Source organism: Anolis carolinensis, chromosome 3, assembly GCF_035594765.1.
Source record: "Anolis carolinensis isolate JA03-04 chromosome 3, rAnoCar3.1.pri, whole genome shotgun sequence".
NCBI classification, from domain to species: Eukaryota; Metazoa; Chordata; class Lepidosauria; order Squamata; family Dactyloidae; genus Anolis; species Anolis carolinensis.
This window is the reverse complement of record NC_085843.1, coordinates 280389685-280659861: the sequence shown is the minus strand read 5'-3', so window position 1 is coordinate 280659861 and position 270177 is coordinate 280389685. Positions and strand designations below refer to the sequence as shown.

Here is a 270177-nt window from a genome sequence, read left to right as displayed (position 1 = left end):
GCCTCTTCGCACGGCAAGCACAGCTCAACTCACTCACAGAGATAAGCAAAACATTCCTCAGTACAAAGGAAGTTCCCAACCTCCAAGGCCGGAAATCATGCCTGATAGGTCTACAGCAGGCTGTCAGTCTAACTAGCCTGCTGTTAACTGTTTCTTGCAAAAACAGCAGAAACACTTGATTTACATTTCATACACATACAACCATAATCCAACATTATAGTCTTTAGCTCCAGTGAAACATACAGCAAGCTCACCTTAACTTTCTCCTTTTTCCATAACCTTTCATGCATTTCCCTTGGAATTTTGCCTCATTGCACCCTGGACCTCGGTGTGATCTCATAATTGTCATAATCCCATATCACAATGCACCAGAGAGACTCAATGGGTTTGTACAAGAGCCTCTGGATCTTTTTCTGTTTCTCCTTGATATGATCTGATTTATTCCTGGGAACACTTGTTCATCCCTGTCACAAAGCCAGACCCCTACCTGGGGCTCCCATTGAAATGTCCAATGTCCTAAGCACCCCTTCGCTTTTCTAGACTGGTACTCATTACATTAAGCGAAGCTGAGATATCAAAACCCATTTCAGCTCATTGTCACTTGCCTTACTGCATTCTTTTCCAATTGCTCCCCCCTCATGGATGAAGCCAAAAAAGGACACAATCTTCAAAATAATCCAATGACAGTTTATTAAATTTTCCACCACAGCAGGGATCAAGCAACTATGAAGTTGGACATAGCCCTGGACCAACCAGGGAGCGAATCTTTCTGGACCATTCAGAAACTAACACGTTCATCCCGAATTGCTGTCAAAAAGCAATAAATATGCTTACCGTGTTTCCCTGAAAATAAGACAGTGTCTTATATCAATTTTTGCTCCCAAAGATGCTCTAGGTGTTATTTTCAGGGGATGTCTTATTTTTCCATGAAGAAGAATTCAAATTTATTGTTGAACAAAAAAAAGAACAGTTATTATATACTGTACAGTAGTTGTCATCATAAACCAGCATAACCAGACAAACTGAATCCTATCAAGAATTTCTTGTTACTACCAATATTTCCATGTACAACACTTTATGGTACTTATATTTACTGATCCTGCATGTTCTAGTGTTCTGTTCGGCGGGCATGCTTCCAAACAAAAACTTTGCTAGGTCTTACTTTTGGGAGAGGCCTTATATTTAGCAATTCAGCAAAACTTCTACTAGGTCTTATTTTCTGTGGATGTCTTATTTTAGGGGAAACTGAAAGTCCTGTCTCCACTGACATCCTCCCTGGCCAGTGAGAACAAAGCCTCCAATTTTGCCTTCAACCTATCTCTGTCTCATCTGGCCACCTGGAAGCTTGGCATGCCAGGCCCCAAATCTGCTATTTTAGTGGAGCTGAAATTACATAACACTTCCTTCATGTTTTTCACATTCACATCTCAAGAAGATTACATCTACACTCCAATATCAAAGAAGGGAATCGGTCTTGATAAACATCATACACCTTACTGATATTTCAGCATTTATTTGAAATACAGTAGGCCCTGACCATTTATGAGTGTGACTTTTATGAATTTGAATATTCATAAATTTGATTAAAATGTTATCCTAGGAATCTTTAGGTTGCCCAGTGCAACTTGATGGTTAACTTCATATTGATCACAAAGTAATATTGGGAACCTAGGGATTGCTTTGTGGTGTGAATCTTGACTCGGATGCTCTTTGCATTATTGACGTTCTTGATCCTGGACTGTGGCTTTGACTGCTGTATTTTAGTTCCTGGCTTGGATTTCTGACTCTGCTGTTTTTTTAACTGCTGGCTTTGTTGACTTTGGATAGGAATTATAGGCTTTAACATTTGGTTTTTTTTCAGTTAAAATGCCAGAACTTTTTTGACTCTCTTGCTTGGAAAACCATTGTTTATATAACCAGGACTTGGCAAAATATGACAGGTAAGAGCTATTTTGGCAGTTGAATATACTGCTGTCTGGGAGTGTGGTAGAGTCTCCTTCACCAGAGGTTTAAACAGAGACTAAGTGGTCATCTGTTGGGAGTGTTTTGATTGTGTATCCCTGCATGAAAAGGGGTGGGCTGAATGGCCCTTGTGGTCTATTCCAACTCTGATTCTATGATTTTAAAGGTGGACTAGCTGTGCCCGGCCACGCGTTGCTGTGGTGAAGTGTGGTGGTATGGGAAATCAGATAATCTGTATTTTATAGGTAGTGTGGAAGAGGCCTAAGTGAGGCCTAACTCTGCCTGTCCCCTGGGCTGAGTGGGTTGCTAGGAGACCAAGTGGGCGGAGCTTAGCCTTCTAACTGGCAGCAATTGGATGAAAGCAATTATTCCTCTCCCTCTAATTAGGACTTTATTTTTCTTTTCTTTTTGTTGTATGAACGTAGAGGCATGGATGAGGGGTTGTGCTGCCAAGTTTAGTGTTTCTGGGATGTGTAGTTTTGTTGTTTTGTCCTAGGCCGAAATTTCATTATCCTTTTATATATATAGATTGATTCATTTAAGAAAGATGATGGCCCCAGATTTACAAAACCTAAACAGGCAGGTCTTGAAGGCAAATAAAAACAACAAGCAATGTCTTATCCTTATGGGTTGGATCTGCTGACATGCTGACAAGACTATGATGCAGCAGAGAAGTTGTTTATTATTCAACTCACAACAACAAGCATTAAAAATGTCTAATCAAGAACTTTTAAGTACTTAATCTTCAGTGTGTTGCAATCAATGATAAATGCTTTTTTTAATATATATTTTTATTGAAGTTTTACCTTATAAGATAGAGTAAATTAACATTGAAAGAGTGAGAACATTTGATTGTATAGAAAGTAGGAAAACCGAGATTAAAAAAAAGATCAAAAAGGGAGAAAAGATCAAAAAGGGAGAAAAAAACAAAACCAAAAACAAAGCTAAAATGTCCGTATTTATATAAAAAAGAAAAATAATAAATCTGAACAAATGGCGATATAAAAATGCAAAAGTACTTGGCAAAGAAACACACCAAAAAGCAAAAGCAAAAAGCATTGGCACTGGCATTAAACACTTTGAATAAAATTGCTAGGTTAGAAGAAGCTGACATTGGAAATGCTCTAACAAAGAACTGCCAAAAACTGGTAGGGTTTTGAGGGGACTGACCTCAGATGTTGGGAGTTATAGTTCACTCATATCGACAGAGTAATGTGCACCCAATTGATGGATATGAACCAAACTTGGAACAAAGACCCAATATGATAAACTTTGAATACTGGTGGGATTTGGGGCGGGAGGACAGACTCGACATGATGGCAATTTTAGTTCTCCCTGCATCCAGAGAACCCTGGACGGGCGGAGAGATTTTCAGCCTTCTCTGCCAAAGGGGTTCCTAAGACCATCCGAAATATATGTTTTCGTTGGTCTTTGGTGACCTCTCTGACACTCCCTCGTGACCCCCTCAGGGGTCCTGACCCCCAGGTTGAGAAACACTGCTTTAATGCCTCCTTTTAGTTCTTACTCCAAATGGGCAAAATACCCATAAAAACAATTCTATGTTCTGTTCGGTTCATCTCTCAATTTGACTAAGAAGAGTTACCTATATTTTATATCACTCACTTATGAATGCGTAATTAAGTAACTTCTCCCTGCCCTACATATATACTTTTGTGTAAGTCTAGAAATTTTAAATTAAAAAAAAATCAATCCAAAAAGACCTGGGTCAATTTAATCAAGAGCTAAGTCATTTAGGATTGCAGCAATAGTGCTATGATCCTGACTATATATCAGACATGGGCAAACTTCGGCCTTCCAGGTGTTTTGGGCTTCAATTCCCATAATTCCTAACAGCTGGTAGGCTGCTAGGAATTGTGGGAGTTGAAGACCAAAACACCTGGAAGGCTGAAGTTTGCCCATGTCTGATATATATGGTTTGTGACTACTCCCGTGTTTCCCCAAAAATAAGACAGTGTCTTATGTTAATTTTTGCTCCCAAAGATGCTCTAGGTCTTATTTTCAGGGGATGTCTTATTTTTCCATGAAGAATTCACATTTATTGTTGAACAAAAAAAATGAACATTTATTATATACTGTATAGTAGTTGTCATCACAAACCAGCATAACAAGACATACTGTGAATCCTATCAATAATTTCTTATTACTACCATTATTTCCATGTATATGGTACATACATTTATTGATCCTGCATGCTCTGGTGTTCTGTTCAATGGGCATGCTTCCAAACAAAAACTTTGCTAGGTCTTACTTTCAGGGGAGGCTTTATATTTAGCAATTCAGCAAAACTTCTAATAGGTCTTATTTTCTGGGGATGTCTTATTTTAGGGGAAACAAAGTAAGCAATGGAAAGGATGCAACAAAGTGATGGATCCACAACTGCAATACAGAATGACAACCAATACTTTTTTAAAAAAACACAGCAAGGAATGATAGAAGGGAGGAGCCATGCGTGAGTTGGGGCCTTTTACCCTAGCACTCAAGACATGGCTCTTTACTAGAGCTTTTAATCTATTTTAATATTTTTTAATCAATATTTGTATGTATGTATTTTTATCCTTTACAATTTTATCTTGTAAATCGCCTAGAGCATCGTGGATGGAGGGCGATTAATAAGTAATTAAATGATGATGATGATGATGATGATGATGATGATGATGATGATGATGCTTGACACGATACCTGGCAATGCAAACTGTTTACGTCTCATGTGAAGAAAAAAAAGAATGACTCCCCTCTTTCCACTTTACCTGCTATGAATGAGGGTGAAATTCCAGGAGAATGTTCCGCTTAACTCTAGCAGACAGTGATGAACAGCTTATGATGCATTTGCTTGAAGTTTTGGCAAAGCCAGCAACATTCCTGGCCAGAATGAATGTAACAAGTCAAGGCAGAGAAAAGTTCAGTATTTAGCAAATGGTTTCCATCTCTTTTATGTTCAGGTGCTGCGGGGAACCGCACAAATTTTGTAAGGATGGGGATGTAAAGTGAACCCAAATATTGGTTCTGTATTTAATGCTTTCACGCCTTCTGGAAGTTGAAATTTAAATATCCTCAGCAGATGGGTAAAGAAAAGGAACATTTCCATTTTGGCCAACTGGTCCCCCAGACAAAGCCGAGCGCCTGAGAAGCAGGAAAGAAATATAGAAAGTAAGACTATATTCTTTGGTTCCAGGAGCATTCCATAGCATTGTCCCATGACAGTTAAGGTGGAATCTAACTGTATTAATTCTCTAGTGTAAATGCACCCAGAATCACTTTTCATGCATGCTAATTGTCCTAATTAATGTCAGGGATTCAGGTAGTGGAGTAAGGAAGATTAGAAATAGGAGAAGGCAAGAAAGTTTTGAACTATCTTGGGAAAATGGCCATACAGCCTGGAAAACTCACAGCAGCCCAGTGATTCTAGCCATAAAATAATAATAGTAATAGTAATCATCATCATCATCTTTATTTATAACCTGCTCTATCTCTCAGGGGGGGAGTCAGCCTTCGACAACATGTTGAACTATTTATTTGTGCTGTTGAAGGCTTTCATGGCTGGAATCACAGGGTAGTTGTGTGTTTTCCGGGCTATATGGCCACGTTCCAGAAGTATTCTCTCCTGACGTTTCACCCACATCTATGGCAGGCATCACAACCTCTGAGGATGCCTGCCATAGATGTGGGCGAAATGTCAGGAAAGAATACTTCTGGAAAATATTAGTGTGTTTCTGTTGTTAAAGTGAAATGTTATATCAAGTTAAGCTTTTGGGTGTTTGCAACTGTGTGTTTCCAGCAAAGCATTCCAGCAGCACAAGGGTTAAGCACAAGCCTGCTTGACTGATTGCCCACAGGACCAATAGGTCAGGACTTCCATTTGAACTGTCTGGCCGGAACTTTGTACTCAGGAATGCGGGAGGTGCCAGCCTTGTAGACATAACAGCCGAGCTGAGCAGAGAAGACGTGCCATGTGTCCGGAGAGTTATGGCTCTGAGTAATTGTATATATCTTGTATAATAAAGCAATTAGACCTGCTAGCAGTAAATAACAAATACGGTGTAGTTTTGTTGGAGGCACTTTTGCTGCTGCATCAGGTGGTCCTTCGGATGAGCAGACAGAGAGAGCTGACTCATCAAATCAGGCAGGGCGACGGATGGTCAATTCAACTCCCTATCCCAGCATCCACATCAACCTGAGAGAAAATGGCCATATAGCCTGGAAAACACACCACCCCTTTTCCTCTGCAACTTGGCTTAAATCTGATGCCATCTTTTCCAGACTACAATAAATCCAGCCCTAGACTTCACATCATTTGTTCTACTTTGACCCTCAAATTGATGCTCTCAAATAAACCCACAAGTAGATATGAATTGATTCTGAATTTACCTGCTCCAAATGGCAGAAATTCATCTCCAGCTATAAAATGTCCATCTTTGTCTAAAAAATGATGAGGGTTGAATTTTTCAGGTGTTTCCCAGTGCTCAGGATCAAGAAGAACAGATCGCAGATCTGAAATAATAAATGTCCCCTGAAAGAGAGAGAAAGAAAATTCTTCAAAATGATCCATCCTTTGGCTGCGTTCTGTGCCATTAGAGTCTTAATCTATGTATTAAGATGTGTGTATCACATATGCATGTACACATACACAAAACACAACTTGTATGTATCCATATAGAATCATAGAATCATAGAATCATAGAATAGTAGAGTTGGAAGAGACCTCATGGGCCATCCAGTCCAACCCCCTGCTAAGAAGCAGGAAATCGCATTCAAAGCCCCCCCGACAGATGGCCATCCAGCCTCTGCTTAAAAGCCTCCAAAGAAGGAGCCTCCACCACGGCCCGGGGGAGAGAGTTCCACTGTCGAACAGCTCTCACAGTGAGGAAGTTCTTCCTGATGTTCAGGTGGGATCTCCTTTCCTGTAGTTTGAAGCCATTGTTCCGTGTCCTAGTCTGCAGGGCAGCAGAAAACAAGCTCCCTCCCTCCTCCCTATGGCTTCCCTTCACGTATTTGTACATGGCTATCATGTCTCCTCTCAGCCTTCTCTTCTGCAGGCTAAACATGCCCAGCTCTTTAAGCCGCTCCTCATAGGGCTTGTTCTCCAGACCCTTAATCATTTTAGTCGCCCTCCTCTGGACGCTTTCCAGCTTGTCAACATCTCCCTTCAACTGCGGTGCCCAAAACTGGACACAGTATTCCAGGTGTGGTCTGACCAAGGCAGAATAGAATAAGGGGGAGCATGACTTCCCTGGATCTAGACGCTATTCCCCTATTGATGCAGGCCAGAATCCCATTGGCTTTTTTAGCAGACGCATCACATTGTTGGCTCATGTTTAACTTGTTGTCTATAAATAGAATAACAGAATAGAATAGAAAAACTTTATGGTCATTGTACATAAATAGACATATGCTTTGCATGCACAGGGATATCCCTGATATCAAGTAGAATTGGCACGATTTGGACAGATTAAGGAGATACCCAACTGAAAAGGGTTCCCCAAACTGGATCAACCTCAAAGTGTTATACTGTTAAGTATTAATTCTTATTTTTTTACACTAAAAAAACACTCCGGCTGATGTAATGGAGTGGTTGTGTATGAGCAAAAAGGAATGTAAAAGTTTTGTATGAGCAGTTAAGAAGACAAGGAAAACTACCTACTTGGTTCAAGTTTACATTGAATGGTCCTTGTAGAAACCACAAAAGGAAATATCTTAAGAAAGATGCTCTCATTCTTATGTTTTGGAACATATGAAGGTGAAACATACATTATTTATGTAATTATTTATATCAAGAAATGGTATTGCACTTATGAAATTGTAACTGGTTGATTCATTCTCGCATCGATATGATATTACCTATAGTTATCCATTCTAACTTGTCCAGTTTGAACAGTGGCCATCTAATCTCTCTTTTATGAGTGTATTGTACTCTAGAGTAGTGTTTCTCAACCAGGGATCCCTAGATGTTTTTGGCCTTCAGCTCCCAGAAATCCTAACAGCCGGTAAACTGGATAGGATATCTGGGAGTTGTAGGCCAAAAACATCTGGGGACCCCAGGCTAAGAACCACTGCTCTAGGGCTTGGATGGTCATCTCTTGGAAATGCTTTGGTTGTGTGTTCCTGCATGGCAAGAGTTTGGACTGGATGGTCCCTGTAGTCTCCTCCAGTTCTATGCTATTTATTTACCAGTAACTGTTCACCATCTTTGAATCAGTCATGAGTGGTGGTTAGCTATCCAAAGACTTAGTACACAGACATCCACTGGAAGTAAAACCTGTCTATAAAAGTTTTCAATAGATTTTGGGGTCTTCTGTACACCAGTCCTTCATCTTGAAGTGGACCAGAGATCTTAGTCTCAAAGGTGCTACAAAGCACCTTGGCTTGATAATTCGCCTTTTGTTTATTGCTGAAATCATGTCTCTGAGTTGTAAGTGCCTCCTACCTTTGGAATATGAAATCCACGTATCGTCACATCCTTCACACACTCTCTAGGAAGCCCAAAAAGTAAGATATATCTGGCACGTAGGATCTCATGAATCACAGCATTTGTATAGGGCAGTTTCTTATGATCTTGATAAGAGAATGACTCAGAAGAAGCCAAAACCTCTTCTATCTCCTTGTAGACCTTGTCTGAGAGAAATGGGGTGAGTGTAAGTTTAATTTTGGAAATAGTTTGCATGTTGAATCAATCTAGTAACATATCTAGTATTCTCATCTGACCCACATGCACTATTTTGTGTAATGCATGCATACTGTGTGTATGTAATCCCTTTATTATCTCTGGTCCAGGTTGCTTCCTACACCATTCACCTTTTGTTATAGGAGATGGTCATGCAAACATTTGAAGGACCATGTTCTCCCATATGGAGAGAACCAACATGATGCAGATGCTTGAGCAAAGGACTGTGATTCTTGCGAACAGGATTTGAAACCGAAACACACATCCCTCATTTCAGTAGGGTTTACTACAATTTGTACTCACAAGTATCCATGCAACATCTAGAAACACATTCTCTGCTAATACTGTATACAGGAATGTACTGTATTGGGCAGATTACAAACCACAACTGAATTAAACAAACACATCCACAACACTGTCACTCCCTTTACACTAGTGTTTCTCTCACCTTGGATATCTGGATAGCTCACCATTAAGAGAAGTGCCCATTGCAGACTGGTGGCACTGGTCTCTGTCCCCGCAATGAGTAAATCGTTAATAAATTGAGCCAAGTTATCATCACTATAGGTAGAGGTGGGGTCATTCTTGCTCTGTTGTGGGGAGTAAGGTGAAAAAAATATTTAATTTGAATTAAAAGAAAGAACTTTGTGAAGTCAGGTTTTCATTATACCATAGACATTGTTTCTCCAATAGGGAAGTATGCAATGGCTTCCTGACTCAGGGTTGTAGACCTCGGAAATAATCTGGCATTAAAGGGAGTATATAGAAAGGTTGGATTATTTTGATACCCTTTTGAAATTACACACATTAAGAAATTCTAAGTAAAAGATGTGGGGTTCTTTGAGCCAGTCTCTTGGAAAAACATAACAGTGTTGGCAGTTGGAACGGTCTCATGCTAGGCTTTGCAAGTGGTGCCGGGAGAGTTGCATGAATCCAGATCTTAATAGCAGAGCGTATGGATATGTCCCACTCACACGATGGTTCCCATCTGCCCATTGCACATTTTCAATACATTCCAGTTACACTTATTGCCAATAGACTTGCTCAATATGTTTTAGAGATGCTGGAAATAAGTTACTAAGTTAGCAACGTCATCTAGTTCCCTGTGATTTTTGGGCCAAAACCTGAAATGGGGAAGAGGGTGCCCTTGAATGTACATCAGTTTCTTAAGTTACTTAAGTATACTTATTAATTAAGTATCTTATGTAGTATATGTTAAATAGATAATGCATTGTTAGATAGGAATGCACTGGCTGTAATCCCACTGTGTAAAACTGGTATAAAAATACAGTTTTAATGGAAATGTGGTCACACACACTTGCTGAATGATTAAGTGGGTGGTGATGTGTAACTTAGGGGATAGGCTGGAAAAGGCTAAGTCATGATCATGTGACATTCATGACGAGGGTTTTATTTATTTATTTATTTATTTATTTATTTATTTACAGTATTTATATTCCGCCCTTCTCACCCCGAAGGGGACTCAGGGCAGATTACAATGAACACATATATGGCAAACATTCAATGCCAACAGACAAACAACATACAGTAGACAGACTCAGAGGCATTTTTAACATTTTTCCAGCTTCACGATTCCGGCCACAGGGGGAGCTGTTGCTTCACCATCCAGTAGTGGCTGTACTTCCTCATTCCTTTCCTCGTGTTTTGCTGGCAGTTTTATGGTGTTGTAAATTAGTTAAATTAGCCTCTCGCATAAAGCGTCCCTAAATTTCCCTAATTGACAGATACAACTGTCTTTCGGGGCTGCATAGGTCAACAGCAAGCCGGGGCTATTAATGGTCGGAGGCTTAACCTGACCCGGGCTTCGAACTCATGACCTCTCGGTCAGTAGTGATTTATTGCAGCTGGTTACTAGGCAGCTGCGCCACAGCCCAGGGTTTTATCCCTGGCTGATGACAAGGAAAAGTTCTTTTCCTTGAAATGCGAAATCTTTTGCTGTTACTGATATATATATGGCCTACCTCATGAGTATATTGCTGATTAGGTCATTGACTGATAGGGGATAAGGGGCTCCTGATCTCTGTGTGCATATATTTGCACATAGAGCAACGTGTCAAACCTCCTGAGTTTGGATAAAAAATGAATAAGAGATTTTTTTTAAAAAAAAACAGTGAGCAGCACAAGATCAGGGTGCAGTTAAACTCTGCTAACAACTGATAAGCACTCTGTTGTGTATGGCTTTATTTCAGCTTCACTCTGGGTAAAAATATAGTAAATAAATAAAATAAAATAATAAATAGGGGCATTTATATGTATACTAAAATATTATTTAAAATGAATTTCTTTATGATTTATTGCCTGCAAATGTTAGATTTCTACACCTATTTTATATACTTATACACCCAAGATCACATAAATCATGCATAAACAAGTCATGAACAGAAGACTTTTCAGAAACTCAGATATAGTGTACCTAAATACACTTAAGTAAGTAGCTGATGTAGTATACTTAACAAAGGACTTACCAATCTGCAGCAGCTATGAGCAGCAGGGATTTGTTCTCCTTTCAATCAAGACAAAGCAAACTGACACCTCCACACTCTCCTCCAGTGATCTCTGGTATGATAATCAGAACAAGATCCCTTGTGCCATTCCTCTTCATTCTGGAGATGTCAATCTGCTGCATCCCAACTGACAACAGAACAGACCTCCATCACTCACAGTAGCTGCTACCCAGTAAATCTGGACTGGGAAATTTTAATAATCCTTCAGTATCCCTGTATTATTGAATGTGTAGTGGCCATGAATATGAATAAGTTATGAATATGTGACTGTATAGGTTATGCGCTCATAACTACAATGGTAGGGATTTTTTTTACATATTGTTTCAATGCATGCATATTAGTTCACTGTAATGCCTCATAATATAGATTAAGTAGCATGGGAATGGGCTCAGAGTAGATTTTATCCAAAGCCCAGAAAATCCTCCTGATGGTCCCACAGATGTAATATAATGACATTTATGCAATATAATGATAATGGCATTCAAAGTTAATACTTACTTTCTCCATCTGAAGTAGATAAAAATCTATGATATCCTGTGGTTCATATTTGTCCTGATGTTCCCTGTGTTTCTCTATCTCCATCATTGCAAAGGAAATCTCCTTCTTTAAAATCTCAAGCAGTTTTTGATGAGAACCTGGAAGATGTTGCATCAGCCAAGGAAATGTTTCATAGAGCTACATAGAAGAGGAAAGTAAAATCAAGTTGATACAGTTGTGGTTCTCTGATCCCTGTGTCTTTGTTGAGAAACTGAAGATGTTTTCCCTTATATTTGTCGATCTATGTCTAGAAAAAGTTCTTTGTATATTATTTTGGTTACCTGAAATGTCAAAATTGTAAATAATACTATTGTCTAACAGGGAGTTCAACATTAATATTTCTTTCTGAACTATATTGTAACCTTTCAATTTCCCAAAATTCTGTTGCTCCAAATTGATATTGGATTTGGCTCAAAATCAAATCAGACAATATTAAAAATGACAAGAGTCAAAGAGGCAACTTAGGCCATGTCTACATGCCCAAAAAATGTGGGCTCAGGGCTCAGCTGCTTCAGGGATTCCACAAAATATATAACTGGATTTACAACACAGCCACTGCATCCAGGTATTAAACCATCTCTGTGGAACATGAAGTATACTTTAAAAATTCCTGGAAGCTCTAGAGCAGTGGTCTAGAGCAGTGGTCCTCCAAGTGTTTTGGACCATCTCCCAGAATTCCTGACAATGGGTCAAGCTGACTACGACTTCTGGGAGTTGAAGTCCCAAACACTTGGAGAGCCAAAGATTGGGAACCACTGTTATAGATCTCCTTATAGGCAGAGGCGGTCCAACCACCAGGTGAGGTAGGTTTTTGCCTGTGGTGCCATCGTCCTGGGGGGCGCCGTCAAGGCCCCAGGAGGATGGCACCACCCCCGCCTCCTCCTCCTCCTTTCCGGCCTTCTCGCGGGGGGCAAGGCCGCACGGGGTGCAGAGCCGTGGGGGACGGGGGTGGGGCTGCATGGGGTGGGGGCGAGTCTGCGCGGGGCTGGGGCACGTGGGGGGCGGGGCCAGGCCACATGGCGGGAAGGCCTAGCCAGGCTACTGGCAATGGAAGAAGCATTGGAGAGGAATTCAGGCAGAAAGGATACTGCCAGAATTGGGAAAGTGGTCCCACCTGGTCCCGCCCCCCGTGCCACGGGGTGTGTGTGCAAAAATTACCTTTGCCTACTATAGAAAACTAACTAAGGACAGCTCTGCTAATAGGTGTGGCAAACCAGTTCAGGAAGGATCTGGATCAATCCACTGTCCACATTGCCAATAAACCCACTACTGTGGCACTGTCAGCAAGCACTTCTGTCACAGAGGCTTGCTAGTAATGCTACTGTTCTGGTAATATTATTTCTGGTGCCAGACCATGTGACCAGAAATGTGACATCATTAGCAAGCCTCTAAGAAGGAACATTTTTCTCTGGTGATGCTGTGTGCATTCGGACTGGCCAGCCATGTTGACAACCAAAGCACTCTGGGGACTTTACACCTCCTCCTCCTCCGAGCTCTACCACCTGATTCCCTGCATCTGACAAATTTCAGTCTGGACTTTGTAAGAAAGCCCAGAGATTTTAAAAATCCATCCAGATGGAAATTTCAGCTCTGAGAAAGAAGACATGTTCAGGAATTTGAAAAATGGCTAATTTAGTTTTGAAAAAGAGCATGTCTTGGAAAAGGAAGATGCATGTTAACCCTATACTAAGGCCTTGTTATCTAGTGGCATTGCAAACTTGCAAATCTATCAGAGAACATCTATAGAAATATGGTATGACCATCCCGCCACATTTGAGGTTATGATTTTGAGGATTATTCACTGATTTCACCTTTCTCGAGTCATGTGGAGGACCTAACGGCTTTAGAGAAAACACTTCTCTAGAAATCTGTAGGTCCTCCAGTGTGATGCTATCTATATTCAACTTCTATAAATGCAAGAGATACCTTGAGGTAGCTTTGCCAATTTCTTCTTCTGAAATAGAGCCTATAACACCTAGTTTTTATTGCTGGTCTCTCAACCAAGTACTTCCAGGATAAGATAATATCCGGTGCTTTTAGGATATTTAGACCAAATCCAACATACTGATTGTTACAAACTTTTTCCTAGCATTCCTGTAGAGAACAGAATTTGGGAGATCTTTGCAATGCAATAAGAAAGAAAGAAAAAACAACTTACAACAGCAGATACACTAGTTGCATTCTTAGTTACGTAATCCACGGATTTTAACTTTTCCTTAAATACTTCATCCTCAGGAGAAAATCTATATCCATAAGCCAGGGCACATATCACATTGGAGACTGCATTCGTGATTGGTAGCATAGGATCACAAGGCTGCCCTGAAAGTGATAGTATTTATATCATCATCATCATCATCATCATCATCATCATCATCATGAGTTAGGTGTCATGATAGAAGGAGGAAGATAGCTAGAACAAAATCCAAAAGTAAAACAATTACATAGGGTAAATGGTTACCAATCACTGGCCTACCTTGTAGAGCTAACAACCAATAACAGGTCAAATTCTAGCAGGGCAAGTTTTCAGTCAACCAGAAGCTGGTGTGGGTGTGCTGAATAGGTTTCAAATGTGTATAAATATGTTTTGTATTTTGTATTAGGTAGGTCAGATATTTGAGAGCACAGACACTCCTCCTTTTGACCTCCTTTCTGGCTGGAAAAAAAATAAATTTCTGTTGTTTTTGCCATTAAACCCTGTTCTTTTTTCAATCTGAACTTTGGAATAGCAAAGTGTTTCAGGCTCCGAACCCACTGTCCTAGCGGATTGCTGAAACTACACACCAGAATTACTAAGATCGTATATGGCATTAATGTGAATTTTACCAAAATCTGTGCATAAGGATTTCAGCAGACGGGGACATAAACGCTTATCATTGCCTAAAATTACATACCTTTTGTACATGCAAAGCTCTCCACTAGATGCTTGGCCTCCATTTCTATTTGGCTCTCCATTAATTTTTTCCCCACTCCCATCTTCCGCAAGGTCACTAATCCAAATCGTCTGTGTTGCTTCCAGATGTCGCCACTTGAAAATAGAATACCTGGGACTAGCAGGAACCAATGGGAAATAGTTACATGCCAGATTAAATCTCCATTATCCAGAAGAGGCTGCTCTTAGTACAGTCTGTGCTTCTTCTGTATTTATAAATTGACACCATTCTTTCATAAATGAAGAACTTCTGAAATGATGCCACTTTTTTTCTATCTCCTCTAATAGCATTTCTCTGATATCCTGCACCGCAAATGCCTTCACAGGATGGGGCATGACACACTGAACTAAAGATAGCACCATGCCTTGAGGCTTGGCTGAGCAATTCCTTGGCAAAGGCCTTGAATGAAATCTCATTACAGTCATGATGATAAAGCTATTGAGAAACCTTAGCACAAGTTTTGAGACCCAGATCTCATGCAAAACCTTGTGAAGTCCCAGCTCTCACAAAACCCCAAATTTTCTGTGCCTTCCTATAAGATACCAGAATTTATGTGAAGTTTAGCAAGACCCCAAATCAATCTGCAGACATCCTTCCATTTCCACAGCAATGGGGGGGGGGGCAAGACCCCTGTGTAAGTAAAAAAAAACTACAAATATCTCAACCCCACCTCCTCAAAAAAGCTCTTAATATCATTGTCAATATTTAACATACATATTTATTTATTTATTTATTTATTTATTTATTTATTTATTTATTTATTTATTTTGTGACAAAAGCATTGCATAATAAATAAGTTTAAAAGCTTTAAACAACTCCTCCTCCGTGCATGAGGCAGGGCATTGTGGGTAAGCATACATATGCGGAGTTATTTGTTCAGCTCCACAGTCACACAAGATGGAAGATTCCTCCAGGTAGTACCATCTTGCAGGTTGTCTTTTGATCTGCCCACTCCGCTTCTGAGTCTGTTTAGGGACCTCCAAGTTTCCCATTCTTGGTTCCTGGAGGAAGGAAGACCCTCATGGGGGGCCATTCAGTTGGAATTGCCTGGTTAAGCTGCCCAGAAGGATACTCTTGCTGTTGCTGGGGGAACATCAAGAGGAGTGGTGGTTCTCATGAAGCCCTTCCTTGATTTGAGTCTGGTGGGAGGAGGCTGATAGTCATGCAGTGGGTGGCTTTCACAATGTTCGACCTTATTTCTCTCACCGTTAGCAGCAACGTCCCATCGCACATCAGGAGGGGCAATGCCAGATAACTTGTAGAGTTTATCAACAGGTGTAGGTTTAAGGCATCCTGTGATTATTCTACATGTTTCGTTCAATGCTATGTCCACCTGCCTCGCATGGGCAGACTTGTGCAAGACAGGACAGGCGTACTCAGCAGTTGAGTAAGACAAGGCTAGGGCTGATGTTCTTATTACTTGTGGGTCTGCACCCCATGCGCTGCCAGTAAATTTCTGCAGGCTGTTATTGCGTGCAGCTACTTTGTGCTTGGTGTTCATGCAGTGTTTCCTATATATTAGTGTTCGATCTAAAGTGACACCAAGATATTTAGGATGGAAACAGTGTTCGAGCTCTTGACCTTCCCAAGTAACTTTCAGTTTCCTGTTGGCTTCACGGTTACATAGGTGGAAAGCACACACTTGTGTCTTGGCAGAGTTGGGCTTCAGGTGGTTCTCTTTGTAGTAGCTGGAGAGATCTTTCAAGGCATTAGTGAGTTGGTTTTCAACTGTTTCAAATTCTTTTGCTTGTGTTGTTAGGCCAAGGTCATCAGCATATATAAAACTCTTTGTGAGTGGTGGTTGTGGTTACATACATACAAACATTACAGTAAATATATTTTATTTATTTATGACCTAATAAACATTTTAATTTTCTTTACATTTTCTAGTCTATACACATTTTCTGCAGTAGGCCACAAGACGATGTCTGCTGAATATATATTTATATATATATTTATTCACCTTCTTTCCTTTTCAAGAAGGTAGTCTGTTAATGGCACCATTGTAGAGAAACTTTGCTCTATGCACTTTGTGTCATTTGACAAAGAAAAGGAATGGCATTGATGTGGAGTGGCCCAAATGAGACATTACATCTGCATTTGTGCCTTTTCTCTGTGCATTGTATGGACTTTGATTGGTTAGGTTTTTCCTTTGAGGGTTGTTGTACATGGGATGAGCTCTCCTTATGAATTATTCCGTGTTGTGTAATGTTTTTGAGAAGTTTCATACGACTCTGGAATGGACCCTTTCCTTGAAATCAGGTAAGACAGGGATCATTTATTATCTGGATTATTTTATTTTATGGCTACAGCAGGGACAAGGCAGTGTTGTGCATTCGTGCAGGATTTTGTTGATTTAATTGAGGAGCTGGGATTGCCTCTTGCACATGGGAAAACTGAGGGCCCTGTTACATGTTTGGCATTGTAGTGACTCAGCTGGAGTCTCAGAGTGGCTCTGATGGGGATTGTGGGATTCAAGTTCCAGATGTTCAAGATGATGGGATTCAGATTCAAGATGACTCTGATGGGAATTATGAGATTCAGGTTCAGAGTGTCCCTGTTGTGAGAGATGAGGAGCAGGGAGGCATTCCCACGGCAGGGAATGGTGTTGATGATATTGGAGATGGTACTGAAGCTAACCAGGTGCAAAGGGAGGACAGCTCCCAGTTAGATAGCATGCAGACACAGGCTGCTGCTAACGAGCTGTCTGGCCTTGACAAAATGGCATCTCTGGATTGAGCTGGCCATTTGGAATTTTGGGTTCGCAGGAGTGTCAGAATAGCAAACAAGAGAGAGGTCAGAGGCCAAAGAAATGCGTTCATGCTATGCCAAGAATATTAAAAGGGTGTCTGAGAGAGAAAACTTTGTCAAAAGCAACGTCTTGTTTGGAGTCAAGAAGCAATCTCTTGCTTTCCTGAATCATCTTGCAGCTTTGTGTATTCAAGTTCATGGGACTTTGTCATGCATTAATGGAACCTTGTTTTATGCCTAATGTTTTCTTGGATTATTCTTTATAGCCTTGGTTTTGCAACTATCTTTTGGAACTTTACTTTTGCTTTTAAGAACTATTTATTTCCTATTTCCTAATAAACTACAAAAGACTTCAACCTGTGTACAGCCTGGTGTATTTAGCAAGGTGAAGCTAACCTGAGGGTATTAATATTGATATTAATACCCATTTATATTAATACCATAGCTTAGTACTGCAGGCTTCCTGAGGAGAGGTTTTGAGATCTTAGCCATGGGATTTCTGTTTTTCTAGAACTTTATAAGGTCACTCTTAAATAATTTCTGGAGTTTGTGGGGCATTTACATGTTGCTTGTAGCTCTAGGCAGGACCTTACCAAGGTTCCTTAATGAATCCTTTTCTGGGATTTGTAAACCTCATCACATGATCTGGTTTATTAAGGGTATCAGAGAAAACCTAAAGGTGTGGCATGATTTTCTTGCCTTTTTGATGCCATTTCTTTCTGAGGGGGTGAATGACATGTTTGTGATGATCCATTTGGTGTGGCTTCTACTTTCATCAGCACTGGTGTGTCCAGGTATGACTTGAAAAGCAGGTGTTTGGAAATTTGCTATCAGATCTTATGTTTTAGAGTTTATCCACTATTGATTTGGATGGATTGACTAACTCCTCTATGTATTAATTTCTGGTGTGATAACATGGTAACCATCCGAATTAATAATGGTATTTCTTCTAGATCCCTTAGAGTTAGTTACATGGTTAGGGCATTTGGCCTTCAGTACAATACATTGCTTACAGTTCTCCATGTGGCTGGAGTGGATAATGGGATCACTGGTGCTCTTCCCTGTCCACAGATGGAGTGCTTCAAAGACTTGATCTGGAGGCAGATGCCTTTCTGGTTAAAATACTCATAGACGTGCAGAATCTTCCCAGAGCATTGATCTCTCATTGGTGGCCTTCACAAGATCTTGTTACAGAAAGGTGGCTAGGGACTGAAACTTTCAATTTGCATAAGGACTTTTGCCTGTTTGACTCATCCTCTTGTATTGCTTTTCTTTGTATGATAAGAGAGGTTGGTTCCAAATCCACTGGGAACAGATTGCCAGTTCTGAGTTTTGCTGCTAAGGCCCAGAGGTATGAAGACACCAAGGTGATTTGTGGATTCTGAATGGGTGTGCCAGGGAAAGAAGCTACATGGTAAATCAGTATACAATGCTATCCCTAAAAGAGTTGAGTGATCTTTTGGGTCACGTGTTTTTAACTGATGATTCATGATGGATTTTCATATGTTGTTGATCCTCGCCTCAATTCATGGGAAGAGGTGAGTAAGAAATAAATATGATAATGATGGTTTGCAAATAATGTTATCTCTACAAGCAGAAGCCTCCACTTCAAAGAAATATCCAGAGCGTAACACCCTTCTTGCAAAACATATTCCACAAAGCACAGTTGTAGGGCAATGAACTCTTGATCAAGTGAATGGATTCAAAGCTACAAAGATATATAAAGTTTTCAGCATGTCCTTGTGTGTATGAACAACTGGCAGGTGGGGGTCCTTGAAAAACACAACCGGTAAAGAATGAACAGATAAGAGCAGGCCTTGAGAAACATCAAAAGAACAACTCTGTACTACTGGTAGCATCAAGATAAATTAGATCAGTCAGTTCCTGTCAATCCGGTTCTAATTAAACCCATAAAATCAGTAAGTAGTTAAAACTTTTTTGTGTGTATTTTACAGTTATTATCTTTGATTAAAATCTTAAAGTGCTTCACAGGTGGAAGATGAGGAGACAAAGCTAGCATAATAGGACCAAGACAAAACAAGAAAAAATATATTGATGCCAATAAGACAAGTGTCTTTAGCAAAACTAGTTTTGTTCTTTTGCTTACCAGGAACAAAAATGTTAAAAGAAAAAGAATAGATGGAACTGTCGTTTTAAAAATATAAAACAAATTTTATTTTAGAAAAAGCAATTATTTTCAAAGGGATTTTGCACATTTTTTGGTAAAGAGTGAGAATTCATGTGTTCGGTGGGGAAAATGCAATATCAGTTTGAAATGGGATATATTTGACCAGCTATTGGGACAATGTATGTCTGAGCCTTGATAGTGCAGATGGCTGCATTCACAATTAAATTTATGGACATGTTGCAAAAAAATGACTTAGGTGTATATATAGGGATGCATGCAAACAGGCATATTTAAAGCTGCTATTTCCTTGCTGAAGGAGAAAATGCCTATTCTTTTGCAGCATTCTCCCTCTATTTGAATGTCCTAAAGTGTCCTAAAGTGTCCTAAAGTGCTAGGCAGGAAGCATTCTGCAGAGAAAAAACATCTTTTTAATTTAAAACTGTTTTCTATTCAGAAAAAAAGGTTCCCTGCTTAGGAAACTTTGTCTTGGTGTCTTTAGTCTAGGAAACCTTTTTTTCTGCACAGAAAATAGTGTGTATGTATAAAAATGTATTTCTCCACAGAATAATTGCTTCATAACACTACATAACCTCAAATACCAGGAGCAAAGTGTGCAGTTTTCTTGCTGATCTGCTATGTTTCCTGATGAGGGCTCCAGCTCTTGGGCAACATGATTGTGCATTGGAAATGAAAATAATGAGACTATTATTTTTATCCATACATACATATACATTAGACTTGTTTGCGGATCTGTTTTTAGCCATTCACTTTGGCCAATCCAGCTACTTCGGTTTGATCTGGTATCCGTAATAGGAAGGGCCCAGCTGTCATGGATTCCTATCTGAAATGGGACCACCTGGCAGCCAATCAGGCTCCTCCTCTCATATTCGGCATCACAGTTGAATCTTTTTGATTTTCCTTGATTTTCCTGATTCTTTTTATTTAGTGGGACTGACTGGGAGTTGTGGACCTGAGGGACAGTGGGTGGGGCATGTGGCTCTGCATTTGAGGTCTTGGAGAGTCACCCTTTTACCTTCTTTTTCTCCTTCCCTTCCTCTCCTTCAAAAAATACTTCTAAAAGATAATTATTATTATTAATAATAGTAATCCCATAAAACAAAAAAGAAGCCTATCTTTCCTCTAGAGTAGAAAGTAGAAACATTTTTAAGGAAGGAAAAACTCAAGCAGAAAAGAGATTGCAGCCTTGCAGGCAAGTGAGGGGATTTTTAAGGTAGTCCAGGGAGAATAGCTCCACTGAGCTCTAGGTCATTGCTCTTGCTTCCCTGGATCTCCTTAAAATGCCTTGGAAAGCTACATGGCATGCTGCTGGTGCTGGGAGAGAAAGTGTGCATGCCTGCCCCTCCTCTAGAGCAGAAACAACTAGAGGAAGCATTAAACCCAGTCTCCTCCTCTACAAAGAGAAGGGAAAGGTACCAGAAAGAGTGGTATCTAAACTCTGATACTTTTTTAAAATCCAGGTCTTAATGAAGGATATGAAAGGGAAGCCTGTGGGAAGACCCCCCCCCCCATAATGGGCTGTATAGGGTGCTTTCTTAACCCCATTGCTGACACCCAGGCTCCCTTGAAGGGAAGAAAGGGGTGCCTTGTAAGTTTCCCATTGCCGTCAATGGGCCAAATAGAGCCACTTTTTCGGATGCGGAACAAAAACGCCCATTCAGCAGTGCACTCGTTTTCTGAAGGCCCGTGAAAACAGGTATGGGGTGGCTTCGGGAATCTGGCAAGCTGAAAAGGATAGCGATTCACCCAAAATACACAAGCCTAATATACAGACAGATGAAGATGATGATCCCACTTTTATCTCTTAATTGAAATGCAAAACAGCCCACAACATTAAAAACAATGCAATGCTAAACCCAAGAGTACATATATTAAAATAAAATTGAACGTGAAGTCAATTAAAATAACTTAAAACACTTTAAAAACTATTAAAGTAACCAAATAACCCACAGCATCGATGTTTTTTAAAAACCAGAAGAGCTTTGAAATATGCATGGTTTTTCTCACCATTCTATTTATGGTAAACTTCTTGCAACTACAAGAGTTACACTGAACAACATCCTCCATCCTTTTGTAGGTGCTGATGTTGACAAGTTTTCAAGATCACAATAAGAGGCAACTGAAGTTCATGTCATGTAGGGTTGACGATCAGGAATATCTATGAATATGTTTGTATTCTATCAAATACCAAATGAAAGCACGGCTTTCAGTTAACTTAGCCATGTATTTCTCTATGAAATTAACGTACTGTCCATTGTTTCATAAATCAAATGATAGACACATTTCTGTCTTTCTGAAGGACTCAAGCTATAGGATTTTTCGGCATCTTACTCAGTCTATATAGTAAGAGGTGGTTTCCAGGTCTTAAATGGGGACATCCCTTATAATAAGGGATATGAGCCAATCCTCTAAGGGACAAGCTTTCCAACCCTCAAAGAAAGAACATCTCTTATCATAAGAGGCATCTGGCAACCCTAGTAAGACCTGCATGGCAATAACAACAACAACAAATTAATACTTCTCAAAGTTTCCTGCTGGGGAAAATGCTAAATTACTTTCAGAGAGTTCAATTTAGTAACTTACCAACACTTTTTTCCAGGCCAATTTTAACAAAAGCAGAGACTGGTCGGCCAGTGAAGTCATCCGAATGGTCAACCAAGACTTCTTTCACTGCTTCAAATCCAGACACTACTACTATTGGTTGGTGTCCTAACCACAGTGTGTAAATTTTTCCATATTCCTCAGCCAACTGCCATCAAAAGAACAGAAGTTTACATTCAAACTTAGCATTTTTTTTGCTTTTCTATTGCTTTCCAATTACTTTTCAATCATACAACAACAACACTTTTTTATACCAGACAACCATCTATTGCCGCACTATTGCAATAGATCATAGATACAGGCCTACATACATCTGTGACTCCAACAGCATCACTTTTGCTTCCCATGGCACCTTAAAAATTTACATGATAAAAAAGCCAGCAAAGTTTGTAATTGGTGTAATATTTAATGGTTATTACATCTTGTGGTATTAGAGTTACAGTAACAATGTCCATGGAGGTAGAAATCTCAGTCCTCAACTTCTGCCCTCAGAAAATGATAAAGGAACAAGAGGGGTAAAGTTTATAAAATGTCTTAAAGTTTCACTTCTAAAATGAGCTTGTTATACTTTGGACATATCAAGAGACAGTATGTCTCAGTGGAAGAGAGGGTGGTGCTTGGTAAAGTTGAAGGCAGTAAGAAAAGAGAAAACTGCATTACAGTTGGATTAACTCAGTCAAGGAAACGGTGGAAGGCAGTTAATATCTAGAGTTCTTGGCTGTCTCTCATTCAAAAAGTTGCCATAAGTTAAACTTGACACGATAGCAAATTACAACAATGTGGCCATAAAAAACGTTTTCCCACCAGCATTATCGAGTGGAGGCTATCATCTGCCAATCGTCCAATCTGTTCCTGCAGAATGCTGGGAAATGTAGTTTAGGGAATCCAAAGACCTCCCTAGCTGAGAACTCCAAAGGCTCCGCCCTGAATTACAGGGCCAGGCTGTGGCGCAGCTGGCTAGTAACCAGCTGCAATAAATCACTACAGACCAAGAAGTCATGAGTTCGAAGCCCGAGTCGGGTTAAGCCCCCAACCATTAAATAGCCCGGCTTGCTGTTGACCTATGCAGCCCCGAAAGACAGTTGCATCTGTCAAGTAGGGAAATTTAGGTACACTTTATGCGGGAGGCTAATTTAACTAATTTACAACATCATAAAACTGCCAGCAAAACACGAGGAAAAGAATGAGGAAGTACAGCCACTAGTGGATAGTGAAGCAACAGCTCCCCTGTGGCCGGAATCGTGAAGCTGGGAAAAAAATGTTAAATGCCTCTGTGTCTGTCTATATATGTTGTTTGTCTGTTGGCATTGAATGTTTGCCATATATGTGTTCATTGTAATCCGCCCTGAGTCTCCTTCGGGGTGAGAAGGGTGGAATATAAATACTGTAAATAAATAAATTTCCTACAATTCTGCAGAAGTAACTTGGATGTTTTATATCACTGGCAGAAAAACATCCAAAGTCTGTTCCCATGAGATTTTTTCTCGTCCAGTGAGTCTAAGAAGTTCTTGTTTTGGCAAAGTACAGTGATCTTCCCAAAAGATCCCGTGCTCTCATGTCTCGAGATAATAGTGTTAGAATTCCGATGCATGAATGGGCTACTCAAGCCTTTTCACAGCACACTTCAGGGATTATGTGCCACATTGTCCAAATGTCCTATCATCATCTCCCAAAGTGGTTACTTTTCTCTTGAGAATGGAAAACGGAATGCTGATAGACAACAAAAGAGATTTAAAGCTTGGCTTAAAACTAACACTGAAGAGGCACAAATGGAGGGTGAAAGGGAGAAATGTGCCAAGAGGAAGAAGGCGCCCCAAGGAAACTCTTGTGATGACCGTATTCCATCTGGAAATCTATGTCCCCATTTTGAAAGGCCATGTGGATCCGGAAAAGGTCTTTGTGGTCATTTACTACGATCCATGAACAAGACTCTACATCTGGAAGACAATCACACTAGACTAGGCCATTGTTGAACAGCTCTAACAGTCAGGAAGTCCATCCTAATGTTCAAGTGGAATCTCATTTCCTGTAATTTGAACCCACTGTCCTGATTTCCTTCTTCCCGTCTCTTTCACTCATTTGCCACAGTCCTGTGCAAATCTCCTAATTGCCTTTGTGTTCTCCTTCTTCCCCTAGTCTCTTTCTCCAACCCACTTTCCCCTTTCTACCTATTGCCACGTCTTCTGGCTATGTTTGCCTTCTCCACCCTTCGCCATCTCAGTTTTTCTCTCTCTTGTTCTCCTTAGTAGGATTGCTGGTGAAGTGGGCCAACATGGCATAGTGGTTTGCAAGCTGGAACAGGACTCTGAAGACCAGGGCTCAAATCCCTGCTTGGTCACGGAAACCCATTGAGTGACCTAAGAGAATCACACACTCTTAGCCTTGGAGAAAGCTAAAGAGCAAATCTTGCCAAGAAAACCCAGAAAACACCTTATTATTGCCATCAATCAGAAAGGAACTTGAAGAGACACAATAATATCAAGCAATCCTTTCATCATCTCATCCTTATACTGTGTCCTGTTTTGTCTTTGAAGAACAGCCTTAAGACACTGTGGTAAGTAAATGAAAACTGCTTTACTTCAGCAGAACGTAAAGTACAGCACACTCAGTGGAATAATGACCAGCCTCATTATAATTCTATCCTGAATGTTATTAGGCTCCTTTCATCGGGGTATTTTAATCTAATGATTTTATCTTATATTGCTGCTATAGTCCCCCCACCCCACCTTTGAAGTTGACGGATTTGCATTGGTGGTTGTTTGATATTATTACTGTTATATAAACCTTTGTTTTAACTTCTGTTTTATCATTTTCTTGTGTTTTAAACTGTGTATATTGTTTAATGTATTTGTGCTGTTACTTTTGTAAAGTTGTGAGCCGCCCCGAGTCCCCACGGGGAGATGGTGGCGGGGTATAAATAAATTATTATTATTATTATTGACACAACGACGTTGTATGACACAGCAAACAAGATAGATATGCTGGATTTCGTTTCACAAAATCACAAGTCGAACACTTCCCAAGTGTCTAGGACTGTGTGATGTATTTTCGGATGATGCGTGCAGATCCCAGTAACGTGGCCTTTTGCAGTTGGCAGATCGTAATTTTGTCAATGTCTATTGTTTCCAAATGCCGGCTGAGATCTTTTGGCACGGCACCCAGTGTGCCCATCACCACTGGGACCACCTGCACTGGTTTCTGCCAGAGTCTTTGAAGTTCAATCTTGAGGTCCTGATAGCGGCTGAGTTTTTCCTGTTGTTTTTCTTCAATGCGACTGTCACCTGGGATGGCAACATCAATGATCCAAACTTTGTTCTTTTCCACAACTGTGATGTCTGGTGTGTTGTGTTCCAGAACTTTGTCAGTCTGGATTCGGAAGTCCCACAGTATCTTTGCGTGTTCATTTTCCACAACCTTTGCAGGTTTGTGATCCCACCAGTTCTTAACTGCAGGGAGGTGATACTTGAGGCATAGGTTCCAATGAATCATTTGGGCCACATAGTTGTGCCTCTGTTTGTAGTCTGTCTGTGCAATTTTCTTACAGCAGCTGAGGATATGATCAATGGTTTCATCGGTTTCCTTGCACAGTCTGCACTTTGGGTCATCAGCTGATTTTTCGATCTTGGCCTTGATTGCATTTGTTCTGATGGCTTGCTCCTGGGCTGCAAGGATCAGGCCTTCTGTCTCCTTCTTCAGGGTCCCATTCGTGAGCCAGAGCCAGGTCTTCTCCTTATCAGCTTTTCCTTCAATTTTGTCAAGGAACTTTCCATGCAGTGTTTTGTTGTGCCAGCTTTCAGCTCTAGTTTGTAGTGCAGTTTTCTTGTACTGGTTTTTTGTCTGCTGTGCTTTGAGGAGTTTCTGATTTTTGACTTCAATCAAAGCAGGTTCTTCACTTTGTTTTACATATTCTGCCAGGGCATGTTCTTCTTCTTTGACTGCTTGTTTTACTTGCAAGAGTCCTCTGCCCCCTGATCTTCTAGGCAGATACAGCCGGTCAACATCACTGCGAGGGTGCAGTGAATGATGAATGGTCAGAAGTTTTCTTGTTTTTCTGTCCAAATTGTCCAGTTCCATCTGTGTCCAGTTTATAATGCCAGCAGTATATCTTATGACAGGTATGGCCCAGGTGTTTATGGCCTTGATGGTGTTGCCTCCATTGAGCTTGCTTTTGAGAATTTTTCTGACCCTTTGTGTGTATTCTTTACTGACCACAGTTTTCACATGTTCATGCTTGATGTTGTCCAGCTGTAATATGCCCAGATATTTATAGGCCTCTGGCTGGTGACACCTTATTGTTTGGCCATTGGGCATATTGATGCCCTCACTTTCAATGATTTTTCCCTTCTTCAATGCCACTGTCGAACATTTGTCCAAACCAAACTCCATGTTGATATCAGTGCTAAAAATTCGGACAGTGTTAGTCAGAGACTGGATTTCAGTTTCCGTTTTCCCATATAGCTTCAGGTCATCCATGTACATCAAATGTGAAATTTTGTGAGAATTCTTAGATGTTTGGTAGCCGAGATTTGTTTTTTGTAAGATTGTTGACAGAGGGATCATGGCAATAATGAAAAGCAGAGGGGACAATGAGTCTCCCTGGAAAATTCCTCTCCTGATGTTGACAAGTCCATAGCTTTCATTTCCAACAAACAGTTCAGTTTTCCAGTGCTCCATCATGTTTTCAATGAAGGTGCCAACGTTTTTACTATTATTATTATTATTATTATTATTATTATTATTATTATTATTATGCAAAAAGAAGCAAGGAAGTCTTTAGGGCAAATGCAGTTCTTAGTCTCTGATACAGTTCCAAATCAAATAGCAGTCTTACTTCAGACAAAGAAACAGCAATAAATCCAGATGCAGACTCGGAGCAGGCACACGGGGAGTGAAGGGATTAGAGTCAGTTTGTTACCAGCAAGAGCTGGCTGCACCTGCTTCTGCTTTATAGCCCCAAGTTCCCTCCCAGCTGCTAGGGCAGTTCCTCATTACTCAGCTGCATTTCTGGCAGCTATTCTAGCTGAACAACATCTCTGCTCTGTTTCCTTTTGCCTCTCCTGAAAAGTGGGCACTTGCAAAGTCTCCTCCTCAGATTCCAACTCACCCTCAGATTCATGAACACTTTCCTGCTCCCCTTCCCTAACATGCTGTATCACTGAATCTCACCAGGTAGGCAGCCGATAGAATAAAAGAAAAACAATATGAACTGTAAACTGTCATTTCTTTGTCATAACATTATTATGTGCCTGAGCTAACTTTCACAGACCTCGCTGACTAATGTTGGGAATTATGCAGATGTTGAATTGCAACTCTTCTAGGGACCAATGCCAGGAAACATGAATTAGCAACATTCAAGGAGACATGAATTATCCTTGCATGATTAAAAAAACAGCTCTGAATATTACTTTTTAAACAAACAGAAAATGTCCTCTAGCACAAAACACAATGCAGATACCAATCTGAAATCTGTTTACCTTAATGTCCTCTTTGAAGTCTCCTGTGTTTCCAGCTATTATGCAGATTTGGGAGCTGCATTATATGGTCAGTGTGGACCCATTGAACTGCATTATCTGAGTCTAGGTAAAGGTAAAGGTTTTCCTCTGACGTTAAGTCCAGTCGTGTCCGACTCTGGGGGTTGATGCTCATCTCAATTTCTAAGCCGAACAGCCAGCGTTGTCCATAGACACCTCCAAGGTCATGTGGCCGGCAGGACTGCATGAAGCGCCGTTACCTTCCTGCTGGAGCGGTACCTATTCATCTACTCACATTTGCATATTTTCGAACTGCTAGGTTGGCAGAACCTAGCAGTGGAGCTAACAGTGGGCGCTCACTCCGCTCCCAGATTCGAACCTGCAACCTTTCGGTCTACAAGTTCAGCAGCTCAGCGCTTTAACACACTGTGCCACCTGGGGCTCCTTATATGAGTCTACGCTGAGCATATAATGCAATTCCAAACTGCAGTATATGGCAGTATAGATCCACCCTGAGTTTAAAAATTAAAAATCAGAACAGATCTGTATCACTGAACTGATCTCCAGACATAATCAAATTGGCCAGGCTCCAGATGAAACTGGACTGGTTCACAAATTTAATTGTCACATTTTTCCCCCCGGGAACCTTTGGCAAATGCTTTTAGAGTGCTATTGTTGCCATAGAGCAATGATTCTGAACCTGTGGGTCCCCATGTGTTTTGGCCTACAACTCCCAGAAATCCCATCCAGTTTACCAGCTGTTAGGATTTCTGGGAGGTGAAGGCCAAAACATCTGGAAACCCACAGGTTGAGAACCACTGCCGTAGAGAATCATTTACAGTTCCTTTCAGTAAGCTTCTTATTCATCAGCTGATTAATTTTAAATAAATAAATACCTTAATGAGAATATTGTGAGATAATCCAGTTCCAATCCTCAATATCCCTCCAATGAGGGGGAGCTGAAAAGGACCCGGAGGATAGTTTCGGCTGGTCCAGAGCTGTTTCAGATAATGCACAATCAAGAGACCCAAAAACACAGTGACCCAAAAATCCCAGGATTCCACCATTCTTTGCTTCCTCTTTGTATCTTCCTAGGATATCTGATCAGCTGAACAGGCTTCTCGGACAGGCTTTGCTTTCCTCTAACAAGTTGCCGCTATTGCTTCTGTTCTTGCTTTTCAACTAACAGATGTTTAAATGTTTCTTATTGAGGCGGTAAACAGCAAGCCTTCTTGCACCACACCAATTAGTGAAGGGAGGTGTTTTTTCCCACTTGCATCACATCACAATTTAAATACAGGTCCCTTCTGTGTTCTTAGAAACAGAGATGGATAAAGAGACAGGGATAACGCCGATGATCGAAAGGACTGTGTAAGACTGTCTCCTTTTCTAGCTACTCTAAGCTCCTGGGGAATACAAAGTCAGGTGCATTTCATCTAAGAGCATACCTTCAATCCCCCAATCCTGAACTGAGACCAACTACCGTATATACTCAAGTATAAGCCGACCCGAATATAAGCCGAGGCACCTAATTTTACCACAAAAAAACTGGGAAAACATTGACTCCAGTATAAGCCGAGAGTGGTAAATTTCAAAAATAAAAACAGATACCAATAAAATTACATTAATTGAGGCATCAGTAGGTTAAATGTTTTTGAATATTTACATAAAGCTCGAATTTAAGATAAGATTGTTCAACTCTGATTAAATCATTATTCTCATCTTCTTCAATGTAAATGTGCTTATGTATCCTTTTAATAATAATAGAGTAAAATAATGCATGTAATAATAATAATAATAATAATAATAATAGGAAAAATAATACAAGTAGAAATAAATAGAGTAAAATAATAAATACAGTAGAGTCTCACTTATCCAACACTTGCTTATCCAATGTTCTGGATTATCCAACGCGTTTTTGTAGTCAATGTTTTCAATACAACGTGATATTTTGGTGCTAAATTCGTAAATACAGTAATTACTACATAGCATTACTGTATATCGAACTACTTTTTCTGTCAAATTTGTTGTATAACATAATGTTTTGGTGCTTAATTTGTAAAATCATAACCTAATTTGATGTTTAATAGACTTTTCCTTAATCTCTTCTTATTATCCAACATATTCGCTTATCCAACATTCTGCCGGCCCATTTACATTGGATAAGCAAGACTCTACTGTATAATAATAATAATAATATCAGAGTGAAATAATAAATGTATTAATAATAATAATAATAAAATAGAGTAAAATAAATGTAATAGTAGCAACAATAATAGAGAAAAATAATAAATGTAATAATACCAATAATAATAGAGAAAAATAATAAATGTACCATATATTCTCGAGTATAAGCTGACCCAAATATAAGTCCACCAGGACCTTTACCCGAGTATAAGCCGAGGGGGGCTTTTTCAGTCTTAAAAAAAGGGCTGAAAAACTAGGCTTATACTCGAGTATATACAGTACTTCTCTAGGCTGCATTAATAGGAGTGTAGTTTCCAGATTAAAGGTCCTCAAATGTTTTAAGCAGAGGGATGGTTCACAGTCCCTCAGATTGTTTGGGGTCGGACAGTGGACAATAGTTTGGGAAAAAACACAAACTAATTCTTATGCACACTGCACATATCTTATTTGTAGTGCAAAAAAAAAATGAAATAACAATACAATATTTAAAATGAAGAAGAATTTTAACCAAAATAAACTTACCAGTATCTCAATGGGAAATGTGGGCCTGCTTTTGGCTTTGGAGATAATCAAATTAATTAGGATTGTTGCTGCTGTTTGATTTCAAATCGTTTCAGATTCAGGGCGACTCTAAGTCTAAAGATTAGGGCAAGGGCTGAATAAATGATCTTGGAGGGCCACATCTGGCTCACAGGCCTTAGTTTGAGGACCATGGTATACTTCTGGGTTGTCTCCCCAGAATGGATCTTGTGGGTACTGACTTGTAGAGGCTTCTCTCCTTCCTGGAGGATCAGATCCAGATGGTGATGCTGGGGATGCCTGCTTAGATCCCTGTCCATTGACAAGGTTCTGTTCTTTCTCCCATACTTTTTTAACATCTACATGAAACCACTGGGTGAGGTCATCCAGGGTTTTGGAGTTGGGTGTCACCTGTGGAAGTGTAGTGGAAGATTGGGAGACCTGAGCATGTTGTCTTTTGGCCTTCATGTGCCAACTTTTGGACTAACATTCTAGGTACTGTTAGGCCTATTCTCTCGAAAGAAAACCAACCTTGCTACTGCTGAAGGAGAATATTATAATATTTAGCAACCAAGCTGGCAAAAAGCCTTGGATTCTTCAGCCGATGTTGAGCTCATTGCACCACACCCAGAGATATATTAAAAGTGGAGCATTACTAAGTGCCTTCAGGCAATAGTGTTGCACCTTATCTCTTTGTAAATAATATAAAATCAAGTTGTACCTCTCTAGAGATATCTGGGCTGCTCAGCTTGCAAACAATAGTGCAGACACACCACAGTTGACAACATAGGTGAGTTCCTAGGCATTGTTGTCTAACACAGTGGTTCTCAACCTGGGGTCCCCAGATATTTTTTTACTACAACTCCCAGAAATCCCAGCCAGTCTACCAGCTGTTAGGATTTTTGGGAGTTGAAGGCCAAAAACATATGGGGGCCCCAGATTGAGAACCAGGTGGCGCGGGGGGTGGGGTGGAGCCGTGCGGTGCGGGGGAGCGGGGCCACATGGCATGGGGGGCTGGGCCGTGCAGCACAGGGGGGGGCGTGTGGCACAGGGGCACCATGCAGCATGGAGCGGGGCCAGACCACGTGGCGCAGTGAGGGAGGCGGGGTCACGCTGCATGGGCCGCGGCGGGAAGCCCAGCCAACCTGGCTGGGCCTTCCCGCCACAGCTTGGCAGGGCCTTCCCACCGCTCGGCCTGGCCCCGCCCCACGCACTGCACAGCCCCGCCCCCACACCGCACAGCCCTGCCCCCTGTGCCACGCAGCCACAAACCCCGCACAGCCACGCCCCCCACAGGAAGGCCCAGAAAGTAAGAGAAGGAGGCAGGAATTGGCACCATCCTCCCGGGGCTTTGACAGCGCCCCCAGGATGATGGCGCCACAGGAAAAGCCTACCTCGCCTGGCAGTTGGACCAACTCTGTCTACTGGTATTCCATTCTTACAGTAAGTTTAAGTTTAGGTGGAATCCAATTGCAAATACACCTACATCTCGTAACTCTAATTCTTTGTAACCCACAGTTTGCAAGTTTAGCTGAGAGACTATCATGAAAGGTCCTCCAGTGAATTCCTTATCAATAAATGTTTGATTTATATGCCTATGTATTTTACGAGGGTTTAATGAAAAGTAATGCCTCCACCTTCGTAACTCCTCAGCAGATGGCAATAATGGCATGCGGCAGGTACTGGCTTGTTCAGGAGACTCTCCTCTACAGTTCCATTTGGCAGAAAGCCTTAGCATTGAACGGTTGTGTTGTTAAAGTGCAAAGTAGGGAACCCTGTGCAGATGGTTGGTCAATGCGACTTAAGCAACGTGCAGTCATTGAATTCTTGACAGCAGAAGGTGTCATCCCAAAGGAGATTCATCAGAGAATGCAAGCTGTTAATGGCGATTGTGCTGATACGAGTACTGTGAGTCGTTGGGCAAGTAAGGTGCACGATGGGTCCTGTGAGATACTGGTTGCGGAAACAGAGTGTTGACTTCTTCCGTGACGGCTCCAGAAAACTTGTTCATCCTTGGCAGAAATGTATCCAATTGTCTGGTGATTATATGGAAAAGTGAATTGTGGTAGTTAAAGAACACATTCTAAGGATAATTTCTGTGTTCGATTTATTAAAATATTCCCATCCAAACCCAAGTAACGAAGGTGGAGACATTACTTTTCATTCAACCCTTGTATATACCTATGAATCCAGGGTTACAAAATATTTACCAGCCTAAAAGGGATCATAAGTGGAAAAGGTTTAAGAAGCCCTGCTCCAAATCATGGATGTCCTCACAGGTGTAAACATCCTTGACATACTATGCTGCTGCTGCTTCTCCTCCTCCTTTATTGGATCTATTTCTTGGAATAGCTTTTACCCTTTCATTACCACATTCCAATCACAAGGCTCCTCCCACCAGATTTCAATTATGCCTAATGAATCATATGTGCACTCCCATGTTAGAGTATATCTTGTTTACCTCCCATGCTCTGTGTCTTATTGTAGAGACATCTAAGACTATAGGTCATTCTCTCCAGATTATTCCTTGTCAGCACATGCATGAGTTTATGCAATGCTTGTGTAATTGGGTTACAAAACCTATCTAATGCCTGGATGCTCAGGTCCAATTCTCCTAACTTACATTTTCTGTCTCAAAGTTCACTAGTCTTGCTTGTAATATAAAATTGGATTAACTATGGGTCACCCTATTCTGTGGGATGATCAAGAACCTCAATAGATTTGCTTAACATGAAAGAGTATGTCAAAGAAAGAAGGCAGAAGGGAGTAATGAGTTTTAAATTAAAAAAACTTCAAACAAGCTTTATCAGAAATATTACTTATATGTGAAATAGGGAACAAACTATTTAATGTTATATGACTAAATGAATTTCTCTTACTGTGAGAAAGTGGTTGAGCTGGAATTCAAGAGAATAGATAAGGTTCTGGCTGATACAAGCTAAGTGCTGCAAATGTGTTCATGGACTTAAGAGAACTGAGCTGACAAAGTGCCTAGCAGCTAGTTCCTTACTAAATAAGAGCAGCCAAGTAAAGAAATTGTCAGTGGATATAACAGTTGGAAAGGAACGTCATCAAAAATGGTTTAAATGATGGAAAAATGGAAGAAAATCAGGAGGAAAATGATGAAGCCATTTGAGAATCCAGAAAATATATTAAAGAACTAAAAGAACAACATAAACGAGTTATGATGTTACATTAGGAGAAATATCAGAGAGATTAAGGAATCAATTGGACAATTAATGTAAATGGAGGAAATGATAAAGTCAATAAACATTTTTGAAGGCAAAAACAATGCATAAAGAGAAAAAGCCCTACGAGAAATGAGGGAGAAAATATATTACCTCTGTAAGTCAAATTGATTCTGGAAGACCAAGAGAATGAAACTGACGGAAACCTTGGTAAATTTTTTAAACAAAAGAAGGGAGAAAATAGATATTGAAATGGATAGAACATATTACATACATTTTAAGTTTGTAAAGGAAAGAAAGTTGCCAAGAGATGCAATTGTCTGTTTCCTCAAGAAGACTTTGGGTGGTTACACACAACCCTTTAATGCAATTGTGCCCATGTTGAAGTCCGCACATGCCCAGAAAGCGAGTGCTTCTTCTTTTGTGGGGGGGGAGGGGGTTGTCCACATCCCCACCCAGAACCTTCCGAGAGGACAGGGAGACACTCACACCCCCTCCTCAAAACTCCTTAAAATGGGGGGGAGTAAAATAACTTACCTGGCCACCATTAAACTATTGCCGGAACACTCCTGGTGCATAGAAATAATGCACCAGGAAGGGGGGACAGGACCAATTTTAAGGGGTTGTCTGGATGCACCCTATGAAGGATTTAACCCCAAAGAAACATTTTAAGATGGAACATCATCATCATCATTATATTTAAAAGATATAAAAAGTAATTTCATTTCTGATGATATACACTGATTTAGGAGCAGGACAATATCCATGGTTTCTTGTGGTTTAAGATTGAACATCATCATCATCATTATATTTAAAAGATATAAAAAGTAAGTTCATTTCTAATGACAGACACTGATTTAGGAGCAGGACAATATCTATGGCTTCTGGTGGAAATGAGTAGTGCAATTGGGTCTCATCTGTATATTGATGATATCACACCCAACACTTCAGGCAACCCCTTCCAGTGGTTTCATGCAAATCTTAAATATCAGGGGGAACAAAACAGAGGGATTTCACTAGCCAAAAATCCGGGAGTTAAACAGAAGTCCACCAGCACCATCTTCTGGGTTTAACCCTCTAAGAAAGAATTGTATCTTATTTCAGTAAGACTGCCCAAGAGGGTCCTATATACACTGCCTTATAATGCATTATACGCTAATTGTAGACACATATAATGCAGTTCAAGGCAGTTAAACTGTATTATATGAGTCTACACTCATCAGATAATGCAGTTTCAAACTTCATTATGTGGCATTGTAGATGGAGTTGGGGATATCTCTGCAAATATTGCTGCTTCCTGTACAGTAAATATTGTTTCATATGCAAATCAACATCATAGATTTGGAACAGAATAAATTCCCTGTGGAAAAAAATAGGCTTCAGCTTAGAAATATTATTTTCTGTACTATTTTCTGAGCAAAACTATAATGTGTGAGTTTTGTCAGGAAAATGTCCTGATCAGCCAAAGTTCTCTCATCAGAATTTCTCAACCATTGAAAATATGTCTTTGGACCATTTTGAAAAAAAATATTTTAAATAGTCTTCCCATCCTTATTAGAAGGCTGATAATGCAGGGAGCCAAGACTGCCGGTACAGTCCTCACTTGTCAGAAGATGAAGATGCTTGACAATGTGAAAGCTGCATGTTTATTGTGATGGCGCGAGTGGCACCATCTATATGTCGAGCTGTAAGTTGCAAAATTTGAATTGTTGTATCATGCCTGATTTTGCCTTTACCCTGTAAATGTAGTTGGATATTGGTTATTCATAGTGGTCAATCAATTTTGTTTGCACCAGTTATATTGCTCCCTCAGCTCAATTGTTTGACCACCCTTTCCTGGAGTGGGTCAGTGTTTCCTTTTTCATTCCACCATCAAGCTTTCTATCAGATGGACGTGAGAGAGAGACTTGGCTCCAAAAGCCTTTGATTAAGTTACCTCTCAGCATCAATTCTGAGGTTCTTACCCTTGAGACTTATGCTTCATGTTCAGGGCCGACCTGGATGACGTTGAGGAGTCTCAAGCGCTTTCAAATCAGTTCTTTGGCATCAGAGGAAGACTGTGTCTTCAAACATAGGCCATTTGGACTGAGGCTGAGGATTGCTCCGGCATTCACAGCCATTGAGAAAGAGGGACCTGGAAAAGCTTCTCAGCTGCAAAGCTCCTTGGACTTAAGACAACCAAAGACTGTATATTTTCCTTTACCCCTTTGAAACCTCCAGCTTATTGGGATAACCTTTTGTGAACAATAAAACCAGTTTTTGAGTTATCTACAGTGTTTTGGTCCTTGGGAGTTCGTTTCCCTAAAGGAGGGCAAGAAGCAATCCCCTAGGGAAAGATGTCACGTCCATGCCTCTTTCGCTAAGAGTTATAGCCCCAGGCACGACAGCACATTTATGCAAATGAATACGCAGAAGAGCAGAAGCCAACAGTGGCTGACAGGTCTCATGATGAATAATATCAATTTGTTTGCTTAATTTTAAACGTGATTGTTTGGAAGCTCACAGACAACCTAATAAAGACAGAATATGAATGAAGATTCAGGTTTTTATTTGCCCTAAAGGTTTCTTTTGAGAACCTATGAAACATCCTGAAGTTAATTACACTGTGGGAGGTGAATTTATAGAAGAGGACAGCCAAATCCCAGGATTATGGCATTTACCAGACAAACTATTAAAGTCCTAAGGATTATAACTCTTTCATGAAATGACTACCCTGAAGCATGGGAAAGGGAAATTAAAACCACCCGGTGTTTTGAGCACTTGAGAGTAGATGAAGTGTGAAAAAGTGAAAATCTATCACTTTTCCTGGCAAGTGGCTCAGAAGGCACCTCTGTCTTCCTCTGAGGCTGAGAGTGTCAGGATCACATACAGAGAAAGTGTGATTTCTCAAAGGTCAACTAATGAGTTTCCATGTCTGAGCAGAGATTCAAATCAGTCTCCAGTAGCATCGTCCAACATTCAAACCACTACAGGAATAAATGACTGAAAGATAGCTATCCAACTACCGTTTAAAGAACCCAAAAGAAAGGGAAGCCTTGTAAAGTAGAGTATTTCTCTACTGAATAGTTTTTGTCAGGATTTGTAAGTTACACAGCATTTCTTTAAGTGATAACAGGATCTGTTTCTCAGGCTTAACCACAGGTGGCATTGGGGTGTGGTGGCTAGTGCTGAGACTATAAAACAGCTGTTCTCAGGCTGTGTTTGATACTGTACTTTGGTATATTCATAAGCATTATGGATATTATGGAAGGTCCAGGAGATCTTTTCACCTTCCTCATTATCTCAATATCTTCCTCCTTATTTGTTTCCATGGTCAAGCATTTAGAGATGGGAGATGGCAGTAGAAATCTCTCACACATCATATATACATCTGAGGATCATTCATGCTACACAACTATGGGTCCATATTCCACTTTAAACTACCATGGTAGCATCCCATGGAATTCTGGTATTTGCAGTTCAGGGATGGGCTTTCAGCATTTTTAACCAAAGAGCTCCAGTGCCTCACCAAACTGCAGATTCCAGGATCCTATAGAATGTTGTCATTACAATTAAAGTAGATACAAAGTGCTATAATTTATATATTGTTAATAAGTCCAAAATCACATTCCCCAATGGGAAGACAAATTAAATTGAGAAAAAAATGGCACTTTAATATTATGTATTGAATGGGTATCCTGAGTTTCTCCTCTGAAAATAGAATTCAGCATTGCTAAGCAGAGGGCATTTCTCTTGAAAGGAAGTTGGTAATTCGTAACAAGATTCCTTTGCCACCTAGTGGCAAAATCCATAGAGACATAGGCCAACTATGTATGTAAAGAGAATGCAAATGCTCTTTAATGGATTTAATCATAATTTAATCTATTGATCATCAGATGAAGGTAAAACAAAGGCACAGTAAAGGCAATACTGCCTGAAAGCTAAATCTTAGAAGGATATTTTTATGATTAGAGATCTAAATATCATTTAGACCAGTGGTTCTCAACCCTTGGATCCCCAGATGTTTTGGCCTTCAGCTCCCAGAAATCCTAACAGCTGGTAAACTGGCTGGGATTTTTGGGAGTTGTAGGCTCAGGTTGAGAACCACTGATGTAGACTGAGACTAAGATAGTTAAAATGATAATTCTATCTGATTTGGCCCAATTGAGGGTGCATCTACGAGGGTTGAATGAAAAGTAATGCCTCCACCTTCGTAACTCCTCAGCAGATGGAAGTACTGGTATGCAGTAGGTACTAGCTTGTTCAGTAGGCTCTCCTCTACAGTTCCATTTGGCAGGAAGCCTTAGCATTGAATGGTTGTGTTGTTAAAGTGTGAAGTATGGAACCCTGCGCAGATGGTCGGTCAACGCGACTTAAGCAATGTGCAGTCATTGAATTCTTGACAGCAGAAGGTGTCACCCCAAGGAGATTCCTCAGAGAATGCAAGCTGTTTAGGGTGATTGTGTTGATGTGAGTCCTGTGTGTCTGACTTGCGTGACAAAGAAAGAGTTGGACGTCCTGTGACAGCAACCACCGAGTTTCACAAGCAAAATGTTGACAGATTGATTCAGGACGGGCGTCGTATCACTCAGAGAGAAATTTCAAGCATAATTGGCATTTCACAAGAACGTGTGGGTCACATTATTGCTTTGCTTGGCTATCAGAAGATCTGTGCACCATGGGTATTGTGAGACGCTGGTTGCGGAAACAGAGTGTCAACTTCTTCCATGACGGCTTCAGAAAACCTGTTCATCGTTGGCAGAAATGTATCCAATTGTCTGGTGATTATGTGGAAAAGTGAATAGTGGTAGTTAAAGAACACATTCTAAGGATTATTTCTGCATTTGATTTATTAAAATATTTCCATCCAAACTGAAGTAATGAAGGTGGAGGCATTACTTTTCATTCAACCCTCGTACATTACAGAATTAATGCAATTTGATACCATTTCAACTGTCATGGCTCAATGCTGTGTAAACAAGAAAGTTGTAATATAGGACGTTTCCCCACCAGCGTTACAGAACGGTCAAGAAGCCAGCTACACCCCTCGCTACTAAGTGTAGCAGCATTATATTTCAGAGAAACTTCATTGCCAATTCCCAGGTACATGAACCATCTTTGTATAGAGCCTTAATCTTGTTTAGGTATGTAAAAATATTTGCAAACATTATTGTCCCAATAACAAAATGCCTCTTTCCACAGTAAACATCCCATCAATGAAATGGCTAACTGCCTCAAGATTGTTGCAACTGTGGGATTTTTTGTGTACAAAATGTACTGGGTTTTTTGCATGAAATTTGGGTTTTGTGAAAGTTTATTAACCAATTCATTTTTCACAGATAGGCCCCAGCAGTGAAAAATAATTGAAAATCCACAAAGCCTTGCCAAATGGGGAGAAAATACCTGAAGACACATGTTATTTTTAAGATCTACATTGCCCATCTCATTGGGTGCCTATCAATCCTTGGAGTCCCTGGTGGTGCAGTGGGTTAAACCCTTGTGCCGGCAGGACTGCTGACTTGAAGATTGGATTGCTGACCTGAAGGTTGCCAGTTCGAATCCAACCCGGGGAGAGGCGGATGAGCCCCCTCTATTAGCTCCAGCTCCATGCAGGGATATAAAAGAAGCCTCCCACAAGAATGATAAAAACACCAAAACATCAGGGCGTCCCCTGGGCAACGTCTTTGCAGCCGGCCAATTTTCTCACACCAGAAGCGACTTGTGGTTTCTCAAGTCGTTCCTGACAAGAATAAAAGTAACTTCTTAACTAAACATGTCAATTTAAGAAAGTTTTTTTAATGCATTGAACTAGATTTGTGTTCTGAGATGATAATGTGATTCTGAGCTTGTGCAGAGAGGGATGGGTAGATTTTTCTAAAGTAACTGAAAAACGGGCATTGAGATCTGGGGATAAAACAAATCAAACTACCAGACATCACTTTAAATTTATAAGTTAGTTCTAGCTTTATTCTCTCATATCTGATATGGGTCATCCTCACACAGCCCTCTCCAAGACTGCCAAGTTTCAGGTCAATGTTGCGATTTTTTTCCTGTATATAATCCATGTACAATTGCCAGAAACAAGGTTTGTCTGTAATGGTAGAATGCAATTATTCTGAGCTAACTCAAGCCCCATCTACACTGTCATATAATGAAGTCCAGTGTTGTTTCAAACTGCATTATATGGGGGTGTAGCTGGAGCCCCAATTGCCCCACAATCAGTTAAAAAACATCCCCAAAGTTCAATACATGTGAAGGAGGGTGACAAAGTGCTTATGGCAGAGAGTCATTTAAATTTAGTCCTAGGTGCCAAGTGATTTAGCCACGATAGATTTGCCTGACATTCTGATGAACTAGATAATATCTAAGGACACAGATAATCTAAGGACAAGCAAGTTATGACAGACTGCCAGACAGACAAAAGTGGAACAAAAGGCACATGTACAGTAATAAATAATCTACTACAAACAAGTGTCATATAATTTGACATGAACTATTGCGGGGAATCGCACAGAGTTTATAAGGGTGGGGGTGCATTGATATTGCAACTACTGGCTCTTTGTTCAGTTCTTTCACTCCTTCGGGAAGCTGAAATTTGAAGGCCCTCAGCAAGTTGGTAAAGAAAAGGAAAAGCTCCATCCTCGCCATCTGCTCCCCAAGACACACTCGAGCTCCTGCAAGGAAAAATAAATGAAGAGAAAAGCATTAAGTGAGCTAGGGCCCACGCACCAGTTCTTCAGTGTCTCTGTTCTCGTTGACTACTAGTTTTGACCACAAGAACATAACTTGAATTGGTCAGACAAGGCTGTCATGCTTTGGTGGTATCACAAGAAGACAGGATTCACTAGAAAAGACAATATTGTTTGGTAAGTTTGACAGCAATGGGGAAAGAGGAGGACTTCATTCCAGGGGGAAGCCACATCCCCATATCTGTTGAAAATAGGGTGACATGGAAGTCTCTTCTTCATAAGGTTACCATAATCAAAGTCGACTTGATGGTAGTTAGCAAGGCAAGGCAGACTTTTCAAAGTCCTCAACTTGTGGCGCAGGCTGGCTAGTAGCCAGCTGCAATAAATCACTATGAGTTCAAGGCCAGCTCATGTCGGAGTGAGCACCCGACTATTAAAATAAAAAATAACCCTGCTCGTTGTTTATTTATTTATTTATTTATTTACATCACTTTTACCCCATCTTTCTCTCCGAGGAGACTCAAAGCGGCTTACAGTAAATAGGCAAAATCCAATGCCTAAAAACAATGTAAAAACAACAATTCATATAAAACAATCTACAAATCAACAGTTCATATAAAACAGATACCATTACAAAATAAAATCACATTATATAAAATTTTAAGAATGTCCAAGATTAAAATCCATTCATCCAGAATCCTCAGGTCTTTGTACAGGTCATGTAAAGTCCATGTTCTCATTCATTAAAAGCTTGTGTGCACAACCATGTCTTTAAGGCTTTCCTTAAAGACATTGTTGACCTAAGCAACCCAAAAGATAGTTGCATCTATCAAGTAGGAAAATTTAGGGACCGCTTATGCGAGGAGGCTAATTTAACTGAGGAAGTACTACATCAAAAAAGGGCTCGGCGTCACAGTGGATGATGAAGCAGCAGCTCCTCCTGAGCATAACCTCTCAAAGCCAGAAGCTGGAAAGTTAAATAGCCTCTGTGTCTGTCTGTCTGTGTGTTTGTCTAATGGCATTGAATGTTTGCCATATTTATGTACATTGCGATCTGCCCTGAGTCCCCTTTGGGGTGAGAAGGGCGGAATATACATACTGCAAATAAATAAATAAATAATAAACTTTCAAACTCCAAAATTACAACATTTTCCACAGCTCTCTTTTATCCCCTGGGTTGGAAACCTTCAGGGGCCTGGCTTTATTCCAAGAGCTGACTGACTATGAGTCCATACAGTCTCAAATGTTTAATTATAGAGTCAAACAGGACATGATTTTTTGTTTTCATTGTTTCATTTCGAGGGAAATAAATATCTTCAACTGATGAAAGAGCTTAGGATGGGAGACTGATCAAAGCTGCTTTCCATATCATTTAATCTGTAATACGCCAACAGCTAATCTATGTTAATACAAAGCACACTAGTAATAATTATATCGCATGCCCATATATTGATTCCACATTTACCTGCTCCATATGGCAAGAACTCTTCTCTAGAGACAAAATTTCCCTCCTTGTCCATAAAATGGTTTGGGTTGAATTCTTCAGGGGTCTCCCAATGCTTGGGATCTAGAAGAACAGAGTTCAGATCTGTCACAACAAGGGTTTTCTGGAAAGAAGAAAAGATTGTCTCAGAACATATCTATACCAGCCTGCTTCTGTTTCCTTGTCCCAGTAGCATCTCTCTTTACTGTCTAGTGCAATGGTTCTCAACCTGGGATCCCCAGATGTTTTTGTCTTCAACTCCCAGAAATCCCAACAGATGGTAAACTGACTGGGATTTCTGGGAGTTGTAACCAAAAACATCTGAGGACCCCAGGTTGAGAACTATTGATCTAGTGGTTCCCATGTTGGTGGCAATGTGATAAATCCATTGCAAGTTTTACTCTAATCTTCCAAGGATCATCCAAAGTATTCAACATTATCTCCCAAAACAGGTTCAACACCTTAGACTAGGGATGGAAAAAATATTCCCAGTTACTGTATATACTTGAGTATAAGCCTAGTTTTTCAGCCCTTTTTTTAAGACTGAAAAAGCCCCCCTCAGCTTATACTCGGGTGAGGTTCCTATTTGGCTTATATTTGGGTCATCATATACTCGAGAATATATGGTACATTTATTTTTTTTTCTCTATTATTATTGGTATTATTACATTTATTTTTTTTCTCTATTTTGTTGCTACTATTTCATTTATTTTACTCTATTTTTATTATTATTAATAATAAATTTATTATTTCACTCTGATCTTATTATTATTATTGCATTTATTATTTTACTCTATTATTGTATTATTTTCCTGTATTATTATTATTATTATTAATAATAATAATAATAATAATAATAATAATAATAATAATAATAATAATAAATTTATTATTTCACTCTGATCTTATTATTATTATTGCATTTATTATTTTACTCTATTTATTATTACATGTATTATTTTCCTGTAATAATAATAATAATAATAATAATAATAATAATTTTAATTATTATTATATGTATTATTTTACTCTATTATTATTAAAAGGATACATAAGCACATTTACATTGAAGAAGATGAGAATAATGATTTGATCAGAGTTGGACAGTCTTATTTTAAATTTGAGCTTTATGTAAATATTCAAAAACATTTAACCTACTGATGCCTCAATTAATGTAATTTTATTGGTATCTACAGTAGAGTCTCACTAATCCAAGCCTCGCTTATCCAAGCTTCTGGATTATCCAAACCATTTTTGTAGTCAATGTTTTCAATATATCATGATATTTTGGTGCTAAATCCGTAAATACAATAATTACAACATAACGTGACTGCGTATTGAACTACTTTTTCTGTCAAACCTGTTGTATAACATGATGTTTTGTAAAATCATAACCTAATTTGATATTTAATAGGATTTTCCTTAATCCCTCCTTATTATCCAAGATATTCGCTTATCCAAGCTTCTGCCAGCCTGTTTAGCTTGGATAAGTGAGACTCTACTGTATTTTTATTTCTGAAATTTACCACCCTCAGCTTATACTGGAGTCAATGTTTTCCCAGTTTTATGTGGTAAAATTAGGTTGCCTCGGCTTATATTCGGGTTGACTTATACTTGAGTATATATGGTATTTGTTCCCAGGACAAAAAAATTCATTGTTTTCCAGCTGTTGGAAAATCCTATTTAGTAGAAGGCCAAAACTGTATACAATTTTCTCCTGGCTTTCAACATCCCAAAAGGATGTGCAAGAATGATTCTGCAGAGAAAAATGAGTTTTTACACACACACTATTTTGCACAAAATAGCACACATTTTCTCTGAAGAATCATTCCTACAAAACACTTTGGAACCATTGTATAGGGGAGAAAAATTCATTTTCCCTCACAACGGGGAGAAAACTAACAGTTTGTTCCAGCATATGGGGTTGCTACACACCTTTGGAATGTGAAAGCCAAGCATCTTGAAGTCCTTTGAACATCGTCTGGGGATCCCAACTGGTAAGATATATTTGGCCCGCTGGGTCTCATGAAGCACAGCGTTGGTGTACGGCACTTTCTTCCGATCTTCGTAACAGATTGGGTGAGAGGAACCCAAAACATCTTCTATCTCTTTGTAGACTTTATCTGAGAGAAATGGGGAGGGGAGAAAGGAAGCTTTATTCCAGAAACCTTTTTATCTCTAAGCGTCGATCACTGGAGAACATTAACTCAACATGAAGGTTTAGGTTTCCCCTGACGTTAAGTCCAGTCATGTCTGACTCTGGAGGTTGGTGCTCATCTCCATTTCTAAGCCAAAGAGCCGGAGTTGTCCGTAGACACCCCCAAGGTCATGTGGCCGGCATGACTGCATGGAGCGCCGTTACCTTCCCGCCGGAGCGGTAGCTATTGATCTACTCACATTGGCATGTTTTCGAACTGCTAGGTTGGCAGGAGCTGGAGCTAACAGCGGGTGCTCAAGCCACTCCCGGGATTTGAACCTGGGACCTTTCGATCTGCAAGTTCAGCAGATCAGCGCTTTAATGCACTTCACCATGAAATGACTCTCCATAGTTAGTTACTTTAGAGCAACCTGATAACAAGTGAAACTATGCAGGAGGAGTCTGCCATCACATGTGCCAAAAGGAAACCCCGAATGAAGCAATTCCAGCTTTACATATCGACACAAGAGCTGATTATGATCTGGAATTTCTGTTTATATCAGAAACCAGATTTAAATAGCTCTTCTACTCTTCTTGTTACAATGGCATACAATTGGCATTGCCACAGCCATCGCACAGTGCCAGCCTCCTCCCTCTGCCCACCATTTTGCCCAAAAAATAGAAGCAAAGGTCTTCATACCAAGGCATAAGGCTTGCCCTAGCTCCGTGGCATTACAAAATGATGTGGCAAAGACTTGGAGAGGGAATTCCAGAAGAAGTAATTCTTCTACCGGGTCGGTCTCTCTTACCTTGGACATCTGGGTAAGCCACCATGAGAAGCAGTGCCCATTGCAAAGTACTGGAAGTGGTCTCTGTACCCGCAACAAAGAGGTCGACAAGAATTTGAGTGAGGTTCTCTTCACTAAAGGTAGAATTGGGATCATCCTTGCTCTGGTTTTGGTAACAGAAAAAGATGAAATGTGGTTAAAAACCAACCCACGTTTAGGCTGTACATCGCAGTTTACTCAGCTTGGGAAGAGTGGACTATATAACGAAAGGAGATTAAAAACTGGCATCAGAGTAGACAAAGATCTCTCGGATCCCTCCGTACCTAAAACTACACAGAAAAAGATGTCCTAAAAATATCCTTCTGATTAAGATTCCTCCTTGGTCATTATTCTGGGATAATGATGCAGAGATAGTTGCCACTGCAAATCCAAATGTAGTTTAATTAGGCCCACTGACCTGGGTGTTTATCCTTTCAGATCTTAGTTGTAAGAAGAAACAAAGATAGAAATTAACTAGTTAAAAGCAATTATATTATCCATTAAGTTGGGTTTTTTTTCTTAATAAATGGGGTGACTTCATTTATTATTATTATTTTATTGTATGACACAGCAAACAAGAGAGATATGCTGGATTTCGTATCACAAAATCACAAGTCGAACACTTCCCAAGTGTCTAGGACTGTGTGATGTATTTTCGGATGATGTGTGCAGATCCCAGTAGGGTGGCCTTTTGCAGTTGGCAGATCGTAATTTTGTCAATGTCTATTGTTTCCAAATGCCGGCTGAGATCTTTTGGCACGGCACCCAATGTGCCGATCACCACCGGGACCACCTGCACTGGTTTCTGCCAGAGTCTTTGAAGTTCAGTCTTGAGGTCCTGATAGCGGCTGAGTTTTTCCTGTTGTTTTTCGTCAATGAGACTGTCACCTGGGATGGCAACATCAATGATCCAAACCTTTTTCTTTTCCACAACCGTGATGTCTGGTGTGTTGTGTTCCAGAACTTTGTCAGTCTGGATTCGGAAGTCCCACAGTATCTTTGCGTGCTCATTTTCCAATACTTTTGCAGGTTTGTGATCCCACCAGTTCTTTGTTGCTGGGAGGTGGTACTTGAGGCATAAGTTCCAATGAGTCATTTGGGCCACACAGTTGTGCCTCTGTTTGTAGTCAGTCTGTGCGATTTTCTTACAGCAGCTGAGGATATGCTCAATGGTTTTGTCAGTTTCCTTGCACAGTCTGCATTTTGGGTCATCAGCTGATTTTTCGATCTTGGCCTGAATTGCCTTTGTCCTGATGTCTTGCTCCTGGGCTGCAAGGATCAGGCCTTCTGTCTCCTTCTTCAGGGTCCCATTCGTGAGCCAGAGCCAGCTCTTCTCCTTATCAGCTTTTCCTTCAATTTTGTCAAGGAACTTTCCATGCAATGTTTTGTTGTGCCAGCTGTCAGCTCTAGTTTGTAGTGCGGTTTTCTTGTACTGGTTTTTTGTCTGCTGTACTTTGAGGAGTTTCTGATTTTTCAATTCAATCAAAGCAGGTTCTTCACTTTGCTTTACTTATTATTATTATTATTATTATTATTATTATTATTATTATTATGTTTATGTTTATTTACACCCAACTTTTCTCTCCACAAGTAGCTCCACAATGACTTCCACAAGGAAACTCAACAACAACAACAACTACAAAACAACAAAACTTTATTTATATATTGCTTTGTCTCCCAAAAGGGACTCAGGGTAGATTACTCATGGTAAACATCCAATACCAGATAGAACATACAATAGTCCTGTCTCTCAGTCCAATAATACAACCACAACATAAACATAATAACAATTAAAAACAATGTACTCATTTGAAAGATAAAAACAATTTCAAATTACTCTATTGGATGATTCAAAGAGGCTTTAAACTTAAATGGCTGAAATTTGAAGGTTAGCTCAATTTTAGAATTATATTATCTGTTAAATTATTCAGCAAGTTATTAATTAAATGGAAGACAGCACTAAAGAGCCAAAACTGTTTTTCTTCACAATTCCTGTCTTTTTTTAAAAAAATCACTCAGGGATAGAGACCACAAGACTCAAACCATTTCTTTAGAGGGAGCAGGCTTGTTTTCTGCTGCCCTGGAAACTAGGACTTGGAGCAATGGGTTCAAATTACAGGAGAGAAGATTCCACTTGAACATTAAGAAGAACTTCCTGACCGTGCAAGCTGTTCAACAGTGGAACTCTCTGCCTTGGAGTGTGATGGAAGCTCCTTCTTTGGAGGCTTTTAAACAGAGGCTGGATAAACATCTATCGGAAGTACTTTAATAGTACTTTTCCTGGAAGGCAGCGGGGTTGGACTGGATGGCCCATGTGGTCCCTTCCTACTTGATTATTATATGATTCTATGATTCATAATTTGCATATAATAGTGTATTAATTCCAAGGTGAAAAGATTTAAAATCAATACGTATTAAAAACAGCTCAGAAGGAAAATGTCTCTTTTGCATCAGCTACTGGGACAAGGTACAATGGAGAGACAGTAGAGTCTCACTTATCCAACATAAACGGGCTGGCAGAACGTTGGATAAGCAAATATGTTGGATAATAAGGAGAGATTAAGGAGAAGCCTATTAAACATCAAATTAGGTTATGATTTTACAAATTAAGCACCAAAACATCATGTTATACAACAAATTTGACAGAAAAAGTAGTTCAGTATGCGGTAATGCTACATAGTAATTACTGTATTTACGAATTAAGCACCAAAATATCACGATATATTGAAAACATTGACTACAAAATTGCGTTGGATAATCCAGAACGTTGGATAAGCAAGTGTTGGATAAGTGAGACTCTACTGTATTCAAAATGTAGATTCTAGCCATGGTGCTGCTTATCGGGACTCTTGTTCAAGACGGAAGATGTTTTGAGATGGCTCTAGATACTTACTTTCTCCATTTGAAGTAGATAGAAATCAATGAAATCCTGGGGCTCATGTTCGTTCTGATTCTCTTTGTGTTTATCAATCTCCTCTTTTGCATACAAAATCCCCATTTCCATGCAGGACAAGGCCTTCTGGTGAGGCCCTGGGAGATGTTTCATGATCCCTGGGAAAAGGTTATACAGCTACAGGTAAGGCAAAAGAAAATAATGTCAGTATCATTGTAACATGGTCCATCTGGAAAATCATCTTGCACAGCACTCTGGTGACATGGCCTTCAAACCACAGCTATTGAGCCTTTCAAAGATGCTGTTTTATTCAATGTTGCTCCTGCATCCCATGTGGACAGGAATATATTTTAAATGGTCCCACTTGCAAACTGTAGCAAGCTGCTGCTCTCCTAGATGAGTTGGAGATTTGCACAGGGCCTTTCCACGTTTTCTGGAACTAAGTCAACTGAAACTGGAGTATTTGCATATTTATTTCCCACTTAGAGATGACTCATAAAAATTGGAGGCTCAGGACTATGCCCTGAAATCTGGCAACCCTAGCCATGGAGTAACATAATTTTCATACTGATTTTATTTACTAATAATAAAGTCATTTGTGACCCTCTAAGTCAGAAGGTGGGAATCATATGAGTTACATGTCCTCTGCATTTTCTTCCCACATTACAGTATGTAGGGAGGGAGAACTTGAACGAAGGCATTTCCAAAAATACTGGAGCCTTGTAAAGTCTAAACTCTATTGTTCCCAAAAAAGAAGAGGTCCAATCTACCGTATATACCCGAGTACAAGCTGACCCAAATATAAGCCGAGGCACCTAATTTTACCACAAAAAATTGGGAAAACATTGACTCAAGTATAAGCCGAGAGTGGTAAATTTCAGAAATAAAAATAGATATTAATAAAATTATATTAATTGAGGCATCAGCAGGTTAAATATTTTTGATAATTTAAGATAAAACTGTCCAACTCTGGTTAAATCATTAGTCTCATCTTCTTCAATGTAAATGTGCTTATGTATCCTTTTAATAACAATAGAGTAAAAGAATAAATGTAATAATACTAATAAATACAGTAAAATAATAAATGTAAAAATAAATAGATTAAAATAATAAATGTAACAATAATTGTATTGGAGTGAAATAATTAATGTATTAATAATAATAAAAATAGAGTAAAATAAATGTAATAGTAACAATATTAATAGAGTAAAATAATAAATATAATAATGACAATAAATAGAGTAAAATAATAAATGTAATAATACAGTAGAGTCTCACTTATCCAACACTCGCTTATCCAATGTTCTGGATTATCCAATACATTTTTATAGTCAATGTTTTCAGTATATCATGATATTTTGGTGCGAAATTTGTAAATACAGTAATTGCTACGTAGCATTACTGCGTATTGAACTACTTTTTCTGCCAGATTTGTTGTATAACATGATGTTTTGGTGCTTAATTTGTAAAATCATAACCTAATTTGATGTTTAATAGGCTTCTCCTTAATCTCTCCTTATTATCCAACATATTCGCTTATCCAACATTCTGCCGGATAAGCGAATATGTTGGATAAGTGAGACTCTACTGTAATAGTAACAATATTAATAGAGTAAAATAATAAATGTAATAATTATCATAAATAGAGTAAAATAACAAATGTAATAATACCAATAATAATAGAGAAACATAATAAATATATATTCTCGAGTATAAGCTGACTCAAATATAAGCCAACCGGGACCCTCACCCAAGTATAAGCCGAGGGGGGCTTTTTCAGTCCTAAAAAAGGGCTAAAAAACCCCGGCTTATACTCGAGTATATACGGTACTTGGCTCCATCAATTGAATGGATCCACACTAGTAATAATATTTAATCGCATGCCTCTATGTTGTACTATTTCTATTTTATTAAATGTTACTTAAATTCCAGGCTTCTAGTGAGTGTTTCGGTGCTTTCCTATATAAAGTTTTTGGTCTTGGTTCACAAGGTGTTCACTTGAAGATACAACTATTAATCAAAATTCCAAGTCTTCTTAGGTTGGATCAAACCATTGCACTACTACCATAGGTGCTGGTAATGGGTTGGGATCTTTGTCCTTTCCATTAGAAATGAAGGCAACTCACAGCATGATAAAAGCTGACTGAAAATCTTTCGAAATAGTCACTCGCTGCTATCATCCTCCGGAACTTTTCATCTTCAGGAGAAAATCGGTATCCAAAAGAGACAACATTTATCAAACTGGAGACAGAATTACTGATCAGTACTGAAGGGTCAAGCGGCTGCCCTGCAAATAAACAACATACATTCATCTCAATATAACTCTGCTTTACTGGTTAATGCTAGGATTTGGTTAAGGGAAAAGTGCAATGTGGGACTGAATGAGCAAAGGGTTGCCACTGGACTGACTACATGTGGTTCTCCGAGATCATTTTTGTGTTCACAATGGTGCCCCAGAGGTTTTTAAAAGAAATATTTTTTTCTTCCAAATGTCTTAGAACTAAAACTTTCCTGCAAAGACTTCTCCTCAATGTATGCTTGTCAGCTTTCCATCTTCATAAGGTTGAAAGAGAACTCAAAGGCCACCTAGTCCAACCACACATACTCCCAACAGATGACCATCTAAGTCTCTGTTTAAAGAAGGAAACTCCATCACATTACAAGACAATGTATGTCATGGCCAAAAAATTCTTCCTAATGTTTACATGGAATCTCTTTTCCTCTAGTTTGAATCCATTGCTCTGCAATTTTAGACTCTGGAGCAAGAAAACAAGTTTGCTCACACCTCAATATTGTTGGATTTTGGTTGTGTGTATATTAAATGTAAATCAAGTGTTTCTGCTGTTTTGCAAGTGTGTGTTTCAGCAATGAAACAGTTAACAGCAAGCCAGTTTGACTGACAGCCTGCTGTGACCTATGAGACATGATTTCCGGCCTTGGAGGTTGGAACTTCCTTCGGACTAAGGAATGTGTTTTCTTATCTCTGTTGTACTGTGAGAAACGAGCCGAGCCGAAGAATGTCGGCTTCTAGTGATGGAATTGTAAATATCTCTGTAAATATTAAATAAGTGTTTGAACTTCAGACTGCAGATGTCTTTGAGTCTGACTTTGGAGGAATTGGTGAGGGCAGAAGTTCACCAATTCGTCAGGGTGCTGATCCGGAACTGATGATCGATGGTGTTGAAGAAACCCACCAACACGCACCCTGACCCCCTGGCTCTGCATTCTGACAAATAAAACATCCTTTCCTATATTTTTTAAATATATATATATATATATATATATATATATATATATATATATATAAAAATGTATGCATGTCCATTACAACATTGATGGTGAACATACATTATAAATCCAGCAACAGACGTCTTGTTCCCACAGTACTATCTAACACACCTTTTGTCCGTGCAAAGGCCTCCACAAGGCGATGGGCCTCCTCTTCAATTTCGTACTCCATGCCTTTCTTCCCTAGTCCAAGGGTCCGCATAGTAACTATACCAAACCGTCTCTGTTGCTTCCAGCTCTGTCCGTTTCCAAATGCAATACCTGAGATAATAAAAAAGATCCACAGAAAATTATTAGTTATTAAGATTCTTGTTGGAAACCCAGCATGGTGTAATGACTTAAATACTATTGGACTATGACCCTGGAAAACAGGGTTGAAGTCCCCGATCAGCCATAGAAAACCGCTGAGTGACCTAGGGCAAGTCACACTCAATCTCAGAAGAAGGCAAAGACAATCCTGCTCTGAAGCAATCATTTCAAGAAATTGTCATAATAGGTTCATCTGCTGCTGCTGCTCAGTCACATAGTCATTTCCGACTCTTTGTGACCTCATGGACCAGTCCACGCCAGAGCTCCTAGTTGGACATCATCGTCCCCAGTTCCTTCAAGGTCAAGCCAGTCACTTCAAGGACACCGTCCATCCATCTTGCCCTTGGTCGGCCTCTCTTCCTTTTTCCTTCAATTTTCCCCAGGATCACGATCTTTTCCAGGCTTCCTGTCTTCTCATGATGTGGCCAAAGTACTTCATCTTTGCCTCTAATATCCTTCCCTCCAGTGAGCAGCCATTGGGCATTATTTCCTGGAGGATGGACTGGTTGGATCTTCTTGCCAAGGTCCAAGGCACTCTCAGGATGTTCCTCCAGCACCAGAGTTCAAAAGCGTCTATCTTCCTTCGTTCAGCCTTCCTTATGGTCCAGCCCTCGCAGCCATAGGTTACTATGGGGAACACCATTGCTTTCACTATGCGGACCTTCGTGGCCAGTGTGATGTCTCTGCTCTTCACTATTTTGTCAAGGTTGGCCATTGCTCTCCTCCCAAGAAGGAAACGTCTTCTGATTTCCTGGCTGCAGTCTGCATCTGCAGTGATCTTCGCACCTAGAAATATAAAGTTTGTCACTGCCTCCACGTTTTCTCCCTCTATTTGCCAGTTATCAATAGGTGTAGTTGCCATGATCTTGGTTTTCTTGACCAGTTTTTGCACTTTCTTCTTTCACCTTGGTGATAAGGCTCCTCAGCTCTTCCTCACTTTCAGCCATCAGAGTGGTATCATCTGCATACCTAAGGTTCATCTATGGGTCAGTATAAGGCAGAAATGACCTGAAGGCACTCAAAACCAATGATTTCCATCCAATGATTTCCATTAGGTTTCCAATGTAGAAAATGCCCAGTGCATAAAGTTCTTGGTTGGCATCTTGTTTGGGATGCACATGTGTGCAATTTCCCCTTGTGCATTTGTATATTCCTTTTTGGGTAATAAATAATAAATAATAATAAGAAGAAGAAGAAGAAGAAGAAGAAGAAGAAGTTTATTTGTATCCCGCCACCATCTCCCCCAGAGGGGACTTGGGGCGGCTCACAGAAATATCAAATACAAAACAATAACAATATACAATATATTAATAAACAATAACATGCACCAATTGTAATATTTGCACATTAACCAAAAAGAATAAAAACACACTTATTAAAAACATAGAATTTAAAAACAGTGAGGTTGTAATAATAGATTAGCAAAGTGCACTGTACTCAAAACATAGATAAAGTGCTACAGATTCATTTGAGTACTGCAGGAGTTGGCATACCCACACACAGACAACTTACTGAACAGCCTCTGAAGCCTTCTTCTAGCACTAAAACATGTAACAATTTTTGCAATAAATTCCCTCACTCTGCTCAAGCAGAATTTACCATTCTAGAGATTAATAGCCATTCATTTCCTGCATGTACAAACTGATTTCTGTGTTATTGAAGGCTTTCATGGCCAGAATCACTGGGTTGCTGTGAGTTTTCCAAGCTGTATGACCATGTTTCAGAAGCATTCTTCTGGAACATGGGCATACAGCCCGGAAAACTCACAGCAACCCAAATTGATTTCTTATAATGGAATGAATATTTAGAAAGAATTGCTCAAAAGTAAGCCTTTTTCACCATTAGTTTTCCAGGATTCAAAATGTTTTTGGAAATATTTCTACACAGAAATTTCTGCTCTTTTCAAAGTAAAAACCACTGTTCCTAAAGGTAGGTGTGTTTTCTGCAAAAATGTATCCTACAACATTCACATTGGAGAAAACATGTGTATTTCGGAAGTGGTGTGTCTACAGAAAATACTCTAGTTGGATATTTTTTTCTGCATACAACTCCCACATCATTGATATGCACAGAAAACAGCAATTTTTTGCACAGAAAACAAAAACTTCAGCTCAGGAACCAACATTTCTGTGCTGTAATATTATTTTTCACAAGGAAACACACTGTCTTCTGTACATGTAATATTTTTTCCTGTAAAAAAGCAGCCACACATGAATTTTGCACAAAATAAGTCACAAATTGTGGATAGCCTTTAAAAATCTGCAAGGTTTTCAAAAGCTTTCTCACCCTGAGAAAACCATTGCTCAATTTTTTGTTGATAACTTCAAGAAAAAAGTTAATGAATACTTACATCCCTAGGCGAGATGTCCTAGATAAATGAATTCCGACACTTTTATGATGCATACATACATCTCACTAGTGATGTTCAGCTGATATATCATTGCAATGAGAAACACTAGTGGATCATTGTTGTTTCCCACATGAATCATTCTATGTTGAACTGTTCTCAGAACAGAAAGTGGAAATTTCAGGTTTTTTTTTGGGGGGGGGGGGAGCAGAAGTCAGAAGGCCAAAACACAGATCCAGAGAAATGTAGTCTTTCAACTCTTTGCTCTCCATTGTATTGGAATACACTGCCTTCTTGCTAGTGCTTGGTACCCTATTTAAATAATTCCCTTTCCTCCTGCCTCAATATCTTGTTCCCAATAATATCAAATAGAGTGTAAAAGAAATATAGAATCTTATGCACCAACAGTAACACTATGGGGTTGTTGTATGTTTTCCGGGCTGTATGGCCCTGTTCCAGAAGTATTCTCTCCTGACGTTTCACCCACATCTATGGCAGGCATCCTCAGAGGTTGTGAGGTATGGAGAAACTAAGCAAGGAAGGTTGATATATACCTGTGGAAAGTCCAGGGTGAGAGAAGAACTCTTGTCAGTTGGAGGCCAGTGTGAATGTTGTAGTTAATCACCTTAATTAGCATTGAATAGCTTCACCTCCTGGGTTCTTCCAGCCTAGGGGGGCATCCTTTGTTCAGAGTCGTTAGCTGCCCCTGATTGATTCATGTCTGGAACTCCTCTGTTTTCAGAGTGTTGCTTCTTATTTACTTTTCTGATTTTGAAGTTTTTAAATACTAGTAGCCAGATTTTGTTCTTTTTCATTGTTTCCTCCTTTCTGTTGAAGTTGTCCACATGCTTTTGGATTTCAATGGCTTCTCTGTGTAGTCTGACATGATAGTTGTTGGAGTGGTCAAGCAATGAACAAAATCTCACTACCAGTATCAACCAGGGGCTGCTAAAGACTCTGAACAAAGGATTCCCCAGGCAGGAAGAAGCCAGGAGGTGAAGCTATTAAATGCTAATTAAGGTGATTAACTACAACATTCACACTGGCCTCCAACTGACAAGAGTTCTCTCACCCTGGACTTTCCACAGATATATATAAACCTTCCTTGCTTAGTTTCTCCATACCTCAAAACCTCTGAGGATGCCTGCCATAGATGTGGGTGAAACGTCAGGAGAGAATGCTTCTGGAACAGGGCCATACAGCCCGGAAAACATACAACCCTGTGATCCCGGCCATGAAAACCTTCGACAACACATAGTAACACCATGATTTCCTCCAAAGGAATAGGGTCACAGGCACTGCTGTCTTACCAGATTTCAGTTTTGCCATTCTTGGAATGTTAAGTTTGAAAATGAATTTGATTCCATGAATAATTGAAATAGTTTAATTGGTTAACTTATCCTTAGCATACTTGCTATTGAAGACGTTCCATCTGGGACATACTGTAGGATATTCAGAGAATAGCATGAACGTGGTCCTTTCATGGCATTCTCTAAATACATAATCTTAGGGAAACGTTTTGTTGAAGAGAGGGAGAAGAGACAATTGTTAGCATAAAAAGTTATTATGAATACACCTATTTCTTCACATCAATTACAATTACAAGAACAACCTAAAACTCCAAAGTAAAATAATTGCACTTTGTGTTCTCTTGGCTTTACCAAAGTTGCTTAATGGTTATACTGAAAATCAAACTGACCTTGGGAGACATCCTAATATTACAGAACATTAACAAAATTATTGGTGAGTAATTCAATTTCTAAATTCCTCCCACCTTTCCCGTATGCATGAATTTAACAAGTTTAATCCGATATATGATTATGATCCAAAATTATGCACAAGTGTACAGTCTAGGAAAGGCTGACCTGTATTGCATCTCATCTTAGAACTTGTTAAATAAAATTTATTATCTGCATAGAGTCTCACTTATCCAACATTCACTTATCCAACGTTCTGTATTATCCAATGCATCTGTTATGAGTGCTTCAATTATCCACCTTGATTAGTATTTAATGGCCTTGCAGCTTCAAAGCCTGTTTGCTCCTTGCCTGGGAGAATCCTTTGTTGGGAAGTGTTAGCTGGCCCTGATTGTTTCGTTTCTGGAATTCCCAATTTCTCTGCTTTCAGAATGTTGCTCTTTATTTACTGTCCTGGTTTTAGAGATTATATTGTTCTGTATTATTATACCACATTAATTACTTCATATTACAGTAGAGTCTCACATTTCCAACATTCACTTATCCAGTGTTCTGGATTATCTGACGCAGTCGGCCTTTTAGTTGTCAGTGTTTTTGTAGTCAATGTTTTCAATATATTGTGATATTTTGGTGCTAAATTCGTAAATACAGTAATTACTACATAACATTACTGTGTATTGAACTACTTTTTCTGTCAAATCTGTTGTATAACATGATGTTTGGGTGCTTAATTTGTAAAATCAAACCTAATTTGATGTTTAATAGGCTTTTCCTTAATCCCTCCTTATTATCCAACATATTCGCTTATCCAACGTTCTGCCGGCCCGTTTATGTTGGATAAGTGAGACTCTACTGTACTACTAATTACAGATCTGCTCTGGTGTTTGTATAAAAATGGCATACAGAAGTGTTCCCATACAGGATACCTTTGGAAAAAGCTAACAGTTTCAGATTGTTCTTTTATTTTGCTCCTCAGATGAAAAGTAAACTTTTGCTTTCAATCAGCTCACCTTTTTTCTTGAAGGCCTTAATCAGGAAATGGGTCAAAGGTCGGTCAAGCAGGTCTTCTGAATGGTTGATCAAGCCTTCTTTCACCGTTTGGAACCCAGACAGGACTACAATAGGATGATGGGCCACCCAGAGCGTGCAAATGTTCCCATATACCTTAGAAAGCTGCAATGGATCCAAACACAGAAAATAAAACCTTCACACTTATGTCAGGAGATTATTTCAAATGATTACACACACATACTGAGTATTTCTTTCCTATTTTCTGCCACGAGCTGCTCTCTGCTTGATATAGACGCCAAATACTCCCACATGAGGAAGGGATGCCATAATATTGATACAGCCTATGTGAAATTTCTCTCATCATCATCAGTGGTGCCTGTAACCTTGATGATGTATAACTTCAGCCTCTCCTTCTGACATTACAGGCCAGGCTGTGGCACAGGCTGGTGAGCAGCCAGCTGCAACAAATCACTCTGACCAAGAGGTCATGAGTTCGAGGCCAGCCCGTGCCTGCGTCTTGTCTCTGTCTCTGCTCTATGTGTATATGGGCATTGAATGTTTGCCTTATGTGTGTGCAATGTGATCTGCCCTGAGTCCCCTTCGGGGTGAGAAGGGCAGAATATAAATACTGTAAATAAATAAATAAATAACAGCTGAATTGGGATATAATCATACATTCCAATGCTTCAGCAACAGAATGAGCTAAGAAAATGGTCTCTTGGTGTATATATATATATACACAGTACAGCCCCAGTACTGATCTGCATGTAGATGAGCAAAACCATAGATAATATTGAATCCTATTAAAGTTAAGGACTTGTGACCCAAAAATACCATAGAGCAGGCATGAGCAAACTTCGATCCTCCAAGTGTTTTGGACTTTAACTCCCACAATTCCTAAGTCAGTAGGCTGTTAGGAATTGTGGGAGTTGAAGTCCAAAACACATGGAGGACCACATTCAGTTTTTTTGCCTAAGTGTAGTACTGTACATTTCTCCTTGTTGAAATCCATCTTGCTAAACTTCCTGAACTTCCTGAACCTGGAGCCGGGCTGTGGCGCAGGCTGGTGAGCAGCCTGCTGCAATAAATCACCCTGACCATAAGGTCATGAGTTCGAGGCCAGCTCGTGGTGGGGTGAGCACCCGTCAATTAAAAATAAAATATAGCCCCTGCTCGTTGCTGACCTAGCAGCCTGAAAGATAGTTGCATCTATCAAGTAAGAAATAAGGTACCACTTATAAAGTGGGGAGGCATATTTAACTAATTTACGAAGTTGGAATGAGGAAGAAACCGTCACAGTGGATGATGAAGCAGCTGCTCCCCCCTGTGGCCAGAATGGAACATCCCCTCAGGAGAAGGTTAAATTGCCTCTGCGTCTGTCTCTGTCTCGGTTCTATGTGTATATGGGCATTGAATGTTTGCCCTATATGTATATAATGTGATCCGCCCTGAGTCCCCTTCGGGGTGAGAAGGGCAAAATATAAATACTGTAAATAAATAAATAAATAAATGGTTTGCCCATGCTTGCCATAGAGTCATGCTGGAGGACCTAGAACGCATGTGTCAAACTCAAGGCCTGTGGGCTGAATCTGACACTCTGTGTCATGTTATGGGGCTCTCCAGATGCTGACTGCAACTCCTGCCTTACTCATTATTAGACACCGTGGTTTTACCTGATGGGAGTATTGATGCAGTAACTTCTCAAAGTCTGGAGTCTGTTTTGTTTAGTCGAGATAGTTGGGTTTGAATTGAGATAAAAGGTTTGTAGGGAAGATGGATAGGACTTTGAAATGTCTTTTAACCTTATCTCAACCTCAGAGACCTATAAGTGCTGTTGGGTTACAATTTCCATTGTCCCCTTGATGGATAATCAAAAGCAATGGGAGTTGTCATTCAACGACATCCGAGGATCCAAAGTGGGTAAAAACTAAATAGTACCAACCATTATGTTAAAAAAGATTCCAGTGTTTCTCCATCCGTAGATTCAATGACCCTTTGAAGGCAATCATAATAAGACCAGTGTCCCTCCATGAAAAGGAGTTTGACACCCCTGACCTAGAATATGCCTAGATACTTAATCTAGATTAACACGAATTATGTCCTCTCTGGACATTTTCTAGAGAGGACAGTGGTTATGCAGGAATTGGGGCCATATTGTACAGTATTTATATTTGGATTTTCATTGCAGTTTGTGTACAAAAGAATCCTCAGGCGACTTTCTTTGACAGTGTTTTCTTGGATATCGCCACATTGCTTAAGTTTTCTTGGATATCGCCACATTGCTTAAGTATCCAGAAATGTCACTTTAGAATTTATTTAGCACTAGCTTTGCCTGGCCACGTGTTGCTATGGCTTATGGGAACCATTTGTTGGCCATGTGGAATAGCAGTGAATAGCCTTACAGCCTCAAAGCCTGGCCGTTTTCTGGAGTAGCTGGAGTAGCACCCTCAATCAAAGAGCCGCTTTGAAGCCTGGCTACTTCCTTTGTAGGGGAATCCTTGTTTGGCCAGCTTGAACTGCACTGAATAGTCTTGCAGCTTAAAAGCCTGGCCACTTTCTACATAGGGCATCCTTGCTAGGCCTGGGTGTATGGGACAGAGTAGCCTCGTGGCTTCAGAGCTTGGGGGTTTTCTATCTAGGGGAAATCTTGGTTGGCCACGTTGAATAGCACTGAATAGACTTGCTGCTTGCAAGCCTGGCCGCTTTCTACCTTGCAGAATCCTTGGTTGGCCAGTTTGAATAGCAATTAATATAATCCAGTTCAAATCAGATAATCTGTATTTTATAGGCAGTGGGAAAGAGGCCTGATTGAAGAGGCCCTGGGCGCCATTAAATGGCTGAGTGGGTTGCTAGGTGACAAAGTGGGTGGAGCTTAGCCTTCTAACTGGCAGCAATGGGGGAAAAAACAGTTATTCCTCTCCCTCTAATTAGGACTTTATTTTTCTTGGGGGTTTTTTATGTCTAAACACAGTCCGGATGACCATGTCTTTTGTGGCCAAGTTTCGTGGGTTTTGGTTGTTTAGTTTTGTTGTTTACCCTAAAGCAGAAATTAACAGAACACACACACACACACACACACACACAAACACACATATATATAGATATAGATATAGATATATTGCTTTAAGTATTAACTACTTTAGTGCTGGGTTGCTGTGAAGTTTTTAGGCTATATGTCTATGTTCCAGAAGCATTATCTCCTAACATTTTGTCTGCATCTGTGGCTAATGGCACCTTGCACAGATGACCATACATTGAACTGAAGGACATAAAGATTCCCAGGAAAATGTTCTCCCATGTACAAAAATAGCATTTTATTCACATTTTTCACTGTCATGGGGGTCCTGTGCCTTTAACCCCAGTGAACGTGGAAGGCTGAGAGTAGTCTTAAAGGTGCTGTACAGGATTACTTCATTTTTCTTCTCATATTTTCCCTTTTATGCTGGAACAATCCAACACATTTATCTCTGACATTAGAATCAGACGGATTAGTATAAGCAGAGGTGATCATTCAAGCACCGTACAGCAACATTTAAATGGCAGTCACCAACACTTTGAATGGCATCCAAATGCAAACAAGCGACTGCTACTGATTTTGCAAATTAAGTTTAATATATGTTTCCATTGCCATAGACTTCCTAGAGTTTTCCCTGGATCATACTTAAGGACTTTCAAGCTAGCCACATGCACTGCATATCATTTCATCTGGATATAAATAAATTATGTGTTACTACAGCAAGATCTCAAGATTATGGGTAGGAGGTATACTTGCACTTCTTGCTGCCAGCACCTCATGGTTCTGCAGGTGCAAGTTGAAACCAAGAACCGCACCTAAAAGGAAGATCTGATTTTTCAAGGAGAGCACAACTTCACCCCAAAGAAGGCCGTTCCCAGTTCTTTCTCCCTTTTGATCAGGAGCAGCAGACCTGTCTTGTCTGAATTAATCTCCAGTCCTATAGCCTGCTGTACTCTTTCTTTGAACACATTGGCTAAAATATAGACATGTTTGAAGAATGCTATAATTTCTGGTTCCACTTTTGAAATATGGAACATTCTTTCCACCCAGAAATGTCTACATCTGCTTGATTGTTATTAAACTGTTTGATTAATTTGAGCAGAAGAAAAATACAAATTCTAATTATATCTGAAGAAGCAAATGTATTTCATTTTGTATAATCATACGTACAGTAGAGTCTCACTTATCCAACACAAACGGGCCAGCAGAACGTTGGATAAGCGAATATATTGGATAATAAGAAGAGATTAAGGAAAAGCCTATTAAACATCAAATTAGCTTATGATTTTACAAATTAAGCACCAAAGCATCATGTTATACAACAAATTTGACAGAAAAAGTAGTTCAATATGCAGTAATGTTATGTAGTAATTACTGTATTTACGAATTTAGCACCAAAATATCATGATGTATTGAAAACATTGACTACAAAAATGTGTTGTATAATCCAGAACGTTGGATAAATGAGTGTTGGATAAGTGAGACTCTACTGTACTTTGAAAATCAAATTATATGTATTTGTTTTCTTTCTCTCTCTTTATTATTGCTCATATCATAGAATCATAGAGTTGAAAGAGACCTCGTGGGCCATCCAGTCCACCCCCTTTGCCAAGAAGCAGGAAAATCACATCTAAGGTGGGAAGCCTTAGCATTGAACGGTTGTGTTGTTAAAGTGTGAAGTATGAAACCCTATGCAGACGGTCGGTCAATGCAACTTAAGCAACGTCATTGAATTCTTGACAGCAGAAGGTGTCACCCCAAAGGAGAAAGGCGTCACCTTCATTCTCTTAACACAAGAGGAGTTCCTGGCAAATTTCAAGTCTGTGTGCTTTCATTTCAGGAATCAGCATCCTGGGTACCCATTGTGCACAGATCTTCCGATAGCCAAGCAAAGCAATAATGTGACCCACACATTCTTGTGAAATGCCAATTATGCTTGAAATTTCTCTCTGAGTTATACAACGATTATCCTGAATCAATCTGTCAACCTTTTGCTTGTGAAATTCAGTGGTTGCTATCACAGCACATCCAACTCTTTGTTTGTCACGCAAGTCAGATGTTCCCACCTCAACTTATTCGCCCAATGACGCACAGGACTCACATCAACACAATCCCCATAAACAGCTCTGATGAATCTCCTTTGGGCTGACACCTTCGTCAATAATTCAATGACTTCACGTTGCTTAAGTCGCATCGACCGACCGTCTGCACAGGGTTCCATACTTCGCACTTTAACAACACAACCGTTCAATGCTAAGGCTTCCCGCCTAATGGAACTAACTGTAGAGGAGAGTTTACTGAACAAGCCAGGACCTGCCACATACCAGTACTGTCATCTGTTGAAGAGTTACGAAGGTGGAGGCATTACTTTTCATTGAACCCTCGTATTTGTACAAATCGTAATTCTCACACTCATACTGCAATGGAAGCAAATTTCCATTGTGAAATCATATTCCCTCTTTACCTTCACACTAGACACCCATGGTCTAGCCCCACCCACGGCTGTTTAGCTTTCTCAACATCAAGACAACGTTTGCCACACCTCATTTATCATGAGAGATTAATGCATTGATTTAGATTCATTTTAATGTCTATTATCTTCTTGGCAGTTTCCATTCCAACTGCCTTGAGTCAAGAGAACTTCAACCTACGGTTTTCAAGATTTTCAACAGGCCGATATGCTTGCCTGATTCTCACACACTTTCACTCTCAAACTTTCACCCTATTTTCCCATCCCTTCCTGCGATACTAGTTTGAAAGCCCAGAAGTTTAAAAGCCTAAAATGCATAGAAATTTTGCAAGAACATAAAGAGCAACCCCTCCTTCCATAGCAAGTACTATAAATCCCTCTCAACTCAGATTTCCCCCTTCCTCATCAGTATCACATGCCATTCAAAATTTAATAAATTAAAACCAAGAAGAGGTGTGGAGAGATGACATTAGAATATGATCAAGATGGCAAAAGTTACTGAAAGATAGGCTGCAGCAGATTGCTTTTGCCCGAGTCATTTTCAAAAGAAAAGATTCTGCTCCTCTTCTCCTCTGTTGAACTAACTGATTCATACCTACCAGAAACTTGGAGCTGAAAGGTGCAACAAGGGTCATGCAGAAATACACAACTAAAGCATTCCTGAGCAATGGCCACCCAGGCTCCAAAGAAGGAGAGTTCCTTATCCCCTGAAGCAGTATTTCCGATGTGAAATAGCTCTAACTATCAGGGAGGTCTTCTTAATATTTAAGTGAAATCTCTTTTCCTGTCATTTGAACCAACTGACTGATGTTCTACCTCTCCAGAGCATTAATCACACCATTATGGAAAGGTAGTGCCAGTGGGGGGGGGGGGGGGGGTCACAATTATTTATTTATTTATTTATTTACCTTATTTCTACCCCACCTTCCTCCACTCCGAAGTGGACTCAAGGCGGCTTACATACCATTAGATGCCTTGAAAACATACAAACCATGACTTTCAAATAATTACTTTTTAAAAAATTAATACATATTAAACAATTAAAGCATTTAAAAACAATTACATTCAATGTTAGAATCACATCATCTGAAAATCATAGGCCAAGGCCATTCCATCATTGAATTGTACTTAATTCCAGATTTACTATGGCACTCTACTAATTGCTGAAAGCTTAATCCCAGAGCCATGTTTTTACTTTCCTTCTAAAGGCTAACAGGGAGGGGGCAGATCTGATGTCACTGTTGTGACTCAGCAACAGCATAGCCTGCAGAGCCAGAATGAGGATGAAGAAGGGGATTCTGGGTTTCAGATACAAGAGCCAGATGATGGGATGCAGGAGATATTTCAGGATGATGGCATGGGGATGGGAATTATACAGGCTGTTTCAGAGGCTCGAGAAATGCAGCTTGAGGATGAACTCTTGAACCAGCCGGTCATAGATAATAGCCAGGATGACATTCCCATGGGAAATAATGAGCCGGAGATGTCTCAGGCCCCAGTTCAGGTGCGAGATAATGAGGTGGCCGGCCTTGAAGGCCTGGAAGGAGCGCCATCACTATCTAGAGCAGATCGCTTGCAATGGAAAGGAATGTCTCAGCCTCGTCATAGTTTAAGATTGGCTGGAAAGCGAGAGGCCTCTGAAGGAAAAAGAAATGCATTTTTGGGTTGCTTTTAAAACTGTGTGTTTTGAGACAGATCTTTGTCAAAGCAAATTCTCGCTTCATCTGAGTGGATGTCCATGCTTCCTTGCCTTAGAGATTCTCCTGTTCCTGGATCTTTGTGACCTTTGGGCCTTTGTTCTTTTGGATTTACTGACTATTGTTTTGCCTATGGATTATTGGATGTATTGACTCTTGTTTTTGCCTATGGATTATTGGATTTATTGACTCTTGTTTTGCTTATGAACTATTGGATTTTACTGACTCTTTTACAACAACTTTGGAAACTTTATATCTGCCTCCTTTGATTTATGTATTTGCTTTTGGCTCAATAAAATTACAAAAGACTACCTTCTGTGTATGACGTGGTGTCAATAGCAAGGTGAACTATTCTGAGGTGCGACAGCCACTGGGGAGGGAGTTCCACAGCTGAGGGGCCACCACTGAAAAGGCCCTGCCCCTTGTCCCCACCATCTGTGCTTGCACGGCAGGCAGGACTGAGAGCAGGGCCTCCCCAGATTATCTTAATCTTCGAGGTGGCTCATAGGGGAAGATTCGTTCGGACAAGTAAACTGGGCCTCAAACAAATTGCTTTACAAGGAGCAACAATGTTATTATGACTGGATAGGAGGGCACAGGGGGCTTCAACCACACCTGTTGGCACCATCAGAGTTCAACAAAGTCTCCCAGCTAATGCTAACAAATGAAAACCTTTGGTAGAAGTTTGCCCTGAGAGACACAAGCTCCCTTTGTTGACCAATCCCATTGGTTGACCACTAAGGATCTTGGAGGTCTCTCTTTATAAGGTCACCATGAGTCAAAGGCAACTTCATGGCAAATAACAATAGCAACAAATCTGGTGAAGGAAATTACCTCCAAACAACCAAGTTTCCAATTCAAAGATATTGCAAGGGGAAAATGTATTTTGAAATATTCATTTGCCTTACAATTGGAGAAATACTTAAATAACTTTTTAGTGTACTGTCAGATTGTTCAGTGAAGAAATGATGGAGGCAGCCACTGAATAGTTAAAGACCGCTTTCATTTCCACTTTGGAATATGAATTAAAACCCCTAGATTTCTTTCTATTTAAATCATTCACTTTTTGGAAGAGACCGTAAAGCAGCCAATCACTTCAAAAAAAATCTAACAGGACAATTCCTGGAAATATAAATGAGAAGGAGATAATTACATAGTGGATAGAATAGTTACAAAGCTGCAAATCTGATTGGACTGATACTTATGCAAACAATTAAGTAAATTTATGTTAAATGGTTTGCATTGTGAAATAGTATGGTATAATGATCTGAGTTCTGGACAAGAATTCTGGAAGATAGAACCTCAGCCATAGAAACCCATCAAGTGACCTTGCAAGTATCACTCTCTCAGCTTCAGGAAAAGGCAAGGATGCACCACCTTTGAATAGATCTTGCTGAGAAAAACCAGTAACAGTTTCATCTAATGGGGGCCAAAAGTTGGAATTGTTTTGAAGGGACACGATGCTGACAATGACAGCATCAACAGGCAGATTTATATCAACAGGAAAAATCCTATTCTGACCTTGCAACTACCAAAATACTCCCCCAAAATCCACCTTGGAAGTCACATAACTCCTCCCCCAACATGGCCGTTTCCATGTTGTTGGGTAGGAGGGAGCATCAGAAGATATTCAGCCAGCTGTTTTCCTGCAGGCAAAGGTTATGCAAGAATATCATCTACAGCAATCTCAAGAAAGTCCTTGTAGGTATCTGAGAGTCCTTGTGGGTATCTCTCACAACATGTCCAGACTCAATCCAGAGATATAGCTATGGAGATGTAGGTATATGATACATATACCACTCTCGATGCAAAGTCTTGGCCAAATCAATTTAGTCTGAACCACATATTTCTATACCATAAATGCATGGGTGAACATGCTGTAGTGGCTTGAGCATTGGACTTGAGACGAGAGTTCTAATTTCTACTCAGCCATGGAATCCCATTGAGTGACTGTGGACAGGTCACAGTCTCTCAGCCTCAGAAAGCAAGGGCAAACCTTCTGTGAATGTGTCATGCCCAAATAATTGTACGATAGTGTCATTGTAAGTCAGAACTGACTTGAAGTCACATAACGACAATAAATGCTGTTGCCACTGGATAAATCATTTTCTCTTTCATGGCTTTGTCATTTAGGTAAAGGTAAAGGTTTCCAGTCCAGTCGTGTCCGACTCTGGGGGTTGGTGCTCATCTCCATTTCTAAGCCAAAGAGCCAGCATTGTTTTTAGACACCGCCAAGGTCATGTGGCCGGCATGACTGCATGGAGCACCATTACCTTCCTGCTGGAGCGGTACCTATTGATCTACTCACATTTGCATGCTTTTGAACTGCTAGGTTGGCAGAAGCTGGGGCTAACAGCGGGTGCTCATTCCGCTCCCCAGATTCGAACCTGCAACCTTTTGGTCCACAAGTTCAGCAGCTCAGCACTTTAACATGCTGTGCCACCAGGGGCCCAGTGTCATTTAGGCATTCTTATTTTAACCCCCTTGACTCTTGTGAGCAGAGAAAAGAAACAAGCACGGATCAGTACTTTTGCTAGCCATATATCTCATTCAACACTTCTAGTAAGCAAATCCCCAAATAGTTTACATTTCAAATATGCATTTAAAAGATGGTTGTTAATATGAAATAAACCATGCCAAATTCTCTCCAAGAAGTTTCTGGTTATTGGGGTAGGGTGAGTATTTGCAGAATTACCTTCATTAAACTGTCTGGATGAAGTCCAAGCCCAATCCACCACAGGCTTCCGATGAGAGGAAGAGGAAATGGTCCAGGCGGGAAACTTCTGTGCGCCCAGAGAACTTTCAGGTAGGACAGAATCAAAAGGCATAAAGGAAAAGCAATAACAAATACCCAGACTCCTGCCATTCTTCTTTTTGCAAGGAGATCTTCCCAGTCCTCTCAGTCAGGCAAAATGCAGTTTGCTTTTTCTTTCAGAGGCGTTGCTCCTAAATGTCTCTCTCTCTCTCTCCCTTTTCTTAATTTTCCACTAACATCTTTTTGTATTTTCAACATTCAAGATGAACGTGGCAAGGCTTCTTGCATCATATCCAATTATGCCTGGGAATGTGTCACAGCTTGCATATGTTACAAGAGCATCTGGAGCTGCTTTTGGTGGTTAAACCTTACAGGTTTCACTTGAATTGTGGAAGAAACACAGTTAGGTACCGAATAAAAGCTGTCTCACCATATATACCAATGGGAGATGGAAGCCACAGCTGTGTCTTCTCAAGGTCCAGCCAACCTTACCAAATCTGGAATGGGAAATAGATAATAATAATAATAATAATAATAATAATAATAATAATAATAATAATAATAATAATATCCCTGCTGGGATCTGCGCGCATCATCTGAAAATACATCACACACTCCTAGACACTTGGGAAGTGTTCGACTTGTGATTTTGTGATACGAAATCCAGCATATCTATCTTGTTTGCTGTGTCATAATAAAATAATAATAATAATAATAATAATAATAATAATAATAATAATAATAATAATAACAACTTTATTTTTATACCCCGCCCCATCTCCCCGAAGGGACTCAGGGCGGCTTACATGGGGCCTTGCCCGATACAACAATCAAATATCAATAACAAAGCAATAGCACAATTAACCCAATAAAAACATCAACATCAGTAAAAAAAAAATGGAATGGAACAGAGAAAAAAATCATGCCCATGCTATCCAACATCTTTATCTATGACTTGGGTGATATAATAGAGGGCAAGCTTGTCATATTTTTCAAATGACACCAAATTGGGAGGTATAGTTAATACTCCAGAGAACCAGATCAGAATCCAAAATGACCTTAACAGGTTAGAGAGCTGATTATCCAAAAACTGACATAATGAATTTCAACAGGGAGAAATGTAAAGTACTACACTTGGACAGAAAAAATATGAAATATATAGTGTGGGTGACATCTGACTTGAAACAGCACATGTGAAAGTATGTTTTTAGTAGACCATAAGCTGTACATGAAACAATAGTGTGATGCAGCTGTTTAAAAAAGCCAATGTGATTCTAGGCTGCGTCAATAGGCGTCTACTGTTTAAATTCAAGGATGTAAGAGTAGGACTCTGTTCTACTTTGGTCTGATTCCACTTGGAAAGCTGTGTCAAGTTCCAGGCACCACAATTCAAGACAGATATTGAGTTGCAGCTTTAACAGTTGTGAGATAAACACTTTCAATCCACACATTTGCATATTGCACTGAGATATTGAGAAGGGTGAACAAACTAGTCAAAAATCTGGAAACCATGAGAAGCAGTTTAGGGAACTGGGTATCTTTAGCTTGGAGAAGGAAAGGTCAATCTATTTATTGAATTTATATCCAACCTGTTTACTGGAGTGGGTTACTATCAATTTCAAAGCCTTTTAATAATGTACTGAGTTAGCTCCTTTCTTCCCTGCCAGTCATGCTGCCAGGTCTACAACTGGTGAGATAAAGAGATGACAACCAGGGAGTAAGGCGTTGGGAGGAGGTGGGACCAAGGTCATATTGTCATGGGGAAGGAAGTGTTTAGACTACAAGGTATTGTTTTGTTTAGACAATCAAGTGCTGTAAAAGCTGGAAGAAATAACAAAAAGGGCCATTATAATTCCAAATCTTAGCAAAGGATCAATTTTGTACCACCAATGTTTTGAAAAGCAACCTAGTACATGTTTTATCTTTTCATCTACAGGATTTTCTGCCTTGCTTCCAAACATTTGGAGACACCCAAGGAATGGTAACAGTCCATTAGGTTGATGCAGTCTAGGTACAATTGGACAGTGTGAACATCAACATGGCACCACAGCTCATTCTATGACTCCTACTTTACTTGTGAAGATTTTGTTAAGACCTTTTTGAAAGTCCAAGTAAACAATGACTTATTGAGTAGTCCTTTTCATATATATGTTGACACCCGGAAATTGTTGGATTATGGTTGTAAGTGTATGAAATGTAAATCAAGTGTTTTCTGCTGTTGTGCAAGAGTGTATGTTTCAGCAATGAAACTGTTAACAGCAGGCTAGTTTTGACTGACAGCCTGTTGTGACTGCTGTTGACCTATCAGGCATGATTTCCGGCTTTGGAGGTCAGGAATTTCCTGCAGACTGAGGAATGTGTTTTCTTATCTCTGACTGTGTTGAGCTGGTGCTTGCCGTGCGAAGAGGCTATAGAAGAATGCCAGCTCAGAGTGATGGCTTTTGCTGTGCTTTGTAAATATGTATTATAGATATTGAAATAAATGTTTGGACTTCAGACTACAGATGTGTTTGAGTCTGACATTTGAACAGAGGAATTGGTGTAGCAGACGATTGCAACCAATTCATCAGGGTGCTGGAGAAGATGATTGATGGAGTTTGAAGAAACCCACACGGCTCGCACCCTGACCCCCATGCCATCAGAAAGAAGTCAAATGCCATCACTAGGGCAATGTCTGAATTTTAAAACATCTATACAAGCTTTGACACCCATTTTGGTGTCAGAACTTAGCAATGCAGCAAGCTTCTTTAAAATTCATATCAGGATCTGGAATGGATCCACTGATTCATGTATATGACCCACTTCTCCACCCTCACCTGCTCCCGGTTCATGGGTTGATTATACTATGTAACTTGATTTTTGTTCCTGGGTTATAAATGTTGTTTCCTAATTGGTTTTATCATAAAAACATGTAAGAAGTTTCTTAAACTGAAAAAAAAAAACCATTGTTTTTCACGACATCCTGCAACTTATTTTGCTATAGTTTTTCAATAAACATCTCATGGAGTCTCAACCAATTCAATATAGTTTGTGGCAGCCACAAAAACAAAGTTTCTGGAGTAAAACAACTACTTTCTTTAGTACCTCGATTTGGGAGAAATCCTGTCTGATCCTCTGATATCCATTCAGTTAAAAATTTAGTAAATCTATTCGCCAAAATGTAAGTAAAAATTTTATAATCGGTGTTCAAAAGTGATATCGGATGGTAATTTCTAACATAATTTGGATCTAATCCTTCTTTATGGATTAGAACAATTTCCGCTTTTTTCCATGAATCTGGGATTATTTCTTTGTTTAGGGCCTCATTCATTATTTTTTAAAAATATTTAGTAGTTTCTTCTTGATCTATTTTATAGAAGCAAGCCGTAAAGCCATCAGGCCCTGGGGATTTGTTTGCATCTAATGGTTTTATAGCTGTTTTTATTTCTTCCTCTGTTATTTCTTTATTTAATATTAGTCTTTGATCCTCTGTTATTTTTTGTAATTTTTGATTACTTAGATATTCCCCTATTTGCTCTGGATCAATTTGGTCTTTTTTGTAGAGGTCTCTATAGAATCTCTAGAATTCCTCTTTTATTCCTTCGTCTGTGTATACCTCTTTCCCTTTTGTCTCGATTTTTGTAATTTGTTGTTTATTTTTTTTCTTATTATTCTTGCGAGCCACTTTCCAGGCTTATTCGCATTTTCAAATGTATTTTGTCTAATCCATTTTAGTTGATTGGCTAGCTTCTCTAATTCTAATTTTTTTTCTGTTTGTGTAATATTTCTAAATTTTTCAAAATTTTCACATCTCCCGGTCTTTTTTTTAATTGGATTTCTGTAATATTAATTTCCTTTTGTAGATCAAATAATTTCTGATTTTTTGATTTATTTTCCAGAGCCTTTTGCTGTATTAGAAAACCTCTTCCTACTGCTTTGTAAGCGTCCCAGATTACTTTCAAAGTAAGTACCACACAATTAAAAAGGAAATAACATTTTCAAACCAGGATCATTTTTTAAAATGGTTGCATAGTTATAGCCTCTATCTGAACAAAGCCGTGATGTGAGCAGGGTGTGCATCATAATGCGCTAATGAAGGGCAGATCACCACACGGTGAAGGATTCATGGCTGGGTGTGATTCTCCTCTTCTGGAGAATCAGTTCGAAGGATCTTGTCCCATGGTCCCATAAACTTGCCCTTGCACATTGCTGACTTCTATCTGTGAAGTTCTGGGAAAATGTGTGGATTACTTCAAACAAAACAGAGCATCAGTGGAGGAGGAGAAGGGAAAGGAGATTGCAGATTATCGTAGAGGAAACCCAAGGTAGAAAAGCCTAGGGAGATAAGAAACTTTCATCATCCTTTTTATTCTCATTGCCCCAATAGATGCATCCTCTGTGTTATAACTTTTTCTGAGGCTAGTTTCTGGCATCATTTCTAAAGCGAAATAGCATACCTTTTGTCAGCTGTGTACAAATACAGTAGAGTCTCGCTTATACAACATTCTGGATTATCCAACACAGTCTGCCTCCCGCCCCAATCCACAGCTGTTTCTCTAGGCAGCAAGGATTGAACTTTTTATGGATTTAATTTCCAACAATGTTGCTACTGTAAGTCCATTTAATACAATTTATCTTTATTTGTAGTCAATTTGCTAGTAGCCAATGTTTTTTTAGTCAATGCTTTCAATATATTGCAATGCTTTGGTGCTAAATTCATAAATACAGTAATTACTACATATTGTTCCCATGTTTTGAACTGCTTTTTCTGTCGATTTGTTGTAAAACATGATGGTTTTTGTGCTTAATTTGTAAAATCATAACATTTCATAGGCTTTTCCTTAATCCCTCCTTATTATCCAACGTTTTCACTTATCCAACATTCTGCCGGCCCGTTTATGTTGGATAAGTGAGACTCTACTGTATGTATGTGTGTGTGTGTGTGTGTGTGTGTATATATATATACTCGAGTATAAGCCTAGTTTTTCATCCCTTTTTTTAAGACTGAAAAAGCCCCCCTCGGCTTATACTCAGGTGAGGGTCCTGGTTGGCTTATATTTGAGTCAGCTTATACTCGAGAATATATGGTACATTTATTATTTTTCTTTATTATTATTGGTATTATTACATTTATTATTTTTCTCTATTATTGTTGCTACTATTACATTTATTTTACTCTATTTTTATTATTATTAATACATTTATTATTTCACTCTGATCTTATTATTATTATTACATTTACATTACTACATTTTTTATTTTACTCTGATATTATTATTGCATTTATTATTTTATTGCATTTATTATTACTTGTATTTTCCTGTATTTATTATTATTATTATTATTATTACATGTATTATTTTACTCTATTATTATTAAAAGGATACATAAGCACATTTACATTGAAGAAGATGAGAATAATGATTTGATCAGAGTTAGACAATCTTATCTTAAATCTGAGCTTTATGTAAATATTCAAAAACATTTATCCTATTGATGCCTCAATTAATGTAATTTTATTGGTATCTATTTTTATTGCTGAAATTTAGTACCCTCGGCTTATACTATAGTCAAAGTTTTCCCAGTTTTTTTGTGGTAAAATTAGGTGCCTCGGCTTATATTTGGGTTGGCTTATACTCGAATATATATATATATATATATATATATATATATATATATGAAATACATGCATATATTTGTACACATTCAAGGCATAATCCTGCCCAAATACCTTGTTTTATTATTTCTGGTAGCTAGAGGAGGAAATTGTAAAGCTACAGATTAGCAGTAGAAGACTTGACTGAATATGAATGTGCCGATCTATCTCCCTCTTCCAACTTCTGCTCTATCCCTAAGATCAAACATGAAATCTGGAAATTATCCAAAGTATCATTTTTAAAGAAGGAATCAAAAAGAAACATGCCCAGAAAATCAGAGACTGACTAGCTTCATGTTTCTTCTCACTTCTGAGGCTTATAGAAGACATCTTACTGGGAGCAAAAATGTATGACAAAAAGAGCTACTCAACTAGTGATTGATTTCTTACTTACTTAGATAAAGTCTTCACAAATGGTCCTGAATAAAATCAGTCATACTTTAAGAAAACTAGCTTTCTTATGAAAACTCATGGGTTCAAATAGCAGTGGACTATTTTCACATGGAAGGAAAGCATTCCCACAATGACCGCTATGAGAATCAGTGCTTTCTAACCTCACAAATTATCTAAATTTATGGGTGACTAATATCTGCTGCCCAAGTTTCTTCAGAACACTGTTTTACATGTGGTTGCCTGAAAGAAAAGGAGAGAAAATAAGAATCTCTCTAAACTGGGAGAACAGGCATTGAAAGCCTAAGTAATCAAACATAAAGCAAGGATGGAAAAAACATTCAAAAATTAATACATCATAGGAGAAAACATTTAAAAACGTGTTTCTCAACTTTTGGGAAATCCTGACAAAGAGATTCTTGCAGGGATAAGAATCTTCACAGTTCAGGATTTCTCCTGCGTAAAATTCACACGTTTTTCAAAACAGAAAACAGCCTTTTCTTCACAGGAAAGAGCATGTTCTTCATGTAAAATAATATTTCCAAGTTTGTGGAAAGATGAAAGCAGTTCAAAAACAAAATCTAGAAATCTAGAAAAATCTACTGCAAAGGAATGAGAAGACAGAATGGAAGGATATGCAGGAGGGCCACGTCCTTCAGGAAGAATCACACTGAGCTCCCTTTGGGAAGACAAAAGACTTAATCACATTGAGGTCTACATGGCAGGTAATAGCAGTGGGATTTACCATGCAACGTGGTGAATCTGGCAGGCGGTGTGGAGAACCTGTCAACTCGCGTACCACATTGCCTTTATCATCCCTAACCTATCCCATGAGGTGGAAGCTTCACTACCTGGCTTCCCTCTGCACTCACCCCGTTCTTCTCAATGAGAATGTGGGAAGCCTCTCATTGCTGTCTCTTATGATGATTTCACCACAGCTGATGGAAGGAGCCTCGCCAGAAGTAGATGTACATCATTTGATGGGATCTGACAGGCTCCATCCCTCAATAATAATAATAATAATAATAATAATAATTATTATTATTATTATTATTATTATTATTATTATTATTATTATTATTGTTATTGAGGACCTGATCCTTGCAGCCCAGGAGCAAGCCATCAGAACAAATGCAATCAAGGCCAAGATCGAAAAATCAACTGATGACCCAAAATGCAGACTGTGCAAGGAAACCGACGAAACCATTGATCATATCCTCAGCTGCTGTAAGAAAATTGCACAGACAGACTACAAACAGAGGCACAACTACATGGCCCAAATGATTCATTGGAACTTATGCCTCAAGTACCACCTCCCAGCAGTAAAAAACTGGTGGGATCACAAACCTGCAAAAGTATTGGAAAATGAGCACACAAAGATACTGTGGGACTTCCGAATCCAGACTGACAAAGTTTTGAAACACAACACACCAGACATCACAGTTGTGGAAAAGAAAAAAGTTTGGATCATTGACGTTGCCATCCCAGGTGACAGTCGCATTGACGAAAAACAACAGGAAAAACTCAGCCGCTATCAGGACCTCAAGATTGAACTTGAAACCAGTGCAGGTGGGCCCGGTGGTGATGGGCACACTGGGTGCCGTGCCAAAAGATCTCAGCCGGCATTTGGAAACAATAGACATTGACAAAATTACGATCTGCCAACTGCAAAAGGCCACCCTACTGGGATCTGCGCGCATCATCCAAAAATAAATCACACAGTCCTAGACACTTGGGAAGTGTTTGACTTGTGATTTTGTGATACGAAATCCAGCATGTCTATCTTGTTTGCTGTGTAATAATAATAATAATAATAATAATAATAATAATAATAATAATAATAATAATAATAATTTTATTTGTATCCCGCCTCCATCTCCCCTGAAGGGGACTCGGGGCAGCTAACAGAAATATCAGATACAAAACAATAACAATGTACAATACATCAACAAACAATAGCATGCACCAGTAGTAGCATTTACATATTAACCAGAAAATTAAAAAACACTTATTAAAAACACAGAATTAAAAACAGTGAGGCTGTAATAGTAGATCAGCAAAGTACACACTATAAGTTGCAAATTAAAACTTAGATAAAGTGCTACAAGTTTGTTTGAGGACAATCTGGAATGAGAGAAGCCCTGAGCCAATGTCAAGTAACCAGGAGAAGTGCGACCAATATAAAAGGTCGAGGAATATAATTATAATTAAATGGGGATGGGCAATCTTAACCAAAGGCCTGGGTGAAAAGCCAAGTTTTCAGGCTCTCTCAACTGTGGTGAAAGTGTCATACAACAGGTAAATTTACCGATGTGATGAGGTTGTCAGTCCTGCCATGGAATGCACCAGTGTATGTTCTGCAATCTCCATAAAATGAGAGTGAACATGCCAGTGTGGCAGAAAGCTCCATAAAAAACCTTTTTAGTATTGTTGATCTAGTTGTATAGCAAAGCTATAGTGGCTTGAGCATTGAACTATAGTTCTGGAGACAAATTCCCCACCTACATTGCTAATCTGAATATAATGAGGTTTCAAACTGCATGGAGATGAGGCCCAGGGTTTAAATCTCCATTTAGTCATGGAAAGCAACTGGGTGACCTTGAGCAAATCATCTCTCTTAGCCTTAGTACAATGGTTCTCAACTTGTGGATACCCAAATGTTTTGGCTTTCAACTTCCAGAAATCTTAACAGCTGGTGAACTGGGATTTCTGGGAGTTGTAGGGCAAAACACCTGGGGACCCACAGTTTAAGAACCACTTCCTTAGAAGAAGAGCCAAATAAATCTTGCCAAGAAAACCCTTTAATAGGGTTGCCTGAAGTCAGAAATGACTCAGTGATAGATAACAGCAGCTGTTTCTATGTAATTTTGGATACAAGAAAAGTTATATCACACATACACTTCTTTACTAATTTTAATACTAATGCCATTGAGGTACACATTGCAACATGAAATAGTCAAAAATCTGTGGGTCTGACTCCTCTCCCCTACTACCAATGGAATAACCTAGTCAATAGCTGCCAATGTTCCCGTCACCTACCTTGTGTGATGGATCTGTTCAGCTTGTGCATCAGCTTGTTGGAAGTGAAGGTCAAGGAACATGAATCTCATCTTCACCTTGCCATTCCCAGGTTCTTTATTTTGAGGAATATTTGCTTTAAAAAATAATCATTGCTGGAACTGTGATATTACTTCTTAAAAATTAAAAGAACTACAGAATAGCAGAAGTGTAGGAAGGCAGGGTTATGATGATACGTAGAAGATCACCAATGTGTGAATTTGTGCAGTTGCACAAATGTAAAGGGATGTGCCAATGAAGGTGCCCACCCTGGTATTTATCCAGTGTCAGTGGATTGCAATGCAATAGTGGCTTTGTGCGATAAAGTCCAGAGTCAAGTTGAAGAATAAAACATTGCAGTGGCTGGCAGAACAAAAAGTCAATCAAAATATAATGACAATAATGCCACCTACTGGCACATTTGACCCATCTGGAGGAGCCATCAGTTTCTTTTTGGTCTTAATGCTTGAGTTGCGTTAACAATTCAGAGTATGCCATCATAGACTGAGTATGATTGTCTTCCAAGGAAAGAGAGTGAATATACTACATCAAAAATTCATGAGACAAAAAATGTCTCTCACTTTGGATTTTTCAGATTTTGGACTACCTGTATTTGTATTTGCATATGCATACATAATGAGATGGCATGCAGATGGTTGGTGGATGTCTAAACACAAAGAAGTCTAAATGCAAAAGATGAATGAATGTGCCTATATTATGTATGTACATAATGAGATAGCTTAGAGATGACAGCTTGAAGACTAAACACAAAATTAATTTATTTCATTTACATTTATACACATATGCCAAAGCTAAGTTGTAAACAAAAGTTTTAATAATTTTGTACATGAAACAAAGTGTGTGTATATTGACCAATCAGAAAGCCACCCATGTGGGCAATTTTAGAGGGTTTCGAAATTTGGAATTAAAGGGATGCGCAACCTAGGAGAAAGCTTTGTGTTTACTGCCACCTAGGGATACAACCAAGAAGTGTTTTATCTTTATGACCAAAAAGACATATAAAAGGTAAAGGTTTCCCCTGACGTTAAGTCCAGTCATGTCTGGCTCTGGGGTTGGTGCTCATCTCCATTTCTAAGCCGAAGAGCTGGTGTTGTCCGTAGACACCTCCAAGGTCATGTGGCCGGCATGACTGCATGGAGCGCCGTTACCTTCCTGCCGGAGCAGTACCTATTGATCTACTCACATTGGCATGTTTTCGAACTGCTGGGTTGGCAGAAGCTGGGGCTAACAGCGGACACTCATTCCGCTCCCTGGATTCAAACTGCCGACCTTTAAATCAACAAGTTCAGCAGCTCAGCGGTTTAACCTGCTACACCATCAGGGGCCTTAAATACATATAGTAATACCCTGTTTCCCCGAAAATAAGACAGTGTCTTATATTAATTTTTGCTCCCAAAGATGCACTAGGTCTTATTTTCAGGTGATGTATTATTTTTCAACAAAGAAGAATTCACATTTATGGTTGAATTTTTTAAAAATGAAAATTTATTATCTACTGTACAGTAGTTGTCATCACAAACTAGCATAACCAAACTGTGAATCCTTTCAAGAATGTCTATATTATATTTTATTGCTATACTGTTTTTAAATTACTGTTTTAAATTTCTGTTCGTATGTCAATTTATGTTATTGTTGGGCTTGTCCCTGTACAAGGTGCCCTGAGTCCCTTCTGAGAGATGGGATACAAGAATAAAGTTATTATTATATTATTATTATTTCTTGTTACTACCTTTATTTCCATGTACAACCATCTATGGTATGTACATTTACCGATCCTGCATGCTTCCAAACAAAAACTTTACTAGGTCTTACTTTCGGGGGAGGCCTTATATTTAGCAGTTCAGCAAAACCTCTACTAGGTCTTATTTTCTGGGGATGTCTTATTTTTGGGGAAACAGGGTACATATAGTGATACATATAGTAATAGGGTTCCTTTATGCTAACAAGGTGCCACCACTCATTTAGAGTAGCCTTCATTTTGATAGCAAGTGGCCTGAAAATCTTATGCTAGGGGTATGGGAGCAATTTTGCAAATTCCTCCACCCCAGCCATCCTAGAAACGTTCCCAAGTTTTCCACCACCCATGTTTATACAATGAGGGGAGTGCATTGATACCCTCTTTTATGCGAGAGTTACATAATACATCAGCTTGAATGTATGGCAAACTGGGAAACATCTAGAACATGCTGCATCCAAACAACAAGCGGGCCATGGCAGAACACTGGAGAACTGATAGAAGAACAGTGGAGAAATGTAGAGTAATAAATAAGCCACTGTGAACAAAGTTTCATTCATTTTATCATAAACTACTGCGGGGAATAGCACAGAGTTTATAAGGGTGGGGATGCATTGATAGCCCAACTACGGGATCTTGATTGAGTTCCTTCACTCCTTCTGGAAGTTGAAATCTAAATGTTCTCATCAAGTGAGTGAAGAAAAGGAAAAGTTCCATCCTCGCCATCTGTTCTCCCATGCAAACTCGAGCTCCTGCAAGCAGAAAGAAGGGAAAATGAAATAGAGCCATTCCATCAGCTCTCTGGGATCTCTCTGTTGCCAGTGGCATTGATGCAATTATTTTGTTTGGTTGGTCAAGGAGGCCCTTCCAAGGTCTCCCACCCCAAATTTCATAATTGCAATCACAGAACCCTATAATTTCTTCTGATCTTCAGCACTGCTTTCATTGTAGGAATTGTCTATTTAATGTGTGCAATATCAAGTATTTGGGTAAAGAACCTCTAGATCAGGGGTCCCCAAACTAAGGTCTGTGGGCCAGATGCGGCCCTCCAGGGTCATTTACCTGGCTCCTGTCCTAAACTTTAGACTTAGGCTTGATCTAAGTCTACCTGGTCTTTGGAGGTCCCTTTGCTTACTTATGAGATCGTCTAGATGGTCTTTGAAAGTCTCTTTGCTTAGCTACAGCCTTATGAGGCCATCTAGATGGCTTTTGGAGGTCACTTTCCTTACCTATGGTTTTATGAGATTGTCTAGATGGCCTTTGGGGTCCCCTTTCCTTACCTACAGTTTTATGAGATTGTCTATATGGCCTTTGGGGGCCCCTTTCCTTACCTATGGCCTTATGAAACCATCTAGATGGTCTTTGAGGTCTCTTTCCTTATCTATGGTCTTCTGGTGGCCTTATGAGATTATCTAGATGGTCTTTGAGGGTCTCTTTTCTTACTTATGGTCTTATGAGACCATCTAGATGGTCTTTGGAGGTCTCTTGGCTTACCTATGGTCTTATGAGATCGTCTAGATCAGAGGTCCCCAAACTAAGGCCCATGGGCTGGATGTGGCCCTCCAAGGTCATTGACCTGGCCTCTGTCCTAAACTTTAGACTTCGGGTTGACCTAAGTCTGAAATGACTTGAAGGCACACAACAACAATCCTAATTTTGGACTATTTCATCATAGTCCGGCCCCCCCAACAGTCTGAGGGACCGTGAACCGGCCCTCCACTTAAAAAGTTTGAGGACCCCTACTCTAGCTCATGGGCCTGTATTCTAAATCATTGATTTAGGACCCATCTACACTGGCCCCAAACCCCAATTTGGACTGGAAGTCAATCCTGAAAGTCCAAGAACTTCCAGTCTGCAATATGGGGTAATTAGGATTAACTCAGTTTTACCCTATGTTACCCTAGAATTAGGGAACACTCCAGAGAAGCCCCATGCTTCGGGGTGACTATGGATAGCAGGACCAACCCTAAACCAAAGCGGTATGGTGTCCACATGGGCCAGCATTGCCATCCCCTTTTCCCTGCTCAGCAATACAGGGAAAACAGGATAGATTGGGCCAGTATCACTCTCCCATCACTGTGGCAGACGGCCAAGGAGCTCCAGACAGCTCTTGGCCATCACTGGACACCTTTATTGAGACCTGCAAATGCACTCTCGCAATCAAGGAAAAGGAGCGGGATCTTTCCTGGAGCTCTGTGGCCATCTGGCACCAGTGATCCAGGCAATCATCTAAAGTGACGATCTAGCAGGGCCAAACCAGCTTCAGCTACACAGGATGGTGCAGCCTCTGCCCTGCCACTGATGTAGGATGAAGACAAAGTGTGTAGCCACTAGAGGTGTGCAAAATGGCAGAAATCCATGTTGAAATTTATTTTGAAATTTGGATAGCCCCCCTCCCCCCAATTTTATTTTGTAAATATTTCAAAAATTGGGAGTGGGCGGGAGGTTATTATGAATCCAAATTTTGCAAGTTTTCTTTTGTTTCATTGGTTTTGTTCCATTGGGGGAAATTTTGGGGGCTCATTTCTCCCTCATTTTATCAGGATGAAACTTGTTACACTTGTAGGACACTTTAAGGACCAAAATGTCTCCAAGTTTCAGAACGTTTTGCTCAATTACTGATTTTGGGGAAAATATTAATGTTTTTACCAAAAGATTTTTCAAACTACAACAGGGATTTATGGGACTTGAAGTCCAAAACAGTGGCACAAGAGGGGAGGAGAATGAAGAGGAAAAGTAACTCTGTGACTGGCTGAGGAAGAGGATGTGAGTTTTGCAGAAGAGCCTTTATGTCCCCTCTATTCCTCCGTTATCCTCCGTTTATCTGGACATTTTTTATTGGCTGGGTCCCCCTTGGCTAGAATAAAGCAGACTGCTCACTGCACAGCCCCATCGCCCCCCACCAAAGAGAGATTGCTTGTGTTTGCAAAACAAACTTTCAGACTACTAACGATACTTACAGAACTTTTCCAGAATTTCTGGGGTGCCTGTTTCGTTTTGTCTGGGTTCAGTAGGGCTGAAATTCGGGTTCGTAAATCAAGTCGTAATTTTTTCTAAAATTATTACGACTTACAAACCCCGTCTGAAACTTTGCATAGCTCTAATAGCCACCCTGGGGCCTTCCTGAGTATTGCTACTCTGGATCAGTCCTAGATTTTAGACTGTGTGTAGATGTGTTCCTTAATTACAAATCTGTGAATATTCAAGTCCCATTATATACAATGGCAGTGGTTCCCAAACTTATTTGGCCTACTGCCTCCTTTCCAGAAAAAATATTACTCAGCTCCCCCTGGAAATTATTATTTTTTAATTTTAATAGCAATTAAACAGAAAGATATATGTATTAATGCATAGGGCAAATGCACCTGTGGCCATCACCGCCCCCCTGGATCACTGCAGCACCCACCAGGGGGCGGTAGCACCCACTTTGGGAATCACTGTACAATGGCATAGTAAAATTATGTCATACATAAAATGACACATTCAAAAAACATTCTTTTCCAAATATCCTCAAGCCATAAATAGTTGAATCTGTAGATACATGGTAGGATGTAGAGCATGGGTCCCCAAACTAAGGCCCGGGGGCCGGATGCGGCCCTCCGAGGTCATTTACCTGGCCCCCGCCCTCAGTTTTATATTATAATATATTGTATATACATATAATATTGATAATAATATTATAATGTAATACAATATAACACTAATAATAATACCATATAATAATATTGATTATATATTCTACATTACATATAATATAACTAATAATATTACAGTATAGTGGTATAGTTCAATATAGTAATATATAATGCTAATATTGTGATATGCTAATAATATAATGTATTGTATGTACAGATAATTTGTAAGCCACTCTGAGTCCCCTTTGGGGTGAGAAGGGTGTGATACAAATGTAGTAAATAAATGCAGTAAATAAATAAATAAATAAATTTTAGACTTAGGCTCGCCCAAAGTCTGAAATGACTTGAAGGCACACTACAAAAACAACAACAACAACAACAACCACCACAACCCTAATTAACTTGACTATCTCATTGGCCAGAAGCAGGACCACACTTCCCATTGAAATCCTGATAAATGTATGTTGGTTAAAATTGTTTTTATTTTTAAATATTGTATTGTTCTTTCATTGTTCTTGTTGTTGTTGTTGTTGTTGTTATTGTTGTTTTTGCACTCCAAATAAGACATGTGCAGTGTGCATCGGAATTTGTTTGTATTTTTTTTTCAAATGATAATCCGGCCCCTCAACAGTCTGAAGGATTGTGGACCGGCCCTCGGCTTAAAAAGTTTGAGGACCCCTGATGTAGAGGAACTGTATTGCCCCTTGGTCTGACCTTCCAAACCCATCTGTAATGCTAAAAATGTAGATAGTGAGGGGGAAATTTCATGTAGCTAGAATTCTATTTGGAGATGTAGTGTCTTCATCCCCATGCCATAGTTGCAGCCCCATTTGGGATCTCATTGGTGTTTTATAACTACTGTATATACTCAAGTATAAGCCTAGTTTTTCAGCCCTTTTTTAAGACTGAAAAAGCCCCCCTTGGCTTATACTTGGGTGAGGGTCCTGGTTGGCTTATATTTGTGTCAGCTTATACTCGAGAATATATGGTACATTTATTATTTTTCTCTATTATTATTAAGATTATTACATTTATTATTTTTCTCTATTATTGTTGCTACTATTACATTTATTTTACTCTATTATTATTATTATCAACACAACGACGTTGTATGGCACAGCAAACAAGATAGATATGCTGGATTTCGTTTCACAAAACCACAAGTCGAACACTTCCCAAGTGTCTAGGACTGTGTGATGTATTTTCGGATGATGCGTGCAGATCCCAGTAGGGTGGCCTTTTGCAGTTGGCAGATGGTGATTTTGTCAATGTCTATTGTTTCCAAATGCCAGCTGAGATCTTTTGGCACGGCACCCAATGCGCCAATCACCACCGGGACCACCTGCACTGGTTTCTGCCAGAGTCTTTGAAGTTCAATCTTGAGGTCCTGATAGCGGCTGAGTTTTTCCTGTTGTTTTTCATCTATGCAACTGTCACCTGGGATGGCAACATCAATGATCCAAACCTGGTTCTTGTTCTTGTTTTTTTTATTATTATTATTATTATTATTATTATTATTATTATTATTATTATTACATTTATTATTTCACTCTGATCTTATTATTATTGCATTTATTATTTTATTGTATTTATTATTACATGTATTATTTTCCTGTATTATTCATTATTATTATTACATGTATTATTTTACTCTATTATTATTAAAAGGATACATAAGCACATTTACATTGAAGAAGATGAGAATAATGATTTGATCATTAAATTTGAGCTTTATGTAAATATTCAAAAACATTTAATCTACTGATGCGTCAATTAATGTAATTTTATTGGTATCTATTTTATTTCTGAAATTTACCACCCTCGGCTTATACTGGAGTCAATGTTTTCCCAGGGGTTTTTTTGTGGTAAAATTAGGTGCCTCGGCTTATATTCGGGTTGGCTTATACTCGAGTATATGCGGTATGTGAATTCCCTTTAAAATTTGGTTGTGCTTTTTTTGGATGTGATGAAGCAATCATATTCAGTTCACAGTGGTGTAAGCAAAGTATGAGTTGTGCATACTTGGGTGTTGATAGAATCATAGAGTTGAAAGAGAACACCTGGGCCATCCGGTTGAACCCCCTGCCATGCAGGAAAAGCACAATCAAAGTACCCCAGGACAGATGGCCACCCAGCCTCTATTTAAAAGATTCCAAAGAAAGAGCCTCCACCACTCTCTGAGGCAGTGAATTCCACTGTTGAATAGCAATTCTTACGATCAAGAAGTTCTTCCTAATGTTCAGATGGAATTCCCTTTCCTGTAATTTGAACCAATTGCTCCATGTCCTAGTCCAGTGATGGCCAACCTATGACACGCGTGTCAGCACTGACATGCCTAGCCATTTTTGCTGACACGCTGCTGCATGCAGATTGATTGGATGACTATGTCTTTTGTGGCCAAATTTGGTGTGATTTGGCCCAGTGGTTTTGTTGTTTACTCCATGGGAATTATGCACATTACATTATCATTATATCATTCTATTATTATTCTATTATTATTGTAGTATATTATCATATTATTACTATTATATTATTATTATATTATTCATTATTCATGACTACATTCATGACTAGCCATTTTTGCTGACACGCTGCCGCATGCAGATTGATTGGATGACTATGACTTTTGTGGCCAAATTCGGTGTGATTTGGTCCAGTGGTTTTGTTGTTTACTCCATGGGAATTAAGCACATTACATTATCATTATATCATTCTATTATTATTCTATTATTATTGTAGTATATTATCATATTATTACTATTATATTATTCATTATTCATGACTACATTGAAACTAGAATAGAGAGAAATCGGTGTGGAAATTGCAAGAGGTACCATAGATTGTTGTACATGGAAGTAACAGTAGTAAATAGTTTTTGATTTATTAAATACAGTTATATATTATACTTATATATTTTTGTTATTTAAACTATACATATTGAGAAATTATGGTTTTTTTCTCAAAGTGACACACCACCCAAGTCATGCTAGGTTTTTTGGCGAATTTTGACACACCAAATGCAAAAGCTTGCCCATCACTGTCCTAGTCTCTAGGGTTGCAGAAAACAATCCTGCTCCCTCCTCCTTATGACATACTTTCACATATTTAAACATAACAATCATGTCTCCTCTGAACCTTCTCTTCTGCAAGCTAAACATGCCCAGCTCTTAAGTCGTTTCTCATAGGGCATGGTCTCCAGACCTTTGATCATTTTAGTTGTGTAACTACTCCTCAGTGCACACTCCTCAGTGTTGTGTAACTACTCCTCAGTGCTCAGTACCAAATGAGTCATTAAGATTATGGAAGGGGGGGGGGGACACATTTGCATACATGCAATCCATTGCCCAACATCAACATTCAGCAGAAGGGTGGTGCAGCACAACTATCACTTAAGCTGTGTTCACTGTGAGTAACCTTAATGTAAGATCTCAGATGAGGTTAGTCCTTACTAACAGAGCCAGTTTTGTAATGCAAAGAAATGGTGAGTCATAAGTCTGTAGGCAACTATTATTACCGTATATACTTGAGTATAAGCCGACCCAAATATAAGCCGAGGTACCTAATTTCACCACAAAAAAACTGGGAAAACATTGACTCCAGTATTAGCCGAGGGTGGTAAATTTCAGAAATAAAAATAGATACCAATAAAATTACATTAATTGAGGCATCAGTAGGTTAAATGTTTTTGAATATTTACATAAAGCTCAAATTTAAGATGAGACTGTCCAACTCTGATCAAATCATTATTCTCATCTTCTTCAATGTAAATGAAGCAACTCTGGTTGTTCCTGACACGAAAAAAATGTAAATGTGCTTATGTATCCTTTTAATAATAATAAAGTAAAATAATACATGTAATAATAATAATAATAATAATAATAATAATAATAATAATAATAATAATAATAATAAATACAGGAAAATAATACAGTAGAGTCTCACTTATCCAAGCTAAACTGGCCGGCAGAAGTTTGGATAAGCGAATAAGGAGGGATTAAGGAAAAGCCTATTAAACATCAAATTAGGTTATGATTTTACAAATTAAGCACCAAAACAACATGTTATACAACAAATTTGACAGAAAAAGTAGTTCAATACGCAGTAATGTTATGTTGTAATTACTGTACTTACGAATTTAGCACCAAAATATCACGATATATTGAAAATATTGACTACAAAAATGGCTTGGATAATCCAGAGGCTCTACTGTACAAGTAATAATAAATAGACTAAAATAATAAATGCAATAATAAAATAATAAATGTATTATTATTATTATTATTATTATTAATAGAGTAAAATAAATGTAATAGTAGCAACAGTAATAGAGAAAAATAATAAATGTAATAATACCAATAATAATAGAGAAAAATAATAAATTTACCATTCATTCTCGAGTATAAGCTGACCCAAATATAAGCCACCCAGGACCCTCACCCGAGTATAAGCCGAGGGGGGCTTTTTCCGTCTTAAAAAAAGGCTGAAAAACTAGGCTTATACTCAAGTATATACAGTATATCTGCCTTTCTCTTTCCACTAGTTTTCATTCAATTGGCTCTGTTCTAATTGTTTGGCATTCAGTCTAATCTGGGATCCAAGGGAACATATAGTCTCAATGTTGACTAACCCTACTTTGTAGACTAGAAGAAATGTTTTGGGTGGAGAAAGGTCCAGCTTCTACTTCTAGAGCTTTCTCTTTCCATTTACTCTACAGAGATTTTGGTTGTCCTAGAATATATATCTCAGGATAAGAAATACTAGTTTTTTTAATAAAAAAAAAAATAGGCTCAGTGCCTCTACCACACTGCCAGTACATATTTTAAAGCTCCTTTAAACTTTCAAAAATAATAGGAGATTCCAACCTAGGTCAATGTTTAACGCCGGGGATGGTTCTCCATCTGAATTCCTCCAGATAAAATTTGGAAATTACTGTATATACTCGAGTATAAGCCTAGTTTTTCAGCCCTTTTTTTAAGACTGAAAAAGCCCCCCTTGGCTTATACTCTGGTGAGGGTTCCTGGGTGGCTTTTATTTGGGTCAGCTTATACTCAAGAATATATGGTACATTTATTATTTTTCTCTATTATTATTGATATTATTACATTTATTATTTTTCTCTACTATTGTTGCTACTATTACATTTATTTTACTCTATTTTTATTATTATTAATGCATTTATTATTTCACTCTGATCTTATTATTATTATTATTATTATTACATGTATTATTTTACTGTATTTATTATTATTACATGTATTATTTTACTCTATTATTATTAAAAGGATACATAAGCACATTTACATTGAAGAAGATGAGAATAATGATTTGATCAGAGTTGGACAGTCTTATCTTAAATTTGAGCTTTATGTAAATATTCAAAAACATTTAACCTACTGATGCCTTATTTAATTTAATTTTATTGGTATCTATTTTTATTTCTGAAATTTACCATCCTCGGCTTATACTGGAGTCAATGTTTTCCCAGGTTTTTTGTGGTAAAATTAGGTGCCTCGGCTTATATTTGGGTCAGCTTATACTCGAATATATATGGTAGTTTGTAAGAAAAAATGATCATAGCCACAGATAGAAACCCCTCATAACTAAATGGTGGTAGGATAATACTCTGGATCCAAGAACAACATCCTACCACGGTGAAGTGTGTCATTAGGCTTACTCTTTAAAATATATTTCCAAACTATTTGAATTTGAAGAAAACAAAACTGAATTTGAAATAATGTACAGTGTCTACTTAATGAGAAAAAATGTACAAATTTAAAATAAAACTAGAGGAAAAGCAAATGAAAGCTTGTATGATTCAATGGGTCAAAAATACCAGAATATTGAGCTGGAAAGATAGCAGAGAAGGTGGTCACAAGAACTAAAAGATATTCTAAACAAACAAACAAACAAACAAAAACTACGAATTTCAAGTGAGTACGTTACATGATTATAGCAGCAAGATTATGCACAAAAATGGAAAACGAAAGGATTGACCCTGAAAGAAAACTAGAGTTTTAGAATTGGCAGAAATGGACAAATTAATAAGGGAGAAATCAACTGATAACATTTCAAAAGAATGGAGCCATTTACAGCATTTCTAGAGAAAAAAGGAAATGTCAAAATGTGTCACGACCCAGGCTGCAGAGCACCAATAACCATACACAGAGGCCAGAATCTAACTAATATCTTTATTGAAGGAATATATAAAGTTAATAAAAGCAAGTGTATGAAATAGTCCAGAAATAGACCTTTCAGGAAAGGTCAAAATTAGTCCAAAGAAACAATGTCCAATATGAAATATTAAGGTCCAAAGTTGTAATCCAATAACCGAAACACTCACTTTGCCAGGCAAAGTGAGGGGAGATGACAAGGTCTTTTAGTCCATGAAACTTGAGCGAAGCTAGGAAGTAACTTGATTCTTGGAAAAACGAGGCTTGATTCAAGGCAACAAGGAAACAAGGAACAAGAGCAAGATCCGTGGTAATTTCTTGGTAAAATCCGGGAAACAAGACGAGGCTGAGTCTTAGAAAGCAAGGCAGGATTCGTGGAGTAAACAAAGCTGGGAACGAAGGCTTGGCGACAGGAACGGAGGCTTGGAAGCGGAGTAGCTGTCCACACACGCTACTCCGGTTGCTGACGAATTGACTCCGCAAGATCCCTTTGTGGGTAAAACACCTAAATAGGGTCCCGTTTTCCCGCCCAAGAGCAGTTCTCTGGAGAACCAGAAACGAAAGCTATTTTCTGAGTCCAGATGCATGACTCCCTAAACTTTCCCATGGGAAGCAGGCTTAATCAGCTGAATGCTTAGCAGCTATCCTAGCACTCCTGCGAGACGCCTGATCGACTCCTCTCTGTTGTTTACAAAAATCATGGCGAGAAAACGTTGGAGATTTAGGCTCAGGGCTTGTTTGACAGACTTCTGGAAGACAAATCTCTTGCAGGTGCAAGGTTTCCAAATTTGGCTGGGAAAGTTCCAATTCTGACTGAAACGGCGAAAAACCCAAGTTCTCCTCCTCATCTGGCACAACAGTGCCAGAAACGGGACTACATGGCCCATGACTCATCACACTATCCCCCTCCTCAAGCCCCCTCTCAAACTGGGACTCTCTCCCCGAGGCGCGAGGCCGCGGCTTGGCGGGATAGGTCTGATGGAAGCGGCGGGTTAAATCGGGGGCATGGACTGTGGAAGCGTCTTCCCAAGAGCGTTCCTCGGGGCCAAAACCCACCCAGTCAATGAGATATTGTAGGCGGCGGCGGTGAAAGCGAGAATCCAAAATGTCCTGAACCTCAAACTCCTCCTCCCCATCCACCAAAACAGGAGGGGGGGCCGGCCGGTCTGTATCAGGGCGCACACCATCCGCCGGAAGGAGCAGGGAGCGATGGAACACTGGATGAATGCGCATAGAGCGTGGAAGTTGGAGTTTAAAAGTCACGGGGTTAAGTTGCGCCACCACTGGATAGGGACCAATGAAACGGGCATCTAACTTCCGGCAAGGGCGATGGGAGGGCAAAAAGCGAGTGGACAGAAGAACCCGGTCTCCTACCTTGATTTCGGGGCCCGGCTGGCGATGTTTGTCCGCGTGACGTTTATAGTCCTCCTTGGCTTGGTCTAGTTGCTGGAGCAAGAGTTGTTGCACCGCTGTGAGTTCCTGCAGCCAGTCCTCTGCTGCGGGAACTTCTGAGGTTTCAATGACAGGGGGAAAGAAACGTGGATGGAAGCCGTAGTTTGCAAAGAACGGGGTTTCTTTAGTAGAAGCCTGGACCCCATTGTTGTAGGCAAACTCTGACAGCGATAACAGGGAAGCCCAATTGTCCTGCTGGTAGTTCACATAACAGTGAAGGTATTGTTCCAAAGTGGCATTGGTGCGCTCAGTTTGCCCATCTGTTTGGGGATGATGAGCCGAAGATAAACGAGAGTCTATGCCCAATAGTTTTTGTAGTGCTTTCCAGAAACGAGAGGTGAATTGGGACCCACGGTCTGTGACCAAACTCTTGGGCAATCCATGCAATCTGAAAACATGTTGGAGGAATAGATCTGCAGTCTCTTTGGCCGTGGGAAGGCCATCACAGGGAATGAAATGGGCTAACTTGGTGAAAAGGTCCACCACCACTAGGATCGTGGTGAATCCACAGGAAGGTGGTAGATCAGTGATAAAATCCGCAGAGATTATTTCCCATGGGTGGGATGGGGTAGGGAGGGGATGCAGAAGCCCTGAGGGCTTTTCCCTTCTTGTTTTGGAGCGCTGACATACTGGGCAGGTGTTGACATATTTTTCCACATCCTTGCGGATCTTGGGCCACCAGAAATCTCTTAGGATCAAATGCATGGTTTTAAATAGTCCGAAATGCCCTGCTGGCTTGCAGTCATGACACAGACGAAGTGCTTTTTCCCTGCCCGGTCCTGGGGGGATGTAAACATGATTTCTATAGCAAAGTAGCCCATCCTTAAGCGAAAAGGGAAAATGTAGTCCTTGGCGAAGTTGGTCCTGTGCCCAGGCATCTGCTTGCTGACTAGCCCTGATTTCCTGAGCACAAAGGGGCCCTGGAGTAGAGGGAGTTGATTCAATGGGAGTGGATTTGGTGTTTCCCACTGTGAGCGTGGCAAAGTTCTCGGGTTGTAGCAGCTGGGACTCCAAGGTCTCCTTGCGCCCTGCAGCGTATTCCGGTTTCCGCAACAGAGCATCTGCTTGCTTGGTCTGGGCTGGGGTTACATAATGAATTTGGAAGTTAAAACGTTCAAAGAATAAAGCCCAGCGTTGTTGCCTCTGATTTAGCTTGCGGGCAGTTCTTAGATGCTCTAGATTCCGATGATCAGTATGGACTTCAATGGGAAATTTGGCCCCTTCTAACCAATGTCTCCAAGTTTCAAAGGCTGCCTTTATGGCCAATAGTTCCTTTTCCCAAATGGTGTAATTTCTCTCTGGTGCGGTCAATTGACGGGAATAAAAGGCACAAGGATGAAGATGATCTCCCACTGGTTGTAGGAGTACAGCCCCAATTGCCACATCGGAGGCGTCCGCCTGCACGACAAAAGGGGTTTCAGGATCTGGATGCTGAAGGATTGGCTGGGACGTGAATAATTTCTTTAGTTGCTGGAACCCTTTCTCTGCTTGATCTGTCCAGCGGAAAGGCTGTTTCCCACGGATGCAGCTGGTGATTGGGTCAGACCAGCGGGCAAAGTCTGGAATGAACTTGCGGTAGTAGTTCGCGAACCCCAAGAATCGTTGCACCTCTTTCTTGTTGGTTGGCGCCCGCCATTCCAATACTGCTGAAACCTTTGCCGGGTCCATGGAGAGCCCTAGTGGCGAGACGCGGTACCCCAGGAAATCTACCTCTTGTAGATCAAAAGCGCATTTTTCCAGCTTGGCATAAAGTCCATGATCCCGCAATCGTTGTAACACCATTCTGACGTGGTTCTCATGTTCTGATTGTGATCTAGAAAACACCAAAAAATCGTCCAGGTAGATGATCAAGAACCGATCTAGATAATCCTGAAAGATGTCATTGACAAAATGCTGGAACGTTGCGGGAGCTCCACATAAACCATAATTCATAACTCGGGACTCGAATAATCCGAATTTAGTCTGGAAGGCGGTCTTCCACTCGTCCCCTTCTCTGATGCGAACTAGATTATAAGCCCCCCGAAGATCCAGCTTGGTGTAGACCTTGGCTCCTCGAAGTCGGTCTAGTAGGTCCGAGATCAAGGGCAGGGGATAGCTGTTCCGCTTAGTGATATTGTTCAATGCTCTATAGTCCACCACCAAGCGTAAGTCCCCTGACTTCTTTTTCACAAACATCACTGGGGAAGCGGCTGGGGATTGAGAGGGTCTGATGAATCCCTTGCGAAGGTTTGACTCTATGAACTCCCTGAGAGCTTCTTGCTCCGGTTCAGTCAGGGAGTAGAGATGTCCTCGCGGGATCGGGGCCCCCTCCACCAAGTCAATGGCACAGTCATAAGGTCTATGTGGGGGTAATCTCTCGGCTTCTTTTTCATTGAATACATCCCAATATTCTGAGTACTTCTTGGGCAAGGTGATAATGGGTTCAGTGTCTGTGGCATGGCAGACCTTGGCTACAAGGCAATGGTTTTGGCAATATTTAGAAGCAAACTGCAGTTCTCTGTTGGACCAGGAGATGCTTGGGTCGTGAAGTGTCAGCCATGGAATTCCCAAAATCACAGGGAAATGGGGAACCTCGGTAACAAAGAAGGAAATCTCTTCCATATGTTCCCTTATCCACATTCTGGTGGGTTCCGACCACTGGCTTACGGGACCCGTCTTGAGGGGGCGGCCATCGATGGCTTGCACCACACGGGCGTTCTTGAAGTCATGATATTGTAATCCCAGAGAGTCGGCATACTCTCTATCAATGAAATTGTTTGTGGCTCCTGAGTCTATCATGGCATGGACCATGACGGGCCCTTTTTTTGCTGACCACAAGGTGACCACTAGAAGAAATAGGACCCCGGTTGGCGGCTCTTGAGTGGGTTTTTTGACCGGGTTGGCGAGCCTCTCTACGCCCGGTCGCTGGCTTCCCCCGCCGGCTGTGCGCCAGCCGCCTCAGACGTCTTCGTCTCCGTGGAGGATGCCGCCGCCAGACGGGCGGCGGGCTTCCCTTTGGCTGGGCACTCTCTGGCGAAGTGGCCCCCGTTTCCGCAGTACCAACAGAGATTTAGGCGTTGGCGGCGGGCCTTCTCGGCGGCATCTAATCTGGGACGCACATTGCCCAACTGCATCGGCACCTCCTCGCTCCCTCTGGGGTATGGGGCTGGTGGCGGGGGTCTCCATACTGGACGCGGCTGGACGCCGGTGGGAGCGGGAGGTTTCACCCCAGCTCTACCGCTCTGGCCTCGGACCCATTGTTTCCTGTTGGCAAGCATGACTTCAGCTCGTAAACATTGATCAATGAGTGCTTCAAGAGAGTGGGGAGGATCCACCTTGGAGATTTCTTCCAGCATCTCAATGTTGAGACCCTCCCGAAATTGTCCTCTGAGGGCTACATCGTTCCAGCCGGTGTTGTGGGCCAGCACTCGGAACTCGGCTATGTACTGGGACAAGGGTCTGTCCCCTTGGGAGAGGCGCCGGAGTTTGTGGCCGGCTGCCTCCAAATTGTCCTCGATTCCCCAGGTCGCCTTAAGGTGGTCCAAGAAATGTTGCGCTGATCTTAGATGTGGGGAGACTTGGTCGAACAGTGCCGTCGCCCAGTTGGCCACTGGCCCGTCCAAGAGACTGTAAATCCACGCCACCTTGATGTCTTCTTGGGGAAACTCGGCAGCACGGGCCTCTAGATAAGCCTGGCATTGGCGACGGAAAACATGAACCTTAGAAGCTTCTCCAGAAAACTTGGTTGGCAACGCCATGGCCGGGAGACGGATTCCGCGCTCCTTCAAACCCCTTATTTCCCCATCCTGCGCATTGAGCTTGTCACGGATGCGGTCCACTTCGTCCTTGTCGATGGTGTAGCTAAGTGGCTGGCCACCCGGCACGGTTCCGGTAGACATTCTGGCCTAGGTTAATTGGTGCTTAGGGTGGCGGAGTCAAACTGTCACGACCCAGGCTGCAGAGCACCAATAACCATACACAGAGGCCAGAATCTAACTAATATCTTTATTGAAGGAATATATAAAGTTAATAAAAGCAAGTGTATGAAATAGTCCAGAAATAGACCTTTCAGGAAAGGTCAAAATTAGTCCAAAGAAACAATGTCCAATATGAAATATTAAGGTCCAAAGTTGTAATCCAATAACCGAAACACTCACTTTGCCAGGCAAAGTGAGGGGAGATGACAAGGTCTTTTAGTCCATGAAACTTGAGCGAGGCTAGGAAGTAACTTGATTCTTGGAAAAACGAGGCTTGATTCAAGGCAACAAGGAAACAAGGAACAAGAGCAAGATCCGTGGTAATTTCTTGGTAAAATCCGGGAAACAAGACGAGGCTGAGTCTTAGAAAGCAAGGCAGGATTCGTGGAGTAAACAAAGCTGGGAACGAAGGCTTGGCGACAGGAACAGAGGCTTGGAAGCGGAGTAGCTGTCCACACACGCTACTCCGGTTGCTGACGAATTGACTCCGCAAGATCCCTTTGTGGGTAAAACACCTAAATAGGGTCCCGTTTTCCCGCCCAAGAGCAGTTCTCTGGAGAACCAGAAACGAAAGCTATTTTCTGAGTCCAGATGCATGACTCCCTAAACTTTCCCATGGGAAGCAGGCTTAATCAGCTGAATGCTTAGCAGCTATCCTAGCACTCCTGCGAGACGCCTGATCGACTCCTCTCTGTTGTTTACAAAAATCATGGCGAGAAAACGTTGGAGATTTAGGCTCAGGGCTTGTTTGACAGACTTCTGGAAGACAAATCTCTTGCAGGTGCAAGGTTTCCAAATTTGGCTGGGAAAGTTCCAATTCTGACTGAAACGGCGAAAAACCCAAGTTCTCCTCCTCATCTGGCACAACAGTGCCAGAAACGGGACTACATGGCCCATGACTCATCACAAAATGCTGGAGAATTTTGAAGATTGAATCAAACATTAGGATAGTAAGGTGGAATTAAGAAACTATCTAAAATGATAGATTAGCAGAATAATAATATTTTCATATGGGGGAAATTATTGTCTTAAAAAATGTATAATAACATATTGCTGAAAGAATAAGAAATATACAGATTAAAATAATAAATTTACAAACGATGCAATTGCACTGAAGCTATCATCACTCTTCATCACTATCTATGGTTAGAGACGATGGGAGTTCTAGTCCAAAAACATCTGGGGAGCCATGTATTGCCCACCCTAATTTAATCAATTTTTTCCATCAGTATTTTTGAAGGAAGCCAAAAAAGTGACCGTATAGATTCAAATGACAAGAAAATAAACTCCATCTAATTATTTTAAAGAATGTATTTACTGTAAAAACAGTTTGGCAGCAGAATAGTTTACATTGCAAAGTTTAGGATTCTCTTTCTTTGAAGTCTGGATGAAGGTCTTTCAGTGGTGCTGTAATTGTATATTTCTGCATTGACAGAGACTACGTGCCCTTGTAACACTTCCTAACTCCAAGATTCTTTATCTTAATTCCAAACTTACCTGCTCCAAATGGCAAGAATTCTTCTCTAGTGATGAACTTCCCTTCCTTGTCCAAAAAATGGTTTGGGTTGAATTCATTTGGCGTCTCCCATTGCTTGGGATCACAAAGAACAGAATTCAGATCTGTCACAACAATGGTTTTCTGAAAGAAATAAAAAGTTGATTCAGAACACATCTATGCTAGCATGCTTCATGGTCTCTTAGGCTGAATCTGCACTGCCCTATATCCCAGGATCTGATCCAGATTATCTGCTTTGAATTGGATTATATGAGTCAATGTTATCTGGGATAAGCAGATAACCTGAGATCAGATCCTGGGATACAGTGGATCGTAGATCCCACCTTAAAACATGGCTATGTGCCCAGGCTTTCAAAGATTAAATGATAAAGACGACCCGGACTGATTTACGGCTACAGCACGAGGATTTTGGATGGATGGATTTTAATCATATGTTTAATATTTTTATATTGTTTTAATTGTTTTAATTGGATTTTCATTGCTGTTTTAATTATGTGTAGGCATCGAATTGTTGCCAATTTTGTACACCACCCTGAGTCCCTTTGGGTGAGAGGGGCGGGATATAAATGTTGGAAATAAATAAATACATACATACATACATAAATACATAAATTGGAGCTGGTAGCATCTAAGTCAGTGATAAATCTAAGCTTTACACACCCAACTCTAATTAGCTTCCAGGATCAGATAGGATCAGGTGCCTTTAGTAAATCCCTTGCTTTAATCCAGTGTTTAACAAAATTTTGGTCTTCTAATTCCCTGAATCTCTGATCCCTGAGGCTTCTGAGAGTTGAAGTCCAAAACAACAGAAGAACTAGAGTTTGGAAATCACTGCTTCCATCAGTCTCTGAGAAATTGAAATTGAACTCCAACAAATAGAACATTTGAGGAAGTCCCATTTGAGGGGAACTCTTGATTATTGGAAAGGCACGTGGCCTTAGTGGACCTATTTCAGCTGATCTAATTATCATGATTTCAGGTAAGCCCTATGGTTAGACAGTATGAAGCAACTGTTTTGGATATAAGATGCTGAGATGTACGTAAGAGTAGGAGAAAGAAAGAAAGAAAGAAAGAAAGAAAGAAAGAAAGAAAGAAAGAAAGAAAGAAAGAAAGAAAGAGAAAGAAAGAAAGAAAGAAAGAAAGAAAGAAAGAAAGAAAGAAGGAAAGAAAGAAAGAAAGAAAGAAAGAAAGAAAGAAAGAAAGAAAGAAAGAAAGAAAGAAAGAAAGAAAGAAAGAAAGAAAGGAGCATAAGATGTTGAAGGACAGAGCTCTCTGTGATACAGGCCTTCCCTGAACTTCCAAAGTAACCACTTTGTCTTTCATCCCAGGCTGAAGTATGCTTTGGGCCAATCTTTCATCTGAAGTATACAGGCAATCCTCAAGTTACTAACATCAACTCATACTTAACAACAAGGGTGAGACAACAGGAAGTAAGAGAAATCTTACTTGGAAGGGAAATGCATTCCTGAAAGAGTTATCACGGGGAAATAAATGGTGTCTCAATGGAAAGGTTATCAAGGATCCTTGTATCCACAACAAATCAAATTTTTCAAAATCCAGTTATCACAGGGACAGAAAGTGAGGAGAAATCCTATAAACAGGGGCATATACAAACACCACAGGGGTGTTAATCCTTCCCTATGTGACCCAATAGTGTTGTGCTTTTGAATGGAATTGCTGTCCATTTTGTGTAGTTTTATTTGTGTTGTCTCATTTTCGTATTTGGTTCCTGCTAACGAAAATGGGCCACCTATACAACAGGAATTTTCATCTGGTTAATGAAAAATACAAAACTTTTCATGCCATTGGCAGCAATGGGAGGGCTTCCAAGGCTCAGTTCTTGAGCTAAAGGGGTGAAAATTGTCACACACTGAGGGCATTTTGACCCCTTTTAGCCCACCAACTTTTAAAATGTTTGGGTCTTTCACAGAGTACTATTGTTATTAATAATATAATATTATTATTAACACCCATTGGCACACAACTGCTGTCATGGGGAGGCATCCCTCTCCCAGACTCAGCTTACGGTCCCAGAATAACTATCGTTATTTATATTAATATTATTATTAATACCCATTGGTAAACATCAGCTGTAATGGGAAAACAGCCCTCTGTCAGTACCTGCTTATTGTTAAGAGTCCAAAACAAAAGGAAAATAAAAGCAAGCACAATGACTGTGTGGCTTACATTTTCATCTCACCTCTCATTTCTACAAAAATGTGATCATTTGTTTTGTGTAGATGAATGGTTGAAACAAAACGATAGCACAAAGGAAACGAAGGAAAAATTTTCGCGTACATCTCTACTACCCAAAGCTAGCTAGCTCGCTCTCTCTCTCTCTCTCTCTCTCTCTCTCTCTCTCTCTCCACTAAAAGTACCTGTTCACACTTACATACAAATTTAATTTAAGAACAAACCTACAGAACCTATCTTGTTCATAACTTGGGAACTGTCTGCAAATGATAGCATCCACAACGTGGCAGTCCTATAGGATGAGTAGCAAATTTGGGTTCCAAAATGGAATGCTTCCGTGGATAGGAGTTCTCTTTCGAAACTTCTACCTTTCAGGTGAAGAAGGTAGGAAATATAGGAAGACACTGTGTCAATTTCCCTCCTCATGTTAACCAAATAAGGTTTTTGATTTCTAAAAAAGCAACTCAGTATTTAGCCGATTACTCTGAATGGGCCTCTAAAGTTGTCATACATGTCATACATGAATAACTGTCATTTATCATAAGGCCATTTACAATTGTTTGGATTGTAGATTTGCACCCAGACCATCTACTTGCCCTGTTGGGTTTCCCAACTTTCTGCAGATTGTTTTAATGGAGGAACTATTAAAATGTCTCTTTGCTTTTTGCTATGGAATTGCAACCATATCTGTCATCTGCACCTTTGGGATGTGATAACCAAGAATGTGCAACTCCTTTGCACACCGTCTGGGGATCCCAACAGGTAAGATATATTTGACCCGCTGAGCCTCATGAATCACAGCATTGGTGTACGGCATTTTCTTCCGATCTTGATAGCTGACGGAGTGAGAGGAACCCAACACATCTTCCATCTCTTTGTAGACTCTTTCTGAAGGAAACAGTGGGAAAGAAAGCTTTATTCTGCAATCTTTTTTAATGCAGGGAAATCAGATAATCACTGAAAAACATTTCTTCCACAATAAACAATTCCTCACTGTAGCTGCTGAGCCCCCGGTAGCGCAATGGGTCAGGATTTGAATCCGGGGAGAGGGGTGAGCTCCCATCTGTCAGCTCTAGCTCCCCATGCAGGAACATGAGAGAAGCCTCCCACAGGATGGTAAAACATCAAACATCCAGGTGTCCCCTGGGCAACATCCTTGCAGATGGCCAATTCTCTCACACCAGAAGTGACTTGCAGTTTCTCAAGTCACTCCTGACATGAAAAAACCTGTAACTGCCATGTGTATTTTCATTTCAATATGTTCCGTAAAATTAGGATTTTAGAAAGCTCTATGTGAACATAGTTTACTGGGTACATTTTGTCTACTACATGCTATTGGTCAAGGTAACAAGATCACAAGTATGAGAGTTTTCATCCATAGGCCATTCTTGGAGGCATAAAAATCTTCACAATTCAGGACTTATCCTGCATAAAATCCACGTGTGTTTTTCAAAAAAGAGAACAGTCTTTTCTGCACAGGAAATACCATGTTCTGTCAGAGCGCGCGGTTTGGATAAAAACACATGCAACGGAAGATCAACGAAGAATCACATATTTCCAACTATTATAGTTTGTGGAAAGAGGAGGGCAGTTCAAAAACAAAATCTGGGTGGTTTGCACCAAAATTAATTTGCAAGGAAAATCCTGTGAAGGATAATTTGTTTGCTACTGCAGCAGAGAGAAAATGCCTGCAATGATTCAGATTCACAACTTAAAGATGAAATAGTTAATAGTAAAGGTAAAGGTTTCCCCTGACGTTAAGTCCAGTCATGGCTGACTCTGGGGGTTGGTGCTCATCTCAATTTCTATGCCGAAGAGCCGGCATTGTCCATAGACACCTCCAAGGTCATGTGGCCACTGGCATGACTGCATGGAGCACCGTTACCTTCCCGCCGGAGCGGTACCTATTGATCTACTCACATTGGCATGTTTTCGAACTGCTAGGTTGGCAGAAGCTGGAGCTAATAGCAAGTGCTTACTCCACTCCCGGGATTTGAACCTAGGACCTTTCAGTCTGCAAGTCCAGCAGCTCAGTGCTTTAACACACCTCGCCACCGGGGCTCCTGAAATAGTCAATGTTGAGGTATAAAATCTATTGTTATTGTTGTGTGCCTTCAAGTCATTACTAACTTATGGGGACTCTAAAGTAACTAACTTATGGGTTTTTCAGGGACTGAGAGTTATCATTCTCAGGCCAGGATGAACAGCTTCAGAAGCTTCAAGGATAGGCAAACTTCAATTAAGTACCTGAAAGTGATAACTCCAGCCAGAGGTTGTTTGGGATAATTTCTGGATTTTAGTTGGTTTTTCAGATAACAAGTACCATACACTTAAAATAGTTGTTAACACGGAAGAATTACATAATATTACTTTAAAAACCATCCTTTCTGTAGGAAACAAAAGAAGCTCTTGAGTCCACTAGACAGGTCTTTCTTACCTTGGATATCGGGATGAGCGACCATCAGGAGAAGTGCCCATTGCAGAGAACTGGAGGTGGTCTCTGTCCCAGCAATGAAGAGTTCGATAATACATTGGGCCAGGTTGTCTTCACTGAAGGTAGAGTTGGGGTCTCCCTTACTCTGTTGTTGATAACAGAAAAATAAAATACTGTGGAATAGCAACCCTTGGAACCTGGAGGAAGTGGGCTATCTGAGGCCCCATCTACACTGCCATATAATCCAATCTATACAGTAGAGTCTCACTTATCCAACGTAAACGGGCCGGCAGAATGTTGGATAAGCAAATATGTTGGATAATAAGGAGGGATTAAGGAAAAGCCCATTAAACATCAAATTAGGTTATGATTTTAAAAATTAAGCACCAAAACATCATGTTATACAACAAATTTGACAGAAAAAGTAGTTCAATAAGCGGTAATGTTATGTTGTAATTACTGTATTTACGAATTTAGCACCAAAATATCACAATGTATTGAAAACATTGACTACAAAAATGCGTTGGATAATCCAGAACGTTGGATAAGCGAGTGTTGGATAAGTGAGATTCTACTGTATATATAAAAGGGTAATGAAATTTCGGCCTAGGACAAAACAACAAAACTACACATCCCAGAAACACTAAACTTGGCAACACAACCCCTCATCCATGCCTCTACGTTCATACAACAAACAGCTCCAGCTACTCCAGAAAACGGCCAGGCTTTGAGACTGCAAGGCTATTCACTGCTATTCCACCTGGCCAACAAAGGATTCCCATAAGCCACAGCAAAGCGTGGCCGGGCAAAGCTAGTAGCATATATAGAAATTACTGTCTTATAGTTTATATAATTGGATTACATTTCTAGTTATAGTGGCCTCTTGCCTGTTCCTCTTCTACACTGCCATATAATCCAGTTTATGTATCCAGATTCTCTGCTCTGGATTATACTCATATTCCCATTCAAACCAGATAATCTGGATTCAGAAACTGGATTATATGGCAGTGTAAATTCACGCCCATTCTACACTGCCATATAATTCATATTATCAAAGCAGACAATCCATATTATCTGCTTTGAACTGGATTATCTGTCTAGACTGCCAGTTCAAAGCAGGTAAAATAGCAGGCAGACCTCATGAGATTATTTATTCATAATAATAATAATAATAATAATACTTTATTTATATCCCACCACCATCTCCCCACGGGGACTCGGGGCGGCTTACATGGGGCAGTGGCCCAAACAACATAAGAACAAAATATAAGCAACACAATACAATCACAATATAAAAAGATAAAACAATAATACAGTATATCACTATAAACAACAATAGAGGATAAAAATTTCATTTAAAACACATAAATGGTAAGACCGTAATAAAAACAGGAAAATTTACCACATTTGTAGCCCGCCTTTCCCAACCCCGAAGAGGTTCTGGAAACTTACTTTCTCCATTTGAAGTAGATAGTAATCAATAAAATCCTGAGGATCATGCAGGTCCTGGTTTTCCTTGTGCTTTTGTATCTCTTCTTTTGCAAATGAAAGTGCCATTTTCATGTTGGCTAGTGTCCATTGGTGAAGCCCTGGGAGATACTTCATGATCGAAGGGAAAGTGGTATATAGCTAAGACAAAAGAAAACTCTGTTAGTGTCATAGTAACAGAGCATATCTACCCAATTATATGGTAATGGGGCATATCTGAATATATATATCATGATCTGAATTATCTCTGAGATTATGTCTAGAGAACTTTTGTGAGGATTCTTCAAAATAGCTCCTGGATACCAGGTGGCAGTAGTGGACAGAGGTACAGTTTACACGCTTCTAATATGTCTCATTTCCCTTCTTATTTTTGGATAAATATTAGGGATGTAGTTAATGATATCAGTCAACCACCAGGCACAGTTCTATCATCTCCATAGGTGGGGAAACTGAGGCAGCAATGCAAAAATAAAAAGATGAATTAAAGTGCATTAAAACTGCAGCAGATGGGCAGAGGAAGGGGAGTTTTTCATAAGGACATCGAAACTATGAAATCCCATGTAATTGCCCTTCCCTTAAAGATCTTCCAGACTTACTGCTTTGCAACCTTTTAATGACCTACATCATATTCCCTTTTGAAATTATGCAGAAAGTTAATTCAGTACTTTCCTTACAATATCTATCTATCTATATAAAAGAGTGATGGCATCAGGGCAGCGGAGAAAACAACAAAACTACAGGCCCCCCAACCTCGAAATTTGACAACATAACCCATCATTCATGGCTCTAGGTTGATACAACAAAAAGAAAAGAAAAATAAAGTCCTAATTACAGGGAGAGGAATAATAGTTTTTATCCAATTGCTGCCAGTTTGAAGGCTAAGCTCCACCCACTTGGTCTCCTAGCAAGCCACTCAGCCCAGGGGACAGACACAGTTAGGCCTCACTTAGGCCTCTTCCACAGATTATCAGATTTTAAGTGGATTATATGGCAGTGTAGACTCAAGGCTCTTCCACACAGCTATATAACCCATTTAGAATCTTATATTATCTGCTTTGAACTGGATTATCTTGACTCCACACTGCCATATAATCCACTTCAGTGTGCATACTCAACATAAAGACAACCATACAACAGATATTCAATACCACCACTACCTCAACCATTTCTCACCAACACCACCAGACAACGCCACAGCAACGCGTGGCCGGGCACAGCTAGTACCCTCTAGATTCTTAAACATCCCCTTAAACACTTTGCTGCCCACCAACCTAGCCATGTTGTGGCCAATGGAGAGTGAGTGATGGTCAAGAAACATCTGGCTATGTTACTGTAGATATAGGTCAATGAAGGCATTGTGAAGGACCTCCAAAATAGGCAAATGTGTCCATTTCAGGGGTCCTTCAGGATTCCTTCATTAATCCATGTGTCCCTTTTCCCTGAGGGATATCCAAATGCTAACACTGGGTGTCTACTTGGGCACACAAACGTTATGCCGATTCTGGAATAGTGATACTTTCCTTCTTGGCAAAAAAGAAGAGATGACTTACAGCATGAGAGAAGGAGACTCCAAATTGCGCTAAGGAATCAATGCTTCCCATCAGTTTCCGAAACATTTCATCTTCATGGGAAAATCTGTATCCAAAGCTCACAGTGCTTATCAAACTGGAGATGGCATTGCTGATCAGCAGTGAAGGGTCAAGTGGCTGCCCTGTAAATAAATTTGTATGCAGACCTCTTAAGATTATTCTATTTCGCTTGTTAATGCTAATGTCTGAATTTCATGTGGAGTCAGAGATACAACTGTGACTGCCTGGAATTTTTAAATATTAAAATACAAGTAGAACTGAAAATTCAGCAGGAGTGTTGTGCCAGCGTAAACATCTAATGTACCATTTGTTTGTGAAAAGGCCTCCACAAGCCGTCGGGCCTCCTCTTCAATTTGGAACTCCATTCCTTTCTTCCCCAGCCCCAGATTCCTCATAGTGATTATGCCAAATCGTCTCTGTTGTTTCCAGCTATGACCATTTGCAAATCCAATGCCTGCAGCAATCAAGAAACAATGAAAAAATTACTACTTGTCAATATCTTTGCCAAAATGTAGGCTTCAGGTACAGAAAATGTTTCATGGCATTCAACTACAGCCGGGCTGTGGCGCAGGCTGGTAAGCAGCTGCTGCAATAAATCACTCTGACCATGAGGTCATGAGTTTGAGGCCAGCCTGTGGCGGGGTGAGCACCCGTCAGTTAAAAATAAAAAATAGCCTCTGCTCGTTGCTGACCTAGCAACCCGAAAGATAGTTGCATCTATCAAGTAGGAAATAAGGTACCACTTATAAAAAGTGGGGAGGCAAGTTTAACTAATTTACAACGTTGGAATAAGGAAGTGAGGAAGTGCCATCAGAGTGGATGATGAAGCAGCTGCTCCCCCCTGTGGCCAGAATCGAACATCCCCACAGGAGAAGGTTAATTTGCCTCTGCGTCTGTCTGTCTGTCTGTCTGTCTGTCTCTGTCTCGGTTCGATGTGTTTATGGGCATTGAATGTTTGCCCTTATATGTATGTAATGTGATTCGCCCTATGATTCTATGAGTCCCCTTCGGGATGAGAAGGGCGGAATATAAGTACTGTAAATAAATAATAAATAATAACCAACTGAAAGTCATAGATTCTTCCAAAGCTTTACAAGTGCAAGGTTGATGGAGACTCTATCTAGAATAATACTAAAGATTTTATCATATGAGGCAGACAAACTGGCATTTCAGCTAGACCGTCACCATGATAGTCCTTATCACATAACGCCACATGCATCTTCCTATCAATTTGTTCCCACACACGCGTCCACCTCTCTCTTCTGGGGTTTGTTGTTTTATATATAATAAATATATAATAAACAATAAATAAATGATAAATCTGCATTTGCATGACTTGCTAAACAGGCTGATTTTCCTTTTTATTACATACAGCCAAAGCATCTTCTACAAAGTAAACACTGAACAACAGATTCATGTAAATGTCTTAAACAGCCACTAGGGGGCATTCAGAAAATGTTTACTGTTGCCAAATTTTTTGGATCCTCAATAAAGGGGACCCCATTTGGAGTTGGGACCCACAGTTTAAGAAGCAGTGATCTATGCTCGTCCAACTGTAGCAGAATAGCAGGTTGATATGATAAAGTCCTCTGTCTTTGACAATGGAGTATACTTTTAGAAAAGAAGCAGGCAGGCAGGCAGACAGACAGACAACCTTAGAGTCTTTTATTATTCACAGTCTCCACAGTCTTTTAATACTAAACCATTCAGAATTGGGCCATATAATACATTTCATTCTCCACTCAGAGGGTGTTAACCATCTCTATATTGGGGCTAACGGAAACCATAAATCAGATAATCACAGGAACTCCTGCGTTTGGCAGTGGCACCCAGACGTTCAGCTCTACAGGTAGCAATTGCTGTTAAGAATCTGCTATGACATTACATGAGCAATTCCGGTGACACAGATTTAATGTTTAGATGTGTCCACACCTATATTACTATATATCTTTAAACACCAGTGTGTTGTCTGTCTGCAATCCAATAGGGTTGGGTATCCAAGATAAGGCTACTCTGTTTTTTTTTTCATAATGTAAACACGTGCCTTAAAAGAAGTGTATACATCATGTGAGTGACATTCAGAAGTTGTGCATCATGCTGCATAGAACTATTCTTAATCATCAGGCAAGAAGGAAGGGAAAGCCGTGGCTCTCTTCATCCAGACGGCTGGGCCAAGGACAACTTCCATCTAGAAAACCAGTTCTTTTTCAATTCTTTCCACTGTGCTCTACAAGAGTGACCTAAGTCCATAGATGTGGTTAATGAAGGGCATTATCACAAAAGGCTCATAATATTATTTAGTGATAACATCGACTTTTAGCATGAGAAAAATTGTGCAGTTGATTTATATTATTTTTAAAAAAATATGGACAACTATTGCATTTAGGGTGGCCAGATACAAGAAGAGAGAAATATCCTGGCCTTTTAGGCCCCTTCTACACTGCCATATAGTCTATATTATCTGATTTTAACTAGATTATATGAATCAACATTTCCATATAATCCAGTTCAAAGCAGACAATCTGGATTTTATATGGCAGTGTAAGAGGGGCCTTAAAGGTTGCATAAAAGAAGGTATTTCCACAAGTGTTTTTGTTTTGTTTTGTTTTGCATAGCAACACAAGGGCCTAAACATTTTTATTTTTAAGGCACTTACCTTTTCTTTTAAAGGCATGTAAAACAAAATAAGTTACTGGTCGGTCAGCTAGCTCTTCTGAATGGTTGATCAGGCCTTCTTTCACTATTTGGAATCCAGACATAATTACGATGGGATAATGCCCGACCCATATTGTGGCAAAGTTTCCATATTTCTGAGTGACCTGTCATTGGTAGGAAACATAAAGATGAAACACCATAAGATTATTTCAAGTCAATGCACAAACATCAGTCCAGCTCCATCCTGCAGCTTCTAGACATGTAGTTTGGTTTGTAAGCATCTTGATGACACTGATTGTTTGGAGGAGCACAAGGAGTTTTTTTGCCAATAGCAAATCTAGAAAATCCTGCAAAACTAACTTTTTGTATCTTTTTCTTTTAAAAATCTGGTCACTACTTTAGCAGTTACTGGATGTCATTTTTCTGTATTTCAACAAAGCATCAGCAAAGAGACTTAATATGGAATACTATAGATTGAAACACCATTAGATGTTTCCATTAGATAGCTCCATAATTAATTGGAAAATCATCATCAAGGAACTGGTATCAGAGCAGTGCTTCAAACTGGAAGAAGGTCTCAAGTAGAAGGCTGCAGGGTTCTTTCTTGGACCTGACACTCTTGAGTATTTTCATCCATGATTTTGATGTTAGGATCGGTAAGAGCCTAACAAAGGCCTCATCTACACTGCAATATAAAAACCAAATCATCTGCTAGGAGCTTCCAGTGGCCTAGGGGATAAAAGCCTCAGGACTTGAAGGTTGGGTTGCTGACCTGAAAGATGCCAGGTTCAAATCCCACCTGGGGAGAGTGTGGATGAGCTCCCTCTATCAGCTCCAGCTCCATGCGGGGACATGAGAGAACCCTCCCACAAGGATGGTAAAACATCAAAACATCCGGGCGTCTCCTAGGCAACGTCCTTGCAGATGGCCAATTTTCTCACTCCAGAAGCAACTCCGGCTGCTCCTGACATGGAAAAAAAATCTGCTTTGAACTGGATTATATGGCAGTGTAGACTCAGGGCTTTTTTACACAGGTCCTAAAATGCGGAAGAAACCGGAATAAAAATGGGTAGCTACATGACGTTTGCCAAAAATGTGCGCTGGATTGCATTGGCTGAAAAACACGTGTTATAAAGTAGGGGTGCACGATACCATTTGGCAATACTGGATTAGGGGAAATGCATTGATTTGGCTGCCTGACCTCCAAAAATGGACTGGACAAGGGGCAGCCAAAGGCTCAGCTGGAAGCGGATCATGACAGTCAGATCTTTAGGCAAATGGGGGCAATGGGGCTGAGTGGCACACTAATTGAGGTGGGGGCTGCAGCTTTTGGGCAGGCTCAGAAATCAGGCAAGAGCAGGTGACTGGCATTGGCAGGTCCTCCTCTTCTTTCTTCCCCAGCAGCCTTCTCCATCCCTTCCTGAACCACCCGTTCCCTCGGTGAATTGCCTGCTTGAGACAAATAAGGCTGGAGATAGAAGGGCTTCCCTAGTCTTCTCCTCCAGAGAGGGCCTATGGGGAACTCGCTTTCCCAGCAGCACGTTGTGTGGCACAGACATTGGAGGAGCCTCTGCATTCCCTCCTGGGGCATGATGGGAGTTGAGGTTTTTCTCTCTGTGTTTCTCACATTTCTTTCTCAGCCAATCAGAGGCCTGGTTGACTGTGTCCATTGTCCTCCCCTCTTGAGGTGCGCTCTGGTTGGGACTTCAGTTCCCAAAACCCCCCTCTTGTGGGTTTTTTAAAATGTTATGGTAAAAACTTTAAACATTTCCAAAAGTTCATTGAATAAATAAAACATTCTAAAGCTCGGTGGGCTTGCAGTTGTAAATGTGGCCTACAAGAGAGACATGTTTCATCCTAAAAACAGCAGAAAAACGAACCTCTAAAATTTCCCTATGGGGGCCAATGGATTGAATCTTACTGGCATGAAAATGGCACCCCCCCCCCCCATTTTTGGGCATATCCCAGTAAACAGGATAGGGGTGGGCAGCCAAAAACAGGACTGAAAACAGTATGGCTTTTGCTGAGTCACACACTGCTATTAAAAGGTATACTTAAAATTCAATTTCAGTCAGAAGATGCACACATTCGCATCATTGTATATCTCTGCAATCAAGGAAAAATGTGATTTCATTTGGAATGCTCCAGCGCATGTGTGCATTTTAAAATCCCGAAACAGCTAATCTGGCTGCAAACAAATGGAGCTACAGACAAACAGATGGCTAAACGGAAGCACAAATGGAAAGTAAATCCTACAAGAACTCTCTGTAGCTTGAATTTACACAGTGGACACCAACATATAAGACAAGTGACCCCAAAGGGAAACAGGGTTCAAGAGGGAAAAGGTAAAGGCAGAAGGAGAGCGAGGGGACAATACATAAATGACAATAAATCTGCTTGTGTGCACATTAGTATACCCGCATCAGTACTTATGAGGTCTAGCACATCTCAGAGTCAATTTAAAAAGTTAAAGTAAACTTCTGGCAGATGTCCCATGTCTATCTTGTGGATATCTAAAATCCTGTACAACTAAACCTGTCAGGATGCCGAGGGAGCATTTACCGAGACTGACAGCTCCGTGTCTGGGCACTCCTTAAGGTATTGGTATTTTTTGCCTCACTTATTTGCCCCGCATCTGGAAAGGCCTCTTCTATACAGCCATATAATCCAGATTATCAAAACAGGTATTCCACATCATCTACTTTCAACTATGTTATATAAATCTACACCGTCATATAATCCAGTTCAAAGCAGATAATCTGGATTTTATATGGCAGTGTAGATCCAGCCTTAAAACCTGCATTGAATTATAAAGGCTCAAATTCTCTACAACTATAAGCAAAGCTGCAACAAGGCTTTCTGATAAGGATTCTAGTTCTGAATACCATCATCTCACTCACTGGCATCATTCTTTTGACCCATTTACCATATTGATAGATCTTCTTCACTTCACTTGATTGCTGGCCTTTAAGATGAACTGTGGGCAATTTAGGACAAGATGCATTACTTAGGCCAGTATATAATGCCCATTAACTGTATGGCCCGTCCAGGACAGAAATGCTCCACACTGACCCAAAGGTGACCACATGCACGCTGGAAAACCCACTATAGCACCAAGTTGGTGTCTACACAGTTCAAGAAAGCCTAGACCACATTGGTCCTGCCAGGCCACCTCCTCATTTTCCATGTTGCCACTGCTGCTCTCAGTTGGCCACAGAGCTCTATGTGAGCTCCTGCCCCACTTTCCCCCATGTTCTGACATCAGCCGATGGACCCATGCAACCAAGAAGAATGACCGTGTGTTCTTCCCTCCTTGTTCTTGGTCACGCAGGTGACTTTGTTGATATCAGAGCATAGTACTCATGATGACCAGAGCTGTGTGGCTTGCTGGGAATGCGAACAGTGACAACATGGAAACAGTCTCCTTTCCCTTGTGCTCATTACTTCAAGGAAAGGGTGATGGTGGTGGCCTCCCATATGGGACCTCGTCCAGCTGTCCACACTACTCTGAAACTAGGAGATACTCCAGAGTTTCAAGCAAACTTCAGAACATCCTACAACTTCCTCTAGGGCCCCTTCTACACTGCCATATACAATCCTTGTCTGCTTTGAACTGGATTATATGGGAGTGTAGATTCATGTAATCCAGTTCAAAGCAGACAATATGAATGGGGCCTGAAGGGAAAAAGCCACTTTATGCCAGGAAAATGGAAAGAAAAAGGAAGAGATACCGACCAAGGGCGAGATGGATGGACGGTATCCTTGAAGTGACTGGCTTGACCTTGAAGGAACTGGGGGCGGTGACGGCCGACAGGGAACTCTGGCGTGGACTGGTCCATGAGGTCACGAAGAGTCGGAGACGACTAAATGACTGAGCAGCAACTGGCAATATTCACCGTAATAAGCACAACAACACCATAAGGGGCTGGGCTGTGGCGCCGGCTGTTAAGCAACCAGTTGCAGCCAGCTGCAATGAATCACTCTGACCAGGAGGTCATGAGTTCAAGGCCAGCTCGGAGCCCCGTGTTTGTCTTGTCTTTGTTCTATGTTAAGACATTGAATGCTTGCCTTATATGTGTAATGTGATCTGTCCTGAGTCCCCTTCGAGGTGAGAAGGGCGGAATATAAATACTGTAAATAAATAAATAAATAAGGACAATCAGGAATCAATAATTATTAGTCTGAGTTTTTATGGCAATGTAGACTCAACAGTTATGCATATGTAACTGAATAGCTGGATAGAATATCAGTAATGACTATGATGATGATCACCATCATGCAGAGGTATTTGTCTTCTTTAAGGACAGTATAACCTAGAAAGCCAGAACTTCACGTTTTAGAAGTCTGAAGATGCACTGTGGTAGAGCTTGCCACGCAAACAGAAAATCAAGTGAATGGGGAATGCCAACTACTTATCACTCATTATGTTTATGAGTAGCTTCCCAAGATTGTACTAGGGAGGAGCACTTGTTGACAAACATGGTTGCACAAGGCTTGTGGAAATTGCAAATGGTTGGGGTTCCATCAATATGAGCAGGCCATCTCCATATATCGTGGAAAATGCTGTTTCCTTCTCAGTCTTGAAGGAGAGTTAATACCATTCCAGTTTTCTTTTGTACATGAGATGCAAACCATCACAGGGACCAAAATGTTTCACCTTAGATACTGACTTCACCCACACCTTTGTAGGTTTGTCAACATTGCATCTTGACAGCATCTCCTCTACACCTTCTTGGTCACAGTAAATTAATAGACTGGCTTGGATTCATTATGAATGGGTGTCATCTTCTTTATACTTTCGGCCTCCCTTTTCTAGGCAAAACACCAACCTATAATTTTTTCTCCAGATTTTAAACAGTTGTTTGTATTCCTTCTTCTCTTTCTTCTTATCTTTGCCGTTTCCTCACTCAGGAGCAATTCAAAATGTTTAAATTGTATCAGGATTTTCCAAGAAGCATGGGGGTTAGATTCATTTTAATTAGGGTTATCTTCTTTGTATGTGGGGACAGTCCTTAATACAAAGTGAAGTGACAAGATTGTTCCTCCTCAATAGGGATCTAAGTTGAGAGAGGGGTGCATCTACACTGTAGAATTAACATAGTGTGACACCACTTTAACTCCCAAGACTCAATACTATGGAATCATGGGAACTGTAGTTTTACAAGGTCTTTAGCCTTCTCTGCTAAAGAATGCTAGTGTCTCACCCAACTGCAACTCCCAGAATTCCATATCATTCAGCCCTGACAGTTAGTAGTGTCGAAATACACTTATTCTGCAGCTGAACTGTATAGAGAAAGACAAAGGCTCCAACGACACTGTAAACCAATGCAATCTGAAACTCATATAAATCAATTCAATTGAATCAAATTGCATTGTATTAGTCTACACTGGCCATATGATGCAGTTTAACAGCATTGAAGCACATTATATGGCTGTGTAGATAAACCCTTAGTCTATACTGACCTTGGCCCCATCTACACTTCCAGATGATCTGCTTTGAACTGGACTATATGGCAGGGTACACTCATATAACCCAGTTCAAAGCAGATAATATGGATTTAGAAACTGGATGATATGGCAGCATAGATGAGGTCAGAGAGAGGGAGAAAGAGATTTTAACATAGTGCACATTCTGGTTCACTAGACAATAATAAAAAACTCAGATCTTCACTTTTCAGAAAGTCCTACACTCCCTCCTTGCTCAGCACATTAACTAACCATTCTAACCACATGCAACCACTTTTCAGAAAGTCCTAGACACCCTCAGCACATTAACTAACCATTTTAACCATATGCAACCAGCCATAAAGGCCCACAATTAATTAATGCTAAATTCTGCACAATCCATGGAAATCGGTGCATAAAAGCCAGATCAATTTCATAGGGTTTTGTTAGACAAGGAATACTCAGAGATAATTTGCCATTGCTCTCTGCTGCAATATATCCCAAAGCATCTGATATACTTTTGTGGTCCTCTTTTGTATATGAGATGAAAAGGGATGCCAATGTCTACCACCACAGGTAGAAAGGACCTGACTCTCTTTAGCAACACTGCAATAACAAAATTTGGAGCCATAGATATAGAGATAATGTTAAAAGAGATTTTGATCTTTTGAAAAAGTTGCAGATGCAACTGAACTGGGCATTTCTCTTGCCACTTACCAGTACATCTTTCTCTCCTGCTAAAGTGCTTCCATAGAAATGAATACAGTGTTCCTTCACTTATTGCAGGGGTTAGGTTCCAGGACCACCCACAATAAGTGAAAATCCATGAAATAGGGACGCTATATTTATTTTAATATTTATACATTATTTTAGTAGTTATACACTATTTTAAGTCTTTATCAACCAATCATGTTTTGATAAATTGCCTCCTTCTCCTTCCGTTGCTGCTTGGGCTCCTTTTCTCTCCCTTCGGCTTCTCCTTCCTCCCTTCCTTAGGCTGTAAATTGTAATTTTTTTATGATTTATAATAGTCTTTTAGAGTTTATTGAAAAACCGCAAAACAGCAAATCTGCGAAAAGTGAACCACGAAGTAGTGAGGGAACACTGTATAGAAAATATCAGTGTAATATATTCAACTCAATAGAATACAATTAACGATACAATTAACGAAGATTAAACGATAATGACGACCCGGACTGATTTACGGCTACAGCACGAGGATTTTGGAGGAATGGATTTTAATCATATGTTTTTATTTTTTATATTGTTTTAATTGTTTTATTGGATTTTTATAGCTGTTTTAATTATGTATAGGCATCGAATTGTTGCCAATTTTGTACGCCGCCCTGAGTCCCTTCGGGTGAGAAGGGCGGGATATAAATGTTGGAAATAAATAAATAAATAAATAAATAGTAAGCAATGGCCTTTAAAGAATGTCCAGCACATGCTTAATTCTACCCCTGCAGATTGCTCATTAGGTTTTCTAAGTTAAGCAAGAGGGTTCAAGTGTCTTGCATTTGGTTTCCCTTAATCGTGCTTAGGTGCAAAAGCAGATGGAAGGCCTTCCATCCATATCAACTGTCACTGCCCTGGCCTTGTGGGGAGAGAAGAAGAGGCAGGCACAATTTATTTATCTAGTTAGTTAGTTAGTTATTGCAGTATTTCTACCCCTCCCTTCTCATCCAATAAGGGGACTCAGGGCGGCTTACAATATACAACGCGTTGTCGTCGTCGTCTCATTCGTTCAGTCGTTTTCGACTCTTCGTGACTTCATGGACCAGTCCATGAATATATACAACGCATATATAAATAATCACAGTAACATACAATAAGGCGTATTTTGAATCCGATTCCATCATGCCTAATGCCTATGCCCAGAAGCAGATGAAAGGGCCTCTCTCCAATCCAGATACCTCTGCCCTGACCTCAGAGGTTATGAAGAAGAGGCAGAACAGCTCCATCAAGGCTAGACCCAGGCCACATCTACACTGCCACAGAAAATCCACATTATCTGCTTTGAACTGGATTATATGAGTCTGCAATGCCATATAATCTTGTTCAAAGCAGATAATCTGGATTCAGAAACTAGATTATATGATAGTGTAGACTGAGCCTCAGAAGCAAATGAAAGGCCCTCCAACTGCCGTTGACCTGATCCTGGAAGAAGAGGAGGCAGTATTTTCTGTACCTAATCTCCTTCCATCCCCTTTTGACTGTGTGTCATCTAGAGTAGAAACCTGAGAACAGAAAACGGCTGATTAAAACATTTGTAAACCACTTTGAGAATCTTTGTTACTAAACAGCAAAGCATAAGTATTCTATATAAACACATTAAAAAGGTAAAGGTTTCCCCTGACATTAAGTCCAGTCATGACCGACTATGGGGGTTGATGCTCATCTTCTTTTCTAAGCCAAAGAGCCAGCGTTGTCCATAGACACCTCCAATGTCATGTGGCCGGCATGACTGCATGGAGCGCCGTTACCTTCCCGCTGGAGTGGTACCTATTGATCTACTCACATTTGCATGTTTTCGAACTGCTAGGTTGGCAGGAGCTGGAGCTAACAGCGGGCACTCATTCCGCTCCCGGGAGTTGAACCTGGAACCTTTCGGTCCGCAAGTTCAGCAGCTCAGCGCTTTAATACACTGTGCCACCAGGGGCATTATCAGGATGCAAAACACCAGGGCTTCCAACAATGGAAAATAAAACCCTGGGATGCATCTATGCTGTAGAATGAATCTGTTTTAATTGCCTTGGTTCAATGCTATGGAATCCTGGAGGCTGTTGGTCTTGAACCTTCTCTACCAAAGAATGTTGATGCCTCACAGAATTACAAATCCCAGGATCACATAGCATTGAGCCATGGCAATTAAATTAGAGGAGCTCTGGGTGCTCCTGAAGCAACTTACCCTTTCGCTTTGGCTCAGCAGCAAGATGACTGCTTCATGACCCTCATTTTGGCAAAGTAATTTAGCCAAAAAAGGTGAGTATTAGATTCGAGTAAATGGGGTAATACTTTTGTAGACAATTAAACATATTTACCATAGACCCACAAATCAAACCAGGGACCCTTCACATAATATATCGTAATTTTCCCATAATCTGGAAGCCTACTTTTTCTTACCAGAAATGAACAATGCCTTAAGCATCTGTTCGAAGGAACCATAGAATTGTTCTGTGGGATCTAGATGCCTAGAGAAGTCATCTCCAGCACAATTTTATGCTCAACGTCTAGTGGAATTTCTAGTGCAGAGTGACCATAGAATAAAGGCCTCGGGAAAGAACTTCAATATGCATTGCTAGGTCTGTCAGAACAATGTTATGGCTTTCCAAGCTGTTTGCATGTCATTGTCAATGATTCCACATTCAAAAAAATCATGTAAAAAGCAAGCCTAGTGTAGTTTTATACTATTTACCATTTCCTCTATCTGGTCATGCTTACATATTACATACTGACAGGTTCCTCTTTGCCACGGAACTCTGAAGACCAGGGTTTGAATCCTTGTGCCATTATTTAGAATAATATGTTGTTGTTATTCCAGTTGTATCTTTTCATGCTTGGTCAACAACAATTCCAATGTGCTCCCTTTGATTCACCATGTCATTTCAACCTGTTGCATTTCCTTGTGCCCTTTGAGTTCTCTTGCAAACACCCACATGTGCAGATATTCATCTTTGCAGGGCTCCCTGCTCTACCCACAGGAATAACCCAGCGCAAGAATGCAACTTCATCACAGAATGTGCTTGTGTCAGACACCCTGAAACTCTGAATCACATGCTTTTGTACTGTACTTTAATTGGTTTTGTAATCTGAGGTGTCATTTTATGTAATTTCGTTTCTGTTTCACCTTTACTAACAACGATACGCAGGTGGTGAACATTTGTTATTTCACTATGCAGAGTAGTGTCAATAGGATTAGTGTTGCCTGTTGCAGTAACTCATGATATCTTCCCTTTATAGGTATTGGTTATCACCTATAAAGCCCTAAATGGTTTGGGTCCAGCCTATCTTAGTGATCGCATCTTCAACTATGAACGTGCACGAACTTTAAGATCTGCCAGGGAGGCCCTTCTCTCGCTCCCACCGCCGTCACAAACATGGTTGGTGGGGACGAGGGAGAGGGCCTTCTCGGTGGTGGCTCCCCGACTTTGGAACTCCCTTCCAAGAGAAATTAGATTAGCCACCACCTTGGTCGCGTTCTGGAAAGACCTGAAAACTTGACTATTCCATTGTGCCTTTAACTGATGGGTTACATTTTGACTTGGCCCTTCTATCCCTACCTTAATACCTAACCTCTGCACTTTATTACCAGTCCCTTGTGTCCTGTTTTGTCTTTCAAGAACAGTATTAAAACACAGTGGTAAGTAAATGAAAACTGCTTTACTTCAGCAAAACATAAAGTACAGCACACTCAGTGGAATAATGCAAAATGAAGCAAGGAAGTCTTTAGGGCAAGCACAGTTCTTAGTCTCTGATAAATTCCCAAATCAAATAGTGGTCTTACTTCATACAAAGAAACAGCAATAAATCCTTAGTAGTAGTTTCCCAGAGGCAGGCTTGAAGCAGGCACAAGGGGAGCGAAGAGTCTGTTTGCTACCAGCAAGAGCTGGCTGCACCTGCTTCTGCTTTATAGTCCTGAGTCCCCCACAGCTACTAGGGCAGTTCCTAATTACTAATTCTGGCAGCTATTCTATCTGAACAACGTCTCTGCTATGTTTCCTTTCATCTCTTCTGAAAAGTGGGTACGTGCAAAATCTCCTCCTCAGATTCCAACTGCCCCTCTGATTCATGAACACTTTCCTGCTCCCCTTCCTCTCCTGAAGAAGAGGAATCCCTAACACCTTGTACCAATGGCCTTGCAGTATATTGCACACACTCTATTATGCACTGCCTTCAGCACTGAATACGCCCATTGTGCCCAGCTATTAGTTATAGACTGTTGAGTTATATTTTTATGATGTTTTATGTTTTTATGTGTTAAATACTGAAATTGCAATGTATTTTATGCTGAGATAGTTCACTGTTGTTACTGGGCTTGGTCCCCATGTAAGCCGCCCTGAGTCCCCTTGGGGAGATAGGGCAGGATATAAGAATAACATTATTGTTATTGACACAAAGACACAGTATGACACAGTAAACAAGATCTATATGCTGGATTTCGTATCACAAAATCACAAGTCAAACACTTCCCAAGAGTTTAGAACTGTCTGATGTATTTTTGGATGATGCACGCAGATCCCAGTAAGGTGGCCTTTTGCAGTTGACAGATCGTAACTTTGTCAATGTAATTTTGTACAAGAAGACTGCACTACAAACTAGAGCTGACAGCTGGCACAACAAAATGTTACTACTACTACTACTAATATGGGCCTCTTCCTATAACAGACAAGACCACAATGTTGTAGCTAAAATATCAGAATTGACAAGACTCTATTGCATGCTGAAATTGTACATGTGTGTGTGCATGTACACGCAAAGACAGAGTGCCTGGATCCTTTCTCCTGATGCTGTCCAAGAATTGCATTGTCCAAGAACAGCAGCGAAGCAAGACTGACCAGTTAGAAAACAGGGAAAGCTCTAGGAATTCAAAATGTATGGTTAGTCCACCCAACAGCAGGAAATGTGTATCTCAGCAATCAGAATGGCAAATTAAGCCCATATTTACTTTCATTGATCAAAGTACACCACACAAAGACAAGTGTATTGGCATAGAGTGGGGGAAAATACTCATTCTTTAAACAAAAGGGGACAGGTCAAAAAGCAGGAGATGAAACACTCTGTGTAAATGTGTGGGACAGAAGAGGAAGAACTTTGGGGGTGTGGGGTATCTGAGCACACACAAAGGAGCAGAGGACATAGTTGAATCACTGCAAAGAAATCCAGCCAAGCAAGCAATGACAGAGCTCTTCCTGCCAGCCTTCAGTGAGCCAAGGGAGCAAAGGCAGTAATTCAACATTACTTGACTGCTTTGCCTGCCTTCTTGCCCACCACTTTCCAACCCCAATGGTTGTTCTCACCCCCTTTATTGATGTCACTTGCTGCACCCAACACTCTGTACACCCAGGTAGTAATGCTGAAAATTTTATTGTTCTGCTAATTAAGGCCCCCGGTGGTGCAGCGGATTAAACTGCTGAGCTGCTGAACTTCTGACCGAAAGGTCAGCAGTTCAAATCCGGGGAGCAGAATGAGTGCCCACTGTTAGCCTCAGCTTCTGCAAACCTAGCAGTTCGAAAACATGCAAATGTGAGTAGATCAATAGGTACCGCTCTGGTGGGACGGTAACAACGCTCCATGCAGTCATGCTGGCCACATGATCGAGGAGGTGTCTATGGACAATGCTGGCTCTTCGGTTTATAAATGGAGATGCGCACCAACCCACAGAGTTGGCCACGACTGGACTTCATGTCAAGGGAAAACCTCTACCTTTACTAATTAGACGCATGTTATTTCAGTCTGAGTGGGTAACAAGAGTGAAGAATCAAGCAAATATCACTAGTAGTTTTGCTGTCATCTCATTAAATCAATTCTAACAGAATTGCTGTAGAAATGTGAAGTCTCTTTCACAATCCATAGTCGTAACACTTTGATACCTCTTTAAGTATCCAGGCTCTAAGTATCCTACAGGATCCTGAATTTAATGTAATTTAATTTAATGGGATATTAAACCACTCTGACAATCCCTAAACTACAAACTCCAGCTATGTAATTTGACAGAGTTGAATTTGTGGGCTAGTCCATGAGATCATGAAGAGTCGGAAGCAACTGAATGAATAAACAACAAAAATATTGCTGCACATAAGACTAATTGCCCAGAATACTTTTGTGCACAGCACCAATATAGATAGTGGCAAAAGGACAAGAAAGATTCCAAGGCCCTGAAAAAAAGCAATGCTTTGTCAAACTGGGCTACTTGGAGGTGACTGGTTTTCTATAGCTTTCCTCATTACTGTCAGTGTGATTGTGAAATAACAACAATGTGTAGCATGCCAAGTCAATGGCATACACACTCTTTCTCCTTCTAATTTGAAGTTTGATCTCAGATAATGGTCCGGCAAGGCTCATGCCATCTTGGCTGGACCAACCAGTTTCCAAACCACCACAACCATGGGTTTCATATGCTACATTTCTACTCCAGACTCACCCCATATTAACCAACTAATGTAGATGAGACCTCTTCGTCTTTGTGAAATGTCCAAAGTTCTCGGGACTCATGTTTTGCTGTGATATTAAGCTACCTCTAGCTGGAAACACTCATTATGTGGCTGGTGGAAAGTGTAGATTCATGTTCCATAGCCAGAAGCAGACCGATGACATCAATCAACAACGACCACATCAGAACTTGACAGAAGATGGCATTGGCTTACATCTGAGTACAGGACATAGCTGGACACTTCTCTTGTTCCCACACTTTCACCAACAACAAAATGGCCCTTTGTGGTAAAAAGGAGGTATCAAGGGAACTTGGACTATAGGATTGGATTTACAATCTGTGATTTACACAGACCCCCATGTGGAACATGAGGTCTGAATGTCATTGGACTCACAAACTTTGATTAGAAGAGTGATGCCTTCTATGCATATGTGTGTTTGTAACATGTTGATTATATTCTTTTGGATTCTGCTTTAGGAATCTCTTTCCTTTCCTATGTAAGGAAGATGTTGGTTTAGAATCATTAAGTATATTTTGAACCTTTCCAATCCTTGTCTGTACATTGAATGTTCCGTGACTTTAGCATATACAGTGTTCCCTCACTTGTCGCAGGGGTTACGTTCCAGGACCACCCACAATAAGTGAAAATCCACGAAGTAGGGACGCTATATTTATTTTAATATTTGTATATTATTTTAGTAGTTATACACTATTTTAAGTATCAACCAATCGTGTGTTGATAAATCGCCTCCTTCTCCTCCCATTGCCACTTAGGTTCCTTTTCTCTTCCTTTGGCTTCTCCTTCCTCCCTTCCTTAGGCTGTACATTATAATTTTTTATGATTTATAATAGTCTTTTTAGAGTTTAATGAAAAACCGCAAAACAGCGAATCCGCAAAAAGTGAACTGCAAAGTAGTGAGGGAACACTGTATATGAAAAACTGTCTTATGGTTTATATTATTAGATTATATTTATGTTTATAGTGGCCTCTTGCCCTTGCATTTCAGGGAATCCCTTCTCTGTATTGCTTATTGCAACTTAGAAAGGAGATATTGCCACAAAACTATGAGTTGTGGAGTAGTAAGCAAGGAGCCACCCTCTTGCTATTTTGCCAAGCTGTAGCTTCAATAGACATACTGGCAGGTCAATTCTTATATTCACATCACAAGGATTTTTTAGCACATAACAAATCATCTCACAAAACGTGCATTCCAACCCGTCATTTTACACCTCAGAGGCTTGAGAACCAGCCTGGCAGACCAGTATCACCACTCACAGTTGTCTGTGGGTTTATAGCCGGCGTCACAAACTGTGTTTGTATTTGACTGCCTTCTGCTCCCCAACTTCTATTCCTGACATGCATAATGGTCTAACTTTATCTCCATCAGTGTCTCTGGAGAAGTGAACGAAAAGCCATGAAAGTTGAAATAAATCAGTTACTCTCAGTAGTGCTTCTTTCCCTTTTTGTTATTTTACATATAATCTATCTATATATATAAAAGAGTGATGGAATCCTGGCGACCGACAAAACAACAAAACTAAACACCCCACAACCTCGAAAATTGACTGCACAACCCCTCATCCACTCCTCTAGGTTGATACAACAAAAAGAAAAGAAAAATAAAGTCCTAATTAGAGGGAGAGGAATAATTGTTTTTATCCAATTGCTGCCAGTTAGAAGGCTAAGCTCTGCCCACTTGGTCTCCTGGCAACCCACTCAGCCCAGGGGACAGGCAAAGTTAGGCCTCACTTAGGCCTCTTCCACACTGCCTATAAAATACAGACACCACCAGATAATGCCACAGTAATGCGTGGCCGGGCACAGCTTGTGTGTGTGTGTGTGTGTGTGTGTGTGTGTGTGTGTGTGTGTGTGTATGGGTAATGGAATCACGGCCCGGACAAAACAACTAAACTAAATGCCCCACAACCTCAAAAATTGACAGCACAACCTCTCATTCATGCTTCTACGTTCATACAACAAAAAGAAAAGAAAAATAAAGTCCTAGACACAGCAACGCGGGGCTGGGCACAGCTAGTACAATAGTAATAACTTTGTTCTTATACTCTGCCTCCATCTCCCCGAAGGGACTCGAGGCGGCTTACATGGAGACGTACCCAACAACAACATAAGTTTACATACAATCAGTAAACAATATAAATATAAACAACGTAACACAACAATGCCTTTAAAAACTTTTAAAGCCTGAACATCAATTGCTACATATACAGAGTGTGACTGGTGCAAAAACTCTGAATAAGTTCCATGAATAGAATCAGGATGAGCAGGGGAAGAACAAGGGAACGGTCTCCTTTTCCATTTCACAGGTGTCTTCCAGCAGGTATCACGGAAAGAACTATGATCTAAGAGCCCACCCACTAAACTTCAGATAGCTAAGAGAAGTACCTTTGTGAGAGTATCTGTAGAAAATCTGATCCCAGTGCACCACAGGGTTCCAATGAGAGGCAGAGGAAGGGGTCCAGGTGGAAACTTTCTGTGTTTTGTCAGCAGTTTCAGATAGGACCGAACCAGAAGACCCACCAGAAGAACAAGTAAAGATATCCAGAGGCCCACCATTCTCCTGCCCTTTCTTCCTTTTCTCTCTCTCTCTTGGAATCTTTCCAGTATCCTCAGATTGTTTAAGTGCAGAGTGCTTTTCCTCTCCTTAGAGGCATGGAGTTGTCTTTTATAATCCCTAGATTAAGAATGTAAGCAACAACCCTTGCGCCACTGCCAATTAAGCATTACAATATGTCACTCCTTCTTTTAGGGATGAGGCTGCAATTATGGAAGAGGATTAAATCCTGTATGTGTCACCTGGAAAAGTAAAGGAAGAGAGTTGACCCGAACATTTCACCGTTTCCATTGGCAGGAGATGCTTGCCATGGCTATCTGAATGCAATGCTAAACCCCTAGGTTGCGTAGGCACCTCAAAACCACACTGGAGCCCCAGAATATAAGCAAGCAAGTTATTTATTGAAGATTATGAGTAAGCACAAGCAAATAAAGTTGAGAGTCAGTAAAACAGGTTTAAATCCACAAGAGCAAGGTATTTGAAGTTCATGAATCAAGTGTCTATAGAAACCACTTCAAAGAGCATAGTCCCAAACTGGATATCAAAAGAAGTCCCAAAAAATGTCAAGAATAGTCCACACTAGATTATTTCCAAGGCATGAATCCAGGATAACCACAGGAAGACAAGACTCGAGTGCAGGAATAACTCCAAGAGAATCCAAGGTATAAGTCAATGATGAAACACAAGGCAAGGGTCTTGACTAGAATAAAAAAAAAACCAAACAGCAAAGTCACTGAAATCTGACTGGAAACACAAGCCAAGGCAATGGCTGGAACTTGAAGCAGGATACACAGGAACACAGAGCAAAGATCCTTCTTTCTTGAATAAGCAATGTTACCACCTCTGCTATGGCAGAGCAAAACAAGGCATTTTAAGGAAAATCCAAGATCTTCCTCTCATGAGAAAACTATTCATTAGAGCGCTTCAAAAGCAATTGTTTGCTTCTCCACAAACATTCTCGTTCCCTCCTTTGGTGAGTTATTGCTCCCCTCCTGTCAAACTCATTATCCTCCTCTAAACTAGAATGTCCATCTGGCACCTGGAGATCTGACCTTGACTGCTGGGAGGAATGTGGTTCACAATGCATGCTCGCAACCATTTGGTCTCTGGTCCTAGAATCCATTGGGACAAACTCTGGCTGCATTTCAGGCCCAAACCCAGAGTCTTCTGGCAAAACAGGTGCAGGACCAATCACTGGCTGAATGGGCCCAATCTCAGACTCAGGCTGGGCTACAACATTTAGGGTATATCTAGTCTACACTATATAACTAATGCAGGTTTACACCACTTGAAATGCCATGGCTTAATGTTATGGAGTCACATGAGTTGTATTTTGTTTGGTTTGCTGTAAGTCTTTCGGGCTGTATGACTATGGTATTTTGTTTGGTTGGATGGATGCTGCAAGTCGCTTCTGCTTGTGAGAGAATCAGCTGTCTACTAAGACTTTGCTCAGAGGACACACAGATATGTTACAATCCTCCAAGGAGGCTTCTCTCAGCTACTGGTCAAAGGATATTTAATATAACGCTATTTAACTTTGTGTTTTTAAATACAACTGTACCCTCAGTTCACTTCTGACACAATAAATAAATGAGTTGTAGTTTTACAAAGACTTTAGCCTTCTAGACTCCTTGGCAATGAGCTATGAGTTTTTATGGTTTAATGTATTGTTTTGTTTAAGGCAATTGTTTTGTATAACTGTTGATTTTACCATGTTTTTATTGCAATATGTTTCAATTGTTTTACTTGTCCTGTATTTTCAGGCTTTTGTCCCATGTTAACCGCCCCGAGTCCCTGCTGGGAGATGGTGGCGGGATAGAAAAATAAAGTTAGTTAGTTACTTACTTACTTACTATGGTAGTTGACATGGTGTCAAACTGCATTAATTGTATTGCCAATACAGTAGAGTCTCGCATATTCAACCTTTGCTTATCCAACATTTTGTATTATCCAACGCAGTCTGCCTTTTAGTAGTCAATGTTTTTGTAGTAAATGTTGCGATATTTTGGTCCAAAATTCATAAATATAGTAGAGTCTCACTTATCCAAGCTTCACTTATTCAATGTTCTGTATTATCCAATGCAGTCTGCCTTTTAGTAGTCAATGTTTTTGTAGTAAATGTTGCAATATTTTGGTGCTAAATTTGTAAACACAGTAATTACTTCATAACATTACTGTGTATTGAACTGCTTTTTCTTTCAATTTGTTGTAAAACATGATGTTTTGGTGCTTAATTTTTAAAATCATAATGTAATTTGATGTTTAATAGGCCTTTTTCTTAATCCCTCCTTATTATCCAACATTTTCGCTTATCCAATGTTCTGCCAGCCCGTTTATGTTGGATAAGTGAGACTCTACTGTACAGTAATTACTACATAACATTACTGTGTATTGAACTACTTTTTCTGTCAATTTGTTGTAAAACATGATGTTTTGGTGCTTAATTTGTAAAATTAGAATGTAATTTTATGTTTTAAAGGCTTTTCCTTAATCCCTCCTTATTATCCAACATTTTCGCTTATCCAAGGTTCTGCTGTCCCGTTTAAGTTGGATAAGCTGAATATATCCTTTGAAACTGACTGGGATTGACTTTCAATGCTGCACAGAGCTGTTTTTGATGTCTCTGTGTAATCTTTTAATTAATTATGTTTTTAATATTATTAAGTAATTGTTTTTAAATAGCTTTTTCATCGATACGTTTAGTGAAATTTCTGTGTAGTTTTTCTGGGAAGTGAAACTATACAGTGAAGTGAAGAATGCTAAATATTTTTGCATCTCTATAATGGGATACACACCCTGGTAAACATGGAGCACTGCCTCATACATGACACTCCAGTGCCTCCTACTCCAGGGAGCTACAAAAGCAACAACTTGCTTCCCAAGAGTTCCTGAGTGGCATCATCATCATCATCGTCATCACCTTCCCACATTTCTTTCTAGTCTGGGACTCCAGGCATCTCAGGCCCTTTCTACACTGCCATATAATCCAGTTCAAGACAGATAATCAGAATTTTATATAGCAGTATATATAGGACTTGTGTGTCCTTCTGTTTGTCAGAGTGAGTGTATATCTTTATGTAAGCAAGTCTTCTGGCCGTAAGGAGCAAAGCTAACTAATTGCCGATTGTTGTCTATGGAATCTAAAGCAAAACACTTGTAGGGAAGAGAATGTTTTATTATTTATTTATTTATTTATTTATTTATTTACAGTATTTATATTCCGCCTTTCTCACCCCGAAGGGGACTCAGGGCGGATCACATTATATGCATATAGGGCAAACATTCAATGCCCATATACACATAGAACAAAGACAGAGACAGGCGCAGAGGTAATTTAACCTTCTCCTGAAGGGATGTTCAATTCTGGCCACAGGGAGAGCAGCTGCTTCATCATCCACTCTGACCGCACTTCCTCATTCAAACGTCGTAAATTAGTTAAACTTGCCTCCCCACTTTATAAGTGGTACCTTATCTCCTACTTGATAGATGCAACTATCTTTTGGGTTGCTAGGTCAGCAACGAGCAGGGGCTATTTTTTATTTTTAATTGACGGGTGCTCACCCTGCCACGGGCTGGCCTCGAACTCATGACCTCATGGTCAGAGTGATTTATTACAGCAGGCTGCTTACCAGCCTGCACCACAGCCCGGCCCCCGACATATTATCACATGTCGATTGCTGTCGATGGAATCTAAAATGAACACTTGTGGGAAAGAAAACTTTTCATCATCACATTTTCAAAGACAAATCCCATGAGGGTAGACCTGACTGTGAGGAACCCAGCTCTAGACACATGGAGAATTAATTTGGATAGAGTTTCACAAGCATTTTACCTAAAGTTCAGACTTCGCTGAGGCTGCCTTGGTAGCCTCAAGGGACAAATTCTTCCTTTTAAGACTGGTTTTTAGTACTGCCAATGCAATCCAGCAGATCTTTTATTAGTATTTAATGTAGTATGTGTGTATATACCTTCAAAGCAAAATTACTTGGCAAGACACCATGTATGTATGATATATCTAGTGGTGTGCATTTGTATGGAATCACTGTTTCGTTTTGTTTAGTTTCATTCGTTCTGTATCAGTTTTGTATTTGTCCCAGTTTCCAAAAATGGGGCGCCCGTACGAATAGAATTTTCGTCTGGCTTACAAAAAAAATGAACATTTTCAGACCATTGGCTCCAATGGGAGTGCTTCCAAGGCTCACCCCCCCCTGCTCATTTTTTGGGCTAGAGGGGTGAAAATCGCCACACAGAGAGAGCATTTCGACCCGTTTTAGCCCATCAACTTTTAAAACGTTTGGGTCTTCCTCAGAGTACTATTGTTATTAATAATATTATTATTAACACCCATTGGCACACATCAGATGTCATGGGGAAACAACCCTCTCTCGGACTCAGTTTAGAGTCCCAGAATAACTATTGTTATTAATATTAATATTATTATTAACACCCATTAGTACACATCAGATGTTATGGGGAAGCAGCCCTCTCTCAGACTCAGCTTAGGGTCCCAGAATAACTATTGTTATTAATATTAATATGAACACCCATTGGTACACATCAGATGTCATAGGGAAGCAGCCCTCTCTCAGACTCAGCTTAGGGTCCCAGAATAACTATTGTTATTAATACTATTATTAACACCCATTGGTACACATCAGATGTCATAGGGAAGCAGCCCTTTGTCAGTACCTGCTTATTGTTACGCAGCCCGAAAGGAAAACAAAAGCAAGCACGACCATTCAGTTTTCTCTTTCACGTCGCCTTTTGTTTTGTCCGAAAATGGCATCTTTCGTTTAGTGCATCTGAATGGATGATACCAAATGAATAGACGAATGTAACAGATGAAACAAATACTATGCACATCACTAATATCTACACTAACAGGCCACTAACAGATCTCTAACTATCAAAATCCAATATTAATGTAGTATATTGTTTATTTTTTAAATTTTTTATTAATTTATCAATCAAAATGTATAGGTTTACATTCTGTCCTCCTTTTACAATATCTTAAAGGTATCATATTGTATACAATCCGACAGTAAAAAAAAAATCAAAAACATCTTTAAGCATATTTCTTATCAGTTTTTAACTTTTCCATTACAACTTTACTACATATCTCTCTACTACACACATTTTATCTACTTATATATGTTATTATTATTATTATTATTATTATTATTATTATTATCGATCAAAATGTATAGGGATACATTCTTTCCTCATTTTACAGTAGCTAGACATATCATATTGTATACAATCCGAAAGTAAAGAAAAATCAAAATCAAAAACATCGTTAAGCATATCTCTTATCCGTTTTAAAATTTTCCATTATAACTTTACTACATATCTCTCTACTACACCCTTATACATGTTGTTGTTGTTGTTGTTGTTGTTGTTGTTGTTGTTGTTATACCTTTTCCCCCTCTTCCCTTACCCTTACTTTGTGCCCCCTTCACCAGTATATTGTTTATAATCCTATGAAACACCACCAAATTGTTTATCCATTTTGCTTATGTTTTATTTACTAAGATCTTTTATTTGCTTTCTTTTAAAAAATAATACCATATACCTGATTTAAACTTTATGGGTTTTATTATTAAATTCTAATTAAGATACTGGCAACTACATTTTGGAATCAACTGAATACCCTCAACTATATTCCAGTATAGTTGTGACTAATAAAACATGGTTTACCAATCTATGGACCAGGGTAAAATCTATGTTTTGTATGTGTTAGTATAAGTGCATGAAATGTATGTATTCCTGTCTACCATTACTATCTGGCATCAAGGGGAAATTCTAAATAAATCTGGCTATGATAAGCCTACAATAGGCACTAGGGCTGTCATAATTTAGAAACAAATTGAGGACACACAAAAAATAAACGGAAGCAATTGTTTATTTAGAAAGATGCGGTGCCAGAGGCTGACATGTATACTCAGAGTCTAACAGGTAACTAAACTTATACAACACTCTTGCAAAAATGATGTTATCAACAGGAAACAACCAATAAGAAGGCTATCACAGTAACACCAGTAGGCTAATAATGATCAAGAACTATTTCCAAATTGCATTTGTCCTATTTGTTTCTTACCATTCGCACTGGTGTTTGAACTGGGATCCTTATCACTAAAACACATCAAAGTGTTTGATGATGATTGATGATCACTTGTTTGCACAGCGCCATCATTGTACATGGAGTTTTACAAGGAAAAGAACAACAAAACAAACTAATTAAACCATGACACAAAAGAAAAAGGGGAAGGTGGCATGAGTGGAGATCAAGGGTAGAGCTACTCTGCAAAAAGAGTGTAGTTTGGCACCACTTTAACTACCACAACTCAATGCTACGGAACCATGGGAGTTGTAGTTTTACCATATCTTTAGACTTCTCTGCCAAATAAGGCTAGACCGTCATCAAACTTCAAGTTCCAGGATTCCATAGCAATTCCTTCCAGTTTGAGTGCTGTCTGAATGATTTGGTACTCTTAACGTGTCATGCTTAATCCCGAGACAGACAAGGTTAGCAGTTTCATTATGAGCATGCTGATGCATAGATACGTATTTGTTCATATGCTGTGCAATATTCACAAGAAGGCGTTTTGAAAAAGAACTTGTTTGCTCTCTGACTCATGCTGGATCAACACTGCTTTATATCCCAGGATGTGATCCCAGATTTGTTGTCGAAGGCTTTCATGGCCGGGATCACAGGGTTGTTGTATGTCTTTCGGGCTGCGTGGCCATGTTCCAGAAGTATTTTCTCCTGACGTTTCGCCCACATCTATGGCAGGCATCCTCAGAGGTTGTGAGTGTTAGGGAGTGTGTGTAGCAGAACCAGCAGTGTCCAGTTAACACCATGTGCAAAAGACTCAGACCAGGAAGAGGCATTGAACGAACAAAAGGAAACTTTACTTGTTGAATTGAAGTCAAATGAACAGTTCAGCAATCGTACAATGTCCTTGTAGTTGCATAGGATCAATAACTAATCAATCAGCATTCAATATATCCAGCATAGCATAGTTAAACTGCTACTTGACCGTAGCTAGAGAGCCTGTCAATTTCTGTGCTCTCCCTACAAGCTCAAATTTCCAACAGTCAAATCCAGCCATCTGTCAGCAAACTGATACATTGTTTGAGGCGTGGCTTGCCCCTGCAAAACTCAGCTCCCTTTATTTTGCAGAGATCTTATACAAACAACTTTTGCAAGGATTTCTTTACACACACACACACATAGCAATTTGGCGCAATAGTGAGGCATGGATAAACTAGGCAAGGAAAGGAAAAAATATATATCTGTGGAGAGTCCAGGGTGTGACAAGAGTCTTTTGTCAGTTGGAAGCTAGCATTAATGTTTCAGTTAATCACCCTAATTAGCATTGGAAAGGTTTGTCTCTTGCCTGAGGGGCATCTTTTGTTCAGTCATTAGCCGTCCTTTGGGCTCCTCTGTCCTCAGAGTGTTGCTTCCCATCTACTGTTTTGATTTTAGAGTTTTTTAATACTGGTAGCCAGATTTTGTTCATTTTCATGGTTTCCTCCTTTCTGTTGAAGTTGTCCACATGCTTGTGGATTTCAATGGCTTCTCTGTGTAGTCTGACAAGATAATTGTTGGAGTGACAGAGGAGCTCCAAGGACGGCTAATGGTTCAAATATCTCCCACCTCCAAAATGAATCCTATTAAATTTGGAATCATTTTTAAAGCATCTCATAAATGAAAGATAAGTATGATACTAAGAAACTCTATAAAGCCAAGGAGCTTCCCAAAAACGAAGGGTGTCCATCTGGACTTCTTGAGAGATCTTATTATAAAAGTAATAAAGTCTCAGACAAGGAGCACTTATGAAAGACATCACAGAAGCAAGATGCAGATCACCCTTGTCCCATAAATAATTCCCATCAGTGACATTTCCTGTCCATAATGCATTGCCCCCAGTTAAACTGCTGAGCTGCCGAACAATGGCTTTAAACTACAGGAGAGGAGATTCCACCTGAACATTAGGAAGCACTTTCTCACTGATAGTTGTTCGGCAGTGGAACTCTCTGCTCCAGACTGCGGTGGAGGCTTTTAAGCAGAGGCTGGATTGCTATCTGTAGGGGTGCTTTGAATGTGTTTTCCTGCTTCTTTGCAAGGGGTTGGACTGGATGACCCATGTGGTCTCTTCCAACTCTAAGATTCTACAATTGTATAATTGTGGGTTTTGGGCACTTTTGATTTTGTTCTACATTGAGCTGAACTGCATTTTTTAATTTGCATGCGTCAATTATGTTGACAATCAGCAGAGATCCTTGGTGAACTCTGGCATCCTCTAGTGGTCACTTGTCAACATTCATGAGTATTTATTTATTCCATCTGCTAATCCAGAGCTTCTTCAACATTCCTACTCAAGAAGATGTTTGGCCCAAGAAATTTTACATGACCTCAGATATAAAGTTATATGAAATAGGTATAAAAATCAAATATGTACTGATAACAAATTAGCATTTACAAGGCTTGCTAAACAGGCTGATTTTCCTTTTTATGAAGTACAGCTGAAGTATGTTTTGCAGACCCCACTGTAAACACTGCACAACTGATTCGTTTGAATGTCTAGAAGCAGCCACTAGGTGACATTTAGAAAACTTTTAGTGTGCCAATTGTTTCAGGACCCCAACATTGAGTTAAAGGGACTTTATCTGGGGTCAGGACCCAGAATTTAAGAAGCAGTATGCTAAACTACAGTTACATGTTGAATCTCCCTTGTCCATAAGGATTGTAACCAGAAGAGATTTTTTAAAAATTCTGTTCTTTTTTTCATATTTTTGGAATCCCTGTATTTGCATATACATAGTGAATAGTGACTGGGGAAAGGTGGCTAGTCACACATCCAGTGCCACAGAGCTTTTTCTCAAGAGCTACATTCACATTTTCCGTCCTTTAAACAAAGTAGAAAGGAAGAGAGGGGGAAATCCTCCCCCCCCCCAATTCCACTCATGAGTCTTTTTCATTCTCTCTGGTTGGATACAAACTGTGTAGACCATTGGCCCAGTGGAAAGTGAGCATGGAAGCATATAAGTCATTTGTTTTGTATAGGGGCCTTGTGTAAGCAGAACCCTCTTATCTCTTTTACCACATCAGAGCTCTTTGAGGGGAAAAAACAAACAATGGGCACTGGATGTCTGGCTAGCCCCCTTTCCCTAAAGGCAGAAGTGGTCAGGATTTGGAATATTTTACATTTCTGGATAAGGGAAACTCAATCAGTATTTATTATTTACTGCCTTAAATTGGTATGAGGATAACCTCTGGACTCTCACATTTATAAAAATGAAAAAGGGGTGTATGTACAAAGAGTAGGAATGCATAGATTGGGAAGAGTTACATTTCTGCAGCCACAGTATGCTAAACACAGTATGCAGCACACTAGACTTGGTGTGCTGAGAAGAGGGGCTAGACAGACATACTCCAATCTTAAACAAGATGGTTTTGTGATGACAGAACCCATTTTAGGAGTCCCGTCTGATGACATCCTGATAATTATTGAATTAATGTGTTACCATTTTTGAGAGAGATGTAGTGGTGTATTTTTAACAGTGAGAGAAAAAAGGTCGAACATTGTGAAAGCCACCCACTGCATGGCTATCACCCTCCTCCCACCAGACTCAAATAAAGGAAGGGCTTCATGAGAACCACCACTCCTCTTGATGTTCCTCCAGCAACAGCAAGGGTGTCCCTCTGGGCAGCTAAACCTGGCAATTCTAACTGGATGGCCCCCCAAGAGGGTCTTCCTCCAGGGGCAAACCAGGAATGGACAACTTGGAAGTCCCTGAACAGACTCAGAAGTGGAGTGGGCAGATCAAAAGACAACTTAGCAAGGTGGCACTACCTGGAGGAATCCTCCACCTTGTGTGACTGTGGAGCTGAACAAACAACTCAGCATATGTATGCTTGCCCACAATGCCCTGCCTCATGCACGGAGGAGGAGTTGTTTAAAGCTACAGACAATGCGGTTGCTGTTGCCCGCTTTTGGTCCAAAACTATTTAGTTGCTTGTGATTTCTTTTTTTAATTTCCATTATTTGAAATGTATTTGTTGTACAATGCTTTTGACACGAAATAAATAAATAAATAAATAAATAAATAAATAAATAAATAAACAGTCTGTAGAGCTGCAAGAGGGTCACAGAAGCACAGAATGGTTTCATGGATATAACACAGTTGCCTATTCATGACTTATAACCTAAATATAAGTGTCCTGTAATCCTTTTGGGTGCTCCATGGTTACTTTTGGCTCATCTCCACAGGAAGTCAGTCATATGTACAACAACAAATAAATAGAGTTGCTGTATGTTTTCTGGGCTGTATGGCCATGTTCCAGAAGTATTCTCTCCTGACATTTCGCCCACATCTATGGCAGGCATCCTCAGAGGTTGTGAGGTATGGAGAAACTAAGCAAGGAAGGTTTATATATATCTGTGGAAAGTCCAGGGTGAGAGAAGAACTCTTGTCAGTTGGAGGCCAGTGTGAATGTTGTAGTTAATCACCTTAATTAGCATTGAATAGCTTCATCTCCTGGCTTCTTCCTGCCTGGGGGCATTCTTTGTTCAGAGTCAATTGTTGCCCCTGGTTGATTCATGTCTGGAACTCCTCTGTTTTCAGAGTGTTGCTTCTTATTTACTGTTCTGATTTTGGAGTTCTTTAATACTGGTAGCCAGATTTTGTTCATTTTCATGGTTTCCTCCTTTCTGTTGAAGTTGTCCACATGCTTGTGGATTTCAATGGCTTCTCTGTGTAGTCTGACATGATAGTTGTTGGAGTGATCAAGCATTTCTGTGTTCTCAAATAATATACTGTGCCGAGGTTGGTTCATCAGGTGCTCTGCTATGGCTGATTTCTCTGGTTGAGTGAGTCTGCAGTGCCTTTCATGTTCGTTGACTCATGTTTGGACAATGCTGCGTTTGGTGGTTCCTATGTAAACTCGTCCACAGCTGCATGGTATACGGTAGACTCCTGCAGAGTCTTAGTTTCTCCATACCTCACAACCTCTGAGCATGCCTGCCATAAATGTGGGCGAAACGTCAGGAGAGAATACTTCTGGAACATGGCCATACAGCCCGGAAAACATACAACAACCCTGTGATCCCGGCCATGAAAGCCTTCGACAACACAACAAATAAATGATTAAGGAACATAGTTCTACAAGCTGAGAACTGGCGAACCCATGAGTGACAATGCTGGTGGATTGAGAAGCACCTTCAACTTATGCTCCTTCTCCTTCAATGGGAGGCTAACCCTTCTACAAGAGGCTGTACAACCAGTTTCCAAGCACAAGAACACTTTGCACATTTCTTTGCTCTTATCAGATTTTTGGAGTTTAAACAAACATGGAAGCCCTTCACAAACATGTTAAACCAGAAGGTGGGTTTTTTTGTTAATTGGATGTGATTAAATTTTGAGAAGAGCCAACATAGTATAATATTTTGAATCCCAGCTCAACCATGGAAAGTCACTTGACCACTTCTTGGCAAGTCGCATTTTGTCAGCCTTAGAGAAAGAGTGAAAAAGTGGAATCTCAACCCTCTCAGCAGGTGGGTGAAGAAAGGGAGGAGCTCCATCCTCGTCATCTGTTCTCCTTTTTGCCAAGAACAAATCTTGCCAAGAAAACCCAATGATAGAATCATTGTAAGTCAGGAATTACTTGAAGACGCACAACAAGAAGACTTTGATGAAACATTTAGCTTAGCTCCAACAAGAGTAAACCAATTGCATCAGTTGTTCAATGGGAAATCAATGCATCGATGAATCCAAATGATTCAATGAGTTTACTCCAGTCATGATAAACATGAAGGGTGTGCAGAGTGATCTGGAGATCTGAAGCATGGAAAGGAGGAAAGGGTTTCAAGAACTAGGCCCCAGCAAAATCAATAGCAAAATAATCTGACAAATTGGGTTGTTGTGTGTCTTTCGGGCTGTGTGGCCATGTTCCAGAAGCATTCTCTCCTGACGTTTCGCCCACATCTATGGCAGGCATCCTCAGAGGTTGTGAGGTACCTCACAACCTCTGAGGATGCCTGCCATAGATGTGGGCGAAACGTCAGGAGAGAATGCTTCTGGAACATGGCCACACAGCCCGAAAGACACACAACAACCCTGTGATCCTGGCCATGAAAGCCTTCGACAACACAATCTGACAAATTCTCAGAATATGTTTATCAAATATTAAACTCCTGTGAACGTGCCATTGTTTCACTTTTCTATACCCACATTGGCATGGCCCATCCTCACGCTAACATCTCCAAGACTGCCAGCTTTCAATGCTATGTATTGAACTATTTCCTGCATAAAAATCCATGTATCTACTTCTCCCCACCAAATTTCAGTCTATAATGGTAGAATACAATCATTATGAACAATTCAACCATCTATAAGTTGAGAGTATGCTCAGGGGTCAAAATTATGGATTTTCATATGACCGGTGGAAAAGTCGGGGTCATTTAGCAGAGAGGAAAAAGCACTAATCCTGCTTCAGGTGTTGTGCCTCAGCCTTTGTGTGACTCTGATGAGGATTCTGGGATGCAGGTTCAAGATGATGGGATTCAGGTTCAGGATGAGTTTCAAGATGACTCTGATGGGAATTATGGGATTCAGGTGCAGAGTGTTCCTGCGGTGGGAGATGAGGAGCAGGGAGGCTTTTCCATGGGAAGAAATTATGTTGTTACTGATGATGGTTTTCAGGTGCAAGAAGCAGGAAGGGAGAGTAGCTCCCAGCCTGATAACACTAACAAGCCCTGTGGCTTTGAAAGCAATGATGAGGCTGCTTCTCTAGATCGGGCTAGTTGTCTGGAATTTCGGGGGTTGTGCAGAAGTCTCAGAATAGCAAATAAGTGGGAGGTCAAAGGGCAAAGAAATGCCTTCATGGTATGCTATTAAAACAGAGAGGAAAATCTTCGTCAAAGCAATTCCTCGCTTGAATCAAGAACTACATCTGCTTTCCTATATTATCTTATAGCCTGGATGGATCCTCGTTTCTGGGACTTTGGCTTCATTTTAAGGACCTTGCTTCATTCCTGGTGTTTCCATGGATTTGTTCTTACAACCTTGTTTTTGTAACTCTCTTTTGGAATTGAACTTTTACTTTCCTGTATTATCTTATAGCCTGGATGGATCCTCGTTTCTGGGACTTTGGCTTCGTTTTAAGGACCTTGCTTCATGCCTAATCTTTGCATGGATTTGTTCTTACAGCCTTGTTTTTGTAGCTATCTTTTGGAACTGAACTTTTACCTTTTATGAACGATCTTTTCCTTATTTCCTAATAAACTACAGAAGACTATGATCTGTGTGCAGCCTGGTGTCTTTAGCAAGGTGAAGCTAACCTGAGGTGCGACATCAGGGGTCCAGCTGACACCACCACATTCAAAAAGACCTTCTACTCAATGGTTCCTATATAAAAGTTGGGGTATAGTATATGAACCCTTATACAAAAGGGAACCATCTCTTTCTCTGAGCACTGAAATCAAAGGCAAGACTCTCAAACAAGCACTGATCCCCTCAACTCCTTTGGGAGAAAGCTACTGCAGACACCATTTTCTTGCCCAGGCATTCAAAAAGGGTTGAATTGGTGCCAAGGTGGAGAGACTGTAGGGAGTTGATATTCTTTTAGGTTCTCACAAGATGGTCTAAACCAGGCATGGGCAAACTTGGGCCTACCGGCTGTTAGGAATTGTGGGAGTTGAAGTCCAAAACACCTGGAGGGCCCAAGTTTACCCATGCCTGGTCTAAACTCTCACCTTTCACAGCTTTATTTAGAGAAGTGAATAGTTCCTTTTGGAGAAGAGTATTCATATTGACCTGTGGATAAGTCAACCCAGATTTATTGGGTCAAAATTTTCACTGAAATTTTGAGACATTAATATATACAGTAATCTAAGAAGGCTTCTACATAGAGGTCTATAAACAGTTTCAACCCATCCTCCTTAATTCACCAAAATACAAATGAGTGTGATAACTTGAAAGAAGGGGATCACTTAAGCTCAGTCTTAGATGACAATGACTTCATTACACAACATCTCCAACAGATTGGAGAAATTGTTAGTGCAACACTCAAGTTATGGTAGAGAACTAGAAGAGGAATGACAGAAAAATGAACAATAATAAATAGGATACCATAAAGCATTTTAAAATATGTTTTATTACAAAATATTGCGAGGAACAGCACAGAGTTTATAAGGCTGGGGATGCATCGATAGGCCAATGACAGGTGCTTGGCTGATTTCTTTTTCTCCTTCTGGCAGCTGAAATCTGAATGCTCTCAGCAGGTGGGTGAAGAAAAGGAAGAGTTCCATCCTCGCCATCTGTTCCCCAAGACATACTCGAGCCCCTGCAAGAGATAATAAAAGAGGAAACATTGAATTAGATATACTGTATATACTCAAGTATAAGCCTAGTTTTTCAGCCCTTTTTTTGACTGAAAAAGCCCCCCCTTGGCTTATACTCGGGTGAGGTTCCTGGTTGGCTTAAATTTGGGTCAGCTTATACTCGAGAATATATGGTACATTTATTATTTTTCTCTATTATGATTGGTATTATTACATTTATTATTTTTCTCTATTATTGTTGCTACTATTACATTTATTTTACTCCATTTTTTATTATTAATGCATTTATTATTTCACTCTCATATTATTATATTATTATTATTATTATTATTATTATTATTATTACATTTACTATTTTACTCTATTTGTTATTACATGCATTATTTTCCTGTATTTATTATTATTATTATTACATGCATTATTTTACTCTTTTATTATTAAAAGGATACATAAGCACATTTACATTGAAGAAGATGAGAATAATGATTTGATCAGAGTTGGACAGTCATCTTAAATTTGAGCTTTATGTAAAGATTCAAAAACATTTAACCTACTGATGCCTCAATTAATGTAATTTTATTGGTATCTATTTTTATTTCTGAAATTTACCACTCTCGGCTTATACAGTAGAGTCTCACTTATCCAACATAAACGGGCCGGCAGAACATTGGATAAGTGAATATGTTGGATAATAAGGAGGGATTAAGGAAAAGCCTATTAAACATCAAATTAGGTTATGATTTTACAAATTAAGCACCAAAACATCATGTTATACAACAAATTGGACAGAAAAAGTAGTTCAATAGGCAGTAATGCTATGTAGTAATTACTGTATTTACGAATTTAGCACCTAAATATCACGATGTATTGAAAACATTGACTACAAAAATGTGTTGGATAATCCAGAATGTTGGATAAGCGAGTGTTGGATAAGTGAGACTCTACTGTACTTGAGTCAATGTTTTCCCAGTTTTTTTGTGGTTTCGGAAGTCCAGAGCCCATAAGCAGTGATCAGTGAAAACCAAGAGCATGCAACAACCACCAGGAATCAAAGAAGACTATTCCAAAACTGTGCTCTTCTTCCCAATCCCTTGATTGTAGCCTCTCATTTCAATTATGGGGAATGGTCTTGGCCAGATACTTTAGGGTGCATCTATACTATAGAATTAATGCAGTTAATTAATGAATAAAAGGCTGCTTCTACACAGTGAATTAATCAAGGTCAAAAGCATAGATTTAATACATCCAGTTCACTTCAGAATGGAGAATCCCTGCTTGGCCATTGATACCTTGGGCCGGTCACTCTCTTTTAGTCTGAGGCCCCTTCTACACTTCCATATAAAATCCAGATTATCTGCTTTGAACTAGATTATATGGCAGTGTAGACTCATATAACACAGTTCAAAGCAGATAATGTGGATTATCTGCTTTAATAATCTGGATTATATATGGCAGTGTAGAAGGGGCAGTGAAGTACACAGAAATCTATAGATACCTGTAGAGATATAGTTGTCCTATTACTAGCTTATATACAGAACAGAACAATGGGACAATACTGAAATTCAAAGTGTTGAACTCAGTCACTGAATATACTTATCTGTTACTGAAAAAACATACAAGCATGAATATGTTTGATGTAATGTTGTAAACAGTTTTCATTTGTGCATTACTCACGCGCCTGTAATGATTACATTTTGTCTGTTACCATTGTTCTATTCTGTATATAAACTAGTAATAGGACAACTGTATCTCTGCAAGTGTAGAAGGGGCCTCAGGGAGAAGCCTCCTTTGAATAAATCATCCCAAGAAAACCCTGTGATAGGTTCTTCTTAAGGTCACCATAAGGGAGAAATGATTTGAAGGCACAAGCAGTTCCTCTTGGAAGGAAGACACAGAAAGTGACCATATAGCAATTGTGCATTTACCTGCTCCAAATGGCAAAAATTCTTCTTTAGCAATAAAATTCCCCTCCTTGTCCAAAAAGTGGTTTGGGTTGAATTCGCCAGGAGTCTCCCAATGCTTGGGGTCGGAAAGAACAGAATTCAGATCGGTAACAACAAGGGTTTTCTGAAAAGAAAAGAGTGGACTCAGAATCACATCTGAACCAGAATGCTTTCTTACTCCCATAGCAACCTTCTCTTCAGCAGACTAAACAAGACTCAACTCTTTAAGATGCTCCTCATACGGATTCATGGTCTCCAGACCTTTGATCATTTTAGTCACCCTCCTCTGGACACTCTTCCAGCTTAGTGTCAAAATTTATCTTATATTTTGGTGCCCAGGACTGGACATTGTCTTATTCCAGGTGAAGTCTGACAAAAGCAGAGGAGGGAGGACCATGACTTCCCTTGATCTAGTCACTAGACATGTCCAAAAAATCGTTTTGAATCGTATATCGGAATTATTTCGGATTGTTCTCGCTTTTTGATACGCATTCCGAGACATTGTCTCACAGTGCAACCAGCAATGTAATTCGAACCATTGTGGGCCCATTCTCTAATTGTCTCTTAATGTTTCGTTAATTTTCCCCCACCCCAAATATTTTAAATATATTTTAAAAAATATTTTAATTTTTTTTTTGTTTCTACAACCTACCTTGAATGGGAGCTTAGCACAGCCTAACATGGCTGCCGCTCCCCGGCCAATCAGAAGCTTCCACAATGGACGCAAAGGTGGGGGCTAACATCCTCTGCGTCCACATGGAAGATTGCCATACAAGCCCAGTGTGTAGCCCAGGCGAGCCATTCTGGGCTGGGTTTTGCGCGGAGAGGGTGGTGGTCTGGTCTCCATTGCTGCGAACGGAGAGCAAGCAAGCCTCGTATCTGGAGGGAGAGGGTGAAGGGGCCCGGTCTGGCTGTTCCCACAAAGGGGTTTAGAGAAAGGGTTAGAGTTTTGTTGCTGGTTCCTTCTCTTAGCAAGGGAATTTCTAGTTTTCAATATCTTTGCACTCCACTGTTGCCAGGGCATTGCTTGGCGTGGTGGTCACTGGTCCATTTCTAATTGAAGGCATTGGGTCGAGGCTTGTGGGATTACATAGCCAGAGACACCACTGATTTCCAGTGTCCTTCTTGCTTACAAATATAGCAAGGGAATTTCTAGTTTTCAAAGTATCTTTGCACAACTTGCAAGGGTATTGCAAATTTGATGAAAATAGCTCAAGAAATGAGGGTGGGAGAGCCCTGTAAAAGTCCCCCCCCGGGGGGGGGGGGCGATTGCGCATGCATTTTAGAAACATTTAGAAACATTTAGAATCATTACGAATTTTCGGAAATATCCGAAATTTTTGGGTGAAAAAATCGGAAATACTTTCTATATCGAAGCACCCACACCCCCTACTTTAGAAACAAGCATTGAAACATTTTTTTCATCGATCAGATATGCCTACTAGTCACTATATATATATGTGGTCCAGATGCTTCTTGCATAGATATATCTATTAAAATGCCATCCACTGATAACTCTATGATTTTTGGTTATAAGATTACAGCCATACCCTTGGAATGTGATAGCCAAGCATCTTCAAATCCTTCGAACACCGCCTGGGGACCCCAACTGGTAAGATATACTTGGCCCGTTGGACCTCATGTATCACAGCATTGGTGTAAGGCAGTTTCTTACGGTCTTGGTAGCAGATGGAGTGAGAGGAGCCGAAAACATATTCCATCTCTTTGTAGACTCTTTCTGAGGGAAACAGTGAGAAAAGAAGCTTTATTCTGGGAACAGTTCATAAACTCAGGGAAGTCAGTCACATGAAATGGCTCCACATAATTGGATTAAGGCAGTCTGAAAAACAATTAAACAGTGATGTGGGGTGAAGGCTACCTGTGATGTGGCTACTATGTGATGACATTAAGAATGATTGTTTTTTCTGGCATAGCAATGAATCCATCCAGGAAACAGCAAGGGTGGAAATGGTCCTTCCAACAATGTATCTGGAGGATACCATTATGCTTCTTCTCTAAGACAGAAGAATTGACTACCTTGGAAGATAGTAGACTCTCCAACCTAGAGGTTAGATGGCCACTTCTCAGAATCATAGAATCATAAAAAATATGGCATTGTAGTGTTGGAAGAAGGCTATCAAGCCCAACCCCTGCTATGCAGGAGTACAAAATCAAAGACCTCCTGACAGATGGCCATTCGATCTCTGTTTAAAAACCTCCAAAGAAGGAAAATCCACCATATGGAAAGGCAATGCATTCCAGTGTCAAACAACTCTCACTGTTGGAAACATTTTCCTGTACAGGTAGAATATTTTTTTCTTGTTATTTGAATTCATCATTAGTCTCTGGAGCAGAAGAAAACAAGTTGACTCGTCTTCAATATCATCATCATCATGTAATTACTTATTAATCGCCCTCCATCCAGGATGCTCTAGGCAATTTACAAGATAAAATAGTAAAGGATAAAAATACATACATACAAATATTGATAAAATATGACTTCCTTTCGAATATTCAAGCATAGCTATCATGTCAGCTCTTAAACTTCTCTTCTCCAAGCTAAGCATACCCAGCTCTTGTAGCTGCTTCTCAGAGGGATTCATGGCTTTCAGGTATTTTCTAAAAATTTCAAGGGGAGATACAGAAATGAGAAAAGCAAAGTCCCTTACCTTGGATATTTGGATAAGCCACCATGAAGAGCAGTGCCCACTGCAGAGTACTGGAAGTGGTCTCTGTTCCTGCAGCAAAGAGGTCAAGAATAGATTGGGCCAGGTTCTCTTCACTAAAAGTAGACTTGGGGTCACCCTTGCTCTGTTAGTGATAACACAAAAGATGTAACATGGTTGAAAACCAATCCAGGTTTAGGACACAAATCAAAATGGGTTATATTTGGGAGGCGTGGAAACACCCAGTTTCTTACTGTTGTCCTTAGTTTCTGCCAAGTTAGTTTTGGTTTATGATGACCCTATGAATGTGGGACCTCTATGGGTGCCTGTTGAAAACAACTCTGCTCAGGTCTTGAAAACTCAAGTATAGCTTCCTTGAGTGACTCAATCCACCTGGACTGTGGTTCAGTAAATGGCCTTCAAGCAGCACCATGAATTTAAGATACAGCACCGGTTCCCAACCCATGGGTCACAGCCCAGCAGTGGGCCGAGAGAACGGAAATCCAGTCCACAAACCTCCTTCCTCTTTATTTATTTATTTTATTTATTATTTTATTTTATTTATTTTATTTCTATTCCTTACCAAAGAACTGACCAGTTTTATTACACAGCCCAACAAACATTTTTTTTCTTGGTGTTTTGGGTGAGAAAAGCAGTATAGAAGTGAAGTGAATAAATTAATACATAAATAAATGTATCTATTTGTTCTAAATTTCTGGTTCCCAGCCTGTGGTCCATGGACCACCAGTGGTCCACAAGAACTAAAATATGGTCTGTAGCCTCAGCATTACTACTATGGAAAATAACACAGCCCAACCAAAAAAATGTTTTCTTGGTGTCTTCATTTTCAGGCCTGTTCCTGGGGTTATTTGGGGTGTTGATTCAGAAAATTGCATTGGCTAGACCACATCAGTTCTAGATTATTAAATATGGTTTTCTGTGGGCAAGCAGATGGCAATTACTGGATGGCATATGTTCTGTATCAGAAACTAGAGCTGATGTGGTCTATCCAATGCAATTTTTGGAATCAAATAATTAAACCAAATCTAAAATTGACCAGAAACTGATTTGTAACCCTTTGGTACTAATGTTGGAGACTGGTCCTTGGTGAAGTGGTCCTCGGTCAAAATGGGCCCTGGTCAAAAAAAGGGTTGGGAATCACTAGGATAGAGGAAGGAATTCAGAATGGAAATAATTTTTAAAAATATATTTTTAAAAAATTCACAGAATGGCCAGAAATGTGTTTCTCTAGTGTGAGGAACCCAGGTGATTTTAGGACTTATTCTGCACAAAATTTGCATATGGTTTTGTTGTGCAAAAACCAGTATTTCCTGCACTGAAAATAGCAAATAAAATGCCATATACACATTTTTTTTAAAAATATGTCCCCAACTATAAAATTTTCTGGGCAGAAAACTGTGTTTTTTAATTAATTTTGTGCAGAATAATCCCAACTAGTTATTCATCCACTTTCGCAGGTTTCTCACTCATGGTCTTGATTATTTGTGCTGCCATCGCTGCTTCCTAATGTTGGGGCTGCCAAAATGTGAACTTTCAAATGGTAGCCCCATCCTCCTGGGGTAAGCTGGAGGGAGACTATTCAAGAGATATCCTTAGGTCAAGTGGCATTGTGGTCACTGGAAGGCCAGCTCATCCTTTTCTTCAAGTTTGTCACATGATTCTGTTCTGCCCAGTATTTCCCTTCCTTTGCTCAGCTGAAGCAGACACTTATGGCACGCAAAAAGAAGACAAGGAGCTGGGATTCACATGACAGGTGAAGTGCGGCATAGAACCCACCACTCCTCTTCCTTTTCCTCTTCTTCCTGGGACCCCCCCCCCCCTTTCCCACCAAGGCCACAATGGTGGCACCCCATTCCACCCAGGGATATTCATGGTTTTCCACTTTCAAGGGAGAGCTGTGTCCAGAAGCGCAGCAAATGTGGGGGAACGGCTGTACAAACCTTCTAACAGCAGAAAGAAAGCTGCAAAAATTGCAAGTCCGTTCTTTTGAAATGAAAATGAAATTAGTAAAAAATGAAGTCCCTACCCTGTTTCCCCTAAAATAAGACATCCCCAGAAAATAAGACCTAGTAGAGGTTTTGCTGAATTGCTAAATATAAGGCCTCCCCTGAAAGTAAGACCTAGCAAAGTTTTTGTTTGGAAGCATGCCCAGCTCCTGCCAAACAGAACACCAGAGCATGCAGGATCGGTAAATGTACGTACCATAAAGTGTTATACATGGAAATATTGGTAGTAACAAGAAATTCTTGATAGGATTCACAGTTTGTCTGGTTATGCTGGTTTGTGATGACAACTACTGTACAGTATATAATAAATGTTCATTTTGTTGTTCTACAATAAATGTGAATTCTTCTTCATGGAAAAATAAGACATCCCCTGAAAATAAGACCTAGAGCATCTTTGGGAGCAAAAATTAATATAAGACACTGTCTTATTTTCGGGGAAACACGGTAGCAAAAATTTGTGTCTAAATTGTTTAAAATGGAGGCACGACTGTGCATAGGGCAGCATCTGGGCTCAGGTTCAGTCAGAAATCCTATTTGAGATTATTATTATTATTATTGACACAAAGACAGAGTATGACATCACAAACAACATGTATATGCTGGATTTCGTATCACAGAATCACAAGTCTTGCTCTTCCGACAAGCTTTCAGTGGGTGAAAAATTCGAGGCTATGTCTGTTTTTATTGTTGCTTTTATTGTTGTTTTATTGTTTTTATTGTTATTTTAAAGCCAAGTGTATTGTTTTAATCTATTTTTGTAAACCACTCCGAGCCAAACTGGGAGTAGCGGTATATAAGATTAATAAATAAATAAAATAAATAATAAAAAGTCGAACACTTCCCAAGCATTTAGGACTGTGTGATGTATATTATTATTATTATTATTATTATTATTAAATATTTTTTTATTTTAGGACATATGTACACATACGCAATATTTACAATTCCCACCACCAACACAAGGATTATTTTCTTTTACATATTAATCCTGTTTGAGACAATCATTCTAGATTTACATACTGTATAACATTTGTATCCTATTTCTTATGGCCTGATCGCTAGACTTATTCATGATATAATTCTTGACCCGGTTCCATTTTTCTTCAACTTCTTGCATTCTATTTTCATTACCTTTTGAATCGTTTAATTTTACATCCATAATTTCGAATTCCATTTGGTCCACCATATACTGATACCATTTATTTACAGTAAAATATTATTATTACAGTAGAGTCTCACTTATCCAACACTCGCTTATCCAACGTTCTGGATTATCCAACATATTTTTGTAGTCAATGTTTTCAATACATCGTGATATTTTGGTCTTAATTTTGTAAATACAGTAATTACTACATAGCATTACTGCGTATTGAACTACTTTTTCTGTCAAATTTCTTGTAAAACGTGATGTTTTGGTGCTTAATTGGTCAAAATCATAACCTAATTTGATGTTTAATAGGCTTTTCCTTAATCCCTCCTTATTATCCAAAATATTCACTTATCCAAGCTTCTGCCGGCCCGTTTAGCTTGGATAAGTGAGACTCTACTGTATTATTATCATCATCATCATCATCATCATCATCATCATCATTCTATTATGTCACAGCAAACAAGATAGATATGCTGGATTTCGTATTATTATTATTATTATTATTATTATTATTATTATTATTATTATTAGTATTATTATTATTATTATTATTATTATTATTATTATTTATACACTGCTTTATTTCTCCCGAAGGAGACTCAGAGCTGCTTAACAAAAAAACTGTTAACATACAATTTAAAATATACAAATATGCTAACATTAAAACAGAATTAAATATAAACAGTAATAAAATAACTGACAAGTAAAAACCATTGAAACATGTTCAGTTAAAAACCACAGCACCTCTTGAATTGATCTTAAACACCTTCTTCTTCTTCAAAAGCCTGTCTGAATAAAAAGGTGAATGATGACAATGAATACTTACTTTCTCCATTTGAATTAGATAGAAATCAATGAAGTCCTGTGGCTCCTGCGGCTCCTGGCATTCCTTGTGTTTCTTTATCTCCTCCTTTGCAAATGATAGTGCTATTTGCATATAGGACAAGGCATTCTTATGAGGCCCTGGGAGATACTTCATGAGCCATGGGAAAAAATTATACAGCTACAAGATAAGAAAAAAAAAATCTCTTGTCAGTATTAAGGCACAAACCCCATCTACACTGTCATATAATCCAGTTTGAAACTATATTTTATGGTCAATGTAGATGCATATAATAATACAGTTCAATGCAACTAAGCTGCATTATATGAATCTACTGTTTGTATTCATGTTCATGAAAAAGTCAGAACTGCAGTGCTTTACCATCTGTATTTATGTTCTTAGTTCACAGATTAAGCAAATTCCTGGATTTTGATTTTTGGATTATGTGATTTTAATGTTTAAATTAAGGGGCTGGGCTGTGGCGCAGCTGGTTAGTAGCCTGCTGCAATAAATCATTACTGACCGAGAGGTCATGAGTTCAAAGCCTGAGTCAGACTGAGTGCCCAACTGTTAAATAGTCCCAGCTCATTGTTTACCTGAGCAACCTGAAAAACAGTTGCACCTGTCAAGAAGGAAAATTTAGGGACCGCTTATATGGGGAGGCTAATTTAACTCATTTACAACATCCAGCAGCATGTGTACCAGATGAGGAAGTACTCCATCAAAAAGGACTCGGTGTCACAGTGGATGATGAAGCAGCAGTTCCTCCTGTGGCTGGAACTGAGCATACTCTCAAGAAATCAGAAGCTGGAATGTTAAATAGCTTCTGTGTCTGTCTATATATGTCATATGTCTAATGGCATTGAATGTTTGCTATGTATATCTACATTGTGATTCGCCCCGAGTCCCCTCTGGGGTGAAAAGGGCGGAATATAAATACTATAAGTAAATAAATATGTTTTAACTCTATGTTTTAATGTTAATGTTATTGAGTTTTTATGATTCAATTGATAGATGTATTATATTATTGTTGTGTAGGCACTGAATTTTGTCACAATATGTTTGGAAGCCGCTTTGAGTCCCCCATCCAGAATGAGAAAAGCAGTATATAAGTGAAGTGAATAAATTAATACATAAATAAATGTATCTATTTGTTCTAAATTTGTGGTTCCCAGCCTGTGGTCCATGGACCACCAGTGGTCCACAAGAACTAAAATATGGTCAGTAGCCTCAGCGTTACTGCTATGGATAATAACACAGCCCAACCAAAAAAAATGTTTTCTTGGTGTCTTCATTTTTAGGCCTGTTCCTGGAGTTATTTGGGGTGCTGATTGAGAAAATTGCATTGGCTAGACCACATCAGCTCTAGATTATTAAATATGGTTTTCTGTGGGAAAGCAGATGGTGACTACTGGATGGCATATATTCTGTATCAGAAACTAGAGCTGATGGATTTTTCTGAACCAGCACCCCAAATAATCAAATCGAATCTGAAGTTGACCAAAAATTGATTTGTAACCCTTTTGGTACTAATGTTGGAGAGTGGTCCCTGGTCAAAGTGGTCTCTGGTCAAGTGGTCCCTGGTCAAAAAAAAAAAAAGGTTTGGAGACACTATTCTAAATGGATAATCAAATGGTAAGACTGGGAATACATTTCAGGAAACTATTATTTATTTATTTATTTACAGTATTTATATTCCGCCCTTCTCACCCCGAAGGGGACTCAGGGCGGATTACAATGAACACAAACATTCAATGCCAATAGGCAAACAACATATATAGACAGACACAGAGGCATTTAACATTTTTTTCCAGCTTCACGATTCCGGCCACAGGGGGAGCTGTTGCTTCACTGTCCAGTAGTGGCTGTACTTCCTCATGCCATTCCTCGTGTTTTGCTGGCAGTTTTATGATGTTGTAAATTAGTTAAATTAGCCTCCCATATAAAGCGTACCTAAATTTCCCTAATTGACAGATGCAACTGTCTTTCGGGGCTGCATAGGTCAACAGCAAGCCGGGCTATTTAATGGTCGGGGGCTTAACCCGACCTGGGCTTCGAACTCATGACCTCTCAGTCAGTAGTGATTTATTGCAGCTAGTTACTAGCCAGCTGCGCCACAGCCCGACTATTACTTAGAAAAGCCTTGAAACCAGGCATTCTTTGATCCCAAAGTTCCAATGAACATTACCTTTCTATGAATGCTGATTCTGGGGTGGAAGGAACATTGTTCTTTCTAGCATAAAAGAGGGAGTAGGGAAGACTCACCACATGAAAGAAGGAGACTGAAAATTGTGCCATGGCATCAACGCCTTCCATCAATTTCTGGAACATGTCATCTTCATGAGAAAATCTGTATCCAAAACTCACAACGCTTATCAAGCTGGAGATGGCATTGCTGATCAGTAGTGAAGGTACAAATGGCTCCCCTGCAAATAAAGTAGGATGCAGACATCTTAATGTTATTATTCTACCAAGATTTAAGTTTCAGGTGGAGTTGAAAATAGAATAACAGTATAATTGAAAATGCATAATTTTTTCAATTTAAGCCATATGGGGATCATACATTAAAATTTCAGGAGAAGTGGGAACACTTAACATACCTTTTCTCTGTGAGAAGGCTTCTACAAGTCGGCGGGCCTCCTCCTCAATTTGGTACTCCATCCCTTTCTTCCCGAGTCCCAGATTCCGCATAGTAACTATACCAAATCGTCTCTGTTCTTTCCAGCTGTGACCATTTGCAAAGCCAATACCTAATACACATATATTTTAGAAATCAATGAAAAAGTAGTACTTGTCAAAACTATTGCAATGTGGAAAATACCAAATAGTTATTTGATACAGAACAACAACAGCAAGAATATTGTTCACTCGAACTTGGGAGCACACAGAAGCTTCAGCGAAGGAACACTAGACCGTTAAAGTTGCGGAGGAGGACTAAATTGCCAAATTAACAGTGGTTTGAATTGAAATTTTTTGGAAAGACTGGAAACCGTTTACAAATTTTTGTCAATAATCAATAGCCTATAATTAAGGTTATTACTAATTTGAGTAGAATTATTGAGTTGGATCTCTAATGGTTGGTGGTGTCAAAGCCTTACTGTTACTGTTTATTAATGCCTAGGACAAAAGTCATACATAGATAAATACGGCACTATATAAAAAGGCACTATATAAAACAGTATAAAAGCACAGCAATATAAAAGATTATAAAATTTCTACTTAAAACATTTGGCATAGAGATTTTGCTTATCATTACAATACAACGTAACATTAGGGATAAAATTATTTAGCTAAAAACATCCCCAGAACAGTTACCGTATATACTCGAGCATAAGCCGACCTGAATATAAGCCGAGGAAAACATTGACTCCAGTATAAGCCGAGGGTGGTAATTTTCAGAAATAAAAATAGATACCAATAAAATTACATTAATTGAGGCATTAGTAGGTTAAATGTTAAATATTTACATAAAGCTCAAATTTAATATTAAGACTGTCCAACTCTGATCAAATCATTATTCTCATCTTCTTCAATGTAAATGTGCTTATGTATCCTTTTAATAATAATAGAGTAAAATAATACATGTAATAATAATAATAATAATAAATACATGTAATAAAAACAAGCTAATACATGTAATAATAAATAGAGTAAAATAATAAATGCAATAATAATAATAATAATATCAGAGTGAAATAATAAATTTATTATTAATAATAATAATAATAATAATAATAATAGAGTAAAATAAATGTAATAGTAGCAACAACAATAATAGAGAAAAATAATAAATGTAATAATACCAATAATAATAGAGAAAAATAATAAATGTACCATATATTCTCGAGTATAAGCTGACCCAAATATAAGCCAACCAGGACCCTCACCCAAGTATAAGCCGAGGGGGGCTGAAAAACTAGGCTTATACTCGAGTATATACAGTAACTGCGATATCAGCAATAGGTTTAGCTCAAATTTTCTTTACTGCCAAGGCAAAAAGAGAAACCTTCCAAGTTACCATAGAATTGGTATCACATGGAGACAGGAAAAAATTCTGACACATTATTATGATATAAGTTAGATCGAATGGATCCCACAAATTTGGATCTTGGTTCTGAATAAAAAGAACGATTGGCAGGACCTGTGTTGCACCTGGAGACAGCCATGACATGGAGAACAGGAAGGAATAATAAGTACCATCCTATGTTCCTGGGTCTCCTGAGCCCAGGAAATATGAGATGGCCCTGTAAACAATTGTGGTTGGCTCTATTTTGGAACAAGCCTAGTTATTTATATGGACCCAAAGTCACAGGTTACTCCAAATCTGGGGAAGAATTCAGAACAACCTGTAACTTTGGTTCATTCAGGTCAAGATAGCATTAAGGAAGTCTTGTGTGTAGTTTGGCCACCATGGATCTTATTCAGGTACTCATCGTGGTCCATGTAGATGTGCCCCAAGAGACCTTGAGCAAGTCACATTCTCTCAGCCTCAAGGGAAAACAATGGTAAACTTCTTTAAGCAAGAAAAGCCCATGATAGGTTTGAGGGACACTATATGTTAGAAGTGGATTGAAAGCATACAACGACAACCGTTCTTATCTTCTAAGTGCATTCAAGAACCCTCATTACAAATGGCAAAAGAAAATGTATCTGGAGAAGACAATGCAATAGTGACTTCAAGAGTTTGTCTGGTGGAAAAATTCAGATACAGTAGAGTCTCGCTTATCCAACATAAACGGGCCGGCAGAAAGTTGGACAAGCGAATATGTTGGATAATAAGGAGAGACTAAGGAAAAGCCTATTAAACATCAAATTAGGTTATGATTTTACAAATTAAGCACCAAAACATCATGTTATACAACAAATTCGGCAGAAAAAGTAGTTCAATACACAGTAATGCTATGTGGTAATTACTGTATTTACGAATTTAGCATCAAAATATCATGATGTATTGAAAACATTGACTACAAAAATGTGTTGGATAATCCAGAACGTTGGATAAGTGAGTGTTGGGTAAGTGAGACTCTACTGCAATTGTCATATTCAGTTTTTCTTTCTGCTTTTTGCTTCACAGGAAAAAGCAGACATGTTTGTCTTCTAGGCCACTGCTTCTTCACCTGTGGGTCTTGACCCCAAATGGGATCCTCCTAGCTCAGTTTTGTTGTTGTTTATTCATTCAGTCACTTCCGACTCTTCATGACCTCATGGACCAGACCATGCCAGTGTTTCCTGTTGGACGTCACCACCCCAGTTCCTTCAATGTCAAGCCAGTCCTTTCAAGGATACCATCCATCCATCTTGCCCTTGGTCGGCCTGTCTTCCTTCTTACTTTGATTTTCCCCAGCATCATTGCCTTTTCCAGGCTTTCCTGTCTCTTCATGATGTGGCCAAAATACTTCATCTTTGCTTCTAATATCCTTCCCTCCAGTGAGAAGCCGGGCATTATTTCCTGGAGGATGGACTGGTTGGATCTTCTTGCCAAGGTCCAAGGCACTCTCAGGATTTTCCTCCAGCACCAAAGTTCAAAAGCATCTCTCTTCCTTCGCTCAGCCTTCTTTATGGTCCAGCTCTCACATCCATAGGTTACTATGAGGAATACCATTGCTTTAACTATGCGGACCTTTGTTGCCATTGTGATATCTCAACTCTTCACTATTTTATCAAGGTTGGTCATTGCTCTCCTCCCAAAAAATAAACATCTTCTGATTTCCTGGCTGCAGTTTGCATCAGTTATTGTCCCCAAAATGGCAACAGTGAAAGGTTTCTGAATACTATCTATTTACACAAACCTGATAGCAATACTTACTTACTTAGGCCAAGGACAATGGTCTCCCAGTTGTGGGGTCTTGGGGGTGGTCCATAGGTGGCTGAAGAGACCTATTCTTGATCTGCATGTTCTCCCGCAGTGAGGACATTGGTTTCCAGACGGAAGGCGGTCTCGGTCAGGGTTGGCTTGACGCTCCTTCCTCTTGGCACGTTTCTCCCTTTCATCCTCCATTCGTGCCTCTTCGAACTCCACAGCACTGCTGGTCACAGCTGACCTCCAATTAGAGTGCTCAAGGGCCAGGGCTTCCCAGTTCTCAGTGTCTATGCCACAGTTTTTAAGGTTGGTTTTGAGCCCATCTTTCAATCTCTTTTCCTGCCCAACAACATTACATTTCCCGTTCTTGAGTTGGGAGTAGAGTAGCTGCTTTGGGAGACGGTGATCTTTGGGCATTCGGACAACATGGCCAGTCCAGCGGAGTTGATGGCGTAGGAGCATCGCTTCAATGCTGGTGGTCTTTGCTTCTTCCAGCACGCTGACATTTTCCGCCTGTCTTCCCAAGAGATTTGCAGGTTTTTCTGAGGCAACGCTGATGGAAACGCTCCAGAAGTTGTGTGACGTCTGTAGACAATCCACGTTTCGCAGGTGTAGAGCAGGGTTGGGAGGACAATGGCTTTATAAACAAACCTGATAGCAATAATGGCTCCTTCTATACTGTCTTTATATCCCAGCATCTGATCCCAGAATATCTTCTTATCCTAGGTTATATGACAGTGGTGACACATATAAATCCAGTTCAAAGCAGATAATCTAGGATCAGATCCTGGGATATAAGGACAGTGTTTACAGTGGACTCTGCAGAAATGGCTTCAACTGTACTCCATAAAAAGAAAAATCACCCTGTTTTACAGGCCTTGCAAGTACCAATTTATTATCAGTAAATGTTTGGTTTTTATATCGATTTTATATACCTACTAGCTGTGCCCGGCCACGCGTTGCTGTGGTGAAGTATGGTGGTATGGGAAATAAAGTATTGAGGAATTGGTGGTAGTTAAGGTAAAGGGTAAAGGTGTGGAGTCCAGATAATCCAGTTAAAGCAGATAATATAAGATTATAAATGGGTTATATAGCTGTGTGGAAGGCCCTTGAGGCTGCACTGCCATTAATCCAGTTAAAATCTGATAATCTGTATTTTATAGGCAGTGTGGAAGAGGCCTAACTCTGCCTGTCCCCTGGGCTGAGTGGGTTGCTAGGAGACCAAGTGGGCAGAGCTTAGCCTTCTAACTGGCAGCAATTGGATAAAAACAATTATTCCTCTCCCTCTAATTAGGACTTTATTTTTCTTTTCTTTTTGTTGTATCAACCTAGAGGCGTGGATGATGGGTTGTGTTGTCATTTTTCGAGGTTGTGGGGTGTTTAGTTTTGTTGTTTTGGCGGTCGCCAGAATTCCATCACTCTTTTATATATATAGATATTGTTGGGGCCACGTAAAGTTTTCTCAGGCGGAAAGAGATCATGAGTGGAAAAGGTTTAAGAAACCCTGGTCTAAACAACGTACCTTTTCTATTGAAGGCCTTAATCACGAAGTGGGTTATTGGTCGGTCAAGCAGCTCTTCCGAGTGGTTGATCAGGCCTTCTTTCACTGTTTGGAACCCAGACAAGATTATGATGGGATAGTGTGCTATCCATATTGTGCACATGCTTCCATATTTCTTAGCAACCTGTCGGTGGATCAAAACCGAGAAAAGAAACTTTCACATTCACACCAGGAATCATTTCAAGTTCATATTGAATCTTCACCTTATCTTCAGCTCTGCAGCTTCTAGTCACGAGTTACTCTAATCCCTTCCCATTCCTCCTCAAAGTTTTCTTTTCCTTCTCATGTTCTTGAATTTTATTTAATTTGAAATAAAAAAAATAACCTGCCTTTCAGATAACTACACACAAGATGGCATAACATACTCGTATGATTTCAAAACTGAATAAAATGAAACATCCAAATACAAAGAACAGTAGGTCACTTGACTTGGAGGTCTTTCATTCATAGAATTGTCATAAGTTGAAGCCAACTGGATAGCAATTAACAACATTAACAGCAACCTCAAACAAACACATATTAAGTTTTTTAATGGTTTTTACAATCCCTGTGGGAGGCTTCTCTCATCTGCATAGAGCTGGAGCTGATAGAGGGAGCTCATCCACGCTCTCCCCGGGTTGGATTCAAACTGGCAACCTTCAAGTAATCAGTCTGACGGCACAAGGGTTTAACCCACTGGGCCACTGGGGGCTCTTACATATCAAGTGGCACAATAAGCAGGAAAATTGCATTCAAAGCACTCAGCTAGAATCACAGCAAAGATGCTGAACAATCAGAACTTGCCTAAGGAACATCTGTGCTGGGAGCTCAAGGCTATAAATTAGCAGCAAAGCCAGTAGTCAGTGCTGGCAGCAACCGACCCACTTGGTGTGTTTGTGTTCCAGCACTCCCAACATATGGTCATCCAGCCTCTGTTTAAAAGCCTCCAAGGAAAGAGCCTCCACCACACTCCGAGGCAGAGAGTTCCACTGCTGAACAGCTATCACAGTGAGGAAGTTCTTCCTAATGTTCAGGTGGTATCTCCTTTCCTGTCATTTGGAGCCATTGTTCCATGTCCTAGTCTCCAGGATAGCAGAAAACAAGCTTGCTCCCTCCTCCCTATGACTTCCTCTCACATATGAATACCAAATATATCACTGTTGTGTGATTTATTTGCTGACAGAGCAAATAAAACCTGACTTGCACCCCAACATGAGTTCCTCGATTTTCCAACTTCCACGTTGTTCTGTCTTTTGAAGGAGAGAAGAACAGCCAGACTCTTGCTCCATCATGTCTTCGCTTCAGCAACACATGAGCGACTCCCACCATATTCCAACTCATTGCTCTGGATTCAAAAGGGGTGAATAACAGCCAGATATGGAAAACTAGAATAGTCCATTTTCCAATGTAACACGTTCTTCGAGTAAGTCAAGACAATGTATCAATATCAACGTCGGAGTGGACCTACAGGGAATACATATGAGTGGCTAGAAACACTTGTACATGATAAAAAAATTACAAAGTATAGTAAAAGCATTAAAAGATAAGAGCATATATACTCACATAAACTCTCCTACATGGGTGCTCTGCTACTGGTTTGATTCCTTAGGCAAGCACAGGAGAAGCAAGTGGAATTCACTGTATGTAGAGAAAATTTTAAAGGGGCCTAGTATGGATATAGGTGTGGCTATGTCCCAGCCATCTGAAACAAGTTTCTCCTAAAAAGAACCTATTTGAACTTCACCAAAGGTATACACAGGCTCACAGAAAACATTGAAATGAAATAGAATCATTGAGACCCTTAGGATGAACAGTTTTAAGAGTAAATATCCAGAAGGCTTCCCATTGTTGTAGTTTGGTGCATAAATCTGTGTTAGAAGAAGAAGTAACTACCTCTAAGACTAGAACCCTGAAAGATTCAGGACTATGGTTCATGTCATTGAAATGTTTATACAGGCTTGAGTCAATGGCCCGATTCCTGATCTTATTCTTGTGTTCTGTTACACAGAGTTTAATTTGCCTACTGGTCTGGCCGACATACATCAAGGAACAGGGACAAGTCATAAGATCAATGACTCCTTTGGTGGTGCATGTAGCAAAATGTTGCAGTTGATGAACTATCTTAGTATGAAGATTCTGAAACATCTTAGTATGAGTAAATTGGGGACATATGGCACAGTGGTGGCAAGGAAAATTACCTACCAAATTAGGTCTAATTTTCATAATTTGAGAATCATGGTCAATATTAGAGTGTACCAACATGTCTTTCAAGTTCTGTGTTCTTTTATGTGCCATGATGGGGGGCTTTTTGTTAATGTGGGTTTTGTGTATTGGTAGTGTTTAAATGAAATTTGTGTCTTTCCTGTATTGCATACTGATTACGTCATCCAGAGTGTAACATAGTCTGGAAAGAGTTAATTACTGAGAAGCTGTGATATCCTTGATGTGTGGCTGGAACCAGGGAGTGTCCAGACACAAGTGTGTGTGCCTTACTGATTGCATCAGATCTGTTCTGTTCTGTTCAATTCTGTTCTGAGTCGAGTGCTGTCTGCTGAGAGTCAAGTCCTGTGTCCATTGTCTACAAGTCCGTTTGTCTTGATCATTACTGCTTTCAGTAAAACTTTGTATATAATTTTACCATCGTCTCTGATGTCTCTTGGTACTGCGCTCCACTGATTCCATCCAACTACTGCTGCGCTGCAAATTACTCCGACACTTTTCACATCCAGGTATATCACAAACAAGTTGCCAATATTTTTTCACTGTTTGTTCAAATAAGTTCTTTTTAGGAGAAACTTGTTTCAGATGGCTGGGACATATTAGCCACACCTATGTCCATACTGGGCCCCTTTAAAATTCTCTCTATATACAGTGAGTTCCACCTGCTTCTTCTGTGCTTGCCTAAGGAATCAAACCAGTAGCAGAGCACCCATGTAGGAGAGTTTATGTGAGTATACATACTCCTGTCTTTAATGCTTTTACTATACTTTGTAATTTTTATCATGTACAAGTGTTACTAGCCACTCATATGTATTCCCTGTAGGTCCACTCCGACGTTGATATTGATACATTGTCTTGACCTACTCAAATAACGTGTTACATTTCTGTATTGTGAATAACAGTCAGACACAGCCCCATTGTGTTTTGTCCCAGAGGCTGATGAGAAGTCCTTACTCACTCTATTGCACCTGTCATGGCTCTGGCCTCAAAGGAGAGAAGATCAGCCAGCAACTACTAGACTTAAACCTTTCCCCACTGCTATTCCCATTCCCTTGCATGCCTCATCTTATAAAGGTTGTAAGCCTGAGGACAAGGAACTGTCAATTCAGTGACTTGTAAATTGACATGGGAGTGTTCTTGGCTGAAGGGTGTGGTGTAAATATTCTCTATAAATAATAAATAAATATGAACCCATTGTCCTCGAGTGCAGGAGAATGAGAGCATGGATCTTGCCCCAAGTGTAAATTTCCATTCACTCAAATTTCTGGAATTGCAGTTAATTCAAAGTTTCAATGATACATTTAGAAAGAGAGATTACACGCCTACAGAAAATGGACAGACAAAATATAAGGGAATTCCAACATAGAAAATAGAAAGTGCAAGTTGTTTTAAGTCTCACCATCACCTCCAACCCCAGCAAGGCTAAAAATCTGGCCACTAAAAGAAAACTTCACGGGGCAGACGGAATATCACCTGAAGAACCAAAGCCCACATTTCCTGCCCCAAAACTGAAATCTTAAATTGCTGTTCCTTTATCCTGCGTCAAAAGAGAGCCACTCCCAGTCTGGTTACCTTTTTTACATTGAATAAGAGGGAGTGCCTTCTTGCCTTCCACCGTACCCTGTGAAATAGTCTGGAGCTAGTTCAACTCAGGGAATTAATTTACACACATCTTCTTAAGATTGCCAGCATTGCTGAAGCAACTACCACTCCTTCATCTCATAAAATGAAGAGATACATTGAGATTTGCTTTAATGAGTGCTATCTTTTTTGTACCACTACTGCAATTTTCTACATCTGAAACAGGTGGATAGTTTAGTTTATTTCTCTCCTACTCCTGCTCTCTCACACCCTCCTCCTGGGGTGAATTTTATATTTTATAAATTTGCATTTTATAAATCTAAAAAAATCACATGGGGAGGTGCATTACACATAGAAGGAAAGCTCTACACTTCTCCTCCCAACAAGAAGCATATTTTACACCAATTCCCTCCTTACTCACAGTAACAAGATCTTCTGAATTTTTCCATTCACAATGAAAAGCCTAATTACAATTCAGTAATTTTCATCCCATGGGTGAAAATCAGGACCCATGTCACCAAGTGCTAGCAAGATGGCAAAAGATAGCCCAGTAAGAATCCCGTATTCACATTACAGATATCACAGATATGGCCAAATGTTATTAGATTACTTCTGGTCCCAGTGCGTACCAGAGAGTTGTGTTGGAGAACCTGAAGATAACTTCCAGGAGAAACATGCCATGATATCCTTAGCTGGAGGGCCCTTCCATACAGACCTCAATTCTGGGAGGAACTGGGATATTTTTCCTAGTTCCTCCTGGGATTGAGATTCCACGCCTTCTTCAAATCCCAGGCTTTCTGTGTGTGTGTGTGGGGGGGGGGAGGCTACATGCTCTCTCAGATCAACCAGAGGCATCCAACAAGACCCCAGACCCCCATTTATCCCCTAAATTCACTTGAAGGGCCTGGCTGAATACTCAGGCCCCTCTGTCCAGAGCCCCTGGTGTGTCAAAATGAGAAACCTTTAGGGGTAAATGGGGGGCTGGGAGGGGAGGGTGGAGGAGCACAAAGAACTGAGATTGCAGTAGGAATTGACCCCCAGGATCAAGAAAGTGGTCCCAGGAGTCAATCCCCATAGTGCCCACACCCCTGTGGGGATTAAGGTCCAGATTTTTCCAGGTTTTTAATTAATCTGGAATAAACTGGGAAATTCCAGTTTACTCCGGATTAATTCGGGTTACCCTGAGGCATCATTTGGATGCCTCTAGTAAACCCAAGACAGGTCCTGCATTGTGAGCCTGTCCAGAAGGGCCCCGAGATTGTGACAGCTTTGCTTTCTGATGGTTCTGCATACAAAAACTTTGTTTCATGCACAAAATTACTAAAAGAAAATGTGTTTAAAATTCATTTATTATTTATTTATTTACTTTATTTCTACCCTGCTCTTCTCACCCTAAAGGGGACTCAGAGCAGTTTCCAATTACAGTACCTTCAGGTTATATGAATTAAGTGTATATGAACAATGAATGGATTTTGTTTGGATTTGGGCTCCACCTCCAACATTAGTTACATATATGTAAATCCAGGTGTTCCAAAATTGGGGGGGGGGGGATCTAAAATCCAAAAGAGATCTGTTTTCAAAGGACAACAAATCTGTAGTTAAAATGCATGCTTTAGATCAGTGATTCCCAAAGTGGGCCCTATCGCCCCCTGGTGGGCGCTGCAGTGATCCAGGGGAGTGGTGATGACACCTATTAGGACACAGGGTGGGGCCAAGGAAGGAGTGGGGCCTCTTCAAAAGTGTCGGAGACAGGGCTGAGCTCCTGAGGTGCCTGTTAGGACACAGGGGGCGGAACTAGAGGAGTGGGCATGGCTTCTTCCCAAGAGCCTGAGACAGGGCTGAGAATCTATACCTCTCCTGAGGCACTTGTTTAGACACAGAGGGCGGAGCTAGGGAAGGGGGCGGGGCCTCCTTCCAAGAGCCCGAGACAGGGCTGAGCCTCTATACCTTTCCTGAGGCGCTTGTTAGAACACGGGGGTGGGATATAGAGGTTCAGCCCCGTCAGGTACTTGGGAAGAGGCCCCGCCCCCTCCTCTAGCCCCGCCCCCTGTGTCCTGGCAGGCACTGCAAGACAGGGATAGAAGCTCAGCCCTGCCTCAGAGCTCGTAACTCCGCCCATCCCAGTCCTGGCCGCCCATTTGTGGCCCCGCCCACCTCCCCTCCCCCTCCCAGCCCTGCATCTTGGACTAGGGGAGAGGCTCAGCCTCGCCCCCTTGAACAGGAGCTACGCCCACCCCTCTAAGCCACGCCCCCCTGTCCAGGGGGCGCTGAGTCATATTTTTTCTGGAAAGGGAGTGGTAGGCCAAATGAGTTTGGGAACCACTGCTTTAGATTCAAACTACAGGAAAAGGGATTCCACCTAAACATTAGGAAGAACTTCCTGATGGTAAGAGCTGTTTGGCAATTGAATATGTTGCCTTGGAGTCCGTTGGAGTATCCTTCTCTGGAAGTTTTTAAGCAGATGGTTATCTGTCGGGAGTGCCTTGATTGTGTCGTCATGCTAAGCAGAATGGGGTTGGACTGGAAGATCATTGTTTTCTCTTCCAGCTCTATGAGTTCTATTCTAAGGTACTGTCTAAAGCTTCAGGTTATTTTTGAATGCCGATAAGCTGTCGGTCCCAATTCAAGGTGCAAGTGTTGACCTATAAAGCCCTGTGTTTCAGGCCCTGCCTATCTCCGTGATCACATCTCCCCCTATGAATTGGCATGGGCTCTAAGATCTTCTGTGTCAGCGGTGACGACGTTGGGGTGAGACCCTTGTTGCTGTGCAGAGTGGGTTCCAAAAACATTATCCCGGTCTCACCTCCTTCTCCAGGCTGCTTTCCCATGCGGAGAATCAGCACTGATCAACAAACACTCCAGCAGGCGAAGAGTCAGTTGTTTAACTATTGTTTAACTTTATTTACATAACTATTTACAGTGGCTGTGTCTCCTCGGCTTCAGAACAGAGCATAGCATTCATAGTCCATCTCCAGCGAATGCTCAAACTGAACACAACACTAACAGACGACACTCCCCTGCATTCCACAGACCAAGAAGGAAGTCCCGGTCAAACAAACTTGACCCCATTGGTCCTGTGATACGTCAATCAAAGCAGGTTCTTATTAACTCCATAGTTACTGAAATGCTGTCAAGGACAGAACGCCACAAGATTCAAAGTAACAGAGTTTATTAGATTACAGAACTCAAAAATGCCCGTAAAACACAAGGGCCAGGCAGTTTTTGCCTTTAGGAGCAAAAAGGGGCAAAAGTAAATGTTCAAAAGATAAACCGGATTAAACCGGAGTTTAATCCGGGTAAAAACAAACTGCTTGCTTCAGCCTGGGTATAAACGAAACGAAAGCCAAGGAACAAAAGATACAAAGAATGCAACTAATTGGCAGCAGATTCCTCTCTGCTGCCAACACTGTGCTTAGAGTAACTTGCGTCGCTCCCCCACACACACAGCAGACAGGATCTCCAACACGAGTAAATCAGCCAAGGATTGTAGCAGTTGAGTAGACCAGTTCCGTTCCGTAGATCAAAGCCAGAAGCAGACGTTTGTAGTTTTTCCAAGTCCAAGAAGGGGGGAAGACAAGCCGTGGTCAGTTCAGTCCGAGTTCTCAAAGCAGGAGATGGCGTCCGTCAAGAAGACGACGGAAGGTCAAGCTAATAAGAGTAAGCACAGGTTTGCACAAACAAATGCCCACACAATCCCTCCCGCCGTCTGACCCTGGATTCCAATCAACTTACGTCACAGCACAGGAAAGCACACAAGTCTTCAGGGAAGCGTCCCACACACACACGGATCCCAAGCGTTTGCCCAGATTACCTTGCCCAACGCAATTTGCAATTGCTCTCAAGCCCCATTTTATGCCAGTTACAAATCTTCATCACTGTCAGCTGTCCTCCTTAACCCGGGCGTTTCCTCATCACTTTCCTCGTCAGAGCTGGAACACCTCTGACTACGCCCAACAGCATCTCCAGCTGTGGATCCCGTCCCATCCCTCCAGCTAAACCATGGGTCTAATCCTGAAGGTCCCCATTCATCTTCTGTCCCATCATGGCCAGTGGCACCCACTTCCTCCCTTACCCGAGTCCAATCCATCTCATCCTCCTCTGAGCTAACCAGCCCCTCCTCCATTCTCTCCGTAAACCCTTCGAAAGACTCCTCGTCAGATGGTGCTGCAAATATGTCTCGCAGTCTTTTTCTCTCTCGCTCCTCGAGAGTATCTGACTCTCGAGGAGTCTTACGCCCACGTCTGTCAGTAACAGAGCCATGAGGCTCAATCATAACAAATGCCTTGCCGAAACTAACACAGAAGGCATTTCTAATAGCCTAGATTGATTTTAACATTTCACACAATTCACAATACCCTGACATTCTGGAGAAGCCTTCCTCTTGCTCCTGCCACCATCACAAGTGCAGTTGGTGGGGACAAGGGAGAGGGCCTTCTTGGTGGTGGTTCCCTGGCTCTGGAATGCTCTTCCCAGAGAGATTCAGCAAGCTCCTTCTCTATCTTCTTTCCACAAGGATCTGAAAACCTGGTAATTCCTGCAGTTCTTTGAGCAGGGCTAATCCTTGGCCCTCCTGGCTATGATCCTGCTCAGCACTTTATCCACTTCCTGGCCCCATGCCATACTGTTGCGCTTGACCCGCTTGGCACCTTATAGTTGGCTAACGTTGAACCCTTATCACTGTATCCTGGCCCATTGACGGAGTATTTTGTTATAAGCCTGTGGTGAATTGATTTGTATCTTTAGTGTACTTATGCTCATTATTGTATTATGTTTTCTTGTTGTGTGGTTTTAAGTTGTTGCATGGTTTCCTTGCTATGTTGGAAACCGCCCTGAATCCCTTGATGAGATAGGGCGGTATAATAATAGTTATTATTATTATTATTATTATTATTATTATTATTATTATTATTATTATATTGTGGAGAATTAGAGTCATTTATCTAATAGCCCAAGAGGCAAAGATAATTCCTGCAACCAAACCACTCGCTCCTGGCCACTGATCCTACCTGCATGTTTAATATTATCCTTCTTGTCCTGACCTGTTGCTAAAGCGTTTCCCCTCACACTTGTAAAGAATATATAGAAGAATGAAGCCACGCAATAAATCATTATCACAATAAAGAGTGTCCCACAAAAAAAAAAAAACTTGTAGCACCAGATAGGTAACCGCCAGAGAACGGCCATAAAATTTGCAGGCAGAAAAATGAAGTAAAAAGTGGACCATCAGGATAACAGAAGCACCTTGAAACCATTTATTGTATGTTTGCCTTCCCTGCTAACCATTAACTAAAAAGGTTTATACAAGAAGAGCTCGATGGAAGGTATATGAAGAAACATCTTTCTTGTTATCTTTTGAAAAACATTCAGAAGTTAAGCAAAAGGCTTTCATAACTCCTGTGGTATTGTCTGTTTGATAAGCAGAATTTGGGAAATCCCAAGTGTTCTGATTTAATAAGATTTATGTCTTCTTCCCATAGACATAAGTACAATCAAGTACCGTACTCAATTTCTTCCTAATTTTCAGTTCAGATTGCAACAAAAAAGAAAACATCTTGTAGAACCAACTGCACATTAGTACTTTATCTTTTCATATTGCTTTGCCAAAGTGCCTTAAGGCCTTAAGGTCTAAGATCTCCAAATCAGCTCCAATTTAATGAGGATACAAATCAGAAAGAACATGATATACTTCATTTAGCCTTTGATATTGAGGATAGTTTCACCACTTTGAGTCCCACCCGTGGGAGAAAATAATACAGTCCTAGACACTTGGGAAGTGTTTGACTTGTGATTTTGTGATACGAAATCCAGTATATCTATCTTGTTTGCTGTGTCATAATAATAATACAGTAGAGTCTCACTTATCCAACACTCACTTATCCAACGTTCTGGATTATCCAATGCATTTTTGTAGTCAATGTTTTCAATATATTGTGATATTTTGGTGCTAAATTAATAAATACAGTAATTACTACATAGCATTAATGTGTAATGAACTACTTTTTCTGTCAAATTTGTTGTATAACATGATATTGTGGTGCTTAATTTGTAAAATCAAAACCTATTTTGATGTTTAATAGGCTTTTTCTTAATCTCTCCTTATTATCCAACACATTCACTTATCCAACGTTCTGCCGGCCCGTTTATGTTGGATAAGTGAGACTCTACTGTAATAATAATAATAATAATAATAATAATAATAATAATAATAATAAGCCAAAATTGAAAAGTCGATGACAGATCCCAAATGTACACTCTGCAAGGAAGCAGATGAAACAATAGATCACATCCTCAGCTGCTGCAAGAAGATCGCACAGACAGACTACAAGCAGAAACATAACACTGTTGCTCAAATGATTCATTGGAACTTGTGCCACAAATACCATCTGCCTGCAACAAAGAACTGGTGGGATCACAAGCCAAAAAAAGGGACAGAGAATGAACATGTCAAGCTACTCTGGGACTGCCGAATTCAGACGGACAGGGTTTTGGAGCACAATACTCCTGACCTCACAATCGTGTTAAAATACAAAGTATGGATTGTCGATGTTGCAATTCCAGGTGACGGCAGGATTGAGGAGAAACAACTGGAAAAGCTGACACGATATGAGGACTTAAAGATCGAATTACAAAGACTCTGTCACAAGCCAGTCAAGGTGGCTCCAGTGGTGATGGGCACACTGGGTGCCGTGCCTCAAGGCCTTGGCCTGCACTTAAACACTATTGGCACTGACAAAATTACCACCTGCCAGCTGCAAAAGGCCACCATACTGGGATCTGCACGCATTATTCGCCGATACATCACACAGTCCTAGACATTTGGGAAGTGTCCGACGTGTGATCCAATACAACAGCCAGCAGAGTGTCTGCTGTGGACTCATCTTGTTGTGTTTCAAATAATAATCATAAACATAATCATAATCATAATTTTAAAGGAATTACCTTTGTAAGACTGTCCGGAGAAAGCCTGAGTCCCACCCACCACAGGCTTCCAATGAGAGGAAGTGGGAAAGGTCCAGGTGGGTACCTGCTACGAGTCCAAAGAAGTTTCAGATAGGACAAAATTAAAAAGCCAACCGGCACAGCGATAAGAATTTTCCAGATCCCAACCATTCTCTTGGCTTCTCTTTTTCTTCCGTTGTATCTTTCTGTATCCTCAGCTTGCTTCCATGCGGGAGGCTTTTTCGTTTCTCAGAGGCATGGCACTGCTTTTTATAGTCTCTAAATTTAAGAAATAAAGAGAGGTTGTCTTGCACCATATACCTTTAACCGGGACAATGTGCGTCTCTTGCCTAAGTCATGAGACTGCAATTATTAACATGCTTAACTCCTTTATGTGCCACCCAACTAGATGGAGGAGGAGATATTGAGGGGGGTGAGAGAGAGTTGTTTATCTTGCCAGGAGAATGATTAGCATTTGCAAATAAACGAGAACATCACAGAACCGCCACGCATAAGCTCTAGTAAAGAAGTAAAGCATGCTTAGTTCTCTTTGTAAAAATACAGTACGACATTCATATCAATGTGGCATACATTCCTGGACTTCACATGGATATGGGAAATTGGATAATTGCAAACCCTGTTATTTTCAATTTCACGCAGCTGTGCAAAACTATGTACACAGAAGCTAGATCCGGCTTGGAAATGTGGCTTTGGAATGTGGGATTCAGGATGAAGACTTGCCACAGCTGGCAGGAAAGGGGAGGATCGGGGGAAGAAAATACAATGGACTGTGTTTTCCTGGAAACTGCAGAGCAAGGAATGAGTTTTTAATCTATCACATCAAAGTGTTTATTTATTTATCATGTCAGAAGCAAATTGAGAATACAGCTATCTACATACCGTATATATTTGAGTATAAGCCGACCCAAATATAAGCCGAGGCACAAATTTTACCACAAAAAAAACCTGGGAAAACATTAACTCCAGTATAAGCCGAGGGTGGTAAATTTCCGAAATAAAAATAGATACAAATAAAATTACATTAATTGAAGCATCAGTAGGTTAAATGTTTTTATTTATTTATTTATTTATTTATTTACAGTATTTATATTCCGCCCTTCTCACCCCGAAGGGGACTCAGGGCGGATTACAATGAACACATATATGGCAAACATTCAATGCCAACAGACAAACAACATATATAGACAGACTCAGAGGCATTTTTAACATTTTTCCAGCTTCATGATTCCGGCCATAGGGGGAGCTGTTGCTTCACCGTCCAGTAGTGGCTGTACTTCCTCATTCCTTTCCTCGTGTTTTGCTGGCAGTTTTATGGTGTTGTAAATTAGTTAAATTAGCCTCCTGCATAAAGCGTCCCTAAATTTCCCTAATTGACAGATGCAACTGTCTTTCGGGGCTGCATAGGTCAACAGCAAGCCGGGGCTATTAATGGTCGGGGGCTTAACCCGACCTAGGCTTCGAACTCATGACCTCTCAGTCAGTAGTGATTTATTATAGCTGGTTACTAGCCAGCTGTGCCACAGCCCGGCCCCTGAATATTTACATAAAGCTCAAATTTAAGATAAGACTATCTAACTCTGATCAAATCATTATTCTCATCTTCTTCAATGTAAATGTGCTTATGTATCCTTTTAATAACAATAGAGTAAAATAATACATGTAATAATAATAATAATAATAATAATAATAATAATAAATAATACAGGAAAATAATACATGTAATAATAAATAGAGTAAAATAATAAATGCAATAATAATAATAAGGTCAGAGTGAAATAATAAATGTTATATTATTAATAATAATATAAATAGAGCAAAATAAATGTAATAGTAGCAACAATAATAGAGAAAAATAATAAATGTACCATATATTCTCGAGTATAAGCTGACCTAAATATAAGCCAACCAGGACCCTCACCTGAGTATAAGCCGTGGGAGGCTTTTTCAGTCTTAAAAAAGGGCTGAAAAACTAGGCTTATACTCGAGTATATACAGTATATAAAAATGTAATGTGCATTTTTCCCATGGAGTAAACTACAAAACCACTGAACCAAATCACACCAAATTTGGCCATAAAAGACATAACCATCCAATCTATGTCTTTCAATGAAAAAACCTAGAAAAATAAAATCCAAATAACAGAGGACGAGGAAGAACCATTCTCCCCCTGGCTACCAGTCAGGAGGGTAGGCCCCGCCCCCTTTAGGCCTCATTCAATTCATCCTCTAGCAACTGCCTCAGCCACAATAGCTGAGGGTTCACTTAGGTCTCTTCCACACTGCCTATAAAAAACAGATTATCTTATTTGAATTGGATTATATGGCAGTGTTGATTCAAGGCCCTTCCACACAGCTCTATAATCCAGAATTCCAAGGTACGTAATTCACAGTATCTGCTTTGAACTGGATTATCTTGAGTCCACACTGCCATTTAATCCAGTTCAGTGTGGATTTTATACAGTTGTGTAGAAGGGGGCTCATATAATCCAGTTCAAAGCAAAAAATATAAGATCATAAATATAATATATAAAAATTACTGTGGTATAATAAAACAGAACAATATGATCTCTAAAATCAGGACAGTAAATAAAGAACAACGCAACACTCTGAAAACAGGGGAATTCCAGACAGGAAACAATCAGGGCCAGCTAACACCTCCCAACAAAAGATTCCCCCAGGGAGAAAGCAGCCAGGCTTTGAAGGTGAAAGGCCATTACTTTCTAATCATTCTGCCTAATTGCAGCATTCACACTTGCCTCCAACAAACAAACAAAAAGGAACAACCAGAAATATTGTATATTCACAAGCTTTAGGTAATAACATATATTAACTACTACCACTAATTCCTCAATACTTTATTTCCCATACCACCACACTTTGCCACAGCAACGCGTGGCTGGGCACAGCTAGTAATGTATAAATAAACCAAAACAAAACTTGGTATTATGTTAAATTTCCTTTGACCAGAAGCTGGCTGCTTGGAATGCCTCTGGTGTGGCTGTGAGAAGGTCCTCCCTTGTGCATGTGGCAGGGCTCAGGCTGCATTGTAGTCAGTGGTCTGTGGTTTGCTCTTCACACTCACATGTCATGGACTCCACTTTATAGCCCCATTTCTGAAGATTGACTCTGCATCTCATGGTGCCAGAGCACAGTCTTTTCAGTGCCAAGTGTTCTGTGTGCCCAGGAGTGAGTTTCTCATCCAGTCTCAGCCACTGATTGAGGTTCTGGGTTTTAGCCTGCCACTTTTGGACTCTTGCTTGCTGAGGTGTTCCTGCAAGTATCTCTGTAGATCTTAGTGATTTAAGTCATTGGCATGCTGGCTGATATCCAAACAGATGATGGTCCAGAGATGTCAATGCCTTGATCCTTTCATTGCTGGCTGCTACTTCCTGACAGATATCTGGTGGTGCAATGCTGGCTAAACAGTTTAATTTCTCCAGCGGAGTTGGGCGTAGACATCCTGTGATGATGCAGCATGTCCCATTGAGAGCCACATCCACTATTTTAACATTAAAGTGATTTCATAGCAAAAAAAGCTCATACTTCATGTGTCCAAGGCAGTTATGAGGTAAGTATGATATTTTGTATTCTGTGTAGATAAGCCCAGTGAGAGCCTTTCTCTTTTTTAGAAAATCAAACCAAATACGAAATGGTTTTCTCAACCCAGGCATACCTGTCTCCTAAATTACTTGTCTCCTAAATCAGCCCCAACCAACCCAGCAGATTGTAGCGCAGTTCCCATCCATCCAAACCTATTTCTCTCCAACACATTGTCTCCTTAATCAGACAGGTAACAACACACACACACATTCATTTTTCCATCCTATCTCTCTCATGCAACAGTTCTGATTCTTTGGGGGTTTTCTTAATTTTTTGGTCCCACATGAGCCTGTCTAAACTTAAGATCTTTTGGAAGGGGCTCATCTCTAAGTCCCACCACTTTCCCAGCCTTGTTTGGTAAGAACAAAGAAGAAGGCCTTCTGGATTGCTGACCCAGATTTTGCAATGCCCTCCCTAGAGTGTTTCACAAAGTTGGTAAACTGGCATCGAAGCAGGACCATCATCTTTGGGTACAGTCCCTATTGCGCAAAAGCATGATCTTCTTGCCATCTACCTTCTCCTCCTGATTAACCGGCTATCGACATGCAAAAACTTCTGATATTTTACAATTCCATAATGTTCCTATCCTGTACACTGTGTCCCACTTCTGGGTTGACATGTAAGCAGTAAAGTGATGTCAGTTTTGCATTCATTTAAAATATTACCATTTTTATTGTTGTCATGAATGACTGAAACTGCAAAATGGCTCAAAAATATTATGGATCAGCAGAAGTGCAGAAAGGTGGAGTGATGAGAATATACAGAACTCTGATCGCAGGATCATGAACTGGCAAATCAACACAACCGCATGAATAAAGTGAGGTGCGATCAAGTGTTCATCCCACTACCCTGTTTCCCCGAAAATAAGACAGTGTCTTATATTAATTTTTGCTCCCAAAGAGGCGCTAGGTCTTATTTTCAGGGGATGTCTTATTTTTCCACAAAGAAGAATTCACATTCATGGTGGAATTTTTTAAAAATGAAAATGTATTATCTGCTGTACAGTAGTTGTCATCACAACCAGCATAACCAAACTGTGAATCCTTTCAAGAATTTCTATATTATATTTTATTGCTATACTGTTTTTAAATTTCTGTTCGTATCTAAATTGACGTTGTTGTTGGGCTTGTCCCTGTGTAAGCTGCCCTGAGTCCCTTCTGGGAGATGGAGGTGGGATACAAGAATAAAGTTATTATATTATATTATTATAATTTTGATCTTGGCCTTAATTGCCTTTGTTCTGATGGCTTGCTCCTGGGCTGCAAGGATCAGGTCTTCTGTCTCCTTCTTCAGGGTCCTATTCGTGACCCAGAGCCAGGTCTTCTCCATATCAGCTTTTCCTTCAATTCTGTCAAGGAACTTTCCATGCAATGTTTTGTTGTGCCAGCTGTCAGCTCTAGTTTGTAGTGTGGTTTTCTTGTACTGATTTTTATTATTATTAATATTATTATTATTATTTCTTGTTACTACCTTTATTTCCATGTACAACAATCTATGGCATGTACATTTACCGATCCTGCATGCTCCCAAACAAAAACTTTGCTAGGTCTTACTTTCGGGGGAGGCCTTATATTTAGCAATTCAGCAAAACCTCTACTAGGTCTTATTTTCTAGGGATGTCTTATTTTCAGGGAAACGGGGTATCTACGAGGGTTGAATGAAAAGTAATGCCTCTGCCTTTGATACTTGGGTTTGGATGGGGTAATTTTAATAAATTAAACACAGAAATAATCGTTAGAATGTGCTCTTTAACTACCACTATTCACTTTTCCACATAATTGTTGGGAATTGATGAGCCGTTAAGCTCTAATCACCCCCTTTATGAGGTAAATTCCCATTAAAATAGCAGAGTAAATTGCAGCAGTGAGACTTACGCGTTGTGAGTCTTGAAAGCCTTTGTGTATTCAGGACGGCAAAGGACCGCAAAGTTAACTTTAAAGTTGAGGTAAAAGGAAATCCATTGATGGATAGAAAAGGTTTGGAGCTAACTATCTAATCTAATCCTGTTCTAATACACATAGACGGATCAAAATAACAAAGGTATAGATGCCTACATCTTGGCTAGTAGAGGGACAAAGTGCGTCCTCTCTCTGGAACAAAGCAGGAAGATGGATTGGCGACCAAGCCTCGTGGGTCGCTTCTTCTCTAGGGACATAAACATTCCAAAGGCCCAATTGGGGAAGTTATGTCAAAGCCCTAGGAAAGATCACATTTCTAAAGCATCAAAGGGTGGGGTTGACCTAAACAGGACATGAAGGAGGAAACAATAGTAAAGCCTAATCAAAGCATGCATGGAACTGGGGAAGGTGGCTATCTTTTGATAGCCAAGCAAAGCAATAATGTGACCCCCACATTCTTGTGAAATGCCGATTATGCTTGAAATTTCTCTCTGAGTGATACGACAATCATCCTGAACCAATCTGTCAACCTTTTGCTTGTGAAACTCGGTTGTTGCTTTCACAGGACATCCAACTCTTTGTTTGTCATGCAAGTCAGATGTTCCCACCTCAACATCTTTAAACTTACTCACCCAACGACACACAGTACTCACATCAACACAATCCCCATAAACAACCTGCATTCTCTGATTAATCTTCTTTGTGTGTGTATATATTGGAATGTATCTTCAGTGGAATTTGGGGAGGGGGGGTCATGCTGAAATTCCTATCACATCCTCCTCTGATTATATGGTTTTCGTACACAAAAATCCACATATATCCACAAACTTCCCCAACAGAAAGAACTACAGTTTGATGTACCCAAGTAGCTCTCACAATGATGAATTTATTGGGCTTTGAGCCAGACTCCTCAAACAGGTTCCCCATGCTGGAAAAAAAAGCGGTGAACCACCTAATTGCATAATCTTCATTATATTTATTATCTGTGCTTCATAAGGGTATTATGATGCAAACCTAGCCACATTACTGCTCCTTCAAAGATGAAAGTGAGGAGCAGGGAAAATGTTTCATTTGTTTATATTGTGGCATTTCCCAATTCTAAGGACACAGGGTGAATATGGAATATAAAAAGGGATACAGATTCAAATAGACATGAAAACACAAAATTAATCCAAGCCCACTGCTTTGAATAATCCTAAAAGCCTGTTGGCAGAGGGTAGTTTTCATTTGCTGATGAAAGGAAAGCAAGGAGGGAGCAGTCCTAGGATATTATTGCATGAAGCTGCTATTACATGGAAGTTGTGCTATGATACGAGGGTTGAATGAAAAGTAATGCCTCCACCTTCGCAACTCCTCAGCAGGTGGCAGTCCTGGTCTGCGACAGGTCCTGGCTTGTTCAGTAGACTCTCCTCTACAGTTCCATTAGGTGGGAAGCCTTAGCATTGAAAGGTTGTGTTGTTAAAGTGCGAAGTATGGAACCCTGCACAGATGGTTGGTCAATGCGACTTAAGCAACATGTAGTCATTGAATTCTTGATAGCAGAAGGTGTCACCCCAAAGGAGATTCATCAGAGAATGCAAGCTGTTTATGGAGATTATGTTGATGTGAGTACTGTGCGTCGTTGGGCGAGTAAGTTTAAAGATGTTGAGGTGGGAACATCTGACTTGCATGACAAACAAAGAGTTGGACGTCCTGTGACAGCAACCACTGAGTTCCACAAGCAAAAGGTTGACAGATTGATTCAGGACGATCGTCGTATCACTCAGAGAGAAATTTCAAGTATAATTGGCATTTCACAAGAACGTGTGGGTCACATGATTGCTTTGCTTGGCTATCGAAAGATCTGTGCACGATGGGTCCTGTGAGACGCTGGTTGCAGAAACAGAGTGTTGACTTCTTCCATGACGGCTTCAGAAAAGTTGTTCTTCGTTGGCAGAAATTTATCCAATTGTCTGGTGATTGTGTGGAAAAGTGAATAGTGGTCATTGAAGATCACATTCTAAGGATTATTTCTGTTCTTGATTTATTAAAATATTTCCATCCAAACCCAAGTAGCGAAGGTGGAGGCATTATTTTTCATTCAATCTACATAGATTCCGCAGGGATGAAAGACTACATTGGGTTTTTGGACGTTTTACCTTGATTCATCCCCCTTGGATTTGGATCCTGGTTTCAGAAGCTGAAACTGTCTCAATAATCCCAATAAATCACTCCTACACTTATATATTTAAAAATGTATTACATTATCAATGGCATAATGGCATGATGTAACAATTTTTACAAGAACTAACATGAAATTTACCGGCTATTGCATATAATTTCCCCAGGGTTTATATGAAATCTTTGGTTTGCAGATTCACAGCATGAGAAAATAACAACCAATGTATCATTGCATATTATTTCTCCAGAGTTTCCATGAAATATCTGGTTTGTAGTTTAACAGCATGAGAAATGTATCATTCAGCTGAAACCTCTCTCCACATTTTTGAGGGTGGTGTTTGGCCTTAATTCAGAAGTAATGCAGCAGACCTTTATCAGCATTTTTATGAATCTTTGTGCAACCTCAAAGCAGAATCTTTCATGAGGATACCTTAAAGGTAAAGGTAAAGATTTCCCCTGACATTAAGTCCAGTCGTGTCCGACTGTGGGGGTTGGTGCTCATCTCCATTTCTAAGCCGAAGAGCCGGCGTTGTCCATAGACACCTCCAGGGTCATGTGGCCGGCATGACGGCATGGAGCGCCATTAAACTTCCCACCGGAACGGTACCTATTGATCTACTCACATTTGCATGTTTTCGAACTGCTAGGTTGGCAGGAGCTGGGGCTAACAACGGATGCTCATTCCGCTCCCAGGATTTGAACCTGGCACCTTTTGGTCCGCAAGTTCAGCAGCTCAGCACTTTAACACACTGTGCCACCAGGGGCCCCTGAGGATACCTTACTTCTATTCATATTAGTTGCAGCGAGAAACAATAGAGGATGAAAGAGAAAATTATCAGTAGGCTATTGCATATTCCAAATAGTCAGGCTTTAACAAAGGAACAGGAAATAGATGAAAATAACATTGATTTTTAAAATATGATAGGTGCATGAAGTTGAGGAGCTGGTGTTTATTTATTGTTGGAAAGAATTACTGAAGATACGATCAATACATATTGTTACCAGGTAAGCTCTCGGAGCGCATGAATGTTATTACATGTTTTGCATAAACCTAACGATAAGGCAGAGCTTGTCAACTATGGGAGGCTATAGGGCAGCATTAGCCTCCTAGGAGAACTTGAGGGTCAGCCCCACCATGTTTCCAGCATGGATGCATTTTTGTTTTTAAATTTTCAAATTTGTAGCATTTTTTAATCATGTCAGAAGTGACCTGAGAATGTACTACAAGTCGCTTCTGGTGCGAGAAAATTCACTGTCTACAGAGATGTTGCCCTGGGGAAACCCGGATGTGTTATCATCCTCCTTGGAGGCTTCTCTCATGTCCCCACAAGCTAGAGCTGACAGACGGGAACTCACCCTATCTCACGGATTCGAACCAGCAACCTTCAGGTCAGCAACCCAACTTTCAGGTCAGCAGTCCAGTTGGCACAAGGGTTTGACTTATTGTGCCACCGCGGCTCCTTATTTGTAGCATTGCAGTAACTTAAAACCTCAGTGAAAATTAAAGGACATCATCCCATGAGAAGGAGAACGTGGTGGGAATCATCTCCTAAGTGTGGCATTCAGTGGTCTCAAGGCAATTGTTGCCTAGCTTCCCAAGGCTCAGTTTCTCTTCTTTTAAAAGACGAAATCTGCTGGAAGTGATGCTGCATTATTTCCTGGATTCTTTGGGACTCTGTCTTTAAAGTAAAAATGAAATTATAAGAAGATGATTCTTCCCGCTTTCCCTGCCTCATGGGATGAGGTCCTAAGAGGGACATGGGAAATTCCCTCTCCAGGATGGCCCTGCAGTTCCAACCCTTTTTATCAGATGCAGAAGTCGCAGATACATACAGATGTTGTAGTCATTCTAAAGCTGTCCATGATGGAACAAATCTAAGGTCGGTTTTTTTTTTTAATTTAGAACATCAAATTCCCGTAACACCAGCATGCAATTTTTTTAAAAGGTTCTATGACCCCAATATTTGCAAGTTTGCAATCATCAGAACTTTGATGCAGACAAGGCAAAACTACTATAAGCAGTTTAGCTCATCTTCCCAAGGGAATGATATTCATCTTGTTTGGGGTGAGATTACAGGTTCAGCAGCAACTTGATCTATCTTTATTACTGCTGTAATTACCAACCAGAAAAGGAATTTAGCCCAGAAGCAGAATGATCAAAGAAAGCTCCCAAACTTCTTTATCTCTACCCATAAAACCTAAGAAACCCTCCCCAGTTCACAGCCACAACTGCTTGAAAAAGAAATGAATACTGAACACGAGGATATATTGCCTCAGAATTCTGAAGTTACATCATTAGATGAACAGGTCTATGAAACAAATAGAATCATCACAGGTGATTTATTTATTTGTTTATTTATTTATTTCGTGTCAAAAGCATTACACGACAAATACTAACGATTATATCACAGGTGATCACTCATGACCAAGTATGAGTGCCTTCCAAGGGTAAGTCCTGGTGGTGGGTTAGAATGACTGAATCCATATCCACTGCCCATGTGCTGGTCTGTAGCAAAGAGCCTCCAGATTTCACAGTACTGCTCACGTCATTACTCGCTGATCACCATGGGATTTTGTTGGTTTTGTTGCTTGGGAGACACCTGTTCACAAATTTGTTTTATGTGTGGCAGCCAACACACAATCTTCACAGAAAGAGTTTCTAATCCAATGGCATGGATACCATGACAATTGGTGGTCTCCTATCTGTTCCATCCTTCGTCCGCCTTCACAGCCGTTCACTCAGTAGCCACCAGAATACCAGTTGGTGATAGTGGGAGGGGCTCTCAGCGGCTGCTGCAGAGGACACAATGGAGCTATGTCTTTGTTGTGACTCAGCCTTTGTGTGACTCTGATGAGGATTCTGGGATGCAGTTTCAGGATGATTTTTTTTTTCGTGTCAGGAGCAACCGGAGTTGCTTCTGAAGTGAGAAAATTGGCCATCTGCAAAGACGTTGCCCAGGGGACGCCCAGATGTTTTGATGTTTTACCATCCTTGTGGGAGGCTTCTCTCATGTCCCTGCATGGAGCTGGAGCTGATAGAGGGAGCTCATCCACGCTCTTCCCGGGTGGGATTCGAACCTGGCAGCTTTCAGGTCAGCAACCCAACCTTCAAGTCACAAGGCTTTTATCCCCTTGGCCACCGGGAGCTCCATTTCAGGATGATGGAATTCAGGTTCAGGAAGAGTTTCAAGATGACTCTGATGGGAATTATGGGATCAGGTGCAGAGTGTTCCTGCTGTGGGAGATGAGGAGCAGGGAGGCTTTCCAATGGGAAGAAATGATGTTGTTAATGATGATGGTTTTCAGGTGCAAGAAGTAGAAAGGGAGAGCAGTTCCCAGCCTCAGTTTGATAACACTAACAAGCCCTGTGGCCTTGAAAGCCGTCTGGAATTTCGGGGGTTGCACAGAAGTCTCAGAATAGCAAATAAGAGGGAGGTCAAAGGGCAAAGAAATGCCTTCATGTTATGCTATTAAAACAGTCTGCTGAGAGGGAAATCTTCATCAATGCAATTTTTCCTCGCTTGAATCAAGAACCAAGTCTGCTTTCCTGTGTTATCTTGTAGCCTGGATGTATCCTCGTTTCTGGGACTTTGGCTTCGTTTTAAGGATCTTGTTTCATGCCTAATGTTTCCATGGATTTGTTCTTACAGCCTTGTTTTTGGAACTATTTTTTGGAACTGAACTTTTGACTTTTATGAACTTTCTTTCCCCTATTTCCTAATAAACTACAAAAGACTACTTTTGGTGTACAGTCTGGTGTCTTTAGCAAGGTGAAGCTAACCTGAGGTGCGACAGTTTTGTTACAAAGGAAGCATCTCCACTTTGTTCACAATATTCTTCCTTTGTTGAGGGCAATGCAATGTCTCTGTTGAGAAAGCATTCTTCTCTCATTGAATGTTATGGGCAATGCAGCTGCTCAGATCTGGAGCTTCTTAGTTCACAATGCATATTGCAAGGGCATTTAATGAAAAGGCAGTTTGATATTAAATATTAAACTCATATTTCAAAACCTAACATAAACAATAAATCAGTCCATGAAATAACTCTTATTTATTTATTTATTTATTTGCAGTATTTATATTCCACCCTTCTCACCCCAAAGGGGACTCAGGGCGGATCACATTGTATATACATATAAGGCAAACATTCAATGCCATATACACATAGAACAAAGACAGAGACAGACGCAGAGGCAATTTGACCCCCTCCTGAGGGGATGTTCGATTCTGGCCACAGGGGCAGCAGCTGCTTCATCATCCACTGTGACGACACTTCCTCATTCCAATGGCGGTTGTATGATTTTTTTTTATGGAGTTGTAAATTAGTTAAATTAGCCTCCCTACTTTATAAGTGGTACCTTAATTTCCTACTTGATAGATGCAACTATCTTTCGGGTTGCTAGGTCAGCAACGAGCAGGGGCTATTTTTTATTTTTTATTGTCGGGTGCTCACCCTGCCACCGGCTGGCCTCGAACTCATGACCTCTTGGTCAGAGTGATTTATTGCAGTAGGCTGCTCACCAGCCTGTGCCACAGCTTAGGGAAGGTCTAAAATGACAATGTAGGTCAGAACAATGGAGTTTGCCCATGCCTGTGGTAACTGCATCATATTCTTTTGGTCACCAAGTATCACCATTTGCTTGCCTCTCTTTCAGCAGATGAAAAAAGGAAAAGGGATATATATATATATATATATATATATATATACTACAGTAGAGTCTCACTTATCCAACATAAACGGGCCGGCAGAACATTGGATAAGCGAATATGTTGAATAATGAGGAGAGATTAAGAAAAAGCCTATTAAACATCAAAATAGGTTATGATTTTACAAATTAAGCACCAAAACATCACGTTTTACAACAAATTTGACAGAAAAAGTAGTTCAATATGCAGTAAAGCTATGTAGTAATTACTGTATTTACGAATTTAGCACCAAAATATTACGATTTATTGAAAACATTGACTACAAAAAGGCGTTGGATAATCCAGAATGTTGGATAAGTGAGACCCTACTGTATATATATTTAAAGAATTTTAACTATCTATTTTAAAAAATGTACTCACCTCAAATCCAAAACTAGTAGTCTACATGTATCCTGAGATTTTTTTTCCCCTCCTTGTCAGCTTTGCTTTGAGCAAAATTAGGTGATCCTACAGATTTTGCAAGAAACTCCAGAATATCTGTAGGCTTTGCAGCCTGATTGTTGTGCAGATGGACACAGCCACCATCGCCTTTTCTCTGCAGTGTGTGTATGGCTGCCCACACAGACCATAATGCTATGGACTTCCCTTAGTCTAACAGCTGACGTAGACAACCAGAAAATGTTTTCAAAAATAGACCGCAGTGAATTTTTGCAACCACCAGATGTCGTTACAGGTTTCGGCCTCTTTAAATGTAAAGCATTGGTATCTAAATTGGTATCTAAATGGATATCCATTTAGATACCAATGATGATATCTTATTTACATACTTAACTACAGCCGCCAGAATTAGTTTTGCTAAAAGGTGGAAGCAAAAGGAAATACCGGATATGGAAGAATGGTTACAGAAAGTGAGAGAGACAAAGGACATGGATAAATTAACTTTTTTTCTAAAGAAAAATACAGGTAACCCGATAAAATACACAGACTGGTCTAAAGTAGAAGAATTTGAAAGGAAAAGAAGTTGAAGGATATCAATTAAAGAACAGAAGGACGATTTCTTTTGTGTCTCTTTTCTTATTATTTTATGAAAAACTAAAGAATCATTGACTCAGCCAAGATAAAGGACAACATTCTTTTTGGGTTTGTCCTTACTGTTTCCAAAAAAGAGGTTGATTTATTTTTTCTTTCTTTTTCATCCTCTTTTGTTACTATAGAATTGGAAACGCAAAGGCGAAGATGGAAGTCAATTTTTACATATATTTATGGGGGTTTTTTTAAAAAAAAATCCCTTTTCTTTTCCTTTTTTTACCCTCTTCTTTATGTCTCTTTCCCATTCCTACACTTCTTCTTTTTCTTTTTTCTCTTCAAAGTAGATTTTTTAAATTTTCTTTTTTTTCTTCACTTTCTATAAACAAACATTGTTCTCACTCTTTTGTTGTATTTAATTCTCACATATACCAATAAAAATTAATTTAAATAATGTAAAGCAAATACAGTATACTATACAAGTATACATACACTTCTAGTAGTGATGATGAATCCTTTTTGACTACCAGGTGTTGCTTTCAGCCTCAGTCTCTTTAAATGTAGAACAAACATGCACTGGTTATAATCATGATTTTTTGACCACCAGATGTTACTGTCAGCCTCCATCTCAGAGTAGAGTCTCTTTACAGCATTCCTTCATGTGTGCAGATGGTTTCAGCCAACTGTAAACTTCTCAAATGTTTAATATCACTTAAATATAAATCCCTATGATCTTTGCAGTTTAAAATTTTGCAGTTTGAAAAATCCAGAACCCTTCCCTTGCAGAGAGGTTTTCCAAGCTCATTTGCCATGGGAAGGTGGCAGACTGGCAATGGGTTGTGCATGTATTGTGTAACAGGAGTTAGTTTACCACCTTCATGTGACGAAGACCTTAATTATTGTTCTTGGAAACCTTCAAGATCCTTCAAAGAGCAATTAAATTGCAATGAGAGAGAAATAGACAATTGGATAAAATCAATTAATAAAATTAAACATTTAAACATTAAGGAAATGCAATGGAAAATACTTCCAAAATGGTATAGAACTCCTATGCAGTTTGGCTTATATAATGAGAACCTGTCCAAAACAATGCTGGCATAATTTTGGGAAAACCGGAACTGTTGCACCCCAAGGCAACGTGAGCACTGGAAACCAAACAGAGACCAATAATCATATAATATCTTTATTAAAACAATAATAAATTCAGGAAATAATAAGTGGGAAGGATGAGTGAGCAATAGTCCTTTAAGAAATGGTATGAATTTGTCCCAAGAGTTGAAGAGATATGTCCAATATTATTGTCCAAAGTCCAGAAACCGAAACACGCTCAACACTGTTGGGAAGTTCTTGAGTGGGGAAACAACAAGAAAGCAGGAGCGTATAACAAGGTCCAAAGTCACTAGGAAGTCTTGGATATCAAGGCAGGCAGAGGACAAAGCTAAAAGCAATCTGGAATCAGGAACAAGGCAAGGACGTGAATTTACTCCGGATTAAAATGGGAGTCGCGGCTCGGCTTGGCCGCCAGGAACAGGAGACTTGGCTTGGTGGAATCAGGGAACTGGAAACGGTGAAGTGTTCTCAGAAGTTGCTACGTTGACACCACAAATTGTTCACAGTTCAAGACACTTTTATGGAACTTAGATCTAATCACAGCGAAGGGAAACCAACTCCCCAAAGGTTCCCAAGGCAATCTCCTATCCAGTATCCCCTCTAGATGCCAAACGTTCACTCCTTCGAAGCTTCTGTTTCTGTGATCTCTGGCGATGCAAAAACTCCCTTCTGTTAAAGGATACATTCCCTGGGGAACTCTGGACATCTGGTTCTACCACGGGAGTAATGTTTTCAGTATCTCTCCCAATAAAGGAAGCATCGGAGCTATCCACAGCTGGGGTCTGTAACTGGAAGGAGCTCGGAGAACTGGGTAAAAAGTCAGAATAAGCTTCATCCTGGTCAAAGTTCATTTCTGAACCAGGTTCAGAACCCAAAGGTGGTTGGGATATAACAGGAACATACACTCACATGTGGTGGGAATGTGAAAAAATTCAAAGATTTCATAATATAATTAAGAAGGAACTGGAAGAGCTATTAGGGACAAAAATAGATTGGAACAAAACACATTTTTTTGTTCAAAAAAATGGTAGTCAATGGGGAACTTAAAGAATGGGAGGAAATAATAATGCACATGTTAGATTCAATTAAAGCCTCAGTTGCCCTAAGCTGGAAGAACCAAAAGAAGTGGGATACAAAAACCTGGTATAAATATTTAGCCAACTACCTACTCCAAGACTATATTAGTGAAAGGAAAAGCTATTATAGGACGGGCCAAACCAAAAAGAACTGGGAGGCAAAATGGAAGGGTCTCATTTCCAGAATAAAGAGAAAAAATAAATACAAGGAATTAAATAAGATTATCCTCATGACTGAACAACTATAATAAGTATAGTAAGATTACTAAACTGTTCCCAGGGGGAGGAGGGAGGGAGGGAGGGAGGAAACAACATTAAAAAATTACCGTATATACTCGAGTATATACGAGGCACCTAATTTTATCACAAAAAACTGGGATAACTTATTGACTCGAGTATAAACCGAGGGTGGGAAATGCAGCAGTTATGGGTAAATTTCAAAATAAAAATAGATACCAATAAAATTTTATCAATCGAGGCATCATTAGGTTAAATGTTTTTGAATATTTACCGTATTTCAAAGAAAAGCAATAAACTAGCTCTCTACGTGGAAAAGCAGGGACACCAAAAACAATATGGTATCAACAATAACCTAATAATAATAATAATAATAATAATAATAATAATAATAATAATAAAAACTTCATTTGGATCCCCACCTTATCTCCCCATGGGGACCCAGGCTGGCTTCCAACACAAACTTCCCTTGATTAAGAACGTGGGAGGCTTTGCAAAAGTAAACACGTTTATAAGGGGAGAAGAGAGAAATAGATCACATATTGCAAGCAATAACCTGCAGGCTTCGTTGCCGACCTTGATCTTGACCCGATTATAAGACGAGGGAGGCTTTTTCAGCTCATAAATAAGGGCTGAAAAACTCGGCTTATCTTTGAGTATATACGATAAATAAAAAAAGAAACAAAAGTTGCTTCCATCTTATGAAAACCCTAGAAAGTAACTGGTGAAAACAATTCCCCCCACCCAATGTATGAAATTCATTATGTCACAGATGACTTGATGGCAAATGTGGAAGATGAACCCATCTCAGGATTTTTTCAGCAAGATTTGTTTAGAATAGTGATTCTCAATCTGTGGGTCCCCAGGTGTTTTGACCTACAACTCTCAGAAATCCCAGCCAGTTTACCAGCTGTTAGGATTTCTGAGAGTTGAAGGCCAAAACATCTGGGGACCCACAGGTTGAGAACCACTGTTTAGAGGAAGCTTGCTATTGGATTCATCTGAAGCTAAGAGAATGTGACTGTCCCAAGGTCACCCCGTGGGTTTCCGTGGCCAAGTGGGAATTTAAAGCCAGGACCAGATACTGTAACTACTATACTATCATAACTCTAGTCTCAGTTAGAATAAACCAAGTGAAGCAATGGGTTTCGCTTGTGCTCATCTTTGAATTTAAAAAGGTAAAGGTTTTCCCCTGACGTTAAGCCCAGTCATGTCTGACTCTGGGGGTTGGTGCTCTTCTCCATTTCTAAGCCGAAGAGCCGGCGTTGTCCGTAGACACCTCCAAGGTCATGTGGCCGGCATGACTGCATGGAGCGCCGTTACCTTCCCGCCAGAGCGGTACCTATTGATCTACTCACATTTGCATGTTTTCGAACTGCTAGGTTGGCAGAAGCTGGAGCTAACAGCGGGCGCTCACTCCGGGATTTGAACCTGTGACCTTTCGGTCTGCAAGTTCAGCAGCTCAGTGCTTTAACACACTTCGCCACTGGGAATCCATCAAAGTATCCATCTTTGAATACTAGATCTGAATTCTTGGTTCCTTCTTTGCAACTGTGTGAATGCTTGTGACTATAAATTAAACTGAAAAGGGAAGGAGACAGGTGACACCTCTTGTCTGGTCCCTCCACAAAGTTAGAATGGGAAAGGAAAGAACTATGAATAATGGATCAGAAACGGAAACACAAATGAAAGGAAAATGCAAGAGGTATGCGAAGGCAAGAAATGCTGATGCAAGATCTTAATTGCCAGTCAGTGATAATGAGCTGTATTGAGAAAGTACATTAGATTTTAAATTCATCGATTTAATTAATCACTGTTGTAACACACGGTGATCATGTGGTGGCCACAACGTGTATGATGCCCTTAGGACACAAGTGGAAGCAGAGTGGCTGTTGACACTGCGGAGTTTGCCCAACATCATGAAAAAATTAAGTCTCATGTTTTTTCAGAGAGGAATGGATTACAAGAGCAGGCATGGGGCCTTCACCCAGCACTGAGGTTGTACTGGTAGGAGAAAAACAACCTATTAAGACTAGAAAGGAATAACCATATATACCCATGTATAAGTTGACCTCATGTATAAGTCAAGAAAAAGCTTTGGGCCCAAAATTATGAATTTTGATATGACCTGTTGAGAGTCATTCTGTGGAGCAAGGTGTCACCCCAAAGGAGATTCCTCAGAGAAAGCAAGCTGTTTATGGTGATTGTGTTGATGTGAGTTCTGTGCGTCATTGGGCGAGTAAGTTTAAAGATGTTGAGGTAGGAACATCTGACTTGCATGACAAACATAGAGTTGGACGTCCTGTGACAGCAACCACCAAGTTTCACAAGGAAAAGGTTGACGGATTGATTCAGGATGATCATTGTATCTCTCAGAGAGAAATTTCAAGCACCATCAGCATTTCACAAGAACGTGTGGGTCATATGATTGCTTTGCTTGGCTGTCGGAAGATCTGTGCACGATGGGTACTCAGGATGCTGACGCCTGAAATGAAAGCGCACAGACATGAAATTTGGCAGGAACTCCTCTCGCGTTACAAGAATTAAGGTGACGCCTTTCTCCTTTGGGGTGACACCTTCTGCTGTCAAGAATTCAATGACTGCACGTTGCTTAAGTCACATTGACCAACCGTCTGCGCAGGGTTCCATACTTCACACTTTAACAACACAACCGTTCAATGCTAAGGCTTCCCGCCAAATGGACCTGTAGAGGAGAGTCTACTGAACAAGCCAGGACCTGCCGCAGACCAGGACTGCCATCTGTTGAGTAGTTACGAAGGTGGAGGCATTACTTTTCATTCAACCCTCGTACTGCTGACATTTCCTCACCCTGACATTTTAAAAGAAATAGAAAGTGCAATGCAGACCACTACCAGCATTTCCTGGTAAAAATCCAAAAGCAGCACCATGGTGGAGAGAATAGAGGGGGGTCAGTGCCTCTTTTAGGTACTCAATGGACAGACTAATCTGTTTCCTACTCAGGGTTCTTCTACAGAAACATTAAAATCCTATTTAAAGCCTGCTTAAAGTTGGGGTGTTTACAAAACATACACCCCCAATGCAAGCTTCAAAATGCATCTAACTAGAAACAGCATATTAAAACACCCACCGGACATTCTGTATCAAGCCCTAAAATTCATTGAAGCCAATCAGCTCCAACTCCCAGAAGCCCTAGAACGCTTATCCAGTGGTCAAGAATTCTGGGAGCTAAAGTCCAAAACACCTAGAGAGCCATGGGGTATGTAGGCCTAGTATATGCAGAGCAGGAATCCAAAACCAAACTACGGGGCAATTGTGAGGGCAGGGCTACTGCTGAAGCATTTGGAGAAGGAAACCGGACACACAACTCTGCTAAAAGGTAAACAACCATCTCTTCCCAGAGAGAAGACCACGCCATTCCAGTGGGAATGCTCGCTTTCACTTTCTTGCTTTGCCTTGCTACATTCCAGTGCTGATTCTCCTTGGTCAGGCTGATTGCCATCAGCACATCTTGCCAGATGAGGTGGAGGGAAAATATTCCTAGGATTGGATCCATCTGCCGTCAGTGCATCTTTGTGGAATTGGAATTGGTTCCTGGGTTGCCTGTGTAGGCAGCCCGCAGTGAACTGGTTCTCTTTCATTCATGTCCTGACTCAGAATACATGGCTATGTAGAAGTAGACTCACTGTAATGCCTATAAAATATATATTAAAAATTAAATAAAGGAGGGAATGTGGCACAGAAGAAAGTCAAATGAAGGCAGTGAATGTGTGAAGCCAGCCATCACCATGACAATAAATTACCCGAGTCCCTGTGGGGAGATGGAGGTGGGATATAAAAATAAAGTTATTATTATTATTTTTATTATTACCACTATCCCATGGCAAGCGTGGGATAATGTCTTTCCCATCAAAGGTAGCACTGGCTGTTAGTCCTTTCCAGCATCCATATAAGTATTAATGAACATAGCACTGTTGCCCCTATAATTTATAGTCTCCCAAGGACACAAAAAAGCAATTATAAAGTTCATTTTTTATTAATAAAAATATGTGCTGATACATATCAGCACATATCAGCAGCCTCCCAGCTCCAGGGCTTTCTAGATGACATCAACTACCTAGATCAGCCACAGTCTGGTTTCAGGCCTGGTCACGGCACTGAGACAGCCTTGGTCGCCTTGGTGGATGACCTCCGTAGAGAGCTGGACAGGGGGAGTGTGACCCTGTTGGTTCTCTTGGACATCTCAGCGGCTTTCGATACCATCGATCATGGTATCCTTCTGGGACGACTCTCTGGGATGGGTCTCGGGGGCACGGTTTTGTCGTGGCTCCGATCCTTCCTGGAGGGTCAATCCCAGATGGTGAAGCTGGGAGACGCCTGCTCGGACCCCTGGCCTTTGAGCTGTGGGGTCCCGCAAGGCTCTATTCTGTCTCCCATGCTCTTTAACATCTACATGAAACTGCTGGGAGAGGTCATCCGGAGTTTTGGAGTTGGGTGTCACCTCTATGCAGATGACGCACAACTCTACTACTCCTTTCCACCCAATTCCAAGGAGGCCTCTCGGGTGCTGGACGAGTGCCTGGCTGCTGTGTCTATCTGGATGAGGAGGAACAAGCTGAAGATCAATCCCAACAAGACAGAGGTCCTCCTGGTCGATCGTAATCCTGATCGGGGTATAGGGTGGCAACCTGTGCTGGACGGGGTTACACTCCCCCTGAAGCCACAGGTCCGCAGACTGGGAGTCCTCTTGGATTCATCGCTTATGCTCGAGGCTCAGGCATCGGCGGTGTCTGGGAGGGCCTTCGCACAATTGAGACTCGTGCGCCAACTGCGACCATACCTCGCGAAGGCTGATCTGGCCGGGGTGGTCCATGCCTTGGTCACCTCCAGACTGGACTACTGTAATGCGCTCTACGTGGGGCTGCCCTTGAAAACGGCTCGGAAGTTCCAACTAGTCCAACGAGCGGCAGCCAGGATGTTAACTGGGGCCCCTTACAGAGAGAGGTCAACCCTCCTGTTCAAGGAGCTCCACTGGCTGCCATTTACTTTCCGAGCCCAATTCAAGGTGCAGGTGCTTACCTACAAGGCCCTGAATGGTTTGGGACCATCCTACCTCCATGACCGCATCTCCGTCTACGAACCCACGCGTTCACTTCGGTCATCTGGAGAGGCCCTGCTCGTGATCCCGCCTGCGTCGCAAGCGCGGTTGGTGGGGACACGAGACAGGGCCTTCTCTGTGGTGGCCCCCCGACTCTGGAACACCCTCCCCAAGGATCTCAGACAGGCCCCTACATTGGCAGTCTTCAGAAAGAACTTGAAGACCTGGCTGTTCCAATGTGCCTTCCCAGATTAATAGGAAATCTCCAATACCAAGTCCTATAAGCACTTTATTAGAACTTAGATTGCATATCGCACCCTGCACTTGCCCTAGAAGCCTTATATATCACCTGTCACATCAGCACTTTTAATCTTGTACCCATTACTCTGGCCCGGCCCAGTTTTATTGTGCTTTAGCGTATTGTTTACTGCTTGTTGTTTATACTGTTTAATTGTTTTAATTTGCCTTTTGTTTTGTATTGTTATATTGTGTGTTGAGGCCTTGGCCTTTGTAAGCCGCATCGAGTCCTTCGGGAGATGCTAGCGGGGTACAAATAAAGTTTAATAATAATAATAATACATATCAGCAAAGGTGCAGAGCAGACTGGAAGCAGTGACTACCCCACAAAGACTATATTGTTTCCAGTCCTTCAATAAAATGTATCTTTCTTTATAACTTGCTGCCTAATTGTATCCCTTAAACTTTATCCTGTTCCTATGTATCAAATATATATGATTTATGCCAAGGCGAGCTGCAGGGGTCTTCATCTTTCAACAACCCCACAGAGGAATTTTCCGGATAGATGGGGCTGGGCAAATCCCTCTGGCTACCCCTGACAAAGGTGACAATCAAACCTCATTGTGTGTGCATGTCAATCAACAAACAGTTTCCATTCCCGAGCTGATAAAGCCAACCAATATTTGTACAGCCAAGTATCCCAGCTGAGCTGAGAAATGGCTGACCATGGAAACAGAGGTTTAAGACATGTATATTTACTGACTCCTTTATTGAAACCCAAGGTTTGATTGAAAAATATCATCTTTTATTCCCAGGATCTCTCACCCTTTGTTAGGTATTCCTCTTCTTCAGAAGAGGAAGGGGAGCAGGAAAGTGTTCATGAATCAGAGGGGCATTTGGAAGGAGACTTTGCAAGTACCCACTTTTCAGGAGAGGTGAAAGGAAACAGAGCAGAGACATCATTCAGCTAGAATAGCTGCCAGAAATGTAGCTGAGTAATTAGGAACTGCCCTAGCAGCTGTGAGGGGATCCAGGGCTATAAAGCAGAAGCAGGTGCAGCCAGCTTTTGCTGGTAACAAACTGACTCTAATGCCTTCGCTCCCCGTGTGCCTGCTCCGAGTCTGCATCTGGATTTATTGCTGTTTCTTTGTCTAAAGTAAAACTGCTATTTGATTTGGGAATTTAACAGAGACTAAGAACTGTGTTTACCCTAAGACTTCCTTGCTTCCTTTTGCATTATTCCACTGAGTGTGATGTACTTTATGTTTGCTGAAGTAAAGCAGTTTTCATTTACTTACCAGTGTCTTAAGGCTGTTCTTGAAAGACAAAACAGGACACCCTTGTCTTTCCCAGGACACTTCCTCATAATCAAAGACTGAAACAATTAAACTAATCAAGGACTCATTAACATTTTTCAATATGGACAATGGACTTTCTGGGGCTTGCCTCCTCCCAGGACAGCCACCTAGAGACAGCTGATTGGCCCTCTCCGGGCCAATCCACCGTCATCTCCTCCCCTCTGAAGGGAATCCCCGCATGGAGATTACATCATCTGAGCCCTGGCCAATCAAGGTCAGGATCCAGACCAGCCTCTCTTTCAGCCAATCAGAGTAAAAAGCAAGAGAGGCGGGAATTTTGAATAGCTGTCATGTGTATTAAACCTTGTGTCTCTATATTCATGATTATGCTTGTACATTTTGGCAACAGCTGTACTTGCATGCTTTCTGGCCAGATTTAAATAAATCTCTGTTGCTTGTCTTCATTTGGTGAGTGTGTTCTCTGATCTGGAACTTCCAGCTTTTAGCGTGATGCTTGCCAGGCACAGACCTTCCTTAACTGCGATCCTAGCCTTAAATTTGACCTCATAACTCCTGAGAGGCTAACTCTATGGGAAAGTGCCTAGAGACAACATGGTGCAATTCTTGTTGTAATGACCTTTTTCTGTTTTCCTATGTGCATTCCTACTTGAATATTGCTGTAGAATTTACATTGCTTGACATAATGAATACTTTGAATTTATTCATGAAGATGTCTGATCCTGTGTCTGATGTACCATATGTAGCAAATATAAATATAGATATCAATATTGAGCATGTATTTTGTAATTGATGTTTGGTGTGCAATTATATACATGGATATTGCAAACGGTTGTGATGACTCATGGGCCATGTAGTCCCGTTCCTAGTACTATTGTGGCAGATGAAGAGGACAACTTGGGTTTCCCACCGTTTCAGCCAGAATTGGAGCCCTTGCACCTGCAAGATGTTTGCCCACAAGAAGTCAGCCAAACAAGCCTTGAGCAGAAATCTCCCCCGTTTTCTCGCCGGGATAATTATAATCGAGATAGAGGCGCTAGGGAGGCGAATCGCAGAAGCGCCAGAATTGCTGCCAGACAATTAGCTGATTAAGCCTGTTTCCCTTGGGAAATCTTAAGGAGTCATGCATCTGGACACAGTATGGGTTTCATTTCTTGTTCCCCAGGGAAAGTGTTCCTTGGCGGGAAAACAAGATCTTATATAGGTGTTTAACCGCAAGGGAATCCTTGCGGAGTCAATTCGTCAGCTTCGGGAGTGAGATCGTGTGTGGACTACGCTACTCCTGTTCCTTGTTTCCAGGACCTTGTTCTTGTTCCAACCCTGCCTTGTTCCACGGACCTTGCCACGGACCTCGCCATGGACCCTGTTCTCGTCTCTTGCTTCTTGTTGCCTCGAATCAAGCCTTGTTTGCCAAGAATCTATTTTGCTCTCCAGCCTTGTTGTCAAGCTCCATTGGACTAAAGGACCCTGTCATTTCCCCACACTTTGCTCGGCAAAGTGTGTGTTTCGGTTATTGGATTATAACTTTGGACTCTAATATCTCATATTGGACATTAATTTCCTGGACTATATTTGACCTTTCTTGAAAGGTCTACTTCTGAACTTTATTCTTCACCTGTTTTTATTGACTTTATATATTCCTTTAATAAAGATATTAGATAGATTCTGGTCTCTGCGCATGGTTATTGGTGCTCTGCAGCCTGGGTCTTGACAGTGGTAAGGGTGTTTCTGTGCATCAGAGCTTGGAATGAACTGTGTTTTGAACTCATTAATATTGATTTTCCTAGAGATTTCACCCAACTTTCAAGGTTTTCCAGTTAATATCAAAGTTTTTTCAAAACCTTTATACATTAGATTGTTAGAATTCACGCCAATCCATTAGGATTAACGTTCCTCCCTCTGTCACATTCAGAAATATAAGAAGAACTGCTCCCTTGGGAGAAAAAAGCGTTTGGATTGGAGGAAATGTATTAACATGTTTTGTTAGGCAGCCTAATCTACCTCCTTTCTTTGAGACAGTGTTTCTCAACCTGGGGGTCAGGACCTCTGTGGGGAGCATGAGGGGAGTGTCAGAGGGGTCGCCAAAGACCATCAGAAAGCACATATTTCTGATGGTCATAAGAACTTTTTTGGCTCAGTTCCATTGTTGGTGAAGTTCAGAATGCTCTTTGATTGTAGGTGAACAATAAATCCCAGCAAATACAACTCCCAAATGACAAAATCCTTCCCTTCACCCCACCAGTATTCAAATTTAGGCATATCGGGTATTTGTGCCAAATTTGGTCTAGTGAATGAAAATACATCCTGCATATCTGTTTACCTGTCCAAACCTATCTCCTCCTATCAACCAACTCAGAGTTTAATATCGTCTGGGGAAGCCCTGCTCTCGGTCCCGCTTACTTCGAGAGACAGGGCCTTCTCAGTGGTGGCCCCACAGCTATGGAACTTCCTCCCCAAGGAGATTAGATCAGCCCCCTCCCTCCTGATCTTCCACAAGAAAGTGAAGTCATGGCTCTTCGACCAAGCATTTGAAAACCTGGTGCAGCAATAGACATGAAAGACTCGGAATCTGACCAATGGAACGGCCCGGACTTTGCTCTTGGATCACATGATGTTAATGTTTTATTTGTGTTTTTATTGTAATTTAATGTGAATTTGAAATGACTTTTTGTAATTTTTTGTAATTGTTTTAAACGGCATTGAATTACAGTAGAGTCTCGCTTATCCAATGTAAACGGGCCAGCAGAACGTTGGATAAGCGAATACGTTGGATAATAAAGAGAGATTAAGGAAAAGCCTATTAAACTTCAAATTAGGTTATGATTTTACAAATTAAGCACCAAAACATCATGTTATACAACAAATTTGACAGAAAAAGTAGTTCAATACACAGTAATGCTATGTAGTAATTACTGTATTTACGAATTTAGCACCAAAATATCACGATGTATTGAAAACATTGACTACAAAAATGCGTTGGATAATCTAGAATGTTGGATAAGCGAGTGTTGGATAAGTGAGACTCTACTGTATTGCCATGATGTTAAGCCGCCCTGAGTCCCCTCTGGGGTGAGAAGGGCGAAGTAAAGGTATAGTAAATAAATAAATAATATCAGATATTTGCATTATGATTCCTAGTGGTAGCAAAATTACAGTTATGAAGTAGCAATGAAAATAATTGTATGGTTGGGGGTCACCACAACATGAGGAGCTGTATTAAGGGGTCGTGGCATTAGGAAGGTTGAGAACCACTGGTCTAAGAGGATAGGAGAAAGAGAGCTTTCTGGAGCAGTGGCCAAATACCTGGATTTGCAGAACAGAAAAAGAGTTATGTTTGAGAAAAAATGATTTGAAAGAAGGAAGCAATGAGTCCTGTCTACAGTGACCACTAGAAACACACTTTCACAGCATCCAACAATTGCAATTTCACAGCAGCCAATGCTGCAGTGTAGATGGAGGATGAGGTCCTCATGCAGCCAGAACCATTACAAAATGCCACTCCATTAGATGGGCCTATGTGGAAGGAAAGTGTTTTAATTTTTTCTGATGGATGGGAAATGTCTTCAGTACCTCCTCCTCCTCCTCTATTGTTTATGCTCTGCCATGGGGAAAAATACCACTTTATTGCTCTTTAGTCAGACTTCACCTGGAATAGTGTGACCAGTTCTGGGGATCATAATTCAAGGAGGATATTGACATCCAAAAACAAGTGGAGAAGGGCGACCAAAATGGGAGCCTGGGAGCTAAACTCTGTGAGGTGCAACCAAGGGATCTGGGAATGTTTAGCTTAGAGAAAAGAGGGCTGAGAGAAGGGGATGTGAGAGCCATGTTTAAATATTTGAAAGGATGTCACATTGAGGAGGGGCAAGCTTGTTTTCCACTCCCCCAGAGGACACAGAGCAATGGATTCATACTATAGAAATAGAAATTCCATCCAAACCTTAGGAAGAACTTCCTGATGGTAGACAAATTCTGCAGCACATTGAAAGAATAACACTTTGTGAACGAACGCTACTAGGAATGTCAGAAACCATTGCTGTGTGCCTTCAAGTCATTTCCAACTTATTGAAGACCATGTTTGAATCCCTATTCAGCTGGGATAATGGGTAACCATTAGCAAGTCATACTCTCTCAGCCTCAGGGGAAGGCAAAGGCAGACCTTTGAACCACTGAACAAACATTGCCAAGAAAATCCCATGATAGCTTCACCTTGGCATCACCACAAGTTATAATTTATTTGAAGGGACACAGCAATTTCTGATATCTCTGGTGGTCATAGTTTATAAAGGCTCATTTTTTCAATGTGCTGCAGGATTTGTCTGGAAAGATATCTCAGCAAACTCTTCTAATGTTCTGAGTTGTTTATATTTATCCTATAATGGTTCCCCATTTGGAGAGTCCCAATTAATCCTCTGTCATCCCACTTATTCAGAGGCTTGTAAAATGACCTGGTTTCTCTCACCTTCCCTTTCTACTCTTGGCTTACTTCAATTGCTCCAAATGGAGTTCAAAGCAGGAAAAATGGTTTAAATTCAATTAAATGTGTTCAGGAGAGAGGAGGAGAAGGAAATAAATCTTGCTTTTCTCAGTAAGCTCAGGCAGAAGAAACCTTTGCATTCTGTCCCAGCCATTCTTCCACATTCATGTTGCTTGGCCCCAGAAACCCAAGTTTCATCTATAAAATGCTGGGGGTATGGAGTGACACACTGAATCAGTTTTATAGGGAACATGCATGTCTATACATGCATATTTTGCTGGTACATTGTGCAAATAATGAGTAGGAACTCTCTTTCATATGTATGGAAAATATGGAAGCTTGAGAAATGTCTGCAGCAACATAATTAGGGTTGCTTAAGAGTTCATGAATAAGGGATTATGCACAAAACACATCCCCATACTAGTGAAACCTTACGTTAAGCCTTTCTCAAACATATCATAAAACCAAATATATAAAAGGCTGCTTATACACAAGCATATGTGACAGTAAGAACGTCACAAAGAAGACAAAAGCTATCTGAGCCAGAAAGATACCGGGGCAAGAGAAGAAACGGCAGAAGAACAATGGAGATCTGGAGTTTTTTGACTTTTCTACTTGTAGGCATTTTGATACTGAAGTATCTGAAACAGCTCTGGTCAAGCAGAAACTACCCTCCTGGACCTTTTCAGCTTCCCTTCATTGGGGGTCTGTGGCGAATAGGGAGGACATTTAATCAAGATACATTCACGAAGGTAGGATGGATGGGAAGATTAATGGCATTAGAAGTAATAGTCGTAGTTGTTGTATTTTATATGTTGCGGATAAAACTAGCGTTTTCGTAAACCCTTCTATCCCAAATCTGATAGTGGCATCATTGGGTTTGGTGTTACCCATTGTGGCAATTCCCAGACCCATAGACCTCCTCTCATAATTGTAGACAAATTATAACATTTGACATAATCAGATGCGATAAAAAAAGCCCAGCAACGACAACAGCAATACATGCTTATAGCACCTGCAGACAAAACTAACTTTGGAGAATTTACCTTGGAGAGGTTCATGGAAATACCTTGGATTAATTCTGTCTTTTTGGATTTCTTGGTTTTGGGATTTACACAGGCATTTTTGGATTACGGTGTTCCCTCGCTACTTATTTATTTTATTTATTTATTTCCAATATTTATATCCCGCCCTTCTCACCCGAAGAGACTCAGGACAGCTTACAATATTGGCACAATTAGATGCCTATACAAAATCAATCAACAATACATAAAATCAGTTAAAAACTATTAAATACAGTATAAAATTACAGCAGTGGTAGGAAAGGCTTCACTGGCTCCCCAGGATGGGCAAGTTAATGCCAGAGCCCAAGGCTCTGCAATCTTGGGAGATGTGGGCAAATAGCCTTCCTGGGGCATGCAAGGGGGAGAAAGGCCACCTAACTATTAAAATAATGTACAGTATATATATTAAAATAAATATAGTGTTCCTATTTTGCGGATTTTCACTTTTCGAGGGTGGTCCTGGAACCATAAGTTGACATCAGCCTGACTGTCCATAACAACAACAAAGCTTATGCTTCAAAGAAACCCATACTCATATTGACTGGAATCTTATTAATATATTCCACATGTCCTGCCATATTCAGTGGTATTCACGTCGATGTTGTGGAATTGGAGTAACCCATCTGGTATCACAACTCAAGCTTTGTGCATTTTGCATATTGTGCGCTTTTGGTGTAACTGCATAAATGTGTATATGAATAAGCATTTACACTGTAGGTAAATTATGGAACACCACTAATGAGGAAATGTTGAGAAAGAACATATTAGCTCTGTGGGTGTAACTTTTACACTCAGATTCTGCAACATTTTTGCATAATCTACACTACATGGTTACGTCTGGTTGCCCTACATCACTGATGGCCAACCTATGACACGCGTGTCAGCATTGACATGCCTAGCCATTTTTGCTGACACGCTGCTGCATGCAGATTGATTGGATGACTATGTCTTTTGTGGCCAAATTTGGTGTGATTTGGTCCAGTGGTTTTGTTGTTTACTCCATGGGAATTATGCACATTACACACACACACACACACACACACACACACACACACATATATATATATATATAATTCTTTTATTATTGTAGTATATTACCATATTATTACTATTATATTATTATTATATTATTCATTGCTCATGACTACATTGAAACTAAAATAGAGAGAAATCAGCATGGAAACTGCAAGAGATACCATAGATTGTTGTACATGGAAATAATCGTAGTAAATAGTTTTTTATTTATTGAATACAGTTATATATTACAATTATACATTTTTGTTATTTAAACTATACATATTGCGAAATTATGGTTTTTTTTCTCAAAGTGACACACCACCCAAGTCATGCTAGGTTTTTTGGTGAATTTTGACACACCAAGCGCAAAAGGTTGCCCATCATTGGCCTACATCATTCTTCTACTGGATACCAGTGCTGTGCTACCAAATGTTGTTGTTTCTAGAAACTCAGTAAATTAAACAAAGCACTGATGAAATAGTTATATGCCATCCAAGAGTGTGCAAATGTGTGTTTGTGGAATTCTATATACACAAGTGTGAACTGAATAGAGACATTATTTGTTCTGGTGGTGGTTTACCATCAAGTTCACGTCAACCTATGGTGACCCTATCAATGAGAGACCACCAAGACCTCTGGTTTTTAACTGCCCTGCTCAGGTCTTGCAGATTCAGGGCCATAGTGTCCTTGCTTGAATCAATCCAGTGGTGTGGTCTCCTATGGTCTCCGCTGTAGAATTAATGCCTTTTGTCACCACTTTTATTGTCATGGCTCAATGCTATGGAATCATTGGAGTCGTACCTTGTTGAAGTATCAGCAATATTTGGCAAAAAGGCTGAAGGTCTTGTCAAACTCCCACTCCCATGATTCCATAGCATTGAGCCATGACAGTTAAAGTGGTGTCAAACAACATTAATTCTATGGTGTGATGCACTCCTACATTTCCCATTCTTTCCACTTTACCAAGCATTATGCAAGCATTATCCTGAGTACAACCACATGCATAAATGAACTTAGCTGGGCATAAAACACCAACTGGGTGCAGCTTCCATGTTCCTTTCATATATTCCAGCCTACTGAAAAGTTTGACATGTCTTAGGGAACAAAAAGCATATGGAAGTAACCATGCTGTAAGTGTTATTTCCTGTTTAATTGTGCGGTTCTTACTTTGAAATTAGCTATCATACTCCAAAAACTTTGTTTTTGTGACTGTCACAAACTATGTTAGTTGAGTATTTGCAGCGCAGCAGTAGTTGGATGGAGTCAGTGGAACGCAGAACGAAGAGACACCCAGAGACGTTGGTAAAACTATATACAAAGTTTTACTGTAAGCAGTAATCAAGACAAACAGACTTGCAGACGGACACAGGATTTGACTCTCAGCAGACTCAGAACAGAACTGAACTGAACTGATGCAATCAGTAATGCATACACACACTTGTGTCTGGACACTCCCCAGTTCCAGCCACACATCAAGGTCAACACAGCTTCTTAGTAATTAACTCTTTCCAGACGATAGTACACTCTGGATGATGCAATCAGTATGCAATACTGGCAAGACACAAATTTCATTTAAACACTACCAATACACAAATCCCACATTAACAGAGACTTGATGAGATGTTCAGTGAAAAACTATAGTAAAACATGCTGCAGAACGTCCTGTATAAACAAAATTTTTGCACTTTAAAAAACTTTTTCCGTGTTTTTATGCTAGACTCAATTAGGAAATTATAACCCAGGAACACAAATCATATTACACAGTGTAATCCTAACATGTGAAACTACAAAACCTTTGTCGGAATAACCAAGCTGTTTCTAATTAGGCAGTGCACTATCTGTTTCTGCTATGCAGGCATGGTTATTCCCATGTCAATTTTTTCAGATGTCAGCAACTATTGGTAGTCATGATTACACTTGCATCTATTTTGCAACTATTTATATTCATCTAATGTAAATTGAAAATGTGCATTTGAAAACATTGATCATAATTGCATGTGCTTGTGTGGCATCATAATGCAAGTGGAGAAAGTGAGGACTATATATTGCATATAACCTTTGATGTTTAAGGCTATTTTTTCAAAGTTGATAGCACTGGTCGTTATTTTTTTACCCTGTTTGGATGAATGTACCTTCTTGTACCTCTTGCTGTTCTTTGGTTTGTTTCATTAGTATCAAGGGAAAAAAGGAGCTACCATGGAAGCTGAAGAAGTTTGCATATGCAAACAAATCTTATCAAAGTCTTGTTCTTCCATTCTAATATGTTTATGATCTTATACTAAGGACTTTATTGCAGGAACCCCCCTCTTCTACTACATTTATATGATCACTGATGATAGCATTGAGCACCCTCAATTTTGCACCTCTCTCCATTTGTGCAATTCTTCCTGTTGAAAGTTCTTCAATTGTCCTTCCACCATCATAATCCAACCTTCTTGCACTCATGTAATAAGGTCCTTACTCAATGTTCTGTTCACATTTTGTCTGCAGTATAAGGGAGATAAAATGAAGCCCTCCCATGCAGTTTGAAGCTACTTTAACTATTATGGCTCAATGCTGTGGAATGATGTAAGGTCTGGTTTGATGAGGCACCAACACTCTTTGGCAAAGAATTCTATGAACATTGTAAAACTACATCTCACAAATTCCTTAGCATTTAATTTTTTTTTCGTGTCAGGAGCAACCGGAGTTGCTTCTGGAGTGAGAGAATTGGCCGTCTGCAAGGATGTTGCCCAGGGGATGCCTAGATGTTTTGATGTTTTACCATCCTTGTGGGAGGCTTCTCTCATGTCCCCGCATGGAGCTGGAGCTGATAGAGGGAGCTCATCCACGGTCTCCCCGGGTGGGATTCGAACCTGGCAGCCTTCAGGTCAGCAACCCAACCTTCAAATCACAAGGCTTTTATCCCCTAGGCCACCGGAGGCTCCAGCATTAAATCATGGCCATAGTATCAAACTGCACTCATTCTACAGTGCAGATAAATCCTGGAAGAGATAAAAGGGAAGAAAGAGAGATACAAAACCGAGGGAGACTCCTGTTTCACTTAAAGAGGATGCGTGGTGGTAAACCGGACTGAAGCATCCAAGTCCCAGTCATAAGAACAGAGCTCCGTCTGTTCTTGTGCGTAGCCTAGGGAAGTATTTGCTTTGACAAATTAGGGATTATCTCTCCTTTCTAAAACTTGAGATGAATATGACATAGAATGTTTTGCAACTTCTCCAAGTAATACCTAAATATCTATTTGGAGAGCTCTTTTAATCCTAGAGGTTTATTTAGGTACCCTCTGGGTCTAAAGCCAATGAAAGGATCCAGGTTTGTAGCTTCTCTATGCCATGCCATAATTTCATAAATGAAAACCAGTTTTCATGCAGAAGATTCCATATTCTTGATTATTTATAAGTGGTTGTCAGGTTGGTTATTAGATTTGTGCACAGATCCATTTTAGCCATTTTACTTTGGCCAAACCAGCTTCTTCGGTTCTATCCGGTGCCTGTAACGGCAAGGGCCCAGCTGTCATGTTTTCTCGTCCATAATGGGACCACATGGCAGCCAATCATGGCTCCTCCTACCCTATTCGGCATCACAGTTGTGTCCTGGCTTCAGTGTATTTAGTTACCTCTCCTGTAGAGTAGAAAGTAGAACCAGCTTTAAGGAGGCATTAAACCTGAAGCAGAAAGGTGCGAGAGGGGAAAAGGCAGGCAGGGCCTGCAGTGCAAATCAAGAGAAAAGAGAGAGCTTTTTTAAGGAAGGCCAAAGGATAGCTCCAGGTAATCGCTCTTCCTTCTGAGAAGTGGGAAGCCTCCTTAAAATGCCTTAATGGAAAGCTGCATGCAGGGAGAGAGCGCACTCACTGCCGCCTGTCTCCTCTAGAGTAGAAACAGCTTCAACGAAGCATTAAACCCAGGTCTCATCTACAGACCAAAGGGAAAGGATCACAGAAAGAGTGGTATCTTAATTCTGATGCTTTTTAATCCAGGTTTTAATGAAGAATATAAGGACAAATGATGTAATTGCCTAAAATAACGGGAAAGGGAGCCTGGGGAACCCCACTGCCGCCAATGGCCAGATCTAGCCGCATTTTTCAGCTGCAGTAAGAAAACTCCATCCGTCTGCACACCTGTTTTAGGGAGGCACGTGGAAATTGATATGGGGGTCTACGAGTATCCGGCCAGCAGAAGCGGATCAAAGTTCTGCCAAAATGCACAAGCTTATTGGTTATCACTATGTTTTGGAAAGATTAAAGGGTTTCTGTGTGACAACCAGGTATAATAATGTTGGGAATCATCCTGGACTACTCAAGTCTAAATGTAGTTAAATAGATGATAGAGTTAGATTGAGGGAATCCTTTCCCTGTTTCCAAAGCATGCCTAGACAGGCTTCACTGTGTTTCACTCTATCCTGTTTACGTCACATCCCTTACTTTGAAGTTAGTAGAAATGTGAATCTTAGGGACACTAACTTCTTATTGGTCAGAATGTCTTTTATGGCCCCAATAAACTGGACCATGAGGTTGGAACCATTTTGGCTCTCTCTTCTCCCTTTGTTTTTCTAGCTAACAAGCAGCATCCTGCCATCTCTCCTGGCAAGATGTAACTGTTTAGATGTTTGTTATTTTTCCTTTCTTATTTTTCCTTAGAAACCAGTCTAGAGTAGACTAGCCAGCTCCCAAGCCTTTCTATCTACAATGGAGTTCTTTTTACCTGAATAAATACTTTTTGAACTTTTATTGAGACTCTGCAGTCCACTGCAATCCTAAATAGACAAAGGCTTCTCTTGGTTGCCCCGTGTAAGTAACTGTTGCATTTGACAGCTTTGCTTTTGCTACTCTGCTGATTTTGGTGGAATCTCCCCCAGAGAGGGTTAAATTGAGTCTAACCGCTCAGAGATTACCACAACAAATAAGACATGGCAACTGGCTCTGAAGGAAAAATTAACTAATGAACTTCATATAGCCAAAAGGAACAAAGAAAAAAAAACCCACAGCCAGTTTTATTATGAGTTACAACTGCTTTGTGGAGAGAAGGGAAGAAAGAGAGAGAATGTTGGTTTTTCAAAGGCATTCAAGTGTTTTAGTTGCCATATCTTATTATATCTTATCAGATAAAGTAAAAGTTTAGCCTTCTTTTATATTGATATCTTGGCTGTGTAACCTAACACAAAAGTCAGTTTTCATACCACTGTTGTATAGATCAGGGAGGATGTTACAATATAAAACCAATAAAAATAGTTTTTCCTTTTTGGTCTTCTCCAGTTTTCCACACTTCCACACTACATTTTCAAGTTGGGAGCAATTGGCTCATTTGGGAATGTAACATCATTTATTTCTGCTTCGATCCCAATGACAGCTTGCAAAGCAATACGGAAACATTTTCACAATCTGGGTGGGCTCATATCCTGTAGTTGTCCTGTCCGGTTACCAAGCGGTGAAAGAAGGACTAATCAATCATGCAGAAGAGTTTGGTGAGCGACCCGTGACTCCTACAACTAAAGCCATGTGTAAAAAAAGGGGTAAGTTCTTGGGTTTCAGATCTAGGGATTTTATCATGCAGGGGTGGCAGACCAACACAGTAGCTGGTGTCAGTCCCTGTCGCACGATGTCCCCACAATGAATATAGAAAGAATATAGGCAAGATCAGTAGAAGAAAAACCCACGTTATTCCTGAGTTAATTCCAAGATCTGTGAAATTAAGCAATACAAAATGTGCACAGATGGAGAACAGGCATACAACAATATGTCCACTAAGAAGACTTCATTAAAATATACCCTATATGCTCTTGTATTTAACTAGAAGTTATATATATATATATATATATATATATATATATATATATATATATATAAATCCATAACCCTGTGTTGACTTATCCACAGGTCAATATGAAACTGTATTTCAATTTGTAAAATCATAACCTAATTTGATATTTAATAGGCTTTTCCTTAATCCCTCCTTATTATCCAATATATTTGCTTATCCAAAGTTCTGCTGGCCTGTTTAGCTTGGATAAGTGAGATGCTACTGTATTTTGTATGATGTATATGTATTGAATACTTTATTGTGTGTAAACTGCTCTGAGTCCCCAAGGGAGAGAGAGTGGTATATAAATAAAGGTTGTTGTTGTTGTTGTTGTTGTTGTTGTTGTTGTTGTTATGGACAAATACATATAAACTGCACAAGCAGCCTTCTGAAAATGAATTTTGGGAAGTGTTTATTGCTTAGTGTGTTTTCTTGGTCCCTGTGGTCCTCAGGTATTATGACAACAAACGGTCACACTTGGAGGCAGCAAAGATGGTTTGGGCAAGCTACCTTGCGGAAGTTGGGCCTGGGGAAGAAATACGCAGAGCACGTGATAGAAGAGGAGGCCCTTGGCATTGTGGAGGTGTTTGCGCGCACAAAAGGTATGTCATTCTTGGAGAAGATGTTTCCCTGGATAAACTGTAGTTGATCCTAACTAATCCCTCCAGCTGTTATGAAATCCCATTCTCTTTGTTTATTTTCAGAATAATACATTCCCATAATCCAAAGATTAGAGCTAAAGCTGTGTCATGTTACATCAAGTTCCCCAGAGACAGGAAATTATAGCTAAGTTTGACACCTTAAGATGGTGCTGGAAAAAGTACAAGTCAAAACTCTGGCGGTTCTTTGCTAGTTTTAGCCATTTTGGGAGGTCTGGCACTGCTGGGGTTTTGGATACATTTCTGCTCTGGACTTTGCCATGGATTTGCCAGCCATTCTAACTTTCCTTTCCCTTTAGCCTTTTATTTTTATTGTTGGCCATGAAAGCCTTTGACAACACAACATAAACTTGCTGGCATTTCAATAGTCAGTGTGGGTCTGCTTTTGGCTGATGAGATAGTCAAGTTAATTAGGATTGTTGTTGTTGTTGTTGTGTGCCTTTGAGTCATTTCAGACTTAGAGCAACCCTAAGTCTAAAGTTTAGGTTGGGGGCTGAGTAAATGACCTTGGAGGGCCACACCTGCCCCACGGGCCAAAGTTTGAGTACCCCTGGTTTAAACCGTATAATCTGAGGGTTTATATGGATGACCTATTGCTAATTGTTCCAAATACACTGAACTCAACGAAGGTGCATTTGTGTTGTTGGAGCATGTGCTGGATTTGAAGTGAATCTTGATAAAAACAATGCAGAAAATGACAAATATTTCTGTGTGATATTTTCCCAGTATGCACAGCTTGTTAGTTGTAGCTGATTTTAGAAATCTGCAAAATGGACATGGAACATCCGCCAGAAGTTTATTTTTACTTTTTTAAAATTGACTCTCAGAGAACCGCTGTGTCACACCTCAGGCTAGTTTCACCTTGCTATATACACCAGGCTGCACACAGGTTGAAGTCTTTTGTAGTTTATTAGGAAATAGAAAATAAATAGTTATTTAAAAGCAAAAGTAAGGTTCCAAAAGATTGTTACAAAACAAGTCTTTAAAGAATAATCCAAGAAATCATAAGGAATAAACAAGGTCCCATTAGAGCATGACAAAGTCCCATGAACATGAACACACAAAGGCTGCAAGATAATCCAGGAAAATGAGAGCTTGCTTCTTGCCTTGAGCAAAAAGTTGCTTTGACAAAGGTTTGTCTCCCAACACACTGTTTTAATACCCTCTGCAAAGCATGAAAGCATTTCTTTGGCCTCTGACCTCCTTCTTGTTTGCTGTTCTCACACTCCTTCGAACCTTGAATTCCAAACTGTCAGCTCAATCTAGAGATTCCGTTTCATCAAGGCCAGCCAGCTCGTTAGCGTCAAAAATCAGACTGAGAACTGTCCTCCTTTTCTGAGTCAATTTGCACCTGGCTAGTTTCAGTATCATCAACACCATTCCCTGCTGTGGGAAAAACTCTCTGTTCCTCATCTTCTACAGCAGGGACACTCTGAATCTGAATCCCATAATCCCCATCAGAGTCACTCTGAGGTTCCAGCTGAGTCACAACACGTTGCACCTCATAAGCACTGGTGTGGATATACAAATGTACACACAAGCAGATTTCTTGTCATTATCTTTCCTCACCCTCCTGCTGCCTTTAGGTTTGCCCTCTTGAACCCCACTTCCCTTTGGGATCACTTGACTGCTATGCCGCTGCCCACTATGTAAATTCAAGGTCTGTTTAATTTCATAAATATGAGAATAAAGGAATGCTTGCAGAGCGTTCTCGTGGGAATTGCTTTCCAGTTGTGCTTCCATTTAGCCACTGTGCGTCCATGGCTCAATTTCTTTACAGCCCTCAGCAGCTGTTTCAGGATTTTAAAATGTGGACATACATTGAAGCAGTCTACACTAGCATATCGCAATTAAGTCACTTGGGGTTTCTTTAGTGCAAGGATATAAAATTATACGAATATGAGCATTTTCGGTCAAAATCAGATTTTAAGCATACCTTTTTAACATGTGTTTTTCAGTTAATAATGCAATAAAGCACATTTTTGGCAAACATAATATAGCCACTTTCCCTTTTATCCTGATTCCTTCCACATTTTAGGGCTTATGTAGAAGGGCCCCTAGAGATTCCAAGAGAGAGGCTTTTAGCCAGATCCATGAAAAATCAAAGTACTAGGACTTGAATTGTGAAAGTGTTTGCAATATTCAATTATAGTGGATCCCATATAGCCCATAAAGAGGAATGTATGTGTGAGAAAGAAAAAGAGAGAGGTCATAACTCAGGAATAATGCATCCCTTTAGTCAATTTGAATAACTTTATTTGTAGGCCATCCAATTGACCCGGTAGTACCGATGACAAGTGCAATCTTCAAAGTGATCTGCGGTGTCATTTGGGGGAACCAATTTTATCCTAGCGAGGAAGAAAACCAGAAAATAATAGAACACCTTGCAACTTTTGTCAAATTTGGAGATAGCATATTTTATGTTGTGAGTACTCTTTTTTTTATTATTGAAACAATTATTTCCTACAAAAAAGAAATATTGGGCGATTCTAGACAAGACTTTAATGCACACCACATTGGTTTTTAAAAACCCGATTGGGCCCGCATTACAGTCCACACATGCCTCAGAAAGCTCATGCTCCAGGAGCCCAAAAATACCAAGACAGCTATGTGGATTAGGATTGGAAGTCAGGTGATGGGTTATCAGATAACTGGGTTATCTGAGTCCACACTGCCATATATTCCAGTTCAAAGCAGAAAATGTGGGATTCTTCGGATCAGTACTAGGGTTTTTTAAATTTTTATTTTGCAATACAATATTTACCTATAAGTACATCATAAGCTATCTTGGAGATGGGACCCAACCTGATGCTTTTATATGCACCTGAAGGCAGTTTTTACACAAAGTTTGTGCACATTGAACCATCAGAAAGCAAAGCTACCAATGTGGGCAATTTGGGATTTTTGAATATTTAGAATGTCAGAATTCCAGACAAGGTATACTCAATTTGTATTACATTTTTCTTTTCTTTTTTTCCTCAAGAGTCATTTATTTACTGGTGCTTGTTCATTTTAGGATGTATTTATCCTCTGTCTGGGGCGTGTGTGGACTGTAATGCAGGCCCAATTGGGTTTTTATTCTTATGTCTTTCTCACCCCGAGTTTTAACTTAATGTTCATGTGGTCTGCCCTTGTTTTCATTGTTTCCTTGATTTGTATGGTAATGGATATTATTATTTATTGTATTGTTCACTGTGTTGTGATGTGTTGTTCTTTTATATGCTGTTTATATTGTATTGTTCTGGGCATGGCCCCATGTAAGCCGCCCCGAGTCCCTGTTGGGGAGATGGTGGCGGGGTATAAATAAAGTTTTATTATTATTATTATTATTATTATTATTATTATTATTATTATTATTATTTAAAACCCAATTGGGTGTGCATCTCACTTTCAGCTAGGCAATCCTATGCAAACTTTACGTCAGTTTTTTGTGAGCAAGTTTTAGTACAGTTAAATATACTTACTGCATTTCTGAGTCTACATTGTCAGTCATTCACACGGCAGTTGTAGGCCAAAATACCTGAGGACCCACAGGTTGAGAACCACTGGTTTAAGGGAATAAGGGAAAACCTGAGAACTAAAAGGATTAGAAATATGAGCACAACCGCAGGGGGGGTGGAAACTTGGTTTATGGATTTGGACAACATTTTCACTCTAACATCTGGCAGTATATAGCTTATTTATTTATTTACAGTATTTATATTCCACCCTTCTCACCCCGAAAGGGACTCAGGGCAGATCACATTGCACATATAAGGCAAATATTCAATGCCATAACATAGAACAGAGACAGAGACAGGCACGGCCTGGCATCGAACTCATGACCTCTTGGTCAGAGTGATTTGTTGCAGCTGGCTGCTAACCAGCCTGCACCACAGCCCGGCCCGGCTTAGGCTCAAGCCTGGTCTACCTTGGTCCTGCACAGATAGATAACCAACTTGCAAGCCAAGCCAGCCCAGGCCTACTTTGACAAGTCTACACTATGTGTAAAAAAGCTGTATATCCATAGCCTCAAAGAATCATCCAAACCATTTCATCAAGTACTAATCCAAAGGATCTGGGTGATATTATGGCTTATGAAAGTGACAGAATTTTAATTTTTGTTTTCCCTGCAGCTCTATGAAATGTTTCCAAGGCTCATGGAACATTTCTCAACACCTTTATCAAGTGCCATTGCAAAAATCGACAAGGCAATTTCACTTTTAAAGCAAGAGATTGCAAAACACAAGGAACATGAGATGCAACATGACCCCCAAGATTTCAGTGACTTCTATCTGTATCAGATAGAGAAAGTAAGTACAGGAAGCTCCCACATATCTGACTGTTGGGAAGTGGAATGGGTTAAAAAGTTTATTTTAGCTTGCAAATGCATTTGGATTGTTGAACGACATAAATAATGCATTATTTATCAGTTTTGAATGTATGATACAGCTAAAAAAGCTTTATCCGCTTTTTATGCAAAACATTTTATGCAGAAGTTGCTTGTGTAAGGAACAATTTCCTTATACAATATTCACTTCTCCAAGCTAAATATAACCCGCTCCTAAACCACTCTCCTTGGGGTCAGTTCCAGACCTTTGATTAGTTTGGCCTGTCTTCTTTGGACATGTTCTAGATTGCCAATATCTTTCTTGAATTGTGCTGTCAGAACTGGACACAGCATTCCGGATGAGATCTAACCTAAGCAGAAGAGAGTGGGACTATTAACTCCCTTGATCTAGACATTGGACTTCTATTGAGGCAACTTAAAATCACATTGAGTTTTTTTAGCTGGCACATCACACTACCAACTTATGTTCAGCATGTGGTCTACTGACTCTTAAATCCCTTTCACATGACCTGTTTTCAAGTCAGGTGTTACCCATCCTATTTTTTGCATTCCATTTTTATTGCCTAAATGTAATGCAGTGTATCCCCCCCCCCCTTGAAATTCATTTTGGTAGTTTTGGCCCAGACCCCTAATGTTGCAGGCTAGCTGGGTTCAGAAAAGGCAGAGGAACAAGAGACCAAATTGCCAATATCCGCTGGATAATGGAGGAAGCCAGGGGGTTTCAGAAAAACATCTATTTCTGACTATGCCAAAGCCTTCGACTGCATGGAACATAATAAACTATGGCATGTTCTTGGTGGTATGGGAATACCAAGTCTCCTTGTCTGTCTCCTGAGAAATCGGTATAAAGACCAATCAGCCACAGTAAGAACAGGTCATGGAACAACAGACTGGTTCAAGATTGGGAAAGGAGTGCGGCAGGGCTGCATACTTTCACCCTCCCTATTCAACTTGTACTCAGAACACATCATGCGACATGCGGGGCTTGACGATTCCAAGGCCAGAGTTAAAATTGCTGGAAGAAACATTAACAACCTTAGGTATGCAGATGATACCACTCTGATGGCCGAAAGCGAGGAGGAGCTGAGGAGCCTTATCACCAAAGTGAAAGAAGAAAGTGCAAAAGTCGGGCTGCAGTTAAATATCAAGAAAACCCAGATTATGGCAACCACAACTATTGACAACTGGCAAATAGAAGGAGAAAGCGTGGAGGCAGTGACAGACTTTATATTTCTAGGTGCGAAGATCACTGCAGATGCAGACTGCAGCCAGGAAATCAGAAGACGTTTACTTCTTGGGAGGAGAGCAGTGGCCAACCTTGACAAAATAGTGAAAAGCAGAGACATCACACTGGCCACGAAGGTCCGCATAGTCAAAGCAATGGTATTCCCCATAGTAACCTATGGATGCGAGAGCTGGACCATAAGGAAGGCTGAGCGAAGGAAGAGAGATGCTTTTGAACTCTGGAGAAACATCCTGAGAGTGCCTTGGACCTTGGCAAGAAGATCCAACCAGTCCATCCTCCAGGAAATAATGCCCAATGGCTGCTCACTGGAGGGAAGGATATTAGAGGCAAAGTTAAAATATTTTGGCCACATCATGAGAAGACAGGAAAGTTGGAAAAGATCATGATGCTGGGGAAAATGGAAGGAAAAAGGAAGAGAGGCCGACCAAGGGCAAGATGGATGGACGGTATCCTTGAAGTAACTGGCTAGACCTTGAAGGAACTGGAGGCGGTGACGGCCAACAGGGAGCTCTGGCATGGGCTGGTCCAGGAGGTCACAAAGAGTCGGAAATGACTGACCGAATAAAGAAGAAGAAGAAGAAGAAGAAGAAGAAGCCTACTTGATCCTTTTCTCACACAAACACCGCACAGATGAACAAGAATAATATGTTTATAAAGAAAAGGGTATCTAATATAAAAACAGTTTCAAAATGCATCCATGAGCTAGATTTCCAGAAGCTTAACAAACAGCAAGGACCCAGTCTGAACAGACCAAAAATCACTTGAGGCAAAGGCAAGAAACTGTAATCCCAGGGTTGTTGCACTTAAACCAGAATTATATCCAAAAGCTTGAAAGCATGAACATGACCATATGTGAACTTGACTATAATCCCAAAGGCTTGAGACTTGAAACAAGATTTATAATCTAAACAGGAGACCTGGAATTTAAATAGGAAAACAAAATACAGATCCAATAACTCAGAGCTCCCAAGACAGGCAACAATCTCCCTACCGAGCATTGACTCCAATTCCCTAAAAATACTCCCTCTTGCCCATGACATCATCCTTTCTCACACCTGGGTTCCCTTTGTTTATCTTTCAGTCTCTGGGAACACTGGATTTGTCTCTGTTTTGCACTATCCCATCGGATCTGTAAACGCTGGGTTATCTGTAACCCTCCTGTCTCCTCCACATCCCTTTCAGAGTCAACCCCTGGCTGATTCTCATGAAAATCATGGCCTGTTTCCCCAGGAACAGATCTACCCAAAACATTCTCATAATCTCGCAAAACACTTTTGCTTTCCCCCACAGAAACACCAGGCTCAAACAGAAAATCCCCGTCCTCATCTTCTGAGGCTTCACAGGCCTCAATACCTAACCTGTTAAGGTCATTTTGAATTTCGATCCTGTCCTCTGTGGTATTCTCAATCCTTCCCTATTGGTGTCTTCTGTAAATTTGAGTAGCAGTAGATTCCACCATTGAACACCTCTTACCATCAAGAAGTTCTTTCTTATTTTTAAATGGAACATTTTTTCTGCAATTTAAATCCATTCCTCCATTGGGTCCTAGTCTTCCTCTGGAGACACATGCCAGATTCATTAAATATTGCAAAATTGCATATAGAAGGCTTAGAATGACTCTTCATAAAGGAGAGGAGTTAGTTTTGAATTTGGCATGCAATGCATTTGAGGGAAGAAATAATCATTTCTTTACCCAACAACAGACCAAGAGTGATCCTGACTCTACTTTTAATGAAGACAATCTGGCTCAGTGTATTCTTGAGTTCCTTGCCGCAGGAACAGAAACTACTGCCAGTGCTCTGCAATGGGCACTGCTCCGCATGGCAACTCATCCAGATATCCAAGGTGAGGGAGCCTTGTGTAAATGGAGCATGGAGCCTTCTTGACTTGTTGATGCTTTGGTGATTTGTTATAATGCTTGCAAGATTTCTGGAAGAAATATTTTCAGCTATCTCCAAAGTTGCCAAATTGAGAAAACCAAAGGTAAAGAAATTATTGCTACATTCTCCATCTCTAATCACCAATCTTTTGCACTGAACAAATTACATGTTCTTCAAAGTAAGTGAGTTTCTGTTTATTGCTACACTGAAGACTATGGAATCATGGGAGTTGTAGGTTTATAAGGTCTTTGCACAACAAAGATTCAATCATCCTAGTATACATGGGGCAAATTAGCTAAATAGAATTGTTTAATGTGGAAAATATGTCTCTCAATGGCTTAATTTTGGAGGAAGAAATCAAATAACATTTCACTCTTCTCCTCAGATAGAGTCTATGAGGAGATGGAGGAAGTTTTGGGTACCTCTCAATCAATCTGCTATCAAGATCGGAAGAAACTGCCCTACACCAATGCTGTGATTCACGAGGTTTTACGTGCAAACTATGTCTTACCTCTTGGGATTGTTAGGCGAAATACTAAAGATGTGAACATATATGGTTACACCATTCCCAAGGTAAAGTTCTACAGTTGCTTCCCTGTATCCCAAGAACTATCAAAACTCATGTGTAGCTTTTATGGGACATATTATCGATACCAGAGCTTCCCACATAATACAAAATCTTGTATTATGACAAAAGGTACTTCTCGTACACCTCAAAGATATCTGAAGGTCAAGAAATCAGTGCAGGAAAAGACGGTGGATCATGCCCATGCCATCGCTGCTCCTAGCCAGCCATGGAGCTCCATCCAAACTCCTGACTATCACTGGGACCTCTGCTGATGTTAAAACGAAGCACCCATGCAACCAGTGAGAATGTGGGGTGATTCAGACACTCAGAGAAAATTCCTTGGTTGGTCAGCTAGGAATGATAATGGTGGCAGTGACATGAAGGAGAAGGTCCAGCAGAACAGATGTAGTCCTAGGCTGTCTGGGCAACAGCTCTGGATTTGACATGAACGTTCTGGATCTGGGGCTATTCTGGGGCAGATCTGAACCAGGCTAAATTGTCCAGTGTATATGAGTCACTAGCCTGCAAAACTTTGTTTTATACTGACTAGTAATAAGAATGTGAACCACTGAAGAACAAGAAATGAAATGGCGTGACAGCAGTACATGTGAAAAATTTCCAGTGGTCTTAGTAAACTACAACATGAATACAAGTCAACAGTGTTGCATCAGTTTAAAAAGCCAAGGCAATTCTAGGCTACATCAATAGGAGGATAGTGTTCAAACAAAGAAAGTGGTACTGCCATTTATTCTTTGGTCAGACCTAACCTGGAATACTGTGTCCAGGTCTGGGTGCTATGATACAAAGAAAAATATTGACAAGGTGGAAAGTATCCAGAGAAGGGTGACCACAATGGTCAAAGGTCTAGAAGCCAGGCCTATGAGGAGCAGCTTTGGAAGCTGGGTATGTTTGTTTATTTATTTATTTACAGTATTTATATTCCACCCTTCTCACCCCAAAGGGGACTCAGGGCAGATCATATTATACACATATAAGGCAAACATTCAATGCCATATAACATAGAACATAGACAGAGACAGATGCAGAGGCAATTTAAACCTTCTCCCGCTTCCAGCTTCCTGAGGGTATGCTTGATTTTGGGCACAGGGGGAGCAGCTGCTTCATCATCCACTGCAACGGCAACTTCCTCATTCCAACGGCAGCTGGGTGATTTTTATGGTGTGGTAAATTAGCCTCCCCACATATAAGTGGTACCCAAATTTCCTACTTGATAGATGCAACTATCTTTTGGGTTGCTTAGGTCCTCAACGAGCAGGGGCTATATTTTATTTTTAATTATCGGGTGCTCACCCGACACGGTCTGGCCTTGAACTCATGACCTCTTAGTCAGAGAGATTTATTGGAGCTGGCTGCTAACCAGCCTGCGCCACAGCCTGGCCCCTGTTTACCCTGGAGAAAAGAAGATTGAAAGGGAGCAATGATAGCCATCTTTAAATATTTGAAAGCATGCTATATTGAAAGAGGAGGCAGCTTGTTTTCTGCTGTTGTAGTAACTAGAACATGGAGCAAGGTATTCAAATTCCAAGTAAAGAGATTCCAACTAAACATTAGGAAGAACTTCCAGGTGGGAAGGACTTTCCACAATGGAATATGATGCAGGGGAGTCCAGTGGAGTCTCCTTCTCTGGAGATTTTGATTGTGTAATCCAAATGACATGAGGTTGGACAGGGTGGTCCTCTTCCAACTCTAAGATACTATGGCTCTACTCTAGTCAGGACTTAACAAAAAGACTTAGGCTGGTGTGTAATTCTTTTATTTCTGGATAAATTCAATAGCATTCACAGAAATAGAGAAACTGTTCTCGTTTTGCCATTTCACCAGTTGTCTTCTAATATCAGATCAAGGTTTGCTTTCTTCATTTTTATATATTGTACAAGTTACTACATATAAAGCAAGTGTATAAATGTGCTTCCTTCTAACATTTAGAAGGAGTGAAGGAGGGAGTGAAAAAGACAGAATTATTGTTGTGGACCTTCAAGTCGTTTCCGACTTCTGGTGGCCCTATGGCAAATCTATGACAGGATTTTCTTGGCCAGATTTGTTCAGAGGAGATTTGCCTTCCTCTAAGACAGAAGGAGTGAGTCTTATCCAAGATCATCCATGAGGTTTCTATGGCCAGGGATGCAGATCCTGGTCTCCAGAGTCATAGTCCTATGTCCAAACCACTACACATTGGCTCTACAGTACAAAGAAGATCTTATTGTGGGGAAGAAAATAATATTTTATTTACAGTATTTATATTCCGCCCTTCTTTCTCACCCCAAAGGGGACTCAGGGCGGATTACAATGAACACATATATGGCAAACATTCAATGCCAACAGACAAACAACATATATAGACAGACACAGAGGCATTTTAACATTTTTTCCAGCTTCACGATTCCGGCCACAGGGGGAGCTGTTGCTTCACTGTCCACTAGTGGCTGTACTTCCTCATTCCTTTCCTCGTGTTTTGCTGGCAGTTTTATGATGTTGTAAATTAGTTAAATTAGGAAAGAATAGCTGATTAGCTCATTCTCTGCTCTGAGGAGTAGCAAACTGCAACTGCTCATGTGATCTGTAGAGGTGATCTACTGTTGCCAAACTTCTGAAGAAGTTGTAAAGGTAATGGCACTCATATTATTTGTAGGAAGATTGTAGTCGAATCAAAAGCTAATTCCCTGCACCAACAGATCCATTACCAGTATCTTACGCAATAGTGAGTTGTGTTGAGCTGCATGCATCCTGAGATTCCTGTTTGTTTCTTTGTTTTTTCAGAGGACCTTTATCGTGCCAGACCTGGGCTCAGTATTTCTTGATCCCAAGCAGTGGGAGACGCCTGGAGAATTCAATCCCAATCACTTTTTAGATAAGGATGGACATTTCGTCGCTAGAGAAGAATTTCTGCCATTTGGAGCAGGTAAATGCAATTGAGGTTTGCACATGTGGCAATTGCCTCTGCAATGTGAATGGAGTGATGGAAAGGACTGGGTGGACTATGCTGAATCCATGTGAATGAAGTCCCTTTACATAAGCACTTTATATAAGGCACTTGAGCATCTAAGTTATTTTGTTATCAATAAAGATTTGTTGAACCAATCCTTCATAGATAGGGAGAGCCAACTGTACTGAGCACATTTTTGTTGGTTAAAAGATAGTTGTCGTTTGCTCAGTGTTTGCTATTACAGTAGAGTCTCACTTATCCAACATAAACGGGCCGGCAGAACGTTGGATAAGTGAATATGTTGGATAATAAGGAGAGATTAAGGAAAAGCCTATTAAAGATCAAATTAGGTTATGATTTTACAAATTAAGCACCAAAACATCATGTTATACAACAAATTTGACAGAAAAAATAGTTCAATATGCAGTAATGCTATGTAGAAATTACTGTATTTATGAATTTAGCACCAAAATATAACGATGTATTGAAAACATTGATTACAAAAATGTGCTGGATAATCCAGAACGTTGGATAAGTGAGTGTTGGATAAGTGAGACTCTACTGTATATAGCGCTGTAAATGCATCCAGTTTCAACCTGAGGATTCAACATGGCATTACAACATCCAAAAAAGGGGGGTTGTAGTATTTCGTTAGAAGTTATGAGACTTAACATGGTCTCAATGAAATGAATAGTTGGCTAACCACGTAACCATATTTGTGAGTCTGACGTTTGCAGATCTTATATTTGCTGATTTGATTAACATATTCTATGGAATTACCTTCAGTCTATGTGTATAAGATGTACATGAAATATCAGTGAATTTCATGTTTAGACTTGGGTCCAATCTTCAGGATATCTGATTATGTAAGGTAAAGATAAAGGTTTCCCCTGACGTTAAATCCAGTCGTGACTGACTCTGGGGGTTGGTGCTCATCTCCATTTCTAAGCCGAAGAGCCGGTGTTGTCCGTGGACACCTCCAAGGTCATGTGGTTGGCATGACTGTATGGAGCGCCGTTACCTTCCTGCCGGAGCGGTAGAATCATAGAATCATAGAATAGTAGAGTTGGAAGAGACCACATGGGCCATCCAGTCCAACCCCCTGCTAAGAAGCAGGAAATCGCATTCAAAGCACCCCCGACAGATGGCCATCCAGCCTCTGCTTAAAAGACTCCAAAGAAGGAGCCTCCACCACAGTCCGGGGCAGAGAGTTCCACTGCCGAACAGCCCTTCTCACAGTGAGGAAGTTCTTCCTGATGTTCAGGTGGAATCTCCTTTCCTGTAGTTTGAAGCCATTGTTCCCTTGCGTCCTAGTCTGCAGGGCAGCAGAAAACAAGCTTGCTCCCTCCTCCCTATGACTTCCCCTCACATATTTGTACATGGCTATCATGTCTCCTCTCAGCCTTCTCTTCCGCAGGCTAAACATGCCCAGCTCTTTAAGCCGCTCCTCATAGGGCTTGTTCTCCAGACCCTTAATCATTTTAGTCGCCCTCCTCTGGACGCTTTGCAGCTTGTCAACATCTCCCTTCAACTGCGGTGCCCAGAATTGGACACAGTATGATTCCAGGTGTGGTCTGACCAAGGCAGAATAGAGGGGGAGCATAACTTCCCTTGATCTAGACGCTATTCCCCTCTTGATGCAGGCCAGAATCCCATTGGCTTTTTTAGCTGCCGCATCACATTGTTGGCTCATGTTTAACTTGTTGCCCACAAGGACTCCAAGATCTTTTTCACACATACTGTTGTCGAGCCAGGTGTCCCCCATTCTGTATCTTTGCATTCCATTTTTTCTGCCAAAGTGAAGTATCTTGAATTTGTCCCTGTTGAACTTCATTTTGTTAGTTTCAGCCCATCTCTCTAGTCTGTCAAGTTTTGAATTCTGCTCCTGTCTTCTGGAGTGTTAGCTATCCCTCCCAGTTTGGTGTCATCTGCAAACTTGATGATCGTGCCTTCTAACCCTTCGTCTAAGTCGTTAATAAAGATGTTGAACAGAACCGGGCCCAGGACGGAGCCCTGCGGCACTCCACTCGTGACTTCTTTCCAAGATGAAGACGACGCATTGGTGAGCACCCTTTGGGTTCGTTCACTTAGCCAATTACAGATCCACCTAACCATAGTTTTGTCTAGCCCACATTTTACTAGTTTGTTTGCCAGAAGGTCGTGGGGGACTTTGTCGAAGGCTTCATTGAAATCTAGGTAGGCTACATCCACGGCATTCCCTGTATCGACCCAACTCGTAACTCTATCGAAAAAAGAGATCAGATTAGTCTGGCATGACTTGTTTTTGGTAAATCCGTGTTGACTATTAGCAATGACTGCATCTGTTTCTAAGTGTTGCAGACCACTTCCTTAATGATCTTTTCCAGAATCTTGCCTGGTATCGATGTGAGGCTGACCAGACGGTAATTGTTTGGGTCGTTCTTTTTTCCCTTCTTGAAGATAGGGACCACATTTGCCCTCCTCCAATCTTCTGGGACTTCTCCTGTTCTCCAAGAACTCTCGAAGATAATTGTCAGTGGCTCTGAAATAACCTCAGCTAGTTCCTTCAATACTCTTGGATGTAGCTGATCTGGCCCTGGGGACTTGAATTCGTTTAGAGCGGCCAGGTGTTCCTGGACAACTTGTCTCCCTATTTTTTTGTCCATTTCAAAGATGGCTTTCTTTTTGTGAGAAGACCGAGGTAAAGAAGACATTAAGCAGTTCTGCCTTTTCCCTGTCCCCTGTCGCCATCACCCCATCTTCTCCTTGCAGAGGCCCTATCGCCTCCTTGTTCTTCCTTTTTCTACCAACGTAAGCAAAAAAGCCTTTTTTGTTGTTTTTTATGTCCCTGGCAAGCCTGAGCTCATTTTGCGCTTTAGCCTTGCGAACATTTTCCCTACAGGAGTTGGCTATATGTTTGAATTCTTCTTTGGTGATTTCTCCCCTTTTCCACTTCTTGTGCATGTCTCTTTTGAGTCTTAGCCCGGTTAGAAGTTCTTTGGACATCCATTCTGGCTTCTTTGCACTTGTCATATTTTTTTTTTGTTGGCACTGTTTGCATTTGCGCCTTGGGTATTTCACTTTTAAAAAAACTCCCATCCATCCTTAACTCCCTTGTCTTTTAATATTGGCATCCATTGAATGCTGCTCAGTATTTCCTTCATTTTTTGGAAGTCAGCTCTCTTAAAGTCTAGAATGCGTGTTTGACTTGTCTTAGTTTCAGCCTTCCTTTGTATGGCAAACTGCAGGAGCACATGATCACTTGCCCCTAAGGATCCGACGACTTCTACTGTATTGATCAGGTCTTCCACATTTGTTAAGATTAGATCAAGAGTTGCTGATCCCCTTGTTGCCTCTTCTACCTTCTGGACCATAAAATTGTCTGCAAGGCAAGTGAGGAATTTGTTGGACTTTGTGCTCTTGGCCGAGTTTGTTTTCCAGCAGATATCAGGATAGTTGAAGTCGCCCATGACTACTATATCTCTCCTTTGTGCCTGTTTGGTCAGCTGTTGACAGACGGCTTCATCAAGTCCTTCATCCTGACTCGGAGGTCTGTAGTAGACACCCACGGCGAGATCTTTTTGAGTCCCGGTTCCCTTGATTCTTATCCAGATGCTTTCAAGCTGGTTTCCCGGATTACAGTCTTGCATTTCTTCTGCAACGTAACTGTTTTTGACATATAAAGCTACTCCCCCTCCTCTCCCCTTTGTTCTATTTCTGTGAAAGAGGTCATAGCCCTCAATGGCTACATTCCAGTGATGGGAGTCATCCCACCAGGTTTCAGTGATGCCTATGACGTCGTACGTGTGGTGCTGTGCTAAAAGTTGGAGTTCGTCTTGCTTATTTCCCATGCTCTGTGCATTAGTGTAAAGACATGTAAGCCCCTGTGACCTTCCCCCGAGTTGTTTATTTGGGATTATTGTGCCTATTGATCTACTCACATTTGCATGTTTTCGAACTGCTAGGTTGGCAGGAGCTGGGGCTAACAGTGGGCGCGCATTCCACTCCCGGGATTTGAACCTGGGACCTTTCAGTCCGCAAGTTCAGCACCTCAGCACTTTAACACACTGTGCCACCACCAGGGGCCCTTTTACACACACACACACACACACACACACACAATAATTTATAAATATATAATATATTGTATATACTTATAATATTGATAACAATATTATAATGTAATACAATATTATACTAATTATAATATAATATAATAATATTAATTATATATTATATATTAAATGTAATATTGCTAATAATATTACCATATAATGATATAGTACAATATAGTAATTTAATGCTTATATTGTGCTATGCTAATAATATATTGGATGTACTGTACATTTGATATGTAAGCCGCTCTAAGTCCCCTCCGGGGTGAGAAGAGCAAGATATAAATCTAGTAAGTAAATAAATAAATAAATTTATACATAATAAATATCAGGCAAGAAAAAAGAATAGAAGAAGAATGTCTTCAACCTAAGGGATGGGAAATCATTAAACTGGACGGGGTGTGAGGAGGGAAGAATATAAACAAATACAAATATTGTATAGCTGTTAGAAAGCATTGTATTGGTTCATGCATAGATACATGTATATAGATTTGTTTCATTGTTTTTATGAATATGCGAATTGAAAATTAAAAACATATTAATCCCGAAAAAGAGATCCAATAGCTAAATCAGCTGTCAGAAGGCACAACTGAAGGACCGTATCTTCCGACAGACCGGCCCAATCAACTTTAACTATGCACTTTACATTGTTCTGTGTAATTTAATATGTGTATTTTACAGAAATATGTTTTAATGTATGTATTTTGCTTAATGTTTTTATGATGATGTATTTTAATTATGTTGTACCCTGCCTCAAGCTACAAGGAGAGGCAGGTAAGAAACCTATTTTCATCATAACCATCATCATCATAATCATCATCATCATCATGGATACAGGATATTCCATCTGTATTTGCTTTGTCTGCATGCACTTGATAACTTTGCCTGACCTTTTTCACTGGATGCCTAAACTCTCAAATTCTCAATGTTGAAGTGACGTTTTAAGTTACTGTAATGCTGTTGACCCAAAAGTAGGCTCTTCAAAAGAGGTTTTTCTTCACTTGCTGTTTTCTCTCTTTGTCTTCCCTTATCTGCAGGCACTCGAGTGTGCCCAGGGGAGCAGTTGGCACGGATGGAGCTCTTCCTTTTCTTTACTCACCTGATGAGAGCATTCAGGTTCCAGTTTCCAGAAGAAACAGTCGAAATGACCAAGATGCCTGTATTGGGTTTCACATTCCACCCACAGCCTTATAGGATTTGTGCGATTCCCCGCTCTGATTCATGATAAAAAATAATAATAAAATGGCTTACTACAGTAGAGTCTCACTTATCCAAGCCTCGCTTATCCAAGCCTCTGGATAATCCAAGACATTTTTGTAGTCAATGTTTTCAATATATCGTGATATTTTGGTGCTAAATTCGTAAATACAGTAATTACAACATAACATTACTGCGTATTGAACTACTTTTTCTGTCAAATTTGTTGTATAACATGATGTTTTGGTGCTTAATTTGTAAAATCATAACCTAATTTGATGTTTAATAGGCTTTTCCTTAATCCCTCCTTATTATCCAAGATATTCGCTTATCCAAGCTTCTGCCGGCCCGTTTAGCTTGGATAAGTGAGACTCTACTGTATTTACTAAACATTCATCTGTTGTTCTTCTTTATTATTATTTTAACATTGCACAAGGATGTTTAAATGGTTTGTCACTTGCATTGCGTGCCTTCCATAATACAGTAGAGTCTCACTTATCCAAGCTAAACGGGCCGGCAGAACCTTGGATAAGCAAGTCTTGGATAAGTGAGACTCTACTGTATATGGTGATGCCAAGAAAAACCTACAATGAGTTTTTCCTTTGTTCAGAGCAGGTTATGATGATTACACAAACTACAGGCCCGGGCTGTGGCGCAGACGGGAGAGCAAGCCAGCTGCAATTAACTGCAATGAATCACTCTGACCAGGAGGTCATGAGTTCGAGCCCCGCTCAGAGCCTATGTTTGTTTGTCTTTGTTCTATGTTAAAAGGCATTGAATGTTTGCCTATATGTGTAATGTGAGTCCCCTTCGGAGTGAGAAGGGCGGAATATAAATGCTGTAAATAAATAAATAATAAATAAATACAGAGCACAAATGCACTTTAAGGGCTTTCATTCGCACACTTTTTTGGTTCTCTAGCCACTGCAGTTTGAAGCTAGCTTTGAACTGCATTAAATGGTCAGTGTAGATGAGACCTGGGACTTGCCAAAGCTCACCCAGTGGGTTTCTATGCCTAGTGGGGATTTTATTTATTTATTTATTTATTTAGAACATTTTTACCCCGCCTTTCTCACCCGAGGGGACTCAAGGCGGCTCACAACAACTGGCAAAATTCAATGCTCCAACAAAATCAATAAAAATCAGCAATACTTTTAAACAATTAACAATAATTAATAAATAATTAATAAAAACACATTATACAGGCTTAACAACATATAGTTACTTAATTCCATTCTTCCAAAGACCTTGCATGTAGACCTTAGATCGGATTTGAACCCCAGACTCCTGGACCAACACTCAAACTACTGCACCGCACTGCCTCTGCTTTCATATTGATTCCATATTTTACCTTCGCTCCCTGGTTCCCAACATGGGGCACATGCCACACTGGGGGGTTAATTTGATTTTTAAGGAGGGGCAATTTGAGAATGAGTTATTATCAGTAATTTTTTTTTTTTTGCATTTCTTTTGGTTCTAGGGGTCTCCTATACAGCATGTAAAAGTATATCATGACAATGCAGTACTAAGAACTTCCAGAAATGCAAAATTATGAGTCAACTAAAGCCTTATTCAATATAAAAGGAGTGATGTCATGCCTTTGTGATGAGACAGAAACTAAATACCCAAATTCAACCAACTTTGCAAGAAAACTGTGGTTTCCGTACACATCATATTTAGCTGAATGTGGATTTAGTGCTGTAAATGATTTGCTAATGAAGAAAAGAAATGGACTGGATATCACTAAACGATGAGACTTGAGACATTCCCCCCTGTTGAAATTCATTTGATTAGCTTTAGCTCAGCTCTGTAATCTATTAAGGTCATTTCAAATTCTGTTTCTGACTTCTGGAATATTATCTATCCCTCCCAATTTGGAGTCATTTGCAAACTTCTAAGCATGCCTTCTAAACCTTAATCCAAGTCATTAATAAAAATGCTGAACTGCAGTGTGTGGCTGCCCTCGCAGACCATGATGCTCTGGATTGTGCCTAGATTAAAGGCCAACATAGACATAAAAGCAACCAGAAAATGTTTTTAAAAAATAGGTGCCTGACTGCAATGAATTCTTGCAGGCACCAAACTATTTGTTTCAGTCATTTTAAATGTAAAACAAATATACACTGGTTGCAGCGATGAATTATTTTGACCACCAGATGTTGCTGTCAGCTTCAGTCTCAGCAGAGTCTCTTTACAACTTTCCTTCAGATGGTTTCAGCCAACTGTATGCTTATTAATATTACTCTTAATCCCCTTGATCTTTGCAGTTTAAATTTTTACTTTTTTAAGGAAGCCAAAATCTTTGCCTCCCAGGAAAGTTTTTCAAACCCATTTGTTCACCTTCTCTTGTTCGCACAGAGGAGTAATTTCACAGAATGCCTTAGCCATGTGGGAGAGCCATTCTAAAATTATGCTTATATCTTTTGGATTAAGAAGGGGAATCCATGGACGTTGATGCATTTAGTGATGGCATCTCAATAATGCGGCACAGTAGTCTCTTCGGTCCTCATCTCTTTCATCTGAAATCTTTTTCCTACAATCTCTATTGGATCCCAGTAGACAATCTCCTGGCCATCTATCTCCATACATGGTTTCTCCAGAAATCAGGTATGACTTAAAACCATACCACAAGTTAATAAGAACCTGTCCATTTTGGTCACTGCTTCTAGGCTATGGAATCTTATCCCATGGAAGGGTCATCTGCACTGTAGAATTAATGTAGTTTGATAATGCTTTACCTGTCAAGGGTTACTCTTGCCAGTTCCAGTGGACCCAGACTGGCAATCATTATGCACCATATCTCCCTGCTGTTAAGCATTAGCAGAAGACAACTGAGTGATCCACCATTTTCTGCAGAAGTTTATATTTTATAAAGACTAAGAACACATGCATAAACTTGTTGTGAGTGTGAGCCGTTATGTCATTTACAATGTATGACAACTTTACTGCATAGGCCACATGCTGCTGTCAATGTAGTCTCTGTACAACATAAGCATGGTGGCATGTGGGGCCTTCCCTTATTTTAAGTGACCAAATGATATAGGACTTTCTTGTATGGAGGTGACAGATCAGCATAGTAAAGCCCTATCACATGACATCACGTGACATCCATTACTGGTCTTCACAATGAAGCTGTCAATAGCCTCTTGTCCTTGGTACTTCTCTGATGACCTGCTTCCTATGTTGTAATAAGTATTCCGTAATTGTGAATGATAATTGATAAAATTATTATTATTATTATTATTATTATTATTATTATTATTAATAATAATAATACAAACAGAGGCACAACTATGTGGCCCAAATGATTCATTGGAACTTATGCCTCAAGTACCACCTCCCAGCAGTAAAGAACTGGTGGGATCACAAACCTGCAAAAGTATTGGAAAATGAGCACGCAAAGATACTGTGGGACTTCCGAATCCAGACTGACAAAGTTCTGGAACACAACACACCAGACATCACAGTTGTGGAAAAGAAAAAGGTTTGGATCATTGATGTTGCCATCCCAGGTGACAGTCACATTGACGAAAAACAACAGGAAAAACTCATCCGCTATCAGGACCTCAAGATTGAACTTCCAAGACTCTGGCAGAAACCAGTGCAGGTGGTCCCGGTGGTGATGGGCACACTGGGTGCCGTGCCAAAAGATCTCAGCCGGCATTTGGAAACAATAGACATTGACAAAATCACGATCTGCCAACTGCAAAAGGCCACCCTGCTGGGATCTGCACGCATCATCCGAAAATACATCACACAGTCCTAGACACTTGGGAAGTGTTCGACTTGTGATTTTGTGAAACGAAATCCAGCATATCTATCATTTGCTGTGTCATACAATATAATAATAATAATAATAATAATAATAATAATAATAATAATAATAATAAAATTTTCATTTATATTTCGCCCTTCTTCCCAGAGGGACTCAGAGTGGATTACAGTATCACAGAGCAGACAAAGGCAAACATTAAATGCCTTATTTACAAACATACAACGAGACATACAACACAAACAAAGGCAAAGAAATCCTCCTTTCATTTCCTTCTTTCTTGGAGACGGTGTTCATTTCTGGATCTAGGGAGTGCTCTTTCTCCATTTTCAAGCCAAGGAGCCTATGATGTTACCTCCTTGATCATGTGGCCAGCAAGGTTGCTTAGAGTGTCTCTTTTTCTTTTCTTGCTGAAGCAATATCTATTTATCTACTCACATTTGCATGTTTTCGAATTGCTAGGTTGGCAATAAGCTAGGGCTGACAGACAGGAGCTCACCTCATCTCGCAGATTTGGACACCCAACCTTCAGGTCTGCAGATTCAGTGGCACAAGGGTTTAACCCATTGCATCAACAGCACAGTGAGAGGGTGAACACATGGAAACAGTGAATATGTGAAGCCAGCTATTACCATGATGGTAAATTATTGCTACCACACTATATGGAAATAATGTGGGATAGAGGCAAGTGTGTGCTAATGTCCTTTCCATCAGAGGCAACAATATAACTCACACGAGGCTAACCCCGTGGGAACAGTGCTTGGAGAGACCATGATGCCATTGTTTCTTGCAATGCAACAATTAACTTTTCTGTTTTCCTGTGTGCATTTTTACTTGAATATTGCTGTATAATTGATTGACATAATGAGCGCAGTCAATTTATTTGTGTCTGATTTTGTGTCTGATGTATTTACATGTAGATTGACAGATAGGCTTGAGCAAATTTTTCGTTATTTCGTTAAATTCGTTAAAAATTCGTTTCGTAAGCAGTTTTGAATTGATATTGAACCATCTGCTCACTGCCCTTACAAATATTACGAATTTGAATAATAAAAGTACCTTTTTTCATTTGTTTCTGATGTCTTCGGATGAAGCTGTAGCCCCTCTGAGAGGAGAAGCCATGTTGGCATGCCTAAGGGAGAGGCATGGCCATTGATCTGCTAGCATTTTTAAAAAAATGTTGCTTCAAAAATCCCCAAAAATCAGTGGATGGGTCAAACATTATGAAACTTGATAGGCAAAGAGTACTTAATTTTTGCTTCCATTCTGGCAAATTTCATCATAATAGCTTTCATAATGCAGGAGAACGAAGCCTCTGAATATTGACCATTAATGAAGCAATTTGCCATAACGAGAGAAAAAACTCCATTTCCCAGAAGCCTTAGCAAGCCAATCAAAGTGGAAGGAAGAAGGACAGGGAGGCGTGGCTATCGATCTGCTAACATTTTAAAAAAATGTTGCTTCAGAAATCCCCAAAAATCAGTGGATGGGTCAAACATTATGAAACTTGATAGGCTAAGAGTACTTAATTTTTGCTTCCATTCTGGCAAATTTCATCATAATAGCTTTCAAAATGCAGGAGAAGGAATCCTCTGAATATTGACCATTTATAAAAGCATTGGGCTGAAGCAAACGTTTCTCCAATAGTACTATGCCCACTTGCAAACTACAATTCCCAGGTGTTCCAGGCCCTCTCTCCTCTTAACATTCCCCACTCCCTTTTGTCCTCACTTAGAATCATAGCGTCATTGAACAGTAGAGTTGGAAGAGACCTCGTGGGCCATCCAGCCCAACCCCTTCTGCCAGGCAGGAAGACACCATACAATCCCTCCCAACAGATGGCCATCCAGCCTCTGCTTAAAAGCCTCCAAAGAAGAAACCTCCACTACAGCCCGGGGAGAGAGTTCCACAGCTGAACAGCTCACAGTGAGGAAGTTCTTCCTAATGTTCAGGTGAAATCTCCTTTCCTGTAGTTTAAAGCCATTGTTCAGTGTCCTAGTCTGCAGGGCAGCAGAAAACAAGCTTGCTCCCTCCTCTCTATGACTTCCCCTCACATATTATACATCATGTCTCCTCTCAGCCTTCTTTTCTGCAGGCTAAACATGCCCAGTTCTTCAAGCCACTCCTCATAGGGCTTGTTCTCCAGACCCTAGATCATTTTAGTTGCCCTCCTCTGACCATCTTGACCAAACTTTCATACAGTATGTGAATTCTTGGAAGGTATGAGAAGTTTAGAGAGAAGGAGGGAGGAAGAGGTTTGAATTTTGGACTCCAATTGTGGCATGATTCTCCACTCTGCCACCCACTTGGGCAAGTCACACACTCTCAGCCCAGAAAAGCCAATGAAACAGGAAATAGCACTTTCAAACCAGGAACTAATTTCCTTATTCAGAGGCTGATGGCCATCTGTCAGGAAGGATTTGATGGTGTACTATGATTTCTGTTCCTGGGTGATAAATGTCATTTCCTAATTGGTTCTGTCATAGAAACATGGCAAAATCTATGACACTGCCTGAACTTTGTGCAAGCGACATGGATGGAACATATTATGGTTTGGTCCACCAATTTAACAAAGTTTCAGCCACAAAAACAAAGTTTCTGAAGTAGAACAATAACTTTCACAGTAAAGACAACCCAATGAAACAGGAACTAAGACTTTCAAACCAGGAACAGATTTCTGCAATTATTAAAAAATGGTTTATTATAAAAGTTATGAAAATTCGCCAAAAATCAGAGGATAAGGGAAACGTTCCAAATTTTGGTGAGCTATCAGTGTTAAATGTGTTCTACCACTGTACCAAGTTTGAAGAAGATCACTCAAAAAATGAGGGCGGGAGAGTCCTGTAAAATCTCCCCTCGTGCTGTTTTTTTTGGCCGCTGCGCATGCGCGTCCGCCATTAACGAATTAATTTAGAAAATAACGAATTTTCGTTAATTTTGAATTTTTTGGGGGGCAAAATTCGGAAATGACATCAGAAACGAAACGCTGGCGCCCCCTACTTTTGAAACGAGTTTAGAATCAATTTTTTCATGGATCGCTCAAGCCTATTGACAGATATTGAGCCTGTATATTGCAATTAATATTTGGTGTGCATATTATGTAAACATAGACATTGCAGACAGCCATGTGTGCCTGTGTGTCAGAACTTGGAAGTACCTTAACGTTGAACTCATCAATATTGATTTTCCTACAGATTTCACCCAACTTTCAAGCTTCTCCAGTTCTCCAATTAACATCAAAGTTTTTTTAAAAAAACTGCATAAATTAGATCATTATAATTCACTCAAGTTCATTGGAGGACATGTATAACATGTTTTGTTAGGCAACCTAATCTTTCTTTCTTAATAAGGGGATAACATCGCGGCCATCTTCCCTGCCTTCTCAAACGCCTTCAGGCCTGGTCACGGCACTGAAATGGCTTTGGTCGCCTTGGTGGATGACCTCCGCAGAGAACTTGACAGGGGGAGTGTGACCCTGTTGGTTCTCTTGGACATCTCAGCGGCTTTGATACCATCAACCATGGTATCCTTCTAGGGCGGCTCTCTGGAATGGGGGTTGGGGGCACTGCATTGCAGTGGCTCCACTCCTTCCTGGAGAGCCGATCCCAGTTGGTGAAGCTGGGGGACACCTGCTCAGACTCCTGGCTTTTGACCTGTGGGGTCCCACAAAGTTCTATTCTTTCCCCCATGCTCTTTAACATCTACATGAAACTGCTGGGAGAGGTCATCCGGTGTTTTGGAGTTCGGTGCCATCTCTCTGCAGATTACACTCAACTCTACTACTCCGTTCCACCTACTTCCAAGGAAGCCCCTCGGATCCTGGATCAGTGTCTGGCCACTGTGATGGATTGGATGAGGGCCAACGAGCTGAAGCTTAATCCTGACAAGACCGAGGTCCTCTAGGTCAGTCGTTCGACCAATCAGGGTATAGGGTGGCAACCTGTGCTCGACGGGGTCACACTACCCCTGAAGGCACATCCGGCTTCTTGAAATGATTGTAAAATGACCTGATTTCTCTCACCTCCCCCTTCTACTCTTGGCTTATTTCAGTTGCTTGAAACTGAGTTCAAAGAAGAAAAATGGTTTAAACACAATTACAAGGGTTGAATGAAAAGTAATGCCTCCACCTTCGTAACTCCTCGACAGGTGGCAGTCCTGGTCTGCGGCATGTCCTGGCTTGTTCAGTAGACTCTCCTCTGCAGTTCCATTTGGTGGGAAGCCTTAGCATTGAACGGTTGTGCTGTTAAAGTGCAAAGTATGGAATCCCACACAGACAGTCAGTCAATGAGACTTAAGCAACGTGCAGCCATTGAATTCTTGACAGCAGAAAGTGTCACCCCAAAGGAGATTCACCAGAGAATGCAAGCTCTTTATGGTGATTGTGTTGATGTGAGTCCTGTGCATCATTGGGTGAATAAGTTTAAAGATGTTAAGGTGGGAACATCTGACTTGTGTGACAAACAAAGAGTTGGACGTTCTGTGACAGCAAACACCGAGTTTCACAAGCAAAAGGTTGACAGATTCAGAACGATCATCGTATCACTCAGAGAGAAATTTCAAGCATCATCGGCATTTCACAAGAACGTGTGGGTCACATTATTGCTTTGCTTGATTATCGGAAGATCTGTGCACAATGGGAACTGCGAGACGCCGGTTGCGGAAACAGAGTGTCGACTTCTTCTGTGACAGCTTCAGAAAACTTGTTCATCGTTGGCAGAAATGTATCCAATTGTCTGGTGATTATGTGGAAAAGTGAATAGTGGTAGTTAAACAGCACATTCTAAGGATTATTTCTGCGTCTGATTTATTAAAATATTCCCATCCAAACCCAAGTAGCGAAGGTGGAGGCATTACTTTTCATTCAACCCTCGTAAATGTGCAGAGAAGAAGAGAGAAGAAGGGAAGGAACTATGCTCTTCCCAGTAGGCTCAAGTTGAAGAAACCTCTGCATCCGCTTCCAGCTGTTCTTCCACATTAGTTTTTTTCCTTTTTATACAAATTTTAAGTGCTTACATTAAAAAAAAACATGGGTGGGTATAAGTGGGGAAGACAAAAGAGAAAAGGATAGGTGAAAGAAGGAGGGAGAAAAAGAAACAAGAAGGGAGTTCAAAGAGAAGGTTAATTGGGGGAGGGTATTGAGGGTAAAGTTTGTTTTGGTCTTCCGTTTTCTACTTTTCGTGGTTATATTTAAGTGCTTAATTGTCTTTTCTTGTTTGTTGGTCACCATCGTAATTTGAATTCACCGAATTCTCCTTTTTGTTTCTTTCAATCTGTTGATACTTTTCTATATGCTTCATATTTTTCCACTCAGTCATCTTTATTGGTTTGCCTCTGTTTTCTTTCATTAAATATGTAAGTCTATCCATGTTGTAAATTTCATCAAGCTTTTCTAAGCAGAGGCCTTTTATTGGTATTTTATCCCATTTCCATTGTCGAGCAAAGGTTATCCTTGCGGCAGTTGATATATAAATAAAAATAACATCATCACTCTCGGTAAAGGTTGTTATACTTTCTGTTAGACCTAACAGATAAAATTCTGGCTTCATCGGAAATTCTTTTTGTAAAAAAAATTGTGTGTCTTCGTGGACTTCTTTCCAAAATTTAGTTGTTTCTAAGCATGTCCGCCAGGAATGGAAGTAAGTTCCCTTCTGCGAATTACATTTCCAACATTTATTTTTAATATTTTTGTACATACAGAAGAGTCTCACTTAGCCAGAAGCTTGGATAAGCGAATTTCTTGGATAATAAGGAGGGATTAAGGAAAAGCCTATTAGACATCAAATTAGGTTATGATTTTACAAATTAAGCACCAAAACATCATGTTATACAACAAATTTGACAGAAAAAGTAGTTCAATACACAGTAATGCTATGTAGTAATTACTGTATTTACGAATTTAGCACCAAAATATCACGATGTATTGAAAACATTGACTACAAAAATGTGTTGGATAATCCAGAATGTTGGATAAGCGAGTGTTGGATAAGTGAGACTCTACTGTATTTTATCCAATTTCCATTGTCGAGCAAAGGTTATCCTTGCGGCAGTTGATATATAAGTAAAAATAACTTCATCATTCTCGGTAAAGGTTGTTATACTTTCTGTTAGACCTAACAGATAAAATTCTGGCTTCATCGGAAATTCTTTTTGTAAAAAAATTTGTATGTCTTCGTGGACTTCTTTCCAAAATTTAGTTGTTTCTAAGCATGTCCACCAGGAATGGAAGTAAGTTCCCTCCTGCAAATTACATTTCCAACATTTATTTTTAATATTTTTGTACATAGGGTTGTTGTATGTTTTCCGGGCTGTATGGCCATGTACTGTATGGCTGGAAAACATACAACAACCCTGTGATCCCGACCATGAAAGCCTTCAACAACACATTTTTGTACATAATTCCAAGGTTTTTTTGGTGTGATATACCATCGGTGGAACATCTTATACCAATTCTTCCACATTAGTGACCACATTTTCATGTTGCTTGGCTTCTGAATCCCAAATTATATCTGTAAAATGTATGTCGTGAGACACTGAATCAGTTTTATAGGGAACATGCATGTCCATGTGTGCATATTTTGCTGGTACATTGTGCAAATAATGGGTAGGCAGTCTCTCTTTGAGAATATGGAAGCAAGGGAAATGACTGCATAATTAGAGTTGCTTAAGAGTTAATGAATATGGGATTATGCACAAAACACAGCCCCCATACTAATGAAACCCAACAGTAAGCCTTTCTCCAACAAGGCATAACACTGAATATATAAAAGGCTGCTTAGAGACAAGTTGGAACAATAGTGCCAACATCAGACGCAAATAGAGAAACTGCCAGAGAAATTCCACTGAATTCATCCAGCGGTTTGAGATAGAAAGATACAAGGGCAGAGGAAGAAACAGAAGGAGAGCAATGATCATCTGGGGTATTTTGACTTCTCTGCTTGTGGGCATTTTGATCTTGCAGTATCTGAATCAGCTCTGGTCAAGCAGAAATTATCCTCCTGGGCCCGTTCAGCTTCCAATCATTGGAGGACTGTGGCGAGTAGGTAGGACGATTACTCAAGATAAGTTAATGAAGGTAAGATGAATGAGAGGCTTCATGGCATTTTGTATGTTGTGGATAAAAATACCATTTGAGTAAAGTCTTCTAGTCCAAATCTGGGATGATAATCGGTGGCACCCTAGTGTTGGTGTCACCTAGTGTGTCAATCCCATGGACCTCTTCCCATATACAGTAGAGTCTCACTTATCCAAGACTCGCTTATCCAAGGTTCTGGATTATCCAAGCCATTTTGTAGCCAATGTTTTCAATATATCATGATATTTTGGTACTAAATTCGTAAATACAGTAATTACAGCATAACATTACTACGTATTTGAACTACTTTTTCTGTCAAATTTGTTGTAAAGCATGATGTTTTGGTGCTTAATCTGTAAATCATAACCTAATTTGATGTTTCATAGGCTTTTCCTTAATCTCTCCTTATTATCCAAGATATTTATTTATTTATTATTTATTAGTGACATTTATATCCCGCCCTTCTCACCCCGAAGGGGACTCAGGGCGGTTTACAAGTATATATACATACAATATATTATATTATATTCGCTTATCCAAGGTTCTGCCGGCCCGTTTAGCTTGGATAAGTGAGACTCTATTGTATATTCTGACATTCCTCTACAACAGGAATATCCAAATCTCCAGGAGTTTTTGATTTCAATGCCCAGAAGATTCAGTTGCCTTGGCTTTGTTTCATGTCAAGAGCGACTTAAGAAACTGCAAGTTGTTTCTGGTGTGAGAGAATTGACTGTCTGCAAGGACGTTGCCCAGAGGACACTCGGATATTTGATGTTTTACAATCCTTGTGGGAGGCTTCTCTCATGTCCCTGCATGGGGAACTGGAGCTGACAGAGGGAGCTCATCTGCACTCTCTGCAGATTCGAACTGGCAACTTTCAGGCCAGCAACCCAACCTTCAAGTCAGCAGTCCTGTCGGCACAAGGGTTTAACCCATTGTGCCACCGGGGGCTCCTTGGCTAATGTTCAGGGATTGTGGGCACGAAAGTCAAAAACCTCAGGACTGGAATTTGGGAAATATTGCTCCACCAAACTATCATCACAATAAGATTTATGAGATATAGTTATAGTGAGTGTATTGATATCCATGCCTCAGCCTTTTAAAATGCTGATATTGTATATAATCTCTTTTTTTGGCAGGAGATTTCGTTGTTTCATTAGAAACAAACCAAAAACGATTCCCTCCCAAAATATTGTGGGCTCCTCTATGTCTTCCAGTGTGAGTCTATGATATGCGTCCAGCCCAATTTAGTCAAAATACAGAGATTCCAAATAATTTTGGGGATCTACTAAAGATTTTGGAACATATCCCACATGGATATGAGGGTTGTACTCTATAAAGCTTTCTTGTACTGTTTTTGAATTTGTCTACTTCTTCAGATTTTGTCTGTAGCTGTGATAGGTCCTGCTTCATTTGTAGTGTGATATGGAAAGGCTCCAAATAAAAAAGCAGTGTCTGGGTTGTGTTTGAAGCTCATTTCTGGAAAATAAGGATTTCAGGGAAGTCACCTGTGCCATTGTGCAGGAATGTTAACATTGATCCACTCTCAAGAAAAGAGAATTCAAAAGATTCATCCATAAGGATGCATTTGCAAGAGAAAGGCAGAGTATAAATCCAATAAATAAATAGAGGGCTTCAGAAATATTTATAGATATGAACAGATATAATTGCATTCAACCAAAGACTGCCATTTGATATCTGACCCCAATTCAGTATCTTGGTTTTGGCTCTTTCATGGCAGGAAATTTTGCTTAAGAATCAATTTAGCATAAATTATTGCTTTAACAAAGGGGAATAGTACATAATCTCACATGCTTTAAACTGAATATACCATATATACTCGAGTATAAGCCGACCCGAATATAAGCCGAGGCACCTAATTTTACCACAAAAAAACTGGGAAAACATTGACTCCAGTATAAGCCAAGGGTGGTAAATTTCAGAAATAAAAATAGATACCAATAAAATTACGTTAATTGAGGCATCAGTACGTTCAATGTTTTTGAATATTTACATAAAACTCTAATTTAAGATAAGACTGTCCAACTCTGATCAAATCATTATTCTCATTTTCTTCAATGTAAATGTGCATATGTGTCCTTTTAATTATAATAGAGTAAAATAATACATGTAATAATAATAATAATAATAATAATAATAATAATAATAATAATAATAATAAATACAGGAAAATAATACAAGTAATAATAAATAGAGTAAAATAATAAATGCAATAATAATAATAATATCATAGCAAAATAATAAATATATTATTAATAATAATAAAAATAGATTAAAATAAATGTAATACAGTAGAGTCTCACTTATCCAAGCCTCGCTTATCGAAGCCTCTAGATTATCCAAGCCATTTTTGTAGTCAATGTTTTCAATATATCATGATATTTTGGTGCTAAATTCATATTAATTGCAACATAACATTACTGCATATTTAGCTACTTTTTCTGTCAGTTTTGTTATATAACATGATGTTTTGGTGCTTAATTTGTAAAATCATAACCTAGTTTGATGTTTACTAGGCTTTTCCTTAATCCCTCCTTATTATCCAAGATATTCGCTTATCCAAGATTCTACCAGCCCGTTTAGCTTGGATAACTGAGACTCTACTGTAGTAGCAACAATAATAAAGAATAATAATAAATGTAATAATACCAATAATAATAGAGAAAAATAATAAATGTATCATATATTCTCGAGTATAAGCTGACCCAAATATAAGCCAACCAGGACCCTCACCTGAGTATAAGCCGAGGGGGGCTTTTTCAGTCTTAAAAAAGGGCTGAAAAACTAGGTTTATACTCGAGTATATGCAGTAAATAGATTTTATGTATATTGGTTCATTCTCCAGTCATTGGGACCATAATCACAGACATCAGAAAAGACTTAGAAGGGCAGCTATAACATATCTAGATAAACTTCTCAAATGTAAACATATGCTGATGAACACAGATTTCAAGATCTTCCATAGTGTAGTATTTCCAATTTCTAATTAGGGGTGTAAAATTGTGGCAGTGAAGAATGATAATAGAGGTAGTGGGATTCAAAATGAAGGAGTACATACTGTGGACTAGCATAAATATGGGTCCTAGAGTAACACAAGCCTCAACACTAGCTAGAGATTAGAATGAACAAACTGAGGCTGTTGTATTTTGGTCATATTGTAGAAAAACATGCCTCAATAAAAAAATAATAACAATGGGGACACTTAAAGATAACATGTTTCCCCGAAAATAAGACAGTGTCTTATATTAATTTTTGCTCCCAAAGATGCGCTAGGTCTTATTTTTAGGGGATGTCTTATTTTTCCATGAAGAAGAATTCACATTTATTGTTGAACAAAAAATGAACATTTATTATATATTGTACAGTAGTTGTTATCACAAACCAGCATAACCAGACAAACTGTTAATCTTATCAAGAATTTCTTGTTACTACCATTATTTCTATGTACAACAATCTATGGTATGTATATTTACCAATCCTGCATGCTCTGGTGTTTTGTTCGGCGGGCATGCTTCCAAACAAAAACTTTGCTAGGTCTTACTTTTGGGCGAGGCCTTATATTTATCAATTCAGCAAAACCTCTGCTAGGTCTTATTTTCTGGGGATGTCTTATTTTAGGGGAAACAGGGTAGTGAGGAAATAGCAAAATCCTGTACTTGTCTACAAACACTTCCATGCAGCAATATAACCCAGAATATTAAGGCAGATAATCCACAATATCTGCTTTGAAATGGATTATCTGAGTCCACACTGCCATATAATCCAGTTCAATGTGAAATTTATACAGCTGTGTGGAAGGAGCTTTCAATAGTAAAAAAGAAAGAAAGAAAGAAAGAAAGAAAGAAAGAAAGAAAGAAAGAAAGAAAGAAAGAAAGAAAGAAAGAAAGAAAGAAATCCACTCTCATGCTAAATCCAGGACTGGGAGTTCTTATGACACATGATAACTTTCAGTAGTATTTGGAATTTTTTTCCTTAACCTGACTTTGCAACACACTAAGCAAAGTCAGGGGAAACTCCAAAGTTCTCAGGAAATCCCAGAATATCCACAGGCTTTGCAGCCATCTGGACAGCTGGGAATGGATCTGTTTTATGCCAAACATTGTCACATGAAAACCACCACCATCATCTTTTCCGTGATCAGTACAAGGAAAGGGATGAGTTATCCAGGTATCATCACTGTGGCTCATTGGTGGCCATGGAGCTCCCACAAGCATCTGTAACACCCATGTTTACAAGCTGATTTATTCAAAAGCAGTAACTACAGGCAGTCCCCAAGTTAAACCCTTGTGCTGCTGAAGTGCTGACCTGAAGGTTGGCAATTCGAATCCACAAGATGGGGTGAACTCCCGTCTATCAGCCCTAGCTCCTGCCAACCTAGCAGTTCGAAAACATGCAAATGTGAGTAGATAAATAGGTACCGCTTTGGCAGGAAAAGGCTAAGAGACACTCCGAGGTGACAACGTAGACTATTTGGCTTGAAAATGGAGAAAGCACCTTCCCAGGGGTTGTGGAATTGGAATTATACATATGGTATGACCACCCAAGCTTTGCGTGAGTATTTACATTTTGCACATTGTGCACCTTTGGTGTCGCTGCACAAGATTTGTACATAAATAAGCATTTATATTAGTATGAATTATGAAATACCACAACTGCAAGAATGAACCATTGTTGAGCGATAGCCAACTAATTAATTAAGCGATAGCCAATTAATTCGGGTTTACCTGAGGCATTGTTTTGAATGTAACATTGATTGTTTCTGCTTTGATCCCAATGACAGATGGCAAAGCAATACGGAAACATGTACACATTATGGGCAGGCTCATATCCTATAGTTATCCTGTCTGGATACCAAGCTGTGAAAGAGGGGCTGATCAATCATGCAGAAGAGTTCAGTGGGCGACCCGTGACTCCTGCATCTCAAGCCATCTGTAGAAACGGGGGTAAGTTTTTGGGAATAGTAATTATTGCTAGATTTTATCACACAAAAGTGGCAAACCAGCACTGTAGCCGGTGACAGTCCCTATCACACAGTGTCCACACATTGAATATAGAAATGTAGGTGAGATCAGTAGAAAAATTATCCATGTTCATCTGAGAAAATTTCTGAGTTAATTCCAAAGTCTGTGAAATTAAGCAATAAAAAAACCATGATCTATATATATATAAAAGGGTAATGAAATTTCGGCCTAGGACAAAACAACAAAACTACACATCCCAGAAACACAAAACTTGGCAGCACAATCCTTCATCCATGCCTCTACGTTCATAAAACAAAAAGAAAAATAAAGTCAGAATTAAAGGGAGAGGAATAATTGTTTTTATCCAATTGCTACCAGTTAGAAGGCTAAGCTCCGCCCACTTGGTCTCCTACCAACCTACTCAGCCCAGGGGACAGGCAGAGTTAGGCCTCACTTAGGCCTCTTCCACACTGCCTATAAAATACAAATTATCTGATTTTAACTGGATTATATGGCAGTGTAGACTCAAGGCCCTTTCCACACAGCTATATAACCCATTTATAATCTTATATTATCTGCTTTGAACTGGATTATCTTGACTCCACACTGCCATATAATCCACTTCAGTGTGCATTTTATACAGCTGTGTAGAAAGGGCCTCATATAATCCAGTTCTAAGCAGATAATATAAGATACTTTATTTCACATACCACCATATTTCGCCACAGCAACGCGTGGCCGGGCACAGCTAGTTGACATTATAATATGACTTCAAGAATTTTATTAACACAAAATTGGAATGGATATGATTGCTGGAGAATGGATATGATTGTAGTAGACCTGTTCATCCATGACTTACTACACTTAGAAAAAATCTGCAAGACGAAGCAGTGTTAACTTCAAACACTGCTTCATCTTGCAGATTTGTTCTAAGTGTAGTAAGTCATTGATGAACTGCACAAGCAGGCTTCTGAAGATGAGTCTTGGGGAGAGTTTATTGCCTAACTTGTCCTTGATTCCTATGATCCTCAGGTTTTTTGACATCAAACGGTCACACTTGGAGGCAGCACAGACGGTTTGGGCAAGTTACCCTACAAAAGTTGGGTTTGGGGAAGAAACATACAGAGGACGTGATAGAAGAGGAGGCCCTTGGACTTGTGGAGGTGTTTGCACGTACAAAGGGTATGTCGTTCTTGCAGAAGATGTTTCACAGTGCAAACTGTAGTTGATCCTAATTTATCCAGGTGTTACAAAATCCCACTCCTGCACAGATCTTCCAGTAGCCAAGCAAAGCAATACTGTGACCCACACATTCTTGTGAAATACCGATTATGCTTGAAATTTCTCTCTGAGTGATACCACGATCGTCCTGAATCAATCTTGTCAACCTTTTGCTTGTGAAACTCGGTGGTTGCTGTCACAGGACATTCAACTCTTTGTTTGTCACACAACTCAGATGTTGCCACCTCAACATCTTTAAATTTACTTGCCCAAAGATGCACAGGACTCACATCAACATAATTGCCATAAACAGCTTGCATTCTCTGATTAATCTTCCTTTGGGGTGACACTTTCTGCTGTCAAGAATTCAATGACTGCAAGTTGCTTAAGTCGCATTGAACGACCATCTGTGCAGAGTTCCATACTTCACACTTTAACAACACAACTGTTCAATGCTAAGGCTTCCCGCCAAATGAAACTGTAGAGGAGAATCTGCTGAACAAGCCAGGACATGCCGCAGACCAGGACTGCCATCTTCTGAGGAGTTACGAAAGTGGAGGCTTTACTTTTCATTCAACTCTCATAATAGCCACCAAGCTCCATAGAACTAAGACATTACTATCTAAGCTTGGGAGCATTATGGTTCTGGGCTAGTGTTAGCCATTTGGAGAGGCCCGGCCATGAATTTACCTGTTGCTACAACTTTCCCAATACAATGATGTCTCAACACCTTTGCTCTTTTATTTTGGCCTTGTATGCTTTGTTGAGAGACATTAGGCAAGATGATCAAATCTGTGGAGTAAATGTTTCAAAAGTAAACAGTATAATCCGAAGGTTTATGCAGATGGAGTAATGATAATGATTCAAAGTACACTAGGCTCCATGAAGGATTATTTAAGGGAATATAAATTGTTTGGAGCATGTGTATCGTTTGACGTGATTGTGATAAAAATAACGCATATTTGTGTCAAACATTTCCAGAACAACAACCTGTAAAGTATTCCAGGGAATTATTCTGCATAAAATAATTTCTTGGAATGTATGTTTTTTCCATGATATTAGATACAGATCCAGAAAGTGTTGAATCCAATGCAGTTAGAAAGCAGGAGAAGGCTCTCTGAGGCAGGAAAGAAATGAGAAAACAAGGTGATCAATGATTGCTGCTATTCCTGAGATTGGTTCTTAAACAAAACAGATTCCCGGAGATCCTGCTATTCCAATTCCTTCACTGAAAGGAAATGTTGTAGTAAGAAAATAAAAACCTGTGTATCACTTTTGGGATAGTAATTATAAAGGCTAGCTGGGCAGGCAATGTTTGAGATTGTAAATGAAAAATGTGAATGCTGTGTGCACATATTCTTTAGCTTTGGGTGCATCTACACTGCCGAATTAACACAGTTTGGCCCCTACTTTAACTGATATGACACAGGAATAACATGCCCCTTTGATTGTTTTAAATAACTTCATTTTTAGGGCATCCCATTGACCCGATGCTGCCTGTGACAAGTGGGATCTTCAAAGTGGCCTGCGCTGTGGTTTGGGGAAACCAGTATCATTATAGCGAGAAGGAAACTCAGACAATCATAGAACACCTTGCCATGTTTGCCGAATTTGGAGACAGCATCTATTATATTGTGGGTATTCTTTTTTTTTCTAATGAAACAACGAAATCTCCTGCCAAAGAAAGAGATTATATACGATACCAGCATTTTAAAAGGTACAGTAGAGTCTCACTTAACCAAGATAAACGGGCCAGCAGAACATTGGATAAGCGAAAATCTTGGATAATAAGGAAGGATTAAACAAAAAGCCTATTAAACACAAAATTACATTATGATTTTACAAATCAAGCCCCAAAACATCACGTTTTACAAGAAATTGACAGAAAAAGCAGTTCAATACACAGTAATGTTATGTAGTAATTACTGTATTTACGAATGTAGCACCAAAACATTGCAACATTTACTACAAAAACAATGACTACTAAAAGGCAGACTGCCTTGGATAATACAGAACCTTAGATAAGTGAAACTTGGATAAGTGAAATTCTACTGTAAAAGCATGGATATCAATACACTCACTATAACTATGTCCCTAAAATCTTATTGTGATGATAGTCTGGTGGAGCAGTATTTCCCGAATTCCAGTCCTTAGGTTTTTGACTTTTGCACCCACAATCCCTGAACATTAACCAAGGAGCCCACAGTGGTGCAATGGGTTAAACCCTTGTGCCGACAGGACTGCTGACTTGAAGGTTGGGTTGCTGGCCTGAAAGTTGCCAGTTCGAATCTGCGGAGAGCACAGATGAGCTCCCTCTGTCAGCTCCAGTTCCCCATGCAGGGACATGAGAGAAGCCTCCCACAAGGATTGTAAAACATCAAATATCCGAGTTGCCTCTGGGCAACATCCTTGCAGACAGTCAATTCTCTCACACCAGAAACAACTTGCAGTTTCTTAAGTCGCTCTTGACATGAAACAAAGCCAAGGCAACTAGTCTTCTGGGTATTGAAATCAAAAACTCCTGGAAGTTTGGGTATTCCTGTTGTAGAGGAATGTCAGAATATACAATAGAGTCTCACTTATCCAAGCTAAACTGGACGGCAGTACCTTGGATAAGTGAATATAATATATACACACACACACACACACACACACACACACACACACACTTGTAAACCGCCCTGAGTCCCCTTCGGGGTGAGAAGGGCGGGGTATAAATGTCACTAATAAATAAATAAATAATAAATAAATAAATAAATATCTTGGATAATAAGGAGAGATTAAGGAAAAGCCTATTAAACATCAAATTAGGTTATGATTTTACAAATTAAGCACCAAAACATCATGTTATACAACAAATTTGACAGAAAAAGTAGTTCAATACGCAGTAATGTTATGTTGTAATTACTGTATTCACAAATTTTGCACCAAAATATCATGATATATTGAAAATATTGACTACAAAAATGCATTGGATAATCCAGAACCTTGGATAAGTGAGTGTTGGATAAGTGAGACTCTACTGTACTTGGTTTACCACATTCGGAGCACACATTTCTTCTAACTCTCAGTAGATCTTCTAAGGTCCATCGCTATGGGGAAACACAATGAAGCTGGAGGGACATTTCTAGGGAGGGTGTTCTATGATTTGTTTCCTCCATGAAAAAATTTCTTCTGCTAAACTTCTGTATTTGTAATAATGAACAGAGGAGAAAAGTCTTGCCCTTCCCCATAAGCTCAAACAAAAGTAAACTTCTTCCAGCCTGTCTGGTTTCCTCATGAATAGCTTGCAATTTTTCATTATGTTCTGACTGCATTGCAGTTATTTTATTGGGATGCTACAAATACATGTATGACTGCAGACAGGTTGGCTGCAAGGTTCCATTTTATCCCCCATGCTCTTTAACATCTACATGAAACCGCTGGGCGAGGTCATCCGGAGTTTTGGAGTTGGGTGCCATCTCTACGCAGATGACACTCAACTCTACTACTCATTTCCACCTAATTCCAAGGAAGCTCCTCAGATACTGAACCAGTGCCTGGTCGCTGTAATGGCCTGGATGAGGGCGAACAAGCTGAAGCTCAATCCTGACAAGACAGAGGTCCTCGAGGTCAGTCGCAAGTCTGATCGGGGTATTGGGTGGCAACCTGTGCTCGATGGGGTCGCACTCCCCCTGAAGGCGCAGGTCCGCAGCTTGGGGGTCCTCCTGGACTCATCACTGACACTTGAGGCTCAGGTGTCGGCGGTGGCCGGGAGGGCCTTTGCACAATTAAAGCTTGTGCGCCAGCTGCGACCATACCTCGTGAAGTCTGACTTGGCCACGGTGGTCCACGCCTTAGTCACCTCTAGACTGGATTATTGCAATGCACTCTACGTGGGGTTGCCCCTGAAGACGGCCCGGAAACTTCAGTTAGCCCAACGTGCGGCTGCCAGGTTGTTAACTGGAGCAAACTACAGGGAGAGATCTACTCCCCTGTTCAAGGAGCTCCACTGGCTACCGATTATTTTCCGGTCCCAATTCAAGGTGCAGGTTCTTACCTATAAAACCCTAAACGGTTTGGGACCCGCCTACCTTTGTGACCGCATCTCCCGCTATGAACCCACTTGTCCTCTTTGTTCATCCGGTAGGGCACTTCTTTCGCTCCCGCCACCATCCCAGGCTCGGTTGGCGGGGACGAGGGAGCAGGCCTTTTCTATTGTTGCTCCCCGGATCTGGAATTCCCTTCCGGAGGAGATCCGGCAAGCACCCACCCTGGCTTCCTTTAAAAAGCTGCTTAAAACCTGGCTCTTCCGCTGCGCCTTTGGATAACCGAGTCCATAGCTATAGTAGTTGCACAGGCCATCTCTCTGACTTGAAACACTGCACTTTATTCCTCTGCCCCAAAGCATCTTAGAATATCACATTGCATTTTAGTTCTAGTGGTCCCTCCAGGCCATCCTCTCCTCCATCCCAGTGGTCTTTTTTTTTCCCTCTTTCTTTGCGGATTCATGTTATTTGAGTGATTATATTCCTTCTGCTTATGTGATTGTTTTAGTCAATTGTTATGTTTTGTTTTCGTTCTTATAGCGTTTTATAGTGTTTTCAGTGTTTTAATTCTTATAGCGTTTTATAGTGTTTTCAGTGTTTTATTGTACAATGTTTTATGCTGATTTTATATTGGAAACCGCCCTGAGTCCCTTTTGGGAGAGAGGGCGGTATACAAATAAACTTTTATTTACTTACTACTTACTTACTTGGCTGCAACTGGTGGACCAATAAAAGTTCTCCATGCTCTGCTTGCCACAAGATCCACCTGGATTTCCAATGTCAGAAATGTATCTAAGTGTACTTCCAAATTACATGTCTACTTCTTCAGGGAACTTGCAACTCAGGGAGATCATTTTTGAAAATCCAGACTTGGGAACTACTGATTGACATAGCCTCTGTCTTAATTGGGATTCAGATTATTCATGGACTTCCATATAGCCCTTTACAATATTCAGCCTCTAGCCCATCACATGCAGCCTCAGCCAACTCCAGGGAAAAGAAGAAAGAAGGCTAAGTCTCATTCACATATTGACAGGACCCAATTTCAAAACTCCCAATAACCTCACTCTTTGTATAAAATCACCCTGGGGCAATCCACAGCTTAATATGGATAAGCCTGAGCTCTCCAATGTCACACCCTGAAACTGAATATAGAAAAGTGTGGACTTGTCTCAACATAGTGACTCCTACTATCATGCAATGGAACTGGTCCTATAAGATCCCAACCACAACCTATCAAATATTGCTGAGAGATCCAAGAAAGTCAACATAGAAGTTTTTCCTCCATTTTTCAGACAACAAAGGCTGTCTCTCCATCCTGTACCCTCAAATTGAAATGGATCTAGAGTTGCTTAGAAATATTTCCTGTACAGCAAATGCTGTTTTCTATGTAATAATGTTGGTCCTCAAATGTAAAGAGACTTTGAAAACTGTATAGGTTTCTTTCACACAGTGAAAGGAAATTGCTTAAAAATATTCATTGTATTCCTGTATCTTTAACAGCAGGTGTAAGTTGTTGTACAAACATCTTACTTCATGTTAGAGAATTAAGAACATCCATCAACTGCATAGCCAACCCCCAGACCATTGCATCAAAGTACTAATCCAAGAGAGTTGGGTGATAATACCAAGTCTGTTCATGACAGTGGTAGAGATTTATTTTATTTTATTTTATTGTTTTTCTTGCAGCTTTATGAAATGATGCCACGGCTCATGGAACATTTCTCAACACCTTTCACAAGGGCAGTTGCCATAAGAGACTCGGCAATTGCACTTTTAAAGGAGGAGATTGCAAAACACAAAAAGCATGAGATGCAACATTATCCCCAGGATTTCACTGATTTTTATCTGCATCAGATAGAGAAAGTGAGTACAAGAAGCCCCCTCTTATCTGATGATTTAGGGACCAAAGCACTGTCAGAAAGTGGAATCGGTTGAAAAGTGGAACCTAGGTTCTCTTAGCTTACAAATTCATTTTGGAATCCAGAAAGTGTTTTGTTGTGAAAATTACTATCCAAGAGCATTGTGTTGTTGCATGGCCATACTGGTGACACTTGGAGATTCATGTTGAAATGTTAAATAATAATAATAATAATAATAATAATAATAATAATAATAATAATAATAATAAAACTTTATTTTTCTTTTCTACCACCATCTCCCAGAAGGGACTCGGAGCAACTAACATGGGGCCAAGCCCAAAACAGAAACAAAACAGAACAAGTTAAAACAAGTATCAATAACTAAAAACAGTGTCAACACAACAATCAATAAAATAAACAATTAAATAATTCAATTACAATTAAAACACAGAATACAGTATACAACCATTGTTACTATATAAAAATGAGGTAATAAAACAAGCATCACCTTTTCTATAGTCCTAATCTTGCCCATTGGACTATCACCTGTTTGGACCCCTGAAAGAAGCCCTATGAGGACAAATATTCATGTCTGATAAAGAATGGAAGATGGTGGTGAATCCATGGGTCACAGCTCAGCCTAAAATATTTTTAGATAAGCTAAAATGAAAGCTTGCTGACAGGTGGACAAAGTGTCTTGAAAAGTGGAGAGATGATGTCAAAAATTGTGTTTTTGTCTTTTCTTAAAGCTGATTAAAATAAATTCTACAACCATAGTGCAGATAATTTTTTACTCATCCTCATACTTTGAAAATATCAGGAGACAATGTGATTAACAGGAAAAAAATTAAAAGGCTTTGTTAAAGTGAAAAGCAGCAGGGAAATAGGAAGACTGCATTGCAAGTGGATTGATTAAACTAAGAAAGTCAATGTCTTGAATTTATAAAGCTCAAGTTGATGAGATTGGGGACTTTATCACACGAAGCTGAAGGGAAAACATACATGTCAGTGTGCAATGTGCCCATGAAGTGCAAAATTTGGTGAGAAATCTGACTGTGTGAAGCCATCCACTAAAAAAAAAAGTCTGTCTCTTTCCTCTGCAGATAGAAGCAACTAAAGCCCAGTTGCATTTCCGTCTGCTGAAAACCGAGTCAATAAAACACTACAATGCTAACAAGCCACTCAGCTCACATAAAAAGCTACAGGCTTAACCAAACTCTCCCCAAAAACTCTCTGAGGCTAGGAAGTTTAACCCAACAGGTACAAGCTCACTTTATGCGGTCTCTTTCACCATATCTATGGAAAACTCATCTATTGTTCTCTCCTGTTAGCCAAACTTACATGCTCCATGCTCCAGGGACTTGAGATTGAGGGCTTTATCACACGAGGCTAGTAAATAGCAATTACTTTAGGCTGATAATGTCTCTGTTTGGGAATGATAATATGACATTGTTTCTTTTCTTTTGCTCTCTTGTCAGAGATCGTTTGGAAAGGTCTTCTTTTTATTAACACAATTCCCTTTCTTTCCAACTAATGTTCTCCTGCACTTTCCTGTGTGATAGTTCAGTTCTGCTTTAATGCCCGTTTTGGATGATTAGGGCATCGTCAATGTTCATGAGTGTGTTTTGAGTGTGACTTAGGTGATTGGGTGAGAAGGAGCAGCACTGCACAATTCACAAAAGTTATCTCTCATGTCTGAACAATTCAATAGTGCAAAATAACCCATCAAAAGAATAATTAGAATGATTATTTGCAAAGGAAGGGAGATAATTTTAAATTTTGGTATGCAGTTCATTTGTGGAGGGTAAATCATCATTTCTTTTCTCAACAACAGACCAAGAGGGATCCTGACTCTACTTTTAATGAAGATAATCTGGCTCAATGTATTCTTGAGCTCCTTGCCGCAGGAACAGAAACTACTGGCAGTACTCTGCAATGGGCACTCTTCCTCATGGCAACTCATCCAGATATCCAAGGTATTGAAAACATTGACTACAAAAGTGCGTTGGATAATCCAGAATGTTGGATAAGCGAATGTTGGATAAGTGAGACTCTACTGTACATATATAGCAAACATTCAGTGTCGTTATACAGTTGACAGAGACAGACAGTACATAAACAGAGGCAAGGCTTCCCATTTTTCATCTCCAGCATCTGGCTGTGCTTGACTCGGCCATGGGGAGGGGCTCTTTTTTTCATTTTCCATGCCGTGGAGCCTGTCGTCCATAGATTCCATTCCTGGTTGGATTTTTGCCAGCATGTTTTTCGGGGTGCCTTTTACCTCTGCATCAAAGAGGCACCTATTTATCTACTTACATTGTTGTTTTCAAACTGCTAGGTGAGCAGAAGCTGGGCTGACGGTCGGAACTCTCCCTGACCCGGGCTTGAACTGCTAACCGTCCGGTTGGCAGGATTTTCTATAACAGGCAGTTTAAACTGCTGTGCTAGTCTGGCCCAATGGTTTAATGGTAACGCTCACAAGATTTTTGGGATAAATATTTGCAGTTATCTAAGTAGCAAAACTGAGAAAATATTATCCAGCGCTAATCAGCAATTTTGCACTGGATAAGTTTTTTTTCTTGAAAGTAAGTGGAATCATGGGCGCTGTAGTTTTACAAGGACTTAGCCCTTCTCTGCTAAAGAGTTATGGTACTTCTCCAAACAACAAGTCCCACAATTCCATAACATTGAGCCATGACAGAAAAACCCACATAAAAATAACACTAGGTAACACAATTTTTGTTCCTGGGTTATAAATGTCATTTCCTAATTGGTTCTATTATAAAACGTGGGATAAATTTATTAAATTGCAAAACTTTTGTTTTTGTGGGACATCCTGCAGCACATTTTGCTCTACTTTTCCAATGAATATCTCATTGAGTCTCAACCAATTCAACATAGTTTGTGGCAGCCAAAAAAAACGAAGTTTCTGAATTATAACAACTACTTTCAAAGTAAGTACCACACAATTAAACAGGAAATAACACTTCCAAACTAGGAACAGAAATTCTTTCAAATTTTGTTATATAGTGTAATTGGTCATGTTCCTGCTCATCCCTCCACTTTCCCGTAACAGAAAAATGACCATTTTGGTGAGCTGGACTGCTTAAGAGGCCACTTTTGGAAAACTTTTGGCTATTGAATGGTCAAAAGAAACTTCAGATGTACACAATGACTCTAGAAGTTAATAGCAATAGCAGAAGTTATCCATGTTTTATTTCATTTTTGCTATTTTATTATACTTTCCTTCCATTTTCTGGACACAATTAGTTCTTCATACACTCATTTAAACATGAGGCATCCTCATATCCCACCATACATTGGATTCCAAAAATACTATAACATTTCACACAACATACCTTCTATCATCCTAGTACAGAAGGGCAATTTAGCTGAACAGAATTGTCTTAATGTGGAAAAATGCCCCTCAATATTAAATAGATATAGAAATCAAATTCTAAATAAAGCTTCTTGTTTCACTGTTCTCCTCAGATAAAGTCCATAAGGAGATGGAGGAAGTTTTGGGTACCTCTCAGTCAATCTGCTATCAAGATCGGAAGCAACTACCCTACACCAATGCTGTGATTCATGAAGTTGTACGTGCAAAATATGTCTTTCCTCTTGGGGTTGCTAGACGAACTACCAAAGATGTGACTATGTATGGTTATTCCATTCCCAAGGTAATGTTCTACAGCTGCTCCACTGTATCCCAAGAGCAATTAGAACTCAAGTGTAGCATTTAAGAGAGGCATCCATATTAAATTTTCTCATGTAATACAATTTTTTAAGGACAAAAAGGTACTTCTCATGCACTTCAAATATATCTGAAGGTCAAGAAATCCTAGGGCTTGTCCAAAACCCCATGCTTATTATGAATTGTCTGCTCACTATTTCCATGATTCACAGCATCTTCTAACTGATATCCTGGAGATTTTCCCTTTGTCCCACTTTTGGAATATTTGACAAATATTCCAAAATTTGTTGGAAACTCCATAGTATTCCAGGTTTGATAGACACAGCAATTGGTCCAGTTTGGCCTGACCAACTGTTCAGTAGGATACAGCCAACATCATCCTTTATCTGGTTAATGCAGGAAAAGAGAGTGGATCATGTCCATGCCACTGCTGCTCCTAGGCAACCATGGAGCTCCACCTAATGTCTGCCTGTCATGGGCACATCCGCTGGTGCTAGATTGGGGCACCTGTGTCAAGTTGGGACAACCTGATTGTCAGGACCCAGGCAGCAGAGCACCAATAACCATGCGCAGAGACCAGAATCTATCTAATATCTTTATTAAGGAAATATATAAAGTCAATAAAAACAAGTGAAGAATATAGTTCAGAAGTAGACCTTTCAGGAAAGGTCAAATATAGTCCAGGAAAACAATGTCCAATATGTGATATAGAGTCCAAAGTTATAATCCAATAACCGAAACACACACTTTGCCAGGCAAAGTGTGGGGAGATGACAAGGTCTTTTAGTCCATGGAGGCTTGACACAAGGCTGGAAAACAACTTGATTCTTGGCTAGACAAGACTTGAAACGAGGCAACAAGGAACAAGAAACAAGGTCCGTGGCAAGGTCCGCGAAACAAAGCGGCTTGAAACTTGGTCCGAGAACAAGGAGCTGGGATTACGAAGTCCACACACGATCTCACTCCTCAAGCTGACGAATTGACTCCGCAAGATTTCCTTCGCGGCAAGACACCTAAATAGGGTCTCGTTTCCCGCCAGAAGAACACTTTCCCTGGAGAACTAGAAGTGAAACTCATCTCTGTCCAGATGTATGACTCCTTAGAATTTCCCAAGGGAAGCAGACTTAATCAGCTAATTGTTTGGCTGCGATTCTGGCGCTTCGGCGATTCGCCTCCCTAGCGCCTCTATCTTTATTATAATTGTCCTTACGAGAAAACGGGGGAGAATTCTGCCCAAGGCTTGTTTGGCTAACTTCTTGAGGGCAAACATCCTGCAGGTGCAGGGGCTCCGTTTCTGGCTGAAACGGAGTAAATCCCATGTTTTCCTCTTCGTCTGCCACAATAGTACTAGGAACGGAACTACAAGGCCCATGAGACATCACACTGATGGATGTGAGGCGGATATATTGGGACACTTACAGCCTTACGTCTCAATTCTCCCCTCCGTTCGGCAACTCAGCATCTGCCTAGTAGCACGAACAAATAAGACTGCATAGCTGTCTGCTGATCCTGATAAATTAGTCTTTATTTACAGGTATGTACACAAATAGCAGCCGGAGCTGCTTGGACACATGTTGCTCTAACAGCAAGATTAATGGCAACAACAAGAACTCTTATCAGTAAAGAATAGCACCTTCCAAATTCCATTCTCTGTGACTTATTTCCTTCTACGCAGGCAAAAGCGGAAGTCACATTGCTTTTCCCTCTAGGCAGTAAATCATTGCTCTATGCAATTAACCACTTCTGTACTGGATCGCTTACCGAAGCAAACACACACTTACATTGAAACAATGAGTTAAAAATTTCACTGTATTAACCATTACTCTGACAACCTGCAGAGCCAGCAATAATAAATGGGGAATGCAGGAGTTCAGTGGTTGTGATGGTAGTGATGTGAAGGGAGTGAAGGTCCAGCAGAGCAAATGTGGTCCCAGGCAGTTTGGACAAATCCCTGATCTGGCAGAAATGTGCTTTATCTGGGGCTATTCAGTAGCAATTTCCACCAGGTAGAACTGCCCAGTGTAGATAAGCCTCTAGTCTAGAAATCTCAGGTTTGAAGTGACAAGGAAAAAGTCTGCCCTATACACTGTTCGCTCACTTATCATGGGGGTTAGGTTCTGTTAGGGATTCTTCTTCTTCAGAAGAGGAAGGGGAGCAGGAAAGTGTTCATGAATCTGAGGGTGAGTTGGAATCTGAGGAGGAGATTTTGCAAGTACCCACATTTCAGAAAAGGCAAAAGGAAACAGAGCAGGGAGGTCGTTCAGCTAGATTAGCTGCCAGAAATGCAGCTGAGTAATTGGGAACTGCCCTAGCAGCTGTGAGGGGACTCAGGGCTATAAAGCAGAAGCAGGTGCAGCCAGCTCTTGCTGGTAACAAACTGACTCTAATGCCTTCACTCCCCTGGTGCCTGCTTTGAGTCTGCATCTGGATTTATTGCTGTTTCTTTGTCTGAAGTAAGACTGCTATTTGATTTGAGAGTTTATCAGAGACTAAGAACTGTGCTTGCCCTAAGACTTCCTTGCTTCCTTTTGCATTATTCCACTGAGTGTGCTGCACTTTATGTTTTGCTGAAGTAAAGCAGTTTTCATTTACTTACCACAGTGTTTTAAGGCTGTTCTTGAAAGACAAAACAGGACAGCTTCCAGGACCACCTGCAATAAGTGAAAATCCACGAAGTAGGGACGCTATGTATTTATACACTATTTTAAGTCTTTATCAACCAATCGTGTGTTGATAAATCTCCTCCTCCTCCTCCCATTGCCGCTTGGGCTCCTTTTCTCTCCCTTCAGCTTCTCCTTCCTCCCTTCCTTAGGTTGTAAATTGTAATTTTTTATGATTTATAATATTCTTTTAGAGTTTATTGAAAACCCGCAAAACAGAGAATCCGCAATAAGCAAACTGCGAAGTAGTGAGGGAACACTGTATATATCCTAGGATCTTATCCCAGATTATCTGGCAGTGTAGACTCATATAATCCAGTTCAAAACAGATAATCTAGAATATGTCTGGGTCAAAATGACTCCCCTGGTAAAAACGAATTAATTCAGAATAATCTTCGTTATTCCAAATTAATTAAGTACCCCAATAGACCCGGGCCTTCCTGAAAGACCCAGGTCTAATGAGGTATTGGTCCTGTAGGGATTCATTTCTAAGTATTCACAGGACTACTCAGGGGTGAGTCCCCATTTGCCATTCTAAACCTTTTGACTTGGGCTCAGGAAACCCCGGGTTTTGGGGGGCCTTGTGGGGCAGAAATACACACCAAAGCAGGTTTTAAAAACCCACTTTGGCACGCATTGCTGACCTGTCTGGAAGCACCCTCTGTAGACTGCAGGATGAACATGACTCAATAGTATTATACAGCAGATTAAAAAGCTAATGTGATTCTAGGCTGAAGGAGTTGTGAAATTACAAAGGTGATGGCATCCATACTATTTGTTTTTTTTAATAAATCATTTTTATTAAAGAATATTTTAAAAAAGATTGACATCTTCTAGATTTGCTAAGGGAAGGTATGGGGGAGGGAAGGGTTTAGGTTAGTCGGGGAGGGTTAATAGGGGGTGAATGAGTGATTCTGAGAATACTGAGGGATTGGGTACATATTTTTGGGTTGGTCAGATTTATCTAAATAGATTGACAGATAGATTTGTAAGAGGGTGGGTTTTGGGGAAGTCAGAGGGGAAGTTCGGGGAGGAGTCTGAATACAGACATCCGGAAAGGTAGCCTAATGGGGGGAGGGGGGAGGGGGTAGACTTCCAATCTTCTTTCTTCCATACTATGTCTTGTCTTATCCTTTCAGTTCTTCCGCTACGTATTCTTCAAATTCGGACCAGTCTGTTTCTTTCATCGCCTTACCGGTGCTTCTTTTTAGTAAATAAGTTAGTTTATCCATATTTTTTATGTCCATTAATTTCTCTAACCACATTGCTTTTGTAGGGCAATTAGGATTTTTCCAATTTTTGGCTATCACTATTCTAGCTGCTGTTACAGCATATACATAAATTTTAGATTTATTTTCTTTTTCCCCTGGAGAGTATATTCCGTCTTTGTTTTCCATATCATAAAGTCCTAATAGGTAATATTCCGGTTTGCAATCAAAGTCATTTTTTAGAATTTTTTTACATCCATACTATTTGTGAGAGAAACAGTCAAATTAAGGTTTGCCATCTCTGCGACAACAGATATACTACCAGCAATAGTGAAGTGTGATGGGCAGTGAAATGTGATTCTGAAATCGCTATTTTTTTTCCTTTCTTTCATTCAGAGGACCATTGTCTTGGCAGACCTGGCCTCAGTTCTTCTTGATCGTAAGCAGTGGGAGACACCAGAAGAATTCAATCCCAATCACTTTTTAGATAAGGATGGACATTTTGTAGCTAGAGAAGAATTTCTGCCATTTGGAGCAGGTAAATGAAACTGAATCTTACACACATGGCAGTTTCCTCTGGGATGTGCCTGGGGTGATGGAAAGGACTGGGTGGACTATGCTGAATCCATGTAATGAAGTTCCTTTACATAAGCTCTTTATATAAGGATCTTGAGCATCCAAGATTTCTGGTATTGAAAGGGGGTCCTGGAACCAAACCTTCACAGATACGGAGGGCCAACTGTATTGAGCACACATCTTTGCAGATTATCAGGTGCTTGTGGACCACTTAGCATGGGTTGATATATAGCTGTAACTTTATACATCCAATTTCAAACTGATCTCATTCCTTTTGGATATTATAACTGAGACTTCGGAGCCCCCAATAGCACAGTGGGTTAAACCGCTGAGCTGCTGAACTTGCTGACCGAAAGATCGGCAGTTCTAATCTAGGGAGTGGGGTGAGCGCCAGCTGTTAGCCCCAGTTTCTGCCAACCCAGCAATTCGAAAATATGCAAATGTTAGTAGATCAATAGGTACCACTCTGGTGGGAAGGTAATGGTGTTCCATGCAGTCATGCCAGCCATAAGACCTTGGAGGTGTCTACGGACAACGCCGGCTCTTCAGCTTAGAAATGGAGATGGGCACCAACCCCCAGAGTCAGACACAACTAGACTTAATGTCCAGAGAAAATCTTTACCTTTACCCACTACTTGAGACTTCAGCATGACTTTTCAATATTCCCGAAAATGGGTTATTATAATTCCCCCAAAGTTATGAGATTTACATGGTTTCAATGAAATGTTCAGTTGGACATCCATATTTGTTGATTTGACTTTGGTTAAAATATTCTATGAAATTACCTTCAGACTATGTGTACAGTATGTATATGAGATCTCAATAAAGTTCAGGTTTAGACTTGGGTCCCATCTCCAGGATATCTGATTATGTACAGACATGCAAAAACAGGTATTCCAATATTAGGGGGGAGGGAAATCCAAAAAAGAAAATATTTCTGGCCCCAAGTTTTTCAGATACAGGATACTCAATTTGTATTTGCAGTGTTTGCATGCTCTTGGTAAAATTACCTGCCCTTTTTCACTAGATGCTTAAACTCTCAATTTCTAAATGTTGAAGTGACGTTTTAAGTTAATGCAATGCTGCCGAGCCAAATATAGGCACTGGAGAAGGTATTTTTCTTCACTTGCTGTTTTCTCTCTTCGTCTTCCCTTATCTGCAGGTACTCGAGTGTGTCCAGGAGAGCAGTTGGCACGGATGGAGCTCTTCCTTTTCTTTACTCATCTGATGAGAGCATTCAGGTTCCAGTTCCCAGAAGAAACAGGCGAAATGACCAAGGTGCCTGTGTTAGGGTTCACATTCCACCCACAGCCATATAAAATTTGTGCTATTCCCCGCTCTGATTCATCACAAGAAAAATTGAAATAAGCTCCTTACTTATTACTATATATTCATCTGTCATACTTTTTTATTATTTTAACATTGCACAAGGGTGTTTTAATGGGTTGTCACATGCATTGTGTGCCTTCTATAATATATGGTGACGCCAAGAAAAACCTACGATGAGGTTTTCCTTGCAAGATTTGTTCAGAGGAGGTTATGATTACACAAACTAACTACAGAACACTGATGCACATTAAGAGCTTTCTTTTGTGCACTTTCTTGGAACCTTGTTGTCTAGTCACTGTAGTTTGAAGCTAGATTTGAACTGCATTAAATGGTATGTACATGGGACTTGGGACTTGCCCAAGATCACTCAGTGCATTTCCATGGCTAAAGTGGGGATCTGAACCCCAGATTCCTGGACCAACACTCAGACTCCTGCAACATGCTGCCTCTGCCTTCAGGTTGATTCCATCTATTACCTCCCAGCTAGACACAAATAGATTACATTGTCTGCAGAGATCCACTGGAATCCTCCATAGCTCACAGCATCATTTTGCATCTGGCTACAGTGACATATCGGAGCCTCCCGTGATGCAGTGGGTTAAATCACTGAGTGTCTGAATTTGCTGACCGAAAGGTTGGCGGTTCAAATCCAGGGAGCGGGGTGAGCTCTCGCTGTTAACCCCAGCTTCTGCCAACCTAGCAGTTCAAAAACATGCAAATGTGAGTCGATCAATAGGTACCCAGTTTTATGCCAGAAACAGCCTTAGGCACAAGTGAAAGCAAATAAAAAGGCTTTACTTCAGCCAAAATAAAGATAATGCAATTAGTGAAACAGAAAGTACAATCTCGATGATAATGCACGGTCTTCAAGCAAACATAAAACCGAAGTCTTCACATCAGAGAGAAATTAAAGTCTTTTATGAACGCACAGTCTTCAAACAAACATACGAGGGTTATCCAGAAAGTAGATTACGTTTTGGAATTAAAAATGAACTAAGTATAGGAGAAAACATTTACCATATGCAGTTGAAAGCCACACCCAAATACCACTTCTCAACATAGTCTCTATTCAAATCTAGGCACTTTATCATAGTGAAGAATGAGCTTGGCAACTCCTTCCCCACAAAACTCAGCCGCTTGTGTCAATGGGGAGGTGGCTGGCAATGCAGCATTTTGGTGACGATGCGCAGCTGCGGGAAGGGGTGAGCGGCTGGTTGAGGATGCAAGTGGCAGAGTTTTATGGGGAAGGAGTTTCCAAGCTCATTCATCGTTATGATAAGTGCCTAGATTTGAATGGCGACTATGTTGAGAAGTGGTATTTGGGTGTGGCTTTCAACTGCATATGGTAAATGTTTTCTCCTATACTTAGTTCATTTTTAATTCCAAAACGTAATCTACTTTCTGGATAACCCTTGTAAAACAGAAGTCTTCACATCAGACAGTAATTAAAATCTTGGATAAACAGGCTTACAAATTGCAAACGACAAGAGCCTTCAGAGATCTGACGCTGGAATGAAGACACGGTGCTGGTAACAAGAACTCCCCTGAAAATATGTCAGTTGCAGCCAGCACTGGGCCCCTGACTTTGCTGCTAATTTATAGCCCTGCATTTCCCAGCACAGCTGTCCCTAGGGTGCAGTCTGATTGCTCAGCGTTTTCTCTGCTAGCCTAGCTGATCTCCTGACTTCTGTCTCCCTTTGATGTTCCAAAAACATAGGGATTTCTGATATATCTGCCACCTCTTCTTCTCCTCCTTCTTCTTCCTCACCACTTAACCCCAAATCCCCACGTGCTGGTTCTTCAACCACCTGTCCTCCTTCTCCCTCAGAATCAGAAAAGCAGTCCATGTCACACCTCAGGTTAGCTTCACCTTGCTAAAGACACGAGGCTGCACACAGATTGTAGTCTTTTGTAGTTTATTAGAAAATAGGGGTAAGATAGCTCATAAAAGGTAAACGTTCAGTTCCAAACGATAGTTACAAAAACAAGGCTGTAAGAACAAATCCATGGAAACATTAGGCATAAAAGAAGGTCCTTAAAATGAAGTTAAAGTCCCAGAAATGAGAATACATCCAGGCTACAAGATAATACAGGGAAGCAGACTTGGTTCTTAATTCAAGCGAGGAAATTGCTTTGACGAAGATTTCCCTTTCAGCAGACTGTTTTAATATCATAACATGAAGGCATTTCTTTGCCCTTTGACCTCCCTCTTATTTGCTATTCTGAGACTTCTGTGCAACCTCCGAAATTCCAAACAACTAGCCCGATCTAGAGAAGTGGCCTCATCGCTTTCGCTTTCAAGGCCACAGGGCTCATTAGTGTTATCAGGCTGAGGCTAGGAGCTATTCTCCCTTTCTGCTTCTTGCACCTGAAAACCATCATCAGTAACAACATCATTTCTTCCCGTGGGAAAGTCTCCCTGCTCCTCATCTCCCACAGAAGGAACACTCTGCACCTGAATCCGATAATTCCCATCAGAGTCATCTTGAAACTCATCCTGAACCTGAATCCCATCATCTCGAAACTGCATCCCAGAATCCTCATCAGAGTCACACAAAGGCTGAGTCACAACAGTCCACAACAATAGGTACCACTCTGGCAGGAAGGTAACGGCGCTCCATGTAGTCATGCCGGCACATAACCTTGGAAGTATCGACAGACAATGCCGGTTCTTTGGCTTAGAAAAGGAAATGAGCTCCAACCCCTAGATGCAGGGGAAAACCTTTACCCATACAGTGACATAGCCAGATATTTCTCTCGATCCCACTCTCCAACCCTCCTCAAGCCACAGAGATATTGGAAAGTAAGGAGGGCACTGCAGTGGGGAAATAATGAGTTTGATCATTGCAGTGGTGAAAGAGAATATCAAATTTCTCAACAATAACAACAACAGGTTTAAAGAAACCCTTAACCCTAGCAAATGTAGAGGGCTAGCTGTATAGTTTCAATTGGGTGGTCCCTTACTTAAGTAAGAGAGCAGTTTGGAGTTTTCTCCTAGACAGGGCATTCAATTCACCATTGTTCTGAAAGTGGTTTGTACTATAACATCGGCAAAGCTATGTTAGACCAGGCCAAGAATTCTTTACAAATGATCACAATTTTGCCAATGTGAAGAAGTTAGAAAATACAGTGATGCTGTTCCAAAACATACCTGTTATTAACAACGAAATTTTTTTCAAAGTTTGACAAATAGACATCTCAAAATGTACCTGGGCTGAGTAAAAAATGAAGATACTTAATGATGATAAAACTAGAGGTGGCTTATCCCTCCCAAATTTACAACTTTATTTCCACACGTGTTGTCTAGAACTGGCTTAAAGAATGGGTGTTAGATCCCAGCCATCCATGGCACCAAGGCCTGCAGTGTTTCAGGACTTGCACGTTGACACAGATAATGCTGAGGATTATACTGACATTTCACCCTCCACGGAGGGGCCTTTGCAGCTGCAGGTGCCCGAAGAAATTGGCTCTGGAGACTCACTAATTGGGGAAGATGCTTCAATTCCTCCCTCAGAGATAGAGCCAGATGTTGCTGGGACGCCTGGAAACGGGGTTTTTAATCGTAGAGATTTTGTAACCAGGGACAGAAGTGCAAAACAAGGGGTTCACCAGAGCCAGAAACTGGCAAATAGATGGGATAATGGTTAGTGTTCTCATGGGAAAGTTTTGGGAGTTTTTACTCCCTAAATTCTGAACAGTCCGGAATCTGTTAAAAGTGTTTTGCTCAGTAGATTTTCTTGTTGTGTCAACGTTGCTTTCTTGGAGAGAGGTTTCTCTGGAGGTTTGTCTCCAGCTCCGGTTTCCAAGCCAAGTATTCCAGTCCCAGTTGGGCCATGCCGTGCTGCGACTCTCGAGTAGACCTTGACTTTCCTTCACTTGTTATTCCTTGTTCCTGTTTCAAGTTTGCCTCAGCTTTGACAACCTTGCTGCCTTGATTGCTACGGAGTATTTCCAGTGGATTGAACTCTGTTTTCTGCCAGCCTTGTTTCCCAGTTTCAACTCATGGACACTTTGATTACTTCTCATTCGAGTTCTCATTGTGGATTATAATATTGGACCTTTTCCTTTACCCACTTGGAACTACCATTGACTTTCTAAAAAGAACTATTCCTTACTCAGACTCTATACCTAATTTCCTTTGGATATATAATTGCTTTAATAAAGATATAGTGTGTCATATTGGCTCTAGTCTGGTTTTCGAGTGCTCATGCTGCCTTGGGGTGCAACAATGGGTGACCGTGGAAGACAATGATCTGTTAGAGCTAGAGAGTATAAATCTTCCATTTGGATGGCATGCATAGTTGGATATACAAAAGGAGAAACCAACAGGCATGTTCAACGACCACTTTATACGGAAGCCAATCTTAAACACTTGGAATAGATACAAAAAAAGAATTTACATAACGACATTACATAAAAAATGTCTGATGAAGCTGAATGCCCTCACCAGATCCTGCCCTCTTGAAACGTCCTCCAGGGCTACCATCTCTAATGTCTTTGGAGCCCACCTCAGGTGGCATCAACAGATTCCTGGTTTTGGCCCTGAAATCTCAAGTGTCTCTTCATCCTTCTGGCCAGACTTACACAAGCACATGGAACCATAACACAGAAGGGCTAGCGAGGAATAGCACAGATCTCAAAATAGTGAGGCTGCAAAGTTCCCCCCCAAATAGGTGTCGTGTTCACATTTTTGGTTCTTTCTGCCAAGTGGAAGGTGAACGCCTGCAGAAGGTTGGAGAAGAACAGGAACATCTCTGTCTTTGCTAGATTTTCTCCCAAGCACACTCGATGCCCTGCAGAAAGAATGAGACAAACAATAAAAATCAAATTGTCTGGAAAAGTTTAAGCTAATTTTTTTAATAATTTTCCTCATTTACCTGACTCTTCTATTTTCCCCCTGTTTGTCCTCAGCAAAATGGAATGATAGGAGTTGTAGTTTTACAAGTTCCTCCTCCTTCTCTGCCAAGGATTGTTGGTGCCTCACCAAGCTACAGCTCCCAGAATTTCATAGCATTGAACCATGGCAATTAAAGTGATGTCAAACTGCATTAATTCTACAGTGTAGAGCCATAACTCCCTGGGTTCTGCCAAGTTGTGTTAGTTGTTGTTCCTTTGACATCCACTCATTCAGTTCTTGGGAAGGAGGTCTTTGCCATGATTTCTTGGATCTACATTGGACTCTTCTTAGGATATGTGTGTCTATTACTTGGAATACCAATTTTCTCCAGTCTCTTATTAAATATGCTAAAAAAAATTAGTACTACATTTTACAGATAGACTACAAATATTGCAGGGTAGGAAGGAAGCAAGTGGGACAAAACATGGAAGGTTCATCACCGCCAATGTTTGTCAAAAGGCACCCGTTAAAGATGGAAATAAAATATTGGAGCCCGTTCCAGGAATTGCCATAAAGTAGCTCAGATTGCAAAAATGTCATTTGGATATTTTAAAAAGAATTATATCCCCAATATATTTTCTCCATTTGGAGATGTGCAATGACTACAAAACTGAGAAATGATCAATTTTGTCAAACTTTAAATGATTGATCAGCTATCTAGTGCATCAGGCTGAAAGACAATAAATAAATGAATCAAGGTAAACACATTCTTTGAGAATGTGATAGGTGGTCAGAAGAGTAGCACACAAGACCATTTGGGGGAGGATATCCTTAACATTTGGAGGAAAAATATCCTTAAAAGATAACAAATAAAAATGTTAACAATTTTTGGAAATTCAAAGACTAAAAGAGAATGTAATAACTTTCTCAGGTACCTAAAGAAAATGGTATGAAGGCATCTCGGCAGATAAAATTCCCGTCCTTGTCAAGGAAATGGCCTGGGTTGAATTGAAGAGGTGTCTCCCATTCTTTTGGATCATGCAAGGCAGAAGCTATGTTTGGGAAAATGACTGTACCCTGCAAAGAGATACAACAATAAATAAGGTCTGCCAGCAGAGCTTCACATATTCCCAGACCCAATTGGATTGATCTGTATCTCAGTGGCAAGGAGCACCTAATAATTCAACAATATACACTATGGGAAACTCAAAACTAGACTACTGCAATACAACTATATCCAGAATCCAGTTGGTGACTTATGTATGCATCAGTTACCCTTCAGAAGGGATTGAATTTCTTTGTCCAATGCGGAATGTCTGTATTCAGCTCAATGTCATCAAAGCAGAGCCTTGTGTACTGCGTGTTAAATATTGCAGACTTAGCTACATTTGGTCTTACATTCAGTTATTATTGTTGCTGCCAAGTTGACTTCAACCTATGGTGGCCCTATGAAGGAGAAACCTCCAAGTCACGAAATCATCTACTGCCCTGCTCTAGTTTTATAGATGCAGGGCATTTGTGTCTTCTTTGGTTGACTCTTCCACCTGGAATGTGGTCCTCCTCTTTTCCTGATGCCTTCTGTTTTACTAATTGTCTTTTCTAGTCATATCTTCTCATGATATGGTCGAAGTACCAAAGTCTCAGTTTAGTCATCACAGCTTCAGATATTTGTTTTTTTTTTTTAAAAAAAAAAAAGGTTCCCTTGAACAACAATTGCTTAATTTTGTGTCAAATCTTGATAGACGGTCCCACCCTATATGTAGGACCACCCTTGGATTTGTTTTGGAGTTTGCAACTGGTGCAGAATATGACAACTTGGCTTAATTAGATCATGAACATATGAGATCTGCACTTAAGGAGTTACACAGGTCACCAATTAAATGCTAACCCATTTCAAGGATTTACTTGTGGCTTATGAGGCTCTCTTGAGTTCAGGTTCAAGTCTTGGTTGTTAGCTGCCTTGGGTTCCCTCAGGGAGAAAGGCAGGCTATAAGTAAAGTAAATAATAAAATAATAATAATTTGAGAGATTGTCTTCTACTGTATAGAACATATCATCTTTACATATGCATATACTGCAGTGTAGAGAATTTGTTTCTGGTGAGGAGAAGGGCCATCTCAGAGGTGGCTTCCACTTTTGGAAAAATCTTCCCATTGAGATTAGGTAAACTCACCATGTTGGATCATTTTCCAGATCATGTCTTAATTCTGTCAATTACTCCTGCTTTTGGCGAGCATATAAAAAGATTGGGGCTTTTCACGTGTATTTTATTGTTCTGAGTATTTTGCTATGTTTCCTCTTCTCTCTGCTCTTTTGGTTTTGTTGTACATGGTTTTTAATTATGAACATCTTTGGTATGTTTTTAAAAAAGAAAGGGCACATTTAGAAACATTGACATGCAAATAAACAATAGAAGGAAGGCTGTAAAAGAGCTATTTACCCTTTTAATTGAAAACTGTCGGATCGTTGTATCCTTCACACATAACCTGGGCAGGCCAATGGCAATAATGTTGCTGAAACGCTGGCTCTCGTGAATCACGGCATTGGTATAAGGCAAGCTCTTGCGGTCTTCGTAGCAGATTGTTTGGCCAGGAGCTATGACTGCATCTATTTCCTTCTGAACTTTGGCTGAGAAGAAATAAGCATAATATTTATTAAGGGGAGCACATAAGTTGTCTTTTGAGCTAGGACTGGACGAGCTTCAGCACGCTCTGTGATACCGAAGTTTGGCACTTTTGTATATACAAGAGGATGTAATTGCTGGTTAATGACTGCAGCAGGTATTCCACAGGTACAACCCCTTTTGCTCACATGTCTCAAATTCAAGGCCCACAGGTCAAATCCAACCCGCCATGCAGGACCGGCCCGAGGAAATTCCAAGGGGTAAGCAAATATTTTTTTGCGCCCCCTCCCCTGCGCCGGGCGGCGTGGGAGGCGGGGCCAGGGTGCGCGGCGCGGGAGGTGGGGCCAGACGTGGCCCCGCCTCCCGCGGGGCGTGCCCTGGCGCAGCCAAGCTGCGGCAGGAGTTCTTCCAGGCCGCAGCCTGAAAGGACTCCTGCTGCAGCGGGCGCGCGCCGTGGCCTGGCTGCGCCATGGTGCGCCCCGCAGGAGGCGGGGCCAAACCTGGCCCCGCCTCCGCATCACACGGCCCCGCCTCCGCCAGGTGTGGCCCTGCCTCCCAGGGGCTCAATAGCGCCCCTGGGAAGGTGGCGCCCAACGCGGGGGGTGGCCAGCGTGCCGTGTTGGGCCAGGCCTGCCGCCATGTCATTTTATGTGGTCCTCCAGATGCTAGATTCCAACTCCTGTAATCTTCGTCATTAGACATCATGAGTAGAGCTGATGGGAGTTGTGATGCACTAACATCTATAAGGGTAAAGTTTGTTCAGTTTAGTCAGGATAGTGAGGTTTGAGTTGAGATGCAAGACTTGTGGATAGGATGCCTGACTTTAAAATGTCCTTTAACTTTTCCCCAATCTCAGAGCCACAAGTGCTAAAGGTAAAGGTTTCCCTTGACGTTAAGTCCAGTCATGTCCGACTCTGGGGGTTGGTGCTCATCTCCATTTCTAAGCCGAAGAGCCGGCGTTGTCCGTAGACGCCTCCAAGGTCATGTAGCCGGCATGACTGCATGGAGAGCTGTTACCTTCCCTCAGGAGCTATTGATCTACTCACATTGGCATGTTTTCAAACTGCTAGGTTGGCAGAAGCTGGAGCTAACAGCGGGCGCTCACTCCACTCCCGGGATTTGAACCTGGGACCTTTTGGTCTGAAAGTTCAGCAGCTCAGTGCTTTAACACACTTCGCCACCGGGGCTTCCATCCACAAGTGCTGCTTGGTTGCAATTCCCATTATCCCCAGTCTGCATGATAGATAATCCAAAGTGATGGGATTTGTAATTCAATAACATTGGGGGACCCAAATTGGGTAAAAACTATGGAAAAAACATAGTTGGCCCTCTGTATCCACAGATACATCCTTAAGCTGGAATAGACCTTATCCCCTGACCCCAAATTAAAATAAATGTATAGACTCAAACAGCAGATTTCATAACTATCTATCAGACTAAGATGCACAAAGGCAAAATACCTTTCCAGAAGAAGAGTTCCTCTTTCCCAGTTTCTTACAGCTAGATGGATAAGTTAATGTGTTTGGAATGCCAGGAATTATGTGACAGATGTGTTAAAGCAGCTGTTCAGAACAAACTGGCTCTCTTCAGGTTAAGAAAGGAAAATGAGTTTACCTCTTAAATCAACAGCACTTTTCTAACATTAATGAGGAATGCTCAAGGTAGTTGCATCCAAATTCATAGCTCAAGATGAAATGCGTTTGCTATAGTTCTGGGGCTATTCCACACTATATTATAGCACAAGGATTCCAAAGATTCCTTCTTTGCTGAAGCAATGGATCTGTCTAACTGAGGATTCAAAACGTGCTACATAAGCTAGGTTTCCCAGGCTTTCCATTTGGAAGACAAGATGAAATCTAAAGTGGGATCCTAATGAAATTGTGTAATGTGAAAAGGCTACTAGTCAGTAGGCTTGTGCAATTCGGCTGGACGGCAATCCAGTTTTGGCATCCAAATTTCGTTGGGCACCCAGGTCCATTTCTCAGGAGCTTCGGCTAATAGAAATATCTATTTTCAGTTAGTCAGCCGGAAGATCTGGGAACATCTGGTTAATTGGCGGCAATGGGGAACTTACAAGGCTCCACTTTTTGTTTCTGTGATCTTTTCTTTTCTTCCTTTCAAGGGAGTCTGGGTTTGAGCAATGGTGTTAAGACATATCATAACATTCTTCTATTTATATTGGCCCAACAGGCAGGACTCACAGGGAAACTCCATGCGAGCAGCATGTGGCAGCCTCCTTGTGCGCCACTTGATGTCGAATAGGGGAAGAGGATCCATGACTGGCTGCCACATGGTCCCTTAATGGATAAAAAAATGTGATGGCTAGGCCTTTACTGTTATGGCCCTCTGGCCAAGCGGAACAAGCTGCATTGGCTGAAGGGAATCAACCACTCCAAATCCTTGCACAACCCTACTAATCAAGCAAAATTCAAATGTCCTTGCTTACATTCTTACCTTGTATGTCTGGATAAAGCACCATGTACAACAATGTCCAATTAAGGGTGGTGCTGGATGTCTCTGTCCCACCCAAGAAGAGGTCAAATATACTCTGGATCATGTTGCTTTCATCATAAGGTGTGTTGGCCTGGTCTTCCATCTATAGAACAACAGACGAGAACATATCACATTTCTTTTATGTAACTCATTCCACTATTGCAGATCATTTGGATGCAATTCAGATTTCAAGCAAGCTTCATCCCTCCCCCCAAAAAACTGTTTACTTTTTTTCAGAATACTTTTTAAGCTTCCCATTGTGGTCCTCTAGCCAATTTTGGGTAGGAAGAAGCACATGGCCCACTTATGGTCCTAGGGGCATAATATTGGATCCGAGACACCACAGATGTCTACCCTTGAATTATTCTTGGAGCCAAACTAGTATCATATGATCACAGTATGAATGTCCACATACTTTCTCTAATTGAGCAAGGTAGGAATAAATGAAGTCTTGTGGATCATCTATAGCAGCGATGTCCTGGTGTTTGTTGATCTCCTTCTTTATGAACGAACACACAAAGTCTCTGGCAGACAGCGCCTTCTGGTGAGATCCTGGTATATGGCTCATTAGTGAGGGAAATAAATCATAAATCTGGAAAAGATATATTTCAGAAGAAGGCATGAAAACATACCCACAACACTGAAGTCCTACAAATAATTCTATAATCACTTTTTCTATGAGAAATTCCATGAATATTCAGGTCATTGCAAGAGGCCTCATTCAACCAAAATAGAAGTTTAAATTGATCTCTGTAAAGAACTCAGTTTTTCCCCAGACATTGATCTCTAGATTAAGTTATATTGATCTCTACAAAGAACTCAGTCTCTTCCCAAAGACCCTAACTCCTAGGGATGTAAATTCTTGATTCTTAAATAGTTGTGAAAATTTTGTTTTGACAGCCAAAGAAAACAAATTTTCCTCCACAAATTTCTCCCCTTAGTCAAATGTCCTGTAATCTATATATATAAAAGAGTGATGGCATCAGGGCAGTGGACAAAACAACAAAAGTACAGGCCCCGCAACCTCGAAATTTGACAACACAACCCATCATCCATGCCTCCAGGTTGATACAACAAAAAGAAAAGAAAAATAAAGTCCTAATTAGAGGGAGAGGAATAATTTTTTTATCCAATTGCTGCCAGTTTAGAGGGCTAATCTCTGCCCACTTGGTTGCCTAGCAACCAGCCAAGGGACAGCCAGGCTTCAGTTAGGGGACAGGCTGATTTAGGCCTCACTTAGGCTTCTTCCACAGATTATCTGATTTTAACTGGATTATATGGCAGTGTAGACTCAAGGCCCTTCTACACAGCTATATAACCCATTTATAATCTTATATTATCTGCTTTGCACTGGATTATCTTGACTCCACACTGCCATATAATCCACTTCAGTGTGCATTTTATACAGCTGTGAAGAAGGGGCCTCATATAATCCAGTTCTAAGCAGATAATTTAAGATTATCAATATACAGTAGAGTCTCACTTATCCAACATAAACAGGCCGGCAGGATAAGTGAATATGTTGGATAATAAGAAGGGATTCAGGAAAAGCCAATTAAACATCAAATTAGGTAATCGTTTTACAAATTAAGCACCAAAGCATCATATTATACAACAAATTTGACAGAAAAAGTAGTTCCATGCGCAGTAATGCTATGTAGTAATTACAGTAGAGTCTCACTTATCCAACACTCGCTTATCCAATGTTCTGGATTATCCAATGCATTTTTGTAGTCAATGTTTTCAATATATTGTGATATTTTGGTGCTAAATTCATAAATACAGTAATTACTACATAGCATTACTGTGTATTGAACTACTTTTTCTGCCAAATTTGTTGTCTAAGATGATATTTTGGTGCTTCATTTGTAAAATCATAACCTAATTTGATGTTTAATAGGCTTATCCTTAATGCCTCCTTATTATCCAACATATTCGCTTATCCAATATTCTGCCAGCCTGTTTATGTTGGATAAGTGAGACTCTACTGTACTGTATTTACAAATTTACCACTAAAATATCACAATGAATTTAAAACACTGACTACAAAAACATTGATTATGAAAAGGCAGACTGCGTTGGATAATCCAGAACATTATATACGTGAATGTTGGATAAGTGAGATTCTACTTTAATATGAAATAATTACTGGGATAGAATAATGCAGAACAATATAATCTCTAAAACCAGGACAGTAAATAAACAGGGGAATTCCACACAGGAAACAATCAGGGCCAGCTAACACCTCCCAACAAAGTATTCCCATCATCAAAGTCTGGCAAATCCTGTTTTCTCAGGGCCACAGACAATAGAAGCACATAAAATATTGCAAACAACACCACTCTGAAAACAAGGGAATTCCAGACAGGAAAGAATCAGGGCCAGCTAACACCTCCCAACAAAAAATTCACTCAGGGAGGAAACAGCCAGGCTTTAAAGCTGCAAGGCCATTACATCCTAATCATTTTTCCTAATTGCAGCATTCATACTTGCCTCCAACAGACAAAAAAAACCAATCAGAAATATTGTATATTCACAACCTTTAGGAAATAATATCCCCTGATGGCGCAGCATGTTAAAGCGCTGAGCTGCTGAACTTCTGGACTGAAAGGCCACAGGTTTGAATTGGGGGAGCAGAGAGAGCCCCCACTGTTAGCCCCAGCTTCTGCCAACCCAGAAGTTCAAAAACATGCAAATGTGAGTGCATCAATAGGTACTGCTCCGGCGGGAAGGTAATGCCGCTCTATGCAGTCATCCCACATGACCTTGGAGGAGTCTATGGACAACGCTGGCTCTTCGGCTTAGAAATGGAGATGAGCACCAACACTCTGAGTCAGACATGACTGGACTTAATGTCTGGGGAAAACCTTTACCCTTTACCTTAACTACCACCAGTTCCTCAATACTTTATTTCCCATACCACCATATTTTGCCACAGCAACGCGTGGCCGGGCACAGCTAGTGTCATAAAATAATTATTCTACAGATAAAACATGTGGGTTTTTATGCAAACCCCCCCCCCCCATAGAAACCACTTTTCTGCACAGAAACACATTTTCTGCACAGAAACACATTTTCTGCACAAAAAATCACATATTCTTCTTTAGATAATTTCTTCTGTGACACTTTAGGATATTGGAACATTCCGAGAAAATGGTGCAAAATGCTCACTATTTTGTCATTTTGTCATTTTTTCTGGTGGGGCTTTTTCAACCTAGGAACGAATGTTTATGAATATTCTTCCCACCTCTACCTTGTATATCCCTTAGGAACATTTAACGCCTGTCTTGTTTCTGAAATCTTTCCAAGTAGTGCATTTGAGGAAGTAGATTTAGTCCCCTTCTACACTGCCACATGTACAGAGGAAAAATTGTTTGAGGCGACAGACAATGCAGTCGCTGGTGCCCGTTTTTGGTCAAAAGATATTTAGCCGCTTGTGCTCCTTCTATTTTTATTTAATTTATGCAATGCTTTTGATAGGAAATAAATAAACACTGCCATATAAAATCCAGATTATCTGCTTAGAACTGGATTATATGGCAGTGTAGATTTATATCATCCAGTTCAAAGCAGATAATGTGGATTATCTGCTTGATAATCTGGATTAAACGGCAGTGTAGAAGGAGCCGCAGTCTACAAAAGCTTATGCTATCAACTTATTTTTCTGTTAATCTCTAAGGTCCTACAAAATCCCTTTGCATACAGACATTCCAGACTAATGCAGTTATTTCTTTAAAGACAATGCGGTCGCTGTTGCCCGCTTTTGGTCTAAAACTATTTAGCTGTTTGTGATTCCTTTATCACTTTTGGACTTGTTTGTTATGCTAATGTTTTTGACACGAAATAAATAAATAAAATCTTTAAATTCTTTCCAATAATATGGTATCTTAGGTCCCTTCTATACTGCCATATAAATCAGGTTATCAAGTTGGATAATCCAGATTATCTCATTTGAACTGGATTATATGAGTCTACACTACCATATAATCAAGTTCAAAGCAGATAATCTGGATTTTATATGGCAGTGTAGAGGTGGCCTTAGTCGCCTTACTTCAGGAGACAGATAGGGAGAAGGAAAAAATGTTGCTTACAAAGTGTGGAAGACTACCACCAAATTTAAAGATAGGCTCCATGGCTTCCAGCAGCTGGTGAAAAGTTTCATCCTCATTGGAAAAGCGATGTCCAAAGACCACAGCACAAATCACATTTGAAACTGCGAGAGTGAGGGCAAAGGAAGGGTTCGTCGGCTTTCCTGCAGATGGACGAATCATGAGCCAATCTTACTAGAATAGTACAGAACATCCTACAAGAATGGTCCACAACTTCTCTAATTCTTCATTATTTTTACCTCAAAGTCTGTTAGACAGCTTGGCCATTTATATATAATCCATTAATATAGTACCCAGCAGAGAATCCATCTGGGCCTGGGGCTTTGTTTATTTTGGATTTATCTACAGGTTTAATGAGCTCATCCATTATAAGCAATCTATCCAGATCTTTTTTCATTTCCTCAGTAATTTTGGGATATTCATTTCACCTAAATGTTGATCAATTTCTCTTGTGTCAGTCTGGTTTCTTTTGTAAAGATTTCTATAGTAATTTTCAAAAAAAAATGAATTTGTTTCATATTTGTGACTATTTTTCCTTTGTCTCTTATCCTTACGACAAATTGTCTGTTCTTGTTCTCTTTCAGTTGCCACACCAGCAATTTCCCTGGTTTATTTTCATTTTCTAAAAATTTGTGCATATTGTAAATAATTTTCCTTTCAATCTCACAATTAACAGTTCATATTGCTGTTGCAGTTATTTATCTATTTATTTATTTGCCCCATTTATACCCCGCCCTCCTCACCCCAAAGGGAACTCAAGGCGGCTTACACATGGCAACTATTCAATACCTCATCACATGCAAAAAGCTCAAAATAAATCAAATTAAAAAAATACATTCTTAACAGTTAAAGTAACAATGCATTCAACATTAACAAATCCCGCTGTGTTATTTTCTATCTAACCTGCCCGTCTTTAATTCATTTTCTTTTATCTAGTTTAGGATGTCTGCTAGTGCTTTCTTTTCCCTTTAAATCAAATGGAGTTTTGTTTGATCAATAACCCTCTTACTACCGATTTCCCAGCATCCCAAACAATCCTATCCAAAATGTCATCTTTTAAGTTACCATATATACTCGAGTATAAGCCGACCCGAATATAAGCCGAGGCACCTAATTTTACCACAAAAAAACTGGGAAAACGTTGACTCCAGTATAAGCCAAGAGTGGTAAATTTCAGAAATAAAAATAGATACCAATAAAATTACATTAACTGAGGTATCAGTGGGTTAAATGTTTTTGAACATTTACATAAAGCTCAAATTTAAGATAAATTTGTCCAACTCTGATCAAATCATTATTCACATCTTCTTCAATGTAAATGTGCTTATGTATCCTTTTAATAATACTAGAGTAAAATAATACATGTAATAATAATAATAATAATAATAATAAATACAGGAAAATAATACATGTAATAATAAATAGAGTAAAATAATAAATGCAATAATAATAATAATATCAGAGTGAAATAATAAATGTAATAATAATAATAATAATAATAATAAAGTAAAATAAATGTAATAGTAGCAACAATAATAGAGAAAAATAATAAATGTAATAATACCAATAATAATAGAGAAAAATAATAAATGTGCCATATTTTCTCGAGTATAAGCTGACCCAAACATAAGCCAACTAGGACCCTCACCCGAGTATAAGCCAAGGGGGGCTTTTTCAGTCTTAAAAAAGGGCTGAAAAACTAGGCTTATACTCGAGTATATACAATATCTTTCAGATAATTGTGTATACCATATACAGTAGAGTCTCATCCAACATAAACGGGCCAGCAGAACGTTGGATAAGCGAATATATTGGATAATGAGGAGAGATTAAGAAAAAGCCTATTAAACATCAAAATAGGTTATGATTTTACAAATTAAGCACCAAAACATCACATTTTACAACAAATTTGACAGAAAAAGTAGTTCAATACGCAGTAAAGCTATGTAGTAATTACTGTATTTACGAATTTAGCACCAAAATATCATGATTTATTGAAAACATTGACTACAAAAAGGCGTTGGATAATCCAGAACGTTGGATAAGCGAGTGTTGGATAAGTGAGACTCTACTGTATTATCTTGTTTTGATTTTGGGATCTTTCAACATATGATTGTTTATATTTATCCTCCAGGGTTTTCTCTCTGACTCCTTCAGAGTTTTCTCTTTTTGGATCATCCATGGAAAGGCATTTTTGATACAATTGACGTTTGGGATTTGTGCTTGTTTTGTTATATTTTAACTGTATTATTTGGGAAGGGGAGAAAAAAAGAGTTTCAGACTGAACATGAACAAAAGTTTATATATGCTTCAGTCATTGAAGAGTACCTTTGGTTGCTCTGAAGTTTTCCACCAGGTGGTAGGCTTCCTCCTGGATCTGGTATTCCAGGCTTCTCTTCCCCAGACCCAAGTTCTTCAAAGTCATAATGGAAAAGCGTCTCTGATGCTTCCATGTTCTGCCGGTTGACAGTAAAATACCTGAAGTCATTCAAAACCAAAAATAGGCTAATTCTATTACCAATTACACATTGGGATTTTGAGTGCAGAATCCAAGTCCCAGAATACTATGATATAAGTGAGCTATTGATGTGCTAACACCTAGATCAATGATGGGCAACCTTTTGCACTTGGTGTGTCAAAATTCACCAAAAAACCTAGCATGACTTGGGTGGTGTGTCACTTCGAGAAGAAAAAACCATAATTTCGCAATATGTATAGTTTAAATAACAAAAATATATAATTGTAATATATAACTGTACTCAAAAACTATTTACTACCATTATTTCCATGTACAACAATCTATGGTACCTCTTGCAGTTTCCACGCTGATTTCTCTCTATTCTAGTTTCAATGTAGTCATGAATAATGAATAATATAAAAATAATATAATAGTAATAATATGATAATATACTACAATAATAATAATAGAATAATAATAGAATATATATTATATATATATATATATATATATATATATATATATATATATATATATAAAAGAGTGATGGAATCCCGGCGACCTACAAAACAACAAAACTAAAGGCCCCCCAACCTCGAAATTTGACAACACAACCCATCATCCACGCCTCCAGGTTGATATAACCAAAAGAAAAGAAAAATAAAGTCCTAATTAGAGGGAGAGGAATAATTGTTTTTATCCTATTGCTGCCAGTTAGAAGGCTAAGCTCCACCTACTTGGTCTCCTAGCAACCCACTCAGCCCAGGGGACCCTTTACCTAACTACCACCAATTCCTCAATACTTTATTTCCCATACCACCAGACTTCGCCACAGCAATGTGTGGCTGGGCACAGCTAGTATATTTATATAAATGCAATGTGCATAATTCCCATGGAGTAAACAACAAAACCACTGGACCAAATCACACCAAATTTGGCCACAAAAGACATAGTCATCCAATCAATCTGCATGCAGCAGCGTGTCAGCAAAAATGGCTAGGCGTGTCAGTACTGACACACGTGTCATAGGTTGGCCATCACTGATATAGATTCATGCTTCTCACGATATCTGGGACCAGACTAAAATGTTGTTTGTTGGCTTTAACACTTCCTTTCCTGTGCAACTCTCCACAGACCCATGCCTCACAAACCAGCAGCAATCCACAGACCGTGTCAGCTCTTGAAAGCTATTGAACTCAAACAGGCTCACACAGACAGCTCCGTGGAAACGCTTTATTGAGGACCTTCTTTTCAAGCTGAAAACAAGCTGAAACTGACGTGTTCCCACCAAACCCTGAGTATATCCGCTTCCTACCTTCCCCCCTCCCCACATTCACACGTATCTGTTATATGACCCTTTTCCCAGGCTTGAAAAATCAGAGCTGGCCATAAAACCCATCCCTGGCCAGATGGTCCTTATCATTTAGATTATCTCCCACCCCCCTATTGCTCTGGCAGGACGTGGAGAGTACACTTGTTATGAATGCTGGGCTATCACGTCCTGACAGACCATCACTTTGAAAATACCTGTCCTACTACAGCATCCCTTTCACATGACATCATGTGCATCCAACTACTAGTTTGCCTACCCACATCCCCAATGGTTCTCCCATCCTTAGATTTTAACAGGTAAAACCCTTCAATGGTGCTCAATCCCATTCCAATCACCTCCATTAATTCAAGGGATCCCTCCCATGTCTCTGATAATGTGTCGGTAGTAACGGGACATAAAGGGATGGGATTATCCCTCTTCTCTCTCCCTTCCTCTTTCTATTCCAAAACTATAAGTTTTCCACTTATTATATATATAAATATATCTTTTCCTTCTTGTCAGACTACACAGAGAAGCCATTGAAATCCACAAGCATGTGGACAACTTCAACAGAAAGGAGGAAACCATGAAAATGAACAAAATCTGGCTACCAGTATTTAAAAACTCAAAAATCAAAACAGTAGGTGGGAAGCAACACTCTGAGGGCAGAGGAGCCCCAAGGACAGCTAATGACTGAACAAAGGATGCCCCTCAGGTAAGAGACAAACCTTTCCAACGCTAATTAGGGTGATTAACTGAAACATTAATGCTAGCTTCCAACTGACAAAAGGCTCTTTTCACACCCTGGACTCTCCACAGATATATATTTTTTCTTTTCCTTGCCTAGTTTATCCATGCCTCACAACCTCTGAGGATGCTTGCCATACATGTGGGTGAAACATCAGGAGAGAATACTTCTGGAACATGGCCACACAGCCCGAAAGACATACAACAATCCTGTATCTTTTCCTTTTGCATAGTTTTAATGATTTCATTAAATTTTAATGATTAATAATTGTACAATTGCACTAAAATAAATAACAAAGAGCAATAGTGAAGAACAGCAAGGTATTGAGAGTGGGCAGAAGTATGATTGTGGGACCACAGAATAGTGAATCTGTGCAATTGTGCTATTGGAGAGATATGTTATATTGAAGATGTTCAACCCAATCGGGCATGGGAAAACATGGGCCCTCCAGGTGTTTTGGACTTCAACTCCCACAATTCCTACCGTGTTTCCCCGAAAATAAGACCTCCCCAAAGAATAAGACCTAGCAGGGTTTTGGGGGGATTGCCAAATATAAGGCCTCCCCTGAAAGTAAGACCTAGCAATTAAGGCTGCAGCAGAGTTCCATTGGGAAGCATGGCTGCAGGGCAGAAGCAGCACTCATTCATACACCGGAGGGAGGGAGGGAGGGAGGGAGAGAAAGTGCTTGCTGGCCTTGCCTTGCCTTGCCTTGCCTGTCCCCCAGCCTCCGTGGCTGCTGCTGCGCTGCCCTTTCTTCCTTCCGAGAGAAGGCTCCGTTCCTGGCCCTGCTCCCTTTGCCCCCAAGGGTTCTGATTGGCTCCTGGAGCCAGGGCAAGGGAGGGTGGGAGGGAAGGAAGGAAGAGGGCTTTCCACTCGTCCTGCTCTTTCTGTTTCTTAAAGGTACAGGACGCATAGGGATTCTCCTCTCATCCTTATTCCAATCCTATGCCATGAAACTGATTATTTTATACTATTATTCTATTACCATATTATTATCATCATATCTGTTACTATTATTATATCCCATTATTATATTATCCTATTAATATATTTTATATCATTATATTATATTTTTTCTATTATGATTATTATATCATTATATTATTATTCTATTATTATTCTATTATATTTTCATATTATTATATTATTCTGTTATTATTATATTCTATTTTATATTATCCTGTTAATATATTTTATATCATTATATTCTATACTATTATTCTATTATATTATCATATTATTATTTTATTATTAGCATATTCTGTTTTATTATTATATTCCATATTATATTATCCTATTAATATATTTTATATCATTCTATTCCATTCTATTATTCTATTATATTATTATATTATTATTATATTATTATGCTATTCTGTTATTATATCCCATTATTATATTATCCTATTAATACCATATTATTATTATATTCTGTTATTTTTATATCCTATTATTATATTATCTCAATATATTGTATATCATTATATTATTATTATATTATCATATTATTATTATAGTATATTATATTATTCATCATTCATGACTACATTGAAACTAGAATAGAGAGAAATCAGCATGGAAACCTTGTGAAACCTAAACTGCAAGAGGTACCATAGATTGTTGCACATGTAAATAATGGTAGTAACAAGAAATTCTTGATAGGATTCATAGTTTGTCTGGTTATGCTGGTTTGTGATGACAACTACTTTACAGTATATAATAAATGTTCATTTTGTTGTTCAACAATAAGTGTGAGCTCTTCTTCATGGAAAAATAAGACATCCCCTGAAAATAAGACCTAGTGTATCTTTGGGAGCAAAAATTAATATAAGACCCTGTCTTATTTTCGGGGAAACAGGGTAACAGCCTACCAGCTGTTAGGAATTGTGGGAGCTGAAGTCCAAAACACCTGGAGGGGCCCAAGTTTGCCCATGTCTGATTTAAATACATTAACACAACAGTGGCAGATGAGCAGTTGGTGTGATAAAGTCCAGAGACTCCACCTTAACAGCTACTATCACAACCCTATAATGAGAATGTTTACATCAAAGAAATGGGTGTGAGATGGCCTTGCCTTTATTATTTGCCAGAGCCTTGAAAAAAGGGAGGACCGGGCGGCCAGCAACGTCTTCTGGGTGAGTGGTGAGACCAGCCTTCACTGCGTGGAATCCATTCAGCATAATCACAGGGAAGGGTCCGAGCCACAATGTATAGATGTCCCCGTAGGATTTTGCAGCCTGTAGGGAAAAATATCAGGAATGCCTAGGTGATTCTGGACTCTCATCTTGACCTGAAGGATTTCCAAGCCAATTATATTCAAGTAGAGTGGGCCATGAGAGGCTTAATTTTGAATTACTGTATATACTTGAGTATAAGCCTAGTTTTTCAGCCCTTTTTTTAAGACTGAAAAAGCCCCCCTCAGCTTATACTCAGGTAAGGGTCCTGGTTGGCTTATATTTGGATCAGCTTATACTCGAGAATATATGGTACATTTATTATTTTTCTCTATTATTATTGGTATTATTACATTTATTATTTTTCTCTATTATTGTTGCTACTATTACATTTATTTTACGCTATTTTTATTATTATTATTAATACATTTATTATTTCACTCTGATCTTATTATTATTATTGCATTTATTATTTTACTCTATTATTACTTGTATTATTTTCCTGTATTTATTATTATTATTACATGTATTATTTTACTCTATTATTATTAAAAGGATACATAAGCACATTTACATTGAAGAAGATGAGAATAATGATTTGATCAGAGTTGGACAGTCTTATCTTAAATTTGAGCTTTATGTACAGTAGAGTCTCACTTATCCAACATAAACGGGCCGGCAGAATGTTGGATAAGCGAATATGTTGGATAATAAGGAGGCATTAAAGAAAAGCCTATTAAACATCAAATTAGGTTATGATTTTACAAATTAAACACCAAAACATCATGTTATACAACAAATTTGACAGAAAAGGTAGTTCAATACGCAGTAATGCTATGTAGTAATTACTGTATTTACGAATTTAGCACCAAAATATCATGATGTATTGAAAACATTGACTACAAAAATGCGTTGGATAATCCAGAACGTTGGATAAGCGAGTGTTGGATAAGTGAGACTCTACTGTAAATATTCAAAAACATTTAACCTACTGATGCCTCAATTAATGTAATTTTATTGGTACAGTAGAGTCTCACTTATCCAAGCCTTGCTTATCCAAGCCTCTGGATTATTCAAGCCATTTTTGTAGTCAATGTTTTCAATATATCGTGATATTTTGGTGCTAAATTAGTAAATACAGTAATTACAACATAACATTACTGCATATTGAACTTCTTTTTCTGTCAAATTTGTTGTATAACATGATGTTTTGGTGCTTAATTTGTAAAATCATAACCTAATTTGATGTTTAATAGGCTTTTCCTTAATCCCTCCTTATTATCCAAGATATTTGCTTATCCAACATTCTGCCAGCCCGTTTAGCTTGGATAAGTGAGACTCTACTGTATCTATTTTTATTTCTGAAATTTACCACCCTCAGCTTATACTGGAGTCAATGTTTTCCCAGTTTTTTTTGTGGTAAAATTAGGTGCCTCGGCTTATATTCAGGTCGGCTTATATTCGAGTATATACGGTAATTAATTTCAGCTTAGTTTTGAATCTTCATCACTCTGAATATGCTCAGCTATTCGAACTCTCCTCTTTAGTTTTGTTTTCCATCCCTCTTATCATCCTCCTCTGAACCTGATCAAACTTATCTATACTTCTAATAAGATTTTTTTCATCTTGTCCGAAGCGAATTGAGACAGGTCCCACATGGTATTAGAGAATCAGCGATCTACAGAGATATTGCCCAGGGGATGCCTGGATGTGTTACCATCCTGCCGGGAGGCTTCTCTCATGTCATTGCGTGGGTAGCTAGGGCTGACAGATGGGAGCTCACCTTGTCTCACAGATTTGAACCTTCAACCTTCAGGTCAACAGTTCAGCTGGCACAAGGGTTAAACCCATTCTAATGAGATGCCCATAACTGTATGTAGCACTCCAGAGGAGGTGTGACCAAAGCAGAATATAGGTTGCAGCACCTCACTCCTGGCTCATGTTTAATATATAATCAACAATAATCATGGTGGTGCAGCAAGTTAAACCACTGAGCTGCTGAACTTGCTGACTGAAAGAAAGGTTGGCAGTTTGAATCCGGGGAGCGGGGTGAGCTCCCGCTGTTAGCCCCAGCTTCTGCCAACCTAGCAGTTCGAAAACATGCAAATGTGAATAGATCAATAGGTACCACTCCAGCGGGAAGGTAACAGCGCTCCATGCAGCCATGCCGGCCAGATTACCTTGAAGGTGTCTATGGACAACGCTGACTCTTCGGCTTAGGAATGAAAATGAACACCAACCCCCAAAGTCAGACACGACTAGACTTAACATCATGGAAAAAACTTTACTTTTTACTGCTGAGCCAAGTATCCTTCATTCTACACCTGTGGATTGGATTTATTTATTTATTTGGTCTAAATGTAGAATTTGTTTGATTGATTTTATTACTTTTAACCCAGTTTTCTAGCTTATCAGTTCCTGTCTTCAAGTGCACTACCCACTTCTCCATATATTCGATAAGAATTCCCTTTAGCCCATCACCTAAATCAGTGATAAAAATATATTTAACAAACAGAACCCTGCAGCACTCAGCTTGAAACCTCCTCCTAATTTGAAGTTATGTGAATAAATAGGTTATAATAAAAGTTGATACTTAAATAATACAAACTAGATAAGTCATCCTATTGCAAACAGCACTAATTTAAAACACTTCAACACATAAAACAAAGGGCCCCTGGGCAGTGCCTGGTATAAGAACAAGTAGCCCACCAAATCTTTAGAACACACCAAGACCACAAGTGCCATGTAGCAATACATGTCCAAGTAATTTTTCTTATCTGTCTCCCCTTTCATTTTAGCATTCAGTCATCTGATCAAAGTTTGAAAGAACAAATACCTCAGCCAAAACTTCACGGGAAAATTTGAGGTATTTCAGCTGCCATAAGCATCCAAGGAAAGGTATAGGATCTGGTCCAGGAGGATAATGTCTTTTTCTTTCTTGCAGCTTTACAAACTGGATCAAGAAAAAGCACAGACAAAATATAATAAGTATGTAACTTAACTCCAACATTGTCATGCCACAATAAAAACACCCCGTGGTTCGTGTGGCGTAAAATGTAGCTGCTCGCTCAATTAGCTCTTTCTCACGGGTGTAAATCTCGTGTCTCTTCTTGCCCTCCTCCTTCAGCACACTCCCTTCCCATCACACGTGGAATTGCTCTAAGCGTTGTCCTGTGTTGAAGCAAGTCCCGTCGGAGAAAGTGAGAAATGCACATTAATCCTTAACAACTCCAGGTGTGGCTTAACAACTACACCTGAAACATCAGCTCATTGAAAAGAACTGGGAGGCAAAACCTATTGTCTAGATTGCAAGTGTTTCTTGGTTATTGATTTATTTCTAATATTTGATGCTTTTTCTGGGAGGGTTTCATGACATAAGGATTTCCTAAGCCCATCTCTTCATGAGACAAATAAAATGAAATCATCACCTTGAACCCACAATGAGCAGCCCAAATGACATAGGGCGCATTGCGTGAACAGGGTGATAACTCTTTGTCGGATCCCAAGATACACAACAACTATCCTTTTGGAACATAAAAGGTCACAACTTCATTAGTTACAGTTGTAATATGGTTGTCTTATCACATGGGTTCTGGATCAAGTAATCGATTAACCTGACTGTTGATTGATGAAACAGCAAAGCAGCCCAAGCTGAAGCCTTATCATGACAAGGGAAGCAGGGCCATAGCCAGAAAAAAAAATTGGGAGGGGTTTTGAAAATTTCGGGGGGGGGGGTTGAACCCCTGACCCACCCACCCCCCGGGTTCAGACCTGTCAATATCTGCTTGAGATAGTGCCTGGAGGGACTCTTAATGTTTTACATCTCATAGACTTAGCATGAGGATTTGGTTAACCAATTAAAATTCATGAGTAAACCAGGTTTTTTTTTAACCTGAAAAATTGGGGGGGGGGTGAACCCTTAAATCCCCCCCCCCTCGATACAGACCTGAAGGGAAGCTACCACTTGGAAGACAGTCAGAGGCGGTCCAACCGCCGGGCGAGGGAAGCATTTGCATGTGGCACCATTGTCCCGGGGGCGCAGTCGAGCCCCCAGGAGGATGGTGCCACCCCCCCCCCCGCCTCCTTCTCCTTTGGACCTGGGCCTTCCTGCCACAGGAGGTGGGGCCAGGGCGCGTGGCACGGGAGGCGGGGCCAGGTCTGGCCACACCTCCCACGTCACACGGCCGCGCCTCCCGCATCACGTGGCCATGCCTCCCGCGTCTCGTGGCCTTGCCTCCCGTGGCGCGGGGGGGGGGGGGGGGGGCGGCAAAATTCATTTTGCCTACTAAAGCAAAATACCTATGGACGCTTCTGAAGACAGTCCCCCCTGCCATTATCTATTTGTCTATCTGTCTGTCTATCTATCTATCTATCTATCTATCTATCTATCTATCTATCTATCTATCTAATCTCTTGCCTATAGGAGCTGCCATGCAGTAACCTTGCTACTTCAGCTGTACCAGACCTAATTCCACTATACACCCCTGTGTCCTCACCAGGGACCTCCACTTCCTACACTCAAACATAGGAATTTCATTCCCAGATCTGGACCCATGCCACCCACCCCTGAAAGTTGTGACAGTGGCACCAAAGAGAACCTGTAACCTGACCAAATGTGGTGCCCAGGAGACAAATGTCCAGCAGAGCACTCGGTAGAAGCTCAAGTAATCTGAAGACAGACTTGACTGAAAATCCACCAAGGCGTATTTGAATTCCAGTCCGCCTTCCTCCAGGCAATGAGATTATGGATGAAATCACATTACTGTATAGGTGATTTTACAGGTTTTAGTGTTTTAACATGATCGGTTCCTTGTCCTCTCCCGCCCGTCTCTATTTTACTCATGGACTTTGCTCAAAGTTTGCACTAATCACCCTCCGTACATAGCAATTGATGTCTTGGTTTTAATAATTGTCATGTTATGTTGTTTTATAACTATGTTATTACATTGTGTTTTAAAAGTATGGATTGTTTTTCTTATGTAAGCCACCCGAGTCTCTTGGGAGAGATGGAGGCGGGGTACAAGAATAAAGGGTTGTTGTATGTTTTCTGGGCTGTATGGCCATGTTCCAGAAGTATTCTCTCTTGACATTTTGCCCACATCTATGGCAGGCCTCCTCAG

General features: G+C 40.2%; 8 protein-coding genes across 14 annotated transcripts; 2 read left to right on the top strand and 6 right to left on the bottom strand.

The window, feature by feature from the left end:
* Positions 1–4429: 4429 nt before the first annotated feature.
* Positions 4430–28665, bottom strand: LOC103277497 (cytochrome P450 2J2). The gene is made up of 9 exons (XM_062976883.1): positions 28499–28665; positions 22114–22279; positions 14595–14750; positions 13862–14022; positions 11665–11841; positions 9090–9231; positions 8405–8592; positions 6349–6490; positions 4430–5103 (listed from the first exon to the last, which is right to left on the bottom strand). Exons 3-9 carry the CDS (start codon positions 14674–14676, stop codon positions 4919–4921), a joined length of 1077 nt encoding a protein of 358 aa, XP_062832953.1. The 5' UTR covers positions 14677–14750; positions 22114–22279; positions 28499–28665; the 3' UTR covers positions 4430–4918.
* A 10586-nt stretch (positions 28666–39251) lies between these two features.
* Positions 39252–66533, bottom strand: LOC100567671 (cytochrome P450 2J4). The gene is made up of 9 exons (XM_008116260.3): positions 66035–66533; positions 56156–56318; positions 50904–51053; positions 49631–49791; positions 47505–47681; positions 44594–44735; positions 43583–43770; positions 41630–41771; positions 39252–40149 (listed from the first exon to the last, which is right to left on the bottom strand). The coding sequence occupies exons 1-9, from the start codon at positions 66203–66205 to the stop codon at positions 39950–39952; spliced, it is 1494 nt and encodes a 497-aa protein (XP_008114467.2). The 5' UTR covers positions 66206–66533; the 3' UTR covers positions 39252–39949.
* A 9369-nt stretch (positions 66534–75902) lies between these two features.
* Positions 75903–100772, bottom strand: LOC103279732 (cytochrome P450 2J2). The gene is made up of 5 exons (XM_016995703.2): positions 99741–100772; positions 98292–98433; positions 96555–96742; positions 93643–93784; positions 75903–77684 (listed from the first exon to the last, which is right to left on the bottom strand). The coding sequence occupies exons 1-5, from the start codon at positions 99891–99893 to the stop codon at positions 77497–77499; spliced, it is 813 nt and encodes a 270-aa protein (XP_016851192.1). The 5' UTR covers positions 99894–100772; the 3' UTR covers positions 75903–77496.
* Positions 100773–100777: 5 nt separating this feature from the next.
* On the bottom strand, positions 100778–119389 carry LOC107983208 (cytochrome P450 2J2). The gene is made up of 4 exons (XM_016995704.2): positions 119020–119389; positions 104022–104184; positions 101670–101819; positions 100778–101487 (listed from the first exon to the last, which is right to left on the bottom strand). The coding sequence occupies exons 1-4, from the start codon at positions 119188–119190 to the stop codon at positions 101267–101269; spliced, it is 705 nt and encodes a 234-aa protein (XP_016851193.1). The 5' UTR covers positions 119191–119389; the 3' UTR covers positions 100778–101266.
* A 13941-nt stretch (positions 119390–133330) lies between these two features.
* On the bottom strand, positions 133331–173189 carry LOC100567474 (cytochrome P450 2J2). Of its 5 annotated transcripts, XM_062976878.1 has the most exons (10): positions 172970–173189; positions 160226–160504; positions 149468–149630; positions 144746–144895; positions 144411–144571; positions 142149–142325; positions 138149–138290; positions 137030–137217; positions 135462–135603; positions 133331–133538 (listed from the first exon to the last, which is right to left on the bottom strand). In XM_062976878.1, exons 2-10 carry the CDS (start codon positions 160394–160396, stop codon positions 133351–133353), a joined length of 1482 nt encoding a protein of 493 aa, XP_062832948.1. In that variant the 5' UTR covers positions 160397–160504; positions 172970–173189; the 3' UTR covers positions 133331–133350. The 5 variants fall into 5 exon arrangements, with proteins under 5 accessions (XP_062832948.1, XP_062832950.1, XP_062832949.1 ...); XM_062976880.1 differs by lacking the exon at positions 160226–160504 and having other exon boundaries at positions 172970–173188; XM_062976879.1 differs by lacking the exons at positions 160226–160504; positions 172970–173189 and adding an exon at positions 153278–153482.
* Positions 173190–185374: 12185 nt separating this feature from the next.
* Positions 185375–212280, top strand: LOC100567279 (cytochrome P450 2J2). Its single transcript, XM_008116277.3, has 9 exons — positions 185375–187857; positions 194532–194694; positions 195434–195583; positions 197905–198065; positions 199756–199932; positions 202920–203061; positions 203482–203669; positions 206443–206584; positions 211740–212280. Exons 1-9 carry the CDS (start codon positions 187690–187692, stop codon positions 211925–211927), a joined length of 1479 nt encoding a protein of 492 aa, XP_008114484.3. The 5' UTR covers positions 185375–187689; the 3' UTR covers positions 211928–212280.
* Positions 212281–222388: 10108 nt separating this feature from the next.
* Positions 222389–244474, top strand: LOC100567088 (cytochrome P450 2C26). Of its 2 annotated transcripts, none has more exons than XM_008116259.3 (9): positions 222389–222743; positions 227545–227707; positions 228758–228907; positions 230420–230580; positions 234664–234840; positions 236671–236812; positions 238329–238432; positions 242795–242936; positions 244137–244474. In XM_008116259.3, exons 1-9 carry the CDS (start codon positions 222576–222578, stop codon positions 244340–244342), a joined length of 1413 nt encoding a protein of 470 aa, XP_008114466.2. In that variant the 5' UTR covers positions 222389–222575; the 3' UTR covers positions 244343–244474. The 2 variants fall into 2 exon arrangements, with proteins under 2 accessions (XP_008114466.2, XP_003224407.3); XM_003224359.4 differs by having other exon boundaries at positions 222391–222743; positions 238329–238516.
* A 4159-nt stretch (positions 244475–248633) lies between these two features.
* LOC100566891 (cytochrome P450 2J6) lies at positions 248634–268270 on the bottom strand. 2 transcript variants are annotated; one of them, XM_016995701.2, is made up of 10 exons: positions 268145–268268; positions 267894–268010; positions 264958–265120; positions 260694–260843; positions 258348–258508; positions 254672–254848; positions 254218–254359; positions 251581–251768; positions 250076–250217; positions 248634–249096 (listed from the first exon to the last, which is right to left on the bottom strand). In XM_016995701.2, exons 3-10 carry the CDS (start codon positions 265061–265063, stop codon positions 248918–248920), a joined length of 1245 nt encoding a protein of 414 aa, XP_016851190.2. In that variant the 5' UTR covers positions 265064–265120; positions 267894–268010; positions 268145–268268; the 3' UTR covers positions 248634–248917. The 2 variants fall into 2 exon arrangements, with proteins under 2 accessions (XP_016851190.2, XP_008114465.3); XM_008116258.3 differs by having other exon boundaries at positions 267894–268270.
* Positions 268271–270177: the final 1907 nt, after the last annotated feature.

Bases quoted from the DNA above. Each gene is read 5' to 3' on its own strand.
- LOC103279732 (XM_016995703.2), bottom strand. From the start codon at position 99,893: ATGAAGTATCTCCCAGGGCTTCACCAATGGACACTAGCCAACATGAAA. The intron at 96,743-98,291 runs GTAAGAAAGACC...TGTTTCCTTCAG, and splicing joins CGCTCATCCCGATATCCAAG to AAAGAGTCTACAAAGAGATG. The intron at 77,685-93,642 runs GTAAGTTTGGAA...TTCTGCTTGCAG, and splicing joins ATTCTTGCCATTTGGAGCAG to GAGCTCGAGTTTGCATGGGA.
- LOC103277497 (XM_062976883.1), bottom strand. From the start codon at position 14,676: ATGGGAGTGGGGAAAAAATTAATGGAGAGCCAAATAGAAATGGAGGCC. The intron at 9,232-11,664 runs GTAAGTATTAAC...TCCCCACAACAG, and splicing joins ATCTACTTCAGATGGAGAAA to AGCAAGAATGACCCCACCTC. The intron at 6,491-8,404 runs GTAGGAGGCACT...TCTCTCTTTCAG, and splicing joins GTGGATTTCATATTCCAAAG to GGGACATTTATTATTTCAGA.
- LOC100567088 (XM_003224359.4), top strand. From the start codon at position 222,576: ATGATCATCTGGGGTATTTTGACTTCTCTGCTTGTGGGCATTTTGATC. The intron at 228,908-230,419 runs GTATGTCGTTCT...CTTCATTTTTAG, and splicing joins GGTGTTTGCACGTACAAAGG to GGCATCCCATTGACCCGATG. The intron at 234,841-236,670 runs GTGAGTACAAGA...TCTCAACAACAG, and splicing joins ATCTGCATCAGATAGAGAAA to ACCAAGAGGGATCCTGACTC.
- LOC100566891 (XM_008116258.3), bottom strand. From the start codon at position 268,073: ATGACAATGTTGGAGTTAAGTTACATACTTATTATATTTTGTCTGTGC. The intron at 265,121-267,893 runs GTATTTGTTCTT...TTTTCCCTACAG, and splicing joins CCCGTGAAGTTTTGGCTGAG to GCTGCAAAATCCTACGGGGA. The intron at 250,218-251,580 runs GTAAATAGCTCT...ATCTCTTTGCAG, and splicing joins GACAGTTTTCAATTAAAAGG to GGTACAGTCATTTTCCCAAA.
- LOC107983208 (XM_016995704.2), bottom strand. From the start codon at position 119,190: ATGGTGGGCCTCTGGATATCTTTACTTGTTCTTCTGGTGGGTCTTCTG. The intron at 104,185-119,019 runs GTACTTCTCTTA...TACCAATGACAG, and splicing joins CTACAGATACTCTCACAAAG to GTCACTCAGAAATATGGAAA. The intron at 101,820-104,021 runs GTAAGTGCCTTA...TGATTGCTGCAG, and splicing joins ACATGCCTTTAAAAGAAAAG to GCATTGGATTTGCAAATGGT.
- LOC100567474 (XM_062976878.1), bottom strand. From the start codon at position 160,396: ATGGTTGGGATCTGGAAAATTCTTATCGCTGTGCCGGTTGGCTTTTTA. The intron at 149,631-160,225 runs GTAATTCCTTTA...ATCCACCGACAG, and splicing joins CTCCGGACAGTCTTACAAAG to GTTGCTAAGAAATATGGAAG. The intron at 142,326-144,410 runs GTGAGTCTTCCC...CTTATCTTGTAG, and splicing joins CAGTCTCCTTCTTTCATGTG to CTGTATAATTTTTTCCCATG.
- LOC100567671 (XM_008116260.3), bottom strand. From the start codon at position 66,205: ATGGCAGGAGTCTGGGTATTTGTTATTGCTTTTCCTTTATGCCTTTTG. The intron at 56,319-66,034 runs GTAATTCTGCAA...GATCCATTGCAG, and splicing joins ATCCAGACAGTTTAATGAAG to CTTTCTAAGGTATATGGGAA. The intron at 43,771-44,593 runs GTAAGAGAGACC...CATTTCTCTCAG, and splicing joins GGCTTACCCAGATGTCCAAG to ATAAAGTCTACAAAGAGATA.
- LOC100567279 (XM_008116277.3), top strand. From the start codon at position 187,690: ATGGAGATCTGGAGTTTTTTGACTTTTCTACTTGTAGGCATTTTGATA. The intron at 195,584-197,904 runs GTATGTCATTCT...CTTTATTTGTAG, and splicing joins GGTGTTTGCGCGCACAAAAG to GCCATCCAATTGACCCGGTA. The intron at 203,062-203,481 runs GTGAGGGAGCCT...TCTTCTCCTCAG, and splicing joins AACTCATCCAGATATCCAAG to ATAGAGTCTATGAGGAGATG.